The following is a 288,358-nucleotide window of genomic DNA, read 5'->3' as shown; positions in this document are numbered from 1 at the left end:
CTATCTTCCTGGTAGTCATGTGATAAACCGTTCTTGGGTTTTTTGACATCAAAACACAGCAAACAGGAGCAGGAGGAGGCCATTCGGCCCTTCAAGCCTGCTCCGCCATTCATTATGCTCATCCAATCAATTGCCTAATCCCGCTTTCCCCCCCATATCCTTTGGTCCCCTTCGCCCTAAGTGCTGTATCTAACTGCTTCTTGAAAACATACAACCTCTTGGCCTCAAATACCTCCTGTGGGAACGAATCATGACCAATCGTATCCGTTAGCGGTGGGTTTACAACTGACCCAGGCATGAGGCGAGACAGCCGGCAGTGGTGGACGCCATGATTCCAAAGATACCTGTCCCTTCCAACTCCAATACACTCACCGCAGGACCTGTCTCAGACACTGCGTCCCCTCTTGCTTCACCCGAGGTCAGGTGTTAAGCCGAGATTCTGTTGGCCCTACCAGGTGGGCGCACGGTCCTCTCTCGGAGACCGCTGACCAGGCCAAAATCTATCCCTCAATCAGCAAACACCATTGAAAACAGATGATCCGGCAGGATCACAATGCTGTTTTGTGGGACCTTGCTGTGTGCAAAATGGCGGCTGCCTTGCCTACGTTACAACAGTGACTACTCTTCAAAAACAAAAACCCTTCATTGGCTGTAAAGCGCTTTTGGGGCAACCCGCGATCTCAATAGGCGCTAGATCATGGGGCTGGTTTAGCACAGTGGGCTAAACGGCTGGCTTGTAATGCAGAACAAGGCCAGCTACGCGCGGGTTCAATTCCCGTGCCGGCCTCCCCGATCAGGCGCCGGACTGTGGCGACTAGGGGCTTTTCACAGTAACTTCATTGAAGCCTACGTGGGACAATAAGCGATTATTATTATTATCAGTGCGAGTCTCTTTTCATGTGAACACCACATGTCACACCAAGGGTGAGGGGAAAGTGAGAGTTGAGGTAAGTCATCAGCCAAGGTTTTCATAGAATCCCGACAGTGGTAAAGGAGGCCATTCAGCCCATCGAGTCTGCACCGACCCCATTTACGCTCCCCCTACCGCCCTATCCCTGTAACCCCATAACTTAACTTGCACATCCCTGGACATTAAGCAGCATTTTAGCTTGGCCAATCCACCTAACCCGCACGTCTTTATTGAATAGGGCAGCAGAGTGCGTATCCTACTCCAGCTCCTGGCGCCCTTTACTAACATTGCCACCTCGAGTTTATACAGAGGACTTCCCAGGGTAATTCACAGAGACACAACTATGGGAATTGGGACCACTAAGATGAGGGTAATGGGATGAATGATCTAAATTTGGTCAAAGTATTGAGTTTAAAAAAATAATCTCATCAGAGGGAGGGAGATGGAGAGACAGAGGTGGGGCTTTAAGAGAGCAAATTTCAGAGCATGTGACCGAGGTGACCAATGGAGGGGAGCAGCCAGAATTGTTATGGCACAGAAGGAGGCCATTCAGCCCATCATGTGTGTCCCGGATCTCCAAACGAGCATCATGATTTAGTGTCATTCCTCTGCCTTTCCCCCCCCCCCCCACCACACCCCTGCACTCTCTTGAAAGCCTCGATTGAACCTGCCTCCCCCTGGCCGGGCATTCCAGGCCCCAACCACTCGCTGGGTGAAAAGTGCTTTTTCTCACATCACATTTGCTTCTTTTGAAAATCGCTTTAAATCTGTGCCCCTCTCGTTCCCGATCCTTTCTCGAGCAGGAACAGTTTCTCCCCGGCTACTCTGTCCAGCCCCACTCGTGATTTTAAACATCTCTATCAAATCTCAAGACGCCAGAGTCCGAGGGACAGGGAATGGGGGCTGGAGGAGGTTACGGAAAGCGGGAGAGACTGACAGTTTAGATCAGCTATATTTCACTGCACGTTGAACCTGCGGGTGAGGGGGATTAGGCTGGGGTAACCTGGGAGCAGTCTTTGTGGTGCTCAGTTACCGGAACCGATCAGGTTATGCTCTCCGTGACATCCTAGGCTGACCCTGGAACACAGTTGCCACGCCAACAGCAACTCGACAAAATCAGTCAGCCTTAAAGCTGGACAGGAAGATCTGACTGATGCATGAACTGCCACCAACCCTATTCCCGTCCTGCCATGCTCCCATCCCTCCCTCGGTCCTCCTCCAGTCCTGCAACCTTCCGAGATCCCCGCTTTCCTCCAATTCTGGCCAAGGGCAAACAGGGGCGGCACGGTAGCACACTGGTCAGCACTGTTGCTTCACAGCTCCAGGGTCCTGAGTTCGATTCCCGGCTTGGGTGACTGTCTGTGCGGAGTCTGCACGTTCTCCCCCGTGTCTGCGTGGGTTTCCTCCGGGTGCTCCGGTTTCCTCGCACAGCCCAAAGATGTACATGGTAGGTGGATTGGCCATGATAAATTGGCCTTAGTGCCCAAAAAGGTGGGGTGGGGATAGGGCGGAGGTGGTGGGCTTTGGTAGGGTGCTCTTTCCAACTCGATGGGCCGAATGGCCAGCTTCTGCACTGTAAATTCTATGGCTCTATGGCCACTTGAACCACCCCGATGTCCTTCAGCCCTCACAACTTGCGACTGTCTCTTTACTGCCTAGGCCCCAAGCTGTGAAATTCCCTCTTTCGACATTTCCGGAATTCCCTCCTTAAGCATGTCTGGCTCCCGAGCTCTCAGGCTTTTCTCAGCACCTACATCTTTCCAAAATTGTAACCCGTCACAAAATATTTCACCCGATTGAAAGCACTTTGGGAGATGCCAAGTTGTAAAATGAGCAACGTAAATGCGAACGTCTTTCTATCTTTCACCTTAATGGTTGCTCCTCCATTGTCTCGATTTAAGGATCAGTGTCGCATTTAGTTGATCACGCTCTAGTGAACTGTTTTGCGAAGACGTTATCACCTTACAGGTGCTATATAAAGTTACAGTCGAGGTTACATTTGGTAGCATTTACAATGTTTAGTTGTCTTTGTGTTCCTGATCAAAACCAATCCCTTGATTCATGTGGCAGGGAAAACCACACCCTACTGGCATTTTACCATTGCTGAATGCTACACTGTCAACATTTGGGGTTACCATTGACCAGAAACCGAACTGGACCCAGCCATATAAATACAAGAGCAGGTCAGAGGCTGGGAATCCTACAGTGAGTAACTCACCACCTGACTCTCCAAGTCCGTCCACCAACAAGGTACAAGTCAAGAGTGGGATGGAATACTCCCCACTTGCCTGGATGGGTGCAGCTCCCAACAACACTCAGCTCGACACCATCCAGGACAAAGCAGCCCCGCCTGATTGGCATCCCATCCACAACATTCACTCCCTCCACCACCAATGCACAGTGGCAGCCGTGTGTATCATAGACATGACCACTACCATCTCAAACAAGGGCAGCAGACACAGGGGACCACCATCGCCTGGAGGTTCCCCTCCAAGCCATTCACCATCCTGACTTGGAAATATATAATTGTTCCTTCAATGTCGTTGGGTCAACCTCCCTGAATTCCCTATCAGCACCGTGGGTGTACCTACACCCCATGGACTGCAGCGGTTCAAGACATCATCTTACCACCACATTCTCAAGGGCAATTAGGAGTGGGCAATAGATGGTGGTCTATCCAGAAAAGACTAAATACCCTGAATAGATAAACTCCCCTGGATTCTGTCCGATATTCATGGCTCTGGCTATGTTTGAGGGTCAGTAAACGGATCGGGTGGTGGGTTTTTAACAGGAATACAGTCAGTCTCTAATTATCACAGTACCAAAAGGGGTGGAAACGTTGGAGATGTTTCTTAGATGCCAGGAGATGTATGAGGAAAGAATGAATACGGCGGTGGATTAACATAGTCTTGTCTCCAGGTGTGACAGAGTGAAATGTGGGAGCTTCCAACAGCTGATGAAGGAGGGGCTGAGTAAAATGAGAGACTAGAGGGGAGGTGAGGCAAAGAGAAAAGGGATAGACAAAGATAGAGGAATGGAGAGTGCAATCAATCAGTCCAGGTGTTAGATACAGAGTAAAGCTCCCTCTCCACTGTCTTCATCAAACACTCCCAGGACAGGTACAGCACGGGGTTAGATACAGAGTAAAGCTCCCTCTACACTGTCCCCAACAAACACTCCCAGGACAGGTACAGCACGGGGTTAGATACAGAGTAAAGCTCCCTCTACACTGACTCTATCAAACACTCCCAGGATAGGTACAGCACGGGGTGAGATAGAGAGTAAAGCTCCCTCTACACTGTCCCCATCAAACACTCCCAGGACAAGTACAGCACGGGGTTAGATACAGAGTAAAGCTCCCTCTACACTGTCCCCAACAAACACGCCCAGGACAGATACAGCACGGGGTTAGATACAGAGTAAAACTCCCTCTACACTGTCCTCATCAAACACTCCCAGGATAGGTACAGCAAGGTGTTAGATACAGAGTAGAGATCCCTCGACACTGTCTCCATCAAACGCTCCCACGACAGGTACAGCAAGGTGTTAGATACAGAGTAAAGCTCCCTCTACACTGCCCCCATCAAACACTCCCAGGACAGGTACAGCACGGGGTTAGAAACAGAGTAAAGCTCCCTCTACACTGTCCCCATCAAACACTCCCAGAACAGGTACAGCACGGGGTTAGATACAGAGTAAAACTCCCTCGACACTGTCCTTATCAAACACTCCCAGGATAGGTACAGCACAGGGTTAGATACAGAGTAAAGCTCCCTCTACACTGTCCCCATCAAACACTCCCAGAACAGGTACAGCACAGGGTTAGATACAGAGTAAAACTCCCTCTACACTGTCCTCATCAAACACTCCCAGGATAGGTACAGCGCGGGGTTAGACACAGAGTAGAGATCCCTCGACACTGTCTCCATCAAACGCTCCAACGACAGGTACAGCAAGGTGTTAGATACAGAGTAAAGCTCCCTCTACACTGTCCCCATCAAACACTCCCAGGATAGGTACAGCACGGGGTTAGATACAGAGTAGAGATCCCTCGACACTGTCTCCATCAAACGCTCCCACGATAGGTACAGCAAGGTGTTAGATACAGAGTAAAGCTCCCTCTACACTGCCCCCATCAAACACTCCCAGGACAGGTACAGCACGGGGTTAGATACAGAGTAAAGCTCCCTCTACACTGTCCCCATCAAACACTCCCAGGACAGGTGCAGCACGGGGTGAGATACAGAGTAAAGCTCCCTCTACACTGTCCCCATCAAACACTCCCAGGACAGGTACAGCACGGTGTTAGTTACAGGGTAAAGCTCTCTCTACACTGTCCTCATCAAACACTCCCAGGACATGTACAGCACGGGGTTAGATACAGAGTAGAGATCCCTCTACACTGTCTCGATCAAACACTCCCAGGACAGGTACAGCAAGGTGTTAGATACAGAGTAAAGCTCCCTCTCCACTGCCCCCATCAAACACTCCCAGGACAGGTACAGCACGGGGTTAAATACAGAGTAAAACTCCCTCTCCACTGTCCCCATCAAACACTCCCAGGACAGGTACAGCACAGGGCTAGATACAGAGTAAAGCTCCCTCTCCACTGCCCCCATCAAACACTCCCAGGACAGGTACAGCACGGGGTTAAATACAGACTTAAACTCCCTCTCCACTGTCCCCATCAAACACTCCCAGGACAGGTACAACACGGGGTTCGATACAGAGTAAAGCTCCCTCTCCACCGTCCCCATCAAAATCCCCTAGGACAGGAACAGCACGGGGTTCGATACAGAGTCAAGCTCCCTCTCCACTGTCCCCATCAAACACTCCCAGGACAGGTACAGCACGGGGTTAGATACAGAGTAGAGCTCCCTCTCCACTGTCCCCATCAAACACTCCCGGACAGGTACAGCACAGGGTTAGATACAGAGTAACGCTCCCTCTACACTGTCCCCATCAAACACTCCCAGGGCAGGTACAGCACGGGGTTAGATACAGAGTAAAGCTCCCTCTCCACCATCCCCATCAAACATTCCCAGCACAGGTACAGCACGGGGTTAGATACAGAGTAAAGCTCCCACTCCACCGTCCCCATCAAACATTCCCAGGACATGTACAGCACGGGGTTAGATACAGAGTAAACCTCCCTCTCCACTGCCCCCATAAAACACTCCCAGGACAGGTACAGCATGGGGTTAAATACAGAGTAAACCTCCCTCTCCACTGTCTCCATCAAACACTCCCAGGACAGGTACAGTACGGGGTGAGATAGAGAGTAAAGCTCCCTCTAAACCGTCCCCATCAAACACTCCCAGGACAGGTACAGCACGGGGTTAAATACACAGTAAAGTTTCCTCTACACTGTCCCCATCAAACACTCCGAGGACAGGTCCAGCACGGGGTTAGATACAGAGTAGAGGTCCCTCTACACTGTCTCCATCAAACACTCCCAGGACAGGTACAGCACGGGGTTAGATAGAGAGTAAAGCTCCCACTACACTGTCCTCATCAAACACTCCCAGGACAGGTACAGCACAGGGTTAGATACAGAGTAAAGCTCCCTCTACACTGTCCCCATCAAACACTCCCAGGACAGGTACAGCACGGGGTTCGATACAGAGTAAAGCTCCCTCTCCACCGTCCCCACCAAAAACTCCTAGGACAGGAACAGCACGGTATTAGATCCAGAGTAAAGCTCCCTCTCCATTGTCCCCATCAAACACTCCCAGGACAGGTACAGCACGGGGTTAGATACAGAGTAAAGCTCCCTCTCCACTATCTCCATCAAACACTCCCAGGACAGGTACAGCACGGGGTTAGATACAGAGTAAAGCTCCCTCTCCACCATCCCCATCAAACATTCCCAGGACAGGTACACCACGGGGTTAGATACAGAGTAAACCTTCCTCTCCACCGCCCCCATCAAACATTCCCAGGACAAGTACAGCACGGGGTTAAATACAGAGTAAAACTCCCTCTCCACTGTCTCCATCAAACACACCCAGGACAGGTACAGCACGGGGTTAGATACAGAGTAAAGATCCCACTACACTGTCCCCATCAAACACTCCCAGGTCAGGTACAGCACGGGGTTAGATACAGAGTAAAGCTCTCTCTACACTTTCCTCATCAAACACTCCCAGGACAGGTACTGCACGGTGTTAGATACAGAGTGAAGCTCCCTCTACACTGTCCCCATCAATCACTCCCAGGACAGGTACAGCACGGGGTTAGATACAGAGTGAAGCTCCCTCTACACTGTCCTCATCAAACACTCCCAGGACAGGTGCAGCACGGGGTTAGATACAGAGTAAAGCTCCCACTACACTGTCCCCATCAAACACTCCCAGGACAGGTACAGCACGGGGTTAGATACAGAGTAAAGCTCTCTCTACACTGTCCTCATCAAACACTCCCAGGACAGGTACAGCACGGGGTTAGATACAGAGTAGAGATCCCTCGACAGTGTCTCCATCAAACACTCCAAGGACAGGTACAGCACAGGGTTAGATACAGAGTAAAGCTCCCTCTACACTGCCCCATCAAACACTCCAAGGACAGGTCCAGCACGGGGTTTAGATACAGAGTAAAGCTCCCTCTCCACCGTCCCCATCAAACACTCCCGGGACAGGTACAGCACGGGGTTAAATACAGAGTAAAGCTCCCTCTCCACTGTCTCCATCAAACACTCCCAGGACAGGTACAACATGGGGTTAAATACAGAGTAAAGCTCCCTCTCCACCGTCCCCATCAAACATTCCCAGGACAGGTACAGCACGGGGTTAGATACAGAGTAAAGCTCCCTCTCCACCGTCCCCATCAAACACTCCCAGGACAGGTACAGCACGGGGTTAAATACAGAGTAAAGCTCTCTCTCCACTGTCTCCATCAAACACTCCCAGGACAGGTACAACATGGGGTTAAATACAGAGTAAAGCTCCCTCTCCACCGTCCCCATCAAACATTCCCAGGACAGGTACAGCACGGGGTTAGATACAGAGTAAAGCTCCCTCTCCACTGCCCCCATTAAACACTCCCAGGACAGGTACAACACGGGGTTAAATACAGAGTAAAACTCCCTCTCCACTGTCTCCATCAAACCCTCCCAGGACAGGTACAGCACGGTGTTAGATACAGAGGAAAGCTCCCTCTACACTGTCCCCATCAAACACTCCCAGGATAGGTACATCACGGGGTGAGATAGAGAGTAAAGCTCCCTCTAAACCGTCCCCATCAAACACTCCCAGGACAGGTACAGCACGGGGTTAGATACAGAGTAAAGTTCCCTCTACACTGTCCCTATCAACACTCCCAGGACAGGTACAACATGGGGTTAGTTACAGAGGAAAGCTCCCTCTACACTGTCCCCATCAAACACTCCCAGGACAGGTACAGCACGGGGTTAAATACAGAGTAAAGCTCCCTCTACACTGTCCCCATCAATGACTCCCAGGACAGGTACAGCACAGGGTTAGATACAGAGTAAAGCTCCCTCTCCACTGTCTCCATCAAACACTCCCAGGACAGGTACAGCACGGTGTTCGACACAGAGTGAAGCTCCCACTACACTGTCCCCATCAAACACTCCCAGGACAGGTACAGCACGGGGTTAGATACAGAGTAAAGCTCCCTCTACACTGTCCTCATCAAACACTCCCAGGACAGGTGCAGCACGGGGTTAGATACAGAATAAAGCTCCCACTCCACTCTCCGCATCAAACACTCCCAGGACAGGTACAGCACCGGGTTAGATACAGAGTAAAGCTCTCTCTCCACTGTCCTCATCAAACACTCCCAGGACAGGTACAGCACGGGGTTAGATACAGAGTAAAGCTCCCTCTACACTGCCCCATCAAACACTCCCAGGACAGGTCCAGCACAGGGTTTAGATACAGAGTAAAGCTCCCTCTCCACCGTCCCCATCAAACACTCCCAGGACAGGTACAGCACGGGGTTAAATACAGAGCAAAGCTCCCACTCCACTGTCTCCATCAAACACTCCCAGGACAGGTACAGCACGGGGTTAAATACAGAGTAAAACTCCCTCTCCACTGTCCCCATCAAACACTCCCAGGACAGGTACAGCACGGGGTTAGATACAGAGTAAAGCTCCCTCTCCACTATCTCCATCAAACACTCCCAGGACAGGTACAGCACGGGGTTAGATACAGAGTAAAGCTCCCTCTCCACCATCCCCATCAAACATTCCCGGGACAGGTACACCACGGGGTTAGATACAGAGTAAAGCTTCCTCTCCACCGCCCCCATCAAACATTCCCAGGACAAGTACAGCACGGGGTTAAATACAGAGTAAAACTCCTTCTCCACTGTCTCCATCAAACACTCCCAGGACAGGTACAGCACGGGGTTAGACACAGAGTAAAGCTCCCACTACACTGTCCCCATCAAACACTCCCAGGTGAGGTACAGCACGGGGTTAGATACAGAGTAAAGCTCTCTCGACACTTTCCTCATCAAACACTCCCAGGACAGGTACAGCAAGGTGTTAGATACAGAGTAAAGCTCCCTCTCCACTGCCCCCATCAAACACTCCCAGGACAGGTACAGCACGGGGTTAAATACAGAGTAAAACTCCCTCTCCACTGTCCCCATCAAACACTCCCAGGACAGGTACAGCACAGGGCTAGATACAGAGTAAAGCTCCCTCTCCACTGCCCCCATCAAACACTCCCAGGACAGGTACAGCACGGGGTTAAATACAGACTTAAACTCCCTCTCCACTGTCCCCATCAAACACTCCCAGGACAGGTACAACACGGGGTTCGATACAGAGTAAAGCTCCCTCTCCACCGTCCCCATCAAAATCCCCTAGGACAGGAACAGCACGGGGTTCGATACAGAGTCAAGCTCCCTCTCCACTGTCCCCATCAAACACTCCCAGGACAGGTACAGCACGGGGTTAGATACAGAGTAGAGCTCCCTCTCCACTGTCCCCATCAAACACTCCCGGACAGGTACAGCACAGGGTTAGATACAGAGTAACGCTCCCTCTACACTGTCCCCATCAAACACTCCCAGGGCAGGTACAGCACGGGGTTAGATACAGAGTAAAGCTCCCTCTCCACCGTCCCCATCAAACATTCCCAGCACAGGTACAGCACGGGGTTAGATACAGAGTAAAGCTCCCTCTCCACCGTCCCCATCAAACATTCCCAGGACATGTACAGCACGGGGTTAGATACAGAGTAAACCTCCCTCTCCACTGCCCCCATAAAACACTCCCAGGACAGGTACAGCATGGGGTTAAATACAGAGTAAACCTCCCTCTCCACTGTCTCCATCAAACACTCCCAGGACAGGTACAGTACGGGGTGAGATAGAGAGTAAAGCTCCCTCTAAACCGTCCCCATCAAACACTCCCAGGACAGGTACAGCACGGGGTTAAATACACAGTAAAGTTTCCTCTACACTGTCCCCATCAAACACTCCGAGGACAGGTCCAGCACGGGGTTAGATACAGAGTAGAGGTCCCTCTACACGGTCTCCATCAAACACTCCCAGGACAGGTACAGCACGGGGTTAGATAGAGAGTAAAGCTCCCACTACACTGTCCTCATCAAACACTCCCAGGACAGGTACAGCACAGGGTTAGATACAGAGTAAAGCTCCCTCTACACTGTCCCCATCAAACACTCCCAGGACAGGTACAGCACGGGGTTCGATACAGAGTAAAGCTCCCTCTCCACCGTCCCCACCAAAAACTCCTAGGACAGGAACAGCACGGTATTAGATCCAGAGTAAAGCTCCCTCTCCATTGTCCCCATCAAACACTCCCAGGACAGGTACAGCACGGGGTTAGATACAGAGTAAAGCTCCCTCTCCACTATCTCCATCAAACACTCCCAGGACAGGTACAGCACGGGGTTAGATACAGAGTAAAGCTCCCTCTCCACCATCCCCATCAAACATTCCCAGGACAGGTACACCACGGGGTTAGATACAGAGTAAACCTTCCTCTCCACCGCCCCCATCAAATATTCCCAGGACAAGTACAGCACGGGGTTAAATACAGAGTAAAACTCCCTCTCCACTGTCCCCATCAAACACTCCCAGGTCAGGTACAGCACGGGGTTAGATACAGAGTAAAGCTCTCTCTACACTTTCCTCATCAAACACTCCCAGGACAGGTACTGCACGGTGTTAGATACAGAGTGAAGCTCCCTCTACACTGTCCCCATCAATCACTCCCAGGACAGGTACAGCACGGGGTTAGATACAGAGTGAAGCTCCCTCTACACTGTCCTCATCAAACACTCCCAGGACAGGTGCAGCACGGGGTTAGATACAGAGTAAAGCTCCCACCACACTGTCCCCATCAAACACTCCCAGGACAGGTACAGCACGGGGTTAGATACAGAGTAAAGCTCTCTCTACACTGTCCTCATCAAACACTCCCAGGACAGGTACAGCACGGGGTTAGATACAGAGTAGAGATCCCTCGACAGTGTCTCCATCAAACACTCCAAGGACAGGTACAGCACAGGGTTAGATACAGAGTAAAGCTCCCTCTACACTGCCCCATCAAACACTCCAAGGACAGGTCCAGCACGGGGTTTAGATACAGAGTAAAGCTCCCTCTCCACCGTCCCCATCAAACACTCCCGGGACAGGTACAGCACGGGGTTAAATACAGAGTAAAGCTCCCTCTCCACTGTCTCCATCAAACACTCCCAGGACAGGTACAACATGGGGTTCAATACAGAGTAAAGCTCCCTCTCCACCGTCCCCATCAAACATTCCCAGGACAGGTACAGCACGGGGTTAGATACAGAGTAAAGCTCCCTCTCCACCGTCCCCATCAAACACTCCCAGGACAGGTACAGCACGGGGTTAAATACAGAGTAAAGCTCTCTCTCCACTGTCTCCATCAAACACTCCCAGGACAGGTACAACATGGGGTTAAATACAGAGTAAAGCTCCCTCTCCACCGTCCCCATCAAACATTCCCAGGACAGGTACAGCACGGGGTTAGATACAGAGTAAAGCTCCCTCTCCACTGCCCCCATTAAACACTCCCAGGACAGGTACAACACGGGGTTAAATACAGAGTAAAACTCCCTCTCCACTGTCTCCATCAAACCCTCCCAGGACAGGTACAGCACGGTGTTAGATACAGAGGAAAGCTCCCTCTACACTGTCCCCATCAAACACTCCCAGGATAGGTACATCACGGGGTGAGATAGAGAGTAAAGCTCCCTCTAAACCGTCCCCATCAAACACTCCCAGGACAGGTACAGCACGGGGTTAGATACAGAGTAAAGTTCCCTCTACACTGTCCCTATCAACACTCCCAGGACAGGTACAACATGGGGTTAGTTACAGAGGAAAGCTCCCTCTACACTGTCCCCATCAAACACTCCCAGGACAGGTACAGCACGGGGTTAAATACAGAGTAAAGCTCCCTCTACACTGTCCCCATCAATGACTCCCAGGACAGGTACAGCACAGGGTTAGATACAGAGTAAAGCTCCCTCTCCACTGTCTCCATCAAACACTCCCAGGACAGGTACAGCACGGTGTTCGACACAGAGTGAAGCTCCCACTACACTGTCCCCATCAAACACTCCCAGGACAGGTACAGCACGGGGTTAGATACAGAGTAAAGCTCCCTCTACACTGTCCTCATCAAACACTCCCAGGACAGGTGCAGCACGGGGTTAGATACAGAATAAAGCTCCCACTCCACTCTCCGCATCAAACACTCCCAGGACAGGTACAGCACCGGGTTAGATACAGAGTAAAGCTCTCTCTCCACTGTCCTCATCAAACACTCCCAGGACAGGTACAGCACGGGGTTAGATACAGAGTAAAGCTCCCTCTACACTGCCCCATCAAACACTCCCAGGACAGGTCCAGCACAGGGTTTAGATACAGAGTAAAGCTCCCTCTCCACCGTCCCCATCAAACACTCCCAGGACAGGTACAGCACGGGGTTAAATACAGAGCAAAGCTCCCACTCCACTGTCTCCATCAAACACTCCCAGGACAGGTACAGCACGGGGTTAAATACAGAGTAAAACTCCCTCTCCACTGTCCCCATCAAACACTCCCAGGACAGGTACAGCACGGGGTTAGATACAGAGTAAAGCTCCCTCTCCACTATCTCCATCAAACACTCCCAGGACAGGTACAGCACGGGGTTAGATACAGAGTAAAGCTCCCTCTCCACCATCCCCATCAAACATTCCCGGGACAGGTACACCACGGGGTTAGATACAGAGTAAAGCTTCCTCTCCACCGCCCCCATCAAACATTCCCAGGACAAGTACAGCACGGGGTTAAATACAGAGTAAAACTCCTTCTCCACTGTCTCCATCAAACACTCCCAGGACAGGTACAGCACGGGGTTAGACACAGAGTAAAGCTCCCACTACACTGTCCCCATCAAACACTCCCAGGTGAGGTACAGCACGGGGTTAGATACAGAGTAAAGCTCTCTCGACACTTTCCTCATCAAACACTCCCAGGACAGGTACAGCACGGTGTTAGATACAGAGTGAAGCTCCCTCTACACTGTCCCCATCAAACACTCCCAGGACAGGTACAGCACGGGGTTAGATACAGAGTAAAGCTCCCTCTACACTGTCCTCATCAAACACTCCCAGGACAGGTGCAGCACGGGGTTAGATACAGAGTAAAGCTCCCACTACACTGTCCCCATCAAACACTCCCAGGACAGGTACAGCACGGGGTTAGATACAGAGTAAAGCTCTCTCTACACTGTCCTCATCAAACACTCCCAGGACAGGTACACCACGGGGTGAGATACAGAGTAGAGATCCCTCTACAGTGTCTCCATCAAACACTCCCAGGACAGGTACAGCACAGGGTTAGATACAGAGTAAAGCTCCCTCTCCACTGCACCCATCAAACACTCCAAGGACAGGTACAGGACGGGGTTCAATACAGAGTAAAACACCCTCTCCACTGTCTCCATCAAACACTCCCAGGACAGGTACAACACGGGGTTAAATACAGAGTAAAACTCCCTCTACACTGTCCTCATCAAACACTCCCAGGATAGGTACAGCAAGGTGTTCGATACAGAGTTAAGCTCCCTCTACACTGTCCCCATCAAACACTCCCAGGACAGGTACAGCACGGGGTTAGATACAGAGTAGAGATCCCTCGACACTGTCTCCATCAAACGCTCCCACGACAGGTACAGCAAGGTTTTAGATACAGAGTAAAGCTCCCTCTACACTGCCCCCATCAAAAACTCCCAGGACAGGTACAGCACGGGGTTAGAAACAGAGTAAAGCTCCCTCTACACTGTCCCCATCAAACACTCCCAGAACAGGTACAGCACGGGGTTAGATACAGAGTAAAACTCTCTCTACACTGTCCTCATCAAACACTCCCAGGATAGGTACAGCGCGGGGTTAGACACAGAGTAGAGATCCCTCGACACTGTCTCCATCAAACGCTCCCACGACAGGTACAGCAAGGTGTTAGATACAGAGTAAAGCTCCCTCTACACTGCCCCCATCAAACACTCCCAGGATAGGTACAGCACGGGGTTAGATACAGAGTAGAGATCCCTCGACACTGTCTCCATCAAACGCTCCCACGACAGGTACAGCAAGGTGTTAGATACAGAGTAAAGCTCCCTCTACACTGCCCCCATCAAACACTCCCAGGACAGGTACAGCACGGGGTTAGATACAGAGTAAAGCTCCCTCTACACTGTCCCCATCAAACACTCCCACGACAGGTACAGCAAGGTGTTAGATACAGAGTAAAGCTCCCTCTACACTGCCCCCATCAAAAACTCCCAGGACAGGTACAGCACGGGGTTAGAAACAGAGTAAAGCTCCCTCTACACTGTCCCCATCAAACACTCCCAGAACAGGTACAGCACGGGGTTAGATACAGAGTAAAACTCCCTCTACACTGTCCTCATCAAACACTCCCAGGATAGGTACAGCACAGGGTTAGATACAGAGTAAAGCTCCCTCTACACTGTCCCCATCAAACACTCCCAGAACAGGTACAGCACGGGGTTAGATACAGAGTAAAACTCCCTCTACACTGTCCTCATCAAACACTCCCAGGATAGGTACAGCGCGGGGTTAGACACAGAGTAGAGATCCCTCGACACTGTCTCCATCAAACGCTCCCACGACAGGTACAGCAAGGTGTTAGATACAGATTAAAGCTCCCTCTACACTGTCCCCATCAAACACTCCCAGGACAGGTACAGCACGGGGTTAGATACAGAGTAAAGCTCCCTCTACACTGTCCCCATCAAACACTCCCAGGACAGGTACAGCACGGGGTGAGATACAGAGTAAAGCTCCCTCTACACTGTCCCCATCAAACACTCCCAGGGCAGGTACAGCACGGGGTTAGTTACAGTGTAAAGCTCTCTCTACACTGTCCTCATCAAACACTCCCAGGACAGGTACAGCACAGGGTTAGATACAGAGTAAAGCTCCCTCTCCACTGCCCCCATCAAACACTCCCAGGACAGGTACAGCACGGAGTTAAATACAGACTAAAACTCCCTCTCCACTGACCCCATCAAACACTCCCAGGACAGGTACAGCACAGGGTTAGATACAGAGTAAAGCTCCCTCTACACTGTCCCCATCAAACACTCCCAGGACAGGTACAACACGGGGTTCGATACAGAGTAAAGCTCCCTCTCCACCGTCCCCATCAAAATCTCCTAGGACAGGAACAGCACGGGGTTCGATACAGAGTCAAGCTCCCTCTCCACTGTCCCCATCAAACACTCCCAGGACAGGTACAGCACGGGGTTAGATACAGAGTAGAGCTCCCTCTCCACTGTCCCCATCAAACACTCCAGGACAGGTACAGCACAGGGTTAGATACAGAGTAACGCTCCCTCTACACTGTCCCCATCAAACACTCCCAGGGCAGGTACAGCACGGGGTTAGATACAGAGTAAAGCTCCCTCTCCACCGTCCCCATCAAACATTCCCAGCACAGGTACAGCACGGGGTTAGATACAGAGTAAAGCTCCCTCTCCACCGTCCCCATCAAACATTCCCAGGACATGTACAGCACGGGGTTAGATACAGAGTAAACCTCCCTCTCCACTGCCCCCATAAAACACTCCCAGGACAGGTACAGCATGGGGTTAAATACAGAGTAAAGTTCCCTCTCCACTGTCTCCATCAAACACTCCCAGGACAGGTACAGTACGGGGTGAGATAGAGAGTAAAGCTACCTCTAAACCGTCCCCATCAAAAACTCCCAGGACAGGTACAGCACGGGGTTAAATACACAGTAAAGTTTCCTCTACACTGTCCCCATCAAACACTCTCAGGACAGGTACAGCACGGGGTAAGATACGGAGTAATGCTCCCTCTACACTGTCCCCATCAAACACTCCCAGGACAGGTCCAGCACGGGGTTAGATACAGAGTAGAGGTCCCTCTACACTGTCTCCATCAAACACTCCCAGGACAGGTACAGCACGGGGTTAGATAGAGAGTAAAGCTTCCTCTACACTGTCCCCATCAAAGACTTCCAGGACAGGTACAGCAAGGTGTTAGATACAGAGTAAAGCTCCCTCTACACTGCCCCCATCAAACACTCCCAGGACAGGTACAGCACGGGGTTAGATACAGAGTAAAGCTCCCTCTACACTGTCCCCATCAAACACTCCCACGACAGGTACAGCAAGGTGTTAGATACAGAGGAAAGCTCCCTCTACACTGCCCCCATCAAAAACTCCCAGGACAGGTACAGCACGGGGTTAGAAACAGAGTAAAGCTCCCTCTACACTGTCCCCATCAAACACTCCCAGAACAGGTACAGCACGGGGTTAGATACAGAGTAAAACTCCCTCTACACTGTCCTCATCGAACACTCCCAGGATAGGTACAGCACAGGGTTAGATACAGAGTAAAGCTCCCTCTACACTGTCCCCATCAAACACTCCCAGAACAGGTACAGCACGGGGTTAGATACAGAGTAAAACTCCCTCTACACTGTCCTCATCAAACACTCCCAGGATAGGTACAGCGCGGGGTTAGACACAGAGTAGAGATCCCTCGACACTGTCACCATCAAACGCTCCCACGACAGGTACAGCAAGGTGTTAGATACAGAGTAAAGCTCCCTCTACACTGCCCCCATCAAACACTCCCAGGACAGGTACAGCACGGGGTTAGATACAGAGTAAAGCTCCCTCTACACTGTCCCCGTCAAACACTCCCAGGACAGGTACAGCACGGGGTGAGATACAGAGTAAAGCTCCCTCTACACTGTCCCCATCAAACACTCCCAGGACAGGTACAGCACGGGGTTAGTTACAGTGTAAAGCTCTCTCTACACTGTCCTCATCAAACACTCCCAGGACAGGTACAGCACAGGGTTAGATACAGAGTAAAGCTCCCTCTCCACTGCCCCCATCAAACACTCCCAGGACAGGTACAGCACGGAGTTAAATACAGACTAAAACTCCCTCTCCACTGACCCCATCAAACACTCCCAGGACAGGTACAGCACAGGGTTAGATACAGAGTAAAGCTCCCTCCAAACTGTCCCCATCAAACACTCCCAGGACAGGTACAACACGGGGTTCGATACAGAGTAAAGCTCCCTCTCCACCGTCCCCATCAAAATCTCCTAGGACAGGAACAGCACGGGGTTCGATACAGAGTCAAGCTCCCTCTCCACTGTCCCCATCAAACACTCCCAGGACAGGTACAGCACGGGGTTAGATACAGAGTAGAGCTCCCTCTCCACTGTCCCCATCAAACACTCCTGGACAGGTACAGCACAGGGTTAGATACAGAGTTACGCTCCCTCTACACTGTCCCCATCAAACACTCCCAGGGCAGGTACAGCACGGGGTTCGATACAGAGTAAAGCTCCCTCTCCACCGTCCCCATCAAACATTCCCAGCACAGGTACAGCACGGGGTTAGATACAGAGTAAAGCTCCCACTCCACCGTCCCCATCAAACATTCCCAGGACATGTACAGCACGGGGTTAGATACAGAGTAAACCTCCCTCTCCACTGCCCCCATAAAACACTCCCAGGACAGGTACAGCATGGGGTTAAATACAGAGTAAAGTTCCCTCTCCACTGTCTCCATCAAACACTCCCAGGACAGGGACAGTACGGGGTGAGATAGAGAGTAAAGCTCCCTCTAAACCGTCCCCATCAAAAACTCCCAGGACAGGTACAGCACGGGGTTAAATACACAGTAAAGTTTCCTCTACACTGTCCCCATCAAACACTCTCAGGACAGGTACAGCACGGGGTGAGATACGGAGTAAAGCTCCCTCTACACTGTCCCCATCAAACACTCCCAGGACAGGTCCAGCACGGGGTTAGATACAGAGTAGAGGTCCCTCTACACTGTCTCCATCAAACACTCCCAGGACAGGTACAGCACGGGGTTAGATAGAGAGTAAAGCTTCCTCTACACTGTCCCCATCAAAGACTTCCAGGACAGGTACAGCACGGGGTTAGATACAGAGTAAAGCTCCCACTACACTGTCCTCATCAAACACTCCCAGGACAGGTACAGCACGGGGTTAGTTACAGTGTACAGCTCTCTCTACACTGTCCTCATCAAACACTCCCAGGACAGGTACAGCATGGGGTAAGATACAGAGTAGAGATCCCTCTACACTGTCTCCATCAAACACTCCAAGGACAGGTACAGCAAGGTGTTAGATACAGAGTAAAGCTCCCTCTACACTGTCCCCATCAAACACTCCCAGGACAGGTACAGCACAGGGTTAGATACAGAGTAAAGCTCCCTCTACACTGTCCCCATCAAACACTCCCAGGACAGGTCCAGCACGGGGTTAGATACAGAGTAGAGGTCCCTCTACACTGTCTCCATCAAACACTCCCAGGACAGGTACAGCACGGGGTTAGAGAGAGAGTAAAGCTTCCTCTACACTGTCCCCATCAAAGACTTCCAGGACAGGTACAGCACGGGGTTAGATACAGAGTAAAGCTCCCTCTCCACTGCCCCCATTAAACACTCCCAGGACAGGTACAGCACGGGGTTAAATACAGAGTAAAGCTCCCTCTCCACTGTCTCCATCAAACACTCCCAGGACAGGTACAACACGGGGTTAAATACAGAGTAAAACTCCCTCTACACTGTCCTCATCAAACACTCCCAGGATAGGTACAGCAAGGTGTTAGATACAGAGTTAAGCTCCCTCTACACTGTCCCCATCAAACACTCCCAGGACAGGTACAGCACGGGGTTAGATACAGAGTAGAGATCCCTCGACACTGTCTCCATCAAACGCTCCCACGACAGGTACAGCAAGGTGTTAGATACAGAGTAAAGCTCCCTCTACACTGCCCCCATCAAAAACTCCCAGGACAGGTACAGCACGGGGTTAGAAACAGAGTAAAGCTCCCTCTACACTGTCCCCATCAAACACTCCCAGAACAGGTACAGCACGGGGTTAGATACAGAGTAAAACTCCCTCTACACTGTCCTCATCAAACACTCCCAGGATAGGTACAGCACAGGGTTAGATACAGAGTAAAGCTCCCTCTACACTGTCCCCATCAAACACTCCCAGAACAGGTACAGCACGGGGTTAGATACAGAGTAAAACTCCCTCTACACTGTCCTCATCAAACACTCCCAGGATAGGTACAGCGCGGGGTTAGACACAGAGTAGAGATCCCTCGACACTGTCTCCATCAAACGCTCCCACGACAGGTACAGCAAGGTGTTAGATACAGAGTAAAGCTCCCTCTACACTGTCCCCATCAAACACTCCCAGGATAGGTACAGCACGGGGTTAGATACAGAGTAGAGATCCCTCGACACTGTCTCCATCAAACGCTCCCACGACAGGTACAGCAAGGTGTTAGATACAGAGTAAAGCTCCCTCGACACTGCCCCCATCAAACACTCCCAGGACAGGTACAGCACGGGGTTAGATACATAGTAAAGCTCCCTCTACACTGTCCCCATCAAACACTCCCAGGACAGGTACAGCACGGGGTGAGATACAGAGTAAAGCTCCCTCTACACTGTCCCCATCAAACACTCCCAGGACAGGTACAGCACGGGGTTAGTTACAGTGTAAAGCTCTCTCTACACTGTCCTCATCAAACACTCCCAGGACAGGTACAGCACAGGGTTAGATACAGAGTAAAGCTCCTTCTCCACTGCCCCCATCAAACACTCCCAGGACAGGTACAGCACGGAGTTAAATACAGACTAAAACTCCCTCTCCACTGTCCCCATCAAACACTCCCAGGACAGGTACAGCACAGGGTTAGATACAGAGTAAAGCTCCCCCTACACTGTCCCCATCAAACACTCCCAGGACAGGTACAACACGGGGTTCGATACAGAGTAAAGCTCCCTCACCACCGTCGCCATCAAAATCTCCTAGGACAGGAACAGCACGGGGTTCGATACAGAGTCAAGCTCCCTCTCCACTGTCCCCATCAAACACTCCCAAGACAGGTACAGCACGGGGTTAGATACAGAGTAGAGCTCCCTCTCCACTGTCCCCATCAAACACTCCCGGACAGGTACAGCACAGGGTTAGATACAGAGTAACGCTCCCTCTACACTGTCCCCATCAAACACTCCCAGGGCAGGTACAGCACGGGGTTAGATACAGAGTAAAGCTCCCTCTCCACCGTCCCCATCAAACATTCCCAGCACAGGTACAGCACGGGGTTAGATACAGAGTAAAGCTCCCTCTCCACCGTCCCCATCAAACATTCCCAGGACATGTACAGCACGGGGTTAGATACAGAGTAAACCTCCCTCTCCACTGCCCCCATAAAACACTCCCAGGACAGGTACAGCATGGGGTTAAATACAGAGTAAAGTTCCCTCTAAACCGTCCCCATCAAAAACTCCCAGGACAGGTACAGCACGGGGTTAAATACACAGTAAAGTTTCCTCTACACTGTCCCCATCAAACACTCTCAGGACAGGTACAGCACGGGGTGAGATACGGAGTAAAGCTCCCTCTACACTGTCCCCATCAAACACACCCAGGACAGGTCCAGCACGGGGTTAGATACAGAGTAGAGGTCCCTCTACACTGTCTCCATCAAACACTCCCAGGACAGGTACAGCACGGGGTTAGATAGAGAGTAAAGCTTCCTCTACACTGTCCCCATCAAAGACTTCCAGGACAGGTACAGCACGGGGTTAGATACAGAGTAAAGCTCCCACTACACTGTCCTCATCAAACACTCCCAGGACAGGTACAGCACGGGGTTAGTTACAGTGTACAGCTCTCTCTACACTGACCTCATCAAACACTCCCAGGACAGGTACAGCACGGGGTAAGATACAGAGTAGAGATCCCTCTACACTGTCTCCATCAAACACTCCAAGGACAGGTACAGCAAGGTGTTAGATACAGAGTAAAGCTCCCTCTACACTGTCCCCATCAAACACTCCCAGGACAGGTACAGCACAGGGTTAGATTCAGAGTAAAGCTCCCTCTACACTGTCCCCATCAAACACTCCCAGGACAGGTCCAGCACGGGGTTAGATACAGAGTAGAGGACCCTCTACACTGTCTCCATCAAACACTCCCAGGACAGGTACAGCACGGGGTTAGAGAGAGAGTAAAGCTTCCTCTACACTGTCCCCATCAAAGACTTCCAGGACAGGTACAGCACGGGGTTAGATACAGAGTAAAGCTCCCACTACACTGTCCTCATCAAACACTCCCAGGACAGGTACAGCACGGGGTTAGTTACAGTGTAAAGCTCTCTCTACACTGTCCTCATCAAACACTCCCAGGACAGGTACAGCACGGGGTAAGATACAGAGTAGAGATCCCTCTACACTGTCTCCATCAAACACTCCAAGGACAGGTACAGCAAGGTGGTAGATACAGAGTAAAGCTCCCTCTACACTGTCCCCATCAAACACTCCCAGGACAGGTACAGCACAGGGTTAGATACAGAGTAAAGCTCCCTCTACACTGTCCCCATCAAACACTCCCAGGACAGGTACAGCACGGGGTTCGATACAGAGTAAAGCTCCCTCTCCACCATCCCCATCAAACATTCCCGGACAGGTACAGCACAGGGTTAGATACAGAGTAACGCTCCCTCTACACTGTCCCCATCAAACACTCCCAGGGCAGGTACAGCACGAGGTTAGATACAGAGTAAAGCTCCCTCTCCACCGTCCCCATCAAACATTCCCAGCACAGGTACAGCACGGGGTTAGATACAGAGTAAAGCTCCCTCTCCACCGTCCACATCAAACATTCCCAGGACATGTACAGGACGGGGTTACATACAGAGTAAACCTCCCTCTCCACTGCCCCCATAAAACACTCCCAGGACAGGTACAGCATGGGGTTAAATACAGAGTAAAGTTCCCTCTCCACTGTCTCCATCAAACACTCCCAGGACAGGTACAGTACGGGGTGAGATAGAGAGTAAAGCTCCCTCTAAACCGTCCCCATCAAAAACTCCCAGGACAGGTACAGCACGGGGTTAAATACACAGTAAAGTTTCCTCTACACTGTCCCCATCAAACACTCTCAGGACAGGTACAGCACGGGTGAGATACGGAGTAAAGCTCCCTCTACACTGTCCCCATCAAACACTCCCAGGACAGGTCCAGCACGGGGTTAGATACAGAGTAGAGGTCCCTCTACACTGTCTCCATCAAACACTCCCAGGACAGGTACAGCACGGGGTTAGATAGAGAGTAAAGCTTCCTCTACACTGTCCCCATCAAAGACTTCCAGGACAGGTACAGCACGGGGTTAGATACAGAGTAAAGCTCCCACTACACTGTCCTCATCAAACACTCCCAGGACAGGTACAGCACGGGGTTAGTTACAGTGTACAGCTCTCTCTACACTGTCCTCATCAAACACTCCCAGGACAGGTACAGCACGGGGTAAGATACAGAGTAGAGATCCCTCTACACTGTCTCCATCAAACACTCCAAGGACAGGTACAGCAAGGTGTTAGATACAGAGTAAAGCTCCCTCTACACTGTCCCCACCAAACACTCCCAGGACAGGTACAGCACAGGGTTAGACACAGAGTAAAGCTCCCTCTACACTGTCCCCATCAAACACTCCCAGGACAGGTCCAGCACGGGGTTAGATACAGAGTAGAGGTCCCTCTACAGTGTCTCCATCAAACACTCCCAGGACAGGTACAGCACGGGGTTAGATACAGAGTAAAGCTCCCACTACACTGTCCTCATCAAACACTCCCAGGACAGGTACAGCACGGGGTTAGTTACAGTGTAAAGCTCTCTCTACACTGTCCTCATCAAACACTCCCAGGACAGGTACAGCACGGGGTAAGATACAGAGTAGAGATCCCTCTACACTGTCTCCATCAAACACTCCAAGGACAGGTACAGCACGGGGTTAGTTACAGTGTACAGCTCTCTCTACACTGTCCTCATCAAACACTCCCAGGACAGGTACAGCACGGGGTAAGATACAGAGTAGAGATCCCTCTACACAGTCTCCATCAAACACTCCAAGGACAGGTACAGCAAGGTGTTAGATACAGAGTAAAGCTCCCTCTACACTGTCCCCACCAAACACTCCCAGGACAGGTACAGCACAGGGTTAGACACAGAGTAAAGCTCCCTCTACACTGTCCCCATCAAACACTCCCAGGACAGGTCCAGCACGGGGTTAGATACAGAGTAGAGGTCCCTCTACACTGTCTCCATCAAACACTCCCAGGACAGGTACAGCACGGGGTTAGATACAGAGTAAAGCTCCCACTACACTGTCCTCATCAAACACTCCCAGGACAGGTACAGCACGGGGTTAGTTACAGTGTAAAGCTCTCTCTACACTGTCCTCATCAAACACTCCCAGGACAGGTACAGCACGGGGTAAGATACAGAGTAGAGATCCCTCTACACTGTCCCCATCAAACACTCCCAGGACAGGTACAGCACAGGGTTAGATACAGAGTAAAGCTCCCTCTACACTGTCCCCATCAAACACTCCCAGGACAGGTACAGCACGGGGTTCGATACAGAGTAAAGCTCCCTCTCCACCGTCCCCGTCAAAAACTCCTAGGACAGGAACAGCACGGTATTAGATACAGAGTAAAGCTCCCTCTCCACTGTCCCCATCAAACACTCCCAGGACAGGTACAGCACGGGGTTAGATACAGAGTAAAGCTCCCTCTCCACTATCTCCATCAAACTCTCCCAGGACAGGTACAGCACGGGGTTAGATACAGAGTAAAGCTTCCTCTCCACCATCCCCATCAAACATTCCCAGGACAGGTACACCACGGGGTTAGATACAAAGTAAAGCTTCCTCTCCACCGCCCCCATCAAACATTCCCAGGACAAGTACAGCACGGGGTTAAATACAGAGTAAAACTCCCTCTCCACTGTCTCCATCAAACACTCCCAGGACAGGTAAAGCACGGGGTTAGATACAGAGCAAAGCTCCCACTACACTGTCCCCATCAAACACTCCCAGGTCAGGTACAGCACGGGGTTAGATACAGAGTAAAGCTCCCACTACACTGTCCCCATCAAACACTCCCAGGTCAGGTACAGCACGGGGTTAGATACAGAGTAAAGCTCTCTCTACACTTTCCTCATCAAACACTCCCAGGACAGGTACAGCACGGTGTTAGATACAGAGTGAAGCTCCCTCTACACTGTCCTCATCAAACACTCCCAGGACAGGTGCAGCACGGGGTTAGATACAGAGTGAAGCTCCCACTACACTGTCCTCATCAAACACTCCCAGGACAGGTACAGCACGGGGTTAGATACAGAGTAGAGATCCCTCTACAGTGTCCCAATCAAACACTCCCAGGACAGGTACAGCACAGGGTTAGATACAGAGTAAAGCTCCCTCTCCACTGCACCCATCAAACACTCCAAGGACAGGTACAGGACGGGGTTAAATGCAGAGTAAAACTCCCTCTCCACTGTCTCCATCAAACACTCCCAGGACAGGGACAGCACGGGGTTAGATACAGAGTAAAGCTCCCTCTACACTGACCCCATCAAACACTCCCAGGACAGGTACAGCACGGGGTTAGATACAGAGTAAAGCTCCCTCTACACTGCCCCATCAAACACTCCCAGGACAGGTCCAGCACGGGGTTTAGATACAGAGTAAAGCTCCCTCTCCACCGTCCCCATCAAACACTCCCAGGACAGGTACAGCACGGGGTTAAATACAGAGTAAAGCTCCCTCTCCACTGTCTCCATCAAACACTCCCAGGACAGGTACAACATGGGGTTAAATACAGAGTAAAGCTCCCTCTCCACCGTCCCCATCAAACATTCCCAGGACAGGTACAGCACGGGGTTACATACAGAGTAAAGCTCCCTCTCCACTGCCCCCATCAAACACTCCCAGGACAGGTACAGCACGGGGTTAAATACAGAGTAAAGCTCCCTCTCCACTGTCTCCATCAAACACTCCCAGGACAGGTACAACACGGGGTTAGATACAGAGTAAAACTCCCTCTCCACTGTCTCCATCAAACACTACCAGGACAGGTACAGAACGGTGTTAGATACAGAGGAAAGCTCCCTCTACACAGTCCCCATCAAACACTCCCAGGATAGGTGCATCACGGGGTGAGATAGAGAGTAAAGCTCCCTCTAAACCGTCTCCATCAAACACTCCCAGGACAGGTGCAGCACGGGGTTAGATACAGAATAAAGCTCCCACTACACTCTCCGCATTAAACACTCGCAGGACAGGTACAGCACCGGGTTAGATACAGAGTAAAGCTCTCTCTACACTGTCCTCATCAAACACTCCCAGGACAGGTACAGCACGGGGTTAAATACAGAGTAAAACTCCATCTCCACTGTCTCCATCAAACACTCCCAGGACAGGTACAGCACGGGGTTAGATACAGAGTAAAGCTCCCTCTACACTGACCCCATCAAACACTCCCAGGACAGGTACAGCACGGGGTTAGATACAGAGTAAAGCTCCCTCTACACTGCCCCATCAAACACTCCCAGGACAGGTCCAGCACAGGGTTTAGATACAGAGTAAAGCTCCCTCTCCACTGTCCCCATCAAACACTCCCAGATAGGTACAGCACGGGGTTAAATACAGAGTAAAGCTCCCTCTCCACTGTCTCCATCAAACACTCCCAGGACAGGTACAGCACGGGGTTAAATACAGAGTAAAACTCCCTCTCCACTGTCCCCATCAAACACTCCCAGGACAGGTACAGCACGGGGTTAAATACAGAGTAAAACTCCCTCTCCACTGTCCCCATCAAACACTCCCAGGACAGGTACAGCACGGTGTTAGATACAGAGTGAAGCTCCCTCTACACTGTCCCCATCAAACACTCCCAGGACAGGTACAGCACGGGGTTAGATACAGAGTAAAGCTCCCTCTACACTGTCCTCATCAAACACTCCCAGGACAGGTGCAGCACGGGGTTAGATACAGAGTAAAGCTCCCACTACATTGTCCCATCAAACACTCCCAGGACAGGTACAGCACGGGGTTAGATACAGAGTAAAGCTCTCTCTACACTGTCCCCATCAAACACTCCCAGGTGAGGTACAGCACGGGGTTAGATACAGAGTAAAGCTCTCTCTACACTTTCCTCATCAAACACTCCCAGGACAGGTACAGCACGGTGTTAGATACAGAGTGAAGCTCCCTCTACACTGTCCCCATCAAACACTCCCAGGACAGGTACAGCACGGGGTTAGATACAGAGTAAAGCTCCCTCTACACTGTCCTCATCAAACACTCCCAGGACAGGTGCAGCACGGGGTTAGATACAGAGTAAAGCTCCCACTACATTGTCCCATCAAACACTCCCAGGACAGATACAGCACGGGGTTAGATACAGAGGAAAGCTCTCTCTACACTGTCCTCATCAAACACTCCCAGGACAGGTACAGCACGGGGTTCGATACAGAATAGAGATCCCTCTACAGTGTCTCCATCAAACACTCCCAGGACAGGTACAGCACAGGGTTAGATACAGAGTAAAGCTCCCTCTCCACTGCACCCATCAAACACTCCAAGGACAGGTACAGGACGGGGTTAAATACAGAATAAAACTCCCTCTCCACTGTCTCCATCAAACACTCCCAGGACAGGGACAGCACGGGGTTAGATACAGAGTAAAGCTCCCTCTACACTGCCCCATCAAACACTCCCAGGACAGGTCCAGCACGGGGTTTAGATACAGAGTAAAGCTCCCTCTCCACCGTCCCCATCAAACACTCCCAGGACAGGCACAGCACGGGGTTTAATACAGAGTAAAGCTCCCTCTCCACCGTCCCCATCAAACATTCCGAGGACAGGTACAGCACGGGGTTAGATACAGAGTAAAGCTCCCTCTCCACTGCCCCCATCAAACACTCCCAGGACAGGTACAGCACGGTGTTAGATACAGAGGAAAGCTCCCTCTACACTGTCCCCATCAAACACTCCCAGGATAGGTACATCACGGGGTGAGATAGAGAGTAAAGCTCCCTCTAAACCGTCCCCATCAAACACTCCCAGGACAGGTACAGCACGGGGTTAGATACAGAGTAAAGTTCCCTCTACACTGTCCCTATCAATACTCCCAGGACAGGTCTAGCATGGGGTTAGATACAGAGTAAAGCTCCCTCTAAACTGTCCTCATCAAACACTCCCAGTACAGGTACAGCACGGTGTTAGTTACAGAGGAAAGCTCCCTCTACACTGTCCCCATCAAACACTCCCAGGACAGGTACAGCACGGGGTTAAATACAGAGTAAAGCTCCCTCTACACTGTCCCCATCAATGACTCCCAGGACAGGTACAGCACAGGGTTAGATACAGAGTAAAGCTCCCTCTCCACTGTCTCCATCAAACACTCCCAGGACAGGTACAGCATGGGGTTAGATACAGAGTAAAGCTCCCTCTACACTGTCCTCATCAAACACTCCCAGGACAGGTGCAGCACGGGGTTAGATACAGAATAAAGCTCCCACTACACTGTCCGCAACAAACACTCCCAGGACAGGTACAGCACCGGGTCAGATACAGTGTAAAGCTCTATCTACACTGTCCTCATCAAACACTCCCAGGACAGGTACAGCACGGGGTTAAATACAGAGTAAAACTCCCTCTCCACTGTCTCCATCAAACACTCCCAGGACAGGTACAGCACGGGGTTAGATACAGAGTAAAGCTCCCTCTACACTGACCCCATCAAACACTCCCAGGACAGGTACAGCACGGGGTTAGATACAGAGTAAAGCTCCCTCTACACTGCCCCATCAAACACTCCCAGGACAGGTCCAGCACAGGGTTTAGATACAGAGTAAAGCTCCCTCTCCACCGTCCCCATCAAACACTCCCAGGACAGGTACAGCACGGGGTTAAATACAGAGTAAAGCTCCCTCTCCACTGTCTCCATCAAACACTCCCAGGACAGGTACAGCACGGGGTTAAATACAGAGTAAAACTCCCTCTACACTGTCCTCATCAAACACTCCCAGGACAGCTCCAGCACGGGGTTAGATACAGAGTAAGGTTCCCTCTACACTGTCTCCATCAAACACTCCCAGGACAGGTACAGCACGGGGTTCGATACAGAGTAAAGCTCCCTCTCCACTGCCCCCATCAAACACTCCCAGGACAGGTACAGCACAGGGTTAGATACAGAGTAAAGCTCCCTCTCCACTGCCCCCATCAAACACTCCCAGGACAGGTCCAGCACGGGGTTAAATACAGAGTAAAACTCCCTCTCCACTGTCCCCATCAAACACTCCCGGACAGGTACAGCACAGGGTTAGATACAGAGTAAAGCTCCCTCTCCACCGTCCCCATCAAACATTCCCAGGACAGGAACAGCACGGGGTTAGATACAGAGTAAAGCTCCCTCTCCACCGTCCCCATCAAACACTCCCAGGACAGGTACAGCACGGGGTTAGATACACAGTAAAGTTCCCTCTACACTGTCCCCATCAAACACTCCCAGGACAGCTCCAGCACGGGGTTAGATTCAGAGTAAAGCTCCCTCTACACTGTCCTCATCAAACACTCCCAGGACAGGTACAGCACGGTGTTAGATACAGTGGGAAGCTCCCTCCACACTGTCCCCATCAAACACTCCCAGGACAGGTACAGCACGGGGTTAGATACAGAGTTAAGCTCCCTCTACACTGTCCTCAACAAACACTCCCAGGACAGGTGCAGCACGGGGTTAGATACAGAGTAAAGCTCCCACTACACTGTCCCCATCAAACACTCCCAGGACAGGTACAGCACGGGGTTAGGTACAGAGTAAAGCTCTCTCTGCACTGTCCTCATCAAACACTCCCAGGACAGGTACAGCACGGGGTTAGATACAGAGTAGAGATCCCTCTCCAGTGTCTCCATCAAACACTCCCAGGACAGGTACAACATGGGGTTAAATACAGAGTAAAGCTCCGTCTCCACCGTCCCCATCAAACATTCCCAGGACAGGTACAGCACGGGGTTAGATACAGAGTAAAGCTCCCTCTCCACCGTCCCCATCAAACACTCCCAGGACAGGTACAGCACGTGGTTAGATACACAGTAAAGTTCCCTCTACACTGTCCCCATCAAACACTCCCAGGACAGCTCCAGCACGGGGTTAGATTCAGAGTAAAGCTCCCTCTACACTGTCCTCATCAAACACTCCCAGGACAGGTACAGCACGGGGTTAGATACAGAGTTAAGCTCCCTCTACACTGTCCTCATCAAACACTCCCAGGACAGGTGCAGCACGGGGTTAGATACAGAGTAAAGCTCCCACTACACTGTCCCCATCAAACACTCCCAGGACAGGTACAGCACGGGGTTAGCTACAGAGTAAAGCTCTCTCTACACTGTCCTCATCAAACACTCCCAGGACAGGTACAGCACGGGGTTAGATACAGAGTAGAGATCCCTCTACAGTGTCTCCATCAAACACTCCCAGGACAGGTACAACATGGGGTTAAATACAGAGTAAAGCTCCCTCTCCACCGTCCCCATCAAACATTCCCAGGACAGGTACAGCACGGGGTTAAATACAGAGTAAAGCTCCCTCTCCACTGTCTCCATCAAACACTCCCAGGACAGGTACAACACGGGGTTAAATACAGAGTAAAACTCCCTCTGCACTGTCCTCATGAAACACTCCCAGGACAGGTACAGCACGGTGTTAGATACAGAGGAAAGCTCCCTCTACACTGTCCCCATCAAACACTCCCAGGATAGGTACATCACGGGGTGAGATAGAGAGTAAAGCTCCCTCTAAACCGTCCCCATCAAACACTCCCAGGACAGGTACAGCACGGGGTTAGATACAGAGTAAAGTTCCCTCTACACTGTCCCTATCAACACTCCCAGGACAGGTCTAGCATGGGGTTAGATACAGAGTAAAGCTCCCTCTACACTGTCCTCATCAAACACTCCCAGGACAGGTACAGCACGGTGTTAGTTACAGAGGAAAGCTCCCTCTACACTGTCCCCATCAAACACTCCCAGGACAGGTACAGCACGGGGTTAGATACAGAGTAAAGCTCCCTCGACACTGTCCCCATCAATGACTCCCAGGACAGGTGCAGCACAGGGTTAGATACAGAGTAAAGCTCCCTCTCCACTGTCTCCATCAAACACTCCCAGGACAGGTACAGCACGGTGTTCGATACAGAGTGAAGCTCCCACTACACTGTCCGCATCAAACACTCCCAGGACAGGTACAGCACCGGGTTAGATACAGTGTAAAGCTCTCTCTACACTGTCCTCATCAAACACTCCCAGGACAGGTACAGCACGGGGTTAAATACAGAGTAAAACTCCCTCTCCGCTGTCTCCATCAAACACTCCCAGGACAGGTACAGCACGGGGTTAGATACAGAGTAAAGCTCCCTCTACACTGTCCTCATCAAACACTCCCAGGACAGGTACAGCACGGTGTTAGATACAGTGGGAAGCTCCCTCTACACTGTCCCCATCGAACACTCCCAGGACAGGTACAGCACGGGGTTAGATACAGAGTAAAGCTCTCTCTACACTGTCCTCATCAAACACTCCCAGGACAGGTACAGCACGGGGTTAGATACAGAGTAAAGCTCCCTCTACACTGACCCCATCAAACACTCCCAGGACAGGTACAGCACGGGGTTAGATACAGAGTAAAGCTCCCTCTACACTGCCCCATCAAACACTCCCAGGACAGGTCCAGCATGGGGTTTAGATACAGAGTAAAGCTCCCTCTCCACCGTCCCCATCAAACACTCCCAGGACAGGTACAGCACAGGCTTAGATCCAGAGTAAAGCTCCCTCTCCACCGTCCCCATCAAACACTCCCAGGACAGGTACAACACGGGGTTAAATACATAGTAAAGCTCCCTCTCCACTGTCTCCATCAAACACTCCCAGGACAGGTACAACACGGGGTTAAATACAGAGTAAAGCTCCCTCTCCACCGTCCCCATCAAACATTCCCAGGAGAAGTACAGAACGGGGTTGGATACAGAGTAAAGCTCCCTCTCCACTGTCCCCATAAAACACTCCCAGGACAGGTACAGCACGGGGTTAAATACAGAGTAAAGCTCCCTCTCCACCGTCCCCATCAAACACTCCCAGGACAGGTACAGCACGGGGTTAGATACACAGTAAAGTTCCCTCTACACTGTCCCCATCAAACACTCCCAGGACAGCTCTAGCACGGGTTTAGATTCAGAGTAAAGCTCCCTCTACACTGTCCTCATCAAACACTCCCAGGACAGGTACAGCACGGTGTTAGATACAGTGGGAACCTCCCTCTACACTGTCCCCATCAAACACTCCCAGGAGAGGTACAGCACGGGGTTAGATACAGAGTAAAGCTCCCACTACACTGTCCCCATCAAACACTCCCAGGACAGGTACAGCACGGTGTTAGATACAGAGTAAAGCTCCCTCTCCACCGTCCCCATCAAACACTCCCAGGACAGGTACAGCACGGGGTTAGATACAGAGTAAAGCTCCCTCTACACTGCCCCATCAAACACTCCCAGGACAGGTACAGCACGGGGTTAGATACAGAGTAAAGCTCCCTCTCCACCGTCCCCATCAAACACTCCCAGGACAGGTACAGCACGGGGTTAGATACAGAGTAAAGCTCCCTCTCCACCGTCCCCATCAAACACTCCCAGGACAGGTCCAACACGGGGTTAAATACATAATAAAGCTCCCTCTCCACTGTCTACATCAAACACTCCCAGGACAGGTACAACACGGGGTTAAATACAGAGTAAAACTCCCTCTCCACTGTCTCCATCAAACACTCCCAGGACAGGTACAGCATGGGGTTAGATACAGAGTAAAGTTCCCTCTACACTGTCCCCATCAACACTCCCAGGACATGTCTAGCACGGGGTTAGATACAGAGTAAAGCTCCTTCTACACTGTCCTCATCAAACACTCCCAGGACAGGTACAGCACGGTGTTAGATACAGAGGAAAGCTCACTCTACACTGTCCCCATCAAACACTCCCAGGACAGGTACAGGCATAGTGTAGGTTAGATGGCTTTTGTTTCGGTGCAAAATCGTGGGCCGAAGGGCCTGTACTGCGCTGTTTCGTTCTATAATGAGCACGGGGTTAGATACAGAGTAGAGATCCCTCTACACTGTCTCCATCAAACACTCCCCGGACAGGTACAGCACAGGGTTAGATACAGAGTAAAGCTCCCTCTCCATTGCCCCCATCAAACACTCCCAGGACAGGTACAGCACGGGGTTAAATACAGAGTAAAACTCCCTCTCCACTGTCTCCATCAAACACTCCCAGGACAGGTCCAGCATGGGGTTTAGATACAGAGTAAAGCTCCCTCTCCACCGTCCCCATCAAACACTCCCAGGATAGGTACATCACGGGGTGAGATAGAGAGTAAAGCTCCCTCTAAACCGTCCCCATCAAACACTCCCAGGACAGGTACAGCACGGGGTGAGATACAGAGTAAAGTTCCCTCTACACTGTCCCTATCAACACTCCCAGGACAGGTCTAGCATGGGGTTAGATACAGAGTAAAGCTCCCTCTACACTGTCCCCATCAAACACTCCCAGGACAGGTACAGCACGGTGTTAGTTACAGAGGAAAGCTCCCTCTACACTGTCCCCATCAAACACTCCCAGGACAGGTACAGCACGGGGTTAAATACAGAGTAAAGCTCCCTCTACACTGTCCCCATCAATGACTCCCAGGACAGGTACAGCACAGGGTTAGATACAGAGTAAAGCTCCCTCTCCACTGTCTCCATCAAACACTCCCAGGACAGGTCCAGCACGGTGTTCGATACAGAGTGAAGCTCCCACTACACTGTCCCCATCAAACACTGCCAGGACAGGTACAGCACGGGGTTAGATACAGAGTAAAGCTCCCTCTACACTGACCCCATCAAACACTCCCAGGACAGGTACAGCACGGGGTTAGATACAGAGTAAAGCTCCCTCTACACTGCCCCATCAAACACTCCCAGGACAGGTCCAGCACAGGGTTTAGATACAGAGTAAAGCTCCCTCTCCACCGTCCCCATCAAACACTCCCAGGACAGGTACAGCACGGGGTTAAATACAGAGTAAAGCTCCCTCTCCACTGTCTCCATCAAACACTCCCAGGACAGGTACAGCACGGGGTTAAATACAGAGTAAAACTCCCTCTACACTGTCCTCATCAAACACTCCCAGGACAGGTACAGCACGGGGTTAGATACAGAGTAAGGTTCCCTCTACACTGTCTCCATCAAACACTCCCAGGACAGGTACAGCACGGGGTTCGATACAGAGTAAAGCTCCCTCTCCACTGCCCCCATCAAACACTCCCAGGACAGGTACAGCACAGGGTTAGATACAGAGTAAAGCTCCCTCTCCACTGCCCCCATCAAACACTCCCAGGACAGGTACAGCACGGGGTTAAATACAGAGTAAAACTCCCTCTCCACTGTCCCCATCAAACACTCCCGGACAGGTACAGCACAGGGTTAGATACAGAGTAAAGCTCCCTCTCCACCGTCCCCATCAAACATTCCCAGGACAGGTACAGCACGGGGTTAGATACAGAGTAAAGCTCCCTCTCCACCGTCCCCATCAAACACTCCCAGGACAGGTACAGCACGGGGTTAGATACACAGTAAAGTTCCCTCTACACTGTCCCCATCAAACACTCCCAGGACAGCTCCAGCACGGGGTTAGATTCAGAGTAAAGCTCCCTCTACACTGTCCTCATCAAACACTCCCAGGACAGGTACAGCACGGTGTTAGATACAGTGGGAAGCTCCCTCCACACTGTCCCCATCAAACACTCCCAGGACAGGTACAGCACGGGGTTAGATACAGAGTTAAGCTCCCTCTACACTGTCCTCAACAAACACTCCCAGGACAGGTGCAGCACGGGGTTAGATACAGAGTAAAGCTCCCACTACACTGTCCCCATCAAACACTCCCAGGACAGGTACAGCACGGGGTTAGGTACAGAGTAAAGCTCTCTCTGCACTGTCCTCATCAAACACTCCCAGGACAGGTACAGCACGGGGTTAGATACAGAGTAGAGATCCCTCTCCAGTGTCTCCATCAAACACTCCCAGGACAGGTACAACATGGGGTTAAATACAGAGTAAAGCTCCGTCTCCACCGTCCCCATCAAACATTCCCAGGACAGGTACAGCACGGGGTTAGATACAGAGTAAAGCTCCCTCTCCACCGTCCCCATCAAACACTCCCAGGACAGGTACAGCACGTGGTTAGATACACAGTAAAGTTCCCTCTACACTGTCCCCATCAAACACTCCCAGGACAGCTCCAGCACGGGGTTAGATTCAGAGTAAAGCTCCCTCTACACTGTCCTCATCAAACACTCCCAGGACAGGTACAGCACGGTGTTAGATACAGTGGGAAGCTCCCTCCACACTGTCCCCATCAAACACTCCCAGGACAGGTACAGCACGGGGTTAGATACAGAGTTAAGCTCCCTCTACACTGTCCTCATCAAACACTCCCAGGACAGGTGCAGCACGGGGTTAGATACAGAGTAAAGCTCCCACTACATTGTCCCCATCAAACACTCCCAGGACAGGTACAGCACGGGGTTAGCTACAGAGTAAAGCTCTCTCTACACTGTCCTCATCAAACACTCCCAGGACAGGTACAGCACGGGGTTAGATACAGAGTAGAGATCCCTCTACAGTGTCTCCATCAAACACTCCCAGGACAGGTACAACATGGGGTTAAATACAGAGTAAAGCTCCCTCTCCACCGTCCCCATCAAACATTCCCAGGACAGGTACAGCACGGGGTTAGATACAGAGTAAAGCTCCCTCTCCACTGCCCCCATTAAACACTCCCAGGACAGGTACAGCACGGGGTTAAATACAGAGTAAAGCTCCCTCTCCACTGTCTCCATCAAACACTCCCAGGACAGGTACAACACGGGGTTAAATACAGAGTAAAACTCCCTCTCCACTGTCCTCATGAAACACTCCCAGGACAGGTACAGCACGGTGTTAGATACAGAGGAAAGCTCCCTCTACACTGTCCCCATCAAACACTCCCAGGATAGGTACATCACGGGGTGAGATAGAGAGTAAAGCTCCCTCTAAACCGTCCCCATCAAACACTCCCAGGACAGGTACAGCACGGGGTTAGATACAGAGTAAAGTTCCCTCTACACTGTCCCTATCAACACTCCCAGGACAGGTCTAGCATGGGGTTAGATACAGAGTAAAGCTCCCTCTACACTGTCCCCATCAATGACTCCCAGGACAGGTGCAGCACAGGGTTAGATACAGAGTAAAGCTCCCTCTCCACTGTCTCCATCAAACGCTCCCAGGACAGGTACAGCACGGTGTTCGATACAGAGTGAAGCTCCCACTACACTGTCCGCATCAAACACTCCCAGGACAGGTACAGCACCGGGTTAGATACAGAGTAAAGCTCTCCCTACACTGTCCTCATCAAACACTCCCAGGACAGGTACAGCACGGGGTTAAATACAGAGTAAAACTCCCTCTCCGCTGTCTCCATCAAACACTCCCAGGACAGGTACAGCACGGGGTTAGATACAGAGTAAAGCTCCCTCTACACTGTCCTCATCAAACACTCCCAGGACAGGTACAGCACGGTGTTAGATACAGTGAGAAGCTCCCTCTACACTGTCCCCATCGAACACTCCCAGGACAGGTACAGCACGGGGTTAGATACAGAGTAAAGCTCTCTCTACACTGTCCTCATCAAACACTCCCAGGACAGGTACAGCACGGGGTTAGATACAGAGTAAAGCTCCCTCTACACTGACCCCATCAAACACTCCCAGGACAGGTACAGCACGGGGTTAGATACAGAGTAAAGCTCCCTCTACACTGCCCCATCAAACACTCCCAGGACAGGTCCAGCATGGGGTTTAGATACAGAGTAAAGCTCCCTCTCCACCGTCCCCATCAAACACTCCCAGGACAGGTACAGCACAGGCTTAGATCCAGAGTAAAGCTCCCTCTCCACCGTCCCCATCAAACACTCCCAGGACAGGTACAACACGGGGTTAAATACATAGTAAAGCTCCCTCTCCACTGTCTCCATCAAACACTCCCAGGACAGGTACAACACGGGGTTAAATACAGAGTAAAGCTCCCTCTCCACCGTCCCCATCAAACATTCCCAGGAGAAGTACAGAACGGGGTTGGATACAGAGTAAAGCTCCCTCTCCACTGCCCCCATAAAACACTCCCAGGACAGGTACAGCACGGGGTTAAATACAGAGTAAAGCTCCCTCTCCACCGTCCCCATCAAACACTCCCAGGACAGGTACAGCACGGGGTTAGATACACAGTAAAGTTCCCTCTACACTGTCCCCATCAAACACTCCCAGGACAGCTCTAGCACGGGTTTAGATTCAGAGTAAAGCTCCCTCTACACTGTCCTCATCAAACACTCCCAGGACAGGTACAGCACGGTGTTAGATACAGTGGGAACCTCCCTCTACACTGTCCCCATCAAACACTCCCAGGAGAGGTACAGCACGGGGTTAGATACAGAGTAAAGCTCCCACTACACTGTCCCCATCAAACACTCCCAGGACAGGTACAGCACGGTGTTAGATACAGAGTAAAGCTCCCTCTCCACCGTCCCCATCAAACACTCCCAGGACAGGTGCAGCACGGGGTTAGATACAGAGTAAAGCTCCCTCTACACTGCCCCACCAAACACTCCCAGGACAGGTACAGCACGGGGTTAGATACAGAGTAAAGCTCCCTCTCCACCGTCCCCATCAAACACTCCCAGGACAGGTACAGCACGGGGTTAGATACAGAGTAAAGCTCCCTCTCCACCGTCCCCATCAAACACTCCCAGGACAGGTCCAACACGGGGTTAAATACATAATAAAGCTCCCTCTCCACTGTCTACATCAAACACTCCCAGGACAGGTACAACACGGGGTTAAATACAGAGTAAAACTCCCTCTCCACTGTCTCCATCAAACACTCCCAGGACAGGTACAGCATGGGGTTAGATACAGAGTAAAGTTCCCTCTACACTGTCCCCATCAACACTCCCAGGACAGGTCTAGCACGGGGTTAGATACAGAGTAAAGCTCCTTCTACACTGTCCTCATCAAACACTCCCAGGACAGGTACAGCACGGTGTTAGATACAGAGGAAAGCTCCCTCTACACTGTCCCCATCAAACACTCCCAGGACAGGTACAGGCATAGTGTAGGTTAGATGGCTTTTGTTTCGGTGCAAAATCGTGGGCCGAAGGGCCTGTACTGCGCTGTTTCGTTCTATAATGAGCACGGGGTTAGATACAGAGTAGAGATCCCTCTACACTGTCTCCATCAAACACTCCCCGGACAGGTACAGCACAGGGTTAGATACAGAGTAAAGCTCCCTCTCCATTGCCCCCATCAAACACTCCCAGGACAGGTACAGCACGGGGTTAAATACAGAGTAAAACTCCCTCTCCACTGTCTCCATCAAACACTCCCAGGACAGGTCCAGCATGGGGTTTAGATACAGAGTAAAGCTCCCTCTCCACCGTCCCCATCAAACACTCCCAGGACAGGTACAGCACAGGCTTAGATCCAGAGTAAAGCTCCCTCTCCACCGTCCCCATCAAACACTCCCAGGACAGGTACAACACGGGGTTAAATACATAGTAAAGCTCCCTCTCCACTGTCTCCATCAAACACTCCCAGGACAGGGAGAACACGGGGTTAAATACAGAGTAAAGCTCCCTCTCCACCGTCCCCATCAAACATTCCCAGGAGAAGTACAGAACGGGGTTGGATACAGAGTAAAGCTCCCTCTCCACTGCCCCCATAAAACACTCCCAGGACAGGTACAGCACGGGGTTAAATACAGAGTAAAGCTCCCTCTCCACCGTCCCCATCAAACACTCCCAGGACAGGTACAGCACGGGGTTAGATACACAGTAAAGTTCCCTCTACACTGTCCCCATCAAACACTCCCAGGACAGCTCTAGCACGGGTTTAGATTCAGAGTAAAGCTCCCTCTACACTGTCCTCATCAAACACTCCCAGGACAGGTACAGCACGGTGTTAGATACAGTGGGAACCTCCCTCTACACTGACCCCATCAAACACTCCCAGGAGAGGTACAGCACGGGGTTAGATACAGAGTAAAGCTCCCACTACACTGTCCCCATCAAACACTCCCAGGACAGGTACAGCACGGTGTTAGATACAGAGTAAAGCTCCCTCTCCACCGTCCCCATCAAACACTCTCAGGACAGGTACAGCACGGGGTTAGATACAGAGTAAAGCTCCCTCTACACTGCCCCATCAAACACTCCCAGGACAGGTACAGCACGGGGTTAGATACAGAGTAAAGCTCCCTCTCCACCGTCCCCATCAAACACTCCCAGGACAGGTACAGCACGGGGTTAGATACAGAGTAAAGCTCCCTCTCCACCGTCCCCATCAAACACTCCCAGGACAGGTCTAGCACGGGGTTAGATACAGAGTAAAGCTCCTTCTACACTGTCCTCATCAAACACTCCCAGGACAGGTACAGCACGGTGTTAGATACAGAGGAAAGCTCCCTCTACACTGTCCCCATCAAACACTCCCAGGACAGGTACAGGCATAGTGTAGGTTAGATGGCTTTTGTTTCGGTGCAAAATCGTGGGCCGAAGGGCCTGTACTGCGCTGTTTCGTTCTATAATGAGCACGGGGTTAGATACAGAGTAGAGATCCCTCTACACTGTCTCCATCAAACACTCCCCGGACAGGTACAGCACAGGGTTAGATACAGAGTAAAGCTCCCTCTCCATTGCCCCCATCAAACACTCCCAGGACAGGTACAGCACGGGGTTAAATACAGAGTAAAACTCCCTCTCCACTGTCTCCATCAAACACTCCCAGGACAGGTCCAGCATGGGGTTTAGATACAGAGTAAAGCTCCCTCTCCACCGTCCCCATCAAACACTCCCAGGACAGGTACAGCACAGGCTTAGATCCAGAGTAAAGCTCCCTCTCCACCGTCCCCATCAAACACTCCCAGGACAGGTACAACACGGGGTTAAATACATAGTAAAGCTCCCTCTCCACTGTCTCCATCAAACACTCCCAGGACAGGGAGAACACGGGGTTAAATACAGAGTAAAGCTCCCTCTCCACCGTCCCCATCAAACATTCCCAGGAGAAGTACAGAACGGGGTTGGATACAGAGTAAAGCTCCCTCTCCACTGCCCCCATAAAACACTCCCAGGACAGGTACAGCACGGGGTTAAATACAGAGTAAAGCTCCCTCTCCACCGTCCCCATCAAACACTCCCAGGACAGGTACAGCACGGGGTTAGATACACAGTAAAGTTCCCTCTACACTGTCCCCATCAAACACTCCCAGGACAGCTCTAGCACGGGTTTAGATTCAGAGTAAAGCTCCCTCTACACTGTCCTCATCAAACACTCCCAGGACAGGTACAGCACGGTGTTAGATACAGTGGGAACCTCCCTCTACACTGACCCCATCAAACACTCCCAGGAGAGGTACAGCACGGGGTTAGATACAGAGTAAAGCTCCCACTACACTGTCCCCATCAAACACTCCCAGGACAGGTACAGCACGGTGTTAGATACAGAGTAAAGCTCCCTCTCCACCGTCCCCATCAAACACTCTCAGGACAGGTACAGCACGGGGTTAGATACAGAGTAAAGCTCCCTCTACACTGCCCCATCAAACACTCCCAGGACAGGTACAGCACGGGGTTAGATACAGAGTAAAGCTCCCTCTCCACCGTCCCCATCAAACACTCCCAGGACAGGTACAGCACGGGGTTAGATACAGAGTAAAGCTCCCTCTCCACCGTCCCCATCAAACACTCCCAGGACAGGTCTAGCACGGGGTTAGATACAGAGTAAAGCTCCTTCTACACTGTCCTCATCAAACACTCCCAGGACAGGTACAGCACGGTGTTAGATACAGAGGAAAGCTCCCTCTACACTGTCCCCATCAAACACTCCCAGGACAGGTACAGCACGGGGTTAAATACAGAGTAAAACTCCCTCTCCACTGTCTCCATCAAACACTCCCAGGACAGGTCCAGCATGGGGTTTAGATACAGAGTAAAGCTCCCTCTCCACCGTCCCCATCAAACACTCCCAGGACAGGTACAGCACAGGCTTAGATCCAGAGTAAAGCTCCCTCTCCACCGTCCCCATCAAACACTCCCAGGACAGGTACAACACGGGGTTAAATACATAGTAAAGCTCCCTCTCCACTGTCTCCATCAAACACTCCCAGGACAGGGAGAACACGGGGTTAAATACAGAGTAAAGCTCCCTCTCCACCGTCCCCATCAAACATTCCCAGGAGAAGTACAGAACGGGGTTGGATACAGAGTAAAGCTCCCTCTCCACTGCCCCCATAAAACACTCCCAGGACAGGTACAGCACGGGGTTAAATACAGAGTAAAGCTCCCTCTCCACCGTCCCCATCAAACACTCCCAGGACAGGTACAGCACGGGGTTAGATACACAGTAAAGTTCCCTCTACACTGTCCCCATCAAACACTCCCAGGACAGCTCTAGCACGGGTTTAGATTCAGAGTAAAGCTCCCTCTACACTGTCCTCATCAAACACTCCCAGGACAGGTACAGCACGGTGTTAGATACAGTGGGAACCTCCCTCTACACTGACCCCATCAAACACTCCCAGGAGAGGTACAGCACGGGGTTAGATACAGAGTAAAGCTCCCACTACACTGTCCCCATCAAACACTCCCAGGACAGGTACAGCACGGTGTTAGATACAGAGTAAAGCTCCCTCTCCACCGTCCCCATCAAACACTCTCAGGACAGGTACAGCACGGGGTTAGATACAGAGTAAAGCTCCCTCTACACTGCCCCATCAAACACTCCCAGGACAGGTACAGCACGGGGTTAGATACAGAGTAAAGCTCCCTCTCCACCGTCCCCATCAAACACTCCCAGGACAGGTACAGCACGGGGTTAGATACAGAGTAAAGCTCCCTCTCCACCGTCCCCATCAAACACTCCCAGGACAGGTCCAACACGGGGTTAAATACATAATAAAGCTCCCTCTCCACTGTCTACATCAAACACTCCCAGGACAGGTACAACACGGGGTTAAATACAGAGTAAAACTCCCTCTCCACTGTCTCCATCAAACACTCCCAGGACAGGTACAGCATGGGGTTAGATACAGAGTAAAGTTCCCTCTACACTGTCCCCATCAACACTCCCAGGACAGGTCTAGCACGGGGTTAGATACAGAGTAAAGCTCCTTCTACACTGTCCTCATCAAACACTCCCAGGACCGGTACAGCACGGTGTTAGATACAGAGGAAAGCTCCCTCTACACTGTCCCCATCAAACACTCCCAGGACAGGTACAGGCATAGTGTAGGTTAGATGGCTTTTGTTTCGGTGCAAAATCGTGGGCCGAAGGGCCTGTACTGCGCTGTTTCGTTCTATAATGAGCACGGGGTTAGATACAGAGTAGAGATCCCTCTACACTGTCTCCATCAAACACTCCCCGGACAGGTACAGCACAGGGTTAGATACAGAGTAAAGCTCCCTCTCCATTGCCCCCATCAAACACTCCCAGGACAGGTACAGCACGGGGTTAGATACAGAGTAAAGCTCCCTCTCCACTGCCCCCATCAAACACTCCCAGGACAGGTCCAGCACGGGGTTTAGATACAGAGTAAAGCTCCCTCTACACTGTCCTCATCAAACACTCCCAGGACTGGTACAGCACGGTGTTAGATACAGAGGGAAGCTCCCTCTACACCGTCCCCATCAAACACTCCCAGGACAGGAACAGCACGGGGTTAGATACAGAGAAAAGCTCCCTCTACACTGCCCCATCAAACACTTCCAGGACAGGTCTAGCATGGTGTTAGATACAGAGGAAAGCTCCCTCTGCACCGTTCCCATCAAACATTTCCAGGATAGGTACAGCTCGGGGTTAGATACAGAGTAAAGCTCACTCTCCACAGTCTCCATCAAACACTCCCAGGACAGGTACAGCGCGGGGTTAGATACAGAGGAAATCTCCCTCTCCACTGCCCCCATTTAAACACTCCCAGGACAGGTACAGCACGGGGTTAAATACAGAGTTAAACTCCCTCTCCACTGTCTCCATCAAACACTCCCAGGACAGGTACAGCACGGGGTTAGATACAGAGTAAAGCTCCCTCTACACTGTCCCCATCAAACACTCCCAGGACAGATACAGCACGGGGTTAAATACAGAGTTAAACTCCCTCTCCACTGTCTCCATCAAACACTCCCAGGACAGGTACAGCACGGTGTTCGATACAGAGTAAAGCTCCCTCTACACTGTCCCCATCAAAAACTCCCAGGACAGGTACAGCACACCGTTAGATACAGAGTAAAGCTCCCTCTACACTGCCCCCATTTAAACACTCCCAGGACAGGTACAGCACGGGGTTCGATACAGAGTTAAGCTCCCTCTCCACTGTCTCCATCAAACACTCCCAGGACAGGTACAGCACGGGGTTAGATACAGAGTTAAGCTCCCTCTCCACTGTCTCCATCAAACACTCCCAGGACAGGTACAGCACGGGGTGAGATACAGAGTAAAGCTCCCTCTCCACTACCCCCATTTAAACACTCCCAGTACAGGTGCAGCACGGGGTGAGATACAGAGTAAAACTCCCCCTCCACTGCCCCCATTTAAACACTCCCAGTACAGGTACAGCACGGGGTTAGATACAGAGTAAAGCTCCCTCTCCACTGCCCCCATTTAAACACTCCCGGGACAGGTACAGCACGGGGTTAGATACAGAGTAAAACTCCCTCTACACTGTCCCCATCAAACACTCCCAGGACAGGTACAGCACAGGGTTAGATACACTGTAGAGATCCCTCTACACTGTCCCTATCAAACTCTCCCAGGACAGGTACAGCACAGGTTAGGCTAATCCCACTGGCACACTCTCTCCCCCAGTCCTGTGTCAATCCCAAGAAAATAGCAATGCACCCAAACACATAAACGTGAATAAACACGTACAACCTTATGAACATTGTTGCATATACATATAAACACTAGGCATACGCACATAAAATGTGTATAAACACTGGTTATGCAAGCACAGAATGGAAATTGCATGTGCACACAAACACACAAAACACAAACAAGCAGATATAAACACCAAAGCACATGCGCAAAGAGATTTATAAACGGCATTCACGCACGCATACCCACAGAAACTGCTTTATGCAACTGCAGTGCACGTGGAGCAGTTACTGAGTGTTTGGAATATCATACCCTGTGTATACAAATTCTTTTGAAAAGATCACCCTGATTGTTCCATCCTGGTTGACGTACTGCGTGTTGATACACACCGCAACACTCCCACCCCAGGAAACTGTCACTCCAAGCAGCAGATTGGCAGGTACCATTTTGTCACTGCCGCGATCAGATGCCTCCATTGGTCTCCTCCCTGTCCATCTCTGTAACCTCCTCCAGTCCCAGGGCCCTTCCCGAGCTCCTGTCTTCCTCCAACTCTGGCCACCACTGCTGGCCATCCCATTTTCATGTGTGCACTCCAAATTCTGGAATTGCCTCCCAAACCTTCCCTATTTCTCTCTCTTTCTTCTTTAGGACGTTCCTTAAAACCTAGATCAGGATTTTGGGCACCTTCTGCCCCGCCATATCCTGAGATAACTCAGTCGGCTGCTACATATGTCCAAGTTGCTGTTATTACTTTATTGGGAAAAGCCTCCCTGAACTGCCACGTTACAGGGCATGCCTGAAATGGCTCTGACACCTTTATCTCACCGTTCAACCCAGAGCTGCCATGGAATAGAGACTGTCCCTGTCTCGCCTCCATTTAAGTGCCAAATAGAACCAGAATATCTCACCATCAATTATATTACAGATATGGCTGGATGGAATCGATTTTGTTTCTTAACAACTAGCTTCCCCTAATGCACTTCTACATCTTTCTGCCAAGGCCTAGCCAGTCCACGCTTTGGTCATTTGCTTCATTAATACCCAGACAGTTGGATCTCTCTGCCAAATGAGACAATTAGGATGGGTGCATATAAGGGGAGACTCGTCTAGGCAGCGGGCGGTTGAAGGGACTGTCTGCCCCTGTACCGTGGCTATGTTTGCAGCCGCTGGCCCTGGAGAGGGAGCACCTCCACCAGTATGCCCTCAGGCCTTCCTTGACCAATGGCCGCCGTGGGGGCTGAGGTGCATCATCACCCCCAGGAGTGACACTTTGGGTTGATTTTGTAAGTTTCCTTGGGCGTGTTGATATATCTTTTGTTACAGTGCCCCACCACGGGCTGTCACCCCCCACCCCCCAACATTTTGATTAATTTATTAATTTGTGTTTTATTTAAAAAGTGTAAGGGGAAGGTAGATAGGCACATGAGGGATGAAAAGGGAATAGAGTACACTCGGAGGATGAGATGCTGAGGGGCTGGGAGAGACTCCTGAGGAGCTTGAACAGCAGTGTTGGGAGTTGGGACCAACAGCGGAATTCTCACATCGGGAACGGCAGGCCCATTTCCCAGGGATACTGATAATGCAGATCCCTAGGGTGCACAGGATTGACAACTGCACGGAAATGTATTCCAGGAGGTTCCATCACGTGACTCCCCCCCCCCCCCCCCAACCCCCAACCCCCAACCCCCAACCCCACTCCAGCCATTATTCGGCCAACAACTCCGTCCGTGTGACGTCATAGATTATCATAGAATTTACAGTGCAGAAGGAGGCCATTCGGCCCATCGAGTCTGCACCGTCTCTTGGAAAGAGCACCCTACCCAAGGTCAACATCGCCACCCTATCCCCACAACCCAGCAACCCCACCCAACACTAAGGGCAATTTTGGACACTAAGGGCAATTTATCACGGCCAATCCACCTAACCTGCACATCTTTGGACTGTGGGAGGAAACCGGAGCACCCGGAGGAAACCCATGCACACACGGGGAGGATGTGCAGACTCCGCACAGACAGTGACCCAAGCCGGAATCGAACCTGGGACCCTGGAGCTGTGAAGCAATTGTGCTAAGCACCATGCTACCGTGCTGCCCAAATTGTGCTATCCACAATGCTACGTACGGCCTTCCTACACCAATTGGAAAGCAAAAAGACTATTTATCCAATTGGATGCTCGACGTTGGCCAAACAGCCCCCACCCACCCCCATTTCTTTTAAAGCTGGTACAGGGAATTGTTCAAATAAATCCTTTTAAAAATATGACAGACGGATGTTTCTGAACTATTTTAACCTCCGAGTCGGATCCCACCAGGATTTGGCTCAATTACAAAAAGGATTTCTACTATTCCAGGGAGGACATCCCACTTATTTCCCCCCCCGATTTCTCCAGGGAAAGCCACATAGCGGTGGCCTCAGTCAGCAGTGCAGCCTCAGGTGGGATTATGGAACCTGGGTCACACAAGGACAATCCGGAAAGAGATATCATCAGACATGTGCACAACCTCCAATCTGTGGATAAGATCAGTGTAAAGATTAGATCTTGCTTTCCTGAGATACAAGGCGGGCCACTGTCAGAAAATTCTAGAGCAAATGTATGTGTGTGTGTGTGTGGTGGGGGGGGGCAAAAAACTGAACTGGGGGGAGGGGAGTGTCTCTGCTCCTCTTGCAACACCCATGGACTGCTGCTACACAGGACTTGGGGATCTGGGACCCAGGATAACAGAGTTGCGGGGTTGGCTGTGATGCTTCCTACAGTTGAATAGCCGTGGAGGCAATCTGTCGCCTCGGCTGGAGTGGTCTCTGCCTCGAGGTAGGGAGGGATGAGGGGGGGGAAGAAGGTGGACACAGCAACCCTGTGGCACCTTCCCACAAGCATCTGCCACCTTCGAGTCTCCCTTGAATCATTCCAGAGCCTCCCTTGCTCCAAGCACTACCGCCAACTTGAAACTCAAGAGCAATCTTACTGAAAATCTCCCACTTCAAACAAAAAAAATAACGCCGCCCCGAAAATGCTGGAAATACTCACCAGGTCAGGCAGCATCTGTGGAGAGAGGAACAGAATGAACCTTTTCAGCTCTATGATCTCGGGGCGGCACTGTGGTTGGCACTGTTGCCTCATATCGCCAGGGTCCCGGGTTCGATCCAGCTTTGGGTCACTGTCCTTGCGGAGTCTGCACGTTCTCCCTGTGTCTGTGTGGGTTTCCTCCGAGTGCTCCGGTTTCCTCCCACACTCCAAAGATTTTTTTTTTTCCCAATTAAGGGGCAATTTAGCATGGCCAACCCACCTACCCTGCACATCATTTAGGGGTGAGATCCACGCAGACACGGGAAGAATGTGCAAACTCCACACGGACAGTGACACGGGGTTGGGATCGAACCCAGGACCTCAGCGCCGTGACGCAGCAGTGCTAACCACTGCATCACCGTGCTGCCCTTATGGGGATTGGGGGGGGGGGGGGTTATGGGATTGTGGGGGTTATGGGGATTGTGGGGGTTATGGGGATTGGGGGGGTTATGGGGATTGGGGAGGTTATGGGGATTGGGTGTTATGGGGATTGGGGGGTTATGGAGATTGGGGGGTTCATGGGGATTGGGGGCTTATGGGGATTGGGGGGCTATGGGGTGATTATGGGGGTTATGGGGATTGAGGGGGTTATGGAGATTGGGGGGTCATGGGGGTTGGAGGTTATGGGGATTGGGGGGTTATGGGGTGATTATGGGGGTTATGGGGATTGGGGGGTGATGGGGATGGGAGGTTATGGGGATTGGGGAGGTTATGGTGATTGGTGTTATGGGGATTGGGGTGTTTATGGGGATGGGGGTTTATGGGGATGGGGGGGTTATGAGGATTGGGGGGGTTATGGGGATTGGGGGGTTATGGGGATGGGGGGGGTTATGGGGATTGGGGGGTCATGGGGATTGGGGGAGTCATGGGGATTGGGGGGATTATGAGGATTGGGGGGTTATGGGGATGGGGGGTTATGGGGATTGGGGGGTGTTATGGGGATGGGGGTTTATGGGGATTGGGGGGTTATGGGGATGGGGGGGTAATGAGGATGGGGAAGTTATGGGGATTGGGGGTTATGGAGATTGGGGTTATGGGGATTGGGGTTATGGGGATTGGGGTTATGGGGATTGGGGGGTTATGGGTATTGGGGGGTTATGGGGATTGGGGGGGTTATGGGGATTGGGGGGGTTGTGACTATTGGGGGGGTTATGGGGATGGGGTGTTATGGGGGTTGGGGGGTTATGGGGATTGGGGTGGGTATGGAGATTGGGGGGTTATGGGGATGGGGGGTTATGAGGATTGGGGGGCTTATGGGGATTGGTGGGTTATGGGGATTGGGGGAGTCATGGGGATTAGGGGGTTATGGGGATTGGGGTGTTATGGGGATTGGGGGGCTTATGGAGATTGGTGGGTTATGGGGATTGGGGGGTTATGGGGGTTTATGGGGATTGGGGGTTATGGAGATTGGGGTTATGGGGATTGGGGTTATGGGGATTGGGGTTATGGGGATTGGGGGGTTATGGGTATTGGGGGGTTATGGGGATTGGGGGGGTTATGGGGATTGGGGGGGTTGTGACTATTGGGGGGGTTATGGGGATGGGGTGTTATGGGGGTTGGGGGGTTATGGGGATTGGGGTGGGTATGGAGATTGGGGGGTTATGGGGATGGGGGGTTATGAGGATTGGGGGGCTTATGGGGATTGGTGGGTTATGGGGATTGGGGGAGTCATGGGGATTAGGGGGTTATGGGGATTGGGGGGTTATGGGGATTGGGGTGTTATGGGGATTGGGGGGCTTATGGAGATTGGTGGGTTATGGGGATTGGGGGGTTATGGGGGTTTATGGGGATTGGGGGGTTATGGGGATGGGGGTTATGGGGATTGGGGTTATGGGGATTGGGGGGTTATGAAGATTGGGGGGTTATGGGGGTGGGGGTTTTTGGGGATTGGGGGGGTTATGGGGATGAGGGTTTATGGGGATTGGGGGGGTTATGGGGATGGGGGTAATGGGGATTGGGGGTTATGGGGATTGGGGGTTATGGGGATTGGGGGGTTATGGGGATTGGGGGTTATGGGGATTGGGGGGTTATGGGGATTGGGGGTTATGGGGATTGGGGGTTATGGGGATTGGGGGGGTTATGGGGATTGGGCGGGTTATGGGGATGGGGTTTATGGGGATGGGGGATTGGGGGGGTTATGGGGATGGGGGGGTTATGGGGATTGGGGGTTATGGGGATTGGGGGTTATGGGGATTGAGGGGGTTATGGGGATGGGGGGTTATGGGGATTGGGGAGGTTATGGGGATTGGGGGGCTATGGGGATTGGCGAAGTTATGTGGATGGGGAGGTTATGCGGATGGGGATTATCGGGATTGGGGACGTTTTGGGGATGGGGGGTTATGGGGATTGGGGGGGTTATGGGGATTGGGGGCTAGATAGGGTGCTCTGTTAAAGGGTTGATGCAGATTCGATGGGCCGAATGGCCGCCTTCTGCACTGTAGGGATTCTATGATTCGATGGACTCCCCAGATTGTGCAAGGTCTGCTCACTATTTGCAACATTTTATATTGCACTTTCCAAATGTGATTTAAACAGGGGGACAAGGCAGACAGACCTTCATAAGGATTACCCGGCGTCCAGAGGAAGAATAACGCGCGTTCAAGAAGCAACAAGGACTGGGGACATCACTCACCCTGGCCTCTGTTTCCTGGCTTGTCCCCCAGGGTGTCAAATCGGTGGACCTCCTTGGCGTAATAGTCCTCCTGGGTGGTAGGGGCGAGCGGCTGCTCGGTCTCCAGCAGCTCCCTGGTGCTGTTGTAGAGCACCATGACCTCGTTGGTGACTGTGACCTGCTGGGCTTCGGGGGGGCTGGACAGCTTGAGCTTGCTGAGGATCTGGCCCCTGATGGCTTCGATGCGCTTCTTCCGGATCTGCTCCATGTCGATGGTCTTACAAGTGGAGAGGGACAGGGTGACGGGCAGGATGTCCCACAGGAGGAGGAGCAGGTTGAGGCAAGCAAGCGGCTGCATGCTCCCAACCCCTCTCTGGCCCAGTCCACACCGCAGAAACTGATCAAATTCGTTCAACAAAAATAGGAGTCTTGCTGTTTCCACGACGATTGATCAGTTACAGTCAAAACGAGAGTTGGTGGGTGAGCGTTGGGTTAAAAATAAAAACTTGACAGCAAGGAAATCAGCAGTGAATTATTTGTTAAACTCGGAATGGACAGGCTTCAGACCCGTGTTCAAATCGAAACAATTACAATCGAAACCTCTTCTTCTTCAGGCAGCGCCAGCAAGTCAGGGAGATGCACCGTCGCAGCCCGTGTGTGTTGTTTGCATCTGGACTTGACACACAACAAAGTTTTGTTGAACTTTTTTCTTCCCTCCTCTCTCTCTCTCTCTCGTCAACCTCCTTGACAAGTTGCTACAATGTTAGAGACGGGGTTTTTTTTTAGTGAATGCTCCACAGAGAGAGATGGAGGGGGGCGGGGAGGAGGTCACACAGTGGTGCCGGAGACTTAGCTGTTGTGGGCGAGGAGTTGAGAATTTATAAAGCCCAACACACACACACACACTCCTCCCAGGAAATGGGTGTGGTGGAACAGCTGTGGGTAACATACTGAGTATTCCAGAATGTCTGTAAATCATTTCCTTCATGTTACACAGGCATCAAATGATGGGGTTTTTTGTGTGTGACTCGCTCTAGCAATCAATGCAATCTCCCTGAGCCCTTTATTTTACAAAGGCTGACTGACCCGCTGTTTCTGTGGAAGGTCACCCTTCGAGCAAGTTAACCCCCCCCCCCTCTCTCTCTCCACAGATGCTTGTATCACTGATCTGTTTAGTTTATTGTTATTTATTTATTTTGAAATGCTCCTGCAAGTTCAGTGTCGAGTTGTTGTACAGGCTGGGCTGCACAGCAGAGGGAGAGGGGCAGGAAGCGTTTCTTGGCTCAGCCCAGTATAGTCTCTCTCTCTTTCTACACAAATGACTGCATTTCCGAAGCTCTTTTTTTTAAAGACACTTCAATCGCCTGCCCATTGCGACCAATTTTTTTTTAGCTGTTGGCCCAAGTCCAGCATTTCCGATCCAGCTATTCACATGAAAGGGCACCACAGGTGTAGTCACTGTTGCATTGGCAGGGAATGCCGCAGGGAATCTTCACACAGCAAGATCCCAAAAATAGCAGATTGGGGGGGCGGGAGATTCTTTACTTTTCCCAACAGGTGGCCACATTTTAACATTCACCCGAGGGGGATCGCAGGATCCATTCATTGCCCAATTTGTCATTAAGCCCCACTCCGGACACACACGTTCATTCTGACCTCCCCCCTCCCACAAACTGTGCAGGACGGACCCAGCCCAGCTCGCTCAAAGCTTCTGTCTCTCCGGACAGATAGGAAGCCAAGGATTCCTCCTGCCTGCTCGGGGGCAGCTTCACCATCCCCATGACAGTGCCCCGCCCCCTCCCCCAGGGTGATAATTCTCCGTTGTGGACATTGTGGAGGGAGCTTTACTCTGTATCTAACCCTGTGCTGTACGTGTCCTGGGAGTGTTTGATGGGGACAGTGCAGAGGGAGCTTTACTCTGTATCTAACCCCGTGCTGTACCTGTCCTGGGAGTGTTTGATGGGGACAGTGCAGAGGGAGCTTTACTCTGTATCTAACCCCGTGCTGTACCTGTTCTGGGAGTGTTTGATGGGGACAGTGTAGAGGGAGCTTTACTCTGTATCTAACCCCATGCTGTACCTGTCCTGGGAGCTGGCAATTGTGAATGACTCCGTGGGATAGTGTTTGTAATGCTCCACTTGCACACAAAGTGAAAATGACAGACGATACCAGATGGCTTGGCCAACATTCATCCCTCGAACAACACCAGGATAAACAGTCACTCCCAAACTAATACACTTTGTGGAATTTTTCAGAAGGGCCAACAACACACCCGTTCCAGAATGTTCATGAAACGTGTGTAGATACCAAGGTTTAGATGTTCCTGCTCCTTATTTCTCCCATTTCTTCCTGTTCCCTCCCCAATTTCCCAGATAATTGTTACAATGAAGAGATCTCACTCTACAGTGAGCTGATAATCCAACTCAAGAGTTTTACGAGTAATTGTAAAGAGACACAATTACAGATTAAGAAGCAAGGGGTGCCTCCCAGTTAATGTTACCTCATTGCAATGAAACTCCTGACTTCACTTCTCACATAATTAGGTGCTTTCCAACATCACACATTAGATTATTACAGACTATCTCTGCCACTTTCAACTTAGCTCCCGTGAGTCTACTGTTGTTTCACACATGAATTGAACCAAAACTGACAGTCTTTTTGGAATCAAATTTACTCAGCAAAATTATAGGATGGTAGAAATGGAAAGCTTTTCACTGTTGGACACCTCGTATTAACACCCAAACTCTCCCAGGACAGGTACAGCACGGGGTTAGATACAGAGTAAAGCTCCCTCTACACTGTCCCCATCAAACACTCCCAGGACAGGTACAGCACGGGGTTAGATACAGAGTGAAGCTCCCTCTACACTGTCCCCATCAAACACTCCCAGGACAGGTACAGCACGGGGTTAGATACAGAGTAAAGCTCCCTCGACACTGTCCCCATCAAACACTCCCAGGACAGGTACAGCACGGGGTTAGATACAGAGTAAAGTTCCCTCTACACAGTCCCCATCAAACACTCCCAGGACAGGTACAGCACAGGGTTAGATACAGAGCAAAGCTCCCTCTACACCATCATAGAATTTACAGTGCAGAAGGAGGCCATTCGGCCCATTGAGTCTGCACCGGCCCTTGGAAAGGGCACACCACCCAAGCCCACACCTCCATCCTATCCCCATAACCGAGTAACCCCAACCAGCCTTTTTGGACACTAAGGGACAATTTGTCATAGCCAATCCACCTAACCTGCACATCTTTGGACTGTGGGAGGAAACCGGAGCACCCGGAGGAAACCCACACAGGCACGGGGAGAACGTGCAGACTCCGCAGACAGTGACCCAAGCCGGAATCGAACCTGGGACCCTGGAGCTGTGAAGCAACTGTGCTAACCACTGTGCTACCATGCTGCCCCTATCCCCATCAAACACTCCCAGGACAGGCACAGCACGGGGCTACATACAGGGTAAAGCTCCCTCTACACTGTCCCCATCGAACACTCCCAGGACAGGTACAGCATTGGGTTAGATACACAGTAATGCTCCCTCCACACTGTCCCCATCAAACACTCCCAGGGCAGGTACAGCACGGGGCTTCATACAGAGGTAAAGCTCCCTCTACACTGTCCCCATCAAACACTTCCAGGACGAGACTTCCGGTTGCGGCTATGCGGAGCTAAGTCGCACATTCGGCAGTTCCCGCACAAAACGGACTTTTGGGCTCTTTTCAGCGCCCCCAAAGGCATTTTTTCAACATTTCCCGCTGTGGGAAGGAGAGTCAATAGTTCCCCAACAGTATATGGTTTTACTAGGAGCGGGGCAACGAAAAAAGTAGTGGTGGACCCGAAGAAGGTGCGAGGGAAGAAGAACAAAATGGCGGCGGGCGGAGACCAGGCAGCGTGGATGCAGTGGGTGCAGGAGCAACAGGGGGTTATCCAGCGCTGCTTCAGGGAGATTAAAGCGGACCTGCTGGAGCCGATGAAGGCTTCTATTGATAAGCTGCTGGAGACACAGAGGGCCCAGGGGGTGGCGATCCGCGAGGCTCGACAAAAGATCGACAACGAGGACGAGATCTTAGGCCTGGCGGTAAAGGTGGAGGCGCCCGAGGCGCTCCACAAGAAATGACAGGAGCGGTTCGAGGAGATGGAGAATCGGTCGAGGCGGAAGAATCTGCGGATTCTGGGCCTCCCGGAGGGGCTGGAGGGGTCAGATGTGGGGGCCTATGTAGTCACCATGTTAAACTCGCTGATGGGAGCAGGGTCCTTCCAGGGGCCTCTGGAGCTGGAAGTGCTGGCGAGGAGGCCCAAGGCTAACGAGCCCCCGCAGGCGGTGCTGGTGCGGTTTCATCGGTTCACTGATCGGGAGTGTGTGCTCAGGTGGGCCAAGAAGGAGAGGAGCAGCAGGTGGGAGAACGGCGAGGTCCAAATATACCAGGACTGGAGTGCGGAGGTGGGGAAGAGGAGGGCCGGGTACAACCGAGCGAAGGCGGTGCTGCACAGGCAGGGGGTGAAGTTTGGCATGTTGCAGCCGGCACGACTGAGGGTCACCTACAAGGACCGGCACCATTATTTTGGGTCTCCGGAGGAGGCGTGGGCCTTTGTTCAGGCCGAGAAGTTGGACACAGATTGAGGGTCGGGATGGGCGTTTGGGGATTGCGGTTGATATGTTACTTTTTGAGGGGGGGTCCTTTGCTCTTGTTTTTTTCTTTCTGGTTTGGTGAGGGTGGTTCGGACGGCTTGGACACTGTTTTGGTTGGGTTGGTCGGGGGGCTCTTGGAAGGGGGTAAGCAAATGGAACAGGGGTGGATGGCTGGCAGTGTGATTGGGCCCCGCGGGGGAGGGAGAGGCCCGAGTCGGGGGTGAGGGGACTGGGCCTGTAAAAGGTGTTGCGTCAGAGGTGGCGGGGCCGGGTAGGTGGTAAGCGCGGGCTTTTTCCCGCGCTGAAGACTGGAGGGGGCGGGGCCGGGGCGGGGAAGCGAGGGTTGTTTCCCGCGCTTGGGATGGAAGGGGGAGGTGGAGAGCCTGCGGATGGGGAATGGAAGAGGAGGGTGTGTCACACAATGGGAGGAGTCGAAGGAGAGGCGGGAGTGGCCGGGGTCAGCGGACTTGCGGAAGTGCAATGGGTGGAGTAAAGCAGCTAGGAGGGGCCCTAGCTGGGGGGGGGGGGGAATCGAGTTGCAGCTGCTATGGTCAAGGGGGAGCTGGAGCGAGTGGGGAGGGGGGGTCGAGATGGGGGTTTGCCACCATGGGGAACGCGCCGGGCGTGGGGTGTGGGCACGTGGCTCGCAGAGGAGGGGTTATGGCTAGTCGGCGGGGGAGGAGGGCGGGTAGCCCCCTGATCCGGCTGATAACCTGGAATGTAAGGGGACTGAACGGGCCGGTCAAGCGGGCCCGCGTGCTCGCGCACCTGAAGGGGCTGAAGGCGGATGTGGTCATGCTCCAGGAGACACACCTGAAGGTGGCAGACCAGGTAAGATTGAGGTAAGGGTGGGTAGGTCAGGTGTTTCCTTCGGGGCTGGATGCCAAAAATCGAATGGTGGCGATCTTGGTGGGAAAGAAGGTGTCATTCGAGGCGTCGAGCATTGTGACAGACAATGGCGGGAGGTACGTAATGGTTAGTGGTAAGTTGCAGGGAGAGAGGGTGGTACTGGTCAATGTGTATGCCCCGAACTGGGACGATGCGGGTTTTATGCGGCGCATGTTGGGTCGGATCCCAGATATGGAAGTGGGGGGGCCTGATAATGGGGGGAGACTTTAACACGGTGCTGGATCCGGCACTGGATCGCTCCAGGTCTAGGACGGGTAGGACGGCGGCGGCGGCTAAGGTGCTGAGGGGGTTTATGGATCAGATGGGAGGGGTGGACCCTTGGAGATTTGCAAGGCCGGGGACTAGGGAATTTTCATTCTTCTCACATGTCCATAAGGCTTATTCCCGGATCGACTTTTTTATTTTGAGCAGGGCGCTGATAGCGAGAGCAGAGGATACCGAGTACTCGGCGATAGTCATTTCGGTTTATCCACGAAGACCAGACGGGGTTCGTGAAGGGGAGGCAGTTGAACGTGAATGTGCGGAGGCTTCTGAACATTATCATGATGCCGGCGAGGGAGGGGGAGGCGGGGATTGTGGCGATGGATGCTGAGAAAGCCTTCGATAGGGTAGAGTGGGGGTACCTGAGGGAGGTGCTGAAGAGGTTTGGGTTTGGGGAGGGGTTTGTCAGGTGGGTCAGGCTGTTGTACGAGGTCCCGATGGCGAGTGTGGCCACGAACAGGAGAAGGTCTGAGTACTTTCAGTTGCACCGAGGGACGAAGCAGGGGTGTCCCCTGTCCCCCCAGCTCTTCGCACTGGCGATTGAACCCCTGCCTATGGCACTGAGGGAGTCGAGGAACTGGAGGGGGTTGGTGCGGGGTGGGGAGGAGAATAGGGTGTCGCTCTATGCGGACGACTTGCTGTTATATGTGGCGGACCCGGTGGGGGGAATGCTGGAGGTAATGAGGATCCGCAGGGAATTTGGGGATTTCTCGGGGTATAAGCTCAACATGGGGAAGAGCGAGCTGTTCGTGGTTCACCCAGGGGATCAGGAGAGGGGGATTGGCGAGCTTCAGGTATTTGGGGGTCCAGGTGGCCAGGAGCTGGGGGGCCCTGCATAGGCTTAATTTCACAAGGCTGGTGGAGCAAATGGAGGGGGGGTTCAAGAGGTGGGACGCGTTGCCGCTGTCCTTGGCGGGTGCAGAGGGAGCTTCACTCTGTATCTAACCCCGTGCTGTACCTGTCCTGGGAGTGTTTGATGGGGATAGTGCAGAGGGAGGTTCACTCTGTATCTAACCCCGTGCTGTACCTGTCCTGGGAGTGTTTGATGGGGACAGTGTAGAGGGAGCTTTACTCTATATCTAACTCCATGCTGGACCTGTAATGGGAGTGTTTGATGGGGACAGTGTAGAGGGAGCTTTACTCTGTATCTAACCCCGTGCTGTACCTGTCCTGGGAGTGTTTGATGGGGACAGTGTAGAGGGAGCTTTACTCTGTATCTAACCCCGTGCTGTACCTGTCCTGGGAGTGTTTGATGGGGACAGTGTAGAGGGAGCTTTACTCTGTATCTAACCCCGTGCTGTACCTGTCCTGGGAGTGTTTGATGGGGACAGTGTAGAGGGAGCTTTACTCTGTATCTAACCCCGTGCTGTACCTGTCCTGGGAGTGTTTGATGGGGACAGTGTAGAGGGAGCTTTACTCTGTATCTAACCCCGTGCTGTACCTGTCTTGGGAGTGTTTGATGCAGACAGTGTAGAGAGCGCTTCACTCTGTATCTAACCCCGTGCTGTACCTGTCCTGGGAGTGTTTGATGGGGACAGTACAGAGGGAGCTTTACTCTGTATCTAACCCCGTGCTGTACCTGTCTTGGGAGTGTTTGACAGGGACAGTGTAGAGGGAGCTTTACTCAGTATCGAACCCTGTGCTGTACCTGTCCTGGGAGTGTTTGATGGGGACAGTGTAGAGGGAGCTTTACTCTGTATCTAACCCTGTGCTGTACTTGTCCTGGGAGTGTTTGTTGGGGACAGTATCGAGGGAGGTTTACTCTGTATCTAACCCCGTGCTGTACCTGTCCTGGGAGCTGGCAATTGTGAATGACTCCGTCCTTATCCACACTGACTTCACAGAAAGGAAAGTGGGATAGTGTTTGTAATGCTCCACTTGCACACAAAGTGAAAATGACAGACGATACCAGATGGCTTGGCCAACATTCATCCCTCGAACAACACCGGGATAAACAGTCACTCCCAAACTAATACACTTTGTGGAATTTTTCAGAAGGGCCAACAACACACCCGTTCCAGAATGTTCATGAAACGTGTGTAGATACCAAGGTTTAGATGTTCCTGCTCCTTATTTCTCCCATTTCTTCCTGTTCCCTCCCCAATTTCCCAGATAATTGTTACAATGAAGAGATCTCACTCTACAGTGAGCTGATAATCCAACTCAAGAGTTTTACGAGTAATTGTAAAGAGACACAATTACAGATTAAGAAGCAAGGGGTGCCTCCCAGTTAATGTTACCTCATTGCAATGAAACTCCTGACTTCACTTCTCACATAATTAGGTGCTTTCCAACATCACACATTAGATTATTACAGACTATCTCTGACACTTTCAACTTTGCTCCCGTGAGTCTACTGTTGTTTCACACATGAATTGAACCAAAACTGACAGTCTTTTTGGAATCAAATTTACTCAGCAAAATTATAGGATGGTAGAAATGGAAAGCTTTTCACTGTTGGACACCTCGTATTAACACCCAAATTCTCCCAGGACAGGTACAGCACGGGGTTAGATACAGAGTAAAGCTCCCTCTACACTGTCCCCATCAAACACTCCCAGGACAGGTACAGCACGGGGTTAGATACAGAGTGAAGCTCCCTCTACACTGTCCCCATCAAACACTCCCAGGACAGGTACAGCACGGGGTTAGATACAGAGTAAAGCTCCCTCGACGCTGTCCCCATCAAACACTCCCAGGACAGGTACAGCACGGGGTTAGATACAGAGTAAAGTTCCCTCTACACAGTCCCCATCAAACACTCCCAGGACAGGTACAGCACAGGGTTAGATACAGAGCAAAGCTCCCTCTACACCATCATAGAATTTACAGTGCAGAAGGAGGCCATTCGGCCCATTGAGTCTGCACCGGCCCTTGGAAAGGGCACACCACCCAAGCCCACACCTCCATCCTATCCCCATAACCGAGTAACCCCAACCAGCCTTTTTGGACACTAAGGGACAATTTGTCATAGCCAATCCACCTAACCCGCACATCTTTGGACTGTGGGAGGAAACCGGAGCACCCGGAGGAAACCCACACAGGCACGGGGAGAACGTGCAGACTCCGCAGACAGTGACCCAAGCCGGAATCGAACCTGGGACCCTGGAGCTGTGAAGCAACTGTGCTAACCACTGTGCTACCATGCTGCCCCTATCCCCATCAAACACTCCCAGGACAGGCACAGCACGGGGCTACATACAGGGTAAAGCTCCCTCTACACTGTCCCCATCGAACACTCCCAGGACAGGTACAGCATTGGGTTAGATACACAGTAATGCTCCCTCCACACTGTCCCCATCAAACACTCCCAGGGCAGGTACAGCACGGGGCTTCATACAGAGGTAAAGCTCCCTCTACACTGTCCCCATCAAACACTTCCAGGACGAGACTTCCGGTTGCGGCTATGCGGAGCTAAGTCGCACATTCGGCAGTTCCCGCACAAAACGGACTTTTGGGCTCTTTTCAGCGCCCCCAAAGGCATTTTTTCAACATTTCCCGCTGTGGGAAGGAGAGTCAATAGTTCCCCAACAGTATATGGTTTTACTAGGAGCGGGGCAACGAAAAAAGTAGTGGTGGACCCGAAGAAGGTGCGAGGGAAGAAGAACAAAATGGCGGCGGGCGGAGACCAGGCAGCGTGGATGCAGTGGGTGCAGGAGCAACAGGGGGTTATCCAGCGCTGCTTCAGGGAGATTAAAGCGGACCTGCTGGAGCCGATGAAGGCTTCTATTGATAAGCTGCTGGAGACACAGAGGGTCCAGGGGGTGGCAATCCGCGAGGCTCGACAAAAGATCGACAACGAGGACGAGATCTTAGGCCTGGCGGTAAAGGTGGAGGCGCCCGAGGCGCTCCACAAGAAATGACAGGAGCGGTTCGAGGAGATGGAGAATCGGTCGAGGCGGAAGAATCTGCGGATTCTGGGCCTCCCGGAGGGGCTGGAGGGGTCAGATGTGGGGGCCTATGTAGTCACCATGTTAAACTCGCTGATGGGAGCAGGGTCCTTCCAGGGGCCTCTGGAGCTGGAAGTGCTGGCGAGGAGGCCCAAGGCTAACGAGCCCCCGCAGGCGGTGCTGGTGCGGTTTCATCGGTTCACTGATCGGGAGTGTGTGCTCAGGTGGGCCAAGAAGGAGAGGAGCAGCAGGTGGGAGAACGGCGAGGTCCAAATATACCAGGACTGGAGTGCGGAGGTGGGGAAGAGGAGGGCCGGGTACAACCGAGCGAAGGCGGTGCTGCACAGGCAGGGGGTGAAGTTTGGCATGTTGCAGCCGGCACGACTGAGGGTCACCTACAAGGACCGGCACCATTATTTTGGGTCTCCGGAGGAGGCGTGGGCCTTTGTTCAGGCCGAGAAGTTGGACACAGATTGAGGGTCGGGATGGGAGTTTGGGGATTGCGGTTGATATGTTACTTTTTGAGGGGGGGTCCTTTGCTCTTGTTTTTTTCTTTCTGGTTTGGTGAGGGTGGTTCGGACGGCTTGGACACTGTTTTGGTTGGGTTGGTCGGGGGGCTCTTGGAAGGGGGTAAGCAAATGGAACAGGGGTGGATGGCTGGCAGTGTGATTGGGCCCCGCGGGGGAGGGAGAGGCCCGAGTCGGGGGTGAGGGGACTGGGCCTGTAAAAGGTGCTGCGTCAGAGGTGGCGGGGCCGGGTAGGTGGTAAGCGCGGGCTTTTTCCCGCGCTGAAGACTGGAGGGGGCGGGGCCGGGGCGGGGAAGCGAGGGTTGTTTCCCGCGCTTGGGATGGAAGGGGGAGGTGGAGAGCCTGCGGATGGGGAATGGAAGAGGAGGGTGTGTCACACAATGGGAGGAGTCGAAGGAGAGGCGGGAGTGGCCGGGGTCAGCGGACTTGCGGAAGTGCAATGGGTGGAGTAAAGCAGCTAGGAGGGGCCCTAGCTAGGGGGGGGGGAATCGAGTTGCAGCTGCTATGGTCAAGGGGGAGCTGGAGCGAGTGGGGAGGGGGGGTCGAGATGGGGGTTTGCCACCATGGGGAACGCGCCGGGCGTGGGGTGTGGGCACGTGGCTCGCAGAGGAGGGGTTATGGCTAGTCGGCGGGGGAGGAGGGCGGGTAGCCCCCTGATCCGGCTGATAACCTGGAATGTAAGGGGACTGAACGGGCCGGTCAAGCGGGCCCGCGTGCTCGCGCACCTGAAGGGGCTGAAGGCGGATGTGGTCATGCTCCAGGAGACACACCTGAAGGTGGCAGACCAGGTAAGATTGAGGTAAGGGTGGGTAGGTCAGGTGTTTCCTTCGGGGCTGGATGCCAAAAATCGAATGGTGGCGATCTTGGTGGGAAAGAAGGTGTCATTCGAGGCGTCGAGCATTGTGACAGACAATGGCGGGAGGTACGTAATGGTTAGTGGTAAGTTGCAGGGAGAGAGGGTGGTACTGGTCAATGTGTATGCCCCGAACTGGGACGATGCGGGTTTTATGCGGCGCATGTTGGGTCGGATCCCAGATATGGAAGTGGGGGGGCCTGATAATGGGGGGAGACTTTAACACGGTGCTGGATCCGGCACTGGATCGCTCCAGGTCTAGGACGGGTAGGACGGCGGCGGCGGCTAAGGTGCTGAGGGGGTTTATGGATCAGATGGGAGGGGTGGACCCTTGGAGATTTGCAAGGCCAGGGACTAGGGAATTTTCATTCTTCTCACATGTCCATAAGGCTTATTCCCGGATCGACTTTTTTATTTTGAGCAGGGCGCTGATAGCGAGAGCAGAGGATACCGAGTACTCGGCGATAGTCATTTCGGTTTATCCACGAAGACCAGACGGGGTTCGTGAAGGGGAGGCAGTTGAACGTGAATGTGCGGAGGCTTCTGAACATTATCATGATGCCGGCGAGGGAGGGGGAGGCGGGGACTGTGGGGATGGATGCTGAGAAAGCCTTCGATAGGGTAGAGTGGGGGTACCTGAGGGAGGTGCTGAAGAGGTTTGGGTTTGGGGAGGGGTTTGTCAGGTGGGTCAGGCTGTTGTACGAGGTCCCGATGGCGAGTGTGGCCACGAACAGGAGGAGGTCTGAGTACTTTCAGTTGCACCGAGGGACGAAGCAGGGGTGTCCCCTGTCCCCCCAGCTCTTCGCACTGGCGATTGAACCCCTGCCTATGGCACTGAGGGAGTCGAGGAACTGGAGGGGGTTGGTGCGGGGTGGGGAGGAGAATAGGGTGTCGCTCTATGCGGACGACTTGCTGTTATATGTGGCGGACCCGGTGGGGGGAATGCTGGAGGTAATGAGGATCCGCAGGGAATTTGGGGATTTCTCGGGGTATAAGCTCAACATGGGGAAGAGCGAGCTGTTCGTGGTTCACCCAGGGGATCAGGAGAGGGGGATTGGCGAGCTTCAGGTATTTGGGGGTCCAGGTGGCCAGGAGCTGGGGGGCCCTGCATAGGCTTAATTTCACAAGGCTGGTGGAGCAAATGGAGGGGGGGTTCAAGAGGTGGGACGCGTTGCCGCTGTCCTTGGCGGGTAGGGTGCAGTCAGTCAAAATGACGGTGCTCCCAAGGATTTTGTTCCTGTTCCAGTGCCTCCCCGTGTTTATCCCGAAGGCCTTTTTTAGGCGGGTTAATATGAGCATAATGGGCTTTGTGTGGGAGCGAGGGACTCTGAGGGTGAGAAGGGTGTTCCTGGAGCGGGGTAGAGATGGGGGGCACTGGCGCTGCCCAACCTCTGTGGGTACGACTAGGCCGCCAATGCGACGATGGTGCGCAAGTGGGTGATGGAGGGGGAGGGGGCTGCATTGAAGAGGCTGGAGACGACGTCCTGTGTGGGTACGAGTCTGGGGGCGCTGGAAACGGCGCCGCTGCCGCTCCCTCCAAGGAGGTATACCACGAGCCCGGTAGTGGCGGCTGCCCTCAAAATCTGGGGGCAGTGGAGGCGGCACAGGGGGGAAGTTGGGCCCTTGGTGTGGACCCCAATACGGGGGAACCACCGGTTCGTCCCAGGGAGGACAGATGGAGAGTTTTCGGGGTGGCACAGGGCAGGGATACGAAGGTTGGGAGACCTGTTTGTGGACGGGAAGTTCGCGAGCCTGGGTGAGTTGGAGAAGTATGGGCTCCCCCCCGGGGAACACCTTCAGGTACTTACAGGTAAGGGCATTTGCCCGGTGGCAGGTGGTGGAATTCCCGCGGTTGCTGCCACGCACAGTACAGGACAGGGTGCTCTCGGGGGGAAGGTCTCGGAAACTTACCAGGTGATGCAGGAGGAGGAAGCCTCGGTGGAGGTGAAAGGTAAGTGGGAGGAGGAGTTGGGAGACGAGATCGAAGAGGGCACGTGGGCAGATGCCCTAGGGAGGGTGAACTCTTCATCTTCGTGCGCGAGGCTCAGCCTCATACAGTTTAAGATGCTGCACAGGGCACACATGACCGGCACAAGGATGAGCCGGTTTTTTGGGGGTTAGAACAGGTGTTAGGTGCTCAGGGAGCCCAGCAAACCACACCCATATGTTCTGGGCATGCCCAGCGCTGGAGGAATTTTGGAAGGGTGTAGCGAGGACGGTGTCGAGGGTGGTAGGATCCAGGGTCAAACCCGGCTGGGGGCTCACAGTATTTGGGGTGGCAGAGGAGCCGGGAGTGCAGGAGGCGAAAGAGGCCGGTATTCTGGCCTTTGCATCCCTGGTAGCCCGGCGGAGGATTCTTCTTCAGTGGAAGGACGCGAGGCCCCCAAGCGTGGAATCCTGGATCAACGATATGGCAGGGTTTATTAAGTTGGAGAGGGTGAAATTCGCCTTGAGAGGTTCGGTACAAGGGTTCTTCAGGCGTTAAGGAAGTCTTAGACTTCCTGGCAGAACGGTAGACATTGGTCAATGGCAGCAGCAACTCGGGGTTGGGGGGGGGGTTTCTTTATTTATGTTTATTTCCACTGGGGGATCTGAGGGGGTGTATATATTTGCTATGTTGGCTTTGTGTTAAGTTGGGGTGTTAATTTATAAATTTATGTACAGGGGGGAGGGGGGTATGGAGGGTTGTTTTGTATTTAACCCTGTTGGGTTCCTTTTTCATTTTGTTATTGATATTCTGTGAAAACCTTAATAAAAATTATTTTTTAAAAAACACTCCCAGGACAGGTACAGCACGGGGTTAGATACAGAGTAAAGCTCCCTCTACACTGACTCCATCAAACAGTCCCAGGACAGGTACAACACGGGGTTAGATACAGAGTAGAGCTCCCCCTACACTGACTCCATCAAACCGTCCCAGGACAGGTACAACACGGGGTTAGATACAGAGTAGAGCTCCCCCTACATTGTCCCCATCAAACGCTCTCTGGGCACATATAGCATAGGGTTAGGAACACGTGATGCAGTTATCCATCTCTTTCACTTGCTGTCTCTTCACGTTCAAGTGCCATTTTAGAGGCACACGGATGGAAAGAGGGAAAATGTTATTTTGCTGTGGGCCAACATTAACTGTGGGGTGAGTGGCTAATGCACTCGAGTCACCTGAGGCTTGGGACTCGTTCGCAGTAACAGGCTACCATTTATCAGTGTGCACTGGGCTGGAATGTATCCACCGATTGAAAAAGTGTGTCTTTGAAACACGATCCGGAGATGCCAATACTGCCCACAAACCTCTCTTCTCAGTTTGTTTCCCAAACCACATTGACAAATATCGCTGCATTTCCCCTAGAAACAAGCACTCATTTTTTTCTTTCTAATCACACAATTTAAGACCGTAGTCGTCAGCAGCATTTCAAGCCTCTGTAAACTGTGGTTTGGAAATGATGTTCAACGTCTGTCATCGCCAGCTGGGTAAATCAGGATCCAAAAGCAACGGACATTACCCACAAAATTACTAAAACACTCCCAGCTCTTGGTAGACTCTTGTAAAACTTCCTATGTGTTTTTAATATTACTAACAGAACATTGCTCAGAGTGCGTCACAGGATAGGTTGCTACCTACACAACTAGTGGAAGGTGTTATGAAGCAAAACAGGGAGTGTCACAGGAGGTAATTAATAATCTTTAATTGTGTCACAGGTAGGCTTACATTAACACTGCACTGAAGTTACTGTGAAAAGCCCCAAGTCGCCACACTCAGCTACAGAGGGAGAATTCAGAATGTCAGAATAGGAACAGCTTCTTCCCCACAGCTGCCAGACTCCTCAACGACTCTCCCTTGGACTGATTTGTTCCCTGTAAGAACACTATTCACGACGCCCTATGCTGCTCTTGTTTGGTCCTTGTTCCGCACTGTAACCAATCAGTTTGTCGATGTACCATTTGTCAATGTTCTCTGTTGATTATTCTTTTGTCTACTATGTACGTACTGTGTACGTTCCCTTGGCCGCAGAAAAATACTTTTCCCTGTACCTCCGTACATGTGACAATAAATATTAATCAATCAATCAGTCCAATTCACCGAACAAAGACATCTTTCGGGACTTATGGGAGGAAACCGGAGCACCTGGAGGAAACCCACGCAGACACGGGGAGAACATGCAAACTCCACACAGACGTTAGTCCGTGACATGCAAATGTGACACGATACAGGACATGTGCCCTGGACAAAAGTTTATTTAATTTCTTATAAATAGCTGGAGAGACTCAGGTCAAGGTCAATCGTGTAAAGCAACCACAGCACAAAGTGGCTAAAAACTTGCATTCACATCGAAAAATGTCCCAGGAGCATAATCGGACAAGCTAAAGGAGGAGCAACTGTGAGCTGTGTCAAAGAGGTGGCTTTTAGGGAGCATTTTAAGGACGGACTGTGAAGCGGAGAGGTTTAAGTTGGTGCTGGCAGTTAGATGGCACCAAACTTGGATTTTAAAAGCCTGGAGATTTCAAGGGGGAAAGAGGTCCACAGCTTTAAGCTGGAGGCGAATAAGTTTCAGGAGGGGACAGTGCAACGAACCTCAAATGCAAGGAGGAGCATCGGCCTGTGGGTTAAAGTGTGTGTAGGATGCGGGAATCAAGGGAGGCGATGTCCAGCTGAAGTGTCAACATTCTCCGTAAATAATCAGAGCACCAGCGGCTAAAACTGTAAACGTCCCGGACCAAAATGGAGTTCCGCGCGCACTGAACGGCCATCCATTTAGAAGTTTTCCTCCAGGGATCGCTGCTGATGTCGGAAACCAGGGGCTGGTTTAGCACAGTGGGCTAGACAGCTGGCTTGTAATGCAGAACAAAGCCAGCAGTGCGGGTTCAATTCCCGTACCGGCCTCTCCGAACAGGCACCGGAATGTGGCGACTAGGGGCTTTTCACAGTAACTTCATTGAAGCCTACTTGTGACAATAAACGATTATTATTATTATTAATGAGAGGAACTTCTGGACACACAGCTCGTCTGCCCGACCAACAGAAGAAATCTCTCAATGCCTTCCATAAACCCCCATCACAATCACAGAATCACACAGTGCAGAAGAGGCCCTTCGGCCCATCGAGTCTGCACCGACACATGAAAAACACCTGACCAGGCAGCAAGGTGGCGCAGTGGGTTAGCCTTGCTGCCTCACGGCGCCGAGGTCCTAGGTTCGATCCCGACTCTGGGTCACTGTCCGTGTGGGGTTTGCACATTCTCCCCGTGTTTGCGTGGGTTTCGCCCCCACAACCTAAAGATGTGCAGGGTAGGTGGATTGGCCACGCTAAATTGCCCCTTAATTGGAAAAAATGAATTGGGTACTCTAAATTTATATATAAAAAAAAAACACCTGACTTGCCCTCCAGGGTGGCACAGTGGTTAGCACTGCTGCCTCAATGCACCAGGGACCCGGGTTCAATTCTGGCCTTGGGTCATTCTCCCCCGTGTCTGCGTGGGTTTCCTCCAGGTGCTCCAATTCCTTCCACAATCCAAAGATGTGCAGGTTAGCTGGATTGGCTATGCTAAATTGCCCCTTCGTGTCCAGGGATGTGTAGGTTAGGTTAAATAGTTATTGGGCTGGGCAGGTTAGTGGATTTGGGTGGAGTGCTTTTTCAGAGGGTCGGTGCAGACTTGATAGGCCGAGTGGCCTCTTTCTGCACTGTCGGGATTCTCTGATTCTAATCCCATTTTCCAGCACTTGGCCCATAGCCTTGAATGTTCTGACTTGCCAAGTGCTCATCCAGGTGCTTTTTAAACAATGTGAGGCAACCCGCCTCTACCACCCTCCCAGGCAGTGCTTTCCAGACCGTCACCACGGTTGTCCTCAAATCCTCCCTAAACCTTCTACCCTTCACCTTCAACTTTTAACTAAGGGGAACAGCTGCTCCCTGTCCATGCCCCTTATAATCTTGTACACAATCTTAAAACAGAAACTGAGAATGCTGGAAAGCCACAACAGACTGACCAAAGTGTGAGCAATGGCAACTTAATGATACAAATGGAGACCCTTCCACATGACTCCAATCAGAATGGAAGGGACTCTTTATCGAGCTGGCCAGAGCACAAAAACTAAAGAATAAGGGGCAAGATTTGTAATAGTGCGCTGCAATAGTTTAGTATAATACATTAAGTAGATGGTATTCCAGAATTATACTCTTTTGAGCAAAACAATTAAAACAAATTAATAAATCAAGGACAAATTAAAGGGACAGCTCTTTAAAGGGCTACTCTAACGGGGAAAAAATCTCAAAGGAAATTTACAAAATTCAAATTGCAATGTGGTTAAGGGGGTCAAGAAAGCACCCAGCCCCCGGGGTGCCCACCAGACATGGAAAACCTCGACCATCCCGGTGAACATTACGTGCTCCCTCTCCAAGGAAACCTGGCTGTGGACGTAATGCCAGTAAGGTCCCTTTCTGCTTTATTCCTTTTCTTCTATTTTGCCGTTATCATTTTTCATCCATGGGTGATTAATGGACATGTGTCTTTAAGTCTTGCAGCCGAGGGAATGAGGAATTCAGAAGTTACAGGAGAGAACACTCTCCTAATCTCTGCTAGTTTCAACAGGAGTTTCGGAGTTTTTGGAACCAGTGAGAGCGAGATGGGGCGGGTCTCAGTCCGATCGATTGGCTGGTGGCTAATGAATTGGTCCAAAAGGCCGTACTCTGCCCGGTAGCAGGTGGTGATTGGATCCTACCTCAGTGGGAGGCTTCTCAGAGACCCGAGGGACCAGTTGAGTCCTGGACACAGTTCAGCCCTAGACACAGAAAGACAAGGAGCTGCTTTTCTCTCCCTCTCCAGAGAGGATGTGAGTGCTGTATTCCTGGAACTGCAGAGAACCTGAACGAATGAATCGACAGGAAAACCATGACTGGCTACACCCAAAGACCAGGTTCTCCTTCTCTCCAGAGAGCTGTTGAGTGCTGCATTCCTGAAACTGCAGAGGCCTAAATGAATCTACAACAAAAGCCTCAAACTCAAAACAAGATTTGAAAAGTACGGTGCTAAAAAAAGCACCATCTGAAACAAAGACACTTTTTCCTTTTTTTTTTACCCCCTTTTTCCCCCTCAGTATTTGTCTGTCTTGTGTGTGTGTGTAAGGCGGGGGGCAAGTTAAAATGGGGAATTGGTTAATAATTAACCAGTTGTTTTGCTGCATATTCCATTATAGTTCTTGTTATAAATAAACAGTAATTGTGTTTAAACTTACAAGCCTTTAATTATTTGACAGCCAAGAGCAAAGACTTTGGGTATCTTTCGAAGAATTATTGGTTAATTCACTTGTGTTGGGACACCGGGACTGGAACTGTTGGGGCTGGAAATCACCGCACACTAGTCCAGGGTGCTGTAACAATTATAATAGTGACTACACTTACAAAAGTACTTAATATGCTGTGAATCGTTGAGATATCTGATGATCGTCAAGAGCACTATATAAACACAAGTCTTTTGTTTTCCTGTGGACAGTATGAGAGGGACATGGCAATTTTCACAAGGCCGGGGAGTTTACAAGACTTCCCCACAGTTTTGACATCCTTCACTGCCGTTTTGATGAAGCTCAGGAATCGGGATGGTCACTCCGAAGGTTTGCGCGATCCAAAATCCGTCTGCAGCTCCAGTCCTGCCTCAGAAAGGGTGCAAACACAGAAGGGGGCAACAAACATGAAGTTAAACAATCAGGTCTCACTGTCATCGCCACCCGTTACTTGGCCCAAATATTTTATACATCTTCCCTGGAAAGTGCACCTCACGTTCTGCGTGGTGCATTTGGAAAAAGTTTGTTATAGGGTGCGAAGAGGGGGTAAAATCCATTCAAGAAACATACTGGTGTGCACTGCTTCATGGTGCTTGACTGCCCCCTTGTGTGGGATAGGACTGACTGCATTAATATCATAGGGGGTAAAACAAAACAAAGGACTTGCTTTTATACAGCACTTTTAAGAACCACCAGACACCTCAATGCGCTCTGCAGCCAATGAAGTTCTATAGAGGTGTAGTCACTGTTGCGATTATAGGAAATACGGTAGCCAATTTGGGCACAGCAAGCTCCCAGCGACAATGTTATAATGACCAGGGGCGGGATTCTCCGCAGGCAGGATGCTCCATTTTGCCGGCAGCCCGGGGGTTTCCCGAAGGCGTGGGGCTGCCCCACAATGGGAAAGCCCATCGACCGGCCGGCGTAACGGAGCAGCCACCGGAGGGGTGAAGCAGAAATGTGGCGGGGCAGAGAATCCAGCCCCAGATGTTTTTGTAATGTTGAGTGAAGGATACAAATAATAATAATCTTTACTATTGTCACAAGTAGGCTTACATTAACACTGCAATGAAATTACTGTGAAAAGCCCCTAGTCGCCACATTCTGGCGCCTGTTCGGGTACTGAGGGAGAATTCAGAATGTCCAAATCACCTAACAGCACGTCTTTCGGAACATGTGGGAGGAAAACGGAGCGCCCAGAGGAAACCCACGCAGACACGCGGAGAACGTGCAGACTCCGCACAGTGAGCCAAGCCAGGGATCAAACCTGGGTCCCTGGTGCTGTGAAGCAACAGTGCTAACCACTGTGCTGTGACGCCAGGGAGAAGCCCTGGTAATACATTGAAATAGTGCCATGGGATCTTTAGCGATCACCTAACAGAGGCAGACAGGACTCTCACGTCTCATTCAAAATGCGGCCCCTTGGAAAATGCAGCACTCCCTCAGCGCTGCACTGCAGTGTCAGTTGTGCTCGAGTCCCAGGGTGGGGGATCCTGATGTTGTGCGGATGCATATCACGGGTGATCACGGATCAAATGAAAAACCGGGGGGGGGGGGGGGGGGGGGGGGAGTTGCAAAGCAGGCCGTCGAGTCGCGAGCACACAAGGACAAGTTCTCCAGTAGCAAGCCCAGCACAAGGGTAAAACTCACTCGACACACTGTTCAGCTGTTGGCACAGCCCTCTCCATCACTGCTGATCTTCCATTTCTGGATGTGGCGGTGCTAATTGGCGCGGCGTTGGAGGTAATGTTGGACTGCAGACCTGGAGTGTTTATTTATAGCACTATGAGGGTGAGAACTCTCAACCTATCTTTTCAAGAGCAGCGTCACATTTCTAAAAATTAAATTTACAGCAAAATATTATACAATTAACTCCGCTAATTTATTGAGTACATAAACCGCTCACAACCAAGGTAAAGGAACGATCGATATGGAGTGACTGCACCCAGTGATTTGATTGAATTATATTGGGTTACATTGCACAATTTGGTTTTTTACATTATTCCTGGATATTAATTGGACAAGAGTATGAAAAGGAAACAGCAAACTCAATGACAATGGGGAGGTTCAGGTGGGAGTGGTCTGGGAGGCGTTGAAGGCGGTGGTTAGGGGGGAGCTGATATCAATAAGGGCACATAAAGGGAAGCAGGAGAGTAAGGAACGGGAGCGGTTGCTGCAAGAACTTTTGAGGGTGGACAGACAATATGCGGAAGCACCGGAGGAGGGACTGTACAGGGAAAGGCAAAGGCTGCATGTGGAATTTGACTTGCTGACTACAGGCACTGCAGAGGCACAATGGAGGAAGGCGCAGGGTGTACAGTATGAATATGGGGAGAAGGCGAGCAGATTGCTGGCACACCAATTGAGGAAAAGGGGAGCAGCGAGGGAAATAGGGGGAGTGAGGGATGAGGAAGGAGAGATGGAGCGGGGGGCGGAGAGAGTGAATGAAGTGTTCAAGACATTTTATAAAAAATTGTATGAAGCTCAACCCCCGGATGGGAGGGAGAGAATGATGGATTTTTTGGATCGGCTGGAAATTCCCAAGGTGGAAGAGCAGGAAAGGGTGGGACTGGGAGCACAGATTACGGTAGAAGAAGTGGTGAAAGGAATTAGGAACATGCAGACGGGAAAGGCCCCGGGACCGGACGGATTCCCAGTTGAATTTTACAGAAAGTATTTGGACTTGCTCGCCCCGGTACTGACGAGGACCTTTAACGAGGCAAAGGAAAGGGGACAACTGCCCCCGACTATGTCTGAAGCAACGATATCGCTTCTCTTAAAGAAGGAAAAGGATCCGCTACAATGCGGGTCCTACAGACCAATTTCCCTCCTAAATGTGGATGCCAAGGTCCTGGCCAAGGTAATGGCAATGAGAATAGAGGAATGTGTCCCGGGGGTGGTTCACGAGGACCAAACTGGGTTTGTGAAGGGGAGACAGCTGAACACGAATATACGGAGGCTGTTAGGGGTAATGATGATGGCCCCACCAGAGGGTGAAACGGAGATAGTAGTGGCGATGGATGCCGAGAAAGCATTTGATAGAGTGGAATGGGATTATCTGTGGGAGGTGTTGAGGAGATTTGGTTTTGGAGAGGGGTATGTTAGATGGGTGCAGCTGTTGTATAGGGCCCCAGTGGCGAGTGTGGTCACGAATGGACGGGGATCGGCATATTTTCGGCTCCATAGAGGGACAAGGCAGGGATGTCCTCTGTCCCCATTACTGTTTGCACTGGCGATTGAGCCCCTGGCGATAGCGCTGAGAGGTTCCAAGAGATGGAGGGGAATACTTAGGGGAGGAGAAGAACACCGGGTATCTTTATATGCGGATGATCTGCTACTATATGTGGCGGATCCAGCGGAGGGGATGCCAGAAATAATGCGGATACTTGGGGAGTTTGGGGATTTTTCAGGGTATAAATTGAACATGGGGAAGAGTGAGCTGTTTGTGGTGCATCCAGGGGAGCAGAGTAGAGAAATAGAAGACCTACCGTTGAGGAAGGTAACAAGAGACTTTCGTTACCTGGGGATCCAGATAGCAAAGAATTGGGGCACATTGCACAGGCTAAATTTAACGCGGTTGGTGGAACAGATGGAGGAAGATTTCAAGAGATGGGATATGGTAGCATTGTCAATGGCAGGGAGGGTGCAGGCGGTTAAGATGGTGGTCCTCCCGAGATTCCTCTTTGTGTTTCAGTGCCTCCCGGTGGTGATCACGAAGGCTTTTTTTAAAAGGATAGAAAAGAGCATCATGGGTTTTGTTTGGGCCGGGAAGACTCCGAGAGTGAGGAAGGGATTCTTACAGCGTAGTAGGGATAGGGGGGGCTGGCATTACCGAGCCTAAGTGAGTATTATTGGGCCGCTAATATTTCAATGGTGAGTAAGTGGATGGGAGAGGAGGAGGGAGCGGCGTGGAAGAGATTAGAGAGGGCGTCCTGTAGGGGGACCAGCCTGCAGGCTATGGTGACAGCCCCATTGCCGTTCTCACCAAGGAACTACACCACGAGCCCGGTGGTGGTAGCTACACTGAAGATTTGGGGACAGTGGAGACGACATAGGGGAAAGACCGGAGCATTGGGGGGGTTCCCGATAAGAAACAACCATAGGTTTGCCCCGGGGGGAATGGATGGGGGATATGGAATGTGGCAAAGAGCAGGAATAACGCAACTGAAAGATCTATTTGTGGACGGGAAGTTCGCAAGTCTGGGAGCGCTGACCGAGAAATATGGGTTGCCCCAAGGGAATGCATTCAGGTACATGCAATTGAGGGCTTTTGCGAGGCAACAGGTGAGGGAATTCCCGCAGCTCCCGACACAAGAGGTGCAGGACAGAGTCATCTCAAAGAAATGGGTGGGGGATGGTAAGGTGTCGGATATATATAGGGAAATGAGGGACGAAGGGGAGACTATGGTGGACGAACTAAAAGGGAAATGGGAAGAAGAGCTAGGGGAGGAGATCGAGGAGGGGCTGTGGGCAGATGCCCTAAACAGGGTAAACTCGTCGTCCTCGTGCGCCAGGCTAAGCCTGATTCAGTTTAAGGTATTACACAGGGCACATATGACTGGAACACGGCTCAGTAAATTTTTCGGGGTGGAGGATAGGTGTGCGAGGTGCTCGAGAAGCCCAGCGAATCATACCCATATGTTTTGGTCATGCCCGGCACTACAGGGGTTTTGGGTGGGGGTGACAAAGGCGCTTTCAAAAGTAGTAGGAGTCCGGGTCGAACCAAGCTGGGGGTTGGCTATATTTGGGGTTGCACAAGAGCCGGGAGTGCAGGAGGCGAGAGAGGCCGATGTTTTGGCCTTTGCGTCCCTAGTAGCCCGGCGCAGGATATTGTTAATGTGGAAAGAAGCCAAGCCCCCGGGGGTGGAGACCTGGATAAATGATATGGCGGGGTTCATAAAGCTAGAGCGGATTAAGTTCGTCCTAAGGGGGTCGGCTCAAGGGTTCACCAGGCGGTGGCAACCGTTCGTCGAATATCTTGCGGAAAGATAGATGGGGGAAAAAAGAAGGCAGCAGCAGCAGCCCAGGACTTGGCGGGGGGGGGGGGGGGGGGGGATGGGTGGGTGGGGGGGGTATAGCCTGTGACAAGGCAGTTGCCAATTAGGGCTAGTTTTCATTTTTGTTATTTAATATTTATTTATTTGTTGTTTTTTGTTTATATAAAAAAGGTCATTATTATCTGTATTGTTATAATGTTGTGTAAAGGATGCACAATGTACTGTGTTGGTTGACCAAAAATTTTCAATAAAATATTTATTAAAAAAAAAAAGAAAAGGAAACAGCAAGTTGGCAGTATCAATTACGTCAGTTTTTAATTCCATTCCCACTGGTCACTGTAACGTGTAATCACTGACCCTCACTGGGGTCCACTCCCTGAAGGCACTGACCCTCACTGGGGTACCGTTCCTGAAGGTCCTGATTCTCACTGGGGTACAGTTCCTGAAGGTGCTGATTCACACGAGGGTACAGTTCCAGAAGGCGCTGACCCTCACTGGGGTACAGTTCCTGAAGGTGCTGATTCTCACAGGGGTACGGTTCCTGAAGGTGCTGACCCTCACTGGAATTCGGTTCCTGAAGGTGCTGACCCTCACTGGGGTACAGTTCCTGAAGGTGCTGACTCTCACTGGGGTACAGTTCCTGAAGGTGCTGACTCTCACTGGGGTAAGTTCCTGAAGGTGCTGACTCTCACAGGGATACAGTTCCTGAAGGTGCTGACTAACACTGGGGTACAGATCCTGAAGGTGCTGACTCTTACTGGGGTACAGTTCTTAAGGTGCTGATTCTCACTAGGGTACAGTTCCAGAAGTTGCTGACCCTCACTGGGGTACAGTTCCTGAAGGTGCTAATTCTCACTGGGGTACAGTTCCTGAAGGTGCTGATTTTCACTGGGGTACGGTTCCTGAAGGTGCTGACCCTCACTGGGATTCGGTTCCTGAAGGTGCTGACCCTCACTGGGGTACAGTTCCTGAAGGTGCTGACTCTCACTGGGGTACAGGTCCTGAAGGTGCTGACTCTCACAGGGATACAGTTCCTGAAGGTGCTGACTCTCACAGGGATACAGTTCCTGAAGGTGCTGACTCTCACTAGGGTACAGATCCTGAAGGTGCCGACTCTTACTGGAGTACAGTTCCTGAAGGTGCTGACTCTCACTGGGGTACAGTTCCTGAAGGTGCTGACTCTTACTGGGGCGCAGTTCCTGAAGGTATTGACTCTTACTGGGTACAGTTCCTGAAGGTGCTGACTCTTACTGGGTACAGTTCCTGAAGGTGCTGACTCTCACTCAGGTACAGTTCTTGAAGGTACTGACTCTCACTCGGGTACAGTTCCTGAAGGTGCTGACTCTCACTGGAGCACAGTTCCTGAAGGTGCTGACTCTCACTTGGGTACAGTTCCTGAAGGTGCTGACTCTCACTGGGTTACAGTTCCTGAAGGTGCTGACTCTCACTGGGTTACAGTTCCTGAAGGTGCTGATACTCACTGGGATACGGTTCCTGAAGGAGCTGACCCTCACTTGGATACGGTTCCTGAAGGTGCTGACTCTCACTGGGGTACAGTTCCTGAAGGTGCTGACTCTCACTGGGGTACAGTTCCTGAAGGTGCTGACTCTTGCTGAGTTACAGTTCCTGAAGGTGCTGACTCTCACTGGGGTACAGAGCCTGAAGGTGCTGACTCTTACTGGGGCACAGTTCCTGAAGGTGCTGACTCCCACTCGGGCACAGTTCCAGAAGGTGCTGACTCTCACTGGGGTACAGTTCCTGAAGGTGCTGACTCTTGCTGAGTTACAGTTCCTGAAGGTGCTGACTCTCACTGGGGTACAGAGCCTGAAGGTGCTGACTCTTACTGGGGCACAGTTCCTGAAGGTGCTGACTCCCACTCGGGCACAGTTCCAGAAGGTGCTGACTCTCACTGGGGTACAGTTCCTGAAGGTGCTGACTCTCACTGGGGTACAGAGCCTGAAGGTGCTGACTCTTACTGGGGCACAGTTCCTGAAGGTGCTGACTCCCACTCGGGCACAGTTCCAGAAGGTGCTGACTCTCACTGGGGTACAGTTCCTGAAGATGCTGACACTCACTGGGGTACAGTTCCTGAAGGTATTGACTCTTACTGGGGACAGTTCCTGAAGGTGCTGACTCTCACTCAGGTACAGTTCCTGAAGGTACTGACTCTCGCAAGGGCACAGTTCCTGAAGGTGCTGACTCTCACTGCGGTACAGTTCCTGAAGGTGCTGACTCTCACTGGGGTACAGAGCCTGAAGGTGCTGACTCTTACTGGGGCACAGTTCCTGAAGGTGCTGACTCCCACTCGGGCACAGTTCCAGAAGGTGCTGACTCTCACTGGGGTACAGTTCCTGAAGGTGCTGACTGACTGTTACTTGGGTACAGTTCCTGAAGGTGCTGACTCTCACTGGGGTACAGTTCCTGAAGGTGCTGACTCTCACTGGGGGACAGTTCCTGAGGGTGATAACTCTCACCGCGGTACAGTTCCTGAAGATGCTGACACTCACTGGGGTACAGTTCCTGAAGGTATTGACTCTTACTGGGGACAGTTCCTGAAGGTGCTGACTCTCACTCAGGTACAGTTCCTGAAGGTACTGACTCTCGCAAGGGCACAGTTCCTGAAGGTGCTGACTCTCACTGCGGTACAGTTCCTGAAGGTGCTGACTCTCACTGGGGTACAGTTCCTGAAGTTGCTGATTCTCACTGAGGTATAGTTCCTGAGGGTGCTGACACTCACTGGGGTACAGTTCCTGAAGGTGCTGACTCTCACTGGGGTACAGTTCCTGAAGTTGCTGATTCTCACTGAGGTATAGTTCCTGAGGGTGCTGACACTCACTGGGGTACAGTTCCTGAAGGTGCTGACTCTCACTGGGGTACAGTTCCTGAAGGTGCTGACTCTCACTCGTGTACAGTTCCTGAAGGTGCTGACTCTCACTAAGGGCCAGTTCCTGAGGGTGTTGACACTCACTGGGGTACAGTTCCTGAAGGTAGACTCTTACTGGGTACAGTTCCTGAAGGTGCTGACTCTCACTCAGGTACAGTTCCTGAAGGTACTGACTCTCACTGGGGCACAGTTCCTGAAGGTGCTGACTCTCACTGGGATACAGTTCCTGAAGGTGCTGACTCTCACTGGGGTACAGTTCCTGAAGGTGCTGATTCTCACTGGGGTACAGTTCCTGGAGGCGTTGACTCTCACTGGGGTACAGTTTTTGAAGGTGCTGATTCTCACTGGGGTACAGTTCCTGAAGGAGCTGACTCACTTGGGCCCACTTCCCTGAAGGTGCTGCTTCTCACAGGGGTAGTGTTCCTGAAGGTACTGACTCCCACAGGGATAGGGTTCCTTAATGTGCTGACTCCCACAGGGATAGCGTTCCTGAAGGTGCTGACTCCCACAGGGATAGCATTCCTGAAAGTGCTGACTCCCACAGAGATAGCTTTCCTGAAGGTGCTGACTCCCACAGGGATAGCGTTCCTGAAGATGCTTACTCTCACAGCGGTGCCTCTCCTGAAGGTGCTGACTCCCACTCGGGTGCAGTCCCTGAAGGTGGTGCCTCTCACTGGGGTACAGACCCCGCTGGCTCTCACTGGGGTACCGTTCCTGAAGGTGCTGCCTCTCACAGCGGTGCTTATCCTGAAGGTGCTGCCTGTCACAGCGGTGCTTCTCCTGAAGGTGCTTACTTCCACTGGTGCGCAGTCCTTGAAGATGCTGCCTTTCACAGAAGTACTGTTCCTGAAGGTTGTGCCTCTCACTGGGGTGCATTTCCTGATGGTGCTGCCTCTCACTGGGGTACAATCCCTGTACATGCTGTCTCTCATTTCGGTACAGTCCCTGAAGGTGATGTCTCTTACCAGGGTACAAATCCTGAAAGTCCAGAGTCTCACTTGGGTACAGTTCCTCACTGCTCTGACTCTCACAGGGGTACAATTCCTGAAGGTGCTGACTCTCACTCGGGTACCGCTCAAGGCACTGTTTCTCACAGGGGTACAGTTCCTGAAGGTGCTGACTCCTACTGGAGTGAAGTCCCTGAAAGAGCTGTCTCTCAACGGGGTACAGACCCAACCGTCTCTCGTTGGGGTACAGTTCCTGAAGGTGCTGTCTCTTACCAGTGTATAGTTCCTGAAGGTGCTGACTCTCACTGGGGTACAGTTCCTGAAGGTGCTGACTCTCACTGGGGCACAATACTTGAAGACGCTTCCTCTCACTGGAGTGCAGTTCCACAAGACGCTGAGTCTCACTGGGGTACAGTTCCTGAAGGTGCCGACTCTCACTGGCAACCATTTTCTGAAAGCATTGTCTCTCACTTGGGTAGAGTTTCTGATGGTGCTGACTGTCACTGGTGCACACTTCCTTAAGGTGCTGATTCTCACTCGGACACAGTTGCCTAAGGTGCTGATTCTCACGAGGACACAGTTGCTTATGGTGCTGATTCTCATGAGGACACAGTTGCTTAAGGTGCTGATTCTCACTAGGACACAGTTGCTTAAGGTGCTGACTCTCACTAGGACACAGTTGCTTATGGTGCTGATTCTCACGAGGACACAGTTGCTTAAGGTGCTGATTCTCACGAGGACACAGTTGCTTAAGGTGCTGACTCTCACTAGGACACAGTTGCTTAAGATGCTGACTCTCACTAGGACGCAGTTGCTTAAGGTGCTGATTCTCACGAGGACACAGTTGCTTAAGGTGCTGACTCTCACTCGGAAACAGTTGCTTAAGGTGCTGGCTCTCACTAGGACACAGTTGCTTATGGTGCTGAGTCTCACTAGGACACAGTTGCTTAAGGTGCTGAGTCTCACTAGGACACAGTTGCTTAAGGTGCTGAGTCTCACTAGGACACAGTTGCTTAAGGTGCTGAGTCTCACTAGGACACAGTTGCTTATGGTGCTGAGTCTCACTAGGACACAGTTCCTGAAGGTGCTGACTCTCACTGGGAGACAGTTCCTGAAGGTGCTGACTCTTATGAGGACACAGTTCCTGAAGGTGCTGACTCTCACTAGGACCCAGTTGCTCACGGTGCTGTCTCTTACTGGCATCCATTTTCTGAAGGCCCGGACTCTCACTGGGATAAATTAATGTGGGTGCAGTCACTCTCACATTGGGGTACAGTTCCACAGGCACTTGCGCCCCTCCAGTACCTCACCCAAATGGGAATTCTCATTCTGTCCGACTGTTGATAGTGAGCAACGGTTACTCTGCCCTGGGGAAGTACTCGTTATCAAATTACAAAGCTCACTCCAGAACGCACCACAATTTGTGGTGCAGCATCAGAAGATTCAGACCCTGATCAAGTCAATCTTAATAGAACTCAAACCCATAACTGATGAACTGTATTTGGTTAGAAGCCACAGAGCCAAATGCTCGTGACCAGGGGAGGAAACATTAGCCAGGTACCGCCTTCCCACACTCCCATCCACCCCCCTAACCGAAGGACCAGCCAGCCACACCACCCAGGTCACAATGCCACCTGACATCGGCAATCAAACAAGGTGTGTCACAGAGCCTATGGCTTACTATCAGTGTAGTTCAGTACCCATGCCCTGCAGTCAGACAGACTGACGGGTGTTGTCTGACCAGGGGCTGTGTGCTGGAAGGGCTCCATAATGTGCTCCAGTTTCTTGACAGAATTCCCCTCCACCCCCACCAAGCTGGCCAAAGGAAGTCACACGGCAGGACTTCTCATAATGTGCTCCAGTTTCTTGACAGAATTCCCCCCCCCCCACCAAGCTGGCCACAGGAAGTCACACGGCAGACTGAGGGAAGAAAACCCCTCTCAGGAATCCGTGCGATGATGGTCAGCTGTGTAGCCTTACCTTTTTAAAATTTAGAGTACCCAATTAATTTTTTCCAATTAAGGGGCAATTTAGCGTGGCCAATCCACCTACCCTGCACATCTTTGGGTTGTGGGGGCGAAACCCACGCAAACACGGGGAGAATGTGCAAACTCCACACGGACAGTGACCCAGAGCCGGGATCGAACCTGGGACCTCGGCGCCGTGAGGCAGCAGGGCTAACCCACTGCGCCACCGTGCTGCCCTTGTGTAGCCTTACCTGACAATATAAGCAAAGCAGCAAATCCTTTGAGGGGAATGCCAACTTGGCGAGGAAGGTGCCTCAGAGAGTGAAGAATCCGCTGTGTGCAGACGGTGTGTTTGCGGCTGACCCCGATTTGGATTGAACTTTGGCCTGTATGGCAACCCGCTCTGGTAATCTGACCTTCTTTGTACGTGTTTTGACCTTGCTGCCTTGCCCTCCTGAAGGACAGTCGCTGTTACATACAATGTTAAAACTTACCTGGGAAATGGGTAAACCATCCAGGTTTAAATAGGGATACCTGGTGAGTAAAGTTAGACTCAAAGAAGAGCGAGTATTTATTTCCTTTCTCTTCTGCTGAGCCTTGTAGGCCTTTGAACAAACATTCCTTTTTGTTTGCTGGACAACTCTGTGAACTAACGAACTGAGTGAAGTCCGCCCCACCCATCACAATCCCCTGCCCCGTGCGACCTCGCACAGGATTCAGGCTTCTCGTCAAGGCTTTTTTAAGTGATTTCTCTCCTAAGAATAAACTACAATGCTAAATGTGGGGAAAGCGAATCGCCAGTACAAGGCTACTCTACAAATCACCAGGACAGAGTAAGAACCAACGTCACATCCCACTCTGGGAAGGTACACAGAAGATTACAAAGCATCGTTGCAGTCTGTCAAAATATCCATTATAAACAGTCCTGGTAGCTTAGGAGGTCGGTACTTCAGAGAGGGCAACAGTCGGGGCGGGGGCTTGACCCTTCCGAACTGTAATACTATTATTGGGCGGTGAACGCAGAGAAGATGCGGCGTTGAAACAGAGAGATGGAGGCTTTTTGGGTGAGAATGGAGGCAGGCTCTTTGCAAGGGGGTCGGGGTTGCAGGTGTGGCAACAGCATCGCTCCCACTTTCCCCAGGGAAGTTCTCGGGGAGTCCTATGGTGGTGGCTATGCTGAAACTATAGAGGCAATTTCGGCAGCACTTTAGGGTGGGGGCAGGGTCAAAGTTGATGCTGATCCGAGGGAACCACGGGTTTGAACCAGCGAGGATGGATGAAAGGTTTCGGGGATGGGAGGAGCGACAGGTGATGGAGATGAAGGACTTGTTTTTAGAAGGGTGGCTCTCAAGTTTGGAGGAACTGGGGGAGACGTTTGAGGTCCCACGTGGGAGGGATTCAGGCAAATGCGTGTGCGGGATTTCGCGAAAAAAGTTTTTCCAACCTTTCCGGTGGCACCACCCTCGTTGCTGGATGGGATGTTGTCGATGAGGGGGAGGGGTCATCTCGGCGATCTATGGGAGGATTTTGGAGGATAAGGCGTCACTGGAGGGGTGAAGGCTAAGTAGAAGGAGCAGCTGGGGTACCGCTGGAAAAGGGGCTGTGTTGTGAGGTGCTGCGGAGGGTGAATGCCTCGACCTTCTTTGCGAGGCTGGGGTTGATACAGCTAAAGGTAGTTTCCAGAGCGCAGCTGACAAAGTCAAGGATGAGCCAGTTGTTTGAGGGGGTGGAGGATATTTGTGAGGGGTGTGGAAAGGGGCCCAGCCAATCACATACACATGTTCTAGTCGTTCTTTAGCACCATGTCGGCGATGATGCACGTGGAGCCCAGTCCCCTGGGGGCCATACTCGCGGTGTCGGACTTGCCGGAGTTGCAGATGGGAGCGGGTGGGCAGATGTTTTAGCCTTCGCCTTGTTGATTGCTCACAGGTGGGTCCTGTTGGGGTGGAGGTCAGCTTCTCCACCCTGTGCCTCGGTGTGGCTGGGGGATTTAATGGAGTTCTTGTACTTGGAAAAAAGGCTTCAAGGCGGGCGAGTGAGGGGTTCCATAAAAGACAGGGTTTGTTTATACTACATGTCAGGGAGCTGGTGACCGTCAACTGTTAGGGGGGAGGGAAGGGAACTAGCTGGTTCAGGGGTTGGTGTTGGATTTATTTTGTTTTGTAATGTTAAATATAAAAATGTCAACATCTGAATATAAATACTCCTTTAAAAGAACAGCCCTGGTAGCAGAAACTGAACTGTAATCTGTGTGAAATAGTAATGGCATGGAACAGGAATCAGATAAAAGGACCACTTTGTGTGTAATCTGAGGTGATGGAAGCTTCTAGAAGGCATAAGGACTAAATATGCAGAAAGTGCAGGGCGTTGCAGGGCACCCGGTCAACATCCATCAACTGTAATGAAGTCAAGATCAAGGAGAAATGGGAAGCGGAGTTGGGAGAGGAGATCAATTGGGGGGTATGGAGTGAGGCACTGTGTAGGGTACACAAGACCTCCTCGTGTGCGAGGATGAGCCTGATACAGGTTAAGGTGGTGCACAGGGTGCATATGAATCGGGCGAGAATGAGTGGGTTCTTTCAGGGGGTAGCAGGCGAGTGTGAGAGGTGTGGGCGGGGGCCAGCAAATCACGCGCACATGTTTTGGGGTTGCAAAAATTGGGAAGTTTCTGGCGGGAGTGTTCGCGGTCTTAGCCAGGATAGTGGAGGAGGAGGTGGACCCGGACCCTTTGATGGTGGGGTTTCAGAGAAGCCGGAGCTGATGGAGAGGAGGAAGGCCGATGTCGTGGCCTTCGCCTCTCGGATTGCACGGCGGCGGATTTTGCTGGAGTGGCGGCCGGCATCGCCACCGGGGTTGGCGGCTTGGTCGGGTGACCTGTACGACTGCCTGCGGTTAGAAGATAAAGTCTGAGTTAAAGGGGCTCTTCAGGGGGGGTTGAGGAAAGGTGGGGGATGTTTGTGAAAAAATTGTAGACTGTATAGTTGATTGCTGGGAAGTATGTTTCCCGGGGTGTTTATGTGTTGTAACCTGTTTTGATACATGTTGGTAATAAAATAAATGTTTTAAAAGCTGTAATGAAGCCCACCCCCACACCCCTCGATCAATACTCCACTCCATATTGATCAAAGTTGCGGAGAATGATGCTGAGCTGCAGGTGCACCTTGCCCATGGCCACAGTTTGCAGACGATAACGGTCAGCTCCGGTGTAAATGAGGTCACTGTGTTTCAGCTGAGGCCCGCCACCCACAAACATCTGGGAGAGCTGCTCCTGCCAAGTACCCAGGGGCCGCCAGGTGACGCACTGAATCTCGTGGGTCCCCGGGCTGCTGGGGATGTGGCAGAAACCGTAGCCGTACAGCTCGTTCCTGCCGAAAGAGTCCTGGTGCCAGACCTGTATGTAGAGCTTGGGCCAGCCTGCAGCGGGAAGACAGGGACAGAATGAGTTGTGTTTGTGCTCAGGCAAGGCGAGAATTCTGATTGACGTTGTCGCATTAATTCCCCTTACCTGCAAACCCGCCCCCCAAACACAACAATACAATTTCACAGGCATCAGTTAGCTATTCAATCAAGATAGGGAGAATCAGGCAGTCTGCGGTCATGTCCTCACCTTACATCCCCACATATAATAGGAGCAGTAGGCCATGTGATCCTTTTGAGCCTGCACTACCATTAAATAAGATCATGGTTGGTCCGATTGTGGCCCAACTCCACTTTCCTGTGGGCGGCATGTGGCGCAGTGGTTAGCACTGAGACTGCGGTGCTGAGGACCCGGGTTCGAATTCCGGCCCTGGGTCACTGTCCGTGTGGAGTTTGCACATTCTCCCCGTGTTTGCGTGGGTTTCACCCCCACAACCCAAAGATGTGCAGGCTAGGTGGGTTGGCCACGCTAAATTGCCCCTTCATTGGGGGGAAAAAAAAAAAATGTGTTTTAAAAACTCCACTTTCCTGCCTGCCCTCGACTGCCTTACCAATCAAAAAATCGGTCCAAATCCCCCTTGAATTGAATGAATGATCCTGCCTCCACTCCTCGAGGGAAGAGAATTCCAAACACTACTGGTTGTCAAGCACAAGAATTATAGATGTTTCAATGCGATCATCTCTCATTCTGCTAAACTCCAGAGAACATATCCTCTGCTCAAATGCGGAGTTGAACGAGCCTATGTCAGGCGGAGTGATCAGGAATGGAGCTGGTTTCCGAAACTAGGGAACGCGGGGTCAATTGCAGCAAGCCCCAATCAACAGAACCTCAACAGAGATAGGGAGGGAATCTTCTCGGCCCCCATGGCTCACACATAAACCCACACGGCTACGATCAGAGCCAGATCCTTGGAACTAAACGGGAAAGCGATCATTTTTTGAAATATTATTTATTCTCCTTTTTCACATTTTCTCCCAAGTTTACACCCAACAACAATAAACAATAATCAGTAACAAATATGTCAATCCCCATATCAATAACAACGATCCCATCCTCCCACCAAACCCCAAATATTAGCCCGCATGTTCACACAAACAAATGACAAAAAGGAATTCGGGATCACCCATAGTCGCCATTAACACACACCGTCCCCCTCCCCCCAACCCTCCCACCCAGCCCCCCAACTAATGTTCGATGTTATCCAGTTCTCGAAAGTGCATAATGAATAATGCCCATGAATTGTAGAACCCCTCCATCCTTCCCCTCAGATCAAACTTCACCTTCTCAAGAGTCAAGAATTCCAACAGGTCCCCCCGCCACGCCAGGGCACAGGGTGGAGAGGTTGCTCTCCAACCCATCAGGATCCGCCTCCGGGCGATCAACGAGGCGAAGGCTACAACATCTGCCTCTGCAGCCGTTTCCAACCCTGGCTGGTCCGACACCCCGAATATGGCCTCCCGGGGGCCCGGGTCCAGTTTCACGTGCAACACTTTAGAAATTACCCTAAAAACCTCCTTCCAGTAATCCTCTAGCTTTGGACAGGAAAGAGATAATAATGGAAAATCAAGAGTGAGACACAGGAGGTGGGATGGGAATGACAGAGCGTACAAAGTAGAGACTACAACAGGAAACACCCAAGTGCTGGAAGCTCACAGCAGATCAGACAGCACCAGGCATACGAAACGTTACCACTTCAGATGGTACTACTCTTCATCAGAACAGCATCATGTGACTTTGCACTCCGTCAGGACCCCAGTTTGATTGGATACCAACAAATGTGGGTCAGTAATCAGAGAACGCAGATTTTAATTAATTGGCACAACTGTGGGAGAACGTCTTTATTTTTTGAAACGTACAGAGTGTGTGGTTTATAATCCGCCCAATAGAGCGGTGGAAACAGATTCATTAATACATTCCAAAAGATAATTGAATCCCTGCTTTAGAAAGGACAGTTTTGCAGGGCTATAGGGGAAGATTTAGATTTTAGTTTTGTCACGTGTACCGAGGTACAGTGAAAAGTATTGTTCTGCGTACAGTCCAGGCAGACGGTTCCATGCATGAAAAAAACATAGGACCTACGATAAATACACAGTGTAAATACATAGACATCGGGTGAAGAATACGGAGTGTAGTGCGACATAGTAGAGAAGATGTGTGGAGAGATCAGTTCAGTCCATACGACGGTCATTCAGGAGTCTGGTAACAGTGGGGAAGGAGTTGTTTTTGAACCGGTTAGTGCGTGTTCTCAGACTTTTGTATCTCCTGCCCGATGGAAGAGGTTGGAAGAGAGAATAACCCGGGTGGGAGGAGTCTTTGATTATGCTGCCCGCTTTCCCAAGGCAGCAGGAGGTGTAGACCGAGTGAAAGGATGGGAGGCGGGTTTGCCTGATGGACTGGGCTGTTTTCGCGACTTTCTGTAGTTTCTTACGGTCTTGGGCCGAGCAGTTGCATTACCAGGCTGCGATGCAGCCAGATAGGATGGTGCATCGGTAAAGCAGGGGAGGTGGGACTAACTGGCGAGCTCTTTCAAAAGAGCCAGAACAGGAAAGATGGGCTGAATGGCCTACTCCTGTATGATAAGATTCTATGAGAGAGCTGCAGTATTATCCGTTTGGATTCATTTCGGTGTTATTTTCCTTTCCAAACCACAGACACTCTCTCTAGCCGGGAAACTGAATTGAGTCGATACAGTTACAAGACCAGACAAAGATCTGAACTTCAAAGCTCAAGACTCAATAAAGAGCGTCTCTTGATTTAAAAAAAAATTTTTTAATTAATTTTCTTTTCGTGCTTTTGGAATTCAAAACAAAAGAGCGCTGATAATTGCAAACTTTCTCCCAGGCAATTCTGAACAAAATACAAAAGCCTATTAACCTCCTTTCGACTATATAAGGTGACAAGCTTAATTGAGCCTCCAGAAACACTAAACCCACAAAAGGATGGGAAGGCGATAACTCGCAAGGCAACATGATGAAAACAATGCCACTCTGTACTTAACATTTGTGAATTAGTTTGATTGGTTTATTTAACACTGGATGCTCAAGTTGATGAATATTCCCGAGACGGATGTCGATGCATTTTTCAACAGTAAAGGAATCAAAGAGTTTGAGGACGAAAGCGAGAAAGGGGAACTGTTGCGGAAGATCAGCCATGGAACTTAACGACTTCAGGGGGCTAGATCACATACTCCTGCTCCTATTTACACTGAGCTGCTTCAATTCTCAAAAGATAGAAACTGCGGGGCGGCACATTGATGCAGGGGCTGGTTTAGCACACTGGGCTAAATAGCTGGTTTTTAAAGCAGAGCAAGGCAGGCCAGAAGCATGGTTCGATTCCCGTACCAGCCTCCCCGAACAGGCGCCGGAATGTGGCGACTAGGGGCTTTTCACAGTAACTTCATTGAAGCCTACTTGTGACAATAAGCGATTTTCATTTTCATTTCATTTCAGTGGTTACCACTACTGCTTCACGGCGCCGAGGGCCCGGGTTCGATCCCGGCCCCGGGTCACTGTCCGTGTGGAGTTTGCACGGCTCTCACCCTCCACAACCACTGTTGCCCTCCAGCCACTGATTTCACATGCCAAGTCCCGCTTCGCCGGCAGAAAACACTGAGCAGTACCCCCTGGGCTCAGCAGTAAGGTCGTCGGTTCAAGTTGCAGACTAGGAACCCAAGCACAACCCGGTCTACAAGAGTCTAGAATGCCAGCAGAACAGGCTATAGGTACGGAACAAGGTCAGCAAATGGTATTCAGGGTTATTAGAAATGAAGGTGGGGAATACCAGGCAAGAGCGGCAGGTTTCCAATGCATCATTAGTGAACCAGCTGTATTTTTTTTATAATGCATGTTTGGGATGTGGGTGTTGCCGGCAAGGTGAGCGTTAATTGCCCATTCTTACATACCCTTGAACTAAGGATGTTCCCGATGGTGGGTGTGCCCAGAACCAGGGGTCACAGTCTGAGGATACGGGGTAGGACAGAGATGAGGAGACATTTCTTCACCCAGAGAGTGGTCGGTCTGTGGAATTCACTACCACAAGAAGTAGTTGAGGCCAAAACATTGTATGTTTTCAAGAAGCAGTTAGATATAGCACTGGGGACGAAGGGGATCAAAGGATGTTGGGGGGGATAGCAGGATTAGGCTATTGAGTTGGATGATCAGCCATGATCATAATAACATAGAACATACAGTGCAGAAGGAGGCCATTCGGCCCATCGAGCCTGCACCAACCCACTTAAGCCCTCACTTCCACCCTATGCCCCGTAACCCAATAACCCCTCCTAACCTTTTTGGTCACTAAGGGCAATTTATCACAGCCAATCCACCTAACCTGCACGTCGTTGGACTGCGGGAGCAAACCAGAGTACCCGGAGGAAACCCACGCAGACAGGGGTAGAATGTGCAGACTCCGCACAGACAGTGACCCAGCGGGGAATCGAACCTGGGACCCTGGCACTGTGAAGCCACAGTGCTATCCACTTGTGCTACCGTGCTGCCTAATGAACGGTTGAGCAGGCTCGAAGGGCTGAATGGCCTCCTCCTGCTCCTATTTTATATGTTTCTAGGCAAGTGGCTTGCCAGGCCCCCCCCCCGCTCTTATTTCTCATCTGCATACTGCCCGTCGGCAACATCATCTGAAAGCACCGCGTTAGTTTTCACATCCGACATCCAGTGCTGGATGAGCAGAATTTTCCTCCAATTACATATTGGGAAAGGTTGAAGTACTTGTCTTCCTTCCCTTTCCAAATTGTGGGTCTCAGCTACTGATTCCATCCCTCTCCCTGGACAGAGACTAAACCAGACTGTTTGGCCTTTGATGCTACATCTGCCCTGGAGACGAGCTTCCGAATTCATACCTGGGCCCTCGTAGAGATCGCCCATTCCCGGCTCTGCAGCATCACCCGACTTGACCCAGTCTCAGTTCAACTGCTGCCGAATCCCTCGTTCGTGGGCCTTCTGTTACGTCGAAGAACGACATTCCAATGCATTCGTGGCTGACCTCCCTTCCACATTCTGCAAACTTGTATTCATTCAAAACTCTCACCAAGTCAAGGAGATTATCATCGACTTCAGGAAGCGTAGTGGAGAACGTGCCCCTGTCTACATCAATGGGAACGAAGTAGAAAGGGTCGAGAGCTTCAAGTTTTTAGGTGTACAGATCACCAAAAGCTTGTCTTGGTCCCCCCATGCCGACACTATAGTTAAGAAAGCCCACCAATGACTCTACTTTCTCAGAAGACTGAGGAAATTTGGCATGTCAGCTACGACCCTCACCAACTTCTACAGATGCACCATAGAAAGCATTCTTTCTGGTTGTATCACAGCTTGGTATGGAGCCTGCTCTGCCCAAGACCGCAGGAAACTACAAAAGGTCGTGAATGTAGCCCAGTCCATCACGCAAACCAGCCTCCCATCCATTGACTCTATCTATAATTCCCGCTGCCTCAGAAAGGCAGCCAGCATAATTAAGGACCCCACACACCCCGGACATACTCTCTTCCACCTTCTTCCGTGAGGAAAAAGATACCAAAGTTTGAGGTCACGTACCAACTGACTCAAGAACAGCTTCTTCCCTACTGCCATCCGACTTTTGAATGGACCTACCTCGTATTAAGTTGATCTTTTCTCTACACCTTGCTATAACTAATGTTATATTCTGCTGTCTCTCCTTCCTTCCCTATGTACAGTGTGCATTGTTTGTACAGCATGCAAGAAACAATACTTTTCACTGTATACAATACATGTGACAATAATAAATCAAATCAAATCAAAAACCCCATGCTCACTGACCTACTTTGGCTCCTGATCAAGCAACATCTTTATTTTAAAATTATATTCCTGGTTTTCAAATTCCTCCCTATCTCTGGAATCTCTTCCCCCTCCAAGGTAACTGCACTCTTCTCATTCTAGCCCCTTAAGCAGACCCAATTTTAATCACTCCCCATTGGGAATTGTGCCTTCAGTTCCCTAGGCCCCAAGCCCTGGAATTATCTCCCAACACCTCAAGCCCTGGAATTATCTCCCAACACCTCACTACCTAGGACGGCAAATGGTATGTTGGACCTCAACGCGAGAGGACCCGAGTACGGGAGTTGGGATGTCTTACTGCAGCTCTACGGGGCTCTCGGTGAGACCACACTAGGAGTATTGTGGGCTGTTTTGGTCTCCTTATCTAAGAAAGGACATAGTTGCCGTAGAGGGAGTGCATCGAAGGTTCACCAGACTGATTCCTAGGATGGTGGGATTGTTGTAGGGGGGAGGGATTGGGTCGACAGGACCTGTATTCACTGGAGTTTAGAAGAATGAGATGGGATCTGATTGAAACGTGTAGAATTCTGACAGGGCTGGAGAGACTGGAGGCAGGGATGTGTTTTCCTCTGGCTGGGGGGGGGGGGGGGGGGATCTAGAATCAGGGAACACAGTTCAGGATACAGGGTGGGCCATTTCGGACTGAGATGAGGAGAAACTTCTTCACTCAAAGGGTGGTGAACCTGCAGAATACCCGACCACAGAAGGTTGTGGAGGCCAAGTCACTGAATATATTTAAGAAGAAAATAGATAGATTTCTAAACTCTAAAGGAGTGAAGGGGACTGGGGAGAGCGCAGGAATGTGGCGTTGAGATAAAGAATCAGCCATGATCATACTGAATGGCGGAGTAGGCTCGAAGGGCCGAATGGCCTCCTCCTGGCTCCTATTTTCTATGTTTGTGTGTTTCTACTGGTTTTCCTCCTTAAAACCTGTCACTCACCAAACTTTTGGTCGTCTGCTCCAATATCTCCTTATGTGGCTCAGTGTCATAGGGAGAAACCGCCTCTGTTGTCCAAAGGGTCGGTAACCTGAGGACCCCGATTTAAGCGAATAAGCAAAAGAGATAAGGGGAGATGAGGAGACTTCTTTCGTCGATGCAGCAATGATAATCGGGAACGTGCTGTCCGAAATGAATCTGGGAGGGAACTTGATAATGCAGAACGCATTGTCGGGCAACAGGAGAAAGGGTGTGCGACTAATTGAATAATTCTTGCACTGAGCTGCCACACGTGTGATGGGCCGAACGGCATCCATCTGTCCTCTATGATTTCATTGTACGCCAGCTAACCCAAGGGAGAACTTACACTAACAGCAGGAGAAAATATACAGCTCGAGAAGACAAGACCACTATGGTTACCTTGGAGGCCTTTGGTTGCATAATGTATATCAATAGGATGCGACCAGTAGGCCATGTCCTTGATTACCGGATTGTCCACTTGCGTTTGCCCGTCCTTTAAGCCGGACAGCAGTTTCCAAGCACACCCTGCAGACATGGAACAGGGAGAAGGGGCTTATAAATCCAGTAATTACAAGAAAAAAGGAGTTGGTCACTGCGAGCATAGAAATTACCCAACGGTAGAAGACCAAAGTCTACCATCCTGGAAGTCATAGAATCGGAATCACAGAATTGCTATGTCATAGGAGGAGGCCATTCAGCATTGGTATCTGTGCCGGCTCTCCAAACAAACATGTGACTTAGTGTAATTCTCCTGCCTTTTCCCCGCACCCCTGCACATTACTCGAATAGACCATCTAAAACCCTCTTGAAAGCCTCGATTGAACCAGCCTCCACCACACTTTCAGGCCACACATTTCTACCCCAACCACTCGCTGTGTGAAAACGTTCTTTCTCACATCACATTTCCTTTTGAAAATCATTTTAAATCTATGCCCCTCTCGTTCTCGATCCTTTTCAGAGCAGGAACAGTTTCTCCCCATCTACTCTGTCCAGCCCCCTCGTGATTTTGAACAGCTCTACCAAATCTCCTCTCCGCCTTCTTCTCTCCAAGGAGAATAGTCCCAACCTCTCCAATCTATCCTCATCACTGAAGTTTCTCATCGCTGGAACCGTCCTTGTAAACCTCTTCTGCTCTCTCTCCAATGTGTTCACATCCTTCCTCTAGTGTGGTGCCCAGAACTGTGCACAATATTCCAGCTGAGGACTTCTTGTATAAATTCAGAATAACCTCCTCACTCTTGTACTCTCTGCCCCTATTAATAAAATGATAGGATGATGATGGAATGGTTGACTAATCATACTAATCAATTTCTATTTACAACACACCCAGGCATAACACCAGCACAAACTGCCAGAGGTAGACAGCTGTTGCTCCCAAACATGCTACACTTACCACTTCTCAAATTACTATCCCAAAACCTTATTTTCTGAATTTGTATCAGAGTGAATCATTACCGCTGCTTCTATGGTATCCCTGAGCAGCCTATTTCATAGATGACCAGTCATTTGTTGAAACACTGTTTCAGCAGATTTAATTTAAATTTACCTCCCCTTCAAGTGCGCCTGGTTCTAATGATGTGTAGATCATAGGATGTAGGAGCAGAAGTAGGCCATTTGGCCCATCGAGTCTATGCCATCCCTTGGAAAGAGCACCCAACTTCAGCCCACGCCTCCACCCCATCCCTGTAACCCAATAACCCCACCTAACCTTTTGGACACTAAGGGGCAATTGATCATGGGCAGTCCACCGAACCTGCACATCTTTAGACCATGGGAGGACACCGGAGCACCCGGAAGAACCCCATGCAGACACAGGGAGAAAGCACAACCTCCACATAGACAGTGACCCGACGGCGGAATCGAACCCGGGTCCCTGGAGCTGTGGGGCAGCAGTGCTAACCACTGTGCCACCCGTATGATAATCTTCTACTCTACTTTCCCGCCTTATCCCCAGAACCCTTGATTCCCTCACTGATTAAAAATCTGTCTCAGCCTTGAACATACTTAGCGACCCAGCCTCTACAGCTCTCTGCGGTAAAGAATTCCACAGATTCACTCCCCTCTGAGAGAAGAAATTCCTCCTCATCTCCGTCTGAAATTGGTGACCCCTCACTCTGAGATTCTGCCCTCTGATCCCGCAAGGGAAAACAACCTCTCCGCAATGTAAACCAGGTTGGTCACGATCGACATTAGAAGCCGAGAAACAGCAACCACATCAGCTGTCAACCTTTGCGTTTCCAGTGTGAAACTTGCCATACCAGCACATTTACCTTTAAGTTACCAGGACTGGAATTCACCCCTTAAAACCTCGCTGCTTCCATTCCATCCTCAAAAAAACGTTCCTCTTTGACCGAGCTTTTGGTCATCTGCCCTAATATTTATTTTATGCTTGGAGTCAAAATGTGTTTGATAGCTCTCCTGTGAAGCATCTCGGGATGTTTTTGTTACATTAAAGGTGCTGTAGGAACACAAATCATCATTGTTGCTCAGCTTTGCAGCCTGCCACTCTCACTGGCTTTGGACCGTGTACATGTTTGCCAACTGCGCTCGAAACCGCCCCCCCCCCCTCTCCGAGACTCGGGAAATCGGGGATGCACAAAAGGCTAGAATTGAACAACGCAGGGTTCTTTCAGGTGAAAACAGAAAATGCTGGTAGACTCAGGGATTCCGCAGTATCTGTGTGGAGAGAGGGGGGAATTTTTAAAAAGAGTTAAAGTTTTGAGTCCGTACGACTCTTCTTCAGAGTTCTTGAGGGTTGTAAGACTACAGGAGGTCAGAAAGATAGGGAGGAGAGAAGTATTTGAACACAAAGATTTTTACTTTCAACTCTGAGGCTGTGCTGGGTTTCAGACATTATAACAGTGACTGCACAAAGTGCCTGCTGGTGCGGGACATCCAGAGATTGTGAAAGGCTCAAAAATACATTGTACAGGTACAGTGCCTCAAGACCAGTTGTCCAAAAAACCAGGAATGTTCCATGCATCCATTTGAATGGAGTAATTTTTTAAAAAAAACTAACCTGGACAATTTGGTTAGGCACTGCATTGATGGAGCGTGGCTCCAGGTTAGTGAGGCCGTAACACGTGTAAGACGTGGAAGCAGAGGCAGGCCATTCGGCCCATCAAGTCTGCTCTGCCATTCAATGAGATCATTTTGTTTTTTAATTTAGAGTACCCAATTCATTTTTTCCAATTAAGGGGCAATTTAGCGTGGCCAATCCACCTAGCCTGCACATCTTTGGGTTGTGAGGGCGAGACCCACACAAACATGGAGAGAATGTGAAAACTCCACACGGACTGTGACCCAGTGCCGGGATCGAACCTGGGACCTCGGCGCCGTGAGGCAACAGGGCTAACCCACTGCGCCACCGTGCTGCCCTATTCAATGAGATCATGACTGATCTGATACGGTAAACCGCAACTCCACTTTCCCGCCTTATTCCCAGAACCCTCACTGATTACAAATCTATCTTAACTCAGCCTTCAACATAGTAATCAGCTTTGCTGCTCTAACCAGTACTCCAAGCAACCAGTGAACCCACCCCCACCTGGCTTGGCTGCCCGACTCGAAATACGACTACAACCAAATTCCGGCACTGCCTCGGTGCGAGATTTATGGTACTGCAGCCGTGTAAATACAAGTCTTACTCTTCCTTAGAAAAGGGTGCGAATTGGAAGAAGATGGATTTTCTTCAAATTCCACTTGTTGAAAGGTTGAACAGGCCCCAGCTAAAGTGTCCGCACTATGCTCGTGCAACCCCAGGCGAGAGAGTCTTACCTGCCTGCAGTCCCCATTTACAAAATAGGCTGTTCTGCGGGAAGCCACTTGCTCCAACAATCTGTCCAATAATGTGCACCTCAGCCATCCTCCTGCACAGAAAAAAACATTAGACTTTTAGCACACTGCACCCTCAGCCAGATACCGCATTGTGCAGAGCAGTCACATTCCCGCATCACCAATCAATGCCATTGTTCTGGCAAAAGGCACTATCTACAGACAACAGGCATAAATCAACCTTTGTAAACTTTCAAACTTTAATAGGTTGTTGTGCGCGGGTTGCGTTAGTCACACTTGTCAACTCACTTCTTCAATCATTGAATGGTATTAATACAGGAGGCCATTCAGCCCATCATGTCTGCTTCCTCCCTGCAAAATCAACTCCGCCAATCCCACTCCCTTGCAACCCTGCAAACATTCTCTCTTCAGGTGATGATCCAATTCCTTTTGGAATGGCCCAATTGAGTCTGCGTTCACCACACTCTCAGGCAGTGTATCCCTAAACCGTTTCTTTGGCGATCGCTCGCTAATGAGTATGATTGTCCACCTAACAAACTCCGTTTCACTGGTCGTGGGTCCTGGCTTGACTGATGAGCCCGTTCCTAGAGATGCATCTTCAATCGCCCATTTGGCAGAGGTTACTGGGAGGTGGGATTGGTCCCGGTACTCGAGCGTTGGCAGTCCTTTCTCAGGCGCAATTTCCAGACTTCCTCTTGCCTTCGGGTATTCGCGAAGAATTGTGTCCCTTCATTCAGGAGGTTCCTCCAGGTAGGTTTCTTCTGAGCAAGGGTCTCCCAGGCATTGACGTCCATGTTGCACTTCTTGAGGTAAGTCTTCAGGGCGTCTTTGAAGCGCTTCCTTATCCTCTTTTAGTTCGGGTGCCTTCCTTGGGCTTGGCAAAGAAGACTTGTTTTGACAATAAGGACTCTGGCATTCTAAGCACGTGATCGGTCAAACCGAGTTGGTTTCAGATAATCATGGCCTCGATGATGGAGCTCTTGGCTCCTTCATGGACACTGATGTTAGTACACCTGTCCTCCCAGCTGATGCAGAGAATCTTTCTCAAACAGTGTTGATGGTACCTCTAAAGAGCCTTGAGGTGGTGTCTGCACCTATTCCATGATTTTGAGCCGTATAGAGGAGTTGGGAGGACGACTGCCTTGTACACGAGGGTCTTAGTATCAGCACGGATGTTATAGTCATCAAGACTCTCATCCTTAGGCATCCAAAGACAGTTCTCGCATATTGGTTACGATGTTGGATCTCCACATCGATGCCAGCCTTAGATGAATGGTGGCTCCCCAAGTAGGGGAAATGTTTCACGTGTGGGAGGGTTTTTCTGTTGATCTTGATGGGAGGGAGGGACCGGATCTTGCCCAGGGGTGGGTTGATACAGGCGTAGAAGAGGTTGAGGCGGAGAATGATTCTTCGGTATGCTTCCACGAAGGCGTCAAGCACAGCTTGGAGATTGCCTCCGAAAGAGCGGAGATCCCTTTCTCATCCGCATACTGAAAATCCATGAGCGATGCCAGCATCGCTTTCTTCTTAGATTTCAACCAGTTGAGGTTGAAACGTTTTCCGTCCATCTTCTAGAGGATGTCAACTCCACTAGGAAGCTGGTTCTTGACTAGGGGAAAGATGGTGGTAACTAAAATGGAGTAAAGGGTGGGGCCGACGACACATCCCTGTCTTGACCATGAAGGTTTAAGTTGTATTTCCGTCGGGTGAGGAATGTCGGCGACATTTAGTGGAGGAGTCGGAGGATGTTGATGAATTTCTCTGGACAGCCGGCCTTTGATAGGGTCTTCCATAATACTTCCTGACTGAGTCGATAGCCTTGATCAGATCGATGAAGGCCGTGCAGAGTTGATGTTGCTCCTGGCATATCTCTTGAAGAGATTTCATATCTCTTGAAATTGAAAATTGTGTCCGCTGTTCCAGTGTTTGATTGGAAGCCACACTGACTTTCCAAAAGGGTTGCTTCAGAGGCTGGGAGAAGGCTGCGAGTGAGGATTTGGGCGATAATTTTCAGAGTGACGGAGAGTAGGGAGATTCCTCAGTAGTTCCCTCAATCTGCTTTGTCTCCTTTTCTTGAAGGTGGTGGTGATGACTGCATCCCTGAGGTTGGCAAGTATTTCCTCTCTGTCCCAGATTTTCAGGAGCAGCTGATGGAGATGGCGGGGGAATTTGAAAATCTCCGTTGGAATCCCGTCCACTCCTGCAACTTTTCCATTCTTGCGGCTTCGACTACATAAACACTGGCTATGTGAAAAATATGGTTCTTTTGCCTTTCCACAGTGGGAGGCAATTCAACACTGCAAATCTCCTTGCACTATCAACACCCTGGTGGTGACCATTGACCAGAATCGCAACTGTAGCTACAAGAGGTCAGAGGCTGGGAATTCTGCAGCAACTAACTCACCTTCTGACTCCCAAAGCCATGTCAACCATCAACAAGGCACAAGTCAGGAATGTGACGGAATACTCTCCACTTGCCTGGATGAGTGCAGCTCCAACAACACTCTTCACTCGACACCATCCAGGACAAAGCAACTCACTTAATGGGCACACAACCAGCACCTTAAACAATCACTCCCTCCACCACCGACACACAATGGCAGCAGTGTGTACCATCTACAAGATGCACTGCAGGGACACACCAAGACTCCTTCAACGGCACATTCCAAACCTGTGACCTCTACCACCTGGAAAGACGAGGGCAGCAGGTACATGGGAATACCACCACATGCAAGTTGCCCTCCAAGTCACTCACCATCCTGACTTGGCCGTTCCTTCACTATCACTGGGTCAAAATCCTGGAACTCCCTCCCTAACAGCACTGCAGCTCACCACCATGTTCTCAAGGGGCAATTAGGGATGGGCAATAAATGCTGGCCTAACCAGCGACACCAACATCCAGTAAAAGAATATAACAAAACTTCGGAAGTGCAGTAAGGGTGTTTATGTAGAGGGAGCTTTACTCTGTATCTAACCCAGTGTTGTACCTGTCCTGGGAGTGTTTGATGGGGACAGTGTAGAGAGAGCTGTACTCTGTATCTAATCCCGTGCTGTACCTGTCCTGGGAGTGGTTGATGGGGACAGTGTAGAGGGAGCTTTACTCTGTATCTAACCCCGTGTTGTACCTGTCCTGGGAGTGGTTGATGGGAACAGTGTAGACGGCAGCACGGTAGCACAGTGGTTAGCACTGTTTCTTCACAGCTCCAGGGTCCCATGTTCGGTTCCCGGCTTGGGTCACTGTCTGTGTGGAGTCTGCACGTTCTCAGTGTCTGCGAGGGTTTCCTCCGGGTGCTCCGGTTTCTTCCCACAGTCCAAAGATGTGCGGGTTAAGCGGATTGGGCATGCTAAATTTGGGCAGCACGGTAGCACAAGTGATTAGCACTGTGGCTTCACAGCGCCAGGGTCCCAGGTTCGATTCCACGCTGGGTCACTGTCTGTGCGGAGTTTGCACGTTCTCCCCGTGTCCGCGTGGGTTTCCTCCGGGTGCTCCGGTTTCCTCCCACAGTCCAAAGACGTGCAGGTTAGGTGGATTGGCCATGCTAAATTACCCGTAGTGTCCATAAGGGTTGGGAGGGGTTATTGGGTTGCGGGGATAAGGTGGAAGTGAGGGATTAATGTGGGTCGGTGCAGACTCGATGGGCCGAATGGCCTCCTTCTGCACTGTATGTTCTATGTAATCTATGTAAATTGCCCTTAGTGTCCAAAAAGGTTAGGTGGGGTCACTGGGACAGGGTGGAGGTGAGGGCTTAAGTAGGGTGCTCTTTCCAGGGGCCGGTGCTGACTCGATGGGCTGAATGGCCTCCTTCTGCATTGCAAATTCTATGAACCCTGTAAATTCCCCTCATTATTTCAAAGACGTGCAAGTTAGGTGGATTGGCCATGATGAATTGTCCTCAGTAACCCCCAAAAAAAGGTTAGGGGGTGTATAACAGGGATAGGGTGGAAGTGAGGGCTTAAGTGGGTCGGTGCATATTCGATGGGCCGAATGGCCTCCTTCTGCACTCTATGATCTATTTCAGCGAAACTCTGGACACCCAAGCCCCGGCCTGACTGACAGGCGAATTGACAAATCAGAACGCGCCTCTGGGCGACCCTTTGACGAACCCACCAATCAGAGGAGAGGGGCGGGTCTTAGCTGCCGCCAGTTGCCCCGGGAGACGCCGCCGCCGCCGCCGCTATCTGTCCGTCTGTATGCCCGCTCCTGCTCCTCCTCCTCCTCCTCCTCCTCCTCCGCCGCCGCCGCCGCCGTCTCCCCGCGACGCCGTCTCCTCCGCCTCCGCCGCCGCCGCCTCCCCGCGACGCCCTCTCCTCCTCCTCCTCCTCCTCCTCCGCCGCCGCTTCGTCCCCCCGCTCTCCCTCTCTCAAGCCTGCTCCCGCTGTCTCTCCGATTCGCCGTCAATCCAGTAACGCGCTCACTCATTGGCGAGGAACGCCCTGGGCCTTCAGCCAATAGGATTCAGAGAGGGCGGATTGTGTCCAACTACCCCTCCCCCGCCCCCTGCCACTCCCCGCCCCGCCCCCACATCAAACCCCGCCCCCTCCACTCTCCAAAACCCCGCCCCCTCCCCTCCCAAACCAAACCCTGACCCCTCCCCAAACCAAACCCCGCCCCTTAACCACTGCCCCTCCCTCACCCCAGACCCCGCCCCCTCTGCTCTCCAAAACCCCGCCCCCTCCCCTCTCAAACCCTGTCCCCAGCCCCTCTCCCAAACCAAACCCTGACCCCTCCCCAAACCAAACCCCGCCCCTTAACCACTGCCCCTCCCTCACCCCAGACCCCGCCCCCTCTGCTCTCCAAAACCCCGCCCCTTTCCCCACCCCAAACCCCATCCCTCCCCCAAAACTCACCTGCTGCCCCTCCCCATCCTAAACCCCACCCCTCCCCATACCCTGCCCCCTCCCCATCCCAAACCCCTGCCCCACCCCGCCCCCTGCCCCTCCCCCACCCCCTGCCCCAAAACACCATCCTACCCCGGCACCACCCCAAACCCCACCTTTTACCTCCCCAGCCCAAACCCCACTCCCTGCCCCTCCCCAAACCCCTGCCCTCCCCCACCCTATTCCCCTTAACCCCTCCCCAAACCCCACCACATACCCAACCCCCCCCACACCATACCTCACACTCACCACAATACCCCACCCCCACCATTCCACCCCCCTATTACCTCTTCCCCACCCATCTGCATTCATCCCATCCTTTCCCTCCCTCCTCTCTCCCCCAGCCCTTACCCGCCTCTCCCCCGCCCCCATCCCACCTCTCCCCCGCCCCCCCATCCCACCTCTCCCCCGCCCCCCCATCCCACCTCTCCCCAACCTCTTCCATCCCTCTCCCCAGTCCTTCCACCCCCTCTCCCACTCCTTCCCCGCTTCCCTCTCCCACCCATCCGCTACGTCCGACTCCCACTTCATCCCACCCATAATCTTCCATTACTCCAGCTCTCTCTCTCCCCACTCCATCAACCATTTCCTGAGCTTCCACCATTCCCTCCCACCATGCTGCTGGTCCACAGGGACCAACGTGGTGAAGCACCGCCCTGTCACCTCCAATGCAAGTACATCCTACTGTAAATATGGAGACCAAAACAACGCACGGTATTCCAGTTGGGGATTCCTGCAAGACTGCGTTGTTTTGGTCTCCATATTTAGGGTAGGATGCACTTGCATTGGAGGCGATAGAGCGGAGATTCACCACGTTGGTCCCTGGATTGAGAGGCTGAGTACATGGTATCTATATTCTCCGGAGAAGAACAAGAGGTGATCTTGATCTTAGTGAAATGTTTAAGATTCTGATGGGGGTTGGCAAAAGATTGGCACCAGTGCCCAGAGACAAGCTTGTTAATGGGCATCTGTCTCCCTCTGTTGGGCAATTCAGGGAGTTTGCACATGAACGGGGAAATAGAGTCACGGGGACGGAATTTAATCAGAGGAGCGCTGTTACTGATGTATCAACATCACAATAAACAGATTATCTGGTCGTCGCCACATTGCTATGAAGGCCAGCATGCCTTTCATTGGCCTTCCTAGTTGTACAAGCAATGTGGCGACGACCAGATAATCTGTTCATTGTGATGTTGATTGAGGGACAAATTTTGGCCAGGTCACCGGGTTGAACTGCTGCCCTCTTCTCCGAGACAGTGGCATCTTTCGCAGCCATCCTCACAGGCAGATGGGACCTCGGTAGAACTCATCCGACAGACCGCAGTTCGGACTGTGCAACACCACCCCCCCCCACCCCACCCCACCCCTCCCAGCAGCTCCCCCCCCCCTCCCTCCCATCAGCACTCCCCCTCCTTCCCATTCCAATATTACTGTAAGCTTTGATTTCCCTGTGCTCAAACCCTTAAGTTGGCATCGTAATTGTTGCGTGCGTGCCGTTCTTGGCTCCCGACACATGAGCGGAAATGACATCCACTTCTGGTCCCATCAGTAACAGCGCTCCTCTGATTAAATTCCGTCCCCGTGACTCTATTTCCCTGTTCATGTACAAACTCTCTGAATTGCCCAACAGAGGGAGACAGATGTCCATTAACAAGCTTGTGTCTGGGCACTGGTGCCAATCTTTTTACTTATGCAACATGATGTCATAGATCATAGAATTTACAGTGCAGAAGGAGGCCATTCGGCCCATAGAGTCTGCACTGGCCCTTACAAAGAGCACCCTACTCAAGCCCACCTATCTACCCGATTCCCATAACCCCTACTTAACCTTTATGGACACTAAGGGCAATTTTGCACGGCCAATCCACCTAACCCGCACATCTTTGGACTGTGGGAGGAAACCGGAGCACCCGGAGGAAACCCACGGACAGTGACCCAGCAAGGAATCGAACCTGGGACCCTGGAGCTGTGAAGCAACTGTGCTTACTTTTCTGGAGGAAATCGATAAACGGTTTCCATCTCCGGGCAAACCCCTCCACAGACCCTGTCAAAACGAACTTGATTTTTTTTTTTTTTTTGCAGCCTAAGGAAGTCCATGAGGTCGCTCACCCCCCCCCCCCCCCCCCCCCCCTCTCTCTCTCTCTCTCTCTCTCTCTCTCTCTCTCTCTCTCTCTCTCTCTCTCACCCTCTGGACTCCCAGGTCTTCCGACACTCCAAAAATTGTCACTTTGGGACTCAGGGCCACCTTCACCCTCAGCACCTCAGACATCACGTCAGCGAAACCCCCTGCCAAAATCACTCCAGCTTCGGACAGGCCCAAAATATGTTGACATGGTTCGCACACCGCCCACACCTATGCTCCACCCCCTCAAATACCCTGCTCATTCTAGCCACCGTCATAATACTTTAAATTGGATGAGGCTAAACCTAGCACATGAAGTGGATGCATTCACCCTCCTCAGAGCCTCCTACCCTCCTCTGATTGTTTTAACATGATGACACTTCGACTTCCCATCGCCTTGTATCCTCTGTCCCCCGGGGAGTATCACTGTTCACTAGGAGACAATAATCTTTCTGTGAACAAATGCAGGGTAGCATTGTGGATAGCACAATTGCTGCACAGTTCCAGGGTCCCAGGTTCGATTCCGGCTTGGGTCACTGTCTGTGCGGAGTCTGCACATCCTCCCCGTGTGTGCGTGGGTTTCCTCCGGGTGCTCCGGTGTCCTCCCACAGTCCAAAGATGTGCAGGTTAGGTGGATTGGCCATGATAAATTGCCCTTAGTGTCCAAAATTGCCCTTAGTGGTGGGTGGGGTTACTGGGTTATGGGGATAGGGTGGAGGTGTTGACCTTGGATAGGGTGCTCTTTCCAAGAGCCGGTGCAGACTCGATGGGCCGAATGGCCTCCTTCTGCACTGTAAATTCTATGATGATTTAAGGATCGGCAACGCCCGATGGAATTTAGTGCCTGTATGTGGGGCAAAGAAGGAGATCAGTTGATGCGGAGGCTGGTGGTTGAAGGACCTAATGTTGCCAGTGAAAGCCTCTCCTTTGCTTTCAAAGTCCCATGACAGATTATTAAATAAAATGATTAATCCCCGAGTGTGTCAGAGCAATGCAAAGGGAATCATGCACCTTGCTGTGACATGGTTATAATGATTGTGTGCATGTTTTTACATCTCGTTTCATTTTAAGTCACAACACTAGACTAATGCCCATGTAATGCAGAAATGGGCTGCTTGGATACAAATAGGATTGCAATGTAACGGGTGATGCGCGATCAATTACACTCAAGACGAAGTGATTTCATAACTGAAGGCTTTAATCTACTAGAACTTGTTCCCCAGCAGCTTCGGTACAGAAAGTGAAGGCTGCTGGGACGGCACCGTTTCTTATACTCCGCCTGGCAGGGCGGAGCTACGTAACAACAGCCAATGGTAGACTCCTGGGTCTAACCAATGGTCATCAGCCTCTTAGGTACCGCAATACCTGGTACTACCACATTCACCCCCTGTTAAAAAAGAGTCCAGCGGGGGTGGCAGCCAGTGGTAACAGTCACCTTTAACATGGTATGATCAGGTATGGAGGTACCGTGCAGTCGAGGATATTTACAACAGTTAAAGTCACAGCGAAGCAATCTGTCGATCGGGTGGCCTGGTCGTCCTTCTGGAGCATCTGGGCTTCGGTGGTGATTCTGGTGGGGGTCCCGATGGTTGCGACTCTGGGAGCGTGGTTTCGGCCTCCCTGGCAGCTTCATCACCCCTAGGCGGCGCTGTTGGGGCAAACGGTTGACACGAGGGGGGAGCGCCTGTAGGGGACGTCGGTGGGTGGGCGGGCCAAGGCAGGAGCGGCGGGAGTACTGACCCCTCCCACTGCTGTGGGGGGGGGGGGGAATGGTTCGGGTGCGCGTGGGGTTCCGGCGGGCGCCAGGTCCCGAAAGGACACTGTATCTTGCCGGCCGTCAGGGAACGCCACGTAGGCGTACTGGGGGTTAGCGTGCAGCAGGTGGACCCTCTCGACCAACGGGTCCGACTTGTGCGCCCGCACGTGCTTCCGAAGCAGGATGGGTCCGGGTGTCGCTAGCCAGGTTGGGAGCAAGGTCCCGGAGGAGGGAGGACTTCCTGGGGAAAACAAGGAGACGTTCATGAGGTGTCTGATTTGTGGTTGTACAGAGCAGCGACCGGAGGGCGTGGAGGGCCATCGGCAGGACCTCTTGCCAGCGGGAGACGGAGATTCCTGGACCGTAGGACCAGTAGAACAGTCTTCCAGACCGTTCCGTTCTCCCTCTCCACCTGTCCGTTTCCCCGGGGGTTGTGACTGGTCGGCCTGCTTGAGGCGATGCCCTTGCTGAGCAGGAATTGACGCAGTTCGGCGCTCATAAAGGAGGACCCCCTATCGCTGTGTATGTAAGCGGGGAAACCGAACAGTGTAAAGATACCCTGGAGGGCCTTGATGACGGTGGTTGTGGTCATGTCTGGGCAGGGGATGGCGAATGGACACCAGGAGTACTCGTCAATCACGTTCCGGAAATACATGTTGCGGTCGGTGGAGGGGAGGGGGCCTTTGAAATCCATGCTGAGGCGCTCAAAGGGACGGGAAGCCTTTATCAGGTGAACCCTCTCTGGCCGGTAGAAGTGCGGTTTGCACTCCGCACAGATTTGGCAGCCCTGATGACTGTCCTGACCTCCTCGATGGAGTAGGGCAGGTTGCGGGTCTTGATGAAGTGGAAGAAACGAGTGACCCCCAGGTGGCTGAGGTCCTCGTGGAGGGCTCGGAGATGGTCCACTTGTGCAGTGGCAAAAGTGCCGCGGGACAGGGCATCAGGAGGCTCGTTTAGCTTCCCCGGACGGTACAAGATCTCGTAGTTGAAGGTGGAGAGTTCTATCCTCCACCGCAAAATCTTGTCGTTTTTAATCTTGCCCTGCTGTGCATTATCGAACATGAAAGCAACCGACCGTTGGTCCGTGAGAAGAGTGAATCTCCTGCCGGCCAGGTAATGCCTCCAGTGTCGCACAGCTTCCGCTATGGCTTGTGCCTCTTTTTCGACCGAGGAATGGCAAATTTCGGAAGCATGGAGGGTGCGGGAGAAGAAAGCTACGGGCCTGCCCGCTTGGTTGAGGGTGGCCGCCAGAGCTACGTCGGACGCATCGCTCTCGACCTGGAAGGAGAGGGACTCGTCGATGGCGCGCATCGTGGCCTTTGCAATGTCTGCTTTGATGCGGCTGAAGGCCTGGCGGGCCTCCGTCGACAGGGGGAAGGTTGTGGACTGAATTAGGGGTCGGGCTTTGTCTGCGTAGTTGGGGACCCACTGCGCGTAATAGCTGAAAAACCCGAGGCAGCGCTTCAGGGCTTTGGGGCAGTGAGGGAGGGGGAACTCCATAAGGGGGCGCATGCATTCGGGGTCGGGGCCTATAACTCTATTTCGCACTACGTAGCCTAGAATGGCTAGACGGTCGGTGCTGAACACGCATTTATCCTTATTGTATGTCAGGTTAAGGATTTTCGCGGTCTGGAGGAATTTGCGGAGGTTGGTATCGTGGTCCTGCTGGTCGTGGCCGCAGATGGTGACGTTATCCAGATACGGGAACGTTGCGCGTAAGCCATTCGGTCCATCTCTCGCTGGAAGACCGAGACCCCATTAGTGACACCAAAGGGAACCCTTAAAAATTGGTAGAGCCGCCCATCTGCTTCGGAGGCAGTGTACTTGCGGTCACTATTACGGAGGGGTAGCTGGTGGTAGGCGGACTTGAGATCCACCGTGGAGAAAACCTTGTATTGCGCGATCCTGTTTACCAGGTCGGCTACACAGGGGAGAGGGTACACGTCCAGCTGCGTAAACATGTTGATGGTCTGGCTGTAGTCAATGACCATCCTATGCTTCTCCCCGGTCTTTACCACCACTACTTGAGCTCTCGAGGGACTGTTGCTCGCTTCGATGACCCCCTCCCCCAGCAACCTTTGGACCTCTGACCTGATGAAGGTCCGGTCCTGGGCACTGTACCGCCTGCTCCTGGTGGCGACGGGTTTGCAATCCGGGGTGAGGTTCGCAAACAGGGAAGGCGGGTCGACCTTAAGGGTCGCGAGGCCACCGACAGTAAGGGGAGGTATAGGGCCGCCGAATTCAAAGGTCAGGCTTTGCAAATGGCATTGGAAGTCCAGCCCCAGGAGGGTAGCCGCGCAGAGGTGCGGCAGGACATACAGGCGGAAATTGTCGAATTTCCTGCCTTGGACAGTGAGGTTCGCTAGGCAGAACCCCTTTATCTCCCCCGAGTGTGACCCGGAGGCCAGGGAGATCCTTTGGTTTACAGGGTGGGTAACAAGTGAACAGCGCATTACCGTGTCGGGGTGAACAAAGCTTTCCGTGCTCCCAGAATCGATCAGGCAAGACGTCTCGTGGCCATTGATGAAGACCGTCGTTGTAGCCATTGCGAGTGTCTGGGGTCGACTTTGGTCCAGTGTCACCAAGGCCAGATGAAGCAGTTGCAAGTTCCGATCGGGCAGCGTGTAGACGGCCTGGGGCCCCATCCAAGATTTCGTCACCCATGGGTCGCACATGGTGTCCGGGGATGAACAAGATGGCGGCGGGGATGGACAAAATGGTGGCGCCCACCCATCCAGCGTGGTGGCCGGGAGGCAAGATGGCCGTGCCCGTGGGTCGCACGTGGCCCTAGGATAGGGAGGTAGCGGTGAGCACTGGCCAGTCGGGGCCTGAAGGGGGGGTTGCCGCGGCGGTCCGGAGTTGCTGGAGACCGCGGCCACGGCGCGGGCCTGGCAGACCCCCACAAAGTGGCCCTTCTTGCCGCACCCTTTGCAGGTGGCGGTGCGGCCCGGGCAGAGCGGGCGGGGATGATTTGCCTGCCCGCAGAAGAAACAGCAGGGCCCGGCAGCGTTAGCGGGCCGTCTCGTAGCGCAGGCTTGCGGGGTCAGGGGGAAGGTCTGTGGGGCTGCCACTGCGGGGTGCCACGCAGCCCAGGGGGCCGCCGCGCAGTCGGGCGCATAGGACTGCGCGTTTTTGTAGGTAACGTCCATGGACCATGCCAGGGCCCGTGCCTCTCTAAGTCCCAGGGTATCCCTTTCTAGGAGTCTTCGGCGGATATCTGAGGAGCTCATACCTGCTACGAAAGCATCCCTGATTAAAAGTTCCGTGTGCTCGCTCCCCGAAACTTGCGGGCAGCCACAGTTTCGGCCCAGCAGCAGTAGCGCCCAGTAGAAATCTTCCAACGATTCCCCGGGGCTTTGCCGTCTCGTAGCAAGCAGGTGATGTGCGTAGACCTGATTTACAGGGCGGATATAATGTCCCTCCAACAGTTCGATCACGGCATCATAGTTCTCTGCCTCCTCGATAAGGGCGTAGATCCCAGGGCTGACCCTTGAGCGCAGGAGATGCATTTTCTGTCCTTCTGAGGGGGTGCCTCCGGCCGTCTCCAGGTAGCCTTTAAAGCACGCCAGCCAGTGTTTAAATATTGCAGCCGAGTTCTCCGCGTGGGGGCTGAGTTGAAGGCACTCCGGTTTGATTCGGAGATCCATCCTTCCAGCTTAAATCTAGTAGACTAAATTGATGCGCGATCAATTACACTCAAGACGAAGTGATTTAATAACTGAAGGCTTTAATCTACTAGAACTTGTTCCCCAGCAGCTTCGGTACAGAAAGTGAAGGCTGCTGGGACAGCACCATCTCTTATACTCCACCTATCAGGGCGGAGCTACGTAACAACAGCCAATGGTAGACTCCTGGGTCTAACCAATGGTCGTCAGCCTCTTAGGTACCGCAATACCTGGTACTACCACAACGGGTATTGATTTTGTGCGCGAACAACGTGGCAGATATTGGAGTTTGATCAGTTTGATCGCTCTCTGGAGATCCAGCCAATGTATAAACATGCCTCCGCTGAAATAATGCCATTGATTCCTGGTTCAGCCAACAACAGGCTGAAAACATTTATTAATTTCTGCTCGAAGGCCAAAAACCGTCAATGGTCAATCCTACCTGCGTGTTGTTCTGTTTCGCTCACAAGTATTAATGTTGGCATTGAGATGGTGGGCTTGACTTTTTTGGTGTCTTTAGTAGGCCGCAGACAAGTCCGAAACGAGCAGGTAAAAGGAAACAATGTTTATTGCAAAGCAATTATATTTACAATATACATCTGATGCCAGCCGGGTCTGCTCTGTCGGTTCCATACCTGGCCGACTTTGTATAGAACTCAATCATGAATGTCCTCGGGCTCCCCGTTTCCTTAGCGGGGGAGCTCTTACTCGACGACACTCGCAGGGAGACTGATTGCTCCAACCCCATAGGTCTTGTGCGGGTTATAACAGTGTCTCAGCGAGTTTTCGGACTCCAGTGTATCATGACGGGGACTAGGACAAAACATAGCAATTCATGTACTTCTCTACCTTGGGAAAAAAGATTGGATCGACATTTGGGAGTTATCAACCGTTTTTAAGTTGCAGTTTGCCAATTCATTTTTTTTAAATGTATTTTATTACAAACATGTATCAAATCAGGTTACAGTGAATAAACACCCCGGGAAACATACTTCGCAACAATCAACTATACAGTCCGTACAGATTATTCCCCCTTTTCACCTCCCCTCCCCCTCGACGAACAGCCCCTCAAACACGGTCAAAAACATCCCCCACCTTTCCTCAAACCCCCCTGAAGAACCCCATTCACTCATACTTTATCTTCTCTAACTGCAGGACGTCGTACAGGTCACCCAACCAAGCCGCCAACCCCGGTGCTGCTGCCGACCGCCACTCCAGCAAAATTCGCCGCCGTGCAATCAGAGAGGCGAAGGCCAAGACATCGGCCTTCCTCCTCTCCATGAGCTCCGGCTTCTCCGAAACCCCAAATATCGCCACCAAAGGGTCCGGGTCCACCTCCTCCCCCACCATCCTGGCTAAGGCCACAAACACTCCCGCCCAGAATCGTCCCAATTTTTAGCAATCCCAAAGAAATTGCGCGTGCTTCGCTGGCTCCCGCCCACACCTCTCACACTCATCTGCTACCTCCTGAAAGAACCCACTCATTCTTGCCCGAGTCATATGCGCCCTGTGCACCACCTTAAACTGTATCAGGCTCATCTTTGCACACGAGGAGGTCCCGTTTACCCTTCGCAGTGCCTCGCTCCATACTCCCCAATTGATCTCCCCTCCCAACTCCGCTTCCCATTTCTCCTTGATCTTCACCACCCGCTCGCCTCCCTGCTCCCCCAACCACAATTCTTCCCTCCCCTTCCACATCCGGAAGCAGCAGTCACTCCAGCAGGGTGTATCCCGGCAGCAGTTTGCCAATTCAACGGTGCTCAGACTGAAGGGATGATCTTTTAAAACTGAGATGAGGAGGAATTTCTTCAGCCAGAGGGTGGTGAATCTGTGGAGCTCTTTGCCTCAGAAGGCTGTAGAGGTCAAATCACTGAGTGTCTTTATGACAGAGATAGATAGGTTCCTGATTAATAAGGGGATCAGGGGTTATGGGGAGAAGGCAGGAGAATGGGGATGAGAAACATATCAGCCATGATTGACTGGAGGAGCAGACTCGATGGGCCGAGAGGCCTAATTCTGCTCCTATGTCTTATGTGGAGATGCCGGCGTTGGACTGGGGTAAGCACAGTAAGAAGTCTTACAACACCAGGTTAAAGACCAACAGGTTTGTTTCGATATCACTAGCTTTTTTTAAACATCACGTGGTCACATTTTATCACATATCACATTTTAAACATGGACATATCACTATGTCTCATGGTCTTGATTACACTGTTGTGTTGACAAAGACATTCTTAAAGAATTTATGAAAGGCATTAGTTGCTTGCTTACCATATTTTCAGTAAATAAATACAACCATTTAGAATATGATGTCAATAAATATTTACGGACTCCCCACCTTGAGCATGAAAGACAATTCCTAATCCCATATTAATGGAACTATTGATGCTAAATGATCATTATATATTTGCTGTGACACAGGGGCTGGTTTAACACTGGGCTAATCGCTGGCTTTTAAAGCAGACCAAGGCAGGCCAGCAGCACGGTTCAATTCCCGTACCAGCCTCCCCGAACAGGCGCCGGAATGCGACGACTAGGGGCTTTTCACAGTAACTTCATTTGAAGCCTACTTGTGACAATAAGCGATTTTCTTTTTTTTTTTCATTTCATTTGCCACATCATACACTGAAGACAGCCGACCAAGATCACTGAAACGATGCATACAGTTTGGGGATATAATGGGCGCGATTCTCCGAGCCCCGCGCCGGGCCGATGGAATCGGCGGGGCTGCCGATTCTCTGGCCCGGATGAGCCGAGCGGCCCCACGGATACGACAGAGTCCCGCCGGCGCCGTTCGCCCCTGGTTGCTGTCGGCGGGAACTTTGCGCAAAGGGTCGGGGGGCGGCCTGTGGGGCAGGGAAAAGCGCTCATTCACCAGGGGGGGGGGGGGCCTCCGATGGGGTCTGGCCCGCAATCGGGGCTCACCGATCGGCGGGTCGACCTCTCCCCCCTCCCCCCCCCCGGCCTACTTTGTTGCGCGGCCGGCCCCTGAACCCCAACGCCATGTTGAGTCGGGGCCAGCACGCTGAAGAAGACCCCGCGCATGCGCAGGTTGGCGCGGTGCCCATTTGCCATCAGGAAGGGAGGCTGGAACGGCCTGAACCACTCCAGCGCCATGCTGGCCCCCTGTGGGGGACAGAATCGGTCGTCCCCGTGCCTGTTTCGCGCCATCCGTGAAACGTGACAGCGTTCACAACGGCGGGAACACTTCGTCTCCATTTTGGAGAATCGCTCCCAATACATGGTGGCAGCAATGGCAGTGGACGTCCCACTAGACCAGGTACATGGGTTCAAATCCCACAAGGGGAGCTGTCAGAATTTAAGTTCAATCAATAAACCTGTAATTGAAAGCTCATCCCAGTAACGGTGACCACAAAACTATCAGCAATTGTAAAAACCCATCTGGTTCACTAATGTCCCTTCAGGGAAGCAATAATGAAAAATGAAAGTCGCTTATTGTCACAAGTAGGCTTCAAATGAAGTTACTGTGAAAAGCCCCTAGTCGCCACATTCCGGCGCCTGTTCGGGGAGGCCGTGCGGGAATTGAACCGTGCTGCTGGCCTGCCTTGGTCTGCTTTAAAAGCCAGCGATTTAGCCCAGTGAGCTAAACCAGCCCCAATATGGTTGACTCTTAACTGTCCTCTGAAACAGCCGAGCGAGACACTCCGTTCAAGGGCACTTAGGGATGGGCAACAGACGCTGGCCCAGCCAGTAATGACCACATTCCATAAAAGAATAGAAGAAAATAATGCTTGCACTAGCAACAACAACAACTTGTATTTATCCAGCACCGTGAACATCATGAAGCATCCCAAATCACGTGCCTTATAAAGCAAAGTATTTCACTGAGCCACACAAAAAGATATATGGGTGAGGTGAGAAGAGCTTGGGTCAAAGAGGTATTTTAAGGAGTTTTTTGAAGGTAGAAAGCAAGTTAGAGAGTTGGAGAGGTTTAGGGAGGCACCTCCAGAGTTTGCGGCCCGGCCAACCAAAGGTTCAGCCACCAATGGTTGAGTAATTATAATTGGGGATGCATAGGAGGCCAGAATTAGAGGTGTTCAGATAAATCAGAGGGTTAGTGGGTGGAGGAAGTTACAGAGATAGAGGTGAGGCCTTGGAGGGATGAGAAAACAAGGATGAGAATTTTAAAATCAAGACGTTGCTTAATCGGGAGCCAATGTAGGCCAACGAGCACAGGGGGAGAATGGGCCTTTCAACTGGTGAAGACCTGAGCAATAGAGTTTGGATGAACTCAAGTTTCCGGAGGATAGAATATGGCACAGCAGTCAAGAGTGCTTTGGAGTGGTCAAGTCTAGAGATGACAAAGGTTTGGATGAGGGCTCCCGGAGCAAATGAGTTGAGATGGGGCTAAGTCGGCCGACGTTACAGAGGTAGAAATAAGAGATTTCAGCGATGGGACGAAGGCGAGGTCGGAAGCTCATCTCAGGTTCAAATGTAACACCAAGGTTGCAAACCGGCTGGATTGATCTGACGGAGAGTGTTGGAGTCAGCGGGTAGCTATTACCAAGCACATGGAGGTCATTGAACATCATGGGTCCATTCCCAGACTATAGGCCGTTTCCCACTACTTCCCATTCCCTTACGATTGTACAGTCATTCAGTTCCCTGATTCCTGAACAGCAACAACTTATATAGTGCCTTTAACGTTAGAAAATGACCTGGGTCGGCACGGTTGCGCAGTGGTATGCACTGTTGCTTCACAGCGCCAGGGACCCAGGTTCGATTCCCAGCTTGGGTCACTGTCTGTGCGGAGTCTGCACGTTCTCCCCGTGTCTGCGTGGGTTTCCCCCGGGTGCTCCGGTTTCCTCCCACAAGTCCCGGAAGACGTGCTTGTTAGGTGAATTGGACATTCTGAATTCTCCCTCTGTGTACCCGAACAGGTGCCGGAATGTGGCGACTAGGGGATTTTCACAGTAATTTCATTGCAGTGTTAATGTCAGCCTACTTGTGACACTAATAAAAATAATTTAAAAAATAACTTCGAGATACCTGAGGACAGATGATCTAAAGCTTAGTCAAGCGGTAGGTTTTAAGGAGTATCTTGAAGGAGGAAAGTGAGGTGGAGAGGGAATTTCAACGTTTATTGCAGCTGAGGGCACAGCCACCAATAGTGGAGCGATTAAAATCGTAGATGTTCAGTAAGATTAGTGGAATTAGATAATTGGAAGCAGGTATGAGCATTCTAGGTGATATTGTACAATATGCACGGGCAGCACAGTAGCAGAGTGGTTAGCATTGTGGCTTCACAGCGCCAGGGTCCCAGATTCGAGTCATTGTCTGTGCGGAGTCTGCACGTTCTCCCCATGTCTGCGTGGGTTTCCTCCAGGTGCTCCGGTTTCCTCCCACAGTACAAGGTCGTGCAGGTTAGGTGGATTGGCCACGCTAAATTGCCCCTTAGTGTCCAAAAAAACAGGTGAGGAGTAGTTAGTGGGTTGGGTAGAAGGGAGGGCTTAAGTGGGTCGGTGCAGACTCGACGGGCCGAATGGCCTCCTTCTGCACTGTATGTTCTATGTCTATGCGTAATAGTGTGCGTGACCACTACACATCTTTATACACGTGGCAATCAACTGGAATGTGGTTATTTTGTGCTTTTAGCAAGGGATAGTTTAGTCAACCATGCATAAAAGGCACCCATTAATAGAGCATCACATCCACTGAATTATTGATGAGAGAGAGCAAGGACTCTTTGGGTCTGTTTAGTGGCTGATCCGCAGACACAGGATGCAAACAGCTACATCTTAGATGGCACATTTTCCCTGGAGATTTCATTAAAGGAGCAGATCTCAAGTTTCCAAGATGTGGATACTGAGGTCACTCAATGGCCATCTGCAGAGTTTCAACCTGAAGGACTAGCTTGTGATCTGAGTGACCTGTTCTTTTCTCTTCTCGCTCTCTCAGGAGAGCGCATCTCCCATCTACTCAGACACACTTCCTGGCTGACGACCAACATAGCCAACCCCTTCACCAGCCACGAACTCTTCACGGCATTTTGCTCGCTGCATCAACGTGGGAGCAGCATATTTCATCTACCTGGACAGTAGCTTCAAAAACATGACGCCAATTTTGATGCAGGAGTCATCTGGGACAGTATGACTCGTTCACAAAGTGAGCAGTCAAATAGGGAACTGATCAATCTCTAATCAATAAATAGTCTCCATCTGCATCATTCCTGCTTTTTAGAAAATAAATTTAGAGTACGCAATTATTTTTTTCCCAATTAAGGGGCAATTTAGTGCGGCCAATCCACCTACCCTGCACATCTTTGGGTTGTGGGGGCGAGACCCACACAGACACGGGGAGATTGTGCAAACTCCACACGGACAGTGACCCAGAGCCGGGATTGAACCTGGGACCTCGGCGCTGTGGTGATATGCATCACTGTATATACACAAGGGGTTAATGTAAATACACTACAACTAAGTAACCACTAGAGGGAGCACCAGAGATGTCATGACATGCTGACATACAGCCAATAGGTCATTACAACAGGACACAACCAATGGGTAATCAGGACACCCAGAGGTGGCATTACCACAAGGGGGCACTTCACAACCCATATAAAAGGACAGGGCACACATGCTCTGCCTCTTGCCACAGACATCTCGAGAGTACATCAGGGTTGATCAACAGCATCACATCCAGCACGTGGCTTAGAGCAGGCTGGTAAAGATAGACTGAGTTACTACAGTTAGATTAGCAGAGAGTCAAACTTATTTAAGAACTGTGTTAATAGTTCAATAAACACATTGAACTCATTTCATAGTCGGGAGCTTCCTTTGTCAGGGCATACACCAAGGAAGCAGCTCCTGCTACACGAAGCAGCAGAACACAACAGGCGCCGTGAGGCAGCAGTGCTAACCATGCCATCAGTCCTGCTTTAACCTCAGAGTCTCAGCGTCGGCACTATTTTGCTTTCAGCACAGAAGGAGGCCATTCGCTCCATTGTGTCATTGTGCAAGAGCTAGCAGCTCACCTGATCCCACTCATCTGCCTTTCCCCCTTGAGCCCTGAAAATGTCTTTTTCTTTTCAGACGGACATTTTCATTTCATTTCTGGGGCAGTGGGTTAGCGTTCCTGCCTCTGAGCCGGATGCTCCGGGTTTGATTCCCACCCCAGGACTTGACAGCCAAGGAAGGTGCGTTCGTAACGCGGCCAAACAGGTTGAGTGTGTCAACCTGCAGAATCCTTCCAGACTCAGCAATGGCCGACGGTAAGAGTGGGAGAGACTCCGGGTCGGCCATGTTTGATGTGGAGTGATGTCTCTCAAGTTCTAGGCCGCTGGTGACAGACCAGTATTCTGGGAATAACTAGCTCTGGAAGCAGATGAAAGTCTGCCACAGTGCACCATGAGGTGCCGGAAGAGAATTGGAATTCAGACAATGATCCAATTCCCTTTTGAACGCCCCGGTTGAATCTGCCTCCACCACACCTGAGGTAGTGAATTCCACGCGCTGTTTTTGCTCATGTTACCTTTGGTATTTTCCGTCAATCACTTTAAAAATGTGTCCACCGGTTCGAGATCCTTCAACCAATGGGAACTGTGTCTCTCTCTCTCTCTGTCTACTCTTCCCGGGCCTCTTTGGACAGCCTCTGACAAACCTGGCACTCCACCAACCTGCTGCCTCAGCTGATTACTATCGCGCAAAGACCGCCCGCGGTCAGTCTGGAGACTCGTCTCACTCCCAGGTCTCCTTCAGCCTCTACCATACCCGGTTCAAATATTCCTCATTTTGTCTTACAATAAGGAATGCCTGGCATGTACCATTGGTGCCGGACAGGAAGGGGCCTACTGGACCAGTAATGCAGTGACCCAGGGTAATGTTCTGGGGACCTGGGTTCCAATCCCACCATGGCAGATGGTGACATTTGAATTCAATTTTTTTAAATCTGCAATTAAAAATCTAATGATTGTCATGATATGCACTCATGCACATAATGGGATACAGACAGGCAGTGACAGACACCCAGTACAGCCAATCAACACACAGGACAGAACAATCACCAGGCAGAACACTAGAAGGTGGTTTCCCACTATAAAACACACAAGGCATCAGCACTCTGCCTCTTTCCACTGGTGACAACTGTAGTGACAGTCAGGGTGTATATATCAGTTAGCACCTTCTACACGTGGCTCAGAGCTAGTCTGGTCTAGTTAATTAATATAAGCACGCTTAGGTTAGTAGAGTGTCAAACCCACAGCGAACTGTGTGCACTACTCAACAGGTTCAATAAAACGTATTGAGCGAACGTCAACATTTGGAGTCTACTTTCCAGTACAACTGCATCCAGTTGCAGTCCGTGTTACCCCAGGGTGATTAACACGACAATGATGACTGCAAAACCATGGTCGATTGTTGGTGAAAGCCCATCTGGTTCACTAATGTCCGCTAGGGAAGAAAATCTGTCGCACTTTACAGGGTAGATATCCAGTGTGTTTTCAAATGTGATTCAAGAAGAGGTGATTGGATCAGACATCCAGTCTTTCAGTTTTAGGGGCAGCACACTGCTGCCTCACAGCACCAAGGACCCGGGTTTGTTTCCGGCCTTGGGTGACTGTGTGGAGTTTGCACATTCTCCCTGTGTCTGCGTGGGTTTCCTCCGGGTGCTCCGGTTTCCTCCCACAGTCCAAAGTTCAGGTGAAAAAAAATTTGGGTGCTCTAAATTTATTTTTAAAAAGCAGGATTGATGCAGATGGCGAATATTTATTGATTAGATATTGATCAGTGCAGGTTAGGTGGATTGACCGTGATAAATTGCCCCCTCGTGTCCAAAGGTGTGTAGGTTAGGCGGGGTTTCGGGGATAGGGTGGGAGAATGGGCCTAGTTGTGGGTCTGCAGATTCGATTGGCTGAATGGCCTCCTTCTCCACTGTATGGATTCTAAGTGTTTAAGGGGAAAAAAGATAAGCACATGAGAGGGAAGGGAACAGCAGTTCATGTTGATTAAGGTTTGGTGAAGAGGAGTGGGAGGAGGCTCATGTCAAACATAAAATGCTGGCACAGACAGGTAGGGCTGAATGGCCAGTTTCTGCTGTACATTCCATGTAATTCATCTGTCATACTTCTAACCACGGTAGCACAGTGGTTAGCATAATTGCTTCTCAGCTCCAGGGTCCCAAGTTCAATTCCCAGCTTGGCCGTGCTAAATTGCCCTTCGTGTCCAAAAAGGTTAAGTGGGGTTACTGGGTTACGGGGATAGGGTGGAGGTGTGTGCTTAAGTAGGGTGCTCTTTCCAAGGGCCGGTGCAGACTCGATGGGCTGAATGGCCTTCTTCTGCACTGTAAATTCTATGATTCTACCCCTCGCAAATATTAGCTAGGCCCATCTATTTACCTCACAGGTTTTGAATCCATAGAAGCCCTCCAATAAAATGTCTTCCATACAATGATGAAATCGTTTGACTCCAAATATACTTAAGGTTGCTTTTTAAAATTGAGCATAATTCTGTTCACTTGTTAACGCTCTCAAAGCAAAAGCTCTTTCATCCCCATGTGCCATTGTATAAAAGACAACTGCACCTACCCCATAGGGTGGTAGGTCACATATGAGTGGTATTTTCAACATAAGGTCGAAATGAACTAAGATTCTGATCTCTTCAGCACATTTTTGACAGCCTTTTGCCCAAGTTGTTGAATCGCACATATGAATGTATGGTTAAAATAAATTTAGAGTATCCAATTTTTTTTTCCCAATTAGGGGCCAATTTAGCATGACCAATCCACTGAATCTGCACATCTTTTGGGATGTGGGGGTGATACCCATGCACACTCGGGGAGACTGCAAACTCCACACGGACAGTGGCCCAGGGCCGGGAGTGCTTTTTAAAATAATCATCTTTATTGTCACAAGTAGGCTTATATTAACACTGCAATGAAGTTACTGTGAAAAGCTCCTAATCGCCACATTCCAGCGCCTGTTCGGGTACACAGTGTGGTAATGTGCATCAATGTAAATGCATGTAGGCTAGCTAGACACTAGATGGAGCACCAGAAACATCACACACACACACTCAACCAATAGATCAAATAGATAGATCAAGTAGATAGGACACGGCCAATAGACATTCACGATACATTAGTCAGTTTCAGCGGGAGCATTGCGGAAGGAGGTTGCTGGGAGGTAAGTCAACCTTTAAAAGCACTTCTCTTTGCAGGGGCAGGCCAGTCGATTTCGGCGGCGTGAGAGCAGCTGGTTAGTCAGTTTCAGCGGGAGCATTGCGGAAGGAGGTTGCTGGGAGGTAAGTCAACCTTTAAAAGCACTTCTCTTTGCAGGGGCAGGCCAGTCGATTTCGGCGGCGTGAGAGCAGCTGGTTAGTCAGTTTCAGCGGGAGCATTGCGGAAGGAGGTTGCTGGGAGGTAAGTCAACCTTTAAAAGCACTTCTCTTTGCAGGGGCAGGCCAGTCGATTTCGGCGGGAGTGGAGCTGGCTGGTTAGTCAATTTCAGCAGGAGCTGAGAATTTTTCTTTTTTTTTAAATTAGTTTTTTAGGCGGGAACAGGAAGTCGACCCGCGGACGTCTGGGAAGACCCTCACCAATAAATTCTGGTGGAGAGGAAACCCGAGACACTACACGTGTAGTGTCTCCCACCCGCCCTCCTCCTCTAACCTAATAATAAAACCCTTTGGTCTGAGGTAAGTACCATATTTTTATTATATTATTATTATTTTTTATAAAAATTTAATTTAGTTGTTAGCCAGATCTTGGTAGAAAGTTAGAGGAATGGCAGGGAAGGGAGTGCAATGTTCCTCCTGCAGGATGTTTGAGGTGAGGGATGCAGTTAGTGTCCCTGCTGATTTTACCTGCAGGAAGTGCTGCCCTCTCCAGCTCCTCCAAGACCGAGTTAGGGAACTGGAGCTGGAGTTGGAAGAACTTCGGATCATTCGGGAGGCAGAAGGGGTCATAGATAGCAGCTTCAGGGAATTAGTTACACCAAAGATTGGAGATAGGTGGGTAACTGTAAGAGGGACTGGGAAAAAACAGTCAGTGCAGGGATCCCCTGCGGTCGTTCCCCTGAGAAGCAAGTATACCGCTTTGGATACTTGTGGGGGGGACGACTTACCAGGGGTAAGCCATGGGGTACGGGCCTCTGGCACGGAGTCTGTCCCTGTTGCTCAGAAGGGAAGGGGGGAGAGGAGCAGAGCATTAGTAATTGGGGGCTCTATAGTCAGGGGCACAGATAGGAGATTTTGTGGGAGCGTGAGAGACTCACGTTTGGTATGTTGCCTCCCAGGTGCAAGGGTACGTGATGTCTCGGATCGTGTTTTCCGGGTCCTTAGGGGGGAGGGGGAGCAGCCCCAAGTCGTGGTCCACATTGGCACCAACGACATAGGTAGGAAAGGGGACAAGGATGTCAGGCAGGCTTTCAGGGAGCTAGGATGGAAGCTCAGAACTAGAACAAACAGAGTTGTTATCTCTGGGTTGTTGCCCGTGCCACGTGATAGTGAGATGAGGAATAGGGAGAGAGAGCATTTAAACACGTGGCCACAGGGATGGTGCAGGCGGGAGGGTTTCAGATTTTTGGATAACTGGGGCTCTTTCTGGGGAAGGTGGGACCTCTACAGACAGGATGGTCTACATCTGAACCTGAGGGGCACAAATATCCTGGGGGGGAGATTTGTTAGTGCTCTTTGGGGGGGTTTAAACTAATGCAGCAGGGGCATGGGAACCTGGATTGTAGTTTTAGGGTAAGGGAGAATGAGAGTATAGAGGTCAGGAGCACAGATTTGACGTCGCAGGAGGGGGCCAGCGTTCAGGTAGGTGGTTTGAAGTGTGTCTACTTCAATGCCAGGAGTATACGAAACAAGGTAGGGGAACTGGCAGCGTGGGTTGGTACCTGGGACTTCGATGTTGTGGCCATTTCGGAGACATGGATAGAGCAGGGACAGGAATGGATGTTGCAGGTTCCGGGGTTTAGGTGTTTTAGTAAGCTCAGAGAAGGAGGCAAAAGAGGGGGAGGTGTGGCGCTGCTAGTCAAGAGCAGTATTACGGTGGCGGAGAGGATGCTAGATGGGGACTCTTCTTCCGAGGTAGTATTGGCTGAAGTTAGAAACAGGAAAGGAGAGGTCACCCTGTTGGGAGTTTTTTATAGGCCTCCTAATAGTTCTAGGGATGTAGAGGAAAGGATGGCGAAGATGATTCTGGATATGAGCGAAAGTAACAGGGTAGTTATTATGGGAGACTTTAACTTTCCAAATATTGACTGGAAAATATATAGTTCGAGTACAATAGATGGGTCGTTTTTTGTACAGTGTGTGCAGGAGGGTTTCCTGAAACAATATGTTGACAGGCCAACAAGAGGCGAGGCCACGTTGGATTTGGTTTTGGGTAATGAACCAGGCCAGGTGTTGGATTTGGAGGTAGGAGAGCACTTTGGGGACAGTGACCACAATTCGGTGATGTTTACGTTAATGATGGAAAGGGATAAGTATACACCGCAGGGCAAGAGTTATAGCTGGGGGAAGGGCAATTATGATGCCATTAGACGTGACTTGGGGGGGATAAGGTGGAGAAGTAGGCTGCAGGTGTTGGGCACACTGGATAAGTGGGGCTTGTTCAAGGATCAGCTACTGCGTGTTCTTGATAAGTATGTACCGGTCAGACAGGGAGGAAGGCGTCGAGCGAGGGAACCGTGGTTTACCAAGGAAGTGGAATCTCTTGTTAAGAGGAAGAAGAAGGCCTATGTGAAGATGAAGTGTGAAGTTTCGGTTGGGGCGATGGATAGTTACAAGGTAGCGAGGAAGGATCTAAAGAGAGAGCTAAGACGAGCAAGGAGGGGACATGAGAAGTATTTGGCAGGAAGGATCAAGGAAAACCCAAAAGCTTTCTATAGGTATGTCAGGAATAAGCGAATGGCTAGGGAAAGAGTAGGACCAGTCAAGGACAGGGATGGGAAATTGTGTGTGGAGTCTGAAGAGATAGGCGAGATACTAAATGAATATTTTTCGTCAGTATTCACTCAGGAAAAAGATAATGTTGTGGAGGAGAATGCTGAGCCCCAGGCTAATAGAATAGATGGCATTGAGGTACGTAGGGAAGAGATGTTGGCAATTCTGGACAGGCTGAAAATAGATAAGTCCCCGGGACCTGATGGGATTTATCCTAGGATTCTATGGGAGGCCAGGGAAGAGATTGCTGGACCTTTGGCTTTGATTTTTATGTCATCATTGGCTACAGGAATAGTGCCAGAGGACTGGAGGATAGCAAATGTGGTCCCTTTGTTCAAAAAGGGGAGCAGAGACAACCCCGGCAACTATAGACCGGTGAGCCTCACGTCTGTAGTGGGTAAAGTCTTGGAGGGGATTATAAGAGACAAGATTTATAATCATCTAGATAGGAATAATATGATCAGGGATAGTCAGCATGGCTTTGTGAAGGGTAGGTCATGCCTTACAAACCTTATTGAGTTCTTTGAGAAGGTGACTGAACAGGTAGACGAGGGTAGAGCAGTTGATGTGGTGTATATGGATTTCAGCAAAGCGTTTGATAAGGTTCCCCATGGTAGGCTATTGCAAAAAATACGGAGGCTGGGGATTGAGGGTGATTTAGAGATGTGGATCAGAAATTGGCTAGCTGAAAGAAGACAGAGGGTGGTGGTTGATGGGAAATGTTCAGAATGGAGTACAGTCACAAGTGGAGTACCACAAGGATCTGTTCTGGGGCCGTTGCTGTTTGTCATTTTTATCAATGACCTAGAGGAAGGCGCAGAAGGGTGGGTGAGTAAATTTGCAGACGATACTAAAGTCGGTGGTGTTGTCGATAGTGTGGAAGGATGTAGCAGGTTACAGAGGGATATAGATAAGCTGCAGAGCTGGGCTGAGAGGTGGCAAATGGAGTTTAATGTAGAGAAGTGTGAGGTGATTCACTTTGGAAGGAATAACAGGAATGCGGAATATTTGGCTAATGGTAAAGTTCTTGAAAGTGTGGATGAGCAGAGGGATCTAGGTGTCCATGTACATAGATCCCTGAAAGTTGCCACCCAGGTTGATAGGGTTGTGAAGAAGGCCTATGGAGTGTTGGCCTTTATTGGTAGAGGGATTGAGTTCCGGAGTCGGGAGGTCATGTTGCAGCTGTACAGAACTCTGGTACGGCCGCATTTGGAGTATTGCGTACAGTTCTGGTCACCGCATTATAGGAAGGACGTGGAGGCTTTGGAGCGGGTGCAGAGGAGATTTACCAGGATGTTGCCTGGTATGGAGGAAAAATCTTATGAGGAAAGGCTGACGGACTTGAGGTTGTTTTCGTTGGAGAGAAGAAGGTTAAGAGGAGACTTAATAGAGGCATACAAAATGATCAGGGGGTTGGATAGGGTGGACAGTGAGAGCCTTCTCCCGCGGATGGATATGGCTGGCACGAGGGGACATAACTTTAAACTGAGGGGTAATAGATATAGGACAGAGGTCAGAGGTAGGTTCTTTACGCAAAGAGTAGTGAGGCCGTGGAATGCCCTACCTGCTACAGTAGTGAACTCGCCAACATTGAGGGCATTTAAAAGTTTATTGGATAAACATATGGATGATAATGGCATAGTGTAGGTTAGATGGCTTTTGTTTCGGTGCAACATCGTGGGCCGAAGGGCCTGTACTGCGCTGTATTGTTCTATGTTCTATGTTCTATGATACACAAGGAGGTGATACGACCACAGGAGGGCATTACACCAACCCATATATAAAGGACACCACACACATGATCTGCCTCTTTCCAGTGGAGACAGTCAGTGAGTACAGACACAGGGTTGATTCAATATTACACCCACCACGTGGATTGCAACAACTGGTTAGTCAGTCTGGGTAGCTATAGTAGGATTAGCAGTAGTGTTGAATCTGAGTAATAGAAGTGCAAATAGTTTAATAAACGTGTTGAGGTTATCTCCACGTCTGAACCTTACTTTGTCAAGTGCACCACAAGGAAGCCGCTTATGTTACGCCTACAACCTAACAAATCATGGTACCAGGGCTGAACTGTTTCAATCCACATAACCATACCTCAGCGTACAGTGACAACCAGCAACGATACCCAGGCAAAATGTTTGAGATCCAGGTTCCGCAGCAGCCCCAGTGCCACGGCGATCTCTGCGAAAACTGGCGGGCATTCCGGTAAAAGTTTGAAATCTCCCTGGTGGCAGCCGAACTAGAAGACCTGGCCGATGCTGAAAGGACAGAGCTTCTCCTCACCATCGCCGGTGCCAGAGCAGAAGAACTCTTTTAAAAATTCAAGTTCTCCAAGGGGCAAAACAGGAGCGACTTCCAGGCAGTCCTGGTCAAATTCGGCAAATACTGTGAGGAAAACACACTCCAACCAGCAAGAAATAGTAAGAGAAGTGCCAGTACTCACCACGAGGCCGAGAACCCGGAGCAGAGAACGATTTTGGTCGGCAGCCATCTTTCTAAAGGGTCTGCACTTGCACAGTTGCGCGAGAAGCGCGCAGAACGGGAAGGTCCGTTAGCGCCTGCGCAAGACGCCGTGCATTCGCAATCACGAAAACGGCCATCGGTAAAGGAACAGTGATCTGCGCATGCGCAATCGCTTCCTACGTGCTACGTCACATGCGTCATGACGTCAGAGGCCCCGGACCACGCCCATTTAAAGGGGAAACGTCCCAAATCAAAGAAAAAATCTTTTCAAGCCGTAAAACAACCTTCCTTCGCCTGGAATGACAGCACAATGCCTCAAATTGAACCAGGGAATGGAATTAACCTCCGAAGAACCCTGCAACAAGCAGTTACCTACCCCCAAACCAATGATTCCGACCTTGAATACTTCGAAACCGACCTTTACATTTTCTCTGGATCTCGTGAGCCCAATGCCAGCTCCGACGCAAACAGTGATGATATGGTCTTAGAAGACAATAACTCAGATGAACCCTTCACCTTGGGAGGCTATCCCAGTACCAAATCCGAACCGCAACTAGATGTGTTGCACAGTGGCGGCCCCCGTACTGAATCCGACGCAGACGCGGATTCGTTCTTCGGATTTGAGGATCTTCAGCCCGGCAGATATAACATCCCAACTCGTGAGTGCAGGATGGTGCTGTAGCCTGAAATTAAGAGACAGAGAGCGGTACACGCCCACGGAGAGCAGCCTGCTGCTACACAGAGCGTGGTCCATGCACCGCTCAGGGTTCCCGACTCTACGAAAGAAGACACGCAAGACTCCGACGCGCAGTCCTTGCAGGAACAAGACCATGAGGGTCTAGCAACCTCCTCTGACTAACTAGCGGCAGATGATGCAAGTCTGCCATGCTCAAGTAAACAGCAAGAAGACTATGACAGTCTACCACGCTCCAGTGCACAGCAGGACAACCATGACGGTCTATCATGCTACAGTGAAGAACAAAGCGACGATGACAGTCCAAGCCCAAATGAAGGACAACAGCAAGACAATGACAGTCCACCCACATTGTTTGCACCATCAGATGAAGACTCTGACAATTTACCCAACCCAAGTGAACAACAAGCAGCTACTGAGGCTCTACCCACGGTATGTGAAACGAGTGACGACAGCATCCCACTTCCCATGCAAGATGTGCAAAGTGACAGACCTCAGCTAGTGTGAACAGAGGCACTCGACGATCACTGTGAGACCACTGGTGACTCCAGTGACACCATGATACTTCCACCCTCATTCGTTCGAACCTCTCTACAAGTCCATGCATTCCTGCATGTTCCGACTCCAGACGTGCAGCTTCAAGAAATCTCAGCTGACTCCAGTGAACCTGCTAAGACTCCGGACGGAGAGCATCAACAAACCAACACTGACTCAGTTAAGCCAGACCAGACTCCAGATGGGGAGCAACCAAACGTCGACTCTGATTCACGTAAGCCGGACTTTACTCCAGACAGGGAATGCCGCAACCTCAGTGATGGCACGCTCAGGGTGACAGCAGATGCCACAAAGACAGGAGATGGATCACTTAACAATTACACTGGGTCAGTAATAACAAGCAGCATCTACAGTCCAAGAGGAATTCACCAATATTCACCACAACTATATCCACACAATTCTCCACACTAGCAGTGCAGCCAATGACAGCTCATGCTGGACAAACCCAGTATTCAGGCATGCAGCAGCCAGCAGTCTATGCAGCATATTCTCAAACAGGCCAGCACTACGGATTGCCCACTAATGGAATCAAGACCGAAGGAGGACTACCAGCGCAATCTGCACTACAGACTGGATGCCTTAGTTACAGCCCAGGATTTGCTGCACCCCAGCCTGGCCAGACGGCATATTCCTATCAGATGCAAGGTTCTAGTTTCACACCATCACCAGGTATTTATGCGAGCAGCAATTCTGTTTCCAATTCAACAAGCTTCAATGGTTCTCAGCAGGATCACCCTTCCAGCACAGCATGTGGCCAGAACCAGTATGTACAGTCTTATCCAACTTCAACATATGGCACATCCATGACCTTGAATGAGATACTGTTGATGGTACCTCTTCAACATCAACACCTTATCAGCCACAAGATGCGATCCGACAGCACCATCACAAACATCGAAAAAGAAAGGGACTCCAATTCAGACAGCGAAGTGATTTGACCACTTTGTGTTCCCTGTGGCACAGGGACGTTGATGGCGTTCATAACCAAGAGAGACATTTGACCATGATGATTGATGGTTTATGGACTCACACAAATGATTTGGATTTATTGTTCAAGCACTGTTCCCATGACTTGTATATACCTCACCTTATCTACCTGTTCTTTGTTCAATTTTCTCAAAGTGTGCAGAAAATATGTAACATATAAAAAAAGGGGGATATGGTGATGTGCATCAATGTAAATGCATGGAGGCTAGCTAGACTAGATGGAGCACCAGAAACATCACACACACACTCAACCAATAGATCAAGTAGATAGGACACGACCAATAGACATTCATGATACACAAGGAGGTGACACGACCACAGGGGGGCATTACACCAATCCATATATAAAGGACACCACACACATGATCTGCCTCTTTCCAGTGGAGACAGTCAGTGAGTACAGACACAGGGTTGATTCAATATTGCACCCACCACGTGGATTGCAGCAACTGGTTAGTCAGTCTGGGTAGCTATAGTAGGATTAGCAGTCGTGTCAAACCCGAGTAATAGAAATGTAAATAGTTTAATAAACGTGTTGAAGTTATCTCCACGTCTGAACCTTCCTTTGTCAAGTGCACCACAAGGAAGCCGCTTATGTTACACCGAGAACATAACAAATCACACAGAGGGAAACTTCAGAGTGTCCAATTCACCTAACAAGCACATCTTTCGGGACCTGTGGGACGAAACCGGTGCGCCCGGAGGAAACCCACGCAGACATGGGGAGAATGTGCAGACTCCGCACAGACAGTGACCCAAGCAGGAATCGAACCTGGGACCCTGGATCTGTGAAGCAACAATGCCAACCAGTGTGCTACTGTGTCGCCCCAATGGTGACGAGATTTGGAATGAATTTTCCATAGTAATTGGTGAGTCCTAAAAAAGATCTCAGTGATGAAATATTCTGCGATCTTGCAGCATCTAAAGTCATTGTCATTTTCTTAGGTTCCTTGCGGAACCCGTCCTTATCAATTACACGGCCAAGATAGCTTATTGATGATTAGAAAAATTTGCATTTCACTCTTGGCATGAAGATTGTGTCATTCGAGACGCTCCATTGTGTCTTCTAAATTCTTTAGGTTCTCCTGTTCAGTCCTGCCGGTAATTAAAATGTCGTCCAAATAACAATGAACACCGTTGAGGCCACTAAGGATTTGGGCCATGATCTTACTGTGTGGTTTTGTCCACCCGGAAATCCAGTAAATAGGTCCTTTATTAGGACTACTGGTCAGCACACAACACAGTGTTTATCGTCATTTTAAAGTTACCACGGATTCTTAATGAGCCATCTGGTTTGATAACTGGGACAATTGTGGTCGCCCAATCGCTCGATGTAACACTCTCCATCACGCTGTCTCTGATCAATTTGCCAAGTTCCACTTCAGCGTTTGGTTTGGTAGCATATAGCATAGTTCTTGCCTTTGAGCATTTAAGAGTGCTATCTTGAGCCACCCCTCAACTCCGGTCGTTTCCCCAAAAGTGTTTACAAATATTTTCTTGTATTTTTCTAAGAGTTTCTGTAATGTGTTCTTTCCATTAACCAATTGGATCACAGCTTACCAAATATTTTGATCTTGTTCAACCGCAAAAAGTGCAGGAAAATTTCCTTTTACCACATGTAGTGCCAATTTTTCAGATCGACCATTCTCTTCAACTTGCACCAAGATATAACCCTTCACTGGAACCACCTCTTCCGTGTAAGTTTTCAAGATTATATCAGATGGCTTTAATAGTACATTCTTGATATCATTTTTTAGAGATAAGAGATTCAACAGCTCCCGTATCTACTTCCATTTTGATTTTGTTTCCATTCAATTCTGGATAGATCCAAAATCTCTGTGCATTGCCTTGCATCGATAATACACAAAGTTTTAGTTCTTTGATCTCCATGGATATTGTGTCTTCCTGGGAATTCTCACAATTGTCTTTGGACATTCAATAGACTCTTTTTGTGGTTTTGGGTGCGTTCTTCCGTTTACCCATCTTTGAGGTTTGAGGATTGAGTCTGGCCCAGCACCCCTTTATTATGTGACCTTTCTTGTCACAATTACGACATTTATTTTCTCGACACCCCCTGGGCACACGTGTGGCATGCTTGCATGTTGAGCGATCTTCTTTTCTCAGTATGCATCTTGCTTATTTTGGGAAACTTCTTTTGCCGGGAATTCCACAGGCACGGGCTATTTCAAACATGTGAGTGTTAGGGACCTTTCTGTGAGCAATCGTCTCTGCATTGTCTCATTTCTCAATCCGCTCGCGAGTCTGTCTCGCAGCGTGTCCTCAAGGGTCGATCCAAATTCACAATTCTTTGCTAGTTTCCAGAGTACTGCTACAAATTGTAGAATGTTTTCACCCTCTTCTTGACAACGCCAATGAAATCTGAATCTCTCTGCTGTAATTAATGGTTTGGGATATTCAAGGATATTCGGTAATTCCCTGTAAATTATTATACCAGGAAGTACAAAACTTTGTAAAAGAGTGAAGGTTTTCTATTACACTCAAGAAAGTTGATACTTGAATTTCATCTGATATCCCGATCACAGCAAGGTATTATTGGAATCTCCCTTCATAGGAACTGAATGATTCCGCAATCTCATCGAACGGTCCACAGCGTCACCTTTTCCCAGCTGCTCAATTACCAGTTTTTAAGTTGAAAAACTTTCTTTAACTTTTCCTCCCTTTTAATTTTGTTCTTTTCCAATTTAATTTGTATTCTTTTGTTGGTCCTTTAAAAATTCTCTCTTTGTGGTTGGACTGTGGCTTTAAGGAAACAAAACGTTCTCTTTTCCAGACACTAATCTGTTTCTAAAAAGCAGGTTTTAGCATTAATCCAGCTTAATGTTGGTTACTGTCGGTGTATTTTTCATTTGGGGGCCGACTGTGCAGCCTGCCAGTTGAGAAAGCGCACAAATGAAAAACTCCCCAGCTTGGTAAGTACTCATAGCTTTTTACAGCTAATCCCCTTATTCCCTGGCTTTTTCCTCTCGTTTTCCAGAAGGTTTCTTTTCAACAGCCGACACTCTGGCTGAAAAAAAAGTTTCTCTCTTCCCGTCTCTTACTCCGAGCGCTCCTGGGGTCGTGGTTGCGTAGAAAATCTTTTAGGAGCAGTCCTGAGTGTTTTCTATAACTTCCAAAATCACTATGCACTCCCAGCAAAGCCAAACCCACATACCTGCTGGCCAGTTTTACCGCACGTTTATAGATGGGGAGTGGTCTCCTGAAAATTGATCTTCACCCCGAGAATCCCGTCAGGCGGGATTCTCTGCCCGATCGCTGATTACGATATCAGCGTCGGGGAATGGTGAATCCTGCCCCCGGTCTTTTTTTTTGGACTATTTCGCTGGAAAAACATCCTCCTTGATTTTGTTTTATACTGTTATGTTTTTGGGGATTTTACTTTAAGACCATAAGACATAGGAGCAGAATTAGGCCACTCAGCCCATCAAGTCTGCTCCGCCATTCAATCATGGCTGATATTTATCTCATCCCATTCTCCTGCCTTCTCCCCATAACCCCTGATCCCCTTTAACTCACAGTACTATCAAAGGATAACCAGGTTGCCACATTGCAAGTTTTGTGAGGGCCACGAAGAATCCAGCACGAGTTTTAAGGATACAAAGTAATAACATTTATTTACAATAACATATATATATAACAGCAGCAGCAACTTCCCTTGCTGCACACTCCTTCCTGCTGGTTCCTAAACTGGCCAGCTTTATTTATACTAGGAGTTTACTAATGGTTTCTCCGCCCCCCTCATTGGGGAAGCTCATACTCCCACAGGATTGTGGGATTGTCATTAGTCCCCAGCCAATGGTAAGTAGGCAGGTTATAACAGCAAGGTTACTTAACCAGTTGGCAGAGGTGTTCACTTGCTCACAGCCTAAGATGGAAATGAGGGAAAATTTCCAAAGTGCCTCTGATGATGTCACCACATAATCATGTGACATACTACACCGACGGCATTGGCTACAGTACATAACAAGCACAACGGAGGCCCTGTAGGGCACCGGGTAGTGTCCCTGCGTCTGAACCCAGAAGGGCCAGGTTCAAGCCCCATTCCAGGACTTGACGGGCAAGGACGATTTGTTCATGATGTGGCCAAACAGGACTACAACATGTATGCACAACTCCTCATAGAGCCAGGTTCCTTTGAACCTGGCCAACTTTGAAGAGACGGCGTGGATCATTTTAGTTTGCCTTGCTCGGGGCAGTCCACCTTCACAAGTGCCCTGGGTGAATTATTTGCGAACCAGCCAGCTGACAGAATTCATTATTTCTCAGCTGCTCCGCAAGTCACCAGAGCTACGAGCTGCAGTGGCCAGGAAGAGAGTCAGCATTGAATAATCATCCGTCATGCACACAGGGTGAACATCACCTTTCATCAGCTTTGGCAAGCTGTTTCTCTTATACCAACACCCCCCCCCCCCCCCCCAGCCCCTCCCCCTCGCCTCAAACACCTCAGGTGTCAAGGAGCAGAGGATGTTTTAGATTCTACTTAGGGTTGCCAACTGTGATTGAGTGCTCTCCTGGAGGTCCGCCCACGCCCCACCCATTAGTCGGCCAACACATCCGTCCTTGTGACGTACGGCCTTCCTACGCCAATCGGGAAGCAGAATGAGTCATTAGCCAATTGGATTATGCTCGACTGACAACCCAGACAGCCTTTTTTCATAGAATTATAGAATCCCCACAGTGCAGAAGGAGGCCATTCGGCCCATCGAGTTTGCACCGACCCTCTGAAAGAGCAGCCTACCTAGGCCCAATCCCCCGCCCTATCCCTGTGACCCCACCTAACCTGCATATCCCTGGACACTAAGGGCCGATCCACCTAATTTGCAGATGTTTGGACTGTGGGAGGAAACCGGAGCACCCAGAGGAAACCCACGCAGACACGGGGAGAACGTCCGCACAGACGGTCACCCGAGGTCAGAATCGAACCTAGCACCCTGGCGCTGAGAGGCAACAGTGCTAACCACTGTGCCACCACAGTGTAAATTTGTTTTTTACGAGGTGGATGGGACCCCGACTGCTATCTTAGGTCAACTCTGCTGAGAGGCTATGGCAGCCAGCTAAGACATCTCACCATAGATACCAAACATGAAATAACATCTACACAGAAATCTTTCAGGGAGAATGACCTGGCACAGATTTGAGGCTGATTTGAAATGCCGTTACTGTGAATTAAAGCTCACCTTTTTTTAATTAACATGAGCTATTAGCTGTCAGGCAGCATGGATGCATTATTGATAAGAAGGCCATAAACTGCAAGTTGACATTTACAAAACGCTTCATTATTTAATATATCCTGGTGCCTCTCAATAAATTTGACAAGACGTCACTGCGGACAACAGCTGCTGGTTGGCTATATCTACTGTCCCTCGTCAGATCTGGCTGGACTACACTGAGCTCTATCAGGCCTTGGTGTCCTTTGACAGAGCAACCCATCCTCCTCACCACCTGAATGGCGAAAACTATATCGTCCTCTTTTCCCTGTCCCCACCATCTCCTTAAATGCCTTTCATCGCCGCTCAGCGATAATGAGGAGCTCATGATTTCTTTGTCGCCTCACCTTTGTGGACCACCCCACTATTGGCCATACCTTCAGTGGCCTAAACTCCGAGCTCTGGGATTAACTTTCTGTAGCCATCTGGGATGGCCACTTTCAGAACACAAAATGGGCGCTCACAGAGACTCTAGGGAAATGTGGACAATACTAAGCAACAAGCAGGCACAGAGCCCGAATGTATATTTGGGAAGCAGTCAGCAGACGGAATCGAAACTCTGGGTCGATTAGCATATTGATGGCCCATCTCCGAGGAACAAAGGACTAACACTCAGGTAGCCGATACTGTCTCAGACATCCCGGCGCCAGTACCCCAACCAAAAGACACAAACAAAGCAAGGCCAATGGCTACCTCGGACACGCCCAGCCATCAGGGCACCCGCCCCTTTATTGGTTTAGATCGATGACAATGATCAAGAAGCTGCCCAATTAATTGGGACCAAGTTTAAGGCCCGCCTAAAAGCGCGCTACCAGACGGACGACCTTAGCTGTTCTCCTGTTACCTCTTCGAACCCAACAGCCTCAGATCCGAACAACGGCCATTGTTCCTCTGACTAAGTGGGCACCCGAAGTTAAGTCTTGGTGTTAGCGATAGGGATAGTTTCGTTTGTAGTATTATCGTGCATGAGTAGATCTTACTGTGTGTAAATAAATAGTATTGACTTTGAACTAACTAACTGGTGTATTGGCTCTTTGATCGGTATTCGGGTTGAACCTTGTGGCGGTATCGAGAGATACCTGGCGACTCTGAAAGTATACACATAATTAGGATTAAGGAAGGCGACCATATTGAACGCTATATTTATAGCAAGTAAACAGAGCAACATTTCCCAAACTGCCTCTGCCTCAGTTAACTGCCAAGATCAACCGTCAGTTAACTCCATTAATGCCTCTGCCAATCGCAGTCCATTTGCCAACCAATCAGCGCTCTCGACCCATGAAGTATAAATTGTTGTTCCCTTTACATTTGGTATTCTTGCGAATTGTCCTGATGAGTACAAGATGAAATGCTTCAACAACGTGTGTCTTTTTACAATACACTTGGGAAGGTGGTGATAGTCGGTATTAGAGGTATTACGGTACCCTGTAATGCTGTAAGACCATTGGTGTAGGAGGTACTGTTTTCATTGGTTAAGCCTGCCTGCTGGTTCCGCCCAGCAAGGCGGGGTATAAGAGCCCGTGTCGCCCCAGCAGCTGCCTTCTGTACCTGCGCTGCTGGGGGAAACATCTAGAGTAATAAAGCCTTCAATTGTCTCCAATCTCGCTTCTGGAGTTATTGATCGAGCATCAGTGATGTAGCAGTATTTCCATTGCACTAGTAACCAGGAACCCAGGGTAATGTTCTGGGGACCTAGCCTTGAATCTTACCGTGGCATTGGTAAAATTTTAATCCAACTAAAGTCTGGAATTAAAAGTCTAACAATGACCATGAATCGATTAGTGGAAATCTGCCGTCCTTACCCGGTCTGGCCTACATGTGACTCCAGGCCTTCAGCAATGTAGTTGACTCTTAAATTGTCTAGCAAGCCATTCAGTTTAAGGGCATTTAGGAATGGGCAATTAGCAAGTGAGGGCGTTTGTGAAGCGGCAGGTGAGGGGATTCCCGTTGCTCCCGGCACAGAGGATTCAGGACAGGGTGATTTCGGGTGTATGGGTCGGAGAAGGCAAGGTTTCGGCGATATATCAGGAGATGAAAGAAGAGGAGGAGGCTTCGGTAGAGGAGCTGAAGGGCAAGTGGGAGGAGGAGTTGGGGGAGGAGATTGAAGAGGGTCTGTGGGCTGATGCCCTGAGTAGGGTTAATTCCTCTTCCTCCTGTGCCAGGCTCAGCCTGATACAGTTTAAGGTTATGCACAGAGCGCATATGACAGGCGCGAGGCTGAGTAGGTTCTTTGGGATGGAGGACAGATGCGGGAGGTGCTCGGGAAGCCCGGCGAATCACGGCCACATGTTCTGGTCGTGCCCGGCACTGGATGGGTTCTGGAGGGGTTTCGCGAAGACTATATCCAAGGTGGTGAAAGTCCAGGTCAAGCCAAGTTGGGGGCTGGCATTATTTGGGGTGGCGGACGAGCCGGGAGTGCAGGAGGCGAAAGAGGCCGGTATTCTGGCCTTTGCATCCCTGGTAGCCCGACGGAGGATCTTGATCATGTGGAAAGACATGAAGCCCCCCAGTGTGGAAGCCTGGATAAATGACATGGCAGGGTTCATTCAGCTGGAGAGGATAAAGTTTGCCTTGAGAGGGTCTGTGCAGGGGTTCCTCAGGCGGTGGCAACCGTTCCTAGACTATCTTGCATGAGCGTTAGAATGAGGTCGGTCAGCAGCAACAGCAACCCAGGGATGGAGGGGGGCGGGGGGGGGGGGGGTCTCCTTCGGGGGGGGGGGGGGTATTTGGGCGGGCGGGGAAGGGGGTTTTCCTAGGGGTACTTGTAAAAAAAAAAGCATATGGGAGGGTTAATACGTGCGGAAGAAACCCATTGTATAAGTTCTGTATTATGTTTGATTGATATGTTTATGTTCTGCTCTGTTCTTTTCTCTTTTTCTTTTCTGTTACGGCGGGGGTGGGGGGGGGGGGGGGAGGTGGGAGGGGGGGGTTTAATTGGTTGAAAATTTTTGTTGGAAAAACTTTGAATAAACATATTTTTTTTAAAAAAAGGAATGGGCAAATAGTGCTGATCCTGCCAGCGACGCACACATCTGATAAATGAATTTTTTTTTAAATGTTGAATCGTACTTGAAGCATGCATGTTGTATTTTCGTTTTGTTAGATGTTGGCATCAGCCCAGGCCTCACTCTGCAGGAGGCCGAACGATGACAGCTCACTCTGCTACAGACAAGAGGACATTATTTATGACACAAAGCACAGTGGCTACATGGAAAGTCTAAATATCTGCTTCAGGGGGAAATTGAAGTGTTGGACCGTTCCTGGCGGAGGTCCCATTCTTTCGAATGCAGCGACGAGTGTGTGAGAGAGACACTGATTGCCTCCAATTGGGGCTACTTTAAAGCGCTTGCCTCCCAAGTGCCAGTGAATCAAGCTGGAGCCCCATAGCCTTTGAAGAACCGTGCTTTACAGAAAATTACAAACCGCAGTGGAACTCAAATTATCCCTGTGGGTGGGAGGGAAAAACATTTTGGATAATGTGCTCAGTAATTTAGCGGCCAGGGCGACATCAGAATCCAAATGCAGTCAGATTCAATCGAGAGAGTTAAGGTTATACAAGGATGTGCTTGGACCGGAACATGGTGACAGGAGGAGGCCATTCAGCCCCCTCAAGCCTGTTCTGCCATTCAACAAGATCATGGTTGTTTGGTACCTTAACTCCATCTAACCACCTTGGTTCAGTCACCCTTAAAACCCCCGTCTTTCAAAAAAATCAATCAATCTCACTTTTGACAATTCCGGCCTCCACGGATTTTTGGTTTCCACTACCCTTCGACCGAAGGGTAAGGGTGACACGGTGGCACAGTGGTTAGCACTGCTGCCTCACAGCGTCAGGGACCTGGGTTCGATTCCGGCCTCAGGTGACCGCCTGTGTGGAGTTTGCACGTTCTCCCCGTGTGTGCGTGGGTTTCCTCCGGGTGCTCCGGTTTCCACCCACAGTCCAAAGATGGGCAGGTTAGGTGGATCGGTCACGCTAAATTTCCCCATAGTGTCCAAGGATGTGTAGGTTAGGTGGGGTTATGGGGAAATGGGAACCTGAGGAAATGGGTTCTCTTTATCTCCCTTGCCTTTAATCACCTAAAACGTCCCAATCTGATCTTTAATTTTTGATACTCAAGGAAAACGTGTCTGATCCGTGCAACTTGGGTCCTTTGGAGGCACTTTATAAATTCAAGTTGTTGTTGATGAGGTCAATTGTGAACAGCCGCTCTCTGGAGAGCCGTTACTGAAGCGTGTTACCAGAGAGTAGAAGCCATGTTCGTGTTAAACTGACATTGTGAAGCGAGTGTTCAGCTCCTTAGATTATAGGGAGGCTTGGCTACGATTTGGGAATTACAAACAAGTTAATGTTCGCGTAAGAAAACATACTACATGTGGTAATACCAGGTATTGCAGTACCTGAGAGGTGAATGACCATGGGCTAGACCTAGGGGTCTACCATTGGCTAATATACATAGCCCCGCCCTGAGAGGCGGGGTATAAGAACCAATGCCATCCCAGCAGCCTTCACTTTCTGTATCGTAGCTGCTGGGTACAGTTCTAGCTGATTAAAGCCGATTAGATATGACTCCCCTTTGTCGCGAGAGTTATTGATTGTGCATCACTACACTAATTACGGAGAGACCACTGTTGAGATTTGGTAAGGCTGAGGGAATGATCCTCAACCTGGGCCTTGTGCCATTCATCTCATTACAATGCAATTCAGTGCTGTTAATTGCTCCCATTCTGATTCACACACATTATACCCTGCAGAACGCAGCTCGCACCACAACACACGTCTGATTATAGGCAGATGCAGTGCAAACAGGGGTTCAGCAAAAAGGGAGGAACAGTGGCGGGTGAAAAGGAAATAGGAAGAAAAGGGAAGAGGAGAAGAATGAGGGATGGAGGGAGGGAGAGATCGAGTGAGGTGTGCACGCAGTCAGAGGAAGGGTGGAGGGCAGGGCAGAGAGGGATGGTGAGAGAAGGAAAATGAAGGGGCAAGGTAGAAAAAAAAAAGAAGGTAGCAGGAAGTGATAGGGAGATAGAGAGAGGCAGGGAAACGAGAGGAATGGAGAGGGAAAGGGGGGAGGTGAGGAGCCAAGGGGAAGGAGGAAGGGAGAGTGAGAGAGGGATGGCATAAAAAATTCCATGTCAGAGATAGCATCCCTGGAATTCGGATGGCCTCCTACATCCAGAGGCAGGCTGATGCACGATCAATGACCACTAAAGCGAGGTTGTAGTCCAACTGAAGGCTTTAATAAGCTAGATGTTTCCCCCAGCAGCTCAGGTACAGAATGAGGGCTGCTGGGACGGCACGGGTTCTTATACCCCGCCTATCAGGGCGGAGCTATTATACTCTCGAGCCAATAGCAAGCATACAGGTTCTACCTATGGTACTTTAGCCTCTCAGGTACCGTAATACCTATAATACCACATTCACCCCCTGTTAAAAAAAAGTCCGGCGGGGGGTGGTGGCCTGATACTACAAAACATAACAACATGGTATAATTAGTTATGGAGGTACCGTAATACCTCCGTACAGTGTTTAGTAACTATTTACAAGTCTGATAGCTATGTACATTTGGTGTTTTATATTTACAGATTACAGTTAAAATGAAGCAATCAGTCGATCGAGGGCCCTGGTCGTCCTCTGTGATCGTCGGAGCCTCGGTGGTGACTCCGGTGGAGGCTCGGGAGTCTGTGTCACCGGGAGCGTGGCTTCGATCTCCATGGCAGCTTCGTCACCCCTAGACGGCGCTAGTGGGGAAAACGGCTGACCTGGGAAGGGAGCGCCTGCGGGGGGCGTCGGTGGCTGGGGGGGGGGCCTAGACAGGGGCGGCGGAAGGACCAATCCTCCTGTAAGGTGTTGCGGTGGAGGGGAGGGTGGGACTGGTGGCTGGAATGTGCGTGGGGTTCCAGCGGGCGCCAAGTCCTGTAGGGAGACCGTATCTTGTCGGCCGTCAGGGTACACCACGTAGGCGTACTGGAGGTTAGCATGGAGCAGATGGACCCTCTCGACCAACGGGTCCGACTTGTGCGCCCACACCTGTTTTCGGAGCAGGATGGGTCCGGGTGCTGCCAGCCAGGTCGGGAGCGAGGTCCCAGAGGAGGACTTCCTAGGGAAGACAAGGAGTCGTTCGTGAGGTGTCTGATTGGTGGTTGTACAAAGTAGTGACCGGATGGAGTGGAGGGCATCCGGGAGGACCTCTTGCCAGCGGGAGACCGGGAGATTCCTGGACCGTAGGGCCAGTAGGACGGTCTTCCAGACCGTTCCGTTCTCCCTCTCTACCTGTCCGTTACCCCAGGGGTTGTAACTGGTCGTCCTGCTCGAGGCTTGCTGAGCAGGAATTGACGCAGTTCGTCGCTCATAAAGGAGGACCCCCTATCACTACGTATGTAAGCGGGGAACCCGAACAGTGCAAAGATGCTATGGAGGGCCTTGATGACGGTGGAGGCGGTCATGTCGGGGCAGGGGATGGCGAATGGGAACCGGGAGTACTCGTCAATCATATTCAGGAAGTACATGTTGCGGTCGGAGGAGGGGAGGGGGCCTTTGAAGTCCATGCTGAGGCGTTCAAAGGGACGGGAAGCCTTTATCAGGTGCGCTCTCTCTGGCCGGTAGAAGTGCGCTTTGCACTCCGTGCAGATTTGGCAGTCCCTGGTAGCTGGCCTGACCTCCTCGATGGAGTAGGGCAGGTTGCAGGTCTTGACAAAATGGAAAAAGCGAGTGACCCCTGGGTGGCAGAGGTCCTCGTGGAGGGCTCGGAGGCGGTCCACTTGTGCGGTGGCACATGTGCCGCGGGACAGGGCGTCAGGATGCTCATTTAGCTTCCCGGGACAATACAAGATCTCGTAGTTGTAGGTGGAGAGTTCGATCCTCCACCGCAAGATCTTGTCGTTTTTTATCTTGCCCCGCTGCGCATTATCGAACATGAAAGCCACCGACCGTTGGTCCGTGAGGAGAGTGAATCTCCTGCCGGCCAGGTAATGCCTCCAATGTCGCACAGCTTCTACTATGGCCTGGGCCTCCTTTTCGACTGAGGAGTGGCGGATTTCGGAAGCGTGGAGGGTACGGGAGAAGAAGGCCACGGGTCTGCCCGCTTGGTCGAGGGTTGCCGCCAGAGCTACGTCGGACGCATCGCTCTTGACCTGGAAGGGGAGGGACTCGTCGATGGCATGCATCGTGGCCTTTGCCATGTCTGCTTTGATGCGGCTGAAGGCCTGGCGGGCCTCTATCGACAGAGGAAAAACTGTGGATTGGATCAGGGGACGGGCCTTGTCCGCATAGTTGGGGACCCACTGGGCGTAGTAGCTAAAAAAACCCTAGGCAGCGTTTTAGGGCCTTCGAGCAGTGAGGGAGGGGGAACTCCATAAGGTGGCGCATGCATTCAGGATCGGGGCCTATAGCTCCATTTCGCACTACGTAGCCGAGAATGGCTAGACGGTCGGTGCTAAACACACATTTATCCTTATTGTATGTTAGGTTAAGGATTTTAGCGGTCTGGAGAAGTTTTCGGAGGTTGGTGTCGTGGTACTGCTGGTCGTAGCCGCAGATGGTGATATTATCGAGATACGGGAATATTGCCCGTAAACCGTACTGGTCAACCATTCGGTCCATCTCGTGCTGGAAGACCGATACCCCGTTAGTGACACCAAAGGGAACCCTTAAGAAGTGATAGAGCCGCCCGTCTGGTTCGAAGGCAGTGTATTTGCGGTCAGTAGTGCGGATGGGGAGCTGGTGGTAGGCAGACTTGAGATCCACCGTGGAAAAGACCTTATAATGCGCGATCCTGTTTACCAGGTCAGATATCAGGGGGAGAGGATACGCGTCCACCTGCGTAAACTGTAGTCGATGACCATCCTATGCTTCTCCCCGGTCTTTACCACCACTACTTGAGCTCTCCAGGGGCTGTTACTGGCTTCAATGACCCCTTCCCTCAGTAGCCTTTGGACCTCTGACCTAATAAAGATCCGGTCCTGGGCACTGTAGCGTCTGCTCCTGGTGGCGACGTGTTTGCAATCCGGGGTGAGGTTCGCAAACAGGGAAGGCGGGTCGACCTTAAGGGTCGCGAGGCCGCAGACAGTGAGGGGGGTTATAGGGCCGCCGAATTGGAAGGTCAGACTTTGAAGGTTACACTGGAAGTCTAAACCCAGGAGTGTAGCCGCGCAGAGGTGGGGAAGGACGTAGAGACGGAAATTTTTGAACTCCCTTCCTTGGACTGTGAGGTTTGCTACACAAAACCCCTTTATCTCCACTGAGTGGGAACCGGAGGCCAGTGAGATTTTTTGATTAACAGGGTGGATGAGGAGGAAACACCGCCTTACCGCGTCGGGGTGTATGAAGCTATCCGTGCTCCCAGAGTCAATTAAGCAGGACGTCTTGTGCCCGTTGATGAAAACGGTCGTCGTAGTGGTTGAGAGTGTTCGAGGTCGAGACTGATCCAGAGTCACCGTGGCCAATCGCAGTCGTTGGGAATTCTGTTCAGGCAGTGTGTGGCTGGCCGAGCTGGGGTCCTGGGGGTTCATCCAAGATGGCGTCTCCCATTGGTCGCACATGGCCGGGGGTGCACAAAATGGCGGCGCTCATCCCTCAAGCGTGGCGTCCGTGGAACAAGATGGCGGCGCCCGGGGTCCGCACGTGGCCCTGGGATATAGGGGTGGCGGCGACTGCTGGCCACACGGGGCCCGTGGAGAAGTTTGTGGTGGCGGTCCGGATTCGCCGCTGGAGACCGCGGCCACCGTTTGGGCCTGACATACCCCCACAAAATGGCCCTTTTTGCCGCATCCCCTGCGGGTGGATGCGCGGGCTGGGCAGCGCTGGCGGGAGTGCTTGGTCTGCCCGCAAAAGTAGCAGCGGTGCCCCTTGGAGTTGCCAGGCTGCCTTGCAGCGCAGGCCTGCGGGGGAACGGGGGAAGTCTCTGGGTCGGCCGCTGCGGGGTTCCACGCTTCCAGGGGGCTACCACGCGGTCGGGAACGTAGGCGCGGGCGTTCCTGGAGGCCACGTCCAGGGAGCCTGCAAGGGCCCGTGCCTCCCTAAGACCTAGGGTGTCTTTCTCGAACAGGCACTGGCGGATTTGTGATGAAAGCATACCTGCCACGAAAGCGTCCCGGACTAAGAGTTCTGTGTGTTCGCTCGCCGAAACTTGCGGGCAGCCGCAGCTTCTGCCCAGCACCAGGGGTGCGCGGTAGAATTCCTCCAACGATTCCCCAGGGTTTTTCCGTCTTGTTGCAAGCAAATGCCGGGCGTAGACCTGGTTTACCAGGCGAATATAGTGTCCTTTTTGCAGCTCGATTGCTGCATCGAAGTCTTCCGCTTCCTCGATGAGGGTGTAGATCTCTGGGCTCACCCTTGAGTGCAGGACGTGCAGTTTCTGCTCTCCCGTGAGTGCGTTTTCTGCCATCTCGAGATACCCTTTAAAACACGCCAGCCAGTGCTTAAAGATTGCCGCTGAGTTCGCCGCGTGGGGCTAAGTTGCAGACACTCCGGCCTGATTCGGAGCTCCATCCTTTCTTCTTAAAAATCTAGCTTATTAAATTGATGCACGATCAATGACCACTAAAGTGAGGTTGTAGTCCAACTGAAGGCTTTAATAAGCTAGATGTTTCCCCCAGCAGCTCAGGTACAGAATGAGGGCTGTTGGGACGGCACGGGGTCTTATACCCCGCCTATCAGGGCGGAGCTATTATACTCTCGAGCCAATAGCAAGCATACAGGTTCTACCAATGGTACTTTAGCCTCTCGGGTACCGCAATACCTATAATACCACACAGGCAAAGCACATGTTTGTTTTCTGTAGCCTGTTTCCCCTGGAACAGGGCTTAAAGCGACAGCTTGAGGGCAGCATTTAACACTAGGTGTCGATGACCAGGTGCCTCACCTGATCTTGCCACCCAGTTGACCTGTTTGGCTGCATTATGGACGCACCATCCTTGGCCATCAAGTGCTTGAGCGGGACTCGAACCCGGAGCCCCGAGCTCAGAAGCAGGGTAGAGACCCATTGTGCCACAAGACCTGCCTTCGCTCCTGGAGCTGCAACGCCCCCCGCCCCCCCCCCCCCCCCACGCCCCCCGGACAGGCAGCACCTTCCAGGGATGGGGGAAGGCAATTAAGCTCTGGTCCAATTGCAGATAGGGTAGCATAGTGGTTATCAATGACTTCACAGCTACAGGGTCCCGGGTTCGATCCCCACTTGGGTCACTGTCTGTGCGGAGTCTGCACGTTCTCCCCGTGTCTGCGTGGGTTTCCTCCGGGTGCTCCGGTTTCCTCCCACAAGTCCCGAAAGACGTGCTGTTAGGTGAATTGGCCATTCTGAATTCTCCCTCCGTGTACCCGAACAGGCGCCAGAATGTGATGACTCGGGGATTTTCACAGTAACTTCATTGCAGTGTTGATGTAAGCCTATTTGTGTCACTAATAAAGATTATTATTAGGTTAACCTACGGTTCGCCTCTCGATCGTCCTCAGGGGCAGGAAGCGAAGCTATCCAGCTGTCCAAGGAGCATGTTCCAGCTCTTAACTCCACCTAGCACCTGCCCTGCGTTGAGCTGCTTACTCAGCAGAGGGCAGTTAACCTTGGCTGGGTACCAGCTCCAGGGCAGACACCTAACGCAATCCACGACGCCAGGTTGGAGTGCGAGGGAGGGGGAAACCAGGCAAAGGCATCTGCAGGCAACGGATTGAACCCCACCGGCTCTGCACTGCCCTTGCAGCAGCAGGCTGGGCACTAGGACCGAGGAGGAGCCCTGCAGTCAGTGCCAATGATAGGACTGATTTGAGAGTTGGCTTGGAGATACAACGTTTGGTGAATGCCTGAATGAAGAGGTCTGTGTTTCAGAAAACTTTAACCGGGAAGTCTTATTACAGGGCTGGGCTGCTTCTCATGTGTGTGCAAGGCAGATCATTACTGATGGGGGTTTTATACGACTGGAGGCGCTGATACCTTCTCATATTAAACTCGCTGCTTCATCCCTCACGGTTTCTCCTGGTAAGTTGCTTGCTCTGTGTTGCTGAACCGTCTCTTCCTCCATCCTCTCCATTCCTAATTGGTCAACCTGCCAATCCGGCGGCGTGTAAAGGTGAACACCTTGACATCTAAAAGTCAATTCCGAGAATTCACCAGCTCAGTGTAGTGTATGTACATGAACCCTTTGTGTGCTTACAGTGATGTATATCACCACAGGCTGCAGGATCGAAAATGAGAGGAGAGAATTCTGCAGTTACACCGTGGGTTTGTTTGTGCCTGTGTGAGAGAGACAACTGAGAGAGGTAGAGAGAGAGAAAAGAGAGAGAGAGAGAATGTAAAAAGCCTCTCGCAATTCCATCACTAGATTCGTCTCATCCAATTCAGATTGCATAACTCCCCGTAACGGCAGCTCAGCCCACTGGTTATTCTCTTGTTAATCCCCTCTTTCGATTCCACTCGCACTTTAATCTCTTTTCCAATTCTCGTTTGTTACTCTCTCTCTCTCTCTCTCTTTTACTCCATCCCTCTGTTCCATCTCTTCATTCTCTCTTTGAACTTGCATTTATTTCGCACCTTCAATGTGAGAAAGCATCACGAGTGGTTCATAGGAGCTTTATGAAACAAAACATGCCATTGAACCCCAAAAGAGACATTAAGTCAGATGATCAAAGGATTGGTCAACGAAGTGGGGTTTAAAGAGTGTCTGAAAAAGAAGAAAAGGAGGTGGAGAGAGATGGTCAGGTTTAGGCAGAGGGCTCTACATTTGTGTTTTGGTATATGTAAGTCTGTGCCTGTATTTTTTATGTGTCTCTCTGTGTGTGGCGAGGTTGCATATCTGTCTCGCTGTGTGTGGGTGGGAGTAATTTATTTGCCGAACTATTTCAACGCTATCTCTGCCTGTCAACCGCTGCAGTCCTGTAAGGGATCTCATTATTCACTACAGCACTCGCTCCAGCTTTGTTGAACTATTCACCCTCAGGGCAGCATGGTGGTGCAGTGGGTTAGCCCTGCAGCCTCACGGCGCCGAGGTCCCAGGTTCGATCCCGGCTCTGGGTCACTGTCCGTGTGGAGTTTGCACGTTCTCCCCGTGTCTGCGTGGGTTTCGCCCCCACAATCTAAAGATGTGCAGGGTAGGTGGATTGGCCACGCTAAATTGCCCCTTAATTGGAAAAAATTGAATTGGGGACTCTGAATTTAAAAAGAAAACAATTCACTCTCTTTCCACTTTCTGCACTTTTTAGCTGAATTAGTCACTGGTGAGAGGCAGCATGGTAGCACAGTGGTTAGCACAATTGCTTCACAGCTCCAGGGTCCCAGGTTCGATTCCGGCTTGGGTCACTGTCTGTGCGGAGTCTGCACATCCTCCCCGTGTCTGCGTGGGTTTCCTCCGTGTGCTCCGGTTTACTCCCACAGTCCAAAGATGTGCAGGTTAGGTGGATTGGCCATGCTAAATTGCCCTTAGTGTCCAAAATTGCCCTTAGTGTTGGGTGGGGTTACTGGGTTATGGGGATAGGGTGGAGGTGTGGACCTTGGGTAGGGTGCTCTTTCCAAGAGCCGGTGCAGACTCGATGGGCCGAATGGCCTCCTTCTGCACTGTAAATTCTATGATAATCTATGATGTTGACAGGGGGGGGGTTTGTTTATTCTTTGATGGGGTGTGGGTATCGGGCCTTGCTGGCACGGCCGGCATCTGCTGACCATCCACAATTCCCTATGAATTGAGTGGTTTACTCGGCCATTTCGGAGTCAACCCTATCGCTGTGGGGCCTGGAGTCATATGTAGGCCAGACTGGGTAAGAGTGGCAGATTTCCTTCCCGAAAGGGGCATTGGAGAACCAGATGAGTTTTTGCGACAATCAATGAGTTTTATGGTCATCGTTACTGAGACTAGCTTTTGATTCCAACGTCCAATCCGCTGTGCCAATTGAATTTGAACCCATGTACTTCGGACATTAGCCTCGTGCTTTCTCACTCCACATTATCACTACATCACCGTCACCCCAAGATTCCAGTAACTGGTGGCTGAGCTTTTATCTTACTTACATCCAACTGTCTCCCAGGGGCAAGTGGTTAGCACTGCTGCCTCACAGCGTCAGGGACCCCCGAGTTCAATTCCGGCCTCGGGTCACTGTCTGTGTGGAGTCTGCACGTTCTCCCCGCGCCTGCGTGGGTTTCCTCCGGGTGCTCCGGTTTCCTCCCGCAGTCCAAAGGTGCGCAGGTTAGGTGGATTGGCCGTGTTAAATTGCCCCTTAGTGTCCAACGGTGTGCAGGTCAGGTGGGGTTATGGGAGATGGGGCGGGGGAGAGGTGCAGGGGGCTAGGTAGGATGCTCTTTCAGAGGGTAGTGCAAACTCGATGGGCCAAATGGCCTCCTTCTGCAGTGTAAGGATTCGATGAGTCTCCCATTTGAAAGGGGGGGGGAAGAAAATGTTTTTCTCAGAGGGGCGTGTCTGTGGTATTCTCTCGCCCTGAGAGTAGTGGAGGCTGGGCCATTGGATCATTTTAAGACTGAGTTAGACAGGTTAGTTGACAAGGGAGTCAAAGGGATCGGGTGGCAGAGTGTGGCCACAGGGGAGGGGGGGAGGTAAGGAAGGAGAATGGAGTTGGGGTTACAATCAGATCAGCCATGATCTTATCAAATTGCAGAGCAGGCTCGAGGGGCCTACTCCTAATTCATATGTTGACAACCTCTTGGATTTCCATTTAAATAAGATTCAGAGATACTGCCTTATATACCACATTGGTCACCTCCTCAAAATAAATTGTTGAGGTTTTTTAGCCATGGCCTACTCTTTACAAATTCATCCTGGTGTTCTTTGCAGAGGAAGAGAGTTCTTCCCGGTGTCCTGCGGTATCTACCCCGAAATCAACTTCACTAAAATGGGCAAACTGGTTATCAGACTGCTATTTTTGGGAGCTTCCTGTGGGCAAATTGGATGCCGTGTTTCCTACGTTACGCTTCCAAAAAGTAATTCTGTGACTAGAAAGTTGGGGAAAGGTTTGAGAAAACTTGAAGATTTTAATCACCGCCATTCATCCTTTTGTTTGACAGGTATCATAGATTATCATCGAATTTACAGTGCAGGTATGAAGCAGAGCATCTATTAACGTTGGGAAGAAGAGTCCTGGGAAGGGATGGAAAATCTGTGTGAGCTTCAGAGACCCCTGTTGGGAAAGGAGAGGAGCAGTAAAGCATTTAGTCATCTATCGCTGGGCCGCTGTTCGGCCCAGGAGGAACCGACTTCTCCCCATGACGGAGCCGACCTCACGCCCATCTGCAGCTACCTATTCCAGGGCGGTGCTCCCACCAGCGCGGCCTGTCAGCTGGCCCCGCAGCTCCTGGACACCTGCTCGCTGCAGGACACTGTGGAATCTCTGTACAGCCCAAGCCTGACACTGTGTGCAGACCCGCAGGGCTGGACGAGCCGGAAAGACTGCAAAGAGACCACGTTCACCGAGGACGGTACAGGGGACCAGGAGATCGTAAACCCCAAAGAGCCCAACGCCCTGAGATCAGAAATCAGCCAGGCGAAGGTTCCAACTGTCTCGATCGATGTGGAGGAACTTCCGTTTCTGGAGACACAGGTAAATTGGTTACCATGGACATAAAAATGGATGTCAGGCAGTATAAACAATCAGAATTTGCCTGTTACATTAGGGTCTCTTAAAGATTTCTTAGGGAAATACAGTGTTGCGACTGTGCAAATAGGCTATTTGAGTTAGAACCAAGAAACCCCCCTTTTGATTGGCAACCTCCCCCATCTACTCCGTGGGCAACGTGGTAGCACTGTGGTTAGCACTGTTGCTTCACAGCGCCAGGGTCCCAGGTTCGATTCCCGGCTTCAGTCACTGTCTGTGCGGAGTCTGCATGTTCTCCCCGTGTCTGCGTGGGTTTCCTCCGGGCGCTCCGGGAGTTTCCTCCCACAAGTCCCGAAAGACGTGCTGTTCGGTGAATTGGACATTCTGAATTCTCCCTCAGTTTATCCGAACAGGTGCCAGAGTGTGGTGACTAGGGGCTTTTCACAGTAACTTCACTGCAGTGTTAATGTAAGCCTACTTATGACACTAATAAAGATTTTTAAAAAATGATTACTCTTTCACATATCTCAAATCCCTGCTTCCCCGTGAGTATACCGAGTCACCTTTTCAACCCACTGATGTTCCTGGCCAACATTCCTCCCTTGCCCCAAAATACCGCAAACAGCCCATGTTTCCTTTCATTGCTATTTGTGGAATCTTTCTACGGGCAAAGTGGCTGATGTACTGGCTGCCATGACAACAGTGACTATACTATAAAGCAATTCATTGGACGTGAAACAGATTGAGGCATTTTCCAGGGATTGTGACGAGCTTTATACAAACACTGCCTTTTTGCCCAACAATGTATTCAGAATCTCTGTGATTAGCTAAATATAGCATGTGTTTTTTTAAACCTTTGTTAGTCTCAAAGCTTTGCTAGCGTTATCTGATCTATATCCGCTTCATAAGTTTTCACGGATCCAGGGGGATTTGTCTGACCCAAGGGACGAGTTGGCAATGGCCCAACCAGAGGTCAAACACGTGACTCATCTGTGGCTCCCAACTGGGCGGCGTCGATGAAGGATGTGGAAGCAGGGAAGGCAACGTATGATGAGGGGAACCAACTAAAGAAAGAGGCTTGAACGCAAGAATCCAATACTGAGGGAGTTGGTGATGCTGCCTTTCAGATCAGGCTTACACCAAGGCCTCCATCTGATCTCTGAGCTGGACATAAACGATCAAATAACTCTACTTGTGGAAGAGCGGGGAAGTCCGCTCTCAATCAACACCATAAACAGATGTAAGGTTGCCATAGACCCAGGTGGCCATAGGCTTTGAGGGGGAGAGCTGACGGGTGGTGATTTAACCCGAGGGTCACCACACATCAGGCGAGGGGCAAGGTTGAGAAGGCGGAGCCTTCATGAATAACCTCAGCCGCTACGGGGAATTGAACTGTTGGCCTCGCTCTGCATCATAAAGCAACCTCAGCCGCTACGGGGAATTGAACTGTTGGCCTCGCTCTGCATCATAAAGCAGCTGTCCAACCAACTGAGCTAAACCCCCCCCCCCGATTCATTGTCTTATTGCTGTGCAGCAGGGCCTCCAGCAGCAGGTAGCGACGGTGGGGGAGAGCACCAAACAGGGGAACTGGTCAACCCCAGTGGGCTGCACCCTGCAAGAAGCAGTGTCATTGGCAAGCTGAGGGAGGGTAGGGGGGGGGGGGGGGGGGGGGGGGGGGGTGCAGAGCCAGGGGCTACAAGGCGAGGGAGAAAGCAGCAGGGGCAAGACTCGGAGTCATGAGTCATCAACCGGTGATGAGCCACGGCCATGATTGGGCAAAACTGGAGGCCGAGTCAGGGCAGCACGGCAGCATAGTGGTTAGCACAGTTGCTTCACAGCTCCAGGGTCCCAGGTTCGATTCCGGCTTGGGTCACTGTGCGGAGTCTGCACATCCTTCCCGTGTGTGCGTGGGTTTCCTCCGGGTGCTCCGGTTTCCTCCCACAGTCCAATGACGTGCAGGTTAGGTGGACTGGCCGTGCTGAATTGCCCTTAGTGTCCAAAAAAAAGGTTAGGTTGGGTTGGTGGTTTACTGGGTTACGGGGATAGGGTGGAGGTGTGGGCTTGAGTGGGGTGCTCTTTCCAAGGGCCAGTGCAGACACGATGGGCCGAATGGCCTCCTTCTGCACTGTAAATTGTATGATTCTATGAATGACTGGAGTCTGAGAAGCGTTGTGGAGAGGCAGGGAGAGAGGGAGCAGGGCAAATAGCAAGGGTCTGGCGCATCGGCCGTGAATATTTACTCTAAATAGTTTGTTCCTTGAAGTTAAACTTTCCCTTGAGAGTTTGTACAGCTTTGATGCCGGTGGAATAAAGGAACCCAGTTTTTTAACCTCCATGCAATCTGTGTGCTTAAATCACATTTTGGTGGCAGGCCAAAGATTCCACAACACAAACAGCGAATAATGGCAGAGGAAATGGAAGGGCGAGGTGGAGCGGACAGTGAGAGAACCAAAACTAGCCTCGTCAACAAGGGAGGCTTCCGGCCCAACTCAAACAGAGGTACAGGCTTCACAGGATTAAGCTGTGGGTCAAAGTAAAATGGCCAAGAAGCTTCTCCCAGTGTTCCCTCTTCTAACATTGCAGGAAAGGGCAGAATATCCCATCACGGGTATCCCTACCTGTCGGCGGGCAGGACGCTGAACAGATTTGGGATAAGACCACAGACGTCCAACAAGCTGGTGACTGAGGACTGAACCAAGGACATGACATCCAGGGGCCTCAACAAGAGGGAGCAGGCAACGTTCCTGATGGAATATCTGTGCGGAAACGCTCGCTGGGAAATACTGGGGAGTACTGGTCAAAGAGGTTCATGGTGGATCTTTGAGGTCCTGCCTTGGGTTCCTGGTGACGGTTGTGGCCTGCAACGGGAATTTTATGAGTACAACAAGGCAAAGGAGAGGACTTGGTCTCCGTATCCCTGGCGCTAGTGACGTTGGTCGACCGCGTTGTCCTCCTGGATCCCTCCTTCAAATCAACCAGAGGCGCAGAGCTGAAAGATAGCCTGGCTGAGGGGTGAGGGATCAGAACATCCGGAGAGAGTTGAGGAGACCTAACAGAGTTAAAACCCGACTGTCCTTCTTTGACAAACGAGATGATATCATCCAGGACATGGGGGAAGACTCGTAAGAGCAGGAGAGAAAGCTATCATCAGGCAGGTGACTGTTGGCAAGGATGGGGGTTTAGGCCTCAGGCTGAAGAGGCAAATGGATTGTGTCCTACCTCTACAGTAAGTCTTGGGACCAGGCAGGCCCAAGAGATACTCCGAAGAGGTAGCAGGGTTGGGCACTTCCAACAAAACTGCTCGTCAACAACCACAAACACCACAGATGTCGAGTTGGTCACCTGGCGAGCGCAACTCCATTCCTCGTCCCTCATCAGAGGCCCGGCAAAGGGAATGGGGAGGCTGAGACCCTCAGACGAAAGGCTGGACATGGAAGCCCACTTTTGCCAGTTAAGAGAGGTTTATGGCTCATGCTGTGTTCATGCCTCAAGCAAATGGCAACATTCACACTACAATCCCCTGTGGAATCTAGGCAGGGAGCCATCGGTGATTCAAACCCACGCCAGAGGGGTAGAGCCAAGTACAGTTTCATCTTTGCCATCCATCTCGAAAGAGGACCTCGGGCAGCTTCAACTGGTTGAAGAAGATATTGGTGGATTTCACTTCTGCTGGAAGATGAAATGTCCACTGACCCATCGCTGTCTACTGGAGGAGTCCAAACAGACATGTAATCGGCTGAGATGCTGGAAGAGGATGAGGGAGGAGCTCTCTGCCAGATGGCTCATGGGACAGGGGTGAAGCCCGGCAGGCTCAAGCATCGAGTGTTGATCGCGGTTCACGATCAGCTGGGACACCGAACCTCCGAGAAGACAGTAGCACTGACAAGAATATGGAGAGGATGTTTCCACAGGTAGGGGAAACTAGATCCCGAGGGCACAGCCTCAGACTGAAGGGATCCTTTAAAACAGAGACAAGGAGGAATTTCTTCAGCCAGAGGGTGAGGAATCTGTGGAACGTTTTGCCGCTGAAGGCTGTGGAGGCCAAATCACTGAGTCTCTTTAAGACAGAGATAGATAGGTTCTTGATTAATAAGATCAGGGGATATGGGGAGAAGGCAGGAGATCGGGGATGAGAAAATATCAGCCATGATTGAATGGCGGAGCAGACTCGATGGGCCGAGTGGCCTAATCCCGCTCCTATGGCCTAATCCTGCACCTAGGTACCGCATGGTAGGTTGTTGCAGAAGGTTAAAGCTCACGGGATCCAGGGTGAGGTTGCCAATTGGATTCAAAATTGGCTGGACGACAGAAGGCGGAGGGTGGTTGTAGAGGGTTGTTTTTCAAACTGGAGGCCTGTGACCAGTGGTGTGCCTCAGGGATCGGTGCTGGGTCCACTGTTATTTGTGATTTATATTAATGATTTGGATGAGAATTTAGGAGGCATGGTTAGTAAGTTTGCAGATGACACCAAGATTGGTGGCACAGTGGATAGTGAAGAAGGTTATCTAGGATTGCAACGGGATCTTGATCAATTAGGCCAGTGGGCCGACGAATGGCAGATGGAGTTTAATTTAGATAAATGTGAGGTGATGCATTTTGGCAGATCGAATCAGGCCAGGACCTACTCAGTTAATGGTATGGCGTTGGGGAGAGTTATAGAACAAAGAGATCTAGGAGTACAGGTTCATAGCTCCTTGAAGGTGGAGTCGCAGGTGGACAGGGTGGTGAAGAAGGCATTCGGCATGCTTGGTTTCATTGGTCAGAACATTGAATACAGGAGTTGGGACGTCTTGTTGAAGTTGTACAAGACACTGGTACGGCCACACTTGGAATACTGTGTGCAGTTCTGGTCACCCTATTATAGGAAGGATATTATTAAACTGGAAAGAGTGCAGAAAAGATTTACTAGGATGTTGCCGGGGCTTGATGGTTTGAGTTATAAGGAGAGGCTGGATAGACTGGGACTTTTTTCCTTGGAGCGTAGGAGGCTTAGGGGTGATCTTATAGAGGTCTATAAAATAATGAGGGGCATAGATAAGGTAGATAGTCAACATCTTTTCCCAAAGGTAGGGGAGTCTAAAACTAGAGGGCATAGGTTTAAGGTGAGAGATTCAGAAGGGCCCAGAGGGGCAATTTCTTCACTCAGAGGGTAGTGAGTGTCTGGAATGGGCTGCCAGAGGTAGTAGTAGAGGCGGGTACAATTGTGTCTTTTAAAAAGCATTTAGATAGTTACATGGGTAAGATGGGTATAGAGGGTTATGGGCCAAGTGCGGGCAACTGGGACTAGCTTAATGGTAAAAACTGGGCGGCATGGACTGGTTGGGCCGAAGGGCCTGTTTCCATGCTGTAAACTTCTATGATTCTATGTCTCATGGTCCTACTGGCTGCCGATATGGCTGGTTACTGCCGGAATTGTGAGGACCGTACTTTGGCCAAAGCAGTGAGGCGACTCGACATGACCTGAGGCCGCTGGGTAACCTCAGACCTGCCTCTGAGGGGAGTTACCTGATGCCTGGGGTCTGGTGGATGATGTGGGGGTCAGGCCACCCATGTAACAGGGTAGCTGAACCTGAAGTGGCGGCCAGAGTGAAGAGGAGTGGGGTTGTGACTGGAAATCCTGTATTGTGTGTGTCAGTCATTCCGTTGCTGCATCCAATGTGAGGAGGCCATGTGTGGTGCGGGAAGGCGATACCAATATGTCAAGCAGGGAGGCTGCAACTGGTGCAACCAATGCTGCTGATCATATAGTCCCTGGAAACAAGGTTGACCCAACACAGAGCCTGGTGCTATTGGAAGTGCCAATTTGGAAGAGGGGCTGAGAAGGTCATTTTGAGAAAATGCTGAATATCTTCCTTGCAACATTTGCCCAGTTCTTTTTTAACTTAGAATACCCAATTAAGGAGCAATTTAGCATGGCCAATTCACCCTCCAGGCACATCTTTGGGTTGTGGAGGTGAGACCCACGCAGAATCCTAGAATTTACAGTGAAGGAGGCCATTCAGCCCATCAGGTCTGCACCAGCCCTTGGAAAGAGCACCCTACTTAAGCCCACGCCTCCACACCATCCCAGTAACCCCACCTAACCTTTTGGACACTAAGGGGCAATTTAGCACGGCCAATCCACCTAACCTTACCATAGAATTTACAGTGCAGAAGGAGGCCATTCGGCCTATCGAGTCTGCACTGGCTCTTGGAAAGAGCACCCTACTTAATCCCACGCCTCCACCCTGTAACCCCAGCTAATCTTTTTTTGGACACTAAGGAGCAATTTATCATGGCCAATCTACCTAACCTGCACATCTTCGGTTGTGGGAGGAAACCGGAGCAAACCCACATAGACATAGGGGAGAATGTGAAAACTCCACACGGTGGAGAAGGCGCAAACTCCACACGGACAGTGACCCAGGGTCAGGATCAAATCCCCAGGGCCATGAGGCAGCAGTGCTAACCACTGCAGCACCCAAATATTTTTATTTTTGCATGTCTTTGTTGGGGCATTTAAGAATCAACCACATTGCTGTGGTGCTGTGTCACATGTCGGCCAGACCAGGATTGTAAGGATGGCAAATTTTACAACAATCAACAATGATTTCATGGCATTAGATGACTTTTAGTTCCAGATATTTATTCCATTCAACTTTTGCTATCTACCGTGGTGGGATTCGAACCTAGGTCCCCCAGAGCATTACTCTGGGTCTCTGGATTACTAGCCCAGTGACAATACCACTACACCACTGCCTCGGTGATGCACAAAGGCAATACTGCCACCAATGTGGATTTGAATATGCTAGCTGACGTTAACTCAATTGGACACGCTGCTCACAAGTTTGGTCAGTAAGTAGCCACCCGGGATGGCAACTCTCAAGCAGGAAAGTGTGTAGCAGGTCAGCAGGTGGCGATGGTGGGGGAGGTCACTGAGCAGGGGAACTGGTTGGTAGCCAGGACATGTCCAGATCTTGAGAGTTATGGGCCGGTGATGAGCAGAGGCCATGAATAGCGCAAAATTGGAGATTGAGTCAGGCACCAAACAGCGAGAGAAGGGCAGCAGCAAGGATCTGGTGCATCAGTTGCGAATATTCAAATAAATAGTTGGTTCCTTGAAGTTAAGCTTTCCCTTCGGAGTTTATACAGCTTTGATTCCAATGGAATAAAATTTTAACCTGGTTTTGTACCTTCGGGCAGTCATTGTGCTTAAATCACACGTCACTGATGTTTGTGGGAGCTTATTTTGTGCAAAGCATTTGCTGCATTTCCCACATCACAGCAGTGACTACGTTTCAAAAGTACTTCACTGACTGGCAAGTGTTCTGGGACATCCTGGGTGCTGGAGAAATGTCTTCCTTCATGATTCTGTAATGAGGCAGAAAATGGTGGGAAAGTGATAAAAGTGGCCCATTGTTTCGCAAAGCGATGCACACATCTACCAATTCACCAACTCTGTAAACCTACCATACTCCAATAAACTAGGGGTCATCCACTTGACCCAATGACTAGTAAATTGTCTGCAACATTAACCGACGATTGGTTGATGATTAACAGTAAATTACACAGAGGGTGGTGCAGTGGTTAGCACTGCTGCTTCACGGCGCTGAGGACCTGGGTTCGATCCCGGCCCCGGGCCACTGTCCATGTGGAGTTTGCACATTCTCCCCGTGTCCGTGTGGGTCTCACCCCCACAACCCAAAAGATGTGCAGGGTAGATGGATTGGCCACGCTAAAATGCCCTTAATTGGAAAAATTGAAAAAAGGGAAAAAGTGTACCCGAACAGTCGCCGGAGTTTCGCAACTAGGGGATTTTCACAATAACTTCATTGCAGTGTTAATGCAAGCCTACTTGTGACAATAAAGATTAGTATTATATCTCTCTGCATCCCCCCCCCCCCCCACACACACACACCGGGGCTTTCCATTTATCTCTGCGCTGGCCTGTTTCTCTTTATCTCTGCTCCTGCTCAATCTCTTTGCATCCCCCACTCTCCCATCTCCATTTGTCTCTTCCTCCCTCTGCTCGAAAGTGCTTAAAAGATTGTAATGGGTTTTGATGCTGTAAATTTCTGTCTAATGTTCTCCTCAGGGAACTAATTAAAATAAATCTCGGTTGTTTCAATTGTGTGAATTATTAATTTATTTCACAGAAGTGAATAATGAGGAAATGATTGGAAAAATCAACAGCATTGGAGAGATAAATTAATCAAAGTGAATTAAATGCTGAGTGAGTGCATTTTAATTCTCAAATCGTTTTAAGTTTCCAACGTGCCGTGAGTTACTTTGAAAGAAGATGGAGATCATGGCAGATGGAGTTTAACGCGGATAGGTGTGAGGTCATCCATTTTGGTCAGTAAAATGGGAAGGCAACTAATTATCTAAATGGGGAGAGACTTCTGGGAGCTCCGAGACAGAGGGATCTGGGCGTCCTTGTGCATGAGTTACAGAAAACGAGCCTGCAGGTGCAGCAGATAATAAGGAAAGCAAATGGAATGTTGGCATTCATAGCAAAAGGAATTGAGTATAAGGGTAAGGAAGTGTTGTTACAACTGTACAAGGCATTGGTGAGATCGCACCTGGAGTATTGTGCAGTTCTGGTCCCCTTATTTGAGGAAAGATGTAGTGGCATTGGAGGCAGTTCAGAGGAGGTTCACTGGGTTGATTCCAGAGATGAGGGGTTTGTCGTATGCGGAGAGATTGAGCAGTTTAGGCCGAGACTCTCGAGAGTTTAGAAGAATGAGGGATCAAATTGAGATATACAAGATGATAAAAGGTATGGACGAAGTAGATGTGGAGCGGATACTTCCTCTTGGGGGGTATTCTAGAACGAGAGGTCATAGTCTTAGGATAAGGGATAGAACATTTTAAACAGAGTTGAGGAGAAACTACTTCACCCAAAGGGTGAATCTGTGGAATTCGCTACCCCAGAGTGCAGTGGATGCTGGGGCAGTGAGTAAATTTGAGGAGTTAGACAGATTTTTAGTTAGTAACGGGTTGAAGGGTTCCGGAGTACAGGCAGGATGGTGGAGTTGAGGCTGTGATGAGATTAGCCATGATTGTATTGAGCAGTGGAGCGGGCTCGAGAGGCTAAATTGTCTACTCCTGCTCCTAGTTCTTATGTTCTAAGGAAGAACTATTCTGTCTAATTCAACCTTCCAGCCCTGTAGGTAACACCTCAAGCACATATCTGGTGTTCTTTACTAATAAGGGGATTTCTTGATTAATAAGGGGATCAGGGGTTATGGGGAGAAGGCAGACGAATGGGGATGAGGAACATATCAGCCATGATCGAATGGCGGAGCAGACTCGATGGGCCGAATGGCCTAATTCTGCTCCTATATCTGATATCAGGTGGACACAAGTGGTTCTTCCCTGGGTTTCAATGCAGCAAGTCAACTTCCGGAGACTCCTGGGCAACCCTGGAGGGTTTGCAACTCTACATCTTCGTCGGGTGGAATGTTAAACTTGTTGATTTAAGAGGTCCTGCAGCACGGAGAGTTGAAAGTTCTCCCTGTGGCCAACACTGTGCTCTCACCACACATCACTGGAAACAGCATCGCTGCTCATGAATCTCATTTGTTCAAACCACCCTCCTTGAATCAATGGAGGTTGAGGGGAAATCTGATGGCGGCGTCCAGGATCATGACGGGTTTAGATTTGGTAGACAGAGGAAAGCTGTTCCCATCAGCTTGTGGTACGAGGGCTGGGGAAGAGAGATTTAAGGGCTTTAGCAAGAAATGCTGGGGAGGGGGTGAGGAAGAACGTTTTTTTTACGCATCAAGTGCCACTGGTTCTGTAACCCGCTGCCAACAAGGGTGGTCGACACGGAGACAATCGATGATTTCATCAGGGAACAGAACGTGATGGGCATTTGAGGGAAATAAAATTGCAGAAGCATGTAGCAATATGGGGGAAAGGGGGTTGACTGGTTTGCTCTAGGGAGCTAGGATTGACTCAATCGGACAAATGGCCTCCTTCTATGCTTTAATGACTCCATCACTTTATTTGCCCGTTGTGGGACCTTGCTGTGTACAAATTGCCTGTTGTCTTTGCCAACACAAGTACCTGCACGCTGATAAGAATTCAGTTGCTGCGGAGTGCTTTGAGGCGTGTTGAAGAGGCGCTGAGTAGCTGTGCAAATACCATACTTCCTTACAACTAACACTTTGAAACCAGTCCTCAAAATCATGCTGAGGTCATGCACTTCTCGGCTGCAAACAAGTTACATTCGTTCCACCCAAGTGCCAGGCAATGACCATCTCTTACAAGAGAGGATCTAACCACTGCCCCTTCACATTCAATGGCATTACCATCGCGGAATCCCCCCCCCATAAAACCTGCACCATCTACAAGGCACATGTCAGGAGTGTAATGGAATACTCTCCACTTGCCTGGATGAGTGCAGCTCCAACAACATTCAAGAAGCTCGACACCATCCAGGACAAAGCAGCCCCGCTTGATTGCTGCCCCTTCCACAAACATTCACTCCCTCCACCACCGACGCACAGTGGCTGTTTAGGAGCTGTTTAGCACAGGGCTAAATCGCTGGCTTTGAAAGCAGACCAAGGCAGCCCAGCAGCACGGTTCAATTCCCGTAAGAGCCTCCCTGAACAGGCGCCGGAATGTGGCGACTAGGGGCTTTTCACAGTAACTTCATTTGAAGCCTATTTGTGACAATAAGCAATTTTCATTTTCATTTCATTTCACAGTGGCAGCCGTGTGTACCATCTACAAGATGCCCTGCAGCAACTCACCAAGGTTCCTTCCAAACCCACAACCACTACCATCTCGAAGGACAAGAGCAGCAGATACCCGGGAACACCACCACCTGGAGGTTCCCCTCCAAGTCACTCAGCACCCCGACTTGGAAATATATCTGCCGTTCTTTCACTGTCGCTGGGGCAAAATCCTGGAACTCCCTCCCTAACAGCACTGTGGGTGTATCTACACATCCGGGATTGCAGCGGTTCAAGAAGGCAACACACCACCACCTTCTGAAGGGCAACAAGGGATGGGCAATAAATGCTGGGCCTAACCAGCGACACCCACATTCCATAAATGAATAATAAAAAATAATAAAAATTCTTTCCCGCAACTTTGTCAACACTTATGATGGAGATTTTGCAATCATGTAAATGCCGTCCCAGTCCCACAGGCTGTTCTCCCCTTTTGGAGCTGACTGCTGGTGATTTAACCCGAGGGTCACCACATCTCAGGCGAGGGCAAGGTTGAGAAGGCGGGACCTTCATGAATCACCTCAGCCGGTACGGGAATCGAACCCGCGCTACTGGCCTCGCTCCACATCACGAACCAGTATTCCAGCCCACTGAGCAAGATTGTTGAATCAAATCACTAAGTTTAGTCCGATGGGATGTTTCCTCTGATGCCGCACCATTGCCAACTCTGCAATATCCTCTTTAACCTTTCCACACCCACCCCTGTCTTTTCTTAAGATTATCCTTAAAACCCACCTCTTTGGTTAGCCCTCCCTATATCTCCTTCTTTAACCTGACAGCCGTCCTGGTTTGAATAATCTCCGGCGAGAAACCTAGCGACACTTTCCTTAAATAAAGATGTTCAGCTGACCACACAAATGTGCAATGTGTTGTATGAACTTTGGTGCTGGTGCGATGAAAGGTACATAGGCTGTATAGTCCACCGACTCCAGGATTGTATCACATAGCACTCCCCTTTGGCTGTTCAGCAGGCAAGAGCACTGATTGTTTTCAACCAACCCGTCCTGGCAAAACTCAGGACGAAGCGTCCCACATTAGATTTGATTCCACAATTAGGCAGCACTTGCTGACCAATCCCGAGTGCGCCACGAATTACACTAATTTGAGATTATCAGTTGGGCTCACAATATGGTTTAAGCTTGCTAGAAACTACATATAGTCATACATAGGGCCTGTTGTTTAAGCAGAAAGAACATGGCGAGGCATTTTTTGAATTAGACAAAGGCTTTCCAATTCTCTTCCCGCATCTAGTGGTGCACAGATGCACTTTGTTTTGTCTCCATAGCTAGTAAGTCCAGGTTGCTAGTCTGTGGCCAGGGGTTTATGGTTTGAGGGGTGCCACTCCACTCTCCTGCTCTTACCAGCAGCACATTTGGAAGGATTTGCAGGTCGACACTCAACCTATTTAACCGCATTATGAACGCACCTTCCTTGGCCCTCAAGCCAGAGGGTGGTACTGGAGCCCAGAGCTTCTGGCTCAGAGGCAGGGACGCTACCTACTGCGTCATAAGATCTCTAGACAAAAGCATGGAGAACCAATAGTTCACTGACCCATTCTCCATGGCAATGACCATAAGACGTAGAAGTAGGCCATTCAGCCCATCGAGTCTGCTCCACCATTCAATGAGATCATGATACGATAATCCTCGACTCCACTTTCCCCCCTTATCCCCACAACCCTCAGTTCCCCCTTACTGATTAAACATTTGTCTTTCTTAGCCTTGAACGACCCAGCCTCTGCGGTAAAGAATTCCACAGATTCACCACCCTCTGAGAGGAGAAATTCCTCCTCGTCCCTGTTTTAAATGGACCACCCCTTACTCTGTGATTACGCCCTGTGGCCCAGGACTCTCCCACAATGAGAAACAAGGGAATCTCTCGAGCAATCGAGAGTCGACTTGTCCAACAATTAGCATCCCTTTCTTGTGCTGCATGAATCGTTGCTCCCTTTGAATTGTGGCATTTTCACATCTGTCTCCATCTTCCCTTACTCTCAAGGTTGTAGCTGACTAGAAAAGTCAATTTCTATCAGTGCAGATCGGAAAACTTCAACAGAATGTCTCTATTTTCAGGAATACGTTTTTCGAGGTTAATGGCACTGTAGACCCGAGATGACTACTTCTCGCAGGGGGGGGGGGGGGGGGGGGGGGGGGGGGGGGGGGGTGAATTTGTGGAACTCGCTGCCCCATTGTGCGTGGAATCTGAGCCATTAAATAGTTTCAAGAAGGAGATACATACATTTCTAATAAAGAAAACCGGTTAAAGGGACATGGGCAACAAGTGGATTTGAGACCAGGAGATCAGCCATGATCTGATTGAATGGTGGAGCAGGCTCGAAGGGCTGAATTGCCAACTTCTGCTCCTAATTCGCACGTTCCTATATAAATCCAGGTTACTGTTTCAGTTTCTGCTAGATTAGAGGTGAAAGTGTTGATGTTGCTCTTTTCACAGGCTAATTATTACTACAGCGATGGTGACAGTAATAGTGACAGTGACAGCTCCATCTCCCTCAACATCCCTCAGGACTATCTGGGGCTTGCTGTCTTCTCTATGCTCTGCTGCTTCTGGCCAATGGGAATCGCTGCGTTTTACCTATCACAGAAGGTAAGATGTCATCTTCTGCACATTGCTGCGAGAATATTTTAGGATTCAATTGTGACAGCAGGTCCCTCTCAAACTTAGGTTTTGCTTCCTGGATTGAGGGTGATCTAACTGAGCTATTTAATATGATTAAGGGACTCAGTGGGGGAGATGCAGCGAAACTATTGCAGAACAAAGGACACAAGATTAAAATCAGAACTAAATGACGGCACGGTGGCACAGTGGTTAGCACTGCTGCCTCGCGGTGCTGAGGACCCGGGTTCGATTCCAATCCTGGATCACTGACCTTATGGGAGTTTGCACGCTCTCCCCGTGTTTGCGTGTGTCTCACTCCCACAACCCAAAAAGATGTGCAGGGTAGGTGAACTGGCCAAACTAAATTGCCCCTTAATTGGAAAAGAAATGAATTGGGTACTTTAAGTTTCTATTAAAAAATCAGAACTAAATGACTCCCGACTGAAATCAGGCAACATTTTACATGCACAAAATCCAATGGAAATCCCCAACTATCTCCCACAAATGTCTGTGGCGCTTTCCGATGATGATAAAACTGCTTCAAGGGGCTGAATGGCCTACTCCAATTTCTGTCTTCCCAGCTACCTGCTTCATCAAGGGGGCGAGAGCATTTGACGAGCCACTGGTTCAATAGTCTGTGGACAGTGGCAGTCACAGCCATTAAACGTCACCCCGCGTCTGCGTGGGTTTCCTCCGGGTGCTCCGGTTTCCTCCTAGTCCAAAGATGTGCAGGTTAGGTGGATTGGCCACGCTAAATTGCCCTTAGTGTCCACAAAATGTTAAGTGGGGGTTACTGGGATAGGGTAGATACGTGGGCTTCAGTAGGGTGCTCTTTGTAAGGGCCGGTGCAGACTCGATGGGCCGAATGGCCTCCTTCTGCACTGTACGTTTTATGACCTCCTCCAGCCATACAACACACGCCCCTCCAACCGTGCCATCACGTATCCCCAATTCTAATCTCTCCGCCACTGGCGGCTGAGCTATCAAGGCTTAAAAGCTCTGGAATTCCCTTCCTTAACCTCTCCACTTCTCTCCCTGACTTTGGGATGCGCCTCAAGGTGACCAAGTGTCTTAACCTCATCGTACGTTGTTCGGTATCAGGTTCTCTCTCCTGTGAAGCACCTCGGAATGTTTTAGTGTTAAAGCCATTAACCGTCTCATCTTGTGCCCTCTAGACCAGCAAAGCCACAGCCAAGGGGAATTATCGGCAGGCTAGCGCAGCCTCCAGGCAAACTCTGTGCACAGCCATCTGCTCAATTGCCCTTGGGGTCTGTACGTACGTCGGCGGCATGGTGGCTCTGGCTGTACACATGTCAAAGAATGGCCACTCATAGCAGCAGTCCCGAGCAGGTGCCAGCCTCCGCGGGCGTTGAGACGTTTGCCGGACTCCCTCTGGGTTGAGACAAAGGACCCCTCCAAAGGAAAACAGAGCAGCCATCTTGACTAAAGGTGACCAACACACTTGCCCGTCAGGCGGCTTCATCTGGGGTCAGACCTCTGTTTGCGGAATGATCTGTCGCTCGTCGTGTCACAGCCCAGTTCGCCGTTCTGACAATTACAATAAACGGAAGGGGCACCCGGACTCAAACAGGGACCAGAACTGCCACTCGCTCTGTAATCCTCAACGTAATTCGTCGTCTGCAACCGAGTTCCACGTCAGAGATTTGAGCACACACGCCACTCCCAGTGCAGCGCCCGAGGGAGTGCTGCATAGTCGGAGCTGCCTTCTTTCGGATCAGACGTGAAACCAAGACGTGAAACATCGTCCCTATCAGATGGACACAAATGTTACTATTGCATTATTTGAACAACAGGAGCGTTCACCCCGGGTGTCCTGGCTAACATTTATGCCTCAAGCACCATTGCAAAAAACAGATTATCCAGTCATTACGACATTGCTCTTTGCGGAAGCTTGCTGTGCAGAAATAGGCTGCCACAGTCATTACAGTGGCAAAGTGTTTTGCAATGCCCTCGTGAGATCATGAAAGGTGCCAAATAAATGTAAGTTTGTTTCAAGGAATAGGACGGCAGCACAGTTGCTTCACAGCGCCAGGGTCCCAGGTTCGATTCCCGGCTTGGGTCACTGTCTGTGCGGAGTCTGCACGTTCTCCCCGTGTGTGCGTGGGTTTCCTCCGGTTTCCTCCCACAAGTTCCCAAAGACGTGCTTGTTTGGTGAATTGGACATTCTGAATTCTCTCTCTGTGTACCCGAACAGGTGCCGGAATGTGGCGACTAGGGGATTCTCACAGTAACTCCATTGCAGTGTTAATGTAAGCCTACTTGTGACAATAAAGATTATTATTACGACTATTAGGAGCCATTGTAGATAGGAGAGGGAGGGGCCATGCCGATGAGGGCAAGGTTGGGGAGATGGAATTGGGAGGGACAGAGCAAGAGTGTTAAAAACACTCCAGCCTTCCAAAAAAAAACCTTTGCAGCCAAAGTAAACCATCACGGGTTGCCGAAGAATGCTGAATGCTGGTCCCACGGAGAACTCGTGTCAAAACACTGCAGCACATAGAGAGCTGAAGCACTTTCTTCCCCTCAAGTGCCAGAAACCAGGCTCGTTAACTGCAGTGCAGATTAGAACACTTACTGGCCGTTGCTAATCACTTCACCAACCAAGATAAGTACGAGAGCTAAAAGCTCTGAACAGCAGGAAAGGGAATAAAGAACCAGGCAATTTCCAGCTGAATAAAAAACACCAAATGTTTTTCGCAAACTTGAGACAAGTGACAGCTAACACTCGCCAGCTTAACATTGCACACGTTTGTTTCTCCCAATTAGGGATGTTACAGCATCTCGGGAATCGGCTACTTTAGAATGTGACCTTTCTCCTCCATCTTAGCCTTTTTAATATCCCAAACGTGTTTTGCTCCTATTCAAAAACACGCCCTCTCCCTCCCACGTCGGGCCATCTTGTCACTTCTTCTTAGCTTTTGCGACATCGTTTTTTGCAATCTCTCCCAGCTCCCACTAATCACCTCCTCTTGTACAATATATAATCCAACACATTTTTACCTCTGTTCAGTTCTGAAGGGTCATGCGGACTCAAAAAAAATTAACTGTTTTCTCTCCCTCTGGGTGTGTTTTTCTTGCTTTATCGGTCTATGGTTTTTTTAAAAGTTCATTCTCGGGGTGTGGGTGTCATCGGCAAGGCCAGCATTCATTGCCCACTCCTTGAGATGATGATGATGATGGTAGGCTTCCTTCCTGAACTGTCGCAGTCCGTTGTGGAGGCACAGCCCCGCAATGATGTTAAGTATGGATTTTGACCCGGCGACGAGGATGGTACGCAATGAAACCTGTCTAAGTCTTGGTGGTGAATGACTTGGAGGGGAATTTGAAGGCGGTGGTGATTCCACACACTTACTGACCTTGTCCTTCCAGGTGGTGGAGAATAAAGATTTGGAAGGTGAGAGCCGACACCTGGGGACAGCCTGCGCTATCTGTAGGGGAAGAAAATCATCACGGCTGCAATTTTATTGATGAAATACAGAAGCAGGAATAACTATGTTATAAAACAATGAGTTCCAACGAGTCAGATTTGACTCAAAGCGTTAACTCTGTTTCTCTCACTGCTACCTCACGCCGCTGAGGACCTGGGTTCGATCCCGGGTCACTGACCATGCGGAGTTTGCGCACTCTCCCAGTGTTTGCGTGGGTCTCACCCCCACAACCCAAAGATGTGCAGGGTAGGTGGATTGGCCATGCTAAATTGCCCCTTAATTGGGGGAAAAAAAAATTGGGTACCCTAAATTTATAACAGGGAAGAAAAAAAAAACTATGTTTCTCTCTCCACAGATATAGCAGATCTGCTGAGCTTTTCCAGGACTTCCCTGTTTTTATTTGATCCCGGGGCAGGCAATGGAACCGGAGTTACCAGTGATAGCAGAAGATAAATCAACCCGGATTTTTACAACCTGCCAGATTTGAAGGAATATTGCTGGAAAATGAGAAATTAGCACAAAACCAAACTGGAACGCGTGAGCGTTAAATTTTATTTAAAAAAAAGTTCCTTCTTCCCGACTCCCAGATATTCAGGTGTTTGGCACATTTCACGAGGTAAGTCAGAGTGCTGGGACAGGTGAGAACGTCCACTTCTCTCTCAGGCACTCACCAGCTCAGAATAACCACACATCTACAGGATCGGCCAACAGTTACCGTGGAGGGCTTAGGAACAAAGCGCGATCGCTGCTCCCCACCAGAGACTTTGTCCATTGGCCTCGTTCTGAATGCGAGGGGGGTTTGACTTTGCTGAAGGTCCTTTGGCACACTGTTGCCCCATCTCTATTCGCTCTGTTTCGAGTATGTCCTGCTCACCGAGTCCCTGTAGAATTGGAAGATTTTCTCTGCAGCTTTCTGGCACATTGCAACACACTGCTGAAGCTACGTGAGGAGACAAGAGCATTAGCAATAGCATGAAGAATGCCTGATCTCCGCGCCAGAACTTTAGAACATAGAACAATACAGCGCAGTACAGGCCCTTCGGCCCACGATGTTGCACCGAAACAAAAGCCATCTAACCTACACTATGCCATTATCATCCATATGTTTATCCAATAAACTTTTAAATGCCCTCAATGTTGGCGAGTTCACTACTGTAGCAGGTAGGGCATTCCACGGCCTCACTACTCTTTGCGTAAAGAACCTACCTCTGACCTCTGTCCTATATCTATTACCCCTCAGTTTAAAGTTATGTCCCCTCGTGCCAGCCATATCCATCCGCGGGAGAAGGCTCTCACTGTCCACCCCATCCAACCCCCTGATCATTTTGTATGCCTCTATTAAGTCTCCTCTTAACCTTCTTCTCTCCAACGAAAACAACCTCAAGTCCATCAGCCTTTCCTCATAAGATTTTCCCTCCATACCAGGCAACATCCTGGTAAATCTCCTCTGCACCCGCTCCAAAGTCTCCACGTCCTTCCTATAATGCGGTGACCAGAACTGTACGCAATACTCCAAATGCGGCCGTTCCAGAGTTCTGTACAGCTGCAACATGACCTCCCGACTCCGGAACTCAATCCCTCTACCAATAAAGGCCAACACTCCATAGGCCTTCTTCACAACCCTATCAACCTGGGTGGCAACTTTCAGGGATCTATGTACATGGACACCTAGATCCCTCTGCTCATCCACACTTTCAAGAACTTTACCATTAGCCAAATATTCCGCATTCCTGTTATTCCTTCCAAAGTGAATCACCTCACACTTCTCTACATTAAACTCAATTTGCCACCTCTCAGCCCAGCTCTGCAGCTTATCTATATCCCTCTGTAACCTGCTACATCCTTCCACACTATCGACAACACCACCGACTTTAGTATCGTCTGCAAATTTACTCACCCACCCTTCTGCGCCTTCCTCTAGGTCATTGATAAAAATGACAAACAGCAACGGCCCCAGAACAGATCCTTGTGGTACTCCACTTGTGACTGTACTCCATTCTGAACATTTCCCATCAACCACCACCCTCTGTCTTCTTTCAGCTAGCCAATTTCTGATCCACATCTCTAAATCACCCTCAATCCCCAGCCTCCGTATTTTTTGCAATAGCCTACCGTGGGGAACCTTATCAAATGCTTTGCTGAAATCCATATACACCACATCAACTGCTCTACCCTCGTCTACCTGTTCAGTCACCTTCTCAAAGAACTCAATAAGGTTTGTAAGGCATGACCTACCCTTCACAAAGCCATGCTGACTATCCCTGATCATATTATTCCTATCTAGATGATTATAAATCTTGTCTCTTATAATCCCCTCCAAGACTTTACCCACTACAGACGTGAGGCTCACCGGTCTATAGTTGCCGGGGTTGTCTCTGCTCCCCTTTTTGAACAAAGGGACCACATTTGCTGTCCTCCAGTCCTCTGGCACTATTCCTGTAGCCAATGATGACATAAAAATCAAAGCCAAAGGTCCAGCAATCTCTTCCCTGGCCTCCCAGAGAATCCTAGGATAAATCCCATCAGGTCCCGGGGACTTATCTATTTTCAGCCTGTCCAGAATTGCCAACACCTCTTCCCTACGTACCTCAATGCCATCTATTCTATTAGCCTGGGGCTCAGCATTCTCCTCCACAACATTATCTTTTTCCTGAGTGAATACTGATGAAAAATATTCATTTAGTATCTCGCCTATCTCTTCAGACTCCACACACAATTTCCCATCCCTGTCCTTGACTGGTCCTACTCTTTCCCTAGTCATTCGCTTATTCCTGACATACCTATAGAAAGCTTTTGGGTTTTCCTTGATCCTTCCTGCCAAATACTTCTCATGTCCCCTCCTTGCTCGTCTTAGCTCTCTCTTTAGATCCTTCCTCGCTACCTTGTAACTATCCATCGCCCCAACCGAAACTTCACACTTCATCTTCACATAGGCCTCCTTCTTCCTCTTAACAAGAGATTCCACTTCCTTGGTAAACCACGGTTCCCTCGCTCGACGCCTTCCTCCCTGTCTGACCGGTACATACTTATCAAGAACACGCAGTAGCTGATCCTTGAACAAGCCCCACTTATCCAGTGTGCCCAACACTTGCAGCCTACTTCTCCACCTTATCCCCCCCCAAGTCACGTCTAATGGCATCATAATTGCCCTTCCCCCAGCTATAACTCTTGCCCTGCGGTGTATACTTATCCCTTTCCATCATTAACGTAAACGTCACCGAATTGTGGTCACTGTCCCCAAAGTGCTCTCCTACCTCCAAATCCAACACCTGGCCTGGTTCATTACCCAAAACCAAATCCAACGTGGCCTCGCCTCTTGTTGGCCTGTCAACATATTGTTTCAGGAAACCCTCCTGCACACACTGTACAAAAAACGACCCATCTATTGTACTCGAACTATATCTTTTCCAGTCAATATTTGGAAAGTTAAAGTCTCCCATAATAACTACCCTGTTACTTTCGCTCATATCCAGAATCATCTTCGCCATCCTTTCCTCTACATCCCTAGAACTATTAGGAGGCCTATAAAAAACTCCCAACAGGGTGACCTCTCCTTTCCTGTTTCTAACTTCAGCCAATACTACCTCGGAAGAAGAGTCCCCATCTAGCATCCTCTCCGCCACCGTAATACTGCTCTTGACTAGCAGCGCCACACCTCCCCCTCTTTTGCCTCCTTCTCTGAGCTTACTAAAACACCTAAACCCCGGAACCTGCAACATCCATTCCTGTCCCTGCTCTATCCATGTCTCCGAAATGGCCACAACATCGAAGTCCCAGGTACCAACCCACGCTGCCAGTTCCCCTACCTTGTTTCGTATACTCCTGACATTGAAGTAGACACACTTCAAACCACCTACCTGAACGCTGGCCCCCTCCTGCGACGTCAAATCTGTGCTCCTGACCTCTATACTCTCATTCTCCCTTACCCTAAAACTACAATCCAGGTTCCCATGCCCCTGCTGCATTAGTTTAAACCCCCCCAAAGAGCACTAACAAATCTCCCCCCCAGGATATTTGTGCCCCTCAGGTTCAGATGTAGACCATCCTGTTTGTAGAGGTCCCACCTTCCCCAGAAAGAGCCCCAGTTATCCAAAAATCTGAATCCCTCCCGCCTGCACCATCCCTGTAGCCACGTGTTTAAATGCTCTCTCTCCCTATTCCTCATCTCACTATCACGTGGCACGGGCAACAACCCAGAGATAACAACTCTGTTTGTTCTAGTTCTGAGCTTCCATCCTAGCTCCCTGAAAGCCTGCCTGACATCCTTGTCCCCTTTCCTACCTATGTCGTTGGTGCCAAAGTGGACCACGACTTGGGGCTGCTCCCCCTCCCCCCTAAGGACCCGGAAAACACGATCCGAGACATCACGTACCCTTGCACCTGGGAGGCAACATACCAAACGTGAGTCTCTCACGCTCCCACAAAATCTCCTATCTGTGCCCCTGACTATAGAGTCCCCAATTACTAATGCTCTGCTCCTCTCCCCCCTTCCCTTCTGAGCAACAGGGACAGACTCCGTGCCAGAGGCCCGTACCCCATGGCTTACCCCTGGTAAGTCCCCCCCCCACAAGTATCCAAAGCGGTATACTTGTTTCTCAGGGGAACGACCGCAGGGGATCCCTGCACTGACTGTTTTTTCCCAGTCCCTCTTACAGTTACCCACCTATCTCCAATCTTTGGTGTAACTAATTCCCTGAAGCTGCTATCTATGACCCCTTCTGCCTCCCGAATGATCCGAAGTTCTTCCAACTCCAGCTCCCTAACTCGGTCTTGGAGGAGCTGGAGACGGCAGCACTTCCTGCAGGTAAAATCAGCAGGGACACTAACTGCATCCCTCACCTCAAACATCCTGCAGGAGGAACATTGCACTCCCTTCCCTGCCATTCCTCTAACTTTCTACCAAGATCTGGCTAACAACTAAATTAAATTTTTATAAAAAATAATAATAATATAATAAAATATGGTACTTACCTCAGACCAGAGAGGAGGGGCCCCGAGTTTTTAAATACTGAATGTTGAGGAAGGAAATTTTACCAATATATATCATCAGCATTATATACAGCTTCTAAGATTAGGAGAAAGGTGAACCTCGAGAGGAGGTGGGAAAGCATGGACTAACTACCCCAAGCCATTACACAAATTCTAAGTGCAGAAATGGCCATTTATCAGCACAGGTCCATTCCTGCCCAGCCTTCATCTCTGAAGCCTTCTCTATCCCTTTGGCTAATGTTCCTCGGAACAGGCCAAGTGCCTTTAAGTTACTGCACCTGCAGCTGCAGAAAAAGCTTTAAAAGAGCTCATGCGCTTCAATGAGGAAGTAGTGCAAAATAAAAATAAAGTAGCAGGAATGTTGCCACCTGAAATCTCTGCTCCTTCAATTTTGACCTCTTCTACTTTCCCGATTTTAGACTCTGTACCGTTGGAAGCTATGCCTCGAGCTGCTGTACCGTTGGAAGCTATGCCTCGAGCTGCCTAGGCCCCAAGCTCTGGAATCCCCCCCCCCCCCTCCCCCCGACTAAAGCTCTGACTCCCTTTCCTACTTTACGACTCTCTTTAAAGCCTACCTCTTTGACCAAGCTTTTGGTCACCTCCCAACGATGTGAAGGTTGGGTGGACGATCAATGCGCGGGGTTACGGGGATGGGGCCAGGGAACGGGCCTGGGTTGGGCCGCTCTCCACGTATCTGCGTGGGTTTCCTCCGGGTGCTCCGGTTTCCTCCCACAGTCCAAAGACGTGCAGGTTAGGTGGATTGGCCAATGATAAATTGCCTGTAATGACCAAAAAGGTTAGGCGGGGCTATTAGGTTACGGTGGCAGTGAGGGCTTAAGTGGGTCGGTGCAGACTCGATGGGCCGAATGGCCTGCTTCTGCCCTGTATGTTCTATGTTTCCGAGGGTCGGTGCAGGCTCGATGGGCCGAATGGCCTCCTTCTGCACTGTCAGGATTCTACATGGCTCAGTGTCAAATGTTTGAGAATGTTCCTGTCGGAGTTTGAGTACATTCAAGGCACTTTAGAAATGCAGGCCAGCATTATTGTTGAAGTGTATGCTCCACACTACGCCCAGCTTGTCATCATCCAACACCAACAACATATCATTCTATTCCCTTTTCACTCATGTGTTTACCTCGCTTAACTTTGCAGGCCTCACTCCAAGAGACAAAAGTTCCACATTCCAACCATTCTCTGGCTAAAGAGGTTTGGTCCCGAATTCTTTATTGAAATTATTAGTGACCGTCTTATATTTGTGGCCTCTAAGCTTTAGACTCTCTACAAGTGGGAACAGCTTCTCTACAGCTACCCCATCAAATTAGTCAGAATTATCGAGGTCGCTATTCAGTCCCCCCTCCACTTGCTCTTTCCGGGAGAATAGAGCCAGAGCCGGTTCAATCTTTCCTGACGGTTATAACTCCCGAGTTCACGTAGCCGCCTTGTAAATTTATTTTTACACATTCGCCATGAATCAACAGGAACGATGACATGCTCACATCTGCCATGCACAGTGAGTAATGAGTTCACCACCTGTGGCCGAGCTAGTTACTGACCATTTCAATTCACACCCCGAGACCATCTATTCTGGAAAAAGCTCCTACACAGTTCAATGGGGCCAGGCAGCAACAAGCCTGCACACTTGCTAACGAAGCACTAGGCCACACTGCAGCAGAGCTTGCTGGCAGCAAGAGATGGAACTGCACACTGTGCCCAATGTCAGGGAGCAGGTGTCAGAATCCTACCCTGCAGCACTCCCCGAATGATCCAGATTGTGAAGCAGCCCACGTAGGTGTAGGTTATTAAAGAGTAATTAGAACTGACAAGATACTGGCTGGGAGAGAGAGACTCACTGCAACGATAGGGAGTCAAGCAAAGGTCACGAAAGAAATGGATTTGAAGCCGTTTGGAATAGATTTGCCCCCTGTGGGTAAAGGCGTTGCAGCAATGAGTCACACGGGCGTTCGGTGCCGTCACTGGCCTGTACCAGCTGGTCAATCTCAGCTAGAGTAACAGCTTCACTACAAAGAAATGTTGTAATCTTGTAATAATCAGCCTCAGCTAATTTGAGTTTCAGCCATGGCTCAGTAGTTCGCGCTCTCAATTCAGAGTCAAATCCGACTCAAGGCTGGTGGTAGTTTAAAATTTACTGAGGGTGTGCGGCAGTGTTCGGAGGCGCCATCTTAATGGGAATGAGGGCCCGCCTGCCTCCTCGGGTGGATGCAAAAGATATTGAGGGGGAGGGGACATGGAAAGAGGGTCATATATATATATATATATATAACACAGATTCTCGAGCAGGTTGCTAACTAGGTTTTTAGCACTTAGTAAAAGTACTCACTTAGCTTTTCAATTCTTGTTGGACCTTTGATCAGGAAATGTAGAATGATCTGCAAGAACTCGGCGAATATTGCAATGGTCAGGAGAAGGGTAGTGGGGGAGGGGTCGGTATGGGAGCGGATGGAGGAGGCCTCATGTAGGGGCACGGGTTTGGGGGCACTGTTAACGGCGCCTCTGCGTTACCACCGGCCAGGTACTCCACAAGCCCGGTAGTGGTGGCGGCCCTGCGGATGTGGGGATAGTGGCAGCAGCACCTGGGGTTGGAGGGGGCATCAATTTGGACACCGTTGTGGCAACCACCGGTTTTGCTCCGGGGGGGGGGTTCAGGGGTGGCAGTGTGCAGGGGATAAGCAGTTTGGGGATCTGTTTAGAGACGGGGGCTGGAAGTTTGGAAGAGCTGGAGGAGGGTTTGAGCTGCCCGGTGGTAATGGGTTCCGGTACCTGCAGGTGAGCGACTTTGTGCGGAGGCAGGTATCGACCTCCCCGCACCTGCTGCCCCAGAGGCTGCATGATGTAGTGTCGAAAACGGGAGTGGGGGAGGGGAAGATATCGGAAATCTATAAAGAGCTTATGGATTGGGAGGGAGCCCCAATTAGGGAGGTGAAGCGGAAGTGTTGGGTTGGGTGGTGGAGGCTGGGTTGTGGGAGGACGCCCTGTGGCGAGTCAATGCATCCTCATTGTGTGCCAGGCTTAGCATGATACAATTTAAGGTGGTCCACAGGGAGCACGTGACTGAGGCCCGGATGAGCAGATTCTTCGAAGGGGTGGAGGATAGGTGTGGACAGTTTGCGGGTGGGCCTGTGAATCATGTCCATATGTTTTGTGCATGTCCGAGGCTTAGGGGATTCTGGCAGGGGTTTGCAGACGTCATGTCGGAGGTACTGAAGGCAAGGGTGGCTCCGCATCCAGAGGCGGCGATTTTTGGTGTGTCAGAAGACCCGAGAGTCCAGGGGGAGCGAGAGGCTGATGTCTTGGCCTTTGCCTCCCTGATAGCCCATAGATGGATTTTGTTGACATGGAGGGACTTGGGAGCCCCTGAAGTCAGGGGTGCGGGTCAGTGGCATGGCTGGGTTTCTCAGATTCGAGAAGATTAGGTTCGCCCTGAGGGGATCGATGCTGGGGTTCGCCCAGAGGTGGCAACCGTTTAGCAACTGCTTTGGGGAAAATTAAGCTGTTAGTGGTTTGGGGGTGGGGGGGTTAAAAAGGGGAGGCATGGGGAGTTGGGTACGGTGGGGAAGGTTGGTGGGGAATTGTTTTTGGGGTGTTGTTTATGTAAACCATGTTGGCTGGGTTTTGTCGTTTTTGATGTGTTGTTCCTTATTCTGTTAAAATTTTTAATGTAAATGCCTCAATAAAATATATATATTTTTAATAATCTGCAAGAACTCACCGACTGTGCCCTGTCCCCCTAACGCATCCAGCGGTTTTCTCGGACAATCAATCTCCTCAGTGCTGCAGTTGATTAAATGCAGTGGCAATCTGGTACTCGGCCAAGGCAGACTGGGGCGGGAGATACCAGGTTGTTTAAGACGCCGATCAAGCAGACCCCCCCGCTTTTGCCCGGAATGCTGTTGAGCTTCTCGAGTGTTGCTGAAGCTGCACTCATCAACGCACTTGCGTCCTAAGTGCTGGGGGCGCTCTGGGGAAGAGTTACGCGGGCACCCCAATCACTGCCACGTGACACAGACTCGGATGGCACTGGTGAGGTTGTCAGTTCCCCTTAACGTGTCTGCTTTATCGCGGTGACAGAGACTTGTGCTGTGACCCAGGCATTGCCGTCAGTGTCTAGGTACAATCTGAAGTGCTATTGATAAACAAACAACCATAATCTATGTGGGTCATTGCTCATTAAACGAACGTAGCTCTGTCCTTTTATTACACATGCCTGTACCCTGTGTGTCGCTAACCCTCTTGTATGGAGCCTATGGCCATCCAGCTGAGGTGGGAAGAGGATGCGGCCGGCACCAGGTTATGTCAGAACCTCCTGGAATGAAATGAAACGACTGCGCGGGTTTCGTATAACATACCTCTTCAACAGAATAAGCCCCTTTTGTGGACGACATCAGCAGTTGCTTCTCAACACTGTCGATGGAGAACGTGAGAACAGCAGCCGCCTCCTGAAACAAAGGTACCCGGGGTGAGACAGCGGTTTTCACTGCCAGGGAAGCCAGTAGCATTCAGGATTAGCCACTTCCAATGGTGCGGATTAAACCGACTGCGCTACAGGGAAACTCTTACTTCGGTGGGACAGAAGAGCCTGCTTGGTTCAGTTGGCAGCAACGTCGCCCGAGCCAGAGGTTGTGGGTTTGGGTGGCACCAACGTTCCCTCGAAGCTGCAAGGATACAGTCGCACAGCAATCCAGAACATACTGCACAGTGCAACAAACATGTCACATGCAGCCAGCTGGGCCGAGATAGCGGGAGTATTTGCTGGAGTGGTTGGGGAGGGTTTAAACTAAAATGGCAGGGGAAGGGGAAACCTATGCAAGGAGCTAGAGGCGGGGCAATCACGGACAAGAAAAGACAGAAAGGGGAATAAGGAAAGTGATAGGCAGAGAAACCAAGGGCTAGATGCAAACAGGGCCATAGTGAAATATAATGGGACCAGAGCAAGCAATGTTAAAAAGACAAGCTTAAGGCTTTGTGCCTGAACGCACAAAGCATTCACAATAAAGTGGATGAGTCAGTCGCACAAATAGATGCAAATGGATATGGTATCGGTGGGAGTTCGGAGAGATGGCTGCAGGGTGACCAAGGTTGGGAACTGAACATCCAGGGGTATTCAGTATTTAGGAATAGGAAAAGGCAGTGGAGTTGCATTGCTGGTTAAAGAGGAAATTAACTCAATAGTGAGGAAAAATATGTATGGGTAGAGCGGAGAAACACTATGGGGCAAGGAATATTAGTGGATGTCGGATATAGACCCCCAAACTGTAGCGGTGATGTTGGGAATGGCAATAAACAGGATATTAAAGATGCATGAGATAAAGGAACATCTGTAATTATGGATGACTTTAATCTGCATATAGATTGGGAAAATCAAATTCAGCACAATACCATAGAGGAATTTCTGGAGTGCATATACGATGGTTTTCTGGATGAATATGTTGAGGAACCAACAAGAGAACAGGCCATCCTCGACTGGGTACTGTGCAAAGAGAAAGGAATAATTGGCAATCTAGTCATGTGAGGGCCCTCGGGGATGAGTGACCATAATATGATAGAATTCTTCATAAAAGGTGGAGAGTGACATGGTTGATTCTGAGACTGGGTCCTGAATCTTAATACAGGAACGATGATGGTATGAGGCACAAGTTGGCTATGACAGATTGGGAAATATTACTTGAAGAGATACTGGTAGATAGGCAATGGCAAAGATTCAAATAGTTTGTGGGTGAACTTCAATAATTGTTTATTCCTGTCTGGCACAAAAATTAAAAAGGGAAAGGTGGCCTACCCTTTGCTTACAAGGGAAATTAGAGACGGTATTAGCTCCAAAGAGGCATGCAAATTGGCCAAGGAAAACAACAGACCTGAGGATTGGGAGCAATTTAGAATTCAGCAAAGGAGGACCAAGGGATGTTTAAGGCGGTGAAAATAGAGTACGAGAGTAAGTTTGCGGGGAACATAAAAACTGACTGTAAAAGTTTCTATAGATACGTGAAGAGAAAAAGATTGGTACGTACAGTCAGAAACAGGGGAATTTATAATGGGGAACAAAAAAATGGCTGACCAACTAAATACATAATTTGGTTCGGTCTTCACAAAGAACATACCAGAAATGTTGGGGAACACGGGACTTAGTGAGAGGGAAGAAATCAATATTAGTAGGGAGATGGTGTTGGGGAAATTAATGGGATTGAAGGCCAATAAATCCATTGGGTCTGAATCTACATCCCAGAGTACTTAAGTGGCCTGAGAAATAGTGGATGCATTGGTGGTCATCTTCACAGATTCTATAGACTCTGGGACAGTTCCTAAAGATTGGGAGGGTAGCCAATGTAACCCCACTATTTAAAAAGGGAGGTACAGAGAAAACAGGGAATCATAGACCAGTCAGCCTGATGTTGGTAGTGAGGAGAATTCTAGAGTCCATTGTAAAAGACTTAATAGCTGAGCACTTGGAAAACAGTGGCAGGATCGGACAGAATCAGCATGGATTTACGAAAGGGAAATCATGCTTGACAAATTTACTGCAATTCTTCGAGGATGCAACTAATAGAGTTGGTGAGCAGGAGCCAGTTCATGTGGTTTATTTGGACTAGGCCTTTACTAAGGTCCCACTTAAGAGATTAGCGTGTAAATTTAATGCGCATGGGATTGGGGGTAGCGTATTGAGATGGATAGAAAACTGGTTGGCAGACAGGAAATAGAGTAGGAATAAAACTGGTCTTTTTCCGAATGGCAGACAGTGACTAGTGGGGTATCGTAGGAATCGGTGCTGGGACTCCAGCTATTTACAATATATATATTAATGATTTAGATGAGGGAGCTAAGGGACGGCACGGTGGCCCAGTGGTTAGCACTGCTACCTACAGCGCTGAGGACCCAGGTTCGATCCCGGCCCCGGGTCACTGGCCGTGTGGAGTTTTCACATTCTCCCAGTGTCTGCGTGGGTTCCACCCCCACAACCCAAAGATGTGCAGGTTAGGGGGATGGCCACACGAAATTGCCCCTTAATTGGAAAAAAAAAAATTGGGTACTCTAAATTATTTTTAAAAAAAGATGAGGGAGCTAAATGTAATATCTCCAAATATTGCAGGTGGCACAAAGCTGGGACGGAGGGTGAGCTGTGAGAAGGATGTAGAGATGCTTCAATGTGATTTGGACAAGCTGAGTGAGTGGGCAAATGAATAGTGGATGCAGTATAATGTGGATAAATGTGAAGTTATCCAGTTCGTCTGAAAAACCAGACAAGTTAAAGGCACATTATCTGAATGGCTATAAATTGAGAGAGAGGGGGATAGGAAGGATGTTCTTGAGAGGTAGGTGTTCTTGCTATCGAGGAGGTGCAGCGAAGGTTTACCAAACTGATTCCTGGGATGGCAGGACTGACATATGAGGAGAGATTGAGTCAGTTACGATTATATTTGCTGGAGTTTAGAAGAATGATTAGGGATCTCGTAGAAACCTGCAAAGTTCTAACAGCATTAGACAGGGTAGATGAATCATAAAATCATAGAATTTACAGTTCAGAAGGAGGCCATTCGGCCCATCGAGTCTGCACCGGCTCTTGGAAAGAGCACCCCACCCAAGCCCACACCTCCACCCTATCCCCCATAACCCAGTAACCCCACCCAACACTAAGGGAAATTTTGGAACCCAAGGGCAATTTAGCCTGGCCAATCCACCTAACCTGCACATCTTTGGACTGTGGGAGGAGACCGGAGCACCCGGAGGAAACCCACGCACACACGGGGAGGATGTGTAGACTCCGCACAGACAGTGACCCAAGCCGGGAATCGAACCTGGGACCCTGGAGCTGTGAAGCAATTGTGCTAACCACTATGCTACCGTGCTGCCCACTGTGCTACCGTGCTGAAAGAAGGATGTTTCTGATGGTGGGGAATCTAGAACCAGGGGTCACAGTCTGAGGATACCGGGTAGACCATTTTGGACCGAGATGAGGAGAGATTTATTCACCCAGAGAGTGGTGAGCCTGTGGAATTCGCAACCACAGAAAGTAGCTGAAGCCAAAACATTGTATATTTTCAAGAGGGAGTTAGGATTTGGTCTTGGGGTGGGAAAAGGATCAAAGGATTTTTAAAAATAAATTTAGAGTATCCAATTATTTTTTTTCCAATTAAGGGGCAATTTAGCGTGGCCAATTTACCGACCCTGCCCATCTTTGGGTTGTGGGGGTGAAACCCACGCAGACACGAGGAGAAATCCACACAGACAGTGACCTGGGGCCGGGATCAAACCCGGATCCTCAGTGCCGTTGGCAGCAGTGCTAACCACTGCACCACCGTGCTGCCCGAAAAGGATCAAAAGGATATCGGGAGAAAGTGGGACGAGCCTATTGAGTTGGATGATCAGCCATGGTCATAATGAATGGCGGAGCGGGCTCGAAGGGCCGAATGGCCACCTTCTGCTCCTATTTTTTTCCCATTTCCCTTTAAGGTGCACACGTGTGCAACCTTAAAAGACCACCCAATGTAGCAAACCGGCCACACACAAGGACGAATTGGTGGTACCTAATGTTTCCTCTAAACTGTACATGTGCACAGTCTGCACAGGAAAGGCATGCAGTGAGCAGGCAAGTTGTCCCCTTTAGGATGTGGCTACGCTCGACCATACAAATTTGCACATTGAGATGAACAGCCCACACACTCCAAAAATGACATGTAGAGGGGCCATTGGGTATCACGACTGATTTAAGCCAGTGATTTAGGCTGCCACTTAAATGCAGTACCGAGGAAGTGCTGCAATGTCAAGAGGTACCATTTTACAGATTAAAGCCAGGTTCTGTTAAAGATTCCATGGCAGGGAATGTTCTGGCCAGCATTTCCTCCTCGATCAATACCTTGTAAACAGATGGCCTGGCTACTCAGCCAGTTGCAGGTGGCTGGGCCTTGCTCTGCACAAATTGTGTTTGCCACATTACAAAAGGAATTCATTAACAATAAAGCGCTCTGAAATGCCCCGAGGGCACGATATAAATGAAAATTCCTAAATGTAACGTGGACGCATTATTTTCCAGCGCTTCAAGCAGATTTTAAATCAGATGTTGCCTGCTGAGATTTTAATGCCCTGTGTTTCACTTCACTAACCTTCTCGATCTTGGTTGTTGGGTCTAAAAGGATTTCTCCGTTAGAGTCAATCACACACGTGACTCCGCAGAAAACGCTTCTCATGGGCAGCCCGGCATCCATCAATGCCATGCAGGCTGCATTCAGGCAGCATGACAGCAGCTAGTCCAGTCAGTTAAGGATCTCCCGGGTGATGGAAACTTCAACACAAACTCGCGCAACATAATTCGTCACGTAGGGGCAACAAAAAAGACAGCAAATGCACGGACGGAATTGTTAAACACCGTAGACCAGCTTTGCTCTCGCGTAGTTGCCTTTCACGGAATCATAGCATCTCGGCAGTGCAAGAGGCAGCCATTCATCCCATCGACGCCGCACCGACCCTCCTCACCCTGCACCTCACAAACTGGGCCAGAGAGACAATTTGTCACATTTTTGTCCAGACGTCGAATGAGACAAGCTGCAGAAGTAAAGCTGTGCAGATATGTCAGCTGTTCCTCAGTCGGCAGCAGGCTAGCCTGCATCACAAAGCTGTGGGTTTAAGTCACAAGCTGGAGACTCGAGCACAAAACCTAACTGATAGTGAGCGAGCTTGGCCCGGTCTTTAGGATAGGACATTAAAGCAAGGTCTTCCAATTGGACATTCTGAATTCTCCCTCAGTGTACCCGAACAGGCGCCGGAGTGTGGCGACTAGGGGCTTTTCACAGTAACTTCATTGCAGTGTTAATATAATCCTACTTGTGACACTAATAAAGATGATATTATTGTAAAAGATCCCACTGCACGATTTCAAAGATGCTCTCCCTGGTGTCCTGGCCACCATTTATCTCTCAGTGGGGCCACAATAAAACAGATCACCTGGTTATCACATCGCTGATGGAGGGACAACAGGAACAACATTTCAAAGAGGACTGTGAGCATTGCTGAAAAAGAGAGAAGTTTTTTGTCTTGTACTCATCAGGACACTTTGCAAGAGTACCAGTAGAAGGGGAAAACAACAATTTATACTATACAAGAATTGGTTGGCAAGTGGACTCTGTTTGATAGAGGGTTGCCATGGAGAATGCGCCAGTCGTGGTGACTGACAAATAATTGTCAAGCACTGTTTGAAATTTAAAACAGGCTGCTTGACCCTGATTGATCAAGACATTAACGGGGGGAATTAATCAGGAATGGCTGCACTTATTTGTTTAGCTGAAACAGGCGCAATGTATGTACATGTTCTATCTGCAAGGATAACTCCCCTGACCTTCTTAAAAATAGTGCCATTTAAATTTTTTTTTTAAATTTAGAGTACCCAAATCATTTTTTCCAATTAAGGGGCAATTTAGCATGGTCAATCAACCTAGCCTGCACATTTTTTGTTGTTGTTGTGGGGGCAAAACCCACGCAAACACGGGGAGAATGTGCAAACTCCACACGGACAGTGACCCAGAGCCGGCATCAAACCTGGGACCTCGGCGCTGTGAGGCTGCAGGGCTAACCCACTGCGCCACCATGCTGCCCTAAAATAGTGCCCTTTTACATCCACCTGAGAGGGCAGACATGGCATCGAATTAACATCCTTTTTAAAGATGACACCCCTGACAGTGCATTTGATACTGGAGTACCAGGCCTGATTTTTGTGCTCTTATCCTGGAGTGAGACTTGAAACCACAGGGTTATCAGCACTGGCTGATAAACTGTACCATCGCTTTAGGACAAGATGTCCACATTCAGAGGTTCACAAATAGCGACCACGCTTTGTGACTCTCCTTGGCTGCCATCAAGGCTCACACACAGCATGCACGTACACCTCCTGCTCGGCAGGCTGCACCGGGAGGGGGAGGCCGCACGGTAGGACAGAGGTCAGCACTGCTGCCTCACAACTCCGGGGTCCCGGGTTCAGTTCCACTGTCGGGTGACTGTGTGAAGTATGCACCTTCTCCCCGTGTCGGCGTGGGTTTCCTCCCAAAGTCCAAAGATGTGCAGGTTAGGTGGATTGGCCATGCTTAATTGCCCTCAGTGTCCAAAAAAAGGTTAGGTGGGGTTACTGGGATAGGGTGGAAGCCTGCGCTTAAGTAGGGTGCTCTTTCCAAGGGCCGGTGCAGACTTGATAGTCCGAATGGCCTCCTTCTGCACTGTAAATTATATGATGTCTAACCGCACATTGCAGTCAGTCTGTTGCAGCTCTTCGCATCTCCTAAGCTCCACTGTCACGGGACACAGCAAGTAACGCTGTACCACATCAGCATCAAATATTGGCAGAGGCAATGTGGGCGAAGAGACATTTGGTTGTGAGTCTGTCGCCTCGCCAGACAAGAACATCCACACCATATAAACCTCAGCTCATTTGAAATCTGCTCTTTGTATCTTGTTCATCCAACACCTGGGTTTAGTGACCTACATTGGATGTAAAATTCTCATCTTGGTGTTCAAATCCTTGCCCCTCCCCATCGGTCCACTCTTCTCTGAGATCTCTGCGTGCCTCTAGTTCTGGCCTATTGTTCAGCCCCGATTTCCTTTGTCCATGGGGAATTGCACTTTCAGCTGCCCACGCCCTAAATGCTGGAATTCCCCCTTCCCTGCTCTCCGCCTTTGCCATGACCCAATCCTGTCCGAACATCTCCTTACCTGCCGTCAGATTTTGTCTGATCGCACCCCTGTCAAGCGCCTTGTAACATTAAAGGCACTACATAATGAAATGAAATGAAATGAAAATCGCTTATTGTCACAAGTAGGCTTCAAATGAAGTTACTGTGAAAAGCCCCTAGTCGCCACATTCCGGCGCCTGTTCGGGGAGGCTGGTACGGGAATTGAACCGTGCTGCTGGCCTGCTTGAAAAGCCAGCTATTTAGCCCAGTGTGCTAAACCAGCCCCTAAATTCAAGTTGCTGCTGTCTATATTGGTGCTTGCAACACGAGGCTGGGTTCAGTAAACAAGCAGCAAAGCCCTTTTCAAGTAGTTTGTTTGCTACACTTCTACCAAAAAAACCACAATCCTGAATCATTTTGTTGAGGACCGTTTCAATCTAAATGGGATTATTTAAAGCAGATAATGGGGCCAGGAATAAAAAGCACTTACGCCTCCTTCTTTCATGAGTCACACGCTACCAAAGTAGTACAGCAGGTGAATCAATAGGAAACGAAAAGCAGATATATATGCAATCATGCACAAGACTTTGCAGTTGATACGAACGTCAGGAGAAGCAACGTCCACACTATTTAGAACATAAGAACAAGGAGCAGTTTAGCCACTCAATACAATCACAGCTGATCTCCTCTCAGCCTCAATCTACTTTCCTGCCCGTTCTCCATAACCCTTCACCCCAAATCTGTCCATCTTCCCCTTAAATTTACTCAATGTCCCGGCACCCACTGCACTCTGGGTAGCGAGTTCCATAGATTCGTCACCCGTTTGAGAGAAGTAACTTCTCAGCTCGGTTATAAATCTGCTACTCCTTCTCCTAAAACTATGACCTCTAGTTCTAGAAGGCCCGAGGAAACATCTGCTCTACGCCTACTTTGTCAATATCTTTTATCGTCTTTATATACCTCACCCAGTTCTTCTCTCATTCTTCTAAACCCGAGAGAACAGGCCTAAACTGCTCAATCTCTCTTCATAAGACAAACCCTTCACATCTGGAATCAATCTGGTGAACCTCCTCTGAACTGACTCCAATGCAACTACATCCCTCCTCAAGTCAGGGGACCAAAACTGTACACAGTGCGCCAGGTGTGGTCTCACCAATGCCTTGTACAGTTGCAGCAACTCCAGGGAGCTCCTTCAGAAGAGACCTGCCATTTGACGCCTAATTATCAAGACTTCAGGGAGAACTTCCCTGCTCCTCATCGAAAGAATGGGCACGGGATCTTTTGCATCTGCCCGATGCAACATCCCGAAACCAACGTCACTAAAATAGGACGTTTGTGGGACCTGCTGCACGCTGGATCTTACTATGAGCTTTTGGCAGCCACTGTTTAGCACAGGGCTAAATCGCTGGCTTTGAAAGCAGACGAAGGCAGGCCAGCAGCACGGTTCAATTCCCGTACCAGCCTCCCCGAACGGGCGCTGGAATGTGGCTTTTCACAGTAACTTCATTTACAGCCTACTTGTGACAATAAGTGATTTCCATTCATTTCATTTCACTGTCTACATTACAACACGTAGCACAGTTGCTTCACAGCGCCAGGGTCCCGGGTTCGATTCCCAGCTTGGGTCACCTGTCTGTGCGGAGTCTGCATGTTCGCCCCGTGTCTGCGTGGGTTTCCTCCCACAAGTCCCAAAAGACGTGCTGTTAGGTGGATTGGACATTCTGAATTCTCCCTCTCTGTACCCGAACAGGCGCCGGAGTGTGGCGATGAGGGGCTTGTCACAGAAACTTCATTGCAGTGTTAATGTAAGCCTACTTGTGACAATAAAGATTATTATTTTTAGTTTCCACACGTCAAGAAGTACTTCGCTACCGACAAAGCGCTTCAGGGTGCCATGAGGTTGGACACGTGTGTTTTTTTAAAAATAAATTTAAAGTACCCAATTCTTTTTTTCCCAATTAAGGTGCAATTTAGCGCGGCCAATTCACCTACCCTGCTCATCTTTTTGGGTTGCGGGGCTGAGACCCACGCAGACACGGGGAGAATGTGCCAACTCCACACGGACAGTGACCCGGGGCCGGGATCGAACCCGGGTCCTCGGCGCCGTGTGGCAACAGTGCTAACCACTGCGCCGCGCCCCCATGACGTTGGACACTGTTTAAAGGTAATGGGGAACATTTCAAAGTTGGAGATTGCCAGGCCAGCAGACCTGTCACTACTGCTGAAAAGGATACAGATCCAGAGTCATGGATGACTTGCAACACGATGGTGATGGATGAGCGGGGGTGGAGCGCAGTCAGGATGGTGGCTTCGCACGTGTTTCGAATCATCTGCTCCTTGCTCTTCTCGGCGACACCTTTCAGCAAACAAAGAAAATAGTCCGAGCGAATAGTGTGGTTGCAAAAGACATCAAAAACAATCGGTAAAATCAAACAACCATGTCTCACAAACAAGCTCACAGCTTAAGGACAGCATCAGGAAGGTGAATACCAACAAGATTGAATTCATTGCCAGGGCAGAGGTTGACATGCCAAAACTTGATTCATCTTTCTGGGCCGAGCAGGAAAATATCAGCCCTCTTGTTAGTCAGTTATAGTAACCCCACTTCACGAAACAAAAAACTGTATTGCTGAAAAAATACATTTTGTCGAAGTTTTTAGTCTTGTACTCATCAGGAAAATTGCAAAAATACCAACACCGGGGAGAAAAACCTTATACTGTATGAGAATAGAGTGTTGTTTGGGAGGCAGATAGACTCTGATTGGTAGAGATGTTGCCACGGAGAATGCACCATTTAATGGTGACTGCCAAGGGTTGCTCGAAAATTTAAATCAGGCAGCTTGATTCTGATTGGTCAAGGCATTACCCAGAGGCATGAACCAGTGAATGGCTATCACTTATTTTGTTTAGCTGAAACAGAAGCAACATGCTCTGTCTGTCTGCAAAGAACGGGGCCCTATGTATTAATAGATGTAGATTCCACACAAATGCGCCACACTGCGAGCCCGACTGATTAATCAAACAAAATGGTCGACCTCAAACCCCTGTGCTGAGTTTCAAACCCGATGTTTCACCCAGTGCTAAAGCATTTCGCCTGCATCTGTAACTTTGCCAGCGCCACCTACCTCCCACGTCACCAGAGTGCTGTTGATATCCTTAATGTCAAATGTCGAATCCTCAAGGCGATTTACAAATAATTTCCCACATTCCTTGAAGACTCCATGAGAGGGAAAGGGAATTTAGGTCTGGGGAACATTTGGCCGAAGCCCTCACTGCATTATAAACAAAGTTTGTAACACAGAGGCAAAAGCTGAAAAGGTTATAAGCTGCAGCCGCAGTTAAACATGCAAACCACGCATGACAAAGCACAGGCCACCGTGGTATTATAGCAGAAGAATGGAGCCAGGTCCTCTTTGTTTTTACAATTAAGGGGCAATTTAGCATAGCCAATCTACCTACCCTGCACATCTTTTGGGTTGTGGGGGGTGTGACCCACGCAGACACAGGGAGAATGTGCAAACTCCACACGGACAGTGACCCGGGGCCGGGATCGAACCCGGGCCCTCGGCGCCGTGCGGCAGCAGTCCTATACCAGGTTCTCTCTTAACCTTGGGATCAGTCGACGGCCAGAAGCACTGAGCAATGTGGACGGCCTGAAGGCCGGGAGTTGGTCACTGCAGGATTTGTGCTATTCTCCGAAATCAGGGAGTGATCCTTACATACATGTGGCATCTTTCCCCAATTCTGTAGCCTCTTCTTCCTGACTGTCTTCCGACTTCCAATCTCTCATGCCTCTCTTCCAGCTGTTCAGCAATCTCAAGTCTCGCTGTCTGGAACTTCCTCCCTAATCTCTTTTTCCTCATTCTCCCCCCACCCCACCCCCCCAAAAAACTTGCCCAACACAATTTCATTTTGAAAGCATTGCCTGCCGGCTCCCCCAGCTGTTCAGCGTCCCCCCGACCTATCGCGCACCCCTTTAAAAGCCAGTATGCTTCACACGTTCCACTCTTAACCAGGACCGAGATGCTGCCAGTGAACCTCAGGTCTCTGCTGCCACCATGTGTTGTTCTTTATGCACTGCAGCAAAATGACCTGCAGGAGGCGGGTTAACAGCAGAGAACGATTCCCAATTCAGAAATGGTCTAATAAAGGAGCTTGACTTTAATTTCAGTACTAAAAAAATCAACATGCCGTAGATTGCTCATGGAAAGTGCCCCCCCCCCACACCATTAGGAGAAAATTACTCCTCACTACACCACCATCACCCCCGCCAACACTATTGTAACTCACCCAGTCCTCACGTCACAATCTCCAACACCCTTCCTTATAACAACCCCAGACGTCAACAATCCTCTCCATCCTCTCAACCCCAATGGTCTCCAACTCCCTGGAATGAATTGGAGGTGATCTCATTGAAACATAAAAGAATCCGAGCAGGCTTGACAGGGTAGGTACTGAGAGGCTGCTTTTCCCTGTGAGGTACCATCAATTCACTACAAGACGATGAGAGCGAGTGAACATAGGCTTTATTATTCAAGAACTTGCCTGCCTGTGACTGCTGTAACAATGAGCGCCACCCACAGGCGGCAGGTCTATATACTGCCCCGGGGGACGGAGCCAGAGGCAGAGCGCACCAGGGTTCTAGTACAATACATGGAAGGAGATTATATTACCATTCCCTGGCCATAGGCCACAGTAATATACAGACAACTTATATTATGGTGAATACATTCACCACATTCACCCCCTGTTAAAAATGAAGTCCATCGGCAGGGGTGAAGTGGGGTCATCATACGTTCAGTCTGTCTGGAGGCCAGATTGTTCTTTTGGACCTCCTCAACTCTGGCGGGTACGAACGTTGTAGTTGCTGACTCTGAGCGTATTGTCTGGAGCTTCGGTCCGGCATGTCGGCGACGATTGAGGGGTGGGGGTAGGCAGGGGGGTGATGGATGGCTGCAGTGTAGGTGCGGGACAGTACAGGAGCATCAGGGGGAGCGTTAGGGATTTGGGGGTGGCGGTAGGCGGTGGGTAAGGGGGCGCGTTGACATGGGAACCAGCGGGCGCCAGGTCCCGGAGGGAGACCATATCTTGCCGTCCGTCTTGGTGCGCGACGTAGGCCTGTTGGTGGTTGGCGTGCAGCAGCTGGACTCTCTCGACCAGGGGGTCGGTCTTATGGCTCCTCGTTTGCTTCCGGAGAAGGAAAGGTTCCGGGGTTGTCAGCCAGGATGGAAGCGAGACCCCGGAGATGGACTCCTGCCAATGGGGAATCTGGAGACGTCTAGACCGAAGGGCAAGACGAATGGCCTTCCATACCGTCGCGTTCTCCCTTTCCACCTGCCCGTTTCCCTGTGGTTGTAGCTCGTAGTCCTGCTCGAGGCGATGCCCTTACTGAGCAGGTACTGACGCAGCTCATCGCTCATGAAAGAGGTGCCCCGGTCACTGTGGACGTATGCAGGGAAACCGAACAGGGTGAAAATGCTGTGCAGTGCCTTTATAACAGTGGCCGAGGTCATGTCGGGACATGGGATAGCGAAGGGAAAGTGGGAGTACTCGTCAATGACGGTCAGGAAGTATATATTGCGGTTGGTGGAAGGGATGGGCCCTTTGAAGTCGATACTGAGGTGCTCAAAGGGCCAGGAGGCCTTTACCAGGTGGGCCTTGTCTGGCCGGTAGAAGTGCGGTTTGCACTCTGCGCAAACCTGGCAATCCCTGGTCATGGCCCTGACCTCCTCGGTGGAGTAGGGCAAATTGCGGGCCTTAATAAAGTGGATAAGCCGAGTGACCCCCGGGTGACAGAGATCATTGTGGACAGCCCGAAGTCAGTCATCTTGCGCGCTGGCGCATGTGCCATTGGACAGGGCATCTTGAGGGCTCGTTGAGCTCCCCAAGACGATACTTGACACCGTAAGTATAGGTGGAGAGTTCGATCCTCCACCTCAAGATTTTGTCGTTTTTAATTTTGCCCCGTTGTGCGTTGTCAAACATAAAGGTTACTGACCGTTGGTCGGTGACGAGGGTGAACCTCCTACCAGCTAGGTGGTGCCTCCAATGCCGCACAGCTTCCACAATGGCTTGCGCTTCCGTCTCGACAGAGGAGAGTTGAATCTCGGAGGCGTGGAGGGTTCTAGAAAAGGTTACTGGCCTGCCCGCCTGGTTGAGGGTGGCGGCCAGGGCAACGTCTGATGCATCGTTCTCTACCTGGAAGGGGACGGACTCGTCCTCAGCGTGCATCGTGGCCATAGTGATATTGGCCTTGATGCGGCTGAAGGCCGAGCGGGCCTCAGCCGTCAGGGGGAATATAGTGGATTTGATAAGTGGGCGGGCTTTGTCCGCATAGTTGGAGAATAGCCCCAGGCAGCGTTTGAGGGCCTTGAGGCTGTGGGGAAGGGGAAGTACCATGAGGGGGTGCATGCGGTCGGGGTCGGCCCTCGGACCCCGTTTTCCACGACATAGCCGAGGATGGCTAGCCGGGTTGTGCGGAAACCGCACTTCTCCTTGTTATATGTGAGGTTGAGGGATTGGGCGGTCTGGAGGAACCTCTGAAGGTTGGCGTTGTGGTCCTGCTGATCATGGCCGCAGATGGCAACATTGTCCAAGTACGGGTATGTAGCCTGCAGCCTGTACTGGTCCACCATTCGGTCCATCGCTCTCTGGAAGACCGAGACCCCATTAGTGACGCCGAAAGGGACCCTGAGGAAGTGGAAGAGTCGGCCGGCTGCTTCAAAAGCAGTGTAGGGGCGATCTTACGGGCGGATTGGGAGCTGGTGGTCGGCAGACATCAGATCTACCGTGGAGAACACCCGGTACTGTGCGATCTGATTGACCATCTCCGCTATGCGGCGGAGGGGGTACGCATCAAGTTGCATGAACCGGTTTATAGTCTGGCTGTAGTTCACAACCACCCGATTCTTTTCCCCGGTCCTGACAACCACCACTTGTGCTCTCCAGGGGCTGTTGCTGGCCTCGATGACCCCCTCCCTCAAGAGTCGCTGGACCTCCGACTTGATAAAAATCATGTCTTGTGCACTGTACCGCCTGCTCCTGGTGGCGACGGGCTTACAGTCAGGGTGAGGTTCGCAAAGAGCGAGGGGGGGGGGGGGGGGGGGGGGGGGGGGGGGGATCTTAAGGGTCGCGAGGGGGGGGGGGGGGAAGGGGAAGGGAAAGTCAGGGAATCAAGAGGTGAAGTAATCAGTGGGAAGCGTAGCTGCTTAGGAATACAAAAAAGCACGAAAAGACAGAACTCAGGAGAGGTTACAATAGTCCCCACCCCACAAAATATGGCAGTGTGTATGGAAAGGCTCAGTAAACCAAGGTCCACCACACTAAGAAAACAAAAAGGGACGGTCAATAGAGAATTAAAGGTGCTATATTTAAATGCGCGCAGTGTACGGAACAAGGTAGATGAGCTTGTGGCCCAGATTGTGACTGGCAGGTATGATGTGTTAGGCATCACAGAGACATGGTTGCAGGGGGTTCAGGACTGGCATTTAAACATCCAGGGATTCACAACCTATCGAAAAGACAGAGAGGTGGGCAGAGGGGGCGGGGTTGCCTTGTTAATTAGGAATGAAATTAAATCAATAGCACTAAACGACATGGGGTCGGATGATGTGGAGTCTGTGTGGGTAGAGTTGAGGAACCACAAAGGCAAAAAAACCATAATGGGAGTTATGTACCGGCCTCCTAACAGTGGTCAGGACCAGGGACACAAGATGCACCACGAAATAGAAAGTGCATGTCAGAAAGGCAAGGTCACAGCGATCATGGGGGACTTTAATATGCAGGTGGACTGGGTAAATAATACTGCCAGTGGACCCAAGGAAAGGGAATTCATTGAATGTTTACAGGAGGGCTTTTTGGAACAGCTTGTGATGGAGCCCATGAGGGAACAGGCCATTCTGGACTTAGTGTTATGTAATGAGCCAGACTTGATTAAAGATCTTAAAGTAAGGGAGCACTTAGGAGGCAGTGATCATAATATGGTCGAATTCAATCTCCAATTTGAAAGAAAGAAGGTAGAATCAGATGTAAAGGTGTTACAGTTAAATAAAGGTAACTACAGGGGCATGAGGGAGGAGCTGACGAAAATCGACTGGGAGCAGACCCTAGTGGGAAAGACAGTAGAACAGCAATGGCAGGAGTTTCTGGGAGTAATTGAGGACACAGTACAGAGGTTCATCCCAAAGAAAAGAAAGGTTATCAGAGGGGGGATTAGGCAGCCATGGCTGACAAAGGAAGTTAGGGAATGCATCAAAGCAAAAGAGAAAGCCTATAATGTGGCAAAGAGTAGTGGGAAGTCAGAAGATTGGGATAACAGAGGATAACAAAGAGAGAGATAAGGAAAGAGAGGATCAAATTTGAAGGTAGGCTAGCCAGTAACATTAGGAATGATAGTAAAAGTTTCTTTAAATACATTAAAAACAAACAGGAGGCAAAAGTTGACATTGGGCCGCTCCAAAATGACGCTGGTAATTTTGTGATGGGAGACAAGGAAATAGCCGAGGAACTGAATAAGTACTTTGCGTCAGTCTTCACAGTAGAAGACGAGTAATATCCCAACAATTCGGAGAGTCAGGGGTCAGAGTTGAATATGGTAGCCATCATAAAGGAGAAAGTGCTAGAGAAACTAAGAGGTCTAAAAATTGACAAATCTCCGGGCCCAGATGGGCTACATCCTAGAGTTCTAAAGGAGATAGCTGAAGAAATAGTGGAGGCGTTGGTGATGATGTTTCAACAGTCACTGGAGTCAGGGAAAGTACCAGAGGATTGGAAAATCGCTGTTGTAACCCCCCCTGTTCAAGAAGGGAACAAGGAAAAAGATGGAAAATTATAGGCCAATTAGCCTAACCTCGGTTGTTGGCAAGATTCTAGAATCCATTGTTAAGGATGAGATTTCTAAATTCTTGGAAGTGCAGGGTCGGATTAGGACAAGTCAGCATGGATTTAGTAAGGGGAGGTCGTGCCTGACAAACCTGTTAGAGTTCTTTGAAGAGATAACAAATAGGTTAGACCAAGGAGAGCCAATGGATGTTATATATCTTGACTTCCAAAAGGCCTTTGATAAGGTGCCTCACGGGAGACTGCTGAGTAAAATAAGGGCCCATGGTATTCGAGGCAAGGTACTAACATGGATTGACGATTGGCTGTCAGGCAGAAGGCAGAGAGTTGGGATAAAAGGTTCTTTTTCGGAATGGCAACCGGTGACGAGTGGTGTCCCGCAGGGTTCAGTGTTGGGGCCACAGCTGTTCTCTTTATATATTAACGATCTAGATGACGGGACTGAGGGCATTCTGGCTAAGTTTGCCGATGATACAAAGATAGGTGGAGGGGCAGGTAGTATGGAGGAGGTGGGGAGGCTGCAGAAAGATTTAGACAGTTTAGGAGAGTGGTCCAAGAAATGGCTGATGAAATTCAACGTGGGCAAGTGCGAGGTCTTGCACTTTGGAAAAAAGAATAGAGGCGTGGACTATTTTCTAAACGGTGACAAAATTCATAATGCTGAAGTGCAAAGGGACTTGGGAGTCCTAGTCCAGGATTCTCTAAAGGTAAACTTGCAGGTTGAGTCCGTAATTAAGAAAGCAAATGCAATGTTGTCATTCATCTCAAGAGGCTTGGAATATAAAAGCAGGGATGTACTTCTGAAGCTTTATAAAGCATTAGTTAGGCCCCATTTAGAATACTGTCAGCAATTTTGGGCCCCACACCTCAAGAAGGACATACTGGCACTGGAGCGGGTCCAGCGGAGGTTCACACGGATGATCCCAGGAATGGTAGGCCTAACATACGATGAACGTCTGAGGATCCTGGGATTATATTCATTGGAGTTTAGGAGGTTGAGGGGAGATCTAATAGAAACTTACAAGATAATGAATGGCTTAGATAGGGTGGATGTAGGGAAGTTGTTTCCATTAACAGGGGAGACTAGGACCCGGGGGCACAGAGATGAGGAGAAATTTCTTCAGCCAGAGAGTGGTGGGTCTGTGGAATTCATTGCCACAGAGGGCGGTGGAGGCCGGGACGTTGAGTGTCTTTAAGAGCGGGTAAATGTAGTTGAAATCAGCCATGATTGAATGGTGGAGTGGACTCGATGGGCCGAATGGCCTTACTTCCACTCCTATGTCTTATGGTCTTATGGAGGCTACGTATAGTGACAGGGGGTCGGGATCCGCCGACCTTTAGGGTCAGGCTTCGGTGACTGCATTGAAGTTGAGTCCAAGCAGTAGGGGGGCGCAGAGGTGAGGGAGGACATACAGTTTAAAATAGGCGTAATCAGCGTCCTGTATCGAGAGGTTCGCGACACAGTACCCCCGGATCTGTACCGAATGAGATCCCGAGACAAGGGAGATTGTCCGGGATGCGGGGTAGGTGTGGAGGGAGCAGCGCTTTACCGTGCCGGGATGGACGAAGCTCTCTGTGCTCCCGGAGTCGAAAAGACAGGGGGGCTCGCGCCCACTGACCCGGACGGCCATCATCGAATTCTTCAGATGTTTTGGCCGCGACTGGTCGAGGGTGACTGCGCCGAGTTGCGGGTAGTCTGCGTGGTCGGAGGTATTGGGGTCACAAGATGGCAGCCCCCACGAATCGCACGTGTCGGGCTGAGTTGAAGATGGCGACCAAGATGGCCGCCCCCATGGGTCGCACGTGTCGGGCTGAGTTAAAGGTGGCGCCCCCCCACGAGCTGCACGAGGCAGATGACGCGTCCGAAGGGGGCGGTACCGGCAGGCACGCAAGCACATTGTGGGGTCTGTGGGCCTGTGAGTCCGTGGATCGGGCCTGGTAAGCTTTTGACATCGGGGCTTTGGATTGGGCCAGACACTCTTTCAAAATGTCCCTTTTTGCCGCTGTTGCTGCACGTCGCGGTGCGGGTTGGGCAACGCTGCCGGGGGTGTTGGCCCTGACCGCAGAAGTAGCAAGACGGTCCCCCGGGCTGAACGGGCAGCCGCGCGGCACAGGCCTGGAACGTAGCCAGGTCTGGTGAAGGCCACGTCCGTGATGCCCACGAGGGTTTCGCTGGGTCTGCCGGGAACACGCTGAGGCTCTGGTAGGCCACCTCTAACAAGGTGGCTAGTTTTACCGAGTCCTGTAGATCAGTGGCCCCGTTTTCCAGCAGTCGCTGCCGGACGTAGTTAGACCAGACCCAGCCACGTAGGTGTCCCGGATCATCAGCTTCATGTGCTCATCGGCCTTCACATCCCTGTAGTTGCAGGCGAGTAGTGTCAGGTTCTCTAGATGCTCGTCCAGCGATTCCCTGGCGCGCATTGACGACGGGTAGTGAGGAGGTGCTGCGCGAACACTTCGTTCACGGGCTTCACGAACTGTCTTTAGAATCACGACCGCCGCTTTGTGCGTGACTGCGTCCTCAATCAGACCCGAGATTCGGTGACTCACCCGGGCGTGGAGGAGGCACAGCTTGAGGGCATCGGAGGGAGGCGTTTCAGAGGAGTCAAGGTAGGCCTCAAAACAGCGGAGCCAGTGGGAGAAGATTTCCTGAGCTTCTGCTGCTCCTGCGTCGAGTTCCAGTTTATCAGGCTTTAGAGCGGCTTCCATCGTGATGTCTTTGGATAATAAATTGAGGTTCCATCAATTCACTACAAGACGATGAGAACGAGTGAACAAAGGCTTTATTATCCAAGAACTTGCCTGCCTGTGACTGCTGTAACAATGAGCGCCGCCCACAGGCGACAGTTCTATATACCGGGGGGGGGGGGGGGGGGCGGAGCCCACCAGGGTTCCAGTACAATACATGGAAGGAGATCATATTACCATTCGCTGGCCATAGGCCACAGTACTATACGGACAACTTATATTATGGTGAATACATTCACCGCAAGATCAACCATCTTATTAAATGGCAGAGCAGGCCGGAGAGGTGAGATGGCCTCGACCTGTTTATAATGTTCTTAACCGGTGATATGCTCCTTGCATCCTTCCTATTTTTAAAAATTAATTTAAGGGATGTGGCATCTCTAATCATGCATAATCCTCACATAACCTTCCTGCAAGCTGCCCATACTTCATCAACGCTCCTTTAACCCCCTGCAACTCCACCAAGCCTTCACCCAATTACCTTACTGCAACTCTTCCCCCCCCCCCCCCCCCCCCCCCCAACACAGTCACCCTGAAACGCATCACTTACTCGGTAACCCAACCTTGGGCTTCAGGAGGACATCCAGCGTGGCCTTATCGAAGATCTCTTTGCTGACTTTCACCTCCGCCGGCCCGTACACAGCAGCCAGGACTGTTGTATCCCCTGAGGTTTGGAAAGAAAAATGCCAAAGAGGTTGCTTCGTGGGAAGCATCGTGACAGGGACAACACTTTTTTTTATAAACTGCTTCACCAAATCGTCAGAACGTCAGAATTTTGATGAACAAAATGAGTTCAGCTTTTTAATTAAGCCACTGAGAAAAATTCTGGAGATAAAACATGTAAATCCACCTTTCATGACCAGACAGAGCTTTCCCAAAAGCATTTTACAGTCATTTTCGAAGAGCTGCCACTGTTATAATGTTGAAGGCACGGCAGTCACAAATTGTGCATAGCAGGCTGGCACAGAGAAGGAATAAACAGGCTGGCAGACTGTGACGAAGGGAGCATGGTTTGGGTCAGTGCTGGGGCCCTGGCTGTTCACAATCTCTATCAATGATTTGGATGTGGGTACCAAATGCAATATTTCCCAAGTTTGCTGATGGCACTAAACTAGGTGGGAATGCAAGCTGTGAGGAGGATGCAAAGAGGCTTCAAGGGGATTCAGACAAGCCATTTGATTAGGCCAGGACATGGCATATGGAACATAGAATCCCTACAGTGCAGGAGGAAACCATTCGGCCCATTGAGTCTGCACCAGCCCCCTGGAAGAGCACCCTACCAGGCTCAATTCCCCACCCTATCTCCGTAACCCCACCGAGGGGCAATTTAGCATAGCCAATCCACTTAACCTGCACATCTTTGGACTGTGGGAGCAAACTGAAGCAGCCAGAGGAAACCCACGCCGTCACTGGGAGAACTGGCAAACTCCACAGTCCCCCAAGGCCAGAATCGAACCCAGCTCCCTGGTGCTGTGAGGAAACAGTGCTTACCCGTGCCACCACGCAACATAATGTGAAAAAATGTGACGTTATCCACTTTGGTAGGGGAAAACAGAAAGGCAGAATATTTCTTCAATACTGAGAGATTGGGAAGCAATTTGGATAGCAAATCATAGAATCCCTACAGTGCAGAAGGCCATTTGGCCCATCGAGTCTGCATCAACCCTCATGAAAGAGCTAGCTAGGCCCAAGTCCCCACCTTATCCCCGCAACCCCACATAACCTTTTTGACCCTCACACACCAGGCCATCTGTCACTTGTTCGTACGGTTACAATCTCTCCCAGCTACAGTTAAAACCCAACACGTGATCCCCCTCTTTATTTATTTCTGATGAGTCAAACGGATGCGAAGCATTAACTCGGTCTCCTCTCCTTATAGATGCTGCCAGCCAGACCTACGGAGTCTCTATCCTCATTGTCAAGAAAAATATTAAAAACGGTACGGTTGAGTAGTTAGCGCTGCTGCCTCACAGCCCCGGGGACCCGGGTTCGATTCCCGGCTTGGGTCACTGTCTCTGCGGAGTCTGCACGTTCTCCTCATGTCTGCGTGTTTTCTCCGGGTGCTCCGGTTTCCTCCCACAATACAAAGATGTGCAGGTTAGGTGGATTGGCCATGATAAATTGCCCCTTAGTGTCCATCAGTTAGGTGGGGTGTTGGGTTACAGGGATGGGTGTAATGGGCCTGGGTTAGGGGCTCAGTGCAGACTGGACGGGCTGAATGGCCTCCTCCTGCACTGGGACTGGCTCTGAGGTGAACGGGAGCCACCAGTCGGCTCCTTGGCCCAAAGGGGGAGGCTCGCACCCACCTTGCGTGAAGCAGGCCGAGCCATCGGGCCTAGAGAGGAGGCTGTGCTCGCAACAGAACGGCCTCAGTTGCTGCGGAGCCTCGGCGCCGGCCTGGTCCATCCCTCCGCAAGTGGGCAGCTGCGGGGCAGCCGGGGAGGCCAGGCCAAGGACCTCCCGCTGACTGACAGGCAACCTCCACCAATCCGGTGCAGGCCCGTCGCCACCTCCGCCAATCAGCATCGAGTGGAAGGGAGAGGTCGGGTCACCATCGCGTCTCTCCTCTGCCCCTCACGAAGGACCCCTTTCCAAAGACGCCTTACTCGGCGCCTTTGCTCAATAATAGCAACGGAAGCGTGACCCGTTTGAGCGTGGCATTTTTTGTTTTGTTGCTTTACCGCCGTCCGCTCTGAGAAGCGGCGAAGCGGAGGTTCGCGTCGGGCTCCGAATCCGAGGGCGGCAAGGCGGGGCAGGCGGCGGGCTGGACACACAGCAAAGATGGCGGCGGTTATCAGGCGGCTGGGCGGGAAATGGAGTGGCTGCGTCGTTCGGGCCCAGCTCCGGCTGCCCCTGGCCGCGGCTCGGCGGGCCCTCGCCACCGGCGTGAGTACCTTCCCGGGGACAGAGCGGCCGGGGAGGGCAATGTTCCTATCCCGGGGGTGGGTGGTGCAGAAACCGCGGCAACTGATTTGTCAGGAGAGAGGGGCCCGGCTCATTCTGATTACTACATCAGAATTCACTCCATCACAAATCATAGCTTTGCACCGTTCACTGCTTCATAACTGATTCATAGCCTCACTGAACTTGCAAATCACAACTTTACTGATTGCTTCATAACTTTAAATGTACAATTTTACTCCTTACTGCTCCACAACACCATGTGTCAGAACTTTATTATGCCTTTTGGTGACTTCATCGCTATCAAAATTCTTTTTTGTTCCCAATTAAGGGGCATTTTAATCATCCTTATTAGTGTCACAAGTCGGCTTGCATTAACGCTCCGAAGACGTTACTGTGAAAATCTCCTCGTCGCCACACTCCCGCCGGCGCCTGTTCGGGTACATGGAGGGAAAATTCAGAATGTCCAAATCACCCAACAAGCACGTCTTTTAGGGCATCACGGCGCCGAGGTCCCGGGTTCAATCCCGTCCCCTCCATGTGGAGTTTGAATATTCTCCCCGTGTCTGCGTGGGTTTCACCCCCACAAGCCAAAGATGTGCAGGTTAGGTGGATTGGTCATGCTAAATTGCCCCTTAATTGGAAAAAATTAATTGGGTACTCTAAATTTATAAAATACAGTAATGATAATTGGGGGGGGGGGGAGGTGGGATCGGGGTATTGACCTTGTTGATCAGCCATGATCATTCGGCCCTTCGAGCCTGCTCCGCCATTCATTATGATCATGGCAGATCATCCAACCTGATCCTGCCTTCCCCCATAACCTTTGATCCCCTTCGCCCCAAGTGCTATATCGAACTGCTTCTTGAAAGCATTTTGCCCTCAATTACTTTCTGTGGTAGTGAATTCCATAGGCTCACCACTCTGTGGGTGAAGAAATTTCTCCTCATCTCAGTCCTAAATGGTCCACCCTGAATACTCAGACTGTGACCCCTGATTCTGGACACCTCCACCATCGGGAAAATCCTTCTTGCATCTACCCTACCTAGTACTGTTAGAAATTCATAGGTTACTTTGGGACCCCCCCTGCCCCATTCTTCTGAATTACAGCCAAGACAATCCTAACCAACTCAATTCTTCCTCATAGAGAGAGAGAGAGAGTGGTTAATAACGCATATAGGATCCTGGGCTTTATAAATAGGGGCATGGAGCACAAAGACACGCCAGTTACGATAAACCTGCAAAAATTACTGGTTCAGCCTCAACTGGAATATTGCATTGAGTTCTGGGCACCACACTTTAAGAAGGCATTAGAGAGGGTGTAAAAAGGATTCACAAGAAAAGCTCCCGGGATGAGGAACTTCAGTTATTATTGAAAGATTGAAGAAGCTGGGGCTGTTCTACTTGGAGAAGAAGAGGAAGTTGAGAGGAGATTTGATTGAGGTAGTCAAATTCATGAGTGATGTAAGCATAGTAGACGGGGAGAGACTGTTCCCATTGCTGGGAGGATGGCGAACCAGAGGACAGAGATTTACGGTGATTGGCTAAAAGAACAATGGTGATAGGCGGAAATGTTTTTTCATCGAACAAGCCCAAAGATGTGCAGGTTAGGTGGATTGGCCATTCTAAAGTAGCCCCTTAGTGTCCAGAAATGTGTCGGTTGGGTGGGGGTACGGGGATAGGGCCTGGGTAGGGTGCTCTTTCAGAGGGTCAGTGCTGACTCGATGGGCTGAATGGCCTTCTGCACTGTAGGAATTCTATGGAGTGGTTGGGATCTGGAACACACTGCCTGAGAGTGTGGTGGAGGCAGATTCAGCGGTGGCATTTAAAAGGGAATTGGATCATTATGTGAAGAGATAGTTACAGGTCTATACGGGAAAGGCAGGTGAGTGGCACTCGATGAATTACTCTTGTAGGTGGCTGGCATGGACATAATGGGCCGAATGGCTTCTTGTGTTGTAACCATTCTATGATTCTTGTAGAATGAGATGTAACTGCGCTTTCAAGAATGTTCATAATTACAACGGACAATCTCACTAGCCAAATGTCAAATTTCTCCATTGGAATAAAAACATTCCAGATTTTAAAAATAATTTTTTGAAACAAATTGGTTATTATTTCCGCATCTATCTTAGTCCCGTGTAAATGTCCCAATCTTTATTTCGCTGTCTGTAAAATAGACAGAAGTGAAGGATAATCACTTTTAACTTCCTGACTTCTTGTCGGTGAGAATACGTCAATGTGATTGGCCGCTTACCCTTCTTGATGACATAGCTGTTGGTAGATGCCCAGTGATCGCCTTAACTTGACGCTACATTCAAATGGGCATCAGGAATGGGGACATCCACGGAGCCCGATTGCCCGGGCTTTGTGGGCAGCTTTATTTGGGGTCAGCCAGCGGATGCCATCATTTCGCTGCTGACTAGAAAATCTGGGCCATTATCTGGTATTGTATCTACCTCGCTGCTGTTTATGGGGCCTATAAATGCGCAAATGTTGCCCTATTATGTATTTTCTTTTATTCCCTTTTCTTCTCACGTACTTAATGATCTGTTGAGCTGCTCGCAGAAAAATACTTTTCACTGTACCTCGGTACACGTGACAATAAACAAATCCAATCCAATCCAAATTGGCTGCTGTGCTGTCCTTGACTCCAAATCAACATATAAAACAAAATTAATTCAAATTTTACTGTATTACTTCAGTGGCTGGAAACACCCTTTTGGGGAGTCCTGAAGATGTGAGTGGGGCTGTATAAATGTATTGTTTGTTTCTTGATTTGCTTCACATATATTAATTTTCTCTGTTTATCACATCGGAGAAGTATTCAGGATGATGTTAAAATCAGGATTATCCACAAATCTATTTAACACTTGGAGCTCTGGTTATCTGTTCCAGTTTTGTACCTTGATCATTCATTCCTTTTTGAGTGACTTTTACCTGCTATGATTTAAGAGTTGTTATGAGCCTAGATCAAATCACTAAGCTGTTGGCAAGAGGGCAGCATGGTGGAGCAGTGGATTAGCCCTGCTGCCTCACGGGGCCGAGGTCCCAGGTTCGATCCCGGCCCTGGGTCACTGTCCGTGTGGAGTTTGCATATTCTCCCTGTGTCTGCGTGGGTTTCACCCCCACAACTCAAAGATGTGCAGGCTAGGTGGATTGGCCACGCTAAATTGCCCCTTAATTGGGAAAAATGAATTGGGCGCTCTAAATTTATTTTTTAAAAGTTGTTGGAAAGATCCTGTTAGGGACCAATAACATTTTGTTTAAAATAGACAAAGGTTGAGATAATAGCTCAGTGAATGAAGCAACAAGATTCCAAGGGCTTTCAACAATTTGCAATGTCTAACTCATACTCCCTACATTCAGGTTAATAAGGGACATGTGAATTAACAAGCCAACTGCAGTCAAAAACACCACAATACACAAATGCAGATGCAACCAAGGCAGAATCCATGGATTTCTCAAAGACCCACCCAGACGCCACTAACATTGTGAGTCAACCAATTTCACTGGATCTTTGACTCTCTCACAAGGAATTCCAGTCTTCACCTTCGAAGATCTAATCTTGGAATTCTCTCCAAATATCACTGCAACTCGGCTGACATTACAATGGCCCACTTCACAGAGCTTAAATCACGTCCCCTGAGATTCCGTTCCCTGGATTCCTGAGCTTGCACTCACTCACAAGGACAGTTTCAAATCTTCAGCCATGCCGAGCAGAACACGAGTGCTACAAACGGGCAACCTTGACCGAATGGCCCAAACCTGTCTTCTTGGATCTTCAGGAGTTATTCTGAGCCCCCTTCGCATACCAGGGCTTCCTTTAAGACCCCTTCACTTAAATGTCTGCTGCCCACAGCTCTTCTCCCATTTGGAGCCCGTTTATCTGCTCCTCTCTTTTTAACTGAACTGGGATCTCATCCCGTCCCTGCCCCCTCTCCGGGACTCTTCGTTTGGGATCTCTTCCTGTGCCCTCACCCGTTTGCAGCTTCCCCTCTCCCTGGGCCTTCCGTGGTGGTCCGCTCTCGGTCACCTGATCTGGGTTTCCGCGCCTTTTAAGTTTCCCATTTTGCGCAGACACACTGTGCCTGTTCTGGACCTAAAGAATTTGCGCTGCAGAAATATGTGTGCAGCCTGTTCCCGGCCTGCGCACGTGGGAACAGGTCAGAGGTCCGTGCAAAGTTGCTTTTCCTGACCTCTGGTCTCAACGTTGAGATAAGTTTGGCTTTCATAACAGAGTGTGACCCTATTTGTTGTGTCTGACAAGTCACTATGTTTAAATGAGTTTGCTCTTTCAATCTATTCTGGAAGAAAGAATTTGCCACTATATAGCACTTTTTGATCTCGGGATGTTCTGAAACACTTACAGACCATGAAGTATTATTGAAGTGTAGTCACTTGTAATCCTGGAACCTTGGCAGCCAAATTGCAATGTGGTAATGACCAGATAATAATCTTTATTATTGTCACAAGTAGGCTTACATTAACACTCAATGAAGTTACTGTGAAAATCCCTGAGTTGCCACATTCCGGCGCCTGTTCGGGTACACAGAGGGAGAATTCAGAATGCCCAATTCACCTAACAAGCACGTCTTTCGGGACTTGTGGGAGGAAACCGGAGCACCCGGGGGAAACCCACGCAGACTTGGGAAGAAAATGCAGACTCCGCACAGACAGTGGCCCAAGCCGGGAATTGGACCTGGGACCCTGGCGTTGTGAAGCACAGTGCTAACCACTGTGCTACCGTGCCACCCCAGACAGATAGATCATCTGTCTTTTATCATGTTGGTTGTGGGATAAATATAAGCCACGAGATGGGGAGAATTCTCCTGCCCCTCTTCAGAATAGTGCAGCAGAATCTTTTGTATCCACCTGAAGGGGCAGATAGTGCCTCAGTTCAGTATTTCATCTGAAAAGCAACATTCCTGACCGTGCAGCACTCCCTCAGTACAGTACCGGGGTGTCAGCCTGGTTTTTCATTTTGCACTGGGGCTGACTCCATAGTTTGTTGACTTGAATGTTGCAGCGTTACTGGCTGATCCAAGGTGACATTCAGAAAAGGGGCTGGAGGGACCAGGAATAATCCTAACCTTGAGCAAGGGCAGAGCAGTTAGTGCGACCTCCGATTACCAGGTACAAATCCATCTCTGATCAGTTGGCACAGATTGAAATCCTGTTGCCTTGAATAGTTTTGGCAGTTTTTGATTCACGTGAAGTGACGGTGTCAGCAGCTCTGATGCAAACTGCTGGTATTATTGAGTTTATATGCACGGATTCATCGGTTTTCTTTTGCCCGCTACTTCTATCCACCTCTCTTTGGAGGGCTGCGTTTGATTCTACATACCCGACAAGCTCGCCGTATCTCAGACATGGACACTCTGTGGTGTGTATTTGATTTGATTTATTGTCACCATGTACTGAAGTACAGTGAAAAGTATTTTTCCGCGGCCGAGGAAACATACACAGTACGCACATAGTAGACAAAAAGAACTGACAAAGTACATTGACCAATGGTACATTGACAAACAGTGATTGGTTACAGTGCGGAACAAGGGGCCAAACAAAGCAAATACATGAGCAAGAGCAGCATAGGGCGTCGTGAATAGTGTTCTTACAGGGAACAGATCAGTCTGAGGGGGAGTCGTTGAGGAGTCTTGTAGCTGTGGGGAAGAAGCTGTTCCTGTGTCTGGATGTGCGGGCCTTTAGACTTCTGTATATTCTGCCTGATGGAAGGGTCTGGAAGACAGCAATGCCTGGGTGGGAGGGGTCTCCGATAAAGCTTCCTGAGGCAGCGGGAAGTGTATACAGAATCAATGTGGGGGTGGCAAGCTTGTGTCGGCTATTTAGTCCATCGGGAGGAGTAGTTAATGACAGTAAGAAATGTTTTATCTTGGAGACGAACCGAATGTGCTGCCATGAACAAGATGGAAAAGGTGAGACCATCAAGGGCTGTTTGCGGTATTGTCTATGGATAGTACATGTTGGACAATTAGAGATCATGTCTGCAATGGAGTTCGAAACAAAAGGCCACCAGATGGAGCTGTGGGCTCCTGCCTGGAAATGCCCAGATGCCCCTGGTATAAGTGTCGGAGAATGTCCAGCCTAAAGATCCTGGGAATAAGAACACGGTCGCAATAGACCAGCAGGTCATCCATAAGGGTAACATGATGGAGTTGTTTGAAAGCATTGCTTTGCAGTGCAATTAGTGGGAACATGTGCAGGCCAGCCAATGATGCAATAATACCAAATTTGCGTCCATTTAGCATCGACTTTTCGAGTTGAATGGATTTCTTCCCATTCTTGAGCATTTGCTGGGGAATAGGGTCTACATCCACAACAAAGGAGATATCATTCTGTGCAGGCTCCTGCACAGGGATGCAAGATACAGCATCAGCTGTGGTCTGAAGTTTGCCCTGACCCTGAGGTGTAATTGGAACCTTTGGATTTGGGGTGGCACCAAATATTGAGGAAGGCTATGAGGAGGGCTAATGATGCCATCTGTATGGTGAATTTGAGTTTGGGGATATGATCGGCAAACATCTTCCAAGCCCCTCTTTCCAGATTACATACACTGCTGCCCGGCATCAATTCGTGCCCGTGATGGCTAGTAGACTGGCTGCTCTGTGCCATCACACTGGATTTGAAGTGAAATGGATCCTGAGCCAGTGGAGGAGGTGTTGGCTGCAACAAGAGTGGCAGATTCCAGGTGGTAGTGGGCCAGGGTTTGGTTAGACTGGAGTTTGTACCTGCTTGTATCAAAGGCCCGTTGTTGGTATGTGTCCCAATACCAAGCTTGCTTCTCTTTTGAGAACTGTCTCAGGGGTTTGCTGATGTGCGTCAGACTGGGCAGATGCTTGCCCAGCTGTTTAACTATTCCTGTAAAACGTTGGGAGTTCTGGGGGACGGCATGTGGCGCAGTGGTTAGCACTGGGACTGCGGCGCTGAGGACCCAGGTTCGAATCCTGGTCCTGGGTCACCATCCGTGTGGGGTTTGCACATTCTCTCCAAGTCTCCACAACCCAAAGATGTGCAGGGTAGGCAGATTGGGGCCATGCTAAATTGCCCTTAATTGGAGGAAAAAAAAAATTGGATACTCTTAAAAAAAATTTTAAATGTTGGAGTTCGATCACAAGAAGGGATGGTGGAAAATTCCTGATGGCTGCTGTCTAATGGGGGTCTGCTTTGACGCCTGAGACATCAACAATGTGACACAGGTCTGTCAAAGCCACAGGACCTCTCGTATTCTAGTGCCGATCTGTTCACCGGGACACTTGCTCCAGTCAATTGATAGACACGGCAACTTTATCTTTAAATCAAATCACATCTTTATTAGGAAAAATGTCAAAAAAAGTCTTAATGCCTGCTGCAAGACTGAATTTCTTACGCTGCATCGCACACGCAATGCTTCTATTCCCCTCTTAAGTCTACCACTATAAGTTTGCGAGCATAGATTTTAACTGCTAATACTTATCTAATGGACTTGTCGGGGGTGTCACTACCTGCTCACGTTGACCAAGCATAAGTGGGGACCAGACTCCATCTTCAAGCTGCAGCCTTCTTCCTTCTGTGATGTTCCTCGAAGCCACGCTGATTAAATCTTTTTGTCTCTTATACAGATCTTGCTGGCACTGACCTCGTGCTTCCAGTCACGTGCTCACAGAGTAACACTAATCACAATCACTGTCCTTGAGTCACAAATGTTCCAAGAATAGTAACTCACCCAGGGGCCGTATTTCTTCTCAGGAGCACACCACACAGGGGTCTGTGCCCAAATTAGTTTATTGCAGGATGCCTGACCTGAGGACCAGTTGTCCAGGAGTACTTTAGTACCTCCTTCCCTCTTCCTGTCCCTTTAATTGATTAGGATACGTTACTATCAGGGGCACGTGTTGCTTTCCATCCTGCTAATGCATCATGGTTAGTCTTTCCCTTGATGACATTTATTGTCTAGCATCCTGCTGGCTCTTTATGGCCAGTCGGAAATTTGTGGTAAATCACATGGGTCACGTGCAGATTGTGTAAATGACATACTCACAGCCCAAAACGTCATGCATTCTGCTGACCATATTCCTGAAGTTAAAATCTCTTGGTTAGCCACATTTCCCATCAGGCCATGGTAGTGTCCTTTCTTTGCTTGGCCATTTTGGATCGGGCTGTAAATGGCCAGCGACACATGGTGATGGAACCGTAGCTGAGAATGTCATTCCTGTAACAGATGACGCCTTCAAAGGCTCTCGCCTGTCAGTGCGCTGGAAGGTGTCTGGTGCAGAGGCGATTAAAACAGTATCTTCCAAATGGGAGGGATGACCATGGTTTAAAAAAAAAAAGTTTGCCGTCACAGTGGCGCAGTGGTTAGCACTGCTGCCTCACGGCGTTGAGGACCCGGGGTTTGATCCCGGCCCTGGGTCACTGTCCGCGTAGTGTTTGCACTTTCTCCCTGTGTTTGCGTGGATGTCACCCCCACAACCCAAATTGTGGATTGGCCACGCTAAATTGCCCCTTAATTTGAAAAAGAACTGGGTACTCTAAATTTATTAAAAAGAACAGTTTGGACCTTTAAAACCATTGGAAGCGGCCACAGGCCATGTTGGTATCTAACATCGTGAAGACTGAGCTCCTCACGATTTCCGGTTAACATACAAACAAGGATCAGGAGGAAGACTTTCAGCCCCTTGAGTCTGCTCTGCCATTTAATAAGATCATGGCTGATATAAACTCAAATCTCTACCCCCCCCCCTCCTTGCTTACCAAGAAACTTATCCACCTCTGCCTTTAAAATATTTTTAAAAAACAGCTTTCACCCCTTTTTGTCAAGAAGAGAGTTCCGGATCTCCGTTTTAAGTAGGCGACCCCTTATTTGTAAACAGTGCCCCTGAGTTCTAGATTCTCCCACAAGAGGAAACATCCTCTCCACATCCACCTTGTCGAGACACCTCGAGATCTTAAACGTTCCAATCAAGTCACCTCTTACTCTTCTAAACTCCAGCGGATACAAGCCTAACCTGTTCAACCTTTCTTTATAGGACAACCCACCCACTCCAGGTGCTAGTCTGGTAAACCCTTTCTGAACCGTTGCCAACGTATTTAATCCTTCCTTTAAGTAAGGTGCCCAATATGTACACAGAATGTACAGCAGATACCATGGGGTGAATTTCTAAAGGGGAGGCGGGAGGAGAGGGCTTTGGGTGTATATGTACATGGGTCATTGAAGGTGACAGGACAGTTAATAACACATGTAAATATCCTGGACTTTATTAGAAGAGGAATAGAATACAAAAAGCAGGGAGGTTATGTTAAACTTCTGTAAAACACTGGTTCCTGTTCAGCTTTTAAAAATATTCATTCTTGGGATGTGGGCGTCGCTGGGCTGGGCCAGCATTTGTGGGCCATTCCCAATTGCCTTTGAGCTCAGTGGCTTGCTAGCCCATTTCAGTGGTGGTGGTGGTGGTGGGGGGGGGGGGGGGGGGGGGGGGAGAGAGAGTTAAAAGTCAACCGCATCGCTGTGTGGGTCTGGAGTCGCACGTAGGCCAGACCAGGTAAGGACGGCAGATTTCCTTCCCTGAAGGACATGAGTGAACCAGATGGGTTTTATGACAATCGGCAATGGGTTCATGGTCATCGTTAGACTTTTAATTCCTGATTTTTTAAAATTGAATTCAAATGTCACTATCTGCAGTGGTGGGATTCAAACCCGGGACCCCAGAGCATTACGCTGCGTCTCTGGATTACGAGTCCAGTGACAATACCACACTACATCACCGCCTCCCCTCCATCAAGCCTGCTCCAGCTTCCGAAAGAGCAACCTACCCTGTTCCACGGTCCCCTGGAGTAGTGCATCGAGTTCTGGGTGCCGCAGTTTAGGAGAAAAGGTGATGGTATGAAGAGAATGCAGAAAAGATTGAGAATGGTTCCAGGGAACTTCAGTTAAGATAGTTTGGAGAAGTTGGAACTTTTTCCTTGTGGAAGAGAAGCTTGAGAGGAGGTTGGGTAGAGGTGTTCAAAATCATGAGGGGGTCTGGAGAGAATAAGCGGGGAGAAACTGTTCCCATTGGTGGAAGGATCGAGGACCAGAGGACACAGGTTGAAGCAATAGAAACCTGAGGAGAAACGTTTCATAGAATCGTAGAATCCCTGCAGTGCAGAAGAAGGCCATTCAGCCCATTGATTCAGCATGGACCCTCTGAATGAGCACTCTATCCAGCCCCACTCCCCCATCCTATCCCTGTAACCTCGCCTCACCTAACCTTCACATCTTTGGACACTTTGGGGCAGTTTAGCACGGCCAATCCACCCATCCTGCACAGAGGAAACCCGGGGGAAATCCACGCAGACACACGGAGAAAGCGCAAACTCCGCACGGACAGTTGCCCGAGTCGTAATCTAATCCTGGTCCCTGACGCTGAGAGGCAGCAGTGCTAACCACTGTGCGACCATGCCGCCCACAGAATTAAGTGTTTCGGATCTGAACTTCATGGCCTTAAGTGTTATGGAGGCAAATTCAATCGAGGCATCCAAGTGGGAATTGGATCATTATCTGATAAGGAACAATGTTATGATGAGGGGAAGGTGGGAGCTGTTAGCACAGTGTTGTCACTGGACTAATAGTGCAGAGATGCAGGGTGATGCTCTGTGGACCCGGGTTCGAATCCCACCACGGCAGATGGTGAAATTTGAATTCAATTAAAATCTGTTTTTTAAACAAGTCTAACGATGACCATGAAACCATTGCCGATTGTGGCCAAAACCCACCTGGTTCACTAATGTCCTTTAGGGAAGGAAATCTGCTGTCCTTACCCTGTCTGGCCTACATGTGATTCCAGACTCTCAGCAATGTGATTGACTCTTAAAATGCCCCCTGAAATGGTCGAGCGAGCTACTCAATTCAAGGATAAGTAGGGATGGGTCACAAATTCTGGCCTTGCCAGTGACCCCCAAGTCTCATGAAATAATATTTTTAAATTCCTGTCCATTCGGTGATAAATCTTACTACTTGCTTCGAGACTCACCAGCTTCTCTTCTGTTGTCACTTATGTGCAGGCAGGTTAATTGAAAAGCTTTTCAAACACCTTAAAAGCACTCCTCCCAGTCTGCCTCACAGTGATCCTGAACCTGCTTCACGCTCCTCCCGGTTATTCCACGTGTGGAGGTTTACTCTGCGTCTCTAAACATACCGGCCGGGATTCTCCACTGCCATTCCGCCCAGCTACCGCTGCTGGTGAGGACAGGTCATTTGGCGCTCGGCCAAACTGCAGCAGGACCGGAGGATCCTGCTGCTCTAACCTGATGGAGAATCCCACCCACTGTCCCACTTCCTCTGACTACTAAATGTTACACGTTTTTGAATGTAATCTTTCGTATGTAAACGTATTTATTTGCAATCATTTATTTTGCCCCAGTAAGTCTGCTATGGTTATCCATCAGTGCGTATGACAGTCTTCTCCTCCCCCCTCTCTGTCTCCAGCATGCAGTTCACCAGCAGCAGTTCACGTCCCTGGATGAGAAGCCCCAGTTCCCAGGCGCCTCCGCAGAGTTTGTGGACAGGCTGGAGTTCATTCAGCCCAACGTCATATCTGGTATCCCCATCTATCGGGTAATGGACCGACAAGGGCAGATCATGAACCCAGACGAAGACCCTAAGGTATGCTGTCGCAGTGCACGCTGTGTGGGATCAAAGCTTAATGGCTGCTATTTGGTGCTCTTCAGGGGCAAAAGGGTTTCTCGGTGTATGTTTACTTGGAACTGACCCGTGGGTAGCTGCACCACCTGGCGTTGGCACTGAACTGCCATGGGTGGGCAGCATCCATCAGGATTGTTGTGACTTGAGCTGTGAACTGATCTCAGGATGAAGTAAGTTATAATGTCTGTCGGCTTCGGCATTCCTGGGCTGAGGACGGGTCCCTGCCCCAGTAACACCTATTGGAAGAATGTGCACGTGCGAAGAGAAGCAGTTTGAGTTGCACCACTATGCCCGCTGTGGTTAAATAGCAGCTTAGTGCAAACTCGCTGCAGGCTCTCGCATGGAAAATGGCCACTTTGGTGAGGTATCAGAGGGTTGGACGCACAGAGGAACCATAAAGGAAAGAGGAAAGACAGTCGCATGGAGATTATTAAGTCACCTCATTCTAGTTCCAATGGTCAGGGTTTGGTGCCCTGGCTGGATTCTAATGCCACTGCTTGAATTTTTTCATTCAGATAGTGCAGCTTGCCAGTCTTGCTCGGATATTACTCTGCACACTTGAAGCCCCAATTAATGCTTTGAAATGAATGATTTATTGCACTGGGAAGTGGCATCTGGCCACTAGATGGCACAAGTGTCTTGGTCTATGGTCTGATGTACCCCACGGCCAAAATGTCATGGCCACCCTCCCCAAACATTGGATTTGAAAATATTGAATAAAGTGATCCCCCATTTTCCCAGTCGATTTGATGCAGTTATCCATAAATACGTATTGGCCTAGATCTCCTGGCTAGCATAGTTTGGTTCAAGGGGTAGTTGGGTTGGGCAGTGGGTGGTTGGGTGAGGAGATGGTTGGGGTCGGATCAGGGCCAATCCACCTGACCCGCACATCTTTGGACTGTGGGAGGAAACCGGACCACCCGGAGGAAACCCACGCGCACACGGGGAGAACGTGCAGACTCCGCACAGACACTGACCCAAGCCAAGACTCAAACCTGGGACCCTGGAGCTGTGAAGCAACAGTGCTAACCACTGTGTTGTTTGTGGTGTTCAGTTGCGCTGGTTAATCACTAAATTACATCAAGAGTTTAAACCTTGTAACAATTCCAAGTAAGGCCCAAGTGTCTGACTCTGAGGTCAGTGCCGCAGAATTTAACGGAGTGTTCCAGGCCAAGCATCGGAAGTTAAAATTTCCTGGGCAATTGAAGCATCCGGGCGCACAACACAGAATTTTTTTTTTTTAATTCTTTTTTTTTTGAGTGTGGGATTTACTCACTCTCTGACACCGCGTGTGAGTGTGGGATTTACTCACTCTCTGATACAGTGTGTGAGTGTGGGATTTACTCACTCTCTGATATAGTGTGTGAGTGTGGGATTTACTCACTCTCTGATACAGTGTGTGAGTATGGGATTTACTCACTCTCTGATACAGTGTGTGAGTATGGGATTTATTCACTCTCTGATACAGTGTGTGAGTGTGGGATTTACTCACTCTCTGATACAGTGTGTGAGTGTGGGATTTACTCACTCTCTGATACAGTGTGCGAGTGTGGGATTTACTCACTCTCTGATACAGTTTGTGAGTGTGGGATTCACTCACTCTCTGATACAGTGTGTGAGTGTGGGATTTACTCACTCTCTGATACAGTGTGTGAGTGTGGGATTTACTCACTCTCTGATACAGTGTGAGAGTGTCGGATTTACTCACTCTCTGATACAGTTTGTGAGTGTGGGATTTACTCACTCTGATACAGTGTGAGAGTGTGGGATTTACTCACTCTCTGATACAGTTTGTGAGTGTGGGATTCACTCACTCTCTGATACAGTGTGTGAGTGTGGGATTTACTCACTCTCTGATACAGTGTGTGAGTGTGGGATTTACTCACTCTCTGATACAGTGTGTGAGTGTGGGATTTACTCACTCTCTGATACAGTGTGTGAGTGTGGGATTTACTCACTCTCTGATACAGTGTGCGAGTGTGAGATTTACTCACTCTCTGATACAGTTTGTGAGTGTGGGATTTACTCACTCTCTGATACAGTTTGTGAGTGTGGGATTCACTCACTCTCTGATACAGTGTGTGAGTGTGGGATTTACTCACTCTCTGATACAGTGTGTGAGTGTGGGATTTACTCACTCTCTGATACAGTGTGAGAGTGTCGGATTTACTCACTCTCTGATACAGTTTGTGAGTGTGGGATTTACTCACTCTGATACAGTGTGAGAGTGTGGGATTTACTCACTCTCTGATACAGTTTGTGAGTGTGGGATTCACTCACTCTCTGATACAGTGTGTGAGTGTGGGATTTACTCACTCTCTGATACAGTGTGAGAGTGTGGGATTTACTCACTCTCTGACACCGCGTGTGAGTGTGGGATTTACTCACTCTCTGATACAGTGTGTGAGTGTGGGATTTACTCACTCTCTGATACAGTGTGTGAGTGTGGGATTTACTCACTCTGATACAGTGTGTGAGTGTGGGATTTACTCACTCTCTGATACAGTGTGTGAGTGTGGGATATACTCACTCTCTGATACAGTGTGAGAGTGTGGGATTTACTCACTCTCTGACACCGCGTGTGAGTGTGGGATTTACTCACTCTCTGACACCGCGTGTGAGTGTGGGATTTACTCACTCTCTGATACAGTGTGTGAGTGTGGGATTTACTCACTCTCTGATACAGTGTGTGAGTGTGGGATTTACTCACTCTCTGATACAGTGTGTGAGTGTGGGATTTACTCACTCTCTGATACAGTGTGTGAGTGTGGGATTTACTCACTCTCTGATACAGTGTGAGAGTGTCGGATTTACTCACTCTCTGATACAGTTTGTGAGTGTGGGATTTACTCACTCTGATACAGTGTGAGAGTGTGGGATTTACTCACTCTCTGATACAGTTTGTGAGTGTGGGATTCACTCACTCTCTGATACAGTGTGTGAGTGTGGGATTTACTCACTCTCTGATACAGTGTGAGAGTGTGGGATTTACTCACTCTCTGACACCGCGTGTGAGTGTGGGATTTACTCACTCTCTGATACAGTGTGTGAGTGTGGGATTTACTCACTCTCTGATACAGTGTGTGAGTGTGGGATTTACTCACTCTGATACAGTGTGTGAGTGTGGGATTTACTCACTCTCTGATACAGTGTGTGAGTGTGGGATATACTCACTCTCTGATACAGTGTGAGAGTGTGGGATTTACTCACTCTCTGACACCGCGTGTGAGTGTGGGATTTACTCACTCTCTGACACCGCGTGTGAGTGTGGGATTTACTCACTCTCTGATACAGTGTGTGAGTGTGGGATTTACTCACTCTCTGATACAGTGTGTGAGTGTGGGATTTACTCACTCTCTGATACAGTGTGTGAGTGTGGGATTTACTCACTCTCTGATACAGTGTGTGAGTGTGGGATATACTCACTCTCTGATACAGTGTGTGAGTGTGGGATTTACTCACTCTCTGATACAGTGTGTGAGTGTGGGATTTACTCACTCTCAGATACAGTGTGAGAGTGTGGGATTTACTCACTCTCTGATACAGTTTGTGAGTGTGGGATTTACTCACTCTCTGATACAGTTTGTGAGTGTGGGATTCACTCACTCTCTGATACAGTGTGTGAGTGTGGGATTCACTCACTCTGTGATACAGTGTGGGATTTACTCACTCTCTGATACAGTGTGTGAGTGTGGGATTTACTCACTCTCTGATACAGTGTGTGAGTGTGGGATTTACTCACTCTCTGATACAGTGTGTGAGTGTGGGATTTACTCACTCTCTGATACAGTGTGTGAGTGTGGGATTTACTCACTCTCTGATATAGTGTGTGAGTGTGGGATTTACTCACTCTCTGATACAGTGTGTGAGTATGGGATTTACTCACTCTCTGATACAGTGTGTGAGTATGGGATTTATTCACTCTCTGATACAGTGTGTGAGTGTGGGATTTACTCACTCTCTGATACAGTGTGTGAGTGTGGGATTTACTCACTCTCTGATATAGTGTGTGAGTGTGGGATTTACTCACTCTCTGATACAGTGTGTGAGTATGGGATTTACTCACTCTCTGATACAGTGTGTGAGTATGGGATTTATTCACTCTCTGATACAGTGTGTGAGTGTGGGATTTACTCACTCTCTGATACAGTGTGTGAGTGTGGGATTTACTCACTCTCTGATACAGTGTGCGAGTGTGGGATTTACTCACTCTCTGATACAGTTTGTGAGTGTGGGATTCACTCACTCTCTGATACAGTGTGTGAGTGTGGGATTTACTCACTCTCTGATACAGTGTGTGAGTGTGGGATTTACTCACTCTCTGATACAGTGTGAGAGTGTCGGATTTACTCACTCTCTGATACAGTTTGTGAGTGTGGGATTTACTCACTCTGATACAGTGTGAGAGTGTGGGATTTACTCACTCTCTGATACAGTTTGTGAGTGTGGGATTCACTCACTCTCTGATACAGTGTGTGAGTGTGGGATTTACTCACTCTCTGATACAGTGTGTGAGTGTGGGATTTACTCACTCTCTGATACAGTGTGTGAGTGTGGGATTTACTCACTCTCTGATACAGTGTGTGAGTGTGGGATTTACTCACTCTCTGATACAGTGTGCGAGTGTGAGATTTACTCACTCTCTGATACAGTTTGTGAGTGTGGGATTTACTCACTCTCTGATACAGTTTGTGAGTGTGGGATTCACTCACTCTCTGATACAGTGTGTGAGTGTGGGATTTACTCACTCTCTGATACAGTGTGTGAGTGTGGGATTTACTCACTCTCTGATACAGTGTGAGAGTGTCGGATTTACTCACTCTCTGATACAGTTTGTGAGTGTGGGATTTACTCACTCTGATACAGTGTGAGAGTGTGGGATTTACTCACTCTCTGATACAGTTTGTGAGTGTGGGATTCACTCACTCTCTGATACAGTGTGTGAGTGTGGGATTTACTCACTCTCTGATACAGTGTGAGAGTGTGGGATTTACTCACTCTCTGACACCGCGTGTGAGTGTGGGATTTACTCACTCTCTGATACAGTGTGTGAGTGTGGGATTTACTCACTCTCTGATACAGTGTGTGAGTGTGGGATTTACTCACTCTGATACAGTGTGTGAGTGTGGGATTTACTCACTCTCTGATACAGTGTGTGAGTGTGGGATATACTCACTCTCTGATACAGTGTGAGAGTGTGGGATTTACTCACTCTCTGACACCGCGTGTGAGTGTGGGATTTACTCACTCTCTGACACCGCGTGTGAGTGTGGGATTTACTCACTCTCTGATACAGTGTGTGAGTGTGGGATTTACTCACTCTCTGATACAGTGTGTGAGTGTGGGATTTACTCACTCTCTGATACAGTGTGTGAGTGTGGGATTTACTCACTCTCTGATACAGTGTGTGAGTGTGGGATTTACTCACTCTCTGATACAGTGTGAGAGTGTCGGATTTACTCACTCTCTGATACAGTTTGTGAGTGTGGGATTTACTCACTCTGATACAGTGTGAGAGTGTGGGATTTACTCACTCTCTGATACAGTTTGTGAGTGTGGGATTCACTCACTCTCTGATACAGTGTGTGAGTGTGGGATTTACTCACTCTCTGATACAGTGTGAGAGTGTGGGATTTACTCACTCTCTGACACCGCGTGTGAGTGTGGGATTTACTCACTCTCTGATACAGTGTGTGAGTGTGGGATTTACTCACTCTCTGATACAGTGTGTGAGTGTGGGATTTACTCACTCTGATACAGTGTGTGAGTGTGGGATTTACTCACTCTCTGATACAGTGTGTGAGTGTGGGATATACTCACTCTCTGATACAGTGTGAGAGTGTGGGATTTACTCACTCTCTGACACCGCGTGTGAGTGTGGGATTTACTCACTCTCTGACACCGCGTGTGAGTGTGGGATTTACTCACTCTCTGATACAGTGTGTGAGTGTGGGATTTACTCACTCTCTGATACAGTGTGTGAGTGTGGGATTTACTCACTCTCTGATACAGTGTGTGAGTGTGGGATTTACTCACTCTCTGATACAGTGTGTGAGTGTGGGATATACTCACTCTCTGATACAGTGTGTGAGTGTGGGATTTACTCACTCTCTGATACAGTGTGTGAGTGTGGGATTTACTCACTCTCAGATACAGTGTGAGAGTGTGGGATTTACTCACTCTCTGATACAGTTTGTGAGTGTGGGATTTACTCACTCTCTGATACAGTTTGTGAGTGTGGGATTCACTCACTCTCTGATACAGTGTGTGAGTGTGGGATTCACTCACTCTGTGATACAGTGTGGGATTTACTCACTCTCTGATACAGTGTGTGAGTGTGGGATTTACTCACTCTCTGATACAGTGTGTGAGTGTGGGATTTACTCACTCTCTGATACAGTGTGTGAGTGTGGGATTTACTCACTCTCTGATACAGTTTGTGAGTGTGGGATTTACTCACTCTCTGATACAGTGTGTGAGTGTGGGATTTGCTCACTCTCGGATACAGTGTGTGAGTGTGGGATTTACTCACTCTCTGATACAGTGTGAGAGTGTGGGATTTACTCACTCTCTGATACAGTGTGTGAGTGTGGGATTTACTCACTCTCTGATACAGTGTGTGAGTGTGGGATTTACTCACGCTCTGATACAGTGTGTGTGTGAGTGTGTGATTTATTCACTCTCTGATACAGTGTGTGAGTGTGGGATTCACTCACTCTCTGATACAGTGTGTGAGTGTGGGATTTACTCACTCTCTGATACAGTTTGTGAGTGTGGGATTTACTCTCTCTGATACAGTGTGTGAGTGTGGGATTTACTCACTCTCTGATACAGTGTGTGACTGTGGGATTTACTCACTCTCTGATATAGTGTGTGAGTGTGGGATTTACTCGCTCTCTGATACAGTGTGTGAGTGTGGGATTTACTCACTCTCTGATACAGTTTGTGAGTGTGGGATTTACTCACTCTCTGATACAGTGTGTGAGTGTGGGATTTACTCACTCTCTGATACAGTGTGAGAGTGTCGGATTTACTCACTCTCTGATACAGTTTGTGAGTGTGGGATTTACTCTCTCTGATACAGTGTGTGAGTGTGGGATTTACTCACTCTCTGATACAGTGTGTGACTGTGGGATTTACTCACTCTCTGATATAGTGTGTGAGTGTGGGATTTACTCACTCTCTGATACAGTGTGTGAGTGTGGGATTTACTCACTCTCTGATACAGTGTGAGAGTGTCGGATTTACTCACTCTCTGATACAGTTTGTGAGTGTGGGATTTACTCACGCTCTGATACAGTGTGTGTGTGAGTGTGTGATTTATTCACTCTCTGATACAGTGTGTGAGTGTGGGATTCACTCACTCTCTGATACAGTGTGTGTGTGGTATTTACACACACTCACACACTGGAACTGAGAGTGAGTAAATCCCATACTCTCACAATATATCAGAGTGAGTAAATCCCACACTCACACACTGTATCACAGAGTGAGTGAATCCCACACTCACAGTGTGGGATTTACTCACTCTGATATAGTGTGTGAGTGTGGGATTTACTCACTCTCTGATACAGTGTGGGATTTACTCACTCTGATATGGTGTGTATCAGAGAGTGAGTAAATCCCACACTCACACACTGTATCAGAGAGTGAATAAATCATACACTCACACACTGGAACTGAGAGTATGATTTATTCACTCTCTGATACAGTGTGTGAGTGTGGGATTTACTCACTCTCTGATACACACTATATCAGAGTGAGTAAATCCCACACTGTATCAGAGAGTGAGTAAATCCCATACTCACACACTATATCAGAGTGAGTAAATCCCACACTCACACACTGTATCACAGAGTGAGTGAATCCCACACTCACACACTATATCAGAGTGAGTAAATCCCACACTGTATCAGAGAGTGAGTAAATCCCACACTCACACACTGTATCAGAGAGTGAATAAATCATACACTCACACACTGGAACTGAGAGTATGATTTATTCACTCTCTGATACAGTGTGTGAGTGTGGGATTTACTCACTCTCTGATAGAGTGTGGGATTTACTCACTCTGATACAGTGTGAGAGTGTGGGATTTACTCACTCTCTGATACAGTTTGTGAGTGTGGGATTCACTCACTCTCTGATACAGTGTGTGAGTGTGGGATTTACTCACTCTCTGATACAGTGTGTGAGTGTGGGATTTACTCACTCTCTGATACAGTGTGCGAGTTCACAACACAGAATTAAGACAAGATTTCATTGCCAGGACCCTATCACCACCTGTTGCCAGGCAGAGCACGGCCTTTTGGCCAATTCGTTGGCCATCAGCCAACCAGTCGATCCGAGTCCCTCCAATCTCTCAGGTGCCATAAAGTCTGAGTTCTGCTGTTTGAAAGCTACCACATTTTTTTTTTTTTTTTTTTTTTTTATAAATGTTTTATTGAAATTTTTTTCCCAAACAACAATTTTTCCCCTCTTACAAAGCAAACGCAACAATAACAATACAGAAATTTTAAACAATACACAAGTAACACAACCCCTTTATCTTTGACCTAAACTAAACCCCCCCTCCTCCCCCCCCCCCCCTCCCCCTGGGTTGCTGCTGCTGGTCATCTGTCTTCCCTCTAACGTTCCCCTAGGTAGTCGAGAAATGGCTGCCACCGCCTGGTGAACCCTTGAGCCGATCCTCTCAGGGCAAACTTTATCTGCTCCAGTTTAATGAACCCCGCCATATCATTTACCCAGGCCTCCAGTCCGGGGGGTTTCGCCTCCTTCCACATGAGTAGGATCCTGCGCCGGGCTACTAGGGACGCAAAGGCCACAACGTCGGCCTCTTTCGCCTCCTGCACTCCCGACTCTTCCGCAACTCCAAATAGAGCTAACCCCCAGCCTGGTTTGACCCGGGCCTTCACCACCCGCGAAATCACTCCCGTCACTCCCTTCCAATACCCTTCCAGTGCCGGGCATGCCCAAAACATATGTGCGTGGTTTGCCGGGCTCCCGCCACACCTCCCACATTTGTCCTCCCCTCCAAAGAACCTGCTCAATCTTGCTCCCGTTATGTGTGCTCTATGTAGCACCTTAAATTGAATCAGGCTAAGCCTGGCGCATGAGGAAGAGGAATTTACCCTGCTTAGGGCATCAGCCCACATACCCTCCTCTATCTCCTCCCCTAGTTCTTCTTCCCACTTTCCTTTTAGTTCGCCCACCGACTCCTCCCCCTCTTCCCTCATCTCTCGGTAAATCTCTGACACCTTGCCCTCTCCGACCCACACCCCTGAAAGCACCCTGTCCTGTATCCCCTGTGTCGGGAGCAATGGAAATTCCCTCACCTGTTGTCTAGTAAATGCCCTCACCTGCATATATCTCAAGAAATTTCCCCGGGGCAACTTATACTTTTCCTCCAATGCTCCCAAGCTCGCAAAAGTCCCATCTATAAATAAATCTCCCACCCTCCTAATTCCCAACTGGAACCAGCTCTGAAATCCTCCATCCATTCTTCCTGGGGTGAACCTATGGTTGTTCCTGATTGGGGACCCCACCAGGGCTCCCCGCACCCCTCTCTGTCGCCTCCACTGTCCCCAGATATTCAATGTTGCCGCCACCACCGGGTTCGTGGTAAACTTTTTAGGTGAGATCGGTAGCGGCGCCGTCACCAGCGCCTCTAAACTCGTCCCTTTACAGGACTTTCTCTCCAGTCTTTCCCACGCCGCTCCCTCACCCTCCATCATCCATTTACGTATCATTGCCACATTGGCGGCCCAATAGTAATCGCCCAAGTTCGGTAGTGCCAATCCTCCTCTGTCCCTACTACGCTGAAGGAACCCCCTCCTTACTCTCGGAACTTTCCCTGCCCACACGAAGCTCGTGATGCTCCTGTCTATTTTATTGAAAAAGGTCTTAGTGATTAGTATAGGGAGACATTGAAATACAAATAAGAACCTCGGGAGGACCATCATCTTAATTGCTTGCACCCTGCCCGCCAGTGATAGAGGCTGCATGTCCCACCTCTTGAAGTCCTCCTCCATTTGTTCTACCAACCGTGTCAGATTAAGTCTGTGCAAGGTTCCCCAGCTCCTAGCGAGCTACCACATTTTTATAAACGTTTGAGTTGCTCACTTCCTCTGCTCGACTTAATGGAATGTGTCCATTGACCATCCATGGGTCAAAACTGATAATGGCAAAATAAAAGAAATGGGAAATAAGGGAATCGCCAGGAAGGACCGTACAATATTGATGTGAGGTGTTGTGCCACAGACCAGACGATCCCTGATCCCTACACCCAGCCCCAAAGGAAATTTCCAATCTCGGCCTGAGAGAAGTCATTTGTAGAATCAGAGTTTTACAGGACAGGAGACCATTCGGCCCATCGTGTCTACACCTAGCCAATCCGATTCCCCAACCCTGTCTCCGGAGTCCTCTAAATCCATCGCTTTTTAAAAATAAATTTAAAGTGCCCAATTCTTTTTTTTTCCAATTAAGGGGCAATTTAGCGTGGGGCCAATCCACCTACCCTGCACATCTTTAGGTCGTGGGGGTGAAACCCGCGCAGACAGGGGAGAAAGTACAAATTCCACACGGACAGTGATCCAGGGCCAGGATCGAACCTCGGCGCTGTGAGGCAGCAGTGCTAACCACTGCGCCAACGTGCTGCCCCTAAAGTCACCATTTTTAATATATATATGCAGCTCTCTTTTGAAACCTATGGAATTCGCCTCCACCACTTTCTCAGGCAGCACATTCCAAATTCCGACAACTCTCTGAGTAAAGAAGTTTCTCCTCATATCACTCCCAGCTCTCCTGTTGACCATCTTGAAATTGTGACCCGTAGTCACTGACTTACCAACTAGTGGAAAAAGAATATCCTTCTTTACCTTGTCAAAATTGTTCAAAATTTTGAACACTTCAATAATTCACCGCTTAATCTTCTCTGCTCTGAAGAGAAAAGGCCCAATTTCTCTAAGCTTTCTTTGTATATAAAATTCCTTATTCCTTGTATCATTCTAGTAAATCTCCTCTGCACTCTCTCTCGGACTTTAACATCCTTCCTTAAATAATTTCTCCTCGTCTCTGGTTTAAATCTGCTGCACCTTATCCTAAAACTATGACCTCTTGTTCCAGATTGCCCCACAAGAGGAAACATCCGCTCTACATCTACTTTGTCAATACCTTTTATCATCTTGTATAGATCAATTAGATCTCTCATTCTTCTAAACTCAAAAGAGTATACTAAACTGCTCAATCTCTCTTCATAAGGCAAACCCCATATCTCTGGAATCAATCTAGTGAACCTCCTCTGAACTGACTCTAATGCAATTACATCTTTCCTCAAATAAGGGGCCCAAAACTGTACACCGTGCTCCATGTGTGAGTAGGAGGAGGCCATTGTGTTCATCCAGTCTTTGTCCTTAGCCCCATTTTGTGTTCATTCAGGCCAGGATTCTCCACTGCGAGTGTGCCCCGCTACCGCTGCTAGCGAGGACGGAGAATTTGGCACTGAGCCAGATCGCCCAATCACGGTAGTGGGACCGGATAATCCCGCTGCCGTGAACAGATTAAGTGTGTTCCCCCCCGCCCCCTTCTCCTGCTCTTTCCCTGCAGCCCTGTATCAAATGTATGTGTTTTTTCAATGACTTTGCATCGACACAGTGCGTCTTGAAAACATTTTAGTCCCTTAGGCCTAGTTTAGTTGTGTCCGTTTCTTGTGTGGCAACCCCCTTTTCCCCCTGGAGGGGTCTGTGAACTCGCAACACTCTAATGTTATACCAGAGCTTGAATTGCTGTTCTTACTGTTGACCGTTCTGTTCACCAGCCTGTTTTCACTTGTCCCACTTGTTGTTTTTTCTCTCTTGTTCTTCCTGTAGTTGCCGAAGGAAATGGTACTGAAGTTCTATCAGAAAATGACGCTGCTGAATACAATGGACCGTATTTTATATGAGTCTCAGCGACAGGTAAAACATTGTGCGATCGTGAGAGGGGCCGGATGTTTACTCTGCCTTTGTCACTGAGGCACTAATTATGTTTACCTTGAATAGAATAATCTAGGCTGACTCTGGTGCACTACTGAGGGAAGGCTGCACTGTTGGAGGTCTCATCTTTAGGATGAGCAGTTAAACCAAAGCTCTGTCTACCCTCTCGGGGGGGGGGGGGGGGGGGGGGGGGTATAACTGACCCCATAATACGATCAGTCATTTTCAGCCTAACATGGGATATATCTACTTCCCATACTAGTTCTGGACAAAAGAGCACACAACTTAGCTTGCAGCTACTGGTCTTCATTCTCTGGCTTCTCGCTCTCCCCCTCTCTCTTTCTCTTTCTCTCTCTCTCTCTCTCTCTCTCTCTCTCTCACACTCACACACTCAACATCACTCACACTCTGGTCCTCGGCCTCGAGTTTCTTTCTCTCTCCATCGCGCTTTCTCAATCGTACACTTTCTCCCTCACAATCTCCCTTTCCCGCACGCACGCCCGCACACACACTCACTCTTTCTTTCATTTTCTCCCTCACACCAGGACTTCCCCCCTCTGCCTCTCCCTACTCCCACGCACATCCTCCTTTTCTAACTCCCAGGCACACCCTCTTCCTCCTTTTCTAACTCTCACGCACATTCGATTTCTACTTCTCTAACTCACACGCACACTGTTTTTCTCTACCACACACTTTCTCGCACACTTTCTCTAACTCTCGCTCTCACTCTCTCTCTCTCTCTCTCTCTCTCTCTCTCTCATTCTCTCACAGACACACATTCTCACTTTCTTTCACTCGCTCTCACCTGTGCTCTCCCTCTTGCTCTCTCCATCTCGCCCTATCGCGCTCTCGCCATTTCCCACCCTCTGTCGCCCTCTCCCATCCTCTCTCGCTCTCACTCTTTTTTAATATAAACTTAGAGTACCCAATTCAGTTTTTCCAATTACGGGACAATTTAGCGTGGCCAATCCATCTACCCGGCACATCTTTGGGTTGTGGGGTTGAAACCCACACAAACACGGGGAGAATGTGCAAACTCCACACGGACAGTGATCCAGAGACGGGATCGAACCTGGGACCTCGGCGTCGTGAGGCAGCAGTGCTAACCCATTGCGCCACCGTGCTGCTTACACTCTCACTCTTATTACTGTATTGAGCTCTAGATATTTTTCCTCCACATTGTCTTGGGAATACGGATCAGGTTAATTTTATCCTGGCCCTTATCCAATTCACCCCCATCATATCTAATCATACTCACTAGTGGCCATGATGCCATGAGGATACTTTTCTTAACCAACTACGTGTAATTCCTGCAAACACACTAGCTCTATGTAATGTTTTCCTGCACTCACCATCATCTTACTTGCCCCTCCATCTCAAAACCTGATGTGACTGTTTGCACAGGCTTCAACATTCCTGCTCTTCTGGTCTACGCAAACTGCCTTCAAGATATCAGCTTCTAGCTGCTGCAAGAGTTTGTAAAACAGAAGATATTTTTTACCATAACCTTTCTGCTTTGGTATCAATTTATATTGTTCCCTAGTTCAACATTTCCTATCTCGCGATACAGTAAATGGCAAATTAATTGGGTTCCTTGTTAATAATCTTACATCCTCGGCCAGCATTTGTCTCTCAACCAAAGCCTAAAAATTGAATGTCGTGTCATTATCTCATTGTTGTTTGTGGGAGGTTGACGTGCGCAAAATGGTGGCCCTATATTCAATGTTATTTTTTAAAATATAAATTTAGAATACCCAATTTTTTTTTCTCATGAAGGGCAACTTGGCAGTGGGGTGGCGCAGTGGGTTAGCACTGCTGCCTCGCGGCGCCGAGGTCCCGGGTTCGATCCCAGCTCTGGGTCACTGTCCGTGTGGAGTTTGCACATTCTCCCCGTGTTTGTGTGGGTCTCACCCCCACAACCCAAAGATGTGCAGGGTAGGTGGCTTGGTCACGCTAAATTGCCCCTTAATTTAAAAAATGAAGGGACAACTTAGCGTGGCCAATCCACCTACCCTGCACATCTTTTGGGTTGTGGGGGTGAGACCCACACAGACACGGGGAGAATGTGCAAACTCCACACAGACAGTGACCCGGGATCGAACCCAGATCCTCGGTGCAGTGAGCCAGCAGTGCTAACCACTGCGCAGCCGTGCCACCCAATATTATAATTCAATATTATAACAGTGATTACACGTCAAAGACTAGCACCTTGAACCTTCCTGAGGTTTGTTCGGGCCTCTGTATAAATTCAAGACTTTTATTTGGCCATTCAGTGTGACTTGGTCTTGATAAGACCTGTCCTGCTACTGGTGATGTACTCTTCATTGACCCGTGCCACATTTAGACACCTTCTATGTATTGCAGGGCCGAATATCCTTTTATATGACCAACTATGGCGAAGAGGGCACGCATATTGGCAGTGCTGCTGCGCTGGAACCCAATGACTTGGTGTTTGGGCAGTACAGAGAAGCGGGTAAGTGAAATGCAGCATTTGTAATCTGGGTAACATAGAACGGCAGAACTGATGTGACGTGCTGGCTCCTCGCCCAGCGGGTTCCCACTTGCCATTGGCTCCGGAGGAAGGAACAACATTTGAGGAGCTTGCCAGCATCTCAGCTCAGTCCTTTAATAAAACACTGGGGAGGCATTGGCTGCCATGTTGCGTTGCATTCTAGGCACCGCACTTTAGTAAGGATGGGGAGGCCTTGAAGAGTTACGAGCCTGGTAACAGGGGCCCCCATTCACGAGGGGAAGCTGGGGTTGCCTCTTTCTTCAAGCAGGGACAGTCAAGGGGAGATTTAATAGAGCCGTTCTAGACCACAAAGGATTTGGATAGAATAACTAAAGAGAAAATGTTTTCTCCTGGCAGGAGGATTGATAAGCTGAGGACATGGATTGAAATTAATTCACAAAATAGCCAGGGGAGAGATGGGAATCATTTTTTTTTTTTACATCGAGTTGTATTGACCTGGAATGTGTGGATGAGAGAAGGAACTTCAGTACTAACTTTCAAAAGGGAATTGGGAAAAAAATTCAGGACAATGGGGAAAGAGCAGAAAGGTTGAGCCGACTGGATAACTCTTTCAATGGGACAGCACAGGCAGGTGATGGGCCAACTGGCCTCCTTCTGCACTGTATGATTGGCTTCCCCAATCAGACATTTGATGCACAGTGCTGGTCAGAGGAAGGCTTCCAAGGCCATCCACTCTGTAGTGCCACAACATGAGGATGACCCAGCAGCCTGTTACAACACCCTGGGCTACCGCGCTGTCAATTCCAGCCCATTAGACCCAGAGTTGCGCCATAATTGAAATTAACAATTCTTGGAAAATACCCAAAGTCTTTGGCTGCCCAATAAGTACAGTCACCCGGTTTGTAAATTTAAACAATTAATTTTTATTAATAACAATAACTCTAATAAGTAGGCGGCAAGTACAACTGGTTAACTATTATCTAATTCCTAAACCCCCCCTCTTTAACTCACCCCACCCTCTTGACACAAGACAGACAAACACAGAGGGGAAAGAGGAGTGTTAGAAAAAAAGAATAATACAAGAACAAAAGGATAAAAGTCTTTGTTTCAGATGGACATCTTCCAGTTTGATTCTTTTTAGTCTCTGCCCTCGGTTAGGTGTTCTTGCTTTCAGTCTGATGGTTTTCACTGTAGATTCATCAGGATCTCAAGACTTCTCTGCAGATTCAGAAACAGTAAGCAGGAAACCTTTTTGGAGAAAGAAAGAAAGAAAACTCGCTCTCGGCCTCCAGGTGCATTCTGTTTCCTGAGTCCTCTGAAAACATCCCAGCTGGCAGGACCCAATCACTGTCTGTTGCCGGGCAGAATACGGTCTTTGGCCAATCCATTGGCCACCAGCCAACCAATCGAACCAAATCCCTCCGATCTCTCGGATGCCAGAAAGTCTTGAGTTCTTCTGTTCCAAAATATAACTCTTCATAGCACAGTGTACTATTTTGCAACTTTTGAGTTCCTCACTTCCTCCACTCGACTTGAAAGGCGAATGTCACTAAATATCCATGTAAAAAAAGTGGGACATCGGGGAACCAACAGGAAGGCTCCTTACAAAGCTGCTGGCTCTGTGGGTGGCAGGGGTAGAGAGTACCCACCCATTGGCTCCGTGAGTGGCAGGGGGACTCCTCCCCCTGTTGCTTCCTTGACAGTACACTGACATCCCTCATCTTCTGTTCCAAAGAATGGAAATTGATGCTTGTTAATTCCTCTCTGGCTCTCTTCCATTCTGTGTGTGCGCAAGCCATACTTTGTTCACTGTCTACTTTTAGGATTTGTTTACTGTCACGTGTACTGAGGTACAGTGAATAATATTTTTCTACGAGCGGCTCAACAGATCATGAAGTACATGAAAAGAAAAGGAAAGAAAAGAAAATACATAATAGGGCAACAAAAGGTACACAATGTAACAACACAACACCGGCATCGGATGAAGCATACAGGGTGTACTGTTAATCAGTCAGCCTAGAAGAGTGTCGTTTAGGAGTCTGGTAACAGTGGGGAAGAAGCTGTTTTTGAGTCAGTTCGTGCGTGTTCTCAGACTTTTGTATCTCCTGCCCGATGGAAGAAGTTGGAAGAGCGAGTAAGCCGGGTGGGAGGGGTCTTTGATTATGCTGCCCGCTTTCCCCAGGCAGCAGAAGGTGTAGATGGAGTCAATGGATGGGAGGCAGGTTCTTGTGATGGACTGTTTAGGGATTTCATGTCCGAATTGTCAGCTTAATTTAATAGGTAGGCTTCTCGCTTATTTCAATGGTTCAGGTGAGTGAAAGATTTCACAGCACAGTTTGAGGAAGAGGAGACAGCTCTCCCAGCTTCCTGGCCAACATTCTAACTTCAGTAAAGACCGCCCAAAGCAATAGATTATCTTGTTATTCAACTCCTGTGCTGTTTGTGGGATCTTACTTTGCACACTTTGGCTACCACTCAACAGCAATGACTACTTCAAGGCTATCCACTGGGGTCACTGGAGCACCTGCGAGGCGGAGAATGTTGTGGATAGCATGTATAGAGAGGTGGTCAAACCGCAGGCTCAGACTCTGCAGGCAGGAAGGGAATGGGTGACCACCAGGCAGAGCAAGAGAGCTAGGCAGGCAGAGCAGGAACTTCCTGTGGCCATTCCCGTGTAAAACCACTTTGGATACTGTTGAGGGGAATGACCTCTCGGGAAAGCAGCAACAGCCAAATTCATTGCCCCACAGTTGGTTCTGCTGCAGAGGGAAGAAGTAAAAAGTGTGGGAATGCGATAGGTATGGGGGATTCAATTATAAGGGGAATAGATAGGTTTCTGTGGCCACAAACAAGACTTCAGAATGGTATGTTGCCTCCCTGGTGCTAGGGTAGGGTCATGGACGTCTCTGAGCGGTTGCAGGACATTGCGGAGGGGGAGTGTGAACAGCCAGTGGCCGTGGTACACATCAGTAACAACGACATAGCTACAAAAAGGGATGAAGCCCTTAAAGCAGAATATAGGGAGTTAGGAAGAAAGTTGAGAAGTCGGACCTCAAAGGACCTCAGGATTATTACCAGTGCCACACGCTAGTCAGAGTAGAAATTGCAGGGTATAAATTTTAGGGTATATCGGTTGGATACGTGTCTGAAGAGATGGTGTGAGGGGGAAGAGTTTCAGATTTCTGGGACATTGGGACCGGTTCTGGGGGAGTTGGACCAATACAAACTGGATGGGTTACACCTGGGAAGGTCTGGGACTGGTGTCCTCCGGGGGCTATTTGCTAGAGTGGTTGGGGGCGGTTCAAACTAAAATGGCAGGTGGATGGGAACCTATGCAAAGAATCAGAGGAGGAGGAAACAAGATCAAAATCAAAAGACAGAAAGAGGAATGAGGAAAGTGATAGGCAGAGAAACCAAGGGCCAGATTCTGCCAGGGCCATAGTGAAAAATATTGAGAGTGAGACAAATAATGTTAAAAAGACCAGCTTAAAGGCTTTGTGCCTTACGTGTGGAGCATTCGCAATAAAGTGGATGAACTAAGCGTTTATTTCGTGAACGGGTATGATATAATCGGGATTATGGAGACATGGCTGCAGGGTGACCAGGGATGGGAACTGAATGTCCAGGGTTACTCAGTATTTAGGAAGGGCAGACAAAAAGGGGCTGTTTAGCATAGGGCTAAATCACTGGTTTTGAAAGCAGACCAAGGCAGGCCAGCAGCACGGTTCAATTCCCGTAACAGCCTCCCCGAACAGGCGCCGGAATGTGGCGACTAGGGGCTTTTCACAGTAACTTCATTTGAAGCCTACTTGTGACAATAAGCGATTTTCATTTCATTTCATTTCTAAAGGAAAAAGCGGTGCAGTGGCAGTGCTGGTTAAAGAGGAAATTAATGCAATAATGAGGAAGGATATTAGCTCTTGACAATGTGGAATCCATGATGTGGAAATGTTGTTGTAACCTGCTGTTGTAAGACTTCTTGATGTGGAATGTGTATGGGTAGAGCTGAGGAACACCGAGGGTGTCGTATACAGGCCCCCCAACTGCAGTGGTGATGTTGGGAATGGCAATAAACAGGAAATTAGAGATGTATGCGATAAAGGAACATCTGTAATTATGGTGATTTTAATCTGCATATAGATTGGGCAAATCAAATCAGCCACAATACTGTAGACAAGGAATTCCTGGAGTGCGTACAGGATAGTTTTCTGGACCAATATGTTAAAGAACCAACTAGAGAGCAGGCCACTGTACAATGAGAACGGAATTATTGGCAATCTAGTCGTATGAGACCCCTTGATGTTGAGCGACCATAATATGATTTTTCATTAAGATGGAGAGTGATGTAGTTGATTCTGAGACTAGGGTCTTTAATAAATCTAAATGAAGAAAACTACGATGATATGAGGTGCAAGTTGGCTATGATAGATTAGGAAACGTTACTTAAAGGGACGTCAATGGATCGGCAATGGGAAACATTCAAGGAGCGCATGCGGGAGCTGCAACAATTGTTTATTCCTGTCTGGCACAAAAGTAAAACTGGAACGATGGCCAATCCATGGCTTACATGGGATTTTAGAGATAGTATTCGATCCAAGGAAAAAGCATAAAAATTGGCCAAGAAAAACAATAGGCCTGAGAATTGGGAGCAGTTTAGAATTCAGCAAAGGATGACCAAGGGATTGATTAAGAAGGGAAAATAGAGTACGGGAGTAAGCTTGCAAGGAACATAAACACTGACTGTACAGGTTTGCATAGATATGTGCAGAGGAAAAGATTGGCGAAGACAAATGTAGGTCCCTTACAGTCAGAAACCGGGGAATCTATAATAGGGAACAAGGAAATAACTGAGCAACTAAATACATACTCCACAAATGAGGACACAAATCAGATACCAGAAATGTTGGCGTTTAGTGAGAGGGAAGACCTGAAGAAGATCAATATTAGTAGAGAAATAGTGTTGGAGAAATAGATGGGGTTGAAGACTGATAAATCCCCAGGGCCTGATTATCTGCATCCCAGAGTATTTAAGGCAGTGGCTCTAGAAATAGTGGATGCATTTGTGGTCATCTTCCAGGACTCTGGAATAGTCCCTGCAGATTGGAGGGTAGCTAATGTAACGCCACTATTTAAAAAGGGAGGTAGAGAGAAGACAGTGAATTATAGTCCAGTAAGCCTGATATCAGTGGTGGGGAAAATTCTAGAATCCATTATTATCCATTTTATAGCAGAGCACTTGTAAAATAGTTACAGGATCGGACAGTCAGCATGGATTTATGATGGGGAATTCATGCGTGACAAATCTGAAATTCTTCGGGGATGTAATTAGTAGGGTTGACGAGGGGGAGCCAGTGGATGTATATTTGGACTTTCAGAAGGCTTTTGACTAAGTCCCGTATAAGAGAGTAGTGTGTAAATTTAAAGCACATGGGATTAGGGGTAGTGTATTGAGATGGATAGAAAAATGGTTGGCAGACAGGAAACAAAGAGTAGGAATTAACGGGCCTTTTTCAAAGTTAACGGTGACTAGTGGGGTACCACAGGGATCGGTGCTAGAACTCCAGCTATTCACAATATATATTAATGATTTAGATGAGGGAACACAATGGAATATTTCCAAATTTGCAGATGACAGCAAGTTGTGTGGGAGGATGAGCTGTGAGGAGGATGCAGAGATCCTTCAGTGTGGTTTGGACAATTTGAGTGAGGGGGCAACTGAATGGCAGATGCAGTATAATGTGGAGAAATGCGAGGTTATCCACTTTGGCAGCAAAATGAGAAGACGGACAATTATCTGAATGGCCATAAATTAGGAGAGGGAATGTGCAACGAGACCTGGGTGTCCTCATACACCAGTCACTGAAGGTAAGCGTGCAGGTGCAGCAGGCGGTAAAGAAGGCAAATGGTATGTTGGCCTTCATTGCGAGAGGATTCGAGTACAGGAGCAGGGGTGTCTTGCTGCAATTATACAGGGCCTTGGTGAGGCCACCCCTGGAGTATTGTGGGCAGTTTTGGTCTCCTTATCTGAGGAAGGATGTTCTTGCTCTCGGGGGAGTGCAGCGAAGGTTCACCAGACTGATTCCTCAGATGGTAGGACTGATGTACAAGAAGTGACTGAGTCGGTTTGGATTGTATTCGCTGTAGTTCAGAGGAATGAGGGGGTCTCATAGAAACCTATAAAATTCTGACAGGACTGGACAGGGTAGATGCAGGAAGGATGTTCCTGATGGTGGGGGTGTCCAGAACCAGGGGGTCACAGTCTGAGGATACGGAGTAGACCATTTAGGACAGAGATGAGGAGAAATTTCTTCACCCAGAGATTGGTCGGCCTGTGGAATTTGTTACCACAGGAAGTAGTTGAGGCCAAAACATTGCATGTTTTCAAGAAGTTAGATATAGCACTTGGGCGAAGGGGATGGGGGCAAAGTGGGATTAGGCTATATTGAATTGGATGATCAGCCAAGATCACAATGAATGACGGAGCAGGCTCGAAGGGCTGAATGGCCTCCTCCTGCTCCTATTTTCTATGTTTCTACTACAAGCAGCGCTCTGTGGCATCCTGGAGAGATGCATAATTGCCAGTTCTCTTTCTCTAACCTACTGCTACTTTGCCTCCTCCCTAGGTGTCTTAATGTACAGAGGCTTCCCCCTGGAGCTCTTCATGGCACAGTGCTATGCCAGTGCCAGAGATGTGGGTAAGGGGCGTCAGATGCCCGTTCACTACGGCAGCAGGGATCTTCATTTTGTCACAATCTCATCTCCCTTGGCAACACAAATGCCCCAGGGTAAGAATTTGCATTCTAAGCATGTGTTATCATCATTCTCTCTTAACCCCTCATTTACTCCTCTCCCCCCTCCCTCCCCTCGGTGGCGCTCCACCTCCTCCCTCCCCTCGGCGGCACTCCTCACCATCCCTCGCCTAGGCGGCGTTCTCCCTCCCCCCAAATGTGTGAGCAATCTAACATTGCCAGTTTCTCACTGAATGTGTTTGGTTAATATTTCCTCTTTGTTCTGGTACTTTGTTTAATCAGATGTTTCACAGTGGATTGACCACTGGATGCCAGCAGAGTGCTTTACAAACTGGAAGCTTCAAAATAGCTTGCAGAATATGCTCACAAAAGCCCTCCCAGGTTACAGTGTCTTTTCCCATTGAAATTATGCACACACCCCTTTTACACCAGGTACAGTGCCCCTCATTCCCCCACACCTCATTCCAGGCACAGCACCTCAATTGCCCCACAGTTTATCCTCTCCCCGGTACAGTGCCCCTTCGCCTGGATATTGTGCTCCCCCCACCCTAGATATTAATTACCCTCATCCAGCCCAGTATTAGTTGGTTGGTGAGCACGACGCTCTGTTTTTGGAGAGCCACTTGTTCTCCAGTGGGCGGCACGGTGGCACAGTGGTTAGCACTGCTGCCTGACGCTGCCAGGGACCCGGGTTCGATTCCGGCCTCGGGTGACTGTGTGGGGTTTGCACGTTCTCCCCGTGTCGGCGTGGGTGTCCTCCGGTTTCTTCCCGCAGTACAAAGATGTGCCGATTAGGTGGATTGGCCGTGATCCATTGCCCCTTATGGTGGGGATGCAGGAATAGGGTGAGGCATTGGGCCTGAGTAGGGTGCTCTTTCAGAAGCTTGGTGCAGCCCCCATGGGCCGAATGGTCTCCTGCTGCACTGTAGGGATACCAATCTGCAGTTGGACTTTCCTGCGCCTCGTCCCGTTGGCCGTTCCACCTGTCCGCTCCTTCGGCCATGCCAACGCTGTCCTGACTGGGGGTATGGGGTAGGAGTGCTCAGACATCCATCCCGAGGGATGATTGGTCCTCCTGTGCTGTTGTTTTCTATTCCACCTCCCCTGGTTGGATTCTCTCACGCACCCTTCCTGCTTTCTGCTTCCAGCTGTAGGGGCTGCATATGCCTACAAGGTGAGTCAGGAAGACCGTGCGGTCATCTGCTACTTCGGCGAAGGTGCTGCAAGTGAAGGGGACGCTCACGCTGGTTTCAACTTCTCAGCCACTCTGGAGTGCCCCATCATATTCTTCTGCAGGAACAATGGCTATGCAATTTCAACACCAACTCACGAGCAGTACAGAGGAGATGGCATCGGTATGTATAGAGAGCGCAGTAGAGAAGCAATGATATCAGCAGGTAGTCATAGAATCAAAGAATGATGCAGCAGACGACAGAGGCCATTTGGCCCAGCGAGCAAATGTTGGCTCTCTGAAAGATTGATCCAATCACACAAGCCCCTTGCCCCAGAGCCTGATTTATTTTTCACCTTTTCCGATGTTTGTTGAATTCCCTATTGCTATTGAATCTGCTCTCGCTATCTTTCAGGCAAATGCCCAGGTCAAAACAACTCATTGGGTCAACAACATTCGGTTCCGCCTGTTGCTTCTGGTTCTTTGCCAATTGCCTTAAATCTTTGTCCTCTGGTTAATGAGTAGTTCTCTGCCTGAAGGCACTTGCCACCCACAGCACCAACAATCTCCGCCGCTGGTAGGCCAAGCGGGCAGGTCAGTTGGTGTGGGTGGGATACCTGCTTTACACATTTATTGAAGTCAATGAAGAGTAATATTGAGTGGGGTGATAAAAGGCGTTTCCCGCAAACACCCCCACCCCCTCCTCAATGTGGCTCTTTACTGGCAGGTGGGTATGTTACAATTGCGGCTGAACTATTGGATCCCTGAGAGATTTTCCACATTGTTTAACACCTCCTCTCTGTCCCATTAGCTGCCCGAGGCCCTGGTTATGGGATAATATCGATCAGAGTGGATGGGAATGATGTCTTTGCTGTTTACAATGCCACCAAAGAGGCACGACGCAGAGCTGTGGCAGAAAACCAGCCATTCCTCATCGAGGCTATGACCTACAGGTGAATATACAGGAGGCTAGCTTGTGTATGGTGCCTGTTAATGGTTCGAGTTAGAAAATGCTGTCAACTTTATTTAACAGTTCCCACTGGTGAATTAATAGTCGATCCACCCTCACCTCCAATTGACAGGCAATCGCATCCCTGTTTTTACAACAGGATCACAGACAAAAGGTTGTTTGATGCTCCTTGTATATTATAGACCTGGTGTTGAAAGAGGTTCTGTCATTCTGTGTTCCAGTCGATCTGAATTGATCCGTTTCATAAGATTTATTGGAATGAAATTCCCCTCGTATACAAATGCCTACTGTCTCCCCATTGCAGCATCTATTAGTTACTAGAATGGGGTAGAGGAAAGGACCCGAGGGAGGGCGAGAGGGGGCGAACGGTGGGGCCAGGGAGATGGGCTGGTTTAGCTCAGTGGGCTAGACAACTGGTTTGTGAGGCAGAACAAGGCCAGCAGCGTGGGTTCAATTCCCGTACCAGTTTACCCGGAACAGGTGCTGGAATGTGGCGACTCGGGGCTTTTGACAGTAACTTCATACTTGTGACAATGAAAGGTTATTATTTATTATTACTTTATGGGTGGGTCGGAGAGGGGCGAATGACAGGGACAGAGGGAGGGGGCGAATGGCGGGGACAGACAGAGGGGGTGAACCATGGGAGTCCATAACCTGACAGAGGCGACAGTTTAGTACAGTGAGACGAGGCTTTTCTGGTGAGGTGATTTTCCAGGAAGAGACAGAGATCAGTAAATGGAAGAGGTAGAGTGTGTTCAGCCACAGCCAGTCTTTAACTGCAGGTTATTGCAAGTAAATGGAAAAAAATATGACAGCAAATGCGTTGGTGGTTATTGCAAGGGGAAGGTATTGCTGCTGTTGTACAGCGTCTGAGTAAGACTGCATCTGAGGTACCGTGCACCTCTTACTGACTCCTTACTCATGAAGGGATGTAATTGCATTAGAAGCAGTTCAGAGAAGGTTCGCTCGACTGATTCCTGGGATGAAGGGGTTGTTTTATGAGGAAAGATTGAGCAGGTTGGGCCTATATCCATTGGCGTTTAGAAGAATAAGAGGTGTTCTTATTGAAACATGTAAGAGTCTGAGGGAACTTGAACAGGGTGGATGATGGGATGTTTCCCCTTGTGGACTAAGGGGCAGAGTTTAAAAATTAGGAGTCTCCCATTTAATGGTGGCACGGTAGCACACCGCACACCAGGGGCTGGTTTAGCACACTCAGCTAAATCGCTGGCTTTTAAAGCAGACCAAGGCAGGCCAGCAGCACGGTTCAATTCCCGTGCCAGCCTCCCCGAACAGGCGCCGGAATGTGGCGACTAGGGGCTTTTCACAGTAACTTCATTGAAGCCTACTCGTGACAATAAGCGATTTTCATTTCATTCAGTGGTTAGCACTGTGGCTTCACAGCGCCAGGGATCTGGGTTCGATTCCCGGCTTGGGTCACTGTCTGTGCGGAGTCTGCACCTTCGCCCCGTGTCTGCGTGGATTTCCTTCGGTGCTCAGATTTCCTCCCACAGGTCTCGAAAGACGTGCTGTTAGGTGAATTGGACATTATGAATTTTCCCCCCATGTATCCGAACAGGCTCCAGAGTGTGGCGACTAGGGAATTTTCACAGTAACTTCATTGCAGTGTTAATGTAAGCCTACTTGTGACACAAATAAAGATTATTAGCGTCATAGAGGTTTACAGCATGAAAACAGACCCTCCGGCCCAACTTGTCCATGCCGCCCAGTTTTTAACCACTAAGCTCGTCCCAATTGCCCGCATTTGCCCATATCTCTCTATAGCCAGCTTTCCCATATAACTGTTTAAATGCTTTTTAAAAGACAAAATTGTACCCGCCTCTACTACTGCCTCTGGCAGCTCGTTCCAGACACTCACCACCCTCTGTGTGAAAAAATTGCCCCTCTGGACCCTTTTGTATCTCTCCCCTCTCACCTTAAACATATGCCTTCTAGTTTTAGACTTCCATACCTTTGGGAAAAGATGTTGACTATCTACCTTATCTGTGCCCCTCATTACTTTATAGACCTCTAAAATGATATGAAATGAAATGAAAATGGCTTATTCCCGTACCAGCCTCCCCGAACAGGTGCCGGAATGTGGCGACTAGGGGCTTTTCACAGTAACTTCATTTGAAGCCTACTTGTGACAATAAGCGATTTTAATTTTTTCATTCATTTCATTATTGTCACAAGTAGGCTTCAAATGAAGTTACTGTGAAAAGCCCCTAGTCGACACATTCTGGCGCCTGTTCGGGGAGGCTGGTACGGGAATTGAACCGTGCTGCTGGCCTGCCTTGGTCTGCTTTCAAAGCCAGCGATTTAGCCCTGTGCTAAACAGTTCACCCCTAAGCTTCCTAGGCTCCAGGGAAAAATGTCTGTCCAGCCTCTCCTTAAAACTCAAACCATCAAGTCCCGGTAGCATCCTAGTAAATCTTTTCTGCACTCTTTCTAGTTTAATAATATCCTTTCTATAATAGGGTGACCAGAACGGTACATAGTATTCCAAGTGTGGCCTTACTAATGTCTTGTACAACTTCAGCACGGTAAGGGCAGCACGGTAGCACAACTGGTTAGCACTGTGGCTTCACAGTGCCAGGGTCCCAGGTTCGATTCCCCGCTGGGTGACTGTGTGTGTGTGGAGTCTGCACGTTCTCCCCGTGTCTGCGTGGGTTTCCTCCAGGTGCTCCGGTTTCCTCCCACAGTCCAAAGACGTGCAGGTTAGGTGGATTGGCCATGATAAATTGCCCTTAGTGACCAAAAAGGTTAGGAGGGATTATTGGGTTACGGGGATAGGGTGGAAGTGAGGGCTTAAGTGGGTCGGTGCAGACTCGATGGGCCGAAATGGCCTCCTTCTGCACTGTATGTTCTATGTTTCAGCAAGACGTCCCAACTCCTGTATTCAGTGTTCTGACCAATGAAACATGCCGAATGCCTTCTTCACCACCCTGTCCACCTGTGACTCCACTTTCAAGGCGCTATGAACCAGTACTCCTAGATCTCTTTGTTCTATTACTCTCCCCAATACCCTTCCATTAACTGAGTAGGTCCTGTCCTGATTCGATCTACCAAAATGCATCACCTCACATTTATCTAAATTAAACTCCATCTGCTATTCATCGGTCTACTGGCCCAATTGATCAAGATCCCGTTTCAATCCTAGATAACCTTCTTCACTGTCCACTATGCCACCAATCTTGGTGTCATCTGCAAACTTACTAACCATGCCTCTTAAATTCTCATCCAAATCATTGATATAAATATCAAATAACAGTGGACCCAGCACTGATCCCTGGGGTACATCATTGGTCACAGGCCTCCTGTTTAAAAAACAACCCTCGTCAAGCCAGTGTTTTATCCAATTGGCTATCTCACCCTGGATCCCATGAGATTTAATCTTATGCAATAAGAAACCTTGTCAAAGGCCTTGCTAAAGTCCATGTAGACAATGTCGACTGCACTGCCTTCATCCAGCTTCTTGGTTACCCCTTCAAAAAACTCAATCAAATTCGGGAGACATGATTTTCCACTCTCAAAGCCATGCTGACTGCCCCTAATCAGTCCTTGCCTCTCTAAATACCTGTAGATCCTGTCTCCCAGAATACCGTCCGACAACTTACCCACCACAGACGTTAGGCTCACCGGTCTGTAGTTCCCAGGCATTTCCCTACAGCCTTCTTAAACAAAAGCACATTTGCTACCCTCCAATCTTCAGACACCTCACCTGTGGCTGTCCAAATCTCTCTGCCAGGAGATCCGCAATTTCCTCCCTAGCCTCCCAAAACATCCTGGGATACATTTCATCAGGTCCAAGGGATTTATCTACCTTGATGCGCTTTAAGACTTCCAGCACCTCCTTCTCTGTAATGTTTGTACTCCTCAAGACATCACCATTTATTTCCCCAAGTTCCCTGACATCCATGCCTCTCTCAACAGTAAATACCAATGAGAAATATTCATTTAGTATCTCGCCCATCTCTTGTGGATCTGCACATAGATGATCTTGTAGATTCTTAAGAGGCCCTACTCTCTCCGTAGTCACCCTTTTGCCCTTTATGCATTTGTAAAAGCTCTTTGGATTCTCCTTTGCGTTATCTGCGAAAGCAATCTCATGTCCCCTTTTTATCCTTCTGATTTCTCTCTTAACTCTACTCTGACAACCTCTATACTCTTCAAGGGATCCGCTTGATCTAGCTGCCTATGCATGTCATATGCCTCCTTCTTTTTGACCAGGGACTCAATAGTCTGAATCATCCAGGGTTCCCGACTTCGACCAGCCTTGCCCTTCACTCTAAAACGAATGTGCTTACCCTGAACCCTGGTTGACACACTTGTGATAGCCTCCCACTTACCAGCCGTCCCTTTGCTGCCAACAGACACCCCCAATCATCTTTTGAAAGTTTCTGTCTAATACCATCAAAATTGGCCTTGCCCCAATTTAGAATTTTAACTTTTGGGCCAGACCTATTATTCTCCATAGCTATCTTAAAACTAATGAATTATGGTCACTTCAAAGTGATCCTTCATTAGCACTTCTATCACCTGCCCTTCCTTATTTCCCAAGAGGGGGTTTTGCCCCCTCTCTAGTGAGCCATCCACATACTGAATGAGAAATTTCTCCTGAATACACTCAACAAATTTCTCTCCATCCAAGCCCCTAATGCTATGGCTGTCCCAGTCAATGTTGGGAAAGTTAAAGGGCGGGATTCTCTGGGAATTGGCAGGGTGGGCAGAAACGGCGCAGTGGAGTGGCGGGGACCACTTCGGCGTCGGACTGCCCCAAAGGTGCGGAATCCTCCGCACCTTCAGGGGCTAGGACGGCGCCGGAGCGGTTTGCGCCCCGCCGGCCGGCGTGGAAGGCCTTTGGCGCTGCCCCAGCCGGGGCCGAAGGGACTCCGCCGGCCGGCGCGGGCCCGCGCATGCACAGGAGCGTCAGGGTCTGCTGACGTCATCCCCGCGCATGCGCAGGCCTACATGGCCAGCGCGTAGGAATAGAGTGCCCCCACGGCACAGGCCCACCCGAGGATCGGTGGGCCCCAACCGTGGGCCAGGCCACCATTGGGGCACCCCCCGGGGCCAGATCCCCCCCCCCCCCCCCCCCGAGGACCCCAGAGGGTGGCCACGGAGCTGGGTCCGGGTCCTACCTTGATTTATGCTTGCAGGACCCAACATAAACAGGCTGGGAACTCGGCCCATCGCATGCAGGAGAATTCGGGTGGCCCCGGGACCCATTGAGTCGCGCCAGTCCCCGCCATTCTCCGAGGCGGGCGGCGCGATTCACGCCTCGGCGACCTTTGGGGGGTGGGAGAATTCGGAGGCCGACTGAGGCGGGATTCATGCCGACCCTTGTAGGAATCTTTAATTTGAAAGAATGTTAACTCCTGGCTGGCTCGCCAATGTTAGAATCTTGTATTTGAAAGAATGTTAACTCCTGGCTGGCTCGTCAATTGTTGAAAATCTTTAATTTGAAGGGATCTTAACTTGCCGAACTACGCCAAGTTGGGGGAAGCTTAGTTGATGAATCAAAGTCCTGGCGCAATACGACAAGTTGTAAGATTTGTAATATTTCTGGACTATGCCAAGTTGTTGGATTCCTAGTATTATTCGACTGTGTAAAGTTGAAGGAATTTATATCATTTCCAGTATACGGTTACCAGTAGCACTTTGCGAATACTGGGACTCAGCAGAAATTTGCAGTTAAAACTTCTCAGGTGCCAAAAAGAATTGTTTTATTTGTAGTTGCTTGAATACAATTTGAAAGTCATTTAAAAGGCAATTCGTAGACAATTTGAAGCTTTCAGAGAATTACAGACATTATCTTTTTTGCTTCGGCAGACAGCTCAAAAGTAACTTCTAAAAGGTCAAAGTCTGGCAATGAAACATGAAGAGAGAGAGAGAGCTAATTTTCAGCGAAACTCAAAGTCAAAAGTACACTACATCACTGACACAGACTAACACAAAGACAGAACCCCCAAAAGACATCTCACATTAACAGACAGACTAAGAGAATTAAAGACAGCAATTAAGGACAGACAACACAACAACACAAAGACTCACTAACAGAAAGACTATTAAGGACAAAACTGACTAAACTAACAGAAAGACAACACAACTGTGCTGTTTTGATGTCACACTGACTTTGAAAATATGCATTTGCCAGAACAACGGACCTCAGTAAAAGTGAATTATGCTGTATAAGTGGGTATTTAAAACTGGGGCTTAATATTTATGCTTAAACAGCTATCTTTTACCTATACTAGTTGTATTCGAAATACCTGGCTTCTACAACCCCCGGCGATTATCCGACCCGGCGGGGGGGGTCAGAGAATCCCGCCCAAAATCTCCCAACTATTACCGCCCTATTTTTCTTGCAGCTATCTGTAATCTCCTTACGTATTTGCTCCTCAATTTCCCGCTGACTATTTGGAGGCCTGTAGTACAGTCCTATCAAAATGATCTCTCCCTTCTTATTTTTCAGTTCTACTTATGTAGACTCAATGGGTGAACCCTCGGATATATCCACTCTCAGCAATGCCGTGATATTCTCCCGAATCAAAAATGCAATTTCCCCTCCTCTCTTACCTCTTGTTCCATCTTTCCTATAGCATCTGTACCCTGGAACATAGAGCTGCCAGTCCTGCCCCTCCCATAGCCATGTTTCAGTAATAGCTACAATATCCCAGTCCCATGTACCCATCCATGCCCTGAATTCATCTACCTTGCCCGTCTGGCCTCTTGCATTGAAAGAAATGCAGTTTAGCGTAGACTTCCCTTGCTCTGCCCTGCTTCCTCAGACCATCGGTCTGGTCATATTTTGTACACTGTGTTTTATTTTCCTTAGCTTTACTGGACCCATTCACTGAGTTCTCCACAGTCTCTGTACCCTCTGCTGTGGCCCTTTTTGACTTTGGTTTCTCTGCCTTTCCCTTTTCCCCTTGCTGCCTTTTTTTTCTGTCCCTACTTTAATTTCCTCTGACTTCCTGCATCAGTTCCCATCCCCCTGCCTCATTAGTTTAAACCCTCCCCAACAGCACTAGTAAACACTCCCCCTAGGACATTGGTTCCAGTCCTGCCCAGGTGCAGTCTGTCCGGTTTGTACTGGCCTCACCTCCCCCAGAACCAGTTCCAATGTCTCCGTTGAATCCCTCCCTCTTGCACCATCCCTCAAGCCATGTATTCATCTTATCTATCTTGACATTCCTACTCTGACTCGCACGTGGCACTGGTAGTAATCGTGAGATTACTACCTTTTGAGCTCCTACTTTTTAATTTAATTCCTAACTCTCTTAATTCAGATTGTATGACCACATTTTTTAACCTATATCGTTGGTGCCTATATGCACCACAACAGCTGGCTGTTCACCCTCCCCAGTTAGCAGTTTCTAATTCCATGGGGTATACATCTCCAAAAATCTGTCCTGGTCCACCCACGACGCTCCCACCAAGAAAGCACAACAGCACTTATACTTCCTCAGGAAACTAAAAAAATTCAGCATGTCCATATTAACTTTTTTTTAAATAAATTTAGTGTACCCAATTAATTTTTTCCAATTAAGGGGTAATTTAGCGTGGCTAATCCACCTACCCTGCACATCTTTGGGTTGTGGGGGCGAAACCCACGCAAACACGGGGAGAATGTGCAAACTCCACACCGACAGAGAGCCAGAGCCAGGATCGAACCTGGGACATAGACATAGACATAGAAAATACAGCACAGAACAGGCCCTTCGGCCCACGATGTTGTGCCGAACCTTTGTCCTAGATTAATCATAGATTATCATTGAATTTACAGTGCAGAAGGAGGCCATTCGGCCCCTCGAGTCCTCGAGTTGGAAAGAGCACCCTACCCAAACTCAACACCTCCACCCAACACCAAGGGCAATTTGGACATTAAGGGCAATTTATCATTGGCCAATTCACCTAACCCGCACATCTTTGGACTGTGGGAGGAAACCGGAGCACCCGGAGGAAACCCACGCAGACACGGGGAGGACGTGCAGACTCCGCACAGACAATGACCCAAGCCGGAATCGAACCTGGGACCTCGGCGCCATGAGGCTGCAGGGCTAACTCACTGCGCCACCGTGCTGCCCCCACATTAGGTCTTACCAACTTTTACAGATGCACTATAGAAAGCATCCTATCTGTAGAAAGCCCTATTTGGGCAGCACGGTAGCATAGTAGTTAGCACAATTGCTTCACAGCTCCAGGGTCCCAGGTTCCATTCCCGGCTTGGGTCACTGTCTGTGCGGAGTCTGCATTTTCTCCCCGTGTCTGCCTGGGCTTCCTCCGGGTGGTCCAGTTTCCTAACACAGTCCAAAGATGTGCAGGTTAGTTGGATTGGCCATGCTAAATTGCCCTTAGTGTCCCAAATTGCCCTTAGTGTTGGATGGGGTTACTGGGTTATGGAGACGGTGTGGGCTTGGATAGGGTGCTCTTTCCAAGAGCTGGTGCAACCCGATGGGCTGAATGGCCTCCTTCTGCACTGTAAATTCTATGATTCTATCTGGCTGCATCACACACTGGTGTGGCAACTGCTCGGCCCAAGACCGCCAGAAACTTCAGAGCGTCGTGAACACCGCCCAGTCCATCACACAAACCTGCCTCCCATCCATTGACTCCATCTACACATCCCGCTCCCGCGGGAAAGCGGGCGGCATAATCAAAGACCCCTCCCACCCGGCTTACTCACTCTTCCAACTTCTCCCCTCGGGCAGGAGATACAAATGTCTGAGAACACGCACGAACAGACTCAAAAACAGCTTGTTCCCCGCTGTTACCAGACTCCTAAACAATCCTCTTATGGACTGACCTCATTAACACTACACCCCTTCCTCACCCAATGCCGGTGTTATGTTACATTGTGTACCTTGTGTTGCCCTATTATGTATTTTCTTTTACTTCCTTTTCTTTTCATGTACTAAATGATCTGTTGAGCTGCTCGCAGAAAAATACATTTCACTGTACCTCGGTACATGTGACAATAAACAAATCCAATGCAATCTAATTCCCTCCAGAATGCCCTACAACCACTCTATTTTTAGGATGTTTTTTCTCTGAGAGCCATTGTGTGAAATTCTGGTCCCCGGGGAAGCTGTGGCGGCAGGGTCACTGAATATAAGATGGATTGGCCATGCTCAATTGTCCCTAAGTGTCCAAAATGTTAGGTGGGGTTAATGGGTATGGGAGTATGGTGGGAAGGGGGGAGGGTGGGTGCTTGTGGACCTACATAGCGTGCTCATTCCAAGGGGCGGTGCAGATTCAATGGGCCGAATGGCCTCCTTCTGCACATTAAGGATTCTATGATGCTGAGTTAGACAGATTTCTGATCAAAAAAGGTTATGGGGGACTTCCGGGTGCGGCGATGACCAGCTAAGTCGCACGTTTCGGCAGCTCCCGGTGGAACGGACTTTTGGGCTCTTAATAAGAGCCCCAACGGCAATTTTAACGGCTAAAAGTACTGTGCGGTAAACCAGAAGGGAATCCCCCCTGGATACGGATGGAAAAAGGAGAGGAAAGTGGCCGGATTGCGGTGGATCCTCTAGAGCAGCGGCAAGGAAGGCAAGCAAAAACCAAGATGGCGTCGGAAGGTGGCAGTTTAATATGGGGCCCTGAACAGCACGAGTTTTTGAAACGCTGCGTGGAAGAGCTTAAAAAGGAGATGAAGAAGGAGCTGTTGGCCCCGATATTACAGGCGATTGAAGGGCTAAAAGATGAGCAAAAGACCCAGGAGCGGGAGCTTCGGGTCGTGAAGGCAAAGGCTGCCGAGAACGAGGACGATATACAGGGCCTGGTGGTGAAGACGGAGATGCACGAGGCACACCATAAACGATGTGTGGAAAGGCTGGAGGTGCTGGAGAATAATGCGAGGAGGAAGAATTTAAGGATTCTTGGTCTTCCTGAAGGTGCAGAAGGGGCGGACGTCGGGGCATATGTGAGCACGATGCTGCACTCGTTAATGGGAGCGGAGGCCCCGACGGGTCCGTTGGAGGTGGAGGGAGCATACCGAGTGATGGTGCGAGGACCGAGAGCAGGAGAAATTCCCAGAGCCACAGTGGTGAGATTCCTCCGTTTTAAGGACAGAGAGATGGTCCTCAGATGGGCAAAGAAAACTCGGAGCAGTAGGTGGGAGAACGCGGTGATCCGCGTATATCAAGACTGGAGTGCGGAGGTGGCGAGAAGGAGGGCGAGCTTTAATCGGGCCAAGGCGGTGCTTCATAAAAAGAAGATTAAATTTGGAATGCTGCAGCCGGCAAGACTGTGGGTCACATATCAAGGGAAGCACCACTACTTTGAAACGGCGGATGAGGCGTGGACATTTATTGTTGAAGAGAAATTGGAATAAGCGGGTTATTAAAAAAGAACGTTTGAGACAAAGTGGTGGGGCGAATATGGGGGGGAAAAAGGGGGGAGAGATGATTTTTATGTTGTTAATCCTGCGACCTGGTAACTTTTCTCTCTTCCACAGGTTGTGGGGGAGGGAGGAAGGGAGGTGGAGGAGTTGGGGGCGTTGGCCATTGGGGGCGGGGCCAAAAGGGAAGCGCGGGCTTTGTTCCCGCGCTATGATAATTATGGCGGGAATAGGGAAGCAGGAAGGAGGGGGCGTCGCATGGTGCGAGCCGAGGTCACGGGGGGAAGCCGAGGTCGGCCAGAGTTTGCTGACTTCTGGGAGCAACATGGGGGGTGTAACTACGCTAGTGGGGGATCTAGCGGGGGGGGGTGGGAGGGGGGATTTACTGGGTTGCTGCTGCTGGGGAGAAGGGGGAGCTGGTATGGGGTGGGGTGGGCGGGGCGGGAGGGCACCACCTGGGGGGGACACAGCTGCGTGGGAACCGGGTGAGGAGCTGGATAAAAGGGGATGGCTAATCGACAAAGGGCCCCCCAACCCGGCTGATCACGTGGAATGTGAGAGGGCTGAACGGGCCGATAAAGAGGGCACGGGTACTCGCACACCTTAAGAAACTTAAGACAGATGTGGTTATGTGACAGGAGACGCATTTGAAACTGATAGACCAGGTTAGACTACGCAAAGGATGGGTGGGGCAGGTGTTTCATTCGGGGCTAGATGCGAAAAACAGGGGGGTGGCTATACTAGTGGGGAAGCGGGTAATGTTTGAGGCAAAGACCATAGTGGCGGATAGTGGGGGCAGATACGTGATGGTGAGTGGCAAATTACAGGGGGAGGCGGTGGTCTTGGTGAACGTATAGGCCCCGAACTGGGATGATGCCAACTTTATGAGGCGCATGTTAGGACGTATCCCGGACCTAGAGGTGGGGAAGTTGGTAATGGGTGGAGATTTTAACACGGTGCTTGGACCAGGGCTGGACAGATCGAGGTCCAGGACTGGAAGGAGGCCGGCAGCAGCCAAGGTGCTTAAAGACTTTATGGAGCAGATAGGAGGAGTAGACCCATGGAGATTTAGCAGACCTAGGAGCAAGGAGTTTTCGTTTTTCTCCTATGTCCACAAAGTTTATTCGCGAATAGACTTTTTTGTTTTGGGAAGGGCGTTGATCCCGAAGGTGAGGGGGACGGAGTATACGGCGATAGCTATTTCGGATCACGCTCCACACTGGGTAGACTTGGAGATAGGGGAGGAAAAAGAACGGCGCCCACCCTGGAGAATGGACATGGGACTAATGGCAGATGAGGGGGTGTGTCTAAGGGTGAGGCGGTGTATTGAAAAGTACTTGGAACTCAATGATAATGGGGAGGTCCAGGTGGGAGTGGTCTGGGAGGCGCTGAAGGTAGTGGTTAGAGGGGAGCTGATATCAATCAGGGCACATAAAGGAAAGCAGGAGAGTAGGGAACGGGAGCGGTTGCTGAAAGAACTTCTGAGGGTGGACAGGCAATATGCGGAGGCACCGGAGGAGGGACTGTACAGGGAAAGACAAAGGCTACACGTAGAATTTGATTTGCTGACAACGGGTACTGCAGAGGCACAGTGGAGGAAGGCACAGGGTGTACAGTACGAATATGGGGAGAAGGCGAGCAGGTTGCTGGCCCACCAATTGAGGAAAAGGGGAGCAGCGAGGGAAATAGGGGGAGTGAGGGATGAGGAGGGAGAGATGGAGCGGGGAGCGGAGAGAGTGAATGGAGTGTTCAAGGCATTCTATGAAAGATTATATGAAGCTCAGCCCCCGGATGGGAAGGAGAGAATGATGTGTTTTCTGGACCAGCTGGAATTTCCTAAGGTGGAGGAGCAGGAGAGGGTGGGACTGGGAGCACAGATCGAAATGGAGGAAGTAGTGAAAGGAATTAGGAGCATGCAGGCGGGGAAGGCCCCGGGACCGGATGGATTCCCAGTTGAATTTTACAGGAAATATGTGGACTTGCTCGCCCCGCTACTGATGAGAACTTTTAATGAGGCGAGGGAAAGGGGACAGCTGCCCCCGACTATGTCAGAGGCAACGATATCGCTTCTCCTAAAGAAGGAAAAAGACCCGCTGCAATGCGGGTCCTATAGGCCAATTTCCCTCCTGAACGTAGACGCTAAGATTCTGGCCAAGGTAATGGCAATGAGAATAGAGGATTGTGTCCCGGGGGTGGTCCATGAGGACCAAACTGGGTTTGTGAAGGGGAGACAGCTGAATACGAATATACGGAGGCTGCTAGGGGTAATGATGATGCCCCCACCAGAGGGGGAAGCGGAGATAGTGGTGGCGATGGATGCCGAGAAAGCATTTGATAGAGTGGAGTGGGATTATTTGTGGGAGGTGTTGAGGAGATTTGGCTTTGGAGATGAGTATATTAGATGGATACAGCTGCTGTATAGGGCTCCGATGGCGAGCGTGGTCATGAATGGACGGGGGTCTGCGTATTTTCGGCTCCATAGAGGGACGAGGCTGGGTTGTCCTCTGTCCCCATTATTGTTTGCACTGGCGATAGAGCCCCTGGCAATAGCATTGAGGGGTTCCAGGAAGTGGAGGGGAGTACTCAGGGGAGGAGAAGAACACCGGGTATCTGCATGCGGACGATTTGTTGTTGTATGTGGCGGACCCGGCGGAGGGGATGCCAGAGATAATGCGGATACTTGGGGAGTTTGGAGAATTTTCAGGATATAAACTGAACATGGGGAAAAGTGAGTTGTTTGTGGTGCATCCAGGGGAGCAGAGCAGAGAAATAGAGGACTTACCGCTGAGGAAGGTAACAAGGGACTTTCGCTACTTGGGGATCCAGATAGCCAAGAATTGGTTGTACATTGCATAGGTTAAATTTAACGCGGTTGGTGGAACAGATGGAGGAGGACTTCAAGAGATGGGACATGGTATCCCTGTCACTGGCAGGGAGGGTGCAGGCGGTTAAAATGGTGGTCCTCCCGAGATTCCTCTTTGTGTTTCAGTGCCTCCCGGTGGTGATCACGAAGGCTTTTTTCAAAAGGATTGAGAAGAGTATCATGAGTTTTGTGTGGGCCGGGAAGACCCCGAGAGTGAGGAAGGGATTTTTGCAGCGTAGTAGGGATAGGGGGGGACTGGCACTACCGAGCCTAAGTGAGTACTACTGGGCCGCCAAAATCTCAATGGTATGTAAGTGGATGGGAGAAGAGGAGGGAGCGGCGTGGAAGAGATTGGAGAGGGCGTCCTGCAGGGGGACTAGCCTACAAGCTATGGTGACGGCGCCGTTGCCGTTCTCACCGAAGAAATACACCACAAGCCCGGTGGTGGTGGCTACTCTGAAAATTTGGGGGCAGTGGAGACGGCATAGGGGAAAGACGGGAGCCTCGGTGTGGTCCCCGATAAGAAATAACCATAGGTTTGCTCCGGGGAGAATGGATGGGGGATTTGGAACATGGCAAAGAGCAGGAGTAACACAATTGAGAGATCTGTTTGTAGATGGGACGTTTGCAAGTCTGGGAGCGCTGACCGAAAAATATGGGTTGCCCCAGGGGAATGCATTCCGGTATATGCAACTGAGGGCTTTTGCGAGGCAACAGGTGAGGGAATTCCCGCAGCTCCCGACGCAGGAGGTGCAGGACAGAGTGATCTCAAAGACATGGGTGGGGGACGGTAAGGTATCAGACAAATATAGGGAAATGAGGGACGAGGGGGAGATTATGGTAGATGAGCTGAAAGGGAAATGGGAAGAAGAGCTGGGGGAGGAGATTGAGGAGGGGCTGTGGGCTGATGCCCTAAGTAGGGTAAACTCATCGTCCTCGTGTGCCAGGCTAAGCCTGATACAATTTAAGGTGTTACACAGGGCGCATATGACTGGAGCACGGCTCAGTAAATTTTTTTGGAGTAGAGGATAGGTGTGCGAGATGCTCGAGAAGCCCAGCGAATCACACCCACATGTTCTGGTCATGTCCGGCACTACAGGAGTTTTGGGTGGGGGTGACAAAGGTGCTTTCGAAGGTGGTGGGGGTCCAGGTCGAACCAAGCTGGGGGTTGGCTATATTCGGGGTTGCAGAAGAGCCGGGAGTGCAGGAGGCGAGATAGGCTGATGTTTTGGCCTTTGCGTCCCTAGTAGCCCGGCGCAGGATACTGTTGATGTGGAAGTAAGCCAAACCCCCAGGTGTGGAGACCTGGATAAATGACATGGCAGGGTTTATAAAGCTGGAACGGATTAAGTTCGTCCTAAGGGGATCGGCTCAAGGGTTCACCAGGCGATGGCAACCGTTCGTCGAATACCTCACAGAAAGATAGAGGGAATGGAAAAGAAGAAGACAGCAGCAGCACCCAGGGGGGGGTGGGGGGGAACCAGAAGGACTCTCAGGGATGTTAGTGTATAAGTATAATATGTATAGGTTGTTGTTATAGGTAATTGTATACTGGACGGCTGAATTGTATTTTTTGGAGGGTATTTATTTGGGACAAGGCAGTTGCCATTTAGGTTTTTTTTTTTAATTTTGGTGTTGTTTATATATTATTTATTTCTTGTTTAAAAAAACTGGCCATTGTTATTTATATTGTTATATTACTGTGTGAAAGATCACAATGTACTGTGATGGTTGGCCAAAAACTTTGAATAAAATATATTTTTTTTAAAAAAAGGTTATGGGGAGGGAGCCAGGGGATAGGGCAGCCAGAAATGTTAGTTGAGGCTGGAGATCAAACATGATCATATCATGTGCAGGCTCAGTGGATTGATGTTCAGGGTAGGTTGGTTGGCCACGCTAAATTGCCCCTTAATTGGAAAAATATGAATTGGGTACTCTAAAACAATTTTTAAAAATGATCACATTGAATGTTGGAGTGGGGACTGAATGGCCTATCCGTCCCCTTCATTCTTGCATTCGTCGTTTCTTTTTTTTAATATAAATTTAGATTACCCAATTATCTTTTCCAATTAAGGGGCAATTTTAGTGCGGCCAATCCACCTACTCTGCACATTTTTGGGTTGTGGGGGCGAAACCCATGCAGACACGGGGAGAATGTGCAAACTCCACACGGACAGTGACCCAGGGCCGGGATCGAACCTGGGACCTCAGTGCCGTGAGGCAGCAGTGCTCACCACTAGGCCACCGTGCTGCCCTATCGTTTCTTTTTTTTAATATAAATTTAGAGCACCCAATTCTTTTTTTTTCCCAATTAAGGGGCAATTTAGCGTGGCCAATCCACCTAGCCTGCACATCGTTGGGTTGTGGAGGGGGTGAAACCCACGCAGACACGGGGAGAATGTGCAAACTCCACACGGACAGTGACCCAGGGCCGGGATCGAACCTGGGACCTCGGCGCCGTGAGGCAGCAGTGCCGTCCATCAGTTTCGCCACTTCAGACCATCTTGGTCATTAGTATAATATGTTAAGAATGATCCCATTGCGCTACACCCATCTTTCAGGACAATTCTGATCGATGGAGCCATTGAGATTAGGGTCAGACAAAGTGTTTGAGCCAAATGCGCTGAGGATGAGGACGGTTAAAAATTCTTAAAACTTATTTGTGTTTATTCCTGCAGCAACGATCCGCTTAAACGTAGCCGGAGTCATTGCTACACCAGGCTTATTAGTTCTGTTGTTGGCTAAAGAGCGGGTTGTAGTCGCTTGAGCAAAGGCTGATGCAGATGGCTTAAGGAAACTGCTCGGGGAGAAAGCTTTCACCGAGAGTGCAGTGTTTCACTTTCTTACAGCCAGTTGCCATACAGAAACTATTCTGAAAATGAAAGACCGTTCTCTATTCTGCCGTTTGTTATTTGAGTTTGCTCTGGGGCTTTGTTTGTCGAATGGTAGAACAGGCTCGAGAGAATGTACGGCCTTCTCCTATTTCTCATCTTTTTAGCAATTCGTATTCAGCCGTGTGTCTCACCAAGCATCTGTTCAATCTGCCATCATGGATACCAAAAAAAGCTCAGCATGAAGGAGACAACTGTTTAGCGCAGATCCAGAAGATGCTTTTGTTATGTCCCTAGGTTCCCCTGTTGCATACGTCGATGGCCATCTCCGCCACACCGCCCCCTGCAGTCCCTCCCCACAACTCCACATCCCTACCAAAACGTCATGCACCCTCTATAAACTCCAGCGTGCAAAGCACGGTTACCCATGCCCTGCCCAACACTTAAGTCCGACTTCTCCATCTTCTCTGTCTTCCCTGAATTCCCTGAATTACTGGCTAGGTATTTACATATCAAATCCATTTCCTCAACTGTGAATCTCTAGGGCAGCACGGTGGCGCAGTGGGTTAGCACTGCGGCCTCACGACGCCGAGGTCCCAGGTTCGATCCCGGTTCTGGGTCACTGTCCGTGTGGAGTTTGCACATTCTCTCCATGTTTGCGTGGGTCTCACCCCCACAACCCAAAGATGTGCCCCTTAATTGGAAAAAACTATAATTGGCGACTCTAAATTTATTTTTAAAACTGTGAATCTCTCCGTGGCCTTACGCCAGAAGACGCAGAAACATCTTTTAAAAAGTCTTATTCAAATTCCATCTCTTTAACATAGGAACTCCTTCTAATCTCTACCACTCTGACTCCGCTTTTACCTCCTCCGACACACACACAAACACACGCACACACTCAGCTCCTATTTTAAGTCATTTTGCTTTAATGCAATGGGTCTGAAATAGGGCCGCGTGATCTGATTGGCACCATTTTGGCGCAACCTTTGCTGCTCCCTAACCCTTCCTCTCATTGCCGTCCCCCATGTTCCGCGGCCTGTGTGCCACTCCCTGGCCCACTCCCTGCTGCCTCTTCCTACTTTTCCCCACAGCGGGGAGAGAGAAGTGGGGGGGCAGGAATTCAGCAAGAGGAAGGGTCAGCGGCAACTGGGAGAACAGGGAGAGGGCAGAGGGTCCAGCGAGCAGGAGAGACAGTCAGCAGGAGGCAATGAATAAAGTTAGCCGCCTTCTTTTAGATTTTTAAAAGTACTTGAAAAGTTATTTCATTTACCAACATAGGAATTTAGCAATCTAAAGTATTTTAACTTGCAGAACCCAAGTATAGCTTTTACATTGGTTTTAATGAGATTTACTTCAAGTAATTTCACTTCAAGTTGCATTTTCATGAACTCCAAACGACAACTATTAACGGAGGGCATACTGTAGTACCTTGGAACCAATGTTTGTATTAAACACACAGAACTTTCTATTAAGTTTCCATGACTGTTTGTAAACTAGCTCACCTTAATCCGCTGCCCATATGGAACTGAGCCAACATCTGTGAACCTTACTAACAAACACAGGCAGTTCCTTCATAGACTCGGGGTTATTGTAGAATAGAGGTTATCCTACTAAACTGATAATTCCGATATTTAAACTAATGATTTGAAGACAAGAATCCTACCGAGGCAGCTGGGAATTAAATAAATCCAGAATGAAAAGCTAGTATCACCATTATAATTAATAATAATCTTTATTGTCACAAGTAGGCTTACATTAACACTGCAATGGAGTTACTGTGAAAAGCCCCCAGTCGCCACACTCCTGGGCCTGTTCGGGTACACGGAGAATTCAGAATGTCCAAATTACCGAACAGCGTCTTTCGGGACTTGTGGGAGAAAACCGGAGCACCCGGAGGAAACCCACGCAGACACGGGGAGAGCGTGCAGACGCCGCACAGACAGTGACCCAAGGCGGGATTCGAACCCGGGACCCTGGAGCTGTGAAGTAACAGTGCTAACCACTGTGCTACCGTGCTGCCCATGGACTAGTTCACTTACTGTCCTTTAGGGAAGGAAATCTGCCACCCTTACCTGGTCTGGTATGTTTGTGCCTCCAGACCCACACCAAATGACTGGGTATTAATTGCCGTCCACAATGGTCTATCAAGCCAATCAATTGGATTCAAGAAAGCAGCTCAACACCACCACCTCAGGGGACAAAGGGGGACAGATAATAAATATACAAACCTCCCAGCTGCTGAGAGCAATTGTGGCAACCCCGCCTCCCCATATGAGACTTGCGAGCTCCAGATCTCCCCCATACCTGACATCGCCCAGGCTCTTCCCCCATGTTGTTTAAAGCCCTTCACAGGCAATGTTTATCTCGTCTCACAAGCGGCCTGGGCGGTGAGTCCGCTTTTCCAGCCAGAAAGACTCTGGGGTCAGATGCGTTAACCCCATTCTGACATGCTCACCAGGAAGTATCATTCTTTTTGAACTATTTGCTGGCAACACAATCACTAGTAGCATACCTCTTATCTGACTGCTTCTTAAATGAGACATGTAATCCTAGCATTATACAGCAAAGAGAGAGAGCACTTTGACCTCTGTTCTGGCTCCTTGGAAGACCTATACAATTAAACTCACTGCCCTGCTCTTGCCCCTGCCAATTTGTCTCTTATTTTCCTCCTTTCCAAATCCCTCCAAGGCCTCACCCTTTCCAACCTCCTCCGGCGTTCTGCCACAAATGCACTCCTCCAATTCTGGCCTCTTGTACACCCCTGATTTTAATCGGTCACATGAAATGTACTTCTATAAATTGAAGTTTTTATTCAGTATGTCTAATCCTTTTGTGAAAGTTAATCGTGTTTGTTTTGTTCCAGTCCCAGAACTGTAATAACATATGGGTAAAATGAAAGAGAGCCAGAGATGTGAGAGAATCATAGAATTTCAGTGCAAAAGGAGGCCATTCAGCCCATCGAGTCTGCACCAGCCCTTGGAAAGAGCACCCTACCCAAGCCCACACCTCCACCCTATCCCAGTAACTCCAGCTAACATGTATTTTGTTGACACTTAGGGCAATTTATCATGGCCAATCCACCTAACCTGCACATCTTTGGACTGTGGGAGGAAACCAGAGCACCCGGAGGAAACCCACGCAGACACGGGGAGGATGTGCAGACTCCGCACAGACAGTGACCCAAGCGGGAATCGAACCTGAGACCCTGGCGCTGTGAAGCCACAGTGCTAACCACTGTGCTGCCGTGAGAGACACGTTACTTCATTTCAGCGGTCGTTGGTTTCTCTGTCTCTGCTCTGATCACGGACTGCAAGTTCGAGGAACCTGAGCAGTGCACATCATGCAGAATCTGGCTCAAACCACTACTTGCAACTTGAAGAGATAGATGAACCAGCCACAGGCTACTTCTGGCTAGTTTCACAGGAACCCGATTTCTGAGGAGGCAGAATGCCTGTGCATGGGCAGAAAAAAGATTTAAAAAATAAATTCAGACTACCCAATTCTTTTTTTTCCAATTAAGGGGCAATTTAGCGTGGCCAATCCACCTACCCTGCACATCTTTTTGGGTTGTGGGAGTGAGACCCACCCAGACACGGGGAGAAAGTGCAAACTCCACACGGACAGTGATCGAGGGTCGGGGTTGATCCCAGGTCCTCGACGCCGTGAGAAGCAGTGCTAACCACTGTGCCGCCCCTTTGAGCAGAAAAAAGATGCTACATCATTATTATGGACATACGAATTAGGAGTAGGAGTAGGCCACTCGGCCCTTCAAGCCTGCTCTCCCATTCAATAAGATCATGGCTGATCTGTAACCTCAACCCCATATTCCTGCCCAATCCTAATAACCTTCCACTTCCTTGTTAATCATAGAATCCCCACAGTGTAGAAGGCCATTCGGCCCATCGGGTCTACACCGGCCCTTGCTCCGATAGAGCACCTTACCTAGGCCAAATCCCCGTAACCCCCACCTAATCTTTTGGGCAATATTATGGCCAATCCACATCTCTGTTTTAATGAGCGACCCCTTATTTTTAAACAGTGACCTGGATTCTCCGACAAGAGGAACCCCCTCTCCACATCCATCCTGTCAATACCTTCAGGATCTTAAAGGTTTCGATCAAGATGCCTCTTACTTTTCTAAACTCCAGTGGATACACACCTATCCTCTCCAATCTATAATGGCAACACGGTAGCATTGTAGATAGCACAATTGCTTCACAGCTCCAAGGTCCCAGGTTTGATTCCCGCTTGGGTCACTGTCTGTGCGGAGTCTGCACATCCTCCCCGTGTCTGCGTGGGTTTCCTCCGGGTGCTCCGGTTTCCTCCCACAGTCCAAAGATGTGCAGGTTAGGTGGATTGGCCATGATAAATTCCCCTTAGTGTTGGGTGGGGTTACTGGGTTATGGGGATAGGGTGGAGAGGTGAACTTTGGGTAGGGTGCTCTTTCCAAGAGCCGGTGCAGACTCGATGGGCCGAATGGCCTCCTTCTGCACTGTAATGTCTATGAACCTTTCTTCATAAGACAACCTGCCTATTCCTGGTATTAGTCTAGTAAACCCTCTCTGAACTGCTTCCAACGCAATTATGTCTTTCCTTAAGTAAGGAGACCAATACCGTACACAATACTCCAGATGTGGTCCCATTAGTGCCCTATACAACTGGTGCATAACCTCCCTACTTTTGTAATCAATTCTCCTCACAGTAAATGAGGAATTCTATTAGCATTCCAAATTATTTGCTGTACCTGTATTCTATTGTCACTGTCACCACCCTTAGCGCAAACCAAACAGATGTCAAGCCTCGCTTTGTGGCATTGCCCATCTCCAGGGTACAGAAGCTGAGGTTGGGTCTGAGCTAGTTGGCAAAGCTTGCTCATACCAGGTAACCAGAAGGCTGATGTCAGAATTTGTGCGTTGAGGAAAATAAGCCCCCCCCCCCCCCCCCCCCCCCAAAAAAAAAAACCCTGGTGACATTTCCTTGTGAAGGCTTTGGAGGGCACGCAACAACAAAGAGCGGTCCTAGGGATTGAAGAGACATGGAATGGCTGGAGGAGCTGGTCCTTGGAGCAAATGAGAGGTGTTTAAATCACTTTACACCGAGTAAATAAAGTTTCCCATGACTGGAGGGTCAAAGATGAGGAGAAATGGATTTAAAACAATTGGCAAATGAGCCTGAGGCAACTTGAAGAAGGACATGTTACATACCAGTGAGTTAGTGTTTGGAATATGCTGTCTAGTCTTGTGGTGGAAACCGACTTAAAGTAGCTTTCAAAGGGGAATTGAATAAATACTTGAAAGAGCAAGAACTGCAGGGATACAAGTGAAGAATGGTGGCGTGGGACAAATTGGATAGCTCTTAGAAAGTACTGGTGGCGTAGGGAGGCGATAGGTTGCAAGGATGGATGTGTTGGCTGACTAATGGCTGGAGCAGGATCAAGTCACGTGTTTAAACCTCCAGAAAAACGTTTACTCATAGCTGGCCGTGCTGCCTCTTGTATCATAACCCTCCGTGATATTTGCTCGCCTCCAATTCAAGATTTTTAACTGTCCCACCATTGACAGCCATGTCTGCGACCACTTGAGCCCTAGTTTCTGGAAACCCCTCCCTAAATCTGGCTGCTTTTTAGTCTCCTCCTATGCCTTGGGGGGTCAGTTTATGGGTAATGTCTGGGGATGTAACTAGTTGTTCTGTTTGGTAGGTTGAATTGAAAGGTCTCAATCTCATGGTCTGGTCTAGCCCTGACCATTGAGGGGAGCCAGTCCGTAGACTAACATGATGTTGTGTATTGTTTGTTAACCAAGCCCACACGGTATTAACTGGCTGATGGGATCAGCTGTCTGGTTTACTTTCTGGAAGGCGATTGTTGATTTGATCGCACCAGTTTTCCGTGGGCCCGGAGAGGTTAAATTTGACCCCATCCAATTTGCAGTAATTTACCACGCTGTCATTCGAGCCAAGATGTTCACGGTGTGATATTGCTGAGTCTCAATGTCCTCTTTGTCTTTGTTGAATAAGTAGCTTGATCTACTCATCAAATATTCATTGAATACCATTCCCCAGGCTAGCCCGCTGTCCCCGTTTAGAAATGCCGCAGAGCATGCAATGTTAATAATGCACGATGTTGAACAGTCAAACGGAAATAATCACCCAGCAACCTGCTCCAAATTGCAACAAAGCACCGTAACCAGTCCGGGATGCAGCATTTAAACAATAGACTTTGGACGAGGTCTCCCGGCTATTCACACCGGCAGTTCCCCAACTGCGTACCCCCGCCTCGGGTTTCCCAGCTTTGTGAGGTGGGTTCACTGGGAAATCCCATTGACACGTGGCGGCACCAGAATATCCTGCCGCCGGCCAGTAGCGTGCCACCTCCGCCACCGTGAAACACACCGCCGGGATGCCAGAAAATCTCGCCATTTGTATGTGTCAGAAGAAGCCAATTTGCTTGCAGACACAAAGCTCTGCTTGCACACGTATAGTAAAGAAACATGGCTGGACCTGTTTCACACATGCTCCCTGACCATTTCAAAGCTCTGTTCAGTATCATTCCTCACCAAGCGTCAGCAGATTGCTGCCTCTTCCACTTGCAGGGGCAATAACTGAGTCCAGTTATTGTGATTCATCAGTTGAGATCAGCTCACAACAACAGCATTGCTCAGGTGGTAACACCTTTGCACCTGAGGCTGGGGTTCTCACAGTGGAATAGTGGTTAGCACTGCTGCCTTACAGTGCGAGGGACATTCTTCCCGTGTCTGCCTGGGTTTCTCTGGGGGCTCAAGTTTCCTCCCACAGTCCAAAGATGTGCAGGTTAGGTGGATTGGCCATGCTAAATTATCTCAAGGTGGTGTTACAAGGATAGGGTGGGGGATTGGGTCTAGGTAGGGTGCTCTTTCAAAGGGTCGGTACAGACTTAATGGGCCGCATGGCTTCCTTCTGCACTGCAGGGTTTGTATTGTATTGTATGAGATCAAGCCCCATCCTAAGTATACAATCCAGGATATCACTCCAGTGCAGCGCTGAGGGAGTTCTGCATTGTCCAAGGTCTTCGATTGAGGTAAGAAATGAAGATGCAATCTGCCTGTTCAGGTGTTATAAATTAAAAGATTTTGACTTCCGGGTGCGGCGATGACCAGCTGAGTCGCACGTTTCGGCAGCTCCCTGTGAAACGGACTTTTGGGCTCTTGAAAGGAGCCCCAACGGCAATTTTAACGGCTAAAAACACCGTGCGGTAAACCAGGAGGGTGTTCCCCCTGGACACGGATGGAAAAAGGAGAGGAAAGTGGCCGGATTGCAGCGGATCCTTTGGAACAACGGCAAGGAAGGCAAGCAAAAACCAAGATGGCGTCGGAAGGTGGCAGTTTCATATGGGGCCCTGAACAACAAGAGTTCTTGAAATGCTGCATGGAGGAGATAAAAAAGGAAATGAAGAAAGAGTTGTTGGCCCCGATACTACAGGCGATCGAAGGGCTAAAGGAGGAACAAAAGACCCAGGAGCAGGAGCTTCGGGTCGTGAAGGTGAAAGCAGCCGAGAATGAGAACGATATACAGGGCCTGGTGGTGAAGTCGGAGATACAGGAGGCACACCAGAAACGATGTGTGGAGAGGTTGGAGGCACTGGAAAACAACGCAAGGAGGAACAACCTGAGGATTCTTGGCCTTCCTGAAGGTGTGGAGGGGGCGGACGTCGGGGCATATGTGAGCACGATGCTGCATTCGTTAATGGGAGCGGAGGCCCCGACGGGTCCGTTGGAGGTGGAGGGAGCATACCGAGTGATGGCGCGAGGACCGAGAGTCGGAGAAACTCCCAGAGCCATAGTGGTGAGATTCCTCCGTTTTAAGGAGAGAGAAATGGTCCTCAGATGGGCGAAGAGAACTCGGTGCAGTAAATGGGAGAACGCGGTGATCCGCGTTTATCAAGACTGGAGTGCGGAGGTGGCGAGAAGGAGGGCGAGCTTTAATCGGGCCAAGGCGGTACTTCACAAAAGGAAGATAAAATTTGGAATGCTGCAACCGGCAAGACTGTGGGTCACATATCAAGGGAGGCACCACTACTTTGAGACGGCAGATGAAGCGTGGACTTTTATTGTAGAAGAAAAACTGGAATGAGTGGATTATGAAAAAGAACGTTTGGACAAAGTGGTGGGGCGAATGGGGGGGGCGAAGAGGGGTTTTATGTTCTAATGGTAACTTTTCTTTCTCCCACAGGTGGTGATGGGGGGAGGTGGGGAGGGAGAGGAGATGGGGCGTTGGCCATGGGAGGCGGGGCCGAGGGAGAGGCGCGGGCTTGGCTCCCGCGCTATGATAATTATGGCGGGAATAGAGAAGCAGGAAGGAGGGGGCGTCGCACGGTGCGAGCCGTGGTCACGGGGGGAAGCCGAGGTCAGCCAGAGTTTGCTGACTTCTGGGAGCAACATGGGGGGAGTAATTACGCTAGCGGGGGGTCTAGCGGGGGGGGTGGGAGGGGGGAATTACTGGGTTGCTGCTGCTGGGGAAAGGGGGGAGTGGGTACGGGAGAGGATGGGCGGGGGGGCACCGCCTGGGGGAGATACAGCTGCGTGGGAACTGGGTGAGAAGCTGGAAAAAGATGATGGCTAACCGGCAAGGGGGGGGGGGTGGGAAGCCCCCCAACTCGGCTGATCACGTGGAACGTGAGAGGGCTCAACGGGCCGATAAAGAGGGCATGAGTACTGGCACACCTTAAGAAACTTAAAGCAGATGTGGTTATGTTACAGGAAACGCACCTGAAACTGATAGACCAGGTTAGGCTGCGTAAAGGATGGGTGGGGCAGGTGTTCCATTCGGGGCTGGATGCGAAAAACAGGGGGGTGGCTATATTAGTGGGGAAGCGGGTAATGTTCGAGGCAAAGACTATAGTGGTGGATAACGGGGGCAGATACGTGATGGTGAGTGGCAAATTACAGGGAGAGATGGTGGTTTTGGTAAACGTGTATGCCCCGAACTGGGATGATGCCAACTTTATGAGGCGAATGCTAGGACGCATCCCGGACCTAGAGACGGGAAAGCTGATAATGGGGGGAGACTTTAACACGGTGTTGGAACCAAGGCTGGATAGGTCGAAGTCCAGGACTGGTAGGAGGCCGGCAGCAGCCAAGGTGCTTAAGGATTTTATGGAGCAGATGGGAGGTGTGGACCCGTGGAGATTCAGTAGACCTAGGAGTAAGGAGTTCTCGTTTTTCTCCTATGTCCATAAAGTCTATTCGCGCATAGACTTTTTTGTGTTGGGTAGGGCATTGATCCCGAAGGTGAGGGGAACGGAATATACGGCTATAGCCATTTCGGATCATGCCCCACACTGGGTAGACTTGGAGATAGGGGAGGAAACAGGAGGGCGCCCACCCTGGAGAATGGACATGGGACTAATGGCGGATGAGGGGGTGTGCCTAAGGGTGAGGGGATGTATTGAAAAGTACTTGGAACTCAATGACAATGGGGAGGTTCAGGTGGGAGTGGTCTGGGAGGCGTTGAAGGCGGTGGTTAGGGGGGAGCTGATATCAATAAGGGCACATAAAGGGAAGCAGGAGAGTAAGGAACGGGAGCGGTTGCTGCAAGAACTTTTGAGGGTGGACAGACAATATGCGGAAGCACCGGAGGAGGGACTGTACAGGGAAAGGCAAAGGCTGCATGTGGAATTTGACTTGCTGACTACAGGCACTGCAGAGGCACAATGGAGGAAGGCGCAGGGTGTACAGTATGAATATGGGGAGAAGGCGAGCAGATTGCTGGCACACCAATTGAGGAAAAGGGGAGCAGCGAGGGAAATAGGGGGAGTGAGGGATGAGGAAGGAGAGATGGAGCGGGGGGCGGAGAGAGTGAATGAAGTGTTCAAGACATTTTATAAAAAATTGTATGAAGCTCAACCCCCGGATGGGAGGGAGAGAATGATGGATTTTTTGGATCGGCTGGAAATTCCCAAGGTGGAAGAGCAGGAAAGGGTGGGACTGGGAGCACAGATCACGGTAGAAGAAGTGGTGAAAGGAATTAGGAACATGCAGACGGGAAAGGCCCCAGGACCGGACGGATTCCCAGTTGAATTTTACAGAAAGTATTTGGACTTGCTCGCCCCGGTACTGACGAGGACCTTTAACGAGGCAAAGGAAAGGGGACAACTGCCCCCGACTATGTCTGAAGCAACGATATCGCTTCTCTTAAAGAAGGAAAAGGATCCGCTACAATGCGGGTCCTACAGACCAATTTCCCTCCTAAATGTGGATGCCAAGGTCCTGGCCAAGGTAATGGCAATGAGAATAGAGGAATGTGTCCCGGGGGTGGTTCACGAGGACCAAACTGGGTTTGTGAAGGGGAGACAGCTGAACACGAATATACGGAGGCTGTTAGGGGTAATGATGATGGCCCCACCAGAGGGTGAAACGGAGATAGTAGTGGCGATGGATGCCGAGAAAGCATTTGATAGAGTGGAATGGGATTATCTGTGGGAGGTGTTGAGGAGATTTGGTTTTGGAGAGGGGTATGTTAGATGGGTGCAGCTGTTGTATAGGGCCCCAGTGGCGAGTGTGGTCACGAATGGACGGGGATCGGCATATTTTCGGCTCCATAGAGGGACAAGGCAGGGATGTCCTCTGTCCCCATTACTGTTTGCACTGGCGATTGAGCCCCTGGCGATAGCGCTGAGAGGTCCCAAGAGATGGAGGGGAATACTTAGGGGAGGAGAAGAACACCGGGTATCTTTATATGCGGATGATCTGCTACTATATGTGGCGGATCCGGCGGAGGGGATGCCAGAAATAATGCGGATACTTGGGGAGTTTGGGGATTTTTCAGGGTATAAATTGAGCATGGGGAAGAGTGAGCTGTTTGTGGTGCATCCAGGGGAGCAGAGTAGAGAAATAGAAGACCTACCGTTGAGGAAGGTAACAAGAGACTTTCGTTACCTGGGGATCCAGATAGCTAAGAATTGGGGCACATTGCACAGGCTAAATTTAACGCGGTTGGTGGAACAGATGGAGGAAGATTTCAAGAGATGGGATATGGTAGCACTGTCAATGGCAGGGAGGGTGCAGGCGGTTAAGATGGTGGTCCTCCCGAGATTCCTCTTTGTGTTTCAGTGCCTCCCGGTGGTGATCACGAAGGCTTTTTTTAAAAGGATAGAAAAGAGCATCATGGGTTTTGTTTGGGCCGGGAAGACTCCGAGAGTGAGGAAGGGATTCTTACAGCGTAGTAGGGATAGGGGGGGCTGGCATTACCGAGCCTAAGTGAGTATTATTGGGCCGCTAATATTTCAATGGTGAGTAAGTGGATGGGAGAGGAGGAGGGAGCGGCGTGGAAGAGATTAGAGAGGGCGTCCTGTAGGGGGACCAGCCTGCAGGCTATGGTGACAACCCCATTGCCGTTCTCACCGAGGAACTACACCACGAGCCCGGTGGTGGTAGCTACACTGAAGATTTGGGGACAGTGGAGACGACATAGGGGAAAGACCGGAGCATTGGGGGGGTCCCCGATAAGAAACAACCATAGGTTTGCCCCGGGGGGAATGGATGGGGGATATGGAATGTGGCAAAGAGCAGGAATAACGCAACTGAAAGATCTATTTGTGGATGGGAAGTTCGCAAGTCTGGGAGCGCTGACCGAGAAATATGGGTTGCCCCAAGGGAATGCATTCAGGTACATGCAATTGAGGGCTTTTGCGAGGCAACAGGTGAGGGAATTCCCGCAGCTCCCGACACAAGAGGTGCAGGACAGAGTCATCTCAAAGAAATGGGTGGGGGATGGTAAGGTGTCGGATATATATAGGGAAATGAGGGACGAAGGGGAGACTATGGTGGACGAACTAAAAGGGAAATGGGAAGAAGAGCTAGGGGAGGAGATCGAGGAGGGGCTGTGGGCAGATGCCCTAAACAGGGTAAACTCGTCGTCCTCGTGCGCCAGGCTAAGCCTGATTCAGTTTAAGATATTACACAGGGCACATATGACTGGAACACGGCTCAGTAAATTTTTTGGGGTGGAGGATAGGTGTGCGAGGTGCTCGAGAAGCCCAGCGAATCATACCCATATGTTTTGGTCATGCCCGGCACTACAGGGGTTTTGGGTGGGGGTGACAAAGGCGCTTTCAAAAGTAGTCAGAGTCCGGGTCGAACCAAGCTGGGGGTTGGCTATATTTGGGGTTGCACAAGAGCCGGGAGTGCAGGAGGCGAGAGAGGCCGATGTTTTGGCCTTTGCGTCCCTAGTAGCCCGGCGCAGGATATTGCTAATGTGGAAAGAAGCCAAGCCCCCGGGGGTGGAGACCTGGATAAATGATATGGCGGGGTTCATAAAGCTAGAGCGGATTAAGTTCGTCCTAAGGGGGTCGGCTCAAGGGTTCACCAGGCGGTGGCAACCGTTCGTCGAATATCTTGCGGAAAGATAGATGGGGGAAAAAAGAAGGCAGCAGCAGCAGCCCAGGACTTGGGGGGGGGGGGGGGGGGGGGGGGGGGGGGGGTATAGCCTGTGACAAGGCAGTTGCCAATTAGGGCTAGTTTTCATTTTTGTTATTTAATATTTATTTATTTGTTGTTTTTTGTTTATAAAAAAAGGTCATTATTATCTGTATTGTTATAATGTTGTGTAAAGGATGCACAATGTACTGTGTTGGTTGACCAAAAATTTTCAATAAAATATTTATTAAAAAAAAAAATTAAAAGATTTTGTGGCATTATTTAAGAGCAAGCGTGAGTTCTCCTGGTGCCTTAGCCAATATTTCTTACTCAACATAACCATTAGATAACTGCAAATTCAGTTCACTGCTGTGAACTTCCTGTGTAGTGGCTGTGTCCCTACTTCATAGGAAGTTGCAACATGATAAAAACGTTGGGCAAGATCTTATGGCTGTTCATGCCGGCGGAATCTTCCGACCCCGTTGACAGCGCACCAACAGGATATCCGAACAAAACTCTGTCAACTGATTGTACAATGGCTTTCTATAACCTGTTCGCTTCTCAAAGCCCATTGCTATGGCAACATGAATCACATGGGCTGTGTATCCAGGTAGAAATGCCTATTAACTATCTTGTAAACCCCCAACTCCATTCTATCTTGGAACTAAATAGACAGTTTAAAATATAACCATCTACAAAACCTGACGTTCCAAGCACTTCTCTGTGATTTGGAGACTAAATGTCTATCCACCACTGGGACATCTGCCCTGCTCATTGCTTATGTGTATGAATATCTCGCGCTTTATTCCCAGTAATGCAAGCCGCAGCCCCCCCCCCCCCCCTAACCTATAAGACCCACCCAAGTTTGTTGTCAGGCAGAATTAAGATCAGCTCACGTGACCCACCCGTGCATTCCTCCATTTTACCCCAAATATCTCTTTAATAGAGAGTTCCAAAACACAATAATTTTACGAAGTCAAGTAAAACCTTCTCTGAACTGCTTCTAATGAGGGGACCAAAGCTACACATTACTCCAGATATCGTCTCACCAAGGCGCCGTGTAGCTGTAGTAAAACCTCACTACTTTTGTATTCCATTCCCCTTGCAATAAACACTGACATTCCATTTGCCTTGCTGTACCTGCATACTGACATTTTGCGATTCAGGCACCAGGACATTGTTACTACCCCCTGGACTAGTGTGCAGTCAGTTCCAGCCCCATTGACCCGGAGTCGCAACACAATTGAAATTAACCAGTCTTTAATCTTAGGCTGCCCAATAATTACAGTTGCCAGGTTTGTAAATGTAAACAATTTTTATTAATAACAATAATTATAATTAAATAAGTAGCAAATACAATGTTCCCACCCTTGATGCGCACAAGACACAAATGGTTGTGGAAAAAAACGAATAATACGAAGAGTAAAAGCATAAAAGTCTCTTTCAGACGGACAGCTTCCAGTTTCATTTTTTAGTCTAGGCCTTCAGTTAGGTGTCCTTGCTTTCGGTCTGTAATGGTTTTCACTGTGAATTCATCAAGACCTCAAGACATCTCTGCAGATTCAGAAATGGCAAGCAGGAAACCTTTTTTAGGAGAAAGAGCAATCACAGGTTTTTCTCTCTGTGTCCCGGGCCACCTGTGTTCTCTGAAAACCCTCAACCTGGCTGAGCCCAATCACTGTCTGTTGCCGGATGGGATGTGGTCCTTAAACCGGTCCATTGGCTACCAGCCAACCAATCAAACCGAACCCCGCCACTCTCTTGGGTGCCATAAAGTCTGAGTTCTTCTATTCAAAATCGAAATCTTCCTAGCACAGTGTACTATTTTGCAACTTTTGAGTTCCTCAACTTAAAAGGTATATATGTCCATTAAATATCCATGGATCAAAAATGATAACATAACATAAAAGAAATGGAAAATAAGGAAATCAACAGGAAGGACCCTTACTGCACCCAGATCCCTCTGGGCCACTATGTTTTGCATTTCTCCATTTAAATAGTATACTTTTCTATTCTTCCTGCCAAAGTGGACAAGGTCACATTTTCTCACATTGTACTCCATCTGCCAGATTTGTGCCCACACGATTAAGCTGTTTATATCCCTGTGCAAACTCTCTATTGCCTCTTGATAACTTATTTCCTTACCTATCTTGGAGTCATTGGCAAATTTAGCTACCATTCATTGATCCCTTCACTGAAGCCTTTGATATAGATTGTAAATAGTCACGGCCCCGTTGCTGATTCCTGTAACTCATTAGTTACAGCTTGCCAATCCGAACATGACCCATATATTCCTACTCTGCTTCCTGTTGGCTAACCAAGCCTTTATCCATGCTGATATGTTACCCCTATACCAAGTACTCTTTTGTAGGAATGTGATATCTTGCCAAATACCTTCTGGAAATCCAAGTGAGCCACATCTATAGGTCTCTTTATCCACCTTGCTTGTTACTTCCTCTAAAAACTCATACACGATTTCCCACTCACAATCCCATGTTGACTTCTTTTTATTCCTTAATGGGATGTGGGCATCACTGGTTAGGGCAGTAATTTTGTGTACAGGACATACTGGGCAGGTTTCTACGTTCCGGGGTAGATGCCAGTGAACTGGAACAGCTTGGCTAATGACGCAGCTAGTTCTGCAGCACAAGTCTTTAGTACCCGGGTTCGATCCCGCCCCTGGGTCTGGAACTACATGCCGGTGAGCCTTACATCAGTGGTAGGGAAATTACTGGAGAGAATTCTTCGAGACAGGATCTACTCCCATTTGGAAGCAAGTGGACGTATTAGCGAGAGGCTGCACGGTTTTGTGAAGGGGAGGTCGTGTCTCACTAACTTGATAGAGTTTTTCGAGGAGGTCACAAAGATGATTGGTGCAGGTAGGGCAGTGGATGTTGTCTATATGGACTTCAGTAAGGCCTTTGACAAGGTCCCTCATGGCAGACTGGTCCAAAAGGTGAAGTCACACAGGATCAGAGGTGAGCTGGCAAGATGGATACAGAACTGGCTAGGTTATAGAAGGCAGAGAGTAGCAATGGAAGGGTGCTTTTCTGATTGGAGGGCTGTGACTAGTGGTGTTCCGCAGGGATCAGTGCTGGGACCTTTGCTGTTCGTAGTATATATAAATGATTTGGAAGAAAATGTAACTGGTCTGATTAGTAAGTTTGCGGACGACACAAAGATTGGTGGAATTGCGGATGGTGATGAGGACTGTCAGAGGGTACAGCAGGATTTAGATTGTTTGGAAACTTGGGTTGTGAGATGGAAGATGGAGTTTAATCTGGACAAATGTGAGGTAATGCATTTTGGAAGGTCTAATACAGGTAGGGAATATACAGTGAATGGTAGAACCCTCAAGAGTATTGACAGTCAGAGAGATCTTGGTGTACAGGTCCACAGGTCACTGAAAGGGGCAACACAGATGGAGAAGGTCGTCAAGAAGACATACGCCATGCTTGCCTTCATTGGCCCGGGCATTGAGTATAAAAATTGGCAAGTCGTGATGCAGCTGTATAGAACCTTAGTTAGGCCACACTTGGAGTATAGTGTTCAATTCTGGTCGCTACACGACCAGAAGAATGTGGAGGCTTTAGAGAGGGTGCAGAAGAGATTTACCAGGATGTTGCCTGGTATGGAGGGCATTAGCTATGAGGAGAGGTTGAATAAACTTGGTTTGTTCTCAATGGAACGACGGAGGTTGAGGGGGCGACCTGATAGAGGTCTACAAAATTATGAGGGGCATAGACAGTGGATAGTACTTTTTCCCAGGGTAGAGGGGTCAATTACTGGGGGCATAGGTTTAAGGTGCAAGGGGCAAGGTTTAGAGGAGATGTACGAGGCAAGTTTTTTATGCAGAGGGTAGTGGGTGCCTGGAACTCGCTACCGGAGGAGGTGGTGGAAGCAGGGATGATAGTGACATTTACGGGGCATCTTGACAAATACATGAATAGGATGGGAATAGAGGGATACGGACTCCGGAAGTGTAGACGATTTTAGTTTAGACGGGCAGCATGGTCGGCGCAGGCTTGGAGGGCCGAAGGGCCTGTTCCTGTGCTGTACTTTTCTTTGTTCTTTGGGTCACTGTCCGTGTGGAGTTTGCACATTCTCCCCATTTTCGTGCGGGTCTCACGCCCACAAATGGGCAGGCTAGGTGGATTGGCCACGCTAAATTGCCCCTTAATTGGAAAAAGAAAATTGGGTACTCTCTTAGGAAAATAAACAAGTCTTTTGCACTATGGTCAGGACCCATAACCGTTGCAGTATCCAATGCCTTCAACCACTTCTTTATATCATGTGGAGTGAATAAAATTAGCTGTGATGCTGGGCCTTCTAGAGGAAACCGAGATGTATCATCCACTTGGCAATGATGGCTTCCCCATCATTGAGGGTGGTATGTCCTTTAGAACTCGAGCAGCTCGGTCAGCAGTAGTGCTAACATCCAGAGTACATTTGGCACCCGTGCCAAGCTCACTGTTTCATCCGAGTGGTAAGAGTACTGATTCACAGGGTCTGGAATTGATGTTGAGGACTCCCAAGTCCGCTCCCTCCCGACCTTCATATCCATATGCTACCACTTCAGGCCAAGACAGATTCAAATTCCACCGCCTACCATGGTGGGGTTTGAAACAGGGTCCCCAGTGCATTACCTTGGGTCTCAGGATTATTACTCCAGCGACAATGCACTATATAACCACCTGATCAAATATGATGTATTGGGCTCTAACATTGGTGAAGTGGCAATGACAAAAAGACCAGTATGTATTTCTCCTCCCTACTCTCAGTAGAGGTTTGATGCAACCGAGTGGCTTGCTGGGCAACTTCAGAGGACATTTACGATTCAATCACAGGGCAGTACGGTGGCACAGTGGTTAGCACTGCTGCCTCACGGCGCTGAGGTCCCAGGTTCGATCCCGGCCCTGGGTCACTGTCCGTGTGGAGTTTGCACATTCTCCCTGTGTCTGCGTGGGTTTCGCCCCCACACCCCAAAGATGCGCAGGGTTAGGTGGATTGGCCACGCTAAATTGCCCCTTAATTGGAAACAAAAATGAATTGGGTACTCTAAATTTATATATTTTTTTAAAAATCACTCACATTGCTGTCTGTCCGTTGGACACTCTGCCACAGCTCACACAGTCACTTAGGGCAGCACAGTGATTAGCACCGCTGCCTCCTAGCGCCAGGGTCCTGGGTTGGATTCCGACCTTGGGTGTCTATGTGGTGTTTGCATATTCTCCCTGCATCTGCGTGGATTTCCTCCGGGTGCTCTGGTTTCCTCCCACACTCCAAAGATGTGCAGGTTAAGTGATTGGTCGCGCTAAATTGCCCCATAGTGTCCAAAAGGTTAGGTGGGGTTACGGGGATGGGGTGGGGGCGTGCGCCTAGGTAAGGAGCCCTTTCGGAGGGTTGGTACAGACACAATGGGCCAAATGGCCTCCTACGTTGTAGTGATTCTATATCATATGGGGATCTATGCCCGACTAAACACGCATTGAGTGCCTTCAGGAGGAGAAGAAGGAGTGCTGAGGGGGAGATTTTTCTGTAGCTAATAACTGCATTGTGTTCTGAATCTCTCCAGGATAGGCCATCACAGTACCAGTGATGACAGCTCAGCCTATCGCTCTGTGGATGAAGTGAACTACTGGGACAAGCAGGACCACCCCATCTCCAGGCTCAGACACTACATGGTGAATAAGGGCTGGTGGGACGAGGAGCAGGAGAAAGCTTGGAGGAAGCAGTCCAGGAAACGGGTAGGTATTACTGCAGACAGTGGGACAGCGTTGAAATAAGCCTTCTAAACCCTTCTGACAAAACTGTAACTACACTTCAATTTGTGCTTTGCTAACTGAAATCCTGAGGTTGAGAAATGCAAATATTTTGCAGCAAAGGCTGAAAATGAATCCGTTTTTGAAAACTCATATTTCTTTTCCAGTAACTCTGCAATTTGTTCTGTAGTTGCACAATACAGGCCAGGGGAATTCCCACTTATTTTTTTAGTCATTCATAAGATGTGTGCTTCACCGGCTGTTGTTGTCCAGCCCTTGCCCGGCACTTCGGAGCCTGGTCTCACAGGGCCAGACCAGTTAAGGATGACTGTCACGACACCCTGAGCTCGTGCGTGGTCAATTCCAGACCCACTTGACCTGAAATCGCAACACGGGTGAAATTAGATTTTATTTAAAATACCCCGAGGTCCTTGGTTGAGCCCCAATCAATTACAGTCACCCGGTTTGTAACTTTAAAACATAAGTAACCTTTTATTATGTATTGTATAATCGAAAGTGCAGAAAATATAGCTATCTAAAACCCCTTTCCCAACCCCCTTTCCCTACTTGCCCCACTATCCATACACACTCACAAACAATACAGAGGGGAAGGGTGGTGGAAAGGGAAAGAAAATATTAATAAAAGTAGAAGGATAAGGATCTTTGATGCACTGGGATGACGTGTCAATGTCTTCCAGCAATTCCAGTTTTCGTTTTGGTACTTCTTCCTTCTAGGCTCAAGATGGTTTTCTCTGGCAAGGTTGTCTACCTTCTGTGGAGACCCAGCATTAATTTTGGGTTCACCGCAAACGATTGTGCCAGGCACTCGCTGCTTTCAGAACAATAGAGCAGTTCATTCACTTCAGCAAGCAGGACCGAGAGTGAGTTCCTTTCACTTCCGAGGTCTAAACGCTTCTGCTAAGTTCTCTCAGAAAGCATCACACAGGAACCAATCACTGAGCGTCGTCATGCAGAACACAGTCCCTGGCAAACCCACCGGTTGCCAGTTAACCAGTCAAACTGACCCCTCCCAAACTGGTTCCAAAGATCCACAGAGTGCTGAGGAATTCTGTTTCTCCTCTCCAAGAAACAAAACCTAGGAACACTGTGTCCTGGCAAGCAGGCTGCTTCAACTTTGAATCTTCTGCTTAAAGGCACATTTTTCTTTATTCATTTACGTGATTGGGCAACGCTGGTTAGGCCACAATTTATTGCCCATCCCTAGTTGCCCTTCAGAAGGTGGTGGTAAGTTGCCTTCTTGAACCGCTGCAGTCTTTGGGATGTAAGTACACCTACTGTGCTGTTAGGGAGGGAGTTCCAGGGTTGCCCCAGTGACGGAGCGGCCGATATGTTTCCAAGTCATGGTGGTGAGTGACTTGGAGGGGAACCTCCAGGTGGTGAGGCTCCAGGTATCTACTGCTCTTGGCCTTCTAGATGGTAGTGGTCGTGGGTTTGGAAGGTGCTGCCTAAGGAGACTTGGTGAGTTACTACAGTGCATCTTGTAGATGGTACACACGGCTGCCATTGTGTGTCAGTGGTGGAGGATTTAGTTCGGATCCCGTGGGTCACTGTACGTGTAGAGTTTGCACGTTCTCCCCGTGTCTGCGTGGGTTTCACCCCCACAACCCAAAGATGTGCAGGCTAGGTGGACTGGCCACACTAAATTACCCCTTAATTGGAAAAAATAATTGGGTACACTAAATTTTTTTTTTAAAAAGTGGTGGAGGGTTTGAATGTTTGTGGAAGGGGGAGCAATCAAGCGGGGCTGTTTTGTCCTGGATGGTGTCGAGCTTCTTGAGTGTTGTTGGAGCTGCACTCATCCAGGCAAGTGGAGAGTATTCCATCACACTCCTGATTTGTGCCTTGTAGATGGTGGACAGGCTTTGGGGGGGCGGTCAGGAGGTGAGTTACTCGCTGTAGGATTCCCAGCCTTTGAACTGCCCTGGTAGCCACAGTTTTAATGTGGCTGGGTCCAGTTCAGTTTCTGATCCCGATTATGGGTCCTCAGACCACAATAATAAAATTTTTTTAAATGGGAACAATGGAAATACACAGGAAGGGCTCCTACATGACAAATGTCCTCCCCCGAAGGAGATTCGTAAACCAGATGGCTTTTTCGAACAATCGACAATGGTGTCATGGTCATCATTAGTCTTTTAATTTTATATAATTAAATTTTTTTTTTAAATTTAGAGTACCCAATTCTCTTTCCAATTAAAGGGCAATTTAGCGTGGCCAAACCCTGCACACCTTTGGGTTGTGGGGGTGAAACCCACGCTGACACGGGGAGAATGTGCAAACTCCACACGGACAGTGACCCGGGGCCGAGTTTGAACCTGGGCCCTCAACGTCGTGAGGCAGCAGTGCTAACCACTGCGCCACCATGCCGCCCCCTCAGAATTCAAATTTTACCATCTGCCATGGTGGGATTCGAATCCAGCTTCCCAGTGCCTTACCCTCTGTCTCTGGATTACTATAAGAAGTCTAACAGCACCAGGTTAAAGTCCAACAGGTTTGTTTCGAATCACTAGCTTTCGGAGCACAGCTCCTTCCTCAGGTGAATGAAGATTCGCATTCAAAGTATCGTCTTGCATCTTTGACTTTGTCTATATATATTATATATATATATATATATATATAATATATATATATGTTTCTGGAACCCACCTCTTCATTCACCTGAGGAAGGAGCAGTGGTCCGAAAGCTAGTGATTGGATACAAACCTGTTGGTCTTTAACCTGGTGTTGTAAAACTTCTTGCTGTGCTCACCCCAGTCCAACGCCGGCATCTCCACATCTGGATTACTAGTCCAGTGACAATAGCACTACACTCCCACCTCCCGCTTTGTAAAATAATGCTTGGTCTTAGTGATCTAAAATGGTTTTAATTACCTGAGGAAAATGGGGGAGGGTAGGGAAGGAAATCTCCAGAATATGCATTTATCCCCTTATTAAATGCGTGTTGTTTTTTTTCTATTTTTATTTTGTCTCAGAGCAGAAATCTGGTTAGTGGGTTAGAAGTGTCTAGTCATGCTCCCCTGACCACGGTGACGTGTGCGAGGCTCGATCCAGTATTTTCCTGCTCATCATTTTCATACCTCCAACCCTCGGGCAATGGTGAGCAGCTGACTGATGTCAGGAAGTGTGAGCTCATCCACTTCAGGTCCGGAAAAATACCCAAATGAGAGTATTTTTTTTGCATGTGATAATCTTTATTAGTGTCACAAGTAGGCTTACATTAACATTGCAATGAAGTTACTGTGAAAATCCGGCGCCTGTTCGGTACACCGAGGGAGAATTCAGAATGTCCAATTCGCCTAACAAGCACGTCTTTCGGGACGTGTGGGAGGAAACCGGAGCACCCGGAGGAAACCCACGCAGACACGGGGAGAACGTGCAGACCACACACAGACAGTGACCCAAGCCCTTGGGGAGGGGATCAAAAGGTTACGGGGGGGAAAGCAGGATTAGGCTATTGAGTTGGATGATCAGCCATGATCGTGATGAATGGCGGAGCAGGCGCGAAGGGACAAAAGGCCTTCTCCTGCTCCTATCAGTACCTATGTAAGGCAGGAATCGAACCAGGGATCCTGGCGCTGTGAAGCAACAGTGCCCCGTGTTGAGAATCTGTGAAGGAACAGAGTGTGCCGACAGCAAACATCCCTGTGGTGTGTCCGTGCGTGCGATTGCATGCCCAATTGCGGTTGCTATCTCCCAGATCTTTATTTAGATGCCAAGAATGCACGCAGCTGCGTGTGGATCCTCAGTCAGCCATATATGGTTAATGTGTTGGACAGTGCTGCTATAGAATCTTGATCAGGCTCCAACTGGGGCACTCCATTCAGTTCTGGGATTCATATTGCAGGAAGGATATATTGTTCCGGGAGGAGCTGCAAAGTGGATTTACCAGTGTGATATTGGGGCTAATGTGTTGGACAGACTTGGGTTGCCTGGAGGTCAGAAGGTGAGACGGTGAAATGTTTGAAATAATAAAAAGAGCCAATAGGGTAAACACGGAGGAACTTCTTTCCCTGTTGTAGGAACCTGGAAAAAAGGTTCCCGAAACTAGAGCTAGGATTCAACTTTTTACCCAAAGTATGATGGAAATCTAGAACTCTTTTCCCCTAAAGGCTGTGGTTACTGGGGGTCAAGTTAAATCTTCAAGACCGAGATGGGCAGGTCTTTGTTAGCTATGAGTATCAAGGGATATGGCACAAATGATACTGAGGGGTTACAAATCAGCTATGATCTGGTGGAAGCGTCTCAAAGTCTCTTCTGTGTTTCTAGGGCCTCAGGGTGGGGAGTTCCGCAGGCTGCTACAGTATTCCTTTCAGACATTCAGGAGAGGCAGGTATCGCTGGCACGGTCTCCATTTATTGCCCACCCCTCACTATTCCCGAGATGGTGGTGGGGAGCCACCTTCTGGAGTCACAGGAGATTAGGACTTGGGAGCAGGACTGAATCTTTTGGTCCTTCGGGCCTGCTCCATCATTCGATAAGATCAAGGCTGACCTGGTTGGGATCTCCGCTCTAATTTCCTGCCCATAGCCTTTGACTTCCTGGTCTTTCAAAAAGCTGTCGTGCCTCTGCCTTGGGCGCCACGGTAGCACAGTGGTTAGCACTGTTGCTTCACAGCCCCAGGGTCCCAGGTGCGATTCCTGGCTTGGGTCACTGTCTGTGCGGAGTCTGCACGTTCTCCCCGTGTCTGCGTGGGTTTCCTCCGGGTGCTCCGGTTTCCCCCCACAAGAGGTACTTTTTAGGTGAATTGGACATTCTCAATTCTCCCTCCGTGTACCTGAACAGGCGCCGGAATGTGGCGACGAGGGGCTTTTCACAGTAACTTCATTGCAGTGTTGATGTAGGCCTACTTATGACAATAAAGATTATTAAATTAATAAAGATATTCAATGACCCGGCCTCCGGGGCAGAGAATTTCATCGACTAACAACCCTTGGAGAGAAAAATATGTCTTCTCCACTCCACGTTATGTAGGTAGAACCACAGTGGGAGGGGGTTACTGAGTGGCTTGCTAAGCCATGTCATAGGACGGTTAAGAGTCAAACCATTTGCTGCAGGCCTGGAGCATGTGTAGGCCAGACCGGGTAAGGCTGGCGGATTGCCTTCAGTGCTGGTGGAGTGCAATCAGCTAGGATCCCTGCTGCTGATCAAAGTTGGCTTGGTATTAGATGAACTAGCCTCCTTTGTGGAGTAGCCAACCCATGAGCTTGCATTTGTGAACGATTAAGGATTAGAAGGGACTCTCTTGGCCATCAAAGCTGAAGCTTTTAAAACCTAATTTTGAAACATCAACCAAACTGGTCTAACCTCTAAATGGTTATGCGTGACTTCCCTATTCCATTTGATGCACGGTTGAGTGAATAACTTTATGTGATCCTGGAGCTGCCTGCAACAGTGTAACTCTAATGCAACGCGCCTCTGTGCCTCCAAAAGAGGCAGGACACGGCTGAGAAAGAAATGTTAAACAGGGAAAAGTGATGAGCAGGTGGATGGGTTGGTTACTATGGGCGTTGTAATATTCTGTAAGGTGGGCTGACAGCATGCACACTAACCTGCAGCAGTGTCTTGTGCTATACGGCACGATAAAGCCGTAGCGTGGAGCGATACCTTATGTTCCACTGTGGATGATTACCTGGCTTCAGCCCCCAGCACTCCCCTCACCCGGGGCTGAGATCAGGAGTTTGCTGAAACATTTGGTGGCGGAATGCCGGCAGTTGCTCTTCCCTTTCAATCTCCTCGTCACTCAGCTGCATGCTCCCTGTGTCGCACACAGCTCGGAATTCCCCAGATTGCACTTGCAGGCGGCTGACTGACAGAAACAATGCCACCCGTCAGTAAACTGGGCGCATCCACTGGGTGCTGACATTCCTTTCGGCCAGATTCAGACTGGAGATCCAATGTCATTGTTTCACATCTCACAGGGAGCCTGCTGCTGACAAGAAGGGATGAATAATAAATGCTTAGCCTAGCCAACGACACCCACGTCCATAAAATGAATTTTAGAAAAACAACTCCGCACCTGTCCTCAGCTAGAAGCACAGTAAAGAGTCAAATACAGACGGCAGCGTATCCAGTGGATCTTGGTTTCGACGTGTGGGTAATGCACGCGAGAGAGCGTGAGGGAGAGGAGGTGGATACGGTGCCAATATTACCTTTCCCTCAAATAGGGAGTGAAAGCTTGCGCACATTCTTTGTACATTATCAGGAGCTGGTTTCAGAGCAATGTTAGTTCATCCTTGGGTGCCCTCTGTCCCCAGGTGCTACAAGTCAACAAAGCGGCAGAAATATATTATACAGCCGAGAAAGGGGAGGTTCACTGAGCATGATGCAGATAGAATACCACTCGTTTGACTGACCGATTGTGCAATCTCTCCGCCAGGTCATGGAAGCCTTTGAGGAGGCCGAACGGGCACTGAAACCGAAACTGGACCACATGTTCTCCGATGTGTACGAAGAGACCCCAGTCAGGCTCCAGAAGCAGCAGGAGGGGCTGCAGCGGCACCTGAAGATGTACGGGGAGCATTATCCCACCGACCATTTCGAGAAGTAGGCGATCTTTAGAAAGTCTAGTTCCCTCCTTCTCCCTCCACCCCTGTCCCTCAATCTGCTTGGCATCCATCCGTTACAAAAATTAACTCTCGTTAAGTCGTTGTTTCCCTCGTGTCGAACCTCCTTAATGATTATGAATCTTCCCTCCATTCTCCTCCCCCCCCCCCCCCCCCCCCCCCATACCGCTGTAGTCCGCGTTCTCTGGTTACTTGCAACTGGGAATTATAGGAATTTGATGTCACGGGGGTGAAGGGACGGGCTCTCGGTGAAAGCCTGCTTCTCCATGATCAACTCGTACAGCACCATGGGGATGATGCCACCAAGAGCAATAGCCTTTCACTCAAAAAGCCCGTATGTAATGACACCAGTTACCCAGAAGCCAGGAAAATGTTATGGAAATGCGGGAGAACTAAATTATCCAGCGCACACTGACTACAGATCAGGGAACAATGGAAGCAAAACACTCTTCTTGACTTCAGTGTCCTCCTGTGTTTGGGTAGGGGGCAGGTTGTGACTGGAGCTCCGTGGGCGCAGGGTTGGCAGTGGTCCGTTTTATTCTCTCCTGTGGAAATATCTTCTTACTCGTGTATATTCATCGGGGAAGGGTCTGCAATGGTGTTGTGTTAGCTTGTGATACATAACTAGGTCAGAGCAGTAATCCCTTTCGAACACTACATAACCGTACAGCTCGCTCTACGCACACTTCTTTGCAATATTAACAAAGAGGACCCCACCCTATTCTGCAGTAGCCTTGGGAGGAGTTGCCCTCTGCCCCTGAGCCGGAATTGAGGGAGGGGGGAGGGGGGGGGGGGGCATCCCCACCCCAGGAATTCTTTTTGTGGCACTACACATGCACTCGAGGGATCACGAAAACCACTGCCTCTTCCACCCTGAATTGCTGCTATGACACTTGTGATGATGTGTGTCACCAAAGATCGGATTTTTCCCATTTTAAAAAAAAAACAACTTTGTTCTTGGTCATCTAAGATCAAAACCGGTACAACACTTAGTTATCAGTTGGAAAGTGTGTTGCGAAATGATGTCTGTCCAAAGGAGTACGATCGCTATGCAAAGGGTCTTCCGATCCACATCGCTATGCAAAGGGTCTTCCTCGGTGCAAGTTGCACCTACACAATCTCACTCGTGGCTATTTGGTGACAGAAAATAAATCCTGCTTACATCACATTACTTTGGGTCTGCAGAGATCTTTGAATTCGACACAGGCATGGGGGTTAGTTAGGAGGGAGGGAGTTTTGTCAGGGGCGGGGAAACACGGAGTTAACCAGTGTGCCTAGTCTGGAGTCCATTGACTCCTCTTGGGGAGAATCAACCTGACTTCCTGGGAGAGTTGAATGGGGTCCACACATTTATTAATACACCTGTACTCAAACTAGTGTTTGTTTACCGACAAGAGGATGATGCCGGTCGCTTCATCGGTGCTGCCGGTATAACAGTCACCTGTAAACAGTGGTTGACACCATTGTTGCCAGGAACCTGCAAAGCTGCAAGACGTGTGCACAAGGTGATAAAATGTCGCAGCAGGCACTGGGAGGGTTAAATGGCAGTCTGTGCAATTAGTTATACTCTGCCCAGAGACATCCCAGTACAGCTCCCTGTCAGATCCAATGTTTCATTTCTGGCTAACCAGGGCTACTGAAAGAGCCCCCACTGTCCAGTGATCAGGTGAGCCTACCACATAGTTAGGACTCTGGAGGAAGGCCAATAGAAGCTGCTGTATGCTGGGTGTCGGATCGGTGAGGGTGAAACTTTGGAGGTTATTCAGCCCACCCCCCTTTCTTCCACATTGTGTGTATATTTTGGCAATCCAATCTAATGTGGCCTTCCTTTCCCGACACTTCAAAGTCATTCACATTGTGAGGTGCTTCGAGACACTGAAATGCTATAGGGCAGGATGTAACAATGAAATGAAAGTCGCCATAATCCCCAAAGACCATAGGCTGCTTTCCCCTTTTAAGAGAGAGCTGGCTGGTGGTGATTTAACCTGAGGGCCACCATTCCTCGGGTGAGGGGCAAGGCTGAGAAGACGGGGCCTTCATGAATAACCTCCGCCAGTGCGGGAATTGAACCCGCGCTGTTTCCGTCACTCGCACCACGACCCAGCTGTCCAGCCGAGTGAGCTAACAGACGGACGGCACGGTGCCGCAGTGGTTAGCACTGCTGCCTCACGGCGCCGAGGTCCCAGGTTCGATCCCGGCTCTGGATCACTGTCCGTGTGGAGTTTGCACATTCTCCCTGTGTCTGCATGTGTTTCACCCCCACAACCCAAAGACGTGCAGGGTAGGTGGATTGGCCACGCTAAATTGCCCCTTAATTGGAAAATAAATAATTGGGTAGTCTGAATTTTTTTTTAAAACTGAGCTAACCGACTACCGATGCTCAGATTACAACAGTGAGCCTGGAATCACCATCACTCGTGATCCATATCCATAGAGGTACGAGACCTACTGGGGGCGAATTGGCATCCTGGGGCAGCACAAGCAAAGCGGCAGGAGTATGGCAGACATTTATCTTCGCCAATGGTTAGCCCATGGCCTGCCGCCTCCAGTAACAGGTACCACTCGCTAACAATCTGATATCACCAGTACAGGGAACAATCAAAGATTTTTTTTTTAAATTTAGAGCACCCAATTGTTTTTCATTTCCAATTAAGGGGCAATTTAGCGTGGCCAATCCATCTAACCTGCACATCTTTGGGTTATGGGAGTGAAACCCACACAGACATGGGGAGAATGTGCAAACCCCACATGGACAGTGACGCAGGGCTGGGATCGAACCTGGGACCTCGGCGCCATAGTCCCAGTGCTAACCACATGCCGCCCTGGGAACAATCACAGATTACATAGTGTAACTTGAGCTCCACGATAGTATTCTTGCCTCCAAGTCAGAAGAAGGCTTTTAACATCAAACTCCACTCCAGGCCAACACACTATAGTGCAGAGGGAATGCCGCACAGTTGAAGGTGCTGTCCTCCCGATGTGATGTCAAACCTGAGGTCCTGCCACCCACTCAGGAGAACTTAAAAGACCCCACGGAACTATTTAGAAGAAGAGCAGTGAACATCTCTCCAATGTCCTGGTCAGTATTTATCCCTGCGTTGACATGGCTTTAACAGCTGTTTGTACCAATCGAATGTTATTTATCGCACCACCATGTGTGACCTGGAAGGGACAATGGCTGTTTTATTGTCAAACCTGTAACACGGAAATGTCGAATCGGGCAGTTTATGCGAGATCCAATGCTATTCTCACAGAACGTAGACATTCACAGCTTCTCCAGCCCATCACCATGTGTTAATAAGCCTGACTCCAGCAACTTGAGCAAAAACACTGTCCTGGGCAGCATGGTGGCGCAGTGGGTTAGCCCTGCTGCCTCACGGCGCCGAGGTCCCAGGTTCGATCCCGGCTCTGGGTCACTGTCCGTGTGGAGTTTGCACATTCTCCCCGTGTCTGCGTGGGTTTTGCCCCCACAACCCAAAGATGTGGATTGGCCACACTAAATTGCCCCTTAATTGGAAAAAATGAATTGGATACTCTAGATTTATTTTTTTAAAACACTGTCCTGAGGTTGTGAAAGGCTTTCTCTTGTATGTGTATACACGCGTGTGTGTGTATGTGTATCTATCTATATACATTATGTGTGTGTGTGTATATATACTATGTGTATATAACGTTTCATTACACAGTGGATTTATTATGCAGCGTTACACAAGTGGACGGTTTCATCTCATGCTTGCTACTTAATGTAGCTCGGAGGGATTAGAACAAACTGGAGATTAACTCAGTTGTAGACAGAAGATTCAGCAGTCAGGGAGATCTGTTTGTGGTGTCAGAAGGCTGCCCAATGTGTTACTGATCTGCAGTGACTTCCAGACTGCACTTTATCCTGTAAGGCTCATCACTGAAGCAGTGTCGGCAGCTGTCGGGCCATTTGTTTGATTTTTCCGCCCACCTTACTGTCTCACCGCCGGACCGCTACAGTCAGTTACAGATGACACCGACTTTAAGTACAGCCTTTTTCCAGATGTGACAAGTATGACTTGGAACAAGTTTCTGCAAAAAAGTTTAATGACTGGTATCATAGATACTACAAAATGCATTGTCCCATCACCCCAACTTGTCTTCCACTTTCTGTTTGTGTATTATTTGTTCAAAGGTGTGGATATCCTCTTACTGAAATGTTCGATATGGTTCCTGTTCTGGATAAGGTTTGTTTTGACCAAACCAGGGAAATGTGGTAACATTTATCTGAGTTAGGAACTTGCGACATGTGGACACCCGAAACTGGTCAAAACATGCCCAAAATTGGTCAGAACATTTGCCAAGGGCAATCCTGGAGGGTTGGCAAACCCCCATCCACATCCGCTGCTAACTGTTGTGAATGGATTGAGCTGCAACTCCACCCTAACAAAAGAGCCACGAGATTACTCAACATTGTGGTGTATTCCCTTCCAGCCCATTACTTATGCCCCCCCCCAACCCCCACTCAAACCTATGTAAATGGTACTCCGTTTGTGTGCAGTACCTGACCTCCCCGATAACATAGTGGATGGACTCGGAGCTGTTAATTACTGATATCAAAACAGTTCGTACATTTTTCATTTCCATTTCCTCTATGTTAATTTGCCCAGTGACGTTGTAAGTGTTCTTTCAGGAAACCGCGGTCAACATGAAAGTTGGCCTGGATCCTGCCTTAATTCTTGGCATCCACAGTAAAAGCAATGTGGTCTGTTGCTGTTAAATGTGAGTCGAGTGATAACTAATAGCTTTTGCTGTAGAGTAAAGAGCTACATTGCTGGCGTGGGGCTCTTGAGGGAGCAAGAGTTTGATCACCAGCTAAAAGTTCGCCTTGGGCACTGAACTGGAAGCATCCCGAACAAGTCCTAATTCCATATTTATCCTAATATAAGCTATTATAGAAAATAAATGTTGAAAGTGGTTACAAGAAAAATGTTAAATCTGTGTGTATAATCATAGGTCAAAAAAGAATTTAGAAGAATGAAAATGGGACTGAGAAATTGTGCTTTCCAGCCTTGAGGGTGAATTGGTGGGTTGTTGATTTGAATTTGATTTATTGTCACATGTGCCGAGGTACAGTGAAAAGTATTGTTCTGCATACAGTCCAGACAGATCGTTCTGTCCACAAAGGGCACTGACGAAAGGTGTTGATAAACATGGATCCTCTCATGGGGATGTTGGACTATTATGCGTCATTCCTTCAGACTGGCAGACAGAAATGTTTGAACTGAGGGTGTCAACTTGCATACAATTCAATCCCAAAATTCCTGACGTGGGTTAAGAAGCCCTGGAATTGGGCAGCACGGCGGCGCAGTGGGTTAGCCCTGCAGCCTCACGGCGCCGAGGTCCCAGGTTCGATCCCGGCTCTGGGTCACTGTCCGTGTGGAGTTTGCACATTCTCCCCACGTTTGCGTGGGTTTCACCCCCCCCCCCCCCCCCCCCCCACAACCCAAAGATATGCAGGGTAGCTGGATTGGCCGCGCTAAATTGCCCCTTAATTGGAAAAAATGAATTGGGTACTCTAAATTTAACAAAAAAAAAGCCCTGGAATTTTGAATGTGTAGCACGAAGACTCCCTCGCATGCTGTGGTCCACAGACCTCTTGCACAATGTAAACGTGAAGGAGCACCGCATGAATCCGGAAGACATCCTCAAATAGAATGGGTGATGTGTCTGTGGAATACCTGATTGAACATAACTCACTTCGGCAGCATATGAAAGCCAATTGGTGCTCTGACAATGTGTGAAGATGTTGATAATAAAAGCTATATTTAAGTCTGAAATATTTAGCTGAGTGTCTTTGTTTTGGTTTTCATTCACAGTCCAAGCAACGTTATGGAATGTGATGGCAGAATAGTTACTGGATTAATGACCTGGAGGCAAAGAGTTCCACTTCCCTCTTGCGAATTGAGGAATGTTAATTAAACACAATCTGGAATAAAAATCTAGTCTCCGTAATGGTGACTGTGGAACTGCTCAATCATCAGTTTGAAAAACCCATCAAGTTCACTAATATCCTTCAAGGAAGGAATCTGCCATCCTTCAATCCTCTGGCCGACATGCAACTTCAGATCCACAGCAATCTGGTTGAATCTGAAATGGCCCGGCAAGACGTGTCTGAGAAGATGGCGCATCATTGCCTTCTCGGGGGCAATTAGGGAGGGGCACATCTTGGAAATTATTTTTTTCCTTTTAAAGGTTCACATTCCTGGCTTTTGACGCTGTGGTGCCTTGCTAAACTTTATTGCAGTGTTGATGTGAGCCTACTTGTGACAATAATAAAGATTAGATTAGATAAACCACCTGAAATCCTACCCTCGGTTGGTCGATGTTGTGAGTTCCCAATCTTTTTTTTCTATAAATTTTACCCAATTCATTTTTTCCAATTGAGGGGCAATTTTAATGATGCCAATCCATCTACCCAGCACATAGAACATACAGTGCAGAAGGAGGGGATGGAGGCATAGCCAATCCACCTAACCTGCACATTTTTGGACTGTGGGAGGAAACCCATGCAGACACGGGGAGAACGTGCAGACTCCGCACAGCCAGTGACCCAGCGGGGAATTGAACTTGGGATCCTGGCGCTGTGAAGCCACAGTGCTAGCACCTTGTGCTACCGTGCTGCCCGAGTTCTCAATCTTAACGGAGAGAGTCCAGGGATAGGGTAGAGTTTGGTGTGAACAAAAGGGGGACATCGGGAGGTCAGGTCTTCACCAACCATTATAGTGTAGCAATTGGCTGAAAGAAGAATAGTGCGAGAGGGCTGAGGCAAAGTGCCCTATTGCTTCCACTTTAAACAATCATCAATAGGGTAATAGTTGATGAATTTTGGAGCTTGGGCCCTTTCTGTGAGGAGGATCGGAGGCAGCACGGTAGCACAGTGGTTAGCACAGTTGCTTCACAGCTCCAGGGTCCCAGGTTCGATTCCCGGCTTGGGTCACTGTCTAAGCGGAGTCTGCACGTTCTCCCTGTGGGTTTCCTCCATCCCTCAGTCCAAAGATGTGTGGGTTAGGTGGATTGGCTATGCTAAATTGCCCTTAAGTGACCAAAAAAATGTTAAGTGGGGGTTACGGGTATAGGTAGATATGTGGGCTTCAGTTAGGGTCTCTTTATAAGGGCCGGTGCAGACTCGATGGGCTGACTGGCCTCCTCCTGCACTGTAAATTCTATGTTAGCAAGGTAAACCAGGTTATAAAAGACATGGTAAACCCAATGTTCACTTTGCCCAACCTTTTTAAGCTTTTGTTAGCAGGCCAGATAACTAACAGCACATCCTAAATCCAGTGTTGGACATTGACCGGTACAGGTGTGGAGGGCCCAAGGGCCTGTTCCTGTGCTGTATTGTTCTTTGTCCCATTATTCCCTCAGCTTTCACTCCAGTCACATTGCAGCTCAGATTTTTGCGGAGGGGGGTAACGGGACGGGAAGGCAGTCTACCTCAAACAGGAAGGAGGTAGACTCTAACCCCATGCTGTTGGCATTGTCCCGAATCACACTCCAGCCAACAAGACTACCCGGCCTCCAAGAGGCAGCAACTCCCGCCCAGCCCCACGGCTTACATTGAAACTGGTACGGTTATTAAACGATGATGAAGATTAAAAAACACTCTATTAAGTCCAGTAATTAACTCCTCAAATGGAAAGCAGGTAGATAACTACGTGATCAGGTTGGCCTATAAAACATCAGCAGGTGCCAATCTTCCGGTGGAATATGGATAAACAGAACTGATTGGATATAAAACGCACAGACTCTCATGATGGAATTAATTTAATTTAACAATGTCACAACAGCAATAATAAAAACAAAACCTTCAGTAAGCTCTTGTTGCTTTTTATCATCATGTTCTACACAACCCCCTATTGTTAGTCACGCATAGAATAGAATCCCTACAGTGCAGAAGAAGGCCATTCGGCCCATCGAGTCTGCACCGACCTTCGGAAACATCCTAACAAGGCCCAAACCCCGTAACCCTCTCTAACCGATGGACACAAAGGGACAATTTAGCACGGCCAATCCACCCAAACTGCACATCCTGGACTGTGGATGGAAACCCACGCAGACATGGGAAGAATATACAAACTCCACGCAGACAGTCACCCAAGGTCGGAATCGAACCCGGGTCCCTGGCGCTGTGAGGCAACGGAGCTAACTAACCACTGTGCTGCCATTCTGCTTCATTTCTGTCCTCCCTCAGCAGATACCGGACTGATGATGAACATCCAAGCATTTCTTTCCCCCCCCCCCCCCCCCCCCATCGCCTCCTCGAACCCTAAGTTATTTATCCCTATAGCTTGATGGGGTGCAGGGCTGTGGCCTCTCTCTGGTACATTGACTGATGGAGTGCTGGGAAGAGAGGTGTTGAGATGGAAACATTTTGCGATTGGGGGGGGGGGGGGGGGGGGGGGGGTGTCACACTTGAGGAACTGTTCTAGTGTCTGCCTCTCTGACCCAGTAGAACTGGTCACGTGCAGAGGACTTGAGCATCGGTGGCAAGGCCAATATTTATTGCCCATCCCTTGAGGAGGTGGGAGTCAGGCACCTTGAACCGCTGCAGTCCATTTGGTGCCTCCTGTCCTTGTCCATCTAGTGTGTGCTGCCCCTGAGCGTTGCCTAATATATATCCCTGTATCTCACCAACCACCAAATCTGTACCTCTAATTAACAGCAGAAACTGACGGAGGTACATGATAGGCAGCAACTGTGGAGAGATCAACAGATAATGTTTCAGAAGTACAACTTGGAGATTTTGCTAAACGCTCACATCCTGTTATCTCGCTACTGCTCAAGCTTCACCCCACTGTACCTTACTGGTATGCCCTTTATGCCTTGAACCTTAGAGATCCAAGTATGTTCCCATCCCAAGCTCTGATGCTTAGGGTAGCAAAGAGAGGGTCAGCAGGGAGCTTTGAAAACTACTTCATGACAGCATTTTTTTGGAGGGGCAATAGGAACTGCCCTTTAGCAGGTTTCCCCCCCCCCCCCATCTCGTGGTGGGGGAAAGCCACTAGCACTTGAGGTCAGAGCTTTGCAGAGCTCGCCAGAGGCGGGTTGTTTGCAGGGGGCTGCGCTGGTGGACGAGGATAAGCCCAGTGTGGGCGCAAGGGTTGTTCCGGTGTTTGGCCTGGATGTCAAATGTCTGGAAGCCTGCGTGATGCAGTGAGTTGATCCCAAGAGCACTGAAACACATCCCAGTGAAGACATCATCGATAGGGAAGAATGGGATGTAGTGGGAGACCACATAGAGCGATCTGACCAGGTTGCCCGAGTACAAGAACCCCCCACCTCCAGCATAAGCTGGGTAGGCACCATCGTAGAAGGACACGGGAATGCTGTACTTGCTTTTCTTGTCTCGTAGCGGGCTAGCATTTAAGATGGTTTGCCCAACATAAAGTTTGTTGCTTTGGTTGGCATCCAGCGACTTCAGGTACTTCACCAACACGGGCATGTTGAGGAACACGTCATCATCCCCTTTGAAGATGTACTGGGCGTGTGGGCAGCGCACTGTGGCCCACTTGAGGAACAGGTAGTCCTTCAGGGTGAGATTAAACAGAGTGTCTTTGAATTCCCACTGGAGGAGATCCCCGTACAAATGATCCTCAAAGTCCAGCAACCTCCAGAGATCAGGCCCCTGACCTGCGCCAGAGGCTGAGCCCAGGAGGAAGACCGTGCGGATCCGGAAGCCGCCCAGAGTCTTCTCCTGTCCCCAGGTCTCGCGAACGGCCTGCCTCCTCTCAAAGTTGGCAGCCAAGGACTTAATCGCAAGGAGTAAGAAGATCCCACCATCACACTTGTCCGGGTGGTCAATCTGCTGTGGGTAGTCCTTGCAGTTCATGTAACGCAGGAAGTCCCCATGCGACTCGGAGTACGAATAGGCATTGATGACCTCAGCCTCCATCATGGCCACCGTGCAGTTCTGGGAGGGGCTGTACAAGGAGGTACCATTGAGAAGAAGGCGGTCCAGAAGCTGGAACATTTGGTGCTGCCTGTGGTTCCAGAAGCTGTTCTTCACAGGGATAAATTTCTTGAAATTGGAAGAGATGTTAATCAGAGAGATCCCACTCTGATTGGTTGGCATGAAAGCGCTTGTAACATTCAGGCCATAGGTGGAATTCTGTGCTCTCTGCACAGGAACTTTCCTCCGTTCCTTGGAGTGCCAACTCAGGAGGATATGGAGCATACCGAGTCCCAACAGACCCAAAACAGCTCCCCGTAACTTGGAGAATCGCATTTCCTCCCTCTAGCCTGCCATGGGAAAGAGAGAAAGCATTAGAACAAGGTTCTCATCAACCAGTACAACAACAATTTGAACTTATATAGCACATTTAAGGTAGTAGTGCTTCACAGGAGGGTTTTCAAACTACATTTGGCTAACAGCAGTGTCAGAGGTGAGTAACTCACCTGACCCCCCCCCCCCCCCCCCCCCGAAAAAAATAGCCTATCCGCCATCTACAAGGCAGGAGTGTAATGGAATACTCTCTATTTGCCTGGATGAGCGCAGCTCCAACAACACTCAAGAAGCTCAACACCATCCAGGACAAAGCAGCCCCGCTTGATTGGCACCCCATCCACCACCTTCAACATTCACTCTTTCCACCACCGATGCACAGTGTGTTCCATCTACAAGGTCCACCGCAGAAACTCACCAAGGTCCTTCAGGCAGCACCATCCAAACCCATGACTTCTTCCGTCTAGAAGGACAAGAGCAGCAGATACCTGGGAACCCCCCACCACCTGGAGGTTCCCCTCCAAGTCACTCACCATGCTGACTTGGAATTACATCAGTCATTCCTTCACTGTCGCTGGGTCAAAATCCTGGAACTCCCTCCCTAATAGCACAGCGGGGGTACCTACACCACAAGGAACTCCAGCGGTTCAAGAAAGCGGCTCACCACCTTCTCAAGGGCAATTAGGGATCAGCAACAAATGCTGGGGAGGTCTTGTGGCACAGTGAGTAAGCGTTCCTGTCTCTGAGTCAGAAACTTCAGGCTTCAGTCCCACCCCAGGACTTGGTGGCCAAGGAAGGTTTGTTCATTTATTTATTTATTTATTTATTTTAATTTCCAACGAAGGGGCAATTTAATGTGGCCAATCCACCTACCCTGCACATCTTTGGGTTGTGGAGGTGAGACCCACGCAGACACAGGGAGATTGTGCAAACTCCACACAGTCAGTGACCTGGGGCTGTGTTCGAACCCGTTTCCTCGGAGACGTGATGGAGCACTGCCACCTGGAAGGTACATTCATAATGCGGCCAAACAGGTTGTGTATCAACCTCCAAAACCTTTCCAAACATGCCAATGGCTAGCGGTAAGAGGAGGGCCTCCTGGTGAGGAACGCTTGACGTGGAGTGGGGCCCCTCGAGCCAGGTGGCAGAGTGGTTAGCACCGCTACCTCATAGCGCCAGGGACCTGGGTTCAATTCCAGCCTTGGCTGACTGTATGTGGAGTTTCCCCGTGTCTGCGTGGGTTTCCTCCCACAGTCCAAAGATATGCTGGTTAGGTGAATTGGCCAATGCTAAATTGCCCCATAATGTCCAAAAGGTTAGGTGGGGTTACAGCGATAGGGTGGGGGCTCTTTCCAGTGCAGACTCAATGGGCCTTCTGCAGTGTTGGGATTCTATGATTCTAAGCTATAAGCCCCTGGGGACAGATTTGCAACCTGTTCCAGGGAAAGAAATTTGCCGTGGGAGCAGATAAAAATCTGCTTTGCTTACCACTGCTTTGCTTATCGCTAAGTAATAATAAATGCCGGTCTAACCAGCAGTGCCCAAATGCGATTGAACAAATACAATAAGGAGACACTGGGACAGGCGAGCAAAACTTTGGTCAAAGCGGTGGGTTTTTTAAAGGACAGAATTGGAAGAGCAAGGGCAGCGCAGTGGTTAGCACTGGGCCTACCGCGCTGAGCACCCGGGTTCGAATCCCGGTCCGTGTGGAGTTTGCACATTCTCCCCGTGTCTGCGTGGGTTTCAACCCCCACAACCCAACAGATGCGCTGGGTAGGCGGACTGGCCACGCCATATTGCTCCTTAATTGGGAACAAAATGAATAGGGTACTCTAAATTTTAAAAAAAGAATTGGAAGAGCACAGAGATCTCAGAGGGCGAATGCTATGGAAGAGAGGTAGCCAGTGTCATTTCTACATCAGGTTTGTGCCATTTGTAACCGTATAGTTTACATTTCCTGCAATTTAGAAAAATAGGGAAATTATTTCGTCAAACATAGAAAATTCTTATGGGCCTTGACGGGGTAGATGGGGGGGAGGGGGGAAGAAAGTTTCCCCTTGGCATAGAATCAAGACCTAAGAGGCCATTGTCTCATAACTGGAAGGTGGAGCCGAGGTAAAAGGTCGACCTTGATATTATCAAACAGTAGAGCAGGCTCTCTGCCCGCTTTCTTATCTTCCATTACAGATGCGAACTGAGGTTCAACGATGAGCTTTTACCAGCAGCAAGCTACAAAACGAGAACTGGGTACAGTTCCACAGCCTACGAATCAACCCCACCCTTCCTGCCCCTCTTCCCCCTGCTCCCCAGTGCGTGCGTTTAACTTCGATGCAGTTGTGGTATTTTCCTCATGAAAATAACATGAGACCCTTGCGTATCTCTCGAATAAAAAGGAGATTGTGAAATGCCGTCAGTGCATGTCACATGCTTAACGTTTCCTGATAGGAATTAGCAGAAGCCGGCAGTGATGCCCCAGGACTTGGCGATCAAGGAAGATTATATTTCGATAGCCACATCCCTTGAACGAATAAAAAAAGACCCCACCTCCCCCACATGGCCACTCTCCCTTCTTGTTCGGAGTTGCTCCCCCTGAGCACTGGCCTCTGTTCTCCTATAAACCCATTCTGCTTTCCTACCTTTGCCACTGTTAACCCTCTTCAATCCCTAACAGCACCATGAACAGCCCCTTGGTTTCATGTCCCAAGACATCTTTGTCAATCTCTCCTTAACGATCACTGACTTTCCATTCTTCCCCTTTCCAAGTGTACCACTCACCACGCTTCTATCCCTTTTCAGTTCTGTCGCAGGGTGAGATCGATTTGAAACGTTAGCTCTGTTTCTCTCTCCACATATGCGGCCAGATCTGCCGAGTTTATCCGGCATACTGTGTCATTTATTTCAGAATCCTTTTAGAGAGCTCTCCCGGAGAGCCAGCACCAATGTGGCAGGGCCAAATGGCCTCCCTCCTGTGTGCCACATGATGCTGTTTTTGCAGACAAAATTGGAGAACAGCAAGATCCCACAAACAATGAGCCAGACGATTGGGCGGTTTTAATCCGCCTTAGTCGGCCACTGAGAAATCTCTGCCCGTGTTCCTGTCGAAACTGAGTTGATACATGTGGTAATACCAGGTATTGCAGTACCTGAGAGGTGGGTGCCCATTGGCTAGACCTAGGAGTCTACCATTGGCTAACGCACATAGCTCCGCCCTGAGAGGCAGGGTATAAGAACCCATGCCGTCCCAGCAGCCTTCACTTTCTGTATCGAAGCTGCTGGGTACAGTTCTAGCTGATTAAAGCCGATTAGTGTGACTCTCCTTGTCTCACGAGTAATTGATTGTGCATCAATACACTGACCCAGAAACGCAGCCCACCCTCACTACCACAGTGCAGCATCAGCCTAGTCACGTCCCTTTCCCCTCCCCGCCCCCCCTAGTCTTCACCTTTATTACCCCACAGGGCCTCAGACCCCTCAACCAACAGCACTGAATCCAATGATCGAGCCATTATCACATTGCTATTTGTGGGAGCTTGCTGTGCGCATTGCTACATTTGTGCCTACCCTTCAAAGGCGACGCATTGGCTGTGAAGAGCTTTGAGCCGTCCAGAGGTCCCAAACGGGCGTTATATAAATGAAAATTCCCTCTTCTTTTTACAACACACTGAGCAAAAATCAAGGTCTTTCATAGTCAAACTCCCAACGTGTAGGGATATGGGAGAGTCATTTCCCCTGCCCACCATTCATTCAACTAGACAATTCCAATTCTCTTCCCGCAGTTCGTCGTGCGCTAAGACAGACATTCCTCCGTTTCCATCGCTAGTAATTCCCGGAACAGGTCGCTAGTCTGCCATCAGATGCTTATAGCTTGAGGGCGCGCCACTGCAGAAGTCTCTCCCGCTCTTACCGCCAGCCACTGGCGTGTTTGGAAGAATTTTGCAGATTGACACACTCAACCGGTTTGACCATGTTACAAAGGCACCTTCCTTGATCGCCAAGTCCTGGGGCATCACTGCCGACGTCTGCTAATTCCTATCAACCCGGAGTTCTGACTCTGAGGCAGAGATGCTCCCACTGCTCCACGAGATCTCAAAACTAGAACATCACTGACCCACATACTTGCCCCATATCCCTCAATCCCTTTTTTAATCAAGCACGACAGCTGAATTCCGGTTTTCCTGGGGAGACCGGGACAAACACTGAGGAGGAAAAATAGCCTTTATATCGTGGTCTTCATAACAACCAGACACAGCAAAGCTTTTCCCACCAATCAAGCACTTCCTTGTTTAAGGTGTGGACACTGCTGTAATGTAGGCAGCGCGGCAACCATTATGCGCACAGCGAGATCCCACAACAGCCATGTGATAAGGAGCTAGATGATCGTTTTATTTTGTGTGATGTTGACTGAGGGATAAGTATTGGCCAGGTCACCGAGGAAGGGAACCCCCCCCCCCCAGCTTTGAAGATAGCGGCACCTCTGACAGTGCAGCACCCTCTCAGAGTTTGCATTTCTGTACTCAGGCCCCCGGAGCGGGAAATGAACCTGGAAACCCACAGACTCCAAAGACGAAGAGTGGAGCTGAGCCAGGGTTGATGCAGGCACGAGGCCCATTGTCGGCCAGTCTCCTGCGTCGCTCACTGCTGGAGTTTGAAAACTCTCTCGCCTTGCCAACGCCTCACATCGTCCGTTACAGACGGGCTGTCGTCCGAATCCTTTGCAGGCAGCGGCGACACTTCCATGTCACAGCGACAGAATCCATTCAGAGCTAACTGACCCGTTCATAGTCCAAAGAAGAACAGGGGTGGGGATTCCGAAGAGTTAATGTGGAAACATAATACTGCATTTTGCCTCAGGACCCCTTGGGTTGCCGTGGAGGGTGGGGGTGGGGGTAGGGGGTGGTAATTGTCCCTTTAAGAGGGGAGAAAAGGAACGAACGATGGGGTAGATGGAATACTTCAATCCAGCATTAGGGTCCTGGTAGGTCCAGTTTAGGCGCCCCCCTCCTCGGTCGAATAGCTGATAATCTTTGTTGAGACCAGTGCAGGAAGACTTACCGAGGCTTAAAGTGTCTGGGGATTTGCAAATATTCATGGGATTTAACACACTGGTTTCTGTGAACTGTTGGGTGTGTTCCATACAATTAACAGGAGCTCAAACGTTTCCCAATGCTGGCTTGTTCATGTGAAGCTGATTTTCACACAACGCCAGACACTGGAGCAAGACTCAAGTCTCAAACCCAGCTCGCCATTTTAACTGCTTTGAACAAATTAGAGAAATGGAGTTGTCTTTCTTCATTCTCATTCCACACTGTCCCATCAAACACTCTCAGGACAGGTACAGCACGGGGTTAGATACAGAGTAAAGCTCCCTCTACACTGTCCCCATCAAACACTCCCAGGACAGGTACAGCACGGGGTTAGATACAGAGTAAAGCTCCCTCTACACTCCCCCCATCAAACACTCCCAGGACAGGTACAGCACGGGGTTAGATACAGAGTAAAGCTCCCTCTACACTGTCCCCATCAAACACTCCCAGGACAGGTACAGCACGGGGTTAGATACAGAGTAAAGCTCCCTCTACACTGTCCCCATCAACACTCCCAGGACAGGGGAACCTGGATTGTAGTTTTAGGGTAAGGGAGAATGAGAGTATAGAGGTCAGGAGCACAGATTTGACGTCGCAGGAGGGGGCCAGTGTTCAGGTAGGTGGTTTGAAGTGCGTCTACTTCAATGCCAGGAGTATACGAAACAAGGTAGGGGAACTGGCAGCATGGGTTGGTACCTGGGACTTCGATGTTGTGGCCATTTCGGAGACATGGATAGAGCAGGGACAGGAATGGATGTTGCAGGTTCCGGGGTTTAGGTGTTTTAGTAAGCTCAGAGAAGGAGGCAAAAGAGGGGGAGGTGTGGCGCTGCTAGTCAAGAGCAGTATTACGGTGGCGGAGAGGATGCTAGATGGGGACTCTTCTTCCGAGGTAGTATGGGCTGAAGTTAGAAACAGGAAAGGAGAGGTCACCCTGTTGGGAGTTTTTTATAGGCCTCCTAATAGTTCTAGGGATGAAGAGGAAAGGATGGCGAAGATGATTCTGGATATGAGCGAAAGTAACAGGGTAGTTATTATGGGAGACTTTAACTTTCCAAATATTGACTGGAAAAGATATAGTTCGAGTACATTAGATGGGTCGTTTTTTGTACAATGTGTGCAGGAGGGTTTCCTGACACAATATGTTGACAGGCCAACAAGAGGCGAGGCCACGTTGGATTTGGTTTTGGGTAATGAACCAGGCCAGGTGTTGGATTTGGAGGTAGGAGAGCACTTTGGGGACAGTGACCACAATTCGGTGACGTTTACGTTAATGATGGAAAGGGATAAGTATACACCGCAGGGCAAGATTTATAGCTGGGGGAAGGGCAATTATGATGCCATTAGACGTGACTTGGGGGGGGATAAGGTGGAGAAGTAGGCTGCAAGTGTTGGGCACACTGGATAAGTGGGGCTTGTTCAAGGATCAGCTACTGCGTGTTCTTGATAAGTATGTACCGGTCAGACAGGGAGGAAGGCGTCGAGCGAGGGAACCGTGGTTTACCAAGGAAGTGGAATCTCTTGTTAAGAGGAAGAAGGAGGCCTATGTGAAGATGAAGTGTGAAGTTTCGGTTGGGGCGATGGATAGTTACAAGGTAGCGAGGAAGGATCTAAAGAGAGAGCTAAGACGAGCAAGGAGGGGACATGAGAAGTATTTGGCAGGAAGGATCAAGGAAAACCCAAAAGCTTTCTATAGGTATGTCAGGAATAAGCGAATGACTAGGGAAAGAGTAGGACCAGTCAAGGACAGGGATGGGAAATTGTGTGTGGAGTCTGAAGAGATAGGCAAGATACTAAATGAATATTTTTCGTCAGTATTCACTCAGGAAAAAGATAATGTTGTGGAGGAGAATGCTGAGCCCCAGGCTAATAGAATAGATGGCATTGAGGTACGTAGGGAAGAGGTGTTGGCAATTCTGGACAGGCTGAAAATAGATAAGTCCCCGGGACCTGATGGGATTTATCCTAGGATTCTCTGGGAGGCCAGGGAAGAGATTGCTGGACCTTTGGCTTTGATTTTTATGTCATCATTGGCTACAGGTATAGTGCCAGAGGACTGGAGGACAGCAAATGTGGTCCCTTTGTTCAAAAAGGGGAGCAGAGACAACCCCGGCAACTATAGACCGGTGAGCCTCACGTCTGTAGTGGGTAAAGTCTTGGAGGGGATTATAAGAGACAAGATTTATAATCATCTAGATAGGAATAATATGATCAGGGATAGTCAGCATGGCTTTGTGAAGGGTAGGTCATGCCTCACAAACCTTATTGAGTTCTTTGAGAAGGTGACTGAACAGGTAGACGAGGGTAGAGCAGTTGATGTGGTGTATATGGATTTCAGCAAAGCATTTGATAAGGTTCCCCACGGCAGGCTATTGCAAAAAATACGGAGGCTGGGGATTGAGGGTGATTTAGAGATGTGGATCAGAAATTGGCTAGCTGAAAGAAGTCAGAGGGTGGTGGTTGATGGGAAATGTTCAGAATGGAGTACAGTCACAAGTGGAGTACCACAAGGATCTGTTCTGGGGCCGTTGCTGTTTGTCATTTTTATCAATGACCTACAGGAAGGCGCAGAAAGGTGGGTGAGTAAATTTGCAGACGATACTAAAGTCGGTGGTGTTGTCGATAGTGTGGAAGGATGTAGCAGGTTACAGAGGGATATAGATAGGCTGCAGAGCTGGGCTGAGAGGTGGCAAATGGAGTTTAATGTAGAGAAGTGTGAGGTGATTCACTTTGGAAGGAATAACAGGAATGCGGAATATTTGGCTAATGGTAAAGTTCTTGAAAGTGTGGATGAGCAGAGGGATCTAGGTGTCCATGTACATAGATCCCTGAAAGTTGCCACCCAGGTTGATAGGGTTGTGAAGAAGGCCTATGGAGTGTTGGCCTTTATTGGTAGAGGGATTGAGTTCCGGAGTCGGGAGGTCATGTTGCAGCTGTACAGAACTCTGGTACGGCCGCATTTGGAGTATTGCGTACAGTTCTGGTCACCGCATTATAGGAAGGACGTGGAGGCTTTGGAGCGGGTGCAGAGGAGATTTACCAGGATGTTGCCTGGTATGGAGGGAAAATCTTATGAGGAAAGGCTGATGGACTTGAGGTTGTTTTCGTTGGAGAGAAGAAGGTTAAGAGGAGACTTAATAGAGGCATACAAAATGATCAGGGGGTTGGATAGGGTGGACAGTGAGAGCCTTCTCCCGCGGATGGATATGGCTGGCACGAGGGGACATAACTTTAAACTGAGGGGTAATAGATATAGGACAGAGGTCAGAGGTAGGTTCTTTATGCAAAGAGTAGTGAGGCCGTGGAATGCCCTACCTGCTACAGTAGTGAACTCGCCAACATTGAGGGCATTTAAAAGTTTATTGGATAAACATATGGATGATAATGGCATAGTGTAGGTTAGATGGCTTTAGTTTCGGTGCAACATCGTGGGCCGAAGGGCCTGTACTGCGCTGTATTGTTCTATGTTCTATGTAGGTACAGCACGGGGTTAGATACAGAGTAAAGCTCCCTCTACACTGTCCCCATCAAACACTCCCAGGACAGGTACAGCACGGGGTTAGATACAGAGTAAAGCTCCCTCTACACTGTCCCCATCAAACACTCCCAGAACAGGTACAGCACAGGGTTAGATACAGAGTAAAGCTCCCTCTACACTGTCCCCATTAAACACTCCCAGGACTGGTACAGCACGGGGTTAGATACAGAGTAAAGCTCCCTCCCACCATTCATTCAACTAGACAATTCCAATTCTCTTCCCGCAGTTCGTCGTGCGCTAAGACAGACATTCCTCCGTTTCCATCGCTAGTAATTCCCGGAACAGGTCGCTAGTCTGCCATCAGATGCTTATAGCTTGAGGGCGCGCCACTGCAGAAGTCTCTCCCGCTCTTACCGCCAGCCACTGGCGTGTTTGGAAGAATTTTGCAGATTGACACACTCAACCGGTTTGACCATGTTACAAAGGCACCTTCCTTGATCGCCAAGTCCTGGGGCATCACTGCCGACGTCTGCTAATTCCTATCAACCCGGAGTTCTGACTCTGAGGCAGAGATGCTCCCACTGCTCCACGAGATCTCAAAACTAGAACACCACTGACCCACATACTTCCCCATATCCCTCAATCCCTTTTTTAATCAAGCACGACAGCTGAATTCCGGTTTTCCTGGGGAGACCGGGACAAACACCGAGGAGGAAAAATAGCCTTTATATCGTGGTCTTCATAACAACCAGACACAGCAAAGCTTTTCCCACCAATCAAGCACTTCCTTGTTTAAGGTGTGGACACTGCTGTAATGTAGGCAGCGCGGCAACCATTATGCGCACAGCGAGATCCCACAACAGCCATGTGATAAGGAGCTAGATGATCATTTTATTTTGTGTGATGTTGACTGAGGGATAAGTATTGGCCAGGTCACCGACGAAGGGAACCCCCCCCCCCCCCAGCTTTGAAGATAGCGGCACCTCTGACAGTGCAGCACCCTCTCAGAGTTTGCATTTCTGTACTCAGGCCCCCGGAGCGGGAAATGAACCTGGAAACCCACAGACTCCAAAGACGAAGAGTGGAGCTGAGCCAGGGTTGATGCAGGCACGAGGCCCATTGTCGGCCAGTCTCCTGCGTCGCTCACTGCTGGAGTTTGAAAACTCTCTCGCCTTGCCAACGCCTCACATCGTCCGTTACAGACGGGCTGTCGTCCGAATCCTTTGCAGGCAGCGGCGACACTTCCATGTCACAGCGACAGAATCCATTCAGAGCTAACTGACCCGTTCATAGTCCAAAGAAGAACAGGGGTGGGGATTCCGAAGAGTTAATGTGGAAACATAATACTGCATTTTGCCTCAGGACCCCTTGGGTTGCCGTGGAGGGTGGGGGTGGGGGTAGGGGGTGGTAATTGTCCCTTTAAGAGGGGAGAAAAGGAACGAACGATGGGGTAGATGGAATACTTCAATCCAGCATTAGGGTCCTGGTAGGTCCAGTTTAGGCGCCCCCCTCCTCGGTCGAATAGCTGATAATCTTTGTTGAGACCAGTGCAGGAAGACTTACCGAGGCTTAAAGTGTCTGGGGATTTGCAAATATTCATGGGATTTAACACACTGGTTTCTGTGAACTGTTGGGTGTGTTCCATACAATTAACAGGAGCTCAAACGTTTCCCAATGCTGGCTTGTTCATGTGAAGCTGATTTTCACACAACGCCAGACACTGGAGCAAGACTCAAGTCTCAAACCCAGCTCGCCATTTTAACTGCTTTGAACAAATTAGAGAAATGGAGTTGTCTTTCTTCATTCTCATTCCACACTGTCCCATCAAACACTCTCAGGACAGGTACAGCACGGGGTTAGATACAGAGTAAAGCTCCCTCTACACTGTCCCCATCAAACACTCCCAGGACAGGTACAGCACGGGGTTAGATACAGAGTAAAGCTCCCTCTACACTCCCCCCATCAAACACTCCCAGGACAGGTACAGCACGGGGTTAGATACAGAGTAAAGCTCCCTCTACACTGTCCCCATCAAACACTCCCAGGACAGGTACAGCACGGGGTTAGATACAGAGTAAAGCTCCCTCTACACTGTCCCCATCAACACTCCCAGGACAGGGGAACCTGGATTGTAGTTTTAGGGTAAGGGAGAATGAGAGTATAGAGGTCAGGAGCACAGATTTGACGTCGCAGGAGGGGGCCAGTGTTCAGGTAGGTGGTTTGAAGTGCGTCTACTTCAATGCCAGGAGTATACGAAACAAGGTAGGGGAACTGGCAGCATGGGTTGGTACCTGGGACTTCGATGTTGTGGCCATTTCGGAGACATGGATAGAGCAGGGACAGGAATGGATGTTGCAGGTTCCGGGGTTTAGGTGTTTTAGTAAGCTCAGAGAAGGAGGCAAAAGAGGGGGAGGTGTGGCGCTGCTAGTCAAGAGCAGTATTACGGTGGCGGAGAGGATGCTAGATGGGGACTCTTCTTCCGAGGTAGTATGGGCTGAAGTTAGAAACAGGAAAGGAGAGGTCACCCTGTTGGGAGTTTTTTATAGGCCTCCTAATAGTTCTAGGGATGTAGAGGAAAGGATGGCGAAGATGATTCTGGATATGAGCGAAAGTAACAGGGTAGTTATTATGGGAGACTTTAACTTTCCAAATATTGACTGGAAAAGATATAGTTCGAGTACAATAGATGGGTCGTTTTTTGTACAGTGTGTGCAGGAGGGTTTCCTGAAACAATATGTTGACAGGCCAACAAGAGGCGAGGCCACGTTGGATTTGGTTTTGGGTAATGAACCAGGCCAGGTGTTGGATTTGGAGGTAGGAGAGCACTTTGGGGACAGTGACCACAATTCGGTGACGTTTACGTTAATGATGGAAAGGGATAAGTATACACCGCAGGGCAAGAGTTATAGCTGGGGGAAGGGCAATTATGATGCCATTAGACGTGACTTGGGGGGGATAAGGTGGAGAAGTAGGCTGCAAGTGTTGGGCACACTGGATAAGTGGGGCTTGTTCAAGGATCAGCTACTGCGTGTTCTTGATAAGTATGTACCGGTCAGACAGGGAGGAAGGCGTCGAGCGAGGGAACCGTGGTTTACCAAGGAAGTGGAATCTCTTGTTAAGAGGAAGAAGGAGGCCTATGTGAAGATGAAGTGTGAATTTTCGGTTGGGGCGATGGATAGTTACAAGGTAGCGAGGAAGGATCTAAAGAGAGAGCTAAGACGAGCAAGGAGGGGACATGAGAAGTATTTGGCAGGAAGGATCAAGGAAAACCCAAAAGCTTTCTATAGGTATGTCAGGAATAAGCGAATGACTAGGGAAAGAGTAGGACCAGTCAAGGACAGGGATGGGAAATTGTGTGTGGAGTCTGAAGAGATAGGCAAGATACTAAATGAATATTTTTCGTCAGTATTCACTCAGGAAAAAGATAATGTTGTGGAGGAGAATGCTGAGCCCCAGGCTAATAGAATAGATGGCATTGAGGTACGTAGGGAAGAGGTGTTGGCAATTCTGGACAGGCTGAAAATAGATAAGTCCCCGGGACCTGATGGGATTTATCCTAGGATTCTCTGGGAGGCCAGGGAAGAGATTGCTGGACCTTTGGCTTTGATTTTTATGTCATCATTGGCTACAGGTATAGTGCCAGAGGACTGGAGGACAGCAAATGTGGTCCCTTTGTTCAAAAAGGGGAGCAGAGACAACCCCGGCAACTATAAACCGGTGAGCCTCATGTCTGTAGTGGGTAAAGTCTTGGAGGGGATTATAAGAGACAAGATTTATAATCATCTAGATAGGAATAATATGATCAGGGATAGTCAGCATGGCTTTGTGAAGGGTAGGTCATGCCTCACAAACCTTATTGAGTTCTTTGAGAAGGTGACTGAACAGGTAGACGAGGGTAGAGCAGTTGATGTGGTGTATATGGATTTCAGCAAA

General features: G+C 49.7%; 6 protein-coding genes and 1 long non-coding RNA gene across 9 annotated transcripts in view; 3 read left to right on the top strand and 4 right to left on the bottom strand.

Moving 5' to 3' along the window:
- Positions 1 to 49,519, top strand: part of LOC140402417 (uncharacterized) — a 54,143-nt gene extending 4,624 nt beyond the window's left edge. Inside the window, exon 3 of the long non-coding RNA XR_011938135.1 lies at positions 48,923 to 49,519. This is a non-coding gene — a long non-coding RNA (uncharacterized lncRNA). The remainder of the gene's footprint in view (positions 1 to 48,922) is intronic.
- LOC140402415 (transforming growth factor beta-1 proprotein-like) overlaps positions 1 to 49,942 on the bottom strand; it is an 89,584-nt gene extending 39,642 nt beyond the window's left edge. Inside the window, exon 1 of the mRNA XM_072490181.1 lies at positions 49,020 to 49,942. Coding sequence (XP_072346282.1) covers positions 49,020 to 49,356 — 337 coding nt within the window. The 5' untranslated portion in view covers positions 49,357 to 49,942. The remainder of the gene's footprint in view (positions 1 to 49,019) is intronic.
- A 17,346-nt stretch (positions 49,943 to 67,288) lies between these two features.
- On the bottom strand, positions 67,289 to 96,363 carry LOC140402416 (B9 domain-containing protein 2-like). Of its 2 annotated transcripts, XM_072490183.1 has the most exons (5): positions 96,232 to 96,363; positions 92,106 to 92,197; positions 88,728 to 88,853; positions 69,000 to 69,111; positions 67,289 to 67,715 (listed from the first exon to the last, which is right to left on the bottom strand). In XM_072490183.1, exons 2-5 carry the CDS (start codon positions 92,191 to 92,193, stop codon positions 67,601 to 67,603), a joined length of 441 nt encoding a protein of 146 aa, XP_072346284.1. In that variant the 5' UTR covers positions 92,194 to 92,197; positions 96,232 to 96,363; the 3' UTR covers positions 67,289 to 67,600. The 2 variants fall into 2 exon arrangements, with proteins under 2 accessions (XP_072346284.1, XP_072346283.1); XM_072490182.1 differs by lacking the exons at positions 67,289 to 67,715; positions 69,000 to 69,111 and adding an exon at positions 78,703 to 81,558.
- A 41,791-nt stretch (positions 96,364 to 138,154) lies between these two features.
- LOC140402530 (synapse differentiation-inducing gene protein 1-like) lies at positions 138,155 to 157,541 on the top strand. Its single transcript, XM_072490385.1, has 4 exons — positions 138,155 to 138,340; positions 141,371 to 141,903; positions 155,070 to 155,222; positions 156,410 to 157,541. The coding sequence occupies exons 2-4, from the start codon at positions 141,454 to 141,456 to the stop codon at positions 156,566 to 156,568; spliced, it is 762 nt and encodes a 253-aa protein (XP_072346486.1). The 5' UTR covers positions 138,155 to 138,340; positions 141,371 to 141,453; the 3' UTR covers positions 156,569 to 157,541.
- A 1,671-nt stretch (positions 157,542 to 159,212) lies between these two features.
- On the bottom strand, positions 159,213 to 189,398 carry LOC140402414 (exosome complex component RRP46-like). Of its 2 annotated transcripts, XM_072490180.1 has the most exons (8): positions 187,772 to 188,147; positions 187,472 to 187,585; positions 177,570 to 177,691; positions 172,783 to 172,923; positions 169,067 to 169,157; positions 168,248 to 168,342; positions 168,037 to 168,126; positions 159,213 to 159,623 (listed from the first exon to the last, which is right to left on the bottom strand). In XM_072490180.1, the coding sequence occupies exons 1-8, from the start codon at positions 187,803 to 187,805 to the stop codon at positions 159,525 to 159,527; spliced, it is 786 nt and encodes a 261-aa protein (XP_072346281.1). In that variant the 5' UTR covers positions 187,806 to 188,147; the 3' UTR covers positions 159,213 to 159,524. The 2 variants fall into 2 exon arrangements, with proteins under 2 accessions (XP_072346281.1, XP_072346280.1); XM_072490179.1 differs by lacking the exons at positions 168,248 to 168,342; positions 169,067 to 169,157; positions 187,772 to 188,147 and adding an exon at positions 189,228 to 189,398.
- A 111-nt stretch (positions 189,399 to 189,509) lies between these two features.
- LOC140402412 (2-oxoisovalerate dehydrogenase subunit alpha, mitochondrial-like) lies at positions 189,510 to 271,421 on the top strand. Its single transcript, XM_072490176.1, has 9 exons — positions 189,510 to 189,807; positions 201,287 to 201,463; positions 213,370 to 213,456; positions 215,839 to 215,947; positions 222,571 to 222,732; positions 223,845 to 224,051; positions 224,679 to 224,820; positions 258,850 to 259,021; positions 265,434 to 271,421. The coding sequence occupies exons 1-9, from the start codon at positions 189,703 to 189,705 to the stop codon at positions 265,602 to 265,604; spliced, it is 1,332 nt and encodes a 443-aa protein (XP_072346277.1). The 5' UTR covers positions 189,510 to 189,702; the 3' UTR covers positions 265,605 to 271,421.
- A 1,969-nt stretch (positions 271,422 to 273,390) lies between these two features.
- Positions 273,391 to 275,920, bottom strand: LOC140402413 (N-acetyllactosaminide beta-1,3-N-acetylglucosaminyltransferase 2-like). The gene has a single exon (XM_072490178.1). The coding sequence runs from the start codon at positions 275,867 to 275,869 to the stop codon at positions 274,646 to 274,648; it is 1,224 nt and encodes a 407-aa protein (XP_072346279.1). The 5' UTR covers positions 275,870 to 275,920; the 3' UTR covers positions 273,391 to 274,645.
- Between the last annotated feature and the right edge of the window lie 12,438 nt (positions 275,921 to 288,358).

Source organism: Scyliorhinus torazame, chromosome 25 (assembly GCF_047496885.1).
Source record: "Scyliorhinus torazame isolate Kashiwa2021f chromosome 25, sScyTor2.1, whole genome shotgun sequence".
Classification (NCBI taxonomy): Eukaryota; Metazoa; Chordata; class Chondrichthyes; order Carcharhiniformes; family Scyliorhinidae; genus Scyliorhinus; species Scyliorhinus torazame.
The sequence above is the reverse complement of the archived record's forward strand: the minus strand, read 5'-3'. Positions and strand labels throughout refer to the sequence as shown.

Bases quoted from the DNA above. Each gene is read 5' to 3' on its own strand.
- LOC140402416 (XM_072490182.1), bottom strand. From the start codon at position 92,193: ATGGCTGAGGTGCACATTATTGGACAGATTGTTGGAGCAAGTGGCTTC. The intron at 88,854-92,105 runs GTAAGACTCTCT...CCATGTCTGCAG, and splicing joins TAAATGGGGACTGCAGGCAG to GGTGTGCTTGGAAACTGCTG. The intron at 81,559-88,727 runs GTAACCATAGTG...TTCCCGCTGCAG, and splicing joins TGCAACCAAAGGCCTCCAAG to GCTGGCCCAAGCTCTACATA.
- LOC140402530 (XM_072490385.1), top strand. From the start codon at position 141,454: ATGGAAAATCTGTGTGAGCTTCAGAGACCCCTGTTGGGAAAGGAGAGG. The intron at 141,904-155,069 runs GTAAATTGGTTA...CTCTTTTCACAG, and splicing joins TTCCGTTTCTGGAGACACAG to GCTAATTATTACTACAGCGA. The intron at 155,223-156,409 runs GTAAGATGTCAT...TGTGCCCTCTAG, and splicing joins CGTTTTACCTATCACAGAAG to ACCAGCAAAGCCACAGCCAA.
- LOC140402414 (XM_072490180.1), bottom strand. From the start codon at position 187,805: ATGCTTTTGGGAAAGCTCTGTCTGGTCATGAAAG. The intron at 168,343-169,066 runs GTATTGTGCTGA...GTATCCTTGCAG, and splicing joins ACTCCAGAAATTCCTCTATG to CTTCGAGGGAACGTTGGTGC. The intron at 168,127-168,247 runs GTAAGAGTTTCC...CCTTTGTTTCAG, and splicing joins GGCTCTTCTGTCCCACCGAA to GAGGCGGCTGCTGTTCTCAC.
- LOC140402412 (XM_072490176.1), top strand. From the start codon at position 189,703: ATGGCGGCGGTTATCAGGCGGCTGGGCGGGAAATGGAGTGGCTGCGTC. The intron at 222,733-223,844 runs GTAAGAATTTGC...TTCTGCTTCCAG, and splicing joins GGCAACACAAATGCCCCAGG to CTGTAGGGGCTGCATATGCC. The intron at 224,052-224,678 runs GTATGTATAGAG...CTGTCCCATTAG, and splicing joins GTACAGAGGAGATGGCATCG to CTGCCCGAGGCCCTGGTTAT.
- LOC140402413 (XM_072490178.1), bottom strand. From the start codon at position 275,869: ATGCGATTCTCCAAGTTACGGGGAGCTGTTTTGGGTCTGTTGGGACTC.